Source organism: Pholcus phalangioides, unplaced genomic scaffold (assembly GCF_987345545.1).
Source record: "Pholcus phalangioides strain wild (caught in Gottingen) unplaced genomic scaffold, Ppha-v1.0 ptg000009l_1, whole genome shotgun sequence".
Classification (NCBI taxonomy): Eukaryota; Metazoa; Arthropoda; class Arachnida; order Araneae; family Pholcidae; genus Pholcus; species Pholcus phalangioides.
In genome coordinates this window covers 13,981,965-14,236,890 of record NW_028301602.1, presented here as the reverse complement: position 1 = coordinate 14,236,890, position 254,926 = coordinate 13,981,965, and the positions used below count along the sequence as shown (strand labels likewise).

At 36.8% G+C, this 254,926-nt stretch overlaps 4 protein-coding genes and 1 non-coding gene across 5 annotated transcripts; 2 read left to right on the top strand and 3 right to left on the bottom strand.

The window, feature by feature from the left end:
* Nucleotides 1-10,039: 10,039 nt before the first annotated feature.
* Nucleotides 10,040-37,992, bottom strand: LOC149081795 (uncharacterized). The gene is made up of 2 exons (XM_089235564.1): nt 37,815-37,992; nt 10,040-11,649 (listed from the first exon to the last, which is right to left on the bottom strand). Exons 1-2 carry the CDS (start codon nt 37,833-37,835, stop codon nt 11,086-11,088), a joined length of 585 nt encoding a protein of 194 aa, XP_089091690.1. The 5' UTR covers nt 37,836-37,992; the 3' UTR covers nt 10,040-11,085.
* LOC149081796 (signal recognition particle RNA) lies at nt 24,558-24,853 on the top strand. The gene has a single exon (XR_016193335.1).
* A 7,838-nt stretch (nt 37,993-45,830) lies between the features above and the next one.
* LOC149081794 (uncharacterized) lies at nt 45,831-51,789 on the bottom strand. The gene is made up of 2 exons (XM_089236854.1): nt 51,689-51,789; nt 45,831-46,267 (listed from the first exon to the last, which is right to left on the bottom strand). Exons 1-2 carry the CDS (start codon nt 51,698-51,700, stop codon nt 45,977-45,979), a joined length of 303 nt encoding a protein of 100 aa, XP_089092980.1. The 5' UTR covers nt 51,701-51,789; the 3' UTR covers nt 45,831-45,976.
* Nucleotides 51,790-90,157: 38,368 nt separating this feature from the next.
* Nucleotides 90,158-178,022, top strand: LOC149081793 (uncharacterized). The gene is made up of 4 exons (XM_089235563.1): nt 90,158-90,504; nt 169,421-170,815; nt 175,360-175,775; nt 176,135-178,022. Exons 2-4 carry the CDS (start codon nt 169,461-169,463, stop codon nt 177,172-177,174), a joined length of 2,811 nt encoding a protein of 936 aa, XP_089091689.1. The 5' UTR covers nt 90,158-90,504; nt 169,421-169,460; the 3' UTR covers nt 177,175-178,022.
* Nucleotides 178,023-181,378: 3,356 nt separating this feature from the next.
* On the bottom strand, nt 181,379-234,413 carry LUBEL (Linear Ubiquitin E3 ligase). Its single transcript, XM_089235562.1, has 23 exons — nt 233,959-234,413; nt 219,043-219,105; nt 213,596-213,912; nt 212,124-212,295; nt 210,668-210,756; nt 209,461-209,618; nt 208,802-209,151; nt 207,907-208,449; nt 206,493-206,767; nt 203,664-204,338; nt 200,426-200,554; nt 198,873-199,136; nt 192,192-197,084; nt 191,726-191,923; nt 190,615-190,788; nt 190,269-190,367; nt 188,960-189,049; nt 188,238-188,352; nt 187,932-188,050; nt 186,637-186,750; nt 186,026-186,174; nt 182,792-182,960; nt 181,379-182,096 (listed from the first exon to the last, which is right to left on the bottom strand). Exons 2-23 carry the CDS (start codon nt 219,065-219,067, stop codon nt 182,052-182,054), a joined length of 9,162 nt encoding a protein of 3,053 aa, XP_089091688.1. The 5' UTR covers nt 219,068-219,105; nt 233,959-234,413; the 3' UTR covers nt 181,379-182,051.
* Between the last annotated feature and the right edge of the window lie 20,513 nt (nt 234,414-254,926).

The following is a 254,926-nucleotide window of genomic DNA, read 5'->3' as shown; positions in this document are numbered from 1 at the left end:
ATGATGATGTCAGTTCGTGTATACATATATACATTAGATCAGTCGACTCCACATTTGAAGCTGGGGGGGGGGGGGGCAATGCCCCCGACGCTCCCCCCCCCGTACCTCCACCCATGCTGAGGATGCTTAGGACTTTCATGGTCTCTCTCTTATGTCTTTGAATTTAACATTCTCGAATACGTTAAATGCTTTCAGACGAATAGCTGTCCTTTGTAACTTATGAGGTGACCTTCCGGTCTGAGGTGTAACCATGGGCGGAGATACGGAGATAACCCCAACGTCACAGGTGGAGTCAACTGATCTAATGTAAGTGTATATATGGATTGACATTATCATCATCGTGCCCCCCAAATCAATAATGACCCCCCCCCCCCAGACTTTCAAGTCTATCTCCGCCTGTGGGTGTAGCACCCATTCATTCAACTCTTTCTCACAAGTTCAGGGAACACATACTCTTCCTCAAAAAAACTTTTTTTACTTTCCGCATATCCATGTAATTTTCTCCTTAATTTTTCACTATACACTCATTTGTATACGGTATTTCTTTCTGGATGCAAATGCAGAATTTCAGAATTATTTTTTTCTAGATAAAAAAAATGTATATTTCTAGAATTGATGAAAATTCAGAATTTACGAAAAATTTTATTATTACCGTAAGTGTGGGGCCACCAATAACGCGGGACTTGTTGTACACTCCGAAATGCCCTATACAGAGGATGAAAATGGGGCAAAATAAGAGGCTTAGAAACTGAAAAGGGCTGGACATAGAAGGGATTAGCTTGTTTCATTGATGCGAAATTCCCTTTTGTGAAATTGTAAAAATAAAAATTTGAAAAAAAATTGACAACACGTTATAATTTCATAAGCTTCGAAAAAAATCATAGAAAACAAAATTTCTCTCATCAAAAAATCAACGAAATAAAAATTTGTTTCGATTTTTCAAGCTTTCTGGAAAATTTTTTACGTAGATTGAGATTTGAAGAGAATTTTGCTGCCATCTTTTGGGAATTTTGATAGATTTAGTCACACTGTTGTTTTATCCTCTGATTTAAACAACAAATTTTCGATTAATTTTAGTAACGTACTACGGTGAGTATAAATAAAAAAAAATTTAGTAAAATATTTATAATAATTTAGTGTTGTAAATTTTTAAAACATAATATATTATTTATAAATATTCCTTTTAAGCTGTAATTGCTGTTAAGTTTTTGGTAACAACTATTTTTCGAAGATAAATAAGGGTACCAATAGGTATCCTGGGCTTACACGTTGACTATGTTATAATAAATTTCAATCGAGAGGAAGGCCGCTGTGGTGGTCGAGTGGTTATAGTGACGGACTCGCGATGCGAGGATCCGGGTTCGGATCCCCATTGGTACCCACCCCACAGTGGTGGTCGGCTGAAGTTGGTTTTCTGTGGTTCCCAACTTCAAGGCGCAAATGCGAGCCGATCTCCCCGTTAAAAAGTCTCGCCACAGAGAGCAACAGTCCTACAACGATAAATCATTCAATCATAACACTTCACTCATAGTTATAAAAACTGGTGGCAGATGGCAGCACTACGCATACCAAGCATTACAGAGAAACAAAAAACTTCACGTCAGGTTTCACTACACGTACACGCACATTCCCGCATGTACCGATTCGTTGTGTGCTCCGCGGGGTGGTGTGTGGGCGGGGTGCATGTGTAGGGCCTCCAAAAAATGGCTCGGGGATCCATGATGTTCTTAAGTCAGCCACCTCGTTGGGCAATTTGCCTGTTGTGGCGTTGTATTTGTATTGTATAAGGCGTTGGTAACCTCCTGGAGCTGATGACAAATGTCGAAAGATGGAACGCATGCAACAATGCCAAGTTGAATGTGAACAAATGCGTGATAATATGGCTCACAAACCGAGATATCCCATCGAACACGAAGCTCATCTTTAGCCCCGTTCACACGTACAATAAAACATCCCGGGAAGTTCCCGGTAACGGGGATTTTCGCTACAGACCGTTCACAAGAAGTTAAGTTTATGCCGGTAATTCCCCCTCTTCTTTCCGGAAGTCGTCACTGGTTACGTAGGTTGAACGGAAGTGATTGATTCAAGATGGTTGACGAAGGAGCTCACATTACTTTTCGCGGCGCAAAGGATTATGGGAGAGAAGGTCGGTGTCGACCTCCAATCCACCCCAAGAAAGATGGGCTTTTTTTGATGAGCTCTCTCCCACCTTTTTCTTCCCTACGAGGGGAAAAAAGTTGTCATGCCGGTAATTATCACCAAAGCTACCCCCAATCTTGCACATGTGAACGGGGCTATAGAGCGACAAGATATCGTACCATAGATACAAACTAAGTACCTGGGTGTTACCCTGTTTGAAAGACTCAACTTCAGGAGCCATACCAAGAACAAAATCAAAAAGGCTCAGATCCTCTTAGAGAGATTCTGTTATCCGAAGTCCAACTCAGTTTGAGGAACAAAAAAAAAGTTGTGATGTACGAACAAATCATTAGCCTAATTGTTAACATATGGTGCCCCAGCTTGGGCTTTTTCGCATCTAAGAGCAACATGCACAAACTACAACGATTCCCGAATCGCGTGCTCAGGTGCTTCAGTGGAGTACCATGGGCGGAGATACGAGGGAGGGGGCATTGCCCCCCAGCGTCAAAGGTGGAGTCGACTGATCTAATATGTATATGTTAATTGACATCATCGTTCCCCTCCAGCAATAATGACCATACCTTCCCCCCCCCCCAAGACTTCCAAGCCTATCTCCGCCTATGTGGAGCACCAAAATTTTTCCGCTTCACCGATCTGCACAAAGATTTGAAGGTTTTGTCCATGTATTCCCACATCAAGGAACTATCTCGAAACAACTTCGAAAAACAAGAAAGGTCGTGTCACCAACATCTGAGAGAGATCTCCAGATGTTGATCTGAGAGTCAACATTCAGATTCGAGATGCCCGCGAGTTTCTGAAACATCTATGGCCTAAAAAAAACATACTCCAAAAAATATATATCCATACAAAATATGTATCCGAATTTTGAAAAATGTGTGTGCGCTTGTGTATGCATTTCAGGGCCGTCTTAAGAGCATCAGGGGGCCCCCCGGGCCAACTGATTTTTCTGAGGCCCTACCTGGTAAACTATTTCAACCAGTGTAATATTGTGTTACTCCATGATGAAGGAGAATGGGGCTCTCTTGAGCTCGGCGCTCTGTATAACGGTCGCGGTCACTATTATAATCTTTTTTTTTTGTACTAAAAAACTAAAAGGAAAATATGTTGTTCATAAAACACTCACTAGATAGCAGCACATTAACCATGGAAAGGGTTACAATGAGGGTGATCATACGTCCCGTATTTCCCGGGACAGTCCCGATATTTTTGTTTTTTTTGGCCGTCCCGACTTTTTGGCAAAAGTGTCCCGGTTTTTCCCGTTTTTTACACAAAGCCTACTTGAATTTTTATCCTTTATTAAAGAAGACGAAGATTGAAATTTTTTTTCACCTCATAAATTATATTATGATAATTGCAACTATAAATAAGAATATTAATCTCCCACATTTGTCTTGGTGGACGTTCTTTTTTATGGAATTCATTTTAATCCACTGTAATTTGCAGTAATGCTTCATTTCCCGCCGTTGTGATTTTTCCGTAATTTCACCAATATTTGGCAACTTGTCGCCAAAACGTCATTTGTGGCGATAATTAGCGATGTCCCATATTTTTCCGTGTTTGGAATCCCAATTTCCCGTATTTCTCTCGAGAAAATATGGTTAGCCTAGTTACAAGATTAAAGTTACGAGTTTCAAAAACTGAGAAAGGTCACCTGCACTAGAACCCCTTAATACAGGTTAGAAGTCGTCTTAACTTGCACTCAAACACCCTTGATGATGTACGTCATTACAAACTTCTGGAATAGATGGCGCCAGTTTTCGTCAAAAAAAAAGAAAGAAACTTGCCACCACAGTAATTTTTCCCAATTGAAATAGGGTTAACAATCGTCCTCCTTTCTAACGTCATTTTTTTCCCTGCGTTTCGGGAAATTCGCCCTTTTCAGGTTTCCAGAATTGTTATTATTTTGTTTTCTGGGGAAATGTTTTCTCCCCTACTTTGAAACATATATTTCTTCATTAATATATGAGTGTTTTTGTGTTTTTTCCCCACATGCATTCGCCAATAGCAGCTAAAAAATTCTCCAAATTTTGTTTCTGCTTTTTTTAGCAGTTCTGTTTTAGAAAAAAATACTGTTGTGGCCGGTTTTATTGGTCAGAACAGAGGCGCCTTCTATTGTGAAAATTGTGGTAAGTGGTGCGCAAGTTGTTTTTAGCTTCTGTTTCAATTGAGAAAAATCATTTTCGGTTCCGAATTTTTTGTCGATATAGTGGCGCTATCTGTTGTGAAAGTCAGGAAAAAGTGATATTACAAAGGATGCGTACGCAGGCGCCCTCCTTTCTCAGTTTTCGAATCTAGTAACCCTAAACAGAAACAGAACCACTATATATATATATATATGTTACGGAAATTTGATAAATCTGGTTATTATGCATAATCAGCGGCTATTATACATATTTACCAACCATTTTTGTAAATTTAATAAATTTTAGAGAGATTTAGATGGCTTTTTTCTCAGCCAGAGATATCTAAACCGTCCCACCCGGGGGCCATTTCCTGAAGTTAAGAGAGGCTACTAATGCCTCTACTTCAGCGCCTCACGACACAGTGCGTGAAATTAGGAAGGCAGATTCATGTGTCTCCAGTGGTGTAGATGGTAGCATGCTTCCCCGGTATGCAAGAGGGCCTGGGTTCGAGTCCCGGCAGAGACGTGATGACTTTTCTTTCCGAGCTCACCTCAGCATATCAATATCCGGAAAATAACTGTTTCCTTAATAAATTTTGTTTATCACATTTACCAGCTCGTATTGTTAAATATGATAAATCGTAATTTAATAAATTATTTAAATTTACCTGAACATTTGCCTACATTTTAGTCTAGGATGATGGATTCGATCGTAATGTTGCTTGTATTCAGAAATGTTGATAAATGCGAAGAAAGCTAGCATTACAATGCTGGTAATAATTTATATTTTTTACTCTCATAACATTTACCGTATTTTAACGTCAACCCTTTCTGTCACAAATTGGGTCCCAAATTTAAGAGCGGTTCCTTATGCATTTAGGGTTCTTAATATAGGTTTTTTTTTAAGTTTTTTTTCCAAATTTTAAGCCCCAAAATAATCAGTGGTTTCTTTATACACGTTGAAATACGGTGATTTAGCTTTTAATGCAAAATATGTGTAGTGCACCCTTAACACGTACAGGAGAAACTGATAAGTGGTTGAATTTAAGTGATATTTTTTCACATGATTTCTTCTATATTTATCATACTTCATACTGACCAACTTTAATCGCGTGAGTTATGTATAATTACCAGTGAAAGTGACAAATGTAGAAAAATGTATCAAATTTACCGAAAGGATTGGTGGTTATGCAAAACTGAGCTTATACGTATAATGATACCGTCCATTGGTTCCATTGCTCCATACTGGAGCAAGGGAAGGGAGTTTTCTTTCTATACTCTCGGAAGTTTTTTTTTTTATTCATTTTTTTGGAGTGTTGTGTTTTTGCCAGAAGAATCAGCATTGAGTTGTTTGCATCCTATTTTCTTTATTACTGAATAAGGGATAGGTAATTCCTCCCTTCCCCACTTCAGTACTAGGCATCGATGCCTAGATTTCTCACCAAACAACGGTATCCTCAAAATGGATATTGCGATTTTTTTTCTTATAGAGCTGTTTTACTGACTGTCTTTTTCATATTATCCTAGGGCAAGCTTGATTGTACATAGTTAGAATAGCGTCTGTCTTGCTTGGAGGCAGCTTGTGTTAGTCTGGGAATTTCGTGGGCGTTGGTCAAAATGTGTAAAAATGTGTGGAAAAAAAAACACGCACGCAAACACTCATTCCAATGAAGAGATATATGTTTACTCTGGAAAAAAAATGGTTCCGGAAACCTGAAAACGAGAACAAGAGGATGAATTTTCTGAAACCTACGAGGACGCTTCAAATAAAACAAAAAAGGGCAGGTCTTAAAACGGGATGGATGGTAACTCTAAATGAATGTAACAAATGACAAGGTTCTCTGCCAAAGAAAACCTCTAGCCTTGCTGCAGGGACAACCATACAACTGGCCAGAACAATTCTTAAAAAGGGAAAAAAGGGAGGCAGATCATCATTTATTCTTTTTTTTTTAGCTTCTGTTTCAATTGAGAAAACTTATCGTAGCGGTGGTGGTTGTTTGTTTGTTTTTTTTTTTTTTGTTGGTATAGTGGCGCTATCTGTTGCGAAAGTCATGAAAAAGTGACATTACAAAGGATGCGTACGCAGGCGTGCCTCTTTCTGAGTATTTGAATCTGGTAACCCAAAAAGAAGAGATATATATGTTCCAAAGTGGGAAAAAAATTTCCTTACAGGGGAAAAAAAGGAAACTAATTCCGAAAATCGGAAAAGGGGGACAGAAGGGGAAATTTTTCGAAACGACATCTAAAAGAAGATCTGGACGTCTGGTGGCCTTAAGAATTTTTGATCAGGCGCTTTGGGAAATAGGATGTTGTCAGCCAAATAGCTATACCAGGGGATTCTCAAACTGTACATTTATCGTGCACATTTATTGCCGGCCCGACAAATGTTTATTGTCGAGAAGAAATTCTTTGTTGAACTGCTCCGGGGAGCGCGGACGATATAAGCATCGATTAGGGTAAGGGGCCCCACGGTAGGACAGACATTTGAGAACCTCTGAGCTATATAAGTCTTGGAATTGAAACGTATCTCGACGTTTCGGCGCTGTACATCAGGTGCATGTGTTGTTTAGTAGTAGTAGTATAGTGCTAAACATCATGAGTTTTAATAATAATAACGACCCGAATTGCTTTTTATGAATTGTTTCACTACAGGAATTAGCATTAAGTGGTGTTTGCATCGCAATTTTATTTACCTCTCAATTGAAGAGGTGTATAAAATATGGAAGACACACACACACAGATGGCGCACACAAGAGCACGCAACCTATTTTTTTTTTTCATTTACTTGTTTTTTTTCCAGCCCCCCATTGTACGCCCGAGTGGCGTGGTGGTAAGATGCTCCACAGTAAAGGTTGCTGTCATGATCCCAGGTTCAAACTTGCGGGAGGATATAGATTAAGATATTTTCCCTAACGAGCTTGAGGCGACCACCGGTAGTAGACAGCTCCTTCGTTTCCAACCCATCTCATTAATGGCAGTAAATTGTAATATAGCGGTATAGCCAGAGTTGGTATTTGGTGAAGTAGCCACCAATTGTGTTCGTGTAGTGAGCCTTCCGTGAAGTTTGTTTCTGTGTACTGTCTGTTATGTGTAGTGCTGCCATCTGCCAGTAATTTTTCTAACTATGCATCACGTGTAATGATTGTATACTATTGAATAATTACACTTCATGCGTAGTTAGAGAAATTGCTGGCAGATGGCAGCACTTACACAAAACAAACATCACTCAGAAACAAAAAAAATTGTGAAACACAAGTGAAGTTGCCAGATACAGTTAGGAAATTTTCGAAACCATGTAAAGTTGTCAATCACTGCCAAAATAATTATCAAACGCAAGTAAAGTTGCCAATTAGAGCCAAATTTTTGTTCCCAGAGGCATATTATGAAAAAATTTGTCATGAAAAAATCCTGATTTCATGATTTTCAAAAATTCAAGTAAGACTCGTTGAAAATAAAAGCAGGACATTTTAGGTAGACAATTGGGGCCACCAAAGTTACTGGAATATTCCTTAAAATCAGGGATCACCCTACATTTTCAAGTTCCTGGCCCGCGAGCGGCAGAATTACAGCATATCTGACCCCGCGGACTGAAAAAAAATTGTGCATCTCTTTTGTATTCATTCATACTATTCAGCTGAACTACAGCAATAATTAAGCTGACCATATTTTCGCGAGAAAAATACGGCATATTGGGGAGGGGTTTCCAAATACGGGATATCGCCAATTATTGCCAATGCTAAAAATATGCCAACTATTGCTAAAATCCAAGGATGATGTCACTCTCCGCTATCCATACAAAGGTTTTCAAAAGCTGGCTGATGCGGCGATATATTTCGGAACGAGAGAAAATTCTTCTCTGAAAGAGAAAATTTATCCTCTGATAAATCGCCATCGGGTAGTATTGTCAGAAATTGTGAGCTTTGGCCCGAGTTAGGTCTGACCGTCCATGTACGGTCCCGTTCAGTGCACACGAGCTCCAAGGAAAGATTGAGATATTCGCTGCCTCTGTAATCTAGTGCGTTCACCTGGAAAGTGGAAGGACGTGGGTTAGATTCCCCGCAGGGGCAGTTGAATTTTCTCACATAGCAAACGGTGGGAAATGAAGCGTAACCCACTAGTTATAGTGAATGAAAATGAATTATAAGAAATAACATTTTTTACATGACCATAGGTGTATACAGAATTTTCTCAGGGGGGAGTTCAATTTTTTTTCTTTTCGGGAGGGGGGGGGGGGTTTAAGTTTTTTCCTGCAAAATAACACTATAATCTTGGCTCGGGTGGGGGGGGGGGGTGTTAGAACCCCAAACCTCTCCTTTGCGTATGCCAATGAACGTGACAAATATGATATTGTTATTTTCGGTTGTATGGGTTGAAAAATTATCTAAATCTCCTGCAGTTCAATAAGTAATAAAAACTCAAGTCTGCTCCGTTGAAAATACGTGAAAAAACGGGGCATTTATTCGAGTCGGGACAGTCAAAATTACGTGACAATGAGGGAATGTCCCGAGAAATACGGGACGTATGATCACCCGTAATAATAACATATTATGACTCTAAAAAATAAAAACGCATGAGGGAAATGTACGTATGGTATATGTCTCTTTGCTGTTATTGCTACTTCCATTACAAGGTCAGGCACCACAGATATAAAGGTGTACATAATGGACTATTACTGATATAATTGCATCGATATACAGATATTATTTTTCTTCTAACAATGCTTTTTGGAGCAGGATCTAGAAGAGGGAAACGATTCAGAGAGAAGTGGAAGGAAGTCAGAGTGTAATTATCGTTATAAGGGTGTGTCCTTGCAGCGAGAAAAAAGGTCCCATAAACGATCTTGCACCAATGAAACAATATTATTGACCTCCATGGTCATTTCGGTGCATTTCAGGTTCTTGATAATAAATACTATTGTTCAAGCTTCGAAACGGGAGATTATAATTATCTCATTTGCAAAACACCGTAATTATATTCATACCTGACATCACATTTTCACGCTCCCCTTTTTGTTCTATGGATTTATTAAATCGGGTATTACCCAGCGTCGTTTTTCTTCGCCTATCTCAGCCTGGAAGGTGTTTGCGCAAGATGTTTCAGATCCATAAACATAACATTGATATTACAGAAGTGTTTCTCAAACCTTTGTGCAAACAAGGGTATACCCTGCATGTAAATGTATTCACATTACGTGAATGCGTGTCTTCATCATGAAAGAATGACTACTACTACCACTACTGAACCAGACATGCACCTCGTCCATATTCCTCTGCGGAACTTCTAATGAATTGATACATGTTGCAATGCGTTTGTATGTGTAGCGAACCTGACGTGAAGTTTGTGTGTAATGTTTGCTGTGTGTGTGTAGTGCTTCCACCTGCCATAAATTTTCCTAACAATGAGTGAAGTGTAATGATTGAATAATTGTATTGTTGTGTAGACCTGTTGCTCTCTGTGGCGAGACTTTTTAACGGGGCGATAGGCCAACACCTACTAGAGAGCAAGGCATCCACACGAAGCTTGTGACGTCGTAGAAGTAGGCCATCTCACCTATAGCCGTTGGATATGCTACAAAAATTCTTAAGTTATCGCATGCGTCGGTCTGCTATATCCAATGGCTATTAAGTGAGATGGCCTACTTCAGCGACGTCACAAGCTTCGTGTGGAGGCCTTGTTCCCTAGTAGGTGTTGGATAGGCTCGAAGATGAAAGAATGACTAAAAAAAAATATGCGCATTAAAAATATATTTAATATCACAATATATATATATATATGTACTATATACAAAAATATATGTATAAAAAAATTCATTTCCAGAATTTTTGAAAGTCAAGAAATCATTAACCACGTTTTTTTCGATAGTTTTTTTTTGTAGAAGTTGTTAATATGAGATAATAATGATATGAAGTATTTTTATTGAACTGCGTACTGATCGAAGAGATATATGTTTCAATGCAATTAATATTTTGAAATGTACTGTAAGTTTCTAATTTTTTTTTTTCAGTAAGCGGTTTCCCGTAGTAATCTTGGCCCCTGTGTCTTGTGTCACGATGTGTTGCACCATAAATTCCTGCTGACCCCCCTTCGCCCCCCCCCCAAAATCGAGACACATAAGTAACATCATAATACAGGGTGATTATAAATAAAGTTCCCGTACTCTGAGTACTCATCTGAGTGCAGCTAAATTTTCAGGATATCTTAATGGGACTATAGGAGAGAGATTTCTCTGCAATAAAAAAATAGTTCTATTTTTGACCACCAGGTGAAAAGTTGGCAGTTTTTTTATTGCATTTTCTTTTTCTTTCCCATGGTTCATAAAGCGTATATAAAAAATTTCAAAGGAATACGTCCACCATAACGGGCGCCACATAGGTCTGAGTAGTTTCAATATTCCACACTGTTCAGACTAAAGCTGCCGTCAGTATACTGGCATGGATCAGACCGATGTAGCTCCCGTTCTGTTGGACGTATTCCATCAAAACTTGGTATATACGCTATATGGACCATGAAGAAAAAAAGAAAATGCAGTAAAAAGTGCCAAATTTTCACCTGGTGGTCAAAAAATTGAATTATTTTTATTGCGTATATCACCCTCCCATGGTCTCGTTAACATAAACTGAAAATTTGGCTGTATTCGGATGAGTAATTTTTGAGAGAAATTAATCAAAGTAAAGAACTTGAATTATAATTCCCCTGTACACATAATCAATTGATTCTTTTCCAGAAAAAGTTCCCAATGCACACTTCCCAAACACTTCACTCATCCGATTGATAATCCTTGATTATGACCAGTGGAGAGACTTTCATATGTCTTCCATGGGAAGTATATTGAAAAATGTCTCGACAAATGGCTTCTTCCTTCTGGCGATCTTCTTGGTCGGAGCTCTGAGTATATCAAGCATGGGCATCGGGAATTCATTGTCTACAACGTTGTGTTTGTATTCGTAGGCACCGTATCCTCTCAGATCTCCGGATCCACCATATCCACCGAGTCTCTCCTGAGTGATGTTGATCTCCCTCGGTAAGTTCCTTGGTCTCTCCTTAGGCGGTTGGGACATGTACGGTGCTCCAGACGGATCCGTATGGATCAGGTTGATCACTGGTGACGGCGGTAATACACGCTGCTGCTGCTGTGGTTTCGGGCTCATGTCGAAGAACAGCCGTGTGTATCCCGGAGGGTTCGAAGAGACGAGTCCGTTTTCGTGGTTTGAGTGCGGTGCCAACCTGCTGCTCTCGAAGCCGAAGAGGGAATTGAAAGAGTCCCACTTTGGTGGGATCACCACTGGCCATTCGTAGGGCTGGAACTGTTGGTGACTATCAGGCAGGATGCACAGCAAGACTGAGGCCACTACGCATGTGAAACTACTCTGTGTGTGGGAAAAGAAAAACAAAATATTAAAATTACAATCGATACAAAAAAAAAAATCATGTAAAATTAGCAGTTTTGGCTTCCTCATGGTATTCCATTTGATTGAAAAAAAACGAAATTACAGTGACAAAATACGACTGCTATACTATCGAGGTGATGATCTGGTATGTTTACCGATGTATCACAGTAAGAAATAAGAATACATAATTTTCATCTCTCCCTTATGCCCTTAACGATCAGGGACGAGATATCTCGGCCCTTCGAGCTCAATCTCCCTTCCCTCCAATGGCTATAAGTGAGATGGCCTATTTAGTGACGTCACAAGCTTCGTGTGGAGGCCTTGTCAGAGGATTCATTGGGAACCATGTGAAAGAAAATTGTCTTTTCTCTTCTTTTTTCCCCTTTACCTCAGCGTTATATTTTTTACTTTCCTCTCTCGCTACGGTGTGACGATTAAAAACATAGTATAGCATAGAGTTAATGAAAACCGTAGGTTTGCTCATTCGCCATATTTGTGAGAAGTATGACATTATCGTTCGGTGTCCGAGTGGTGCAGGCAGTGGTAAGGTCCAGGGTAAGAACATAGAAAACAAGTCCTTTTCACAATGAAACTAGGGAGACCAATAATAAATAGATGGCGCCTTCATTTCGATCTAACTCGATCTATAGCAAATTGCTGTATGTACGTACATCGTGAAATGACCACCACTCTACCACACACCAGGACCGGTCATATCGCCATTTCCAGCCAATGGAGTTGGGTGGGAAATGAAGGCGTCATCTATCAGTGGTCACCCCCAGAACCGGTAGCTAAAGAACTTATTTTTCATGTTCTTCCCTCGTATCGAGCCCGGTGGAATATGAACATCTTACCACTGCGCCAGTCGGGGGCTTGGCAGCTTTGCGGTAAAGAAGTAGTGGTATCGCTATACAGCCAATAGCTGTTCCGTGTGCCGTTTTTTAACGATTAGACGTCCCTTCGAATGGAAATATGGTTTTGCCACTCTGAGATAAAGGACGATCAAGTCCGCTCAGTATATTCCAGGAGCCTTAGTGTAGCATGCATACGGAAAAGGGCAGCTGAATAAATGAATGCCAGAACTTCGACACTGGACTCTTATCCCTTGCCGAGATCTCTTTCAGTACAGCGTCGTGGCAGAATCCGAAACACTTTATTTTGAGTCAAAAAGAAGGGGAAAAAAATAAATAACAAGCATACAAAATTTTTACAATGTATTTCCCAAGAACAATTGGGTACTGTCGCGATTAACTAATTTTGTGGTGATAACAGATAAGATGGGGGTTAGAGAAAAGTTAGGAAAATAGAATGGAAACTTCGAACCCTGGACTCTGGTTTGCCAGACGAGTGCTCTATCAACTAAGCTGTGGAAACAGATGGAATATTTCTCTCTTGGAGCATATATATTTGTTAAAAGGCTCCGCACATGGACGGCGGCAGCAATCATCTAATAGCTCGTGAATGACATAGGCCACCAGATGGCCACATGCATATTGAAATGTCCTCTCCACTTGTTAATACAAGATTTTGGAAGTGATGATTAGATAATGATAACTGTTTTTTGAGATTTATCTCTGTTAGTTCAACTTGTATGGCGTTCATATGTATATATATATATATATATATATATATATATATATATATATATATATTTTTCAGCCTGTCAGGTGCTGCTTGTTCTGATTAATCGCAGTGAAAATTTATGTCCTATAAGTTTCATCTTTACGTTTGGAAGGATGTAATTAGACCAGAAGCACCGAGAAAAAAACAGTCAGATGGGTTTACTCGTTGATTTCGTTGATAGTCACGGAACGGAATGTATAATTTTTTTTCAAGCATTATTATATTGATAGGAATAGGGCCTAGAACAGTGTTTCTCAACCGCCGGGCCCTTTTAACATTCATATCGGACCACGAAAGTGATTTTCACTGTTTAAGTTTTCCCCAGTTACTTCTCATTAGTCGTGCACGACCGGGCCTTACAGTGGAAAAATTAAACTGACTGGGACGCTTTCTTCCAAAGGTTGAGAACCGCTGACCTAGAGAAGCGTTTCCATATTTTAGTAGGGAAAATTGAAGACCGCTGCATTAGATGGAAATGATGACGGATTATCTAGCAGTTATTTGGGTAACTCGTGGAACTGAGTTATATCAAGAAGGTATTTTTATATACGATGATGATTAAGAAATGATTTTCTAAGAGGAACCTCTTTACAGCGTATCTTATCGTACATTATCGAGGCCTATATACAGACTAACATTCATTTTCCTAGAAAATCGTTTCTAATAACTCAACGAGAAAAAGCATCTCATATGCCTAAAGGAATACGCGAATTCGAAGCACGGAATGACACTTCCCAACTTAGATAGACGGGATTATCCAAGCGTATAGGCTTTTTTTTTATCCTTTTCCAAGGATTGGCTTCTGATTTTCTCCTTTTATCGGGAATAAATAGAAAAGTTTCGTAACATTTTCAAGCCACTCGACTCTATCAAGGGGTTCACATTTTTTTTTCTCTCTTTCGCGTGTCAACTTGTAAGATATTGCTGATAATGTGTTCGACATTTCGTCGTTTTCTTTATACTCTGTTGACTTTAGAATGTCGGCAGGTTGTAATGGTCGTTGTAAAAGCGCGTCATTAGGAAAAATTATGGCTGATTTTTATCGATGGCAATGACCCTTGCAGCGTTGAGTTATGGTGCAATTCAGTCTACATTCGAGTGGTTTCTGGATCTCGCTTTCCGTTTTATGTGTTGTTGTTATAAACAGTTATCAATAATTTCTTTTGATTTTCTAGAAAAAAAATCAAAGTTGTTTTTGTAAAATACGTCATACATTCATGAATGATGGATTTGAAGCTCTTCTTACGGATTGGAAAGTGTTTTTCAGATGTCAATTCAAAGCTGATTCAGTTCATTAAATGTAAAAGAAACATATTTTTCAGAATATTTTCCATTATATAATGTGTTCATTTATTCATTTCGACGCAACAAAATCGTAGGTAACGGGGGGTACAGTCGAATCCTTATATAGCGCCAACCTCGCTTATCACCAGAAATTTTCGGTTAATAAATCTTCATCGCATAGGGGTTACATGGGCTAAACCATAATGCGATATAATTTCAAACTCATTCTCACGTTAGAAATGTGCGAAATAAATGGTGATGTTCAATTAAGAGGTTCGACTATATAACCGGGTAGTGTTTTCAATACGGTTCAGCAATTCTCAATATGCGCCCGAGTGATGAGAATGCAAAAGCCACAACAGATAAAATGCCCTACGAGGTGGCTGAAAAAAGATGCCCATAACAAATATGGATGTCGAATACATATCTGAACTATATCAAAAATTCAGAAACCCAGTAAGAGCAATAAAAAACCAATATAATCACGATAATTTTTTTTTTAAATATTTATTTTTATTTTTTTTTTAATCTAGGACCTCTTTTTTTCTGTAGTAAATTTTTGAAACAGTACAGTTCGGGGGAACATAACAAACATTTATTACGTACTCGCCTGTACTTCAGAAAGTCAGAAAATATGAATAAGAGCAGGTTTTGGTATGAGAGTGCTTAAAGTCCTAGCGTCTCGCCGCCTCGAGGCATACACTGGAGTCCTGACGATCAACGTTGCAACTGGATTCTCACTTAGTTTGGTTAGAAGTCAAATTTCTTAGCCGTGTTTTGGTATGAAAAGGATGTTCCTTTACGTTCTTTTGGTAGAAAAATGAATCTGGGAGAAAAAAATAAGTATTTTTATAGATTCTGGCCTATATTCGGCTTTTCCGTCATCGGGATAGTCCAGTCTACTGTATTTTAACCCTCATTATAATCTGTGATGTGTGATGCGTAAGCTTCCCGCTTGTGGAGCCCGCTGTGATGTGTTGCAATTTACTATTCCTCGTCAGCCGCCTGTCAATTCGACATTCGTTGGAATATGAAGTGGGCCGTCGTTCGGTTGGCCAGTACATTAAAGCAGCCCTCTGAAGTCCAGTGTTTTTAATATTAAAAATGGAACTTGAATTTAAATGTCTTAAGGCCCATTAATCTGAGTTGAATTGAATCGAGAGCGGATTGCACGTATTTCTTTTACAAGCAGTAAAATTCCTGACAAAATAGTTTAGGGGATAGAAGGCAGCACCAACAATTTACGCACTCAGAATGTTTGGTGTACACACTCACACTTCCGGCTCAACTCACTCGGTAGAAAATTGCCCATGGTAAGAGGAGCATTTACGGCTACACGAATTTTGCCGCCCATCTCCCATTCTAGTCTAATTTTCTTGACTACTTTTTCCTCGGATTTGCCAACCTGTGTTATAACCAGCTTGCCCCCGTCCCGCTCCTGCACGTACACATGTGTGAGTCAGTCTCTCTCTCTCTTTTCATCACTCCCATGCTCACACACTCTTTAAGTCACTCTTTTGGTCACTCACATGCTTGCACTCTGTTTTGGTCACTCACATGCTTGTACACTGTTTTGGCCACTCGCACGCTCTCTGGGTCCCTCTTTTGGTTACTCACTGACATGATTCCTTGCTTTACGGGTCACTCCTTCGATCATTTGCATATTTACACATGCTCTAGATTATTATTTTGGTGATTCAGATGCTTGCACGCGCTCTAGGTCACTCTTTTAATGATTTACACGTTTACACATGCTCTAGGTCATTGTTTTGGTCATTCACATGCTTTCACCTTCTCTAGGTCCTGGTCTCTTGTTGTATTATTTTTTTATATTTTGCTTATCACTCTTTTGGTCATTCACAAGCCTGGCCCCTTGCTGTCTGGGCAGAGGAGGAATTTTTGAGATTTACATAAATTTTTCCACCCTTCCTCCGATTTTACAAACTTTCTTGGTCACTAATTCCTCAAATTTGCCGTTTCCAACTATAACCCACCCTGTAAATACGCTACTGTCCATGGCCATAGACAGGAATGATGTTTGAAGGAAAGTAAGAAAACTTCTCGAGATCTGCCCTTCGACTTTTTTCAAGAAGAAAATGGGCTACGCATCAACATCATTACTATTTATGAATTTTAATGAGCGAATTAAACCTGGTATTATACAATACAAATCAGATTTCGTGTTCTAAGACGAGAACAAGCACACGCATCGGACCATCAAACAAGTAAAGTTTATGGATCAGTGGCGTCGCTGCCGGGGCCGGGGGTGGCGCTGTGGGTGCCCCCCCCCCTTTCCTCCAGAATCAGTTCAGAAACCCAAATCCCCAACTTGACGCTCAAGCCAAGCACCCACAGGACTATTCCTGAAATGATACGATGATCTTATTATAATGGTGGCTATTTACAATTTCCTCTAAACAAGTGGGGATGGTTGTGATCAGGGCCGTCTTAAGAGCATCGTTGGGCCCCGCGGGCCAAATGATTTTTCTGAAACCCTATGTGGCGAATTCTCGGAAATTTCAACCACATTTCATTTTTGTCAGGCCCCCAGGCCGTGCCCGGGTGGACCCATGCGTTAAGACGGCACTGGTTGTGATAGTTAATACTGGAAAATGCTAGACATCGCCAACTGCCATCAAGATAATCGGTAATTGTTTCAGAAACTAAATGTATCTTAAGCCCGGTTTTCCTAGAAGCAGGTTTCTACAGTGCGTGCAGTGTTAAAGCTCTGATTGGTAAAAAAAAAACAACCTGAATTTCAAGTTTTTAACCATTCAGCGTTTTCACGCTGCACACGGGTCAGAAATTCTCCTAGGAAAACCCGGCTTTACAATCATTAGGAAAAATCACTACCTAAGGAATATACAGTGCTCTGCATAAAAAAAGTTATTTGTGGTTAGAAAGTTACACAGGGTGATTCAAAGCTCAACGTACACACTTTTAGGGGAGGCTGAGAACACAGAACAGAATGACATAGGAATGTATGACCGGAAAACCCAACCTCATCAGCTGGAGGATAAACGAAGATGCAGAAGTGACACGCCAATTATTTGGGTGGAAAAACTCTTTATCTACTTTACATGAGGACAGTACGCGGGCACTTTACGCATGGCCCCCACATAGGGAGGGCTGACAGGGCTTTAGCCCTGAGGCCCGAGACGGTTATCATATTTTTTTTTGCTTTTTCACACTATAAATTAACTGCAGAAAAGGCCCGTTAAAAGTCTGACCGAGGGGCCCGCAAAAGATCCCAGCCTAGGGGGCCCCGCTACAGGATGGGGGGGTGCATGACTTTAAGTTTCACAAAAAGGGCTCAAAGTTCTTACCATCCGCAGTTATGAACGTTTCACAACGGATTGATTGTCGAACGCATTCGAAAAATGCAAAAAATCACGAAAATCACCCTCAAGTGGAGGGTGTAGTATAGTAGGGTGACCATCACCCTATGCAAAATGCTCAACGAGGTGGCTGATAAAAAGATGCCCATAAAAATATGGATGTCATATATTTCAAAAATACAAATTCTACAATATACATGTGCATCACCTTGGCCCACGAGCCAAATGTGGCCCTTGGAGTCACCTGTGATACGACATCAAACTTGATTTTGTAAAAAGAACTATGCGCTGGCACATTTCCAGATCACTGAAGTGATCAGCTGTGCAGTTGCAGATCACTCAAATGACCCGTGACATTGTTCCAGGTTATTTGCGACTTACAGGGTGGGCAAAAAGTCCGTAGAAACTTTAAAATAGAATAAAAAGCGGAAATATAACCGAAATAAAAAACGGTTTGCAGGGTTAGCATCGCTAGGTCACGGAAATTTTTTTTGACAAGAAAGAAAAATAACTCAAAAAACAGCCGATATAGGTGGCGCTGGTACGAGTGGTACGGTCCCGCGTGTATCGACCTGGTCCATCCAATCTGTCGGAACTGAAAGATACGATCCGTCGGGAGGTGTCATTTATACATTCGGACCTGCCGCACTCTGCCGTTTCTGGATTTGTGACGCGTCTGCAATGTGTTATACTCTGTGGTGGTCATGTGGAACACATACTGCTGTAATGCTATAATAAACGATTTGGATGCATTCTGTTCGTTAATTGCGTATCTTTTATTTGACTTGTGTACGTCAGTGCCACCTGTCGGCTGTTTTTGAGTTATTTTTCTCCTGTCAAAGAAATTCCCGTGACCTAGCGTTGCTAACCCTGCAAACCGTTTTTTATTTCGGTTATTTTTCCGGTTTTTATGAATTTTTAAAGTTTATACACGGACTGTTTGACGACCCTGTATTTACTTGAGTGACCTGTGGCACAGGTCCATATCATTCAAGCGGCACGCGGCACAATCAAAGAGTGCTTGAGTGACCTGTGGCGCATTTACACATCACATGTATGTGACTGCCACACATTTGCAGATCACTCAATTACGTGGCCCACGACACGTTTTCAAATGTTGAACACCCTTGCCCGACAACCATGTTTACATGTGTCTTGGTCCCGTCTGATACTATTCCTCTCTGAAATGATACTTTAATAAAAAAATACAGTATTATTTTTCTTCTGTGAATCATCCTGCTCTGGATGAATTTCTCTAATAGTGAATAATGATCCAAGTAATAACCACCAATTTATCAGAGATGCGTATCCATCCATTATCATGAAAAAAGGAGAGAAAACATGTGACTGACTCTCTCTGAACACAAATCCAGTTCGCTAGTGCCATTGACGTTTCAGATCCGGGTCAACATCCTGTGGTAATAATGAGATGTAAAGTGAATGAGATGATCGATTTGTGTTTTACGCTTCGATGCCTGTACAGGGTGTCCCGTAAGTACTATTTCGGCCTTTATTTCATCAACCATCCGTCGTAGAGGTTTAGTTTCAATTTAAAAATTGCTCAGAAGGCATTCAAAACTTACCTTGAGAATGAAAATACGGTGTATAACAAAGTAAAAAATCTAAATTCATATACGGTCCCCCTTGTCCTGTATTTTCCAATCAGAAATTTGTTGCCTTGTCTCTCCTGAGGCGAACAAAAAGAAATTCCAAGTTTCTAAGTGCAATATTCGTTGAGTTATTCTCTCGAATTCAAAAATCGGAGAAAAGTTGTTAAAGGACAGCTTAAATGAGGGAAAGGAGCGTTTTCTGTCAGTTTTTACTGTTCTTTCCCAACTTTTCTCCAATTTTTGAATTCAAATATCTTAGGGAGGACTTGTAAACATGGAACTTTTTTCTGTTGGCCTTGCAAGATAAAGGGAAACAACTTTCTGGAAGTTGGAGGACAAAGAGACCGTATAACAATTTAGATTTCTTATTTTGTGACACGCTGTATTTTCAGTCTCAAAACTGGTACAAATTAATTTTTGAGCACGTTTATGAGCATTTTGAAATCGACTTGCAGACGTTCAACTTACGAAGTTTTGAGTGTCCGTTCATCTAATTAAACCATTTGTACAGTGCACCCAACCGATATACGTATAGAGTGCGATTTCAACTTAATGACGACGCTCGGAACGGAACGTATTCGTAACCCATTTCTCTAAGTCGGGGAGTGGCTGTATAGTTGAATTGAGGAGCTTTTCATTCACAAACCCTTTATTATTCGAATAAATTCATGTTAAATATACTAATGACGTAATTGCTAAAATGATGCGGAAAGAAGAGAAAAACAGTTAAATGGTGAACATCGATAGGCTCTATTAACGTATAAAATCATTGTAATTATCACCATCCACTTCTCTCTCTGTCTCTCTCTCTCTCTCTTTATGGTGCGTAGGAATATTTATGCAAATTTCATTTCAGAGACAAGATGTTCCAGTCACAGTCTCGAAGAAAATTATAGGAAGTGTCATAGCAGAAGAGATAGAAACTCTTCAATGCGAAGCATGAAATAAGGAGACACAGAGAGTGAGAGAGAGCAATCTTCCTTCACGTCTGGCCTGGTGAAAAGTACGGCCATTGCACGCCCCGATTCTTCCAAGATTCTCTCTCTCTCCGTCTTATACTTTCCTTTAATTTCTATTCAACAAATAAATGTATGAAATTTTGAAGAAAAAATACAAGAAAACCTATTCTATTCATTTATTTCCGCGAGAGAGAGAGAGAGAGAGAGTCCATATCATTGACCATCGAACCCCGGCGTGGATTATATATTGAAAATGATTCTTCAAATGCGTTGGACCATGAATATTCATACCTATGAGAATGTAATTTATGTTATTTTTTAAGTATAATAATTATACGTGTTTCTTTGAACGGTTTCCTTTAAGGACCTGGTTCCGAAGGAAATGAATGATTACAGGTTGTATTAATCTCTGTTGCATGGGGTTTTTGACCAAGACTTAAGAAGATTATAATTATTTGTGTGTGTGTGTGTGTCACGATAATTGTCCCCCTCTGTGAGTATGGAATCAATTACAGCTTGTGAGCTGTGGCTGTGAGTTTTAATCTTCGCGGTTTCTTCTAATGGACGGTTCTTCAATCTTTTCGCTATCGACATTCTTCTGCGAAGTATATTCGGCTGCCTTAAAAAGTTCTGAGCATGTTTTGCAGCAGGGGTTCTTAACCTGCGGATCGCAGGAACTCCTGAGATGGGTCAAGCAAATCCACTTACAAATAAAGGGGCGTCTTGACGATTTAGTTGGCCTGGGAAAAAGGAATATTCTGGAGCTTCTTGAGCTATGGTTTAAATGCTGTGTTAGTCACAGATAATGGTACTCAAAGTATGGGCCCAATATTATCAAAAAATATTAATTTGGCGAGTAATTTCACTCCTCTCCAAAATTTTAAGGGTATTTTTGTAAAAAGAGGGATACTTCTTTTCATCAGTGGGAAATAACTAGGTATTTAAAAAAAATTGCCTCAAATTTGAAGCATTATTTTCACTCCTCAATGAAATTTGAAAGAGTAAAATTCAATTTTGATGCATCTAGATCACGAGTTTCCAATTTGTCTTCCGCAGAACCCTTGGGTTCCGCATAATCGAACGTCACGGAACCCTTAAAAATCCCGGAATCAGGAGAGCTTCCAAAGAAGAAAACTTTCTTGTTACTGATACTCGCAAAGCTGTTCTTCATTTTGAATTTTAAGGAGATGGTGTGTTTTAAAAAAATCAGACCACTCTTGGAATGACTAAACAACTAAGAAACAATGACATTACTTTTTTTTCATATCGAATTTTCGAACCAGAAGTTCATGAATGTCATTTTCTGTTTCATCCGCAAATTATAAGTTGTAAAATGGATATGTTTTTTTCGGAAATTTTTTATTCGCTAGTGATATTCTTGAGCGTGAGGATTCTTGAATTGGAGAATTTACGTGTACTTTACGAAACATCTCGAGCCATCTTAACGCATTAGTCCTACCCGGGCACGGAACAAAGGCCCCATTTGCATAGGGGTTTCCACCATAAGATCTGGCGCTATAATTTATTACAATAAATAAGTAAATTAAGAAGTGGTACCTAAGCTTCTTTTATTTTGTCCAGCAGCTATAGAATGGCAGTAGAAACGCAATTTTTTTTTGGATAAACATTCAAAAATTTGCTTGAATTCAGCCTCATTATCATCAAAGGTTCCGTGAGAAGTTTTGCGTTAGGAACATCTGGCCTAGAGCGTGTGCAAACACGTGAGAGACTAAAACAGTGTACATGTATGTGAGTAACCAAAAGCATCACCTGGTGAGCGAGTGCCAAAAACAGTGACCACGAGGGCCGTTAACGACCAAAAGAGTGAATTAGAAACAGAGGCATATTTACGGTGTGGAAGAGGGACCTAATCGAGCTAGGCCATTGCGGCTGATTTGGAGGAATAAGTAGTCCAAATTCCACGTCTCTAAAGCCGGGATTACACTATAAAAGTTTGATAAAACTTATTTTATAAAGAGAAAAATACCCAGAACTTTTAGTACGACCTAATAATTCGGTTGCCAAGTCAATAGTGTTAAAAATATTGTTATAATATCCTTTATTTCTTATCGTTATAAAAGAAATATGATTTAACAGCTAGTTCGATAAACGACTTCTATTTTCATCTCGTTAACTCAGTACTTACCCATATCGTGTTGTAGGCCTGCGCCTGCCTGTTGGTCCCCGTAGAGAGCAGGCAGGCCTCCAACACGATACTGACAAAACATGAAAATTCAAGCATTTCCTTCTTTACTTCAGAAAATGGAAGCCAGATGGCAACATGAACACGAAACAAGCGCAACTCAACAACATAAATACATTAGGGTCACACATACGCTCAGAACACATATTCCGGCATGTGCCAATTCGTTAGAAATTCCGTAGAGGAATGTGTACGAGGTGCATGTTCGGTTAAGTAGTAGTAGTAGTACTTATCCATAAATATCGCCATCGATAAACTTAAAAAAATTAAGAGTATCTCATTCGTTATCACACTTTTTCCCGTTCATTGCACGCGCTATTAAAAAACACGCGGAAATTTTTTCCCCACGTATAAACTATTATTAATATTCTGTTTTCGATCAAATAGTTGTGCACGGAATTCAAGAGACCACGCAATGAGTATTTCCCCCCCCCCCCAAGCGCACGAAAGGCACATTGTCCATCCGACGTCCAACAGAGAACAATCCGGACATTTTGGCTTTTCGCAAACGAGTCATTCGTGACCCGAATTCCAGATAAAAAAGTATTTATCACCAACGTAGAGCTGAGTAATGCACGCAAATAGTACAATGTTTAAGGAAGGGAGGAAATGAACAAGAGTCACGTGTATATATAATAGAAGTCATGAAATTTGGACGCCTCCGTGTTCCGGTTGGCTGGTGTTGGACATTGGATTAAACTCGAATGCTGTTACCCGCTGGTACACTAGTTACTTCTACACCAGCCCATCTCTACATGAACGAAATTGACAAACGTTGTGGAAACCAGTTGATTGATGATCGAGGAAATACATTTGAAACACGGGTCTATTTTTGAATCTCCGCAGTAATTAATGTGTAATCCGTACTGTAAATATGTTCGAAGATGCTATATTGGCGTTGCGGAAGGAATGCCAATAATTTTTGTAGTTGACACGAAAAAAGAAAATGCTTAAGCTTCAAATAGGAAACGTGAAGTTGCAAGATATGAAGTCACGAATATCAAGTATTGAGAGCTATAATTGAGAGAGAGACCTCATTTATAGCTATCTATCTGTTCTCTCACTTTGTGCCAAACCGCAGGGACTTTATTACACGTTATTTTTCGATATTTCATTATTTACTGCTGCAATGTTAGGACAGTGCTAATATTCTGCGGTGTCTTTGGTCAGAACATGACAACTCCAAAATCCCATTTCTGAGATACGCCGTATAAGCACTTTCATTGCCATTTAAAAATCAAAAGTAAAACATACACACAAATACAAATGAAAATATCATCGAAATATATCGAGTTTAGCCGTACGCACGTATTTATGCATTTATCTCGCTTCTAATTAGTTATAATTAGCAACTCTTACTTTTAGATCAAAAAACCATTTTTTGGAGATATTTTCTGACCAAACATCACAGTATGTCTATTTCGATTAAGTTGAAAAAAATGAAATTTTCATCCGAATACAACTCGTTACTTAATAATTTGGGACACATTTATTTAATACTGATTTCATAAAATTTCTTAAATGAAGGATTGGTCATGAAAATACAGTTGTCATTCATTTAAAGGCGACTGACGACCTTCAAATGACTAATTCTGTGAAAATTGTCGTTTTATTAATTTATTTTAAAGGATTTTATTCACAAAATCCAAAAATGTATTACTCTTACACGTGCAATAAGTAGAAACGTATGTTATATTACGGCTAATTCATTTGGAGCAATTAGTCTCAAAAGCAACAAATAATTTTTAAACATGATTTTTTTGAAATTTTGTTTTTCGCTACTTTATTGCATGCAAAAATTTAATTTCTCAAAGACCATGCAAGATATTTTTATGAGCATTTTTAACAATGTTCCAGATGACATTAGCTGGCTGCGAACCGTGGCGTGTTCGTGTAACCCAACTACAGTTTGTGGAAGCCTGATCTGGTGTATGGTTTGAGGTTGGGAGTTCTAATCCCAGTAGTGCTATGTAGATCGGGCGTCCGCACTAAGCCCGATTCCGATATGGTGGCTTCGGGGGAGCCCGTGGCTACCATATCGATCTCTAAGGAGGAGGGAACCGGCCCAGGGCGGAAACGCAGCAGATAACATTAGCTGTGCAATGAATTAAGAACTTGGCAAAATTGCATAAAATATTTTTAAAATTCAATATTTCACAGCTGTTTAAAAATAAAATGTTGATTATTTTTTTGTCAAAGTTCATGTATTATTTCACGAAAATTATCAGATTTCTCTGAGAATATTTGGTGTACCTTAAAACTTTTACTTCATCTCATAGACACCCGTCATAGCAACATACTGTATCACTGACGGAAGAACTGAAAATAAGCTAATTTAGAGAACATAATACGCACAGAATATCTCTACAAGTTATCAGAACAGAAAATAAATATAAGAAATTTACATAAGAAAATGATTAGAACCACACTTTTTTTGAAAAATGTGCTTCGAAAGAAGTCAATCACTAACACTATTTCATGGTCCGTCATATCAATCGCATTGAAAATCCTAAATACTTCAGTCATTTCTCCTCGACACTCTTCCAAAAAAAAGCAAGTTCAAAGAATCAAGTCTATGTTCATATCTCATGCCTTGCATACGCACTAGTGTTGTACGTAGTAATAACCCTCTTTTTTGGTACCCCCCTCTTCTCTACTAAATCTAATATAATCTATATTTGTAAATATAGACCCGGGGCCTACGTACTTCTTACAGCAGATGAAATAAACTGTGATCTTTTTAGTCTTTCTCCCAGATGAATTTTTCATCCGACCTATTAAATTTAAATTAATAATAGGTTGATCTTGGACACTCTTTACAAAGCTCATTCAGCCTACCCCATACGTGGGGTCCCATGATAAGGCTATGGTGATATCTTATGATTTATTTTGAATCACACAGTAGTGAAACGAAATGGCACAGATGAATATCTGTTAGTTTTTTATATTCAGTTATTATTTAGTTATTATTTATTAGAATCTGTTTCCGTTTGTAGAATGATGTATGTTAATCCCACCACAATGCTATTTGATTCGATTTAGAATCTGCATACGGATAGTCACACACCCACGCGAGCGCGAATTCATCACTTATCTGCTTCTAAAGAGTGGTAGACGTTGTTGAAAGCCCAAAAATTAATTATTAATATCCAAGTTATGTCATATTAAAGATTGCTCTTCCAACATCATTCAACTGCACATATTAACCCTTTTGAGTACAGCGAGGGTTTGACTGTGCATAATACTTCAGCGTTGCAGCTAAATGTTGTATATTTCAGGCAAGTAGATGATTTATTCATGTTGCTCACCGAATAAGGTGCTAAGCGAGATGGCACGGGTGATCCCTAATTGTATATATTCCCCCACACAATACTTCTATTTTGTATATTTTCATTAAATCCACCGGAGCGCGTGAACTCAACTCAATAAAACTGATGTTGGCTTCTAGTCCGCAAGTTATCAAACCCATTTGCTCACCAATAAGGTTTTAAACGGGACGACTCGCTCCGACGGATATTTTATATTTCACAATAAAATTCTCATTTCGTTTTTTTGGTATCCTGTGTATATAATATGACAAGTGTAAGATAACAGATAACATGACATGGGGGGGGGGGGGGCTCAATTGCTTTTAAAACATACCTCCATCCTAATATGTGTTTTACATTCATCTTAACTAAACCCCGAAACTTCTCCAACTCCCAATCCCATTTCGTCTATAATCGCCACAAAATTTGTTAATCACGGCAGTACCCAATTGTCCGGGGAAAATATGCTGTAAAAATCTTGTATGTTATGGGTTTTTGTTTTGTTTTTGGACACAAAATAAAGTGGTCCGGACTCTGTCACGAAGCTGGGCTGGAAAAGATCTCGGCAACGGGATAAGTTCAGTGGAGAAGTGTTCTGACGTCCATTTATTCAGTCAAGTGGATGGCAATCCTACTCGCAGATTGGTATCAAAAAAAAAAAAAATCTCGAGAAGCCATTTCTGGTTTAGAAATGAACTCTTGAAGTGTTGGTGTATTTTATTTTCCTGTGGCTACTTTTGTTTTTACACCTTATATTATCAACATTATATTGTTATTTTCATGCAAGTGATTCTTCTTTTGTAATTTCATTCCTGTGTGAATCCCTACGTGGTACTTTACAACAGTTTGATGTGTGAATAACTAACACAATTCAATTTCGTTTCACTTCAACTTTTTTTTTTAATATGTCGTCATATTTTGCTGTCCTCAATTGCTGTCCAGTGTCATACTTCCTGGTGATGAATTAAAAAAAAAAGTCTCTTCAAATATTCTTAACTGGTGTAATTTCAACAAAATATCCTAGTATCGAAATGGAATTCAAATTGCATTAAGGTGCGGGCATAAATGGGTTAAATCATATTGATTGGTCAATCATAATATTAAAAGCCATCTAAAAATGGTATGTCAAAAAATTGTCTTCAAAATCTAAAAAAAATAATAATACTAGAAAAAAAAATATAAAATAGGACAAAAAACTCACCAAAAATAGAAAATTGGGCAAAGAGTGGTTGTTAGGACAAAAAATGCTTGAAAATTTATTATTTGGAGAAATAATAGAAATTCGGGGTTTTTTTTTTTGAGATCCACAAATCATGAATGTGTGATTCCGAATAGCTGTATATACACAATTTCTATTCAAAACAAAATTACGTGTTTTGAAGAAATTTATTTGTAATGAAAGTATAATCTCAAAGGAATAAAATAGTATTATATGATCCATGGTTATTTATACTAAGCCGTGTGCGTGTGTGTGTTTCGCTATATAATTATTTATAGGCAACATATTTCACATCCTTTGATCTACGAATAGCATTCACTCTATGTTAGAATTTCTTACTTTGTATTCAATGATTATGATCTATGTCGTATTTTGGGGTTTACCGTCTCATAATAAAGAAATGTGTAAAAAACAAATTTAAAGGTTTCTCTCCAGTCCAAGGTGCTACAAATCGGATATGCAACTAGTAATTTGCACGATTCTTTGTTAACGATTGAAACAATTTTCGAACAGTAACGAGAGCCAAGGCCTTGAACAAGCCCAGTTTGTTGTTCAGTCTCGATGAACAGAAAAAAAAATAGCTTGAAGCTTATAAACTCACATATAATAATTTAAGTTTCGTGATTTTAATACTAGTTCAACCTGTTCGTTTTGTAGAAAATTGAAAGCAGGGTCCGGCGTGATTTATCGTACTTGAACCTCTCGTATGTTCCACGGTATAGAGCTTGAAAATAGCCTTGAAATCACCCGGGAAATTTCGTGATGGCAAAAGGTCATTGCTATAATAATCTGTGACTTTATGAATGAAATCTGAAATATATATTGTACAAGGGTGGGTTAGATGTGACCCTCAGAAACGTATAGGAAGGAATAAATCGCTGAATTCTGAAAGGAATACGTGCTTACGCGCAACCAGAAATTAAAATAACATAACAAAATTGATTAAAAGTATCATTTATAAAAAGCATCCTTGAGATGATAATTTAACCAATGTTGAAGTTACAAGATAAATATGATTGAATAGGTAAATATAAATAAAATAAATAAATACATCAATGAATGTATCAAATATATAAGAGAATGAAGATAATTTAATATGTGTTTCAAAAACACTGTATCGATGTTAATCGAAATCATTAAAAAAATGGAGAAAACAGCTTCGGTTTTGAGGGGAAAATATATTAGTTATATTGTTTATATTATATATATATAACAATCAATTTTGAATATAAAAAAAATCATATCGGCATATATTTGTAAACTTGATTGGGAATTTCGATGTACTTAATTTTTCTTGAAAAGGGTTTCGAAATAAAAATTTGAAAATAACAGAATTAAACTTCCCAAATATATATCACAACAGAAAGGGTTCTTTTTTTAAATATCAGAATAATCAAAGAAATTAATAACACATATGAGAATAAATATACAGTATATATATATATATTTTTTTTTTAATATCAACGAAACATCAGAACGTACTGTTTTATAAAATATTCAAAAAAAAACAAAATACTTTTAAAAAATGTTATTATGTAATTTTTTAAAAAATATATCAATGTAGTTTTTTAAAAAATATATCAATGTAGTTTTTTAAAAAATATATCAATGTAGTTTTTTAAGAACTTATTCAAAATACAGTTTTTCGAATTTTTAGAATCTAATTTAAAAAATATTAGAATATAGTTTTTACATTTAAAAAACTGTAATCAAAAAATTATAGTGCAATATTATCAATTGTAAGTATTGATAGTATTAATATTAAAATGGTATATAGGTGTAGAGTAACGATATTATAATACAATAGTAAAGTATATTTATTAGAAGATTTTTTTTTTCAAATATTGGAATAGAAGTTTCTAAAAGTATCAATAAACTATCCGAATAGTGTTTTGCAAAAGTATGATATTATTATTTTTTGCTTCTTTTAAATATCGTAATCAAATTTTAAAAAAATTAAAAAGTAAAGTAAAGAATATTTTATTTTATTTGATCAAGATTTGTAGCCATCAAAATAAGGGTTATTTAGTTTAAAAAAATCATAAATGTAAAAAATATATGATATCTAAATATATTGCTAAATAAACCAAAATAAAAGTTGTTTTTTTAATTTCAATAAATTTCTAAATATATCAACTATGTAAATATGAGAATAATTTTTCAAATATAGAAATAAAACTTCCCAAAAACATTAATAAAATATCAGAATGTAGTTTTTAAAAAAGTCATAATAAATAGGAAAAAGCAAAACTTTTCTACAAATATAAGAAAATATGTTTTGTGAAAAATATCTCAAAACGAATATTTAAAAAAAAAAATGAAAATTTTAGGGAAATATATAATAGTAAAGCAAAACACAGAAAACATTAATATAAGCGTAAAGAATAAGAAATGATCAGAAATCGAATAGCCCGAAAAATTTGGCAGCAGTTCCGAAAAATGTCGGTATTTTTGATAAATTCATGGTTTGACGACCCCAAACGAACTTCACGAACCGAATTAAATCGGGTCCTTGATATTATTTCTTCGAGGCCAATCTCTAATAATATACCGCTTTTTTTTTTCTTCTCCGTTCTAAATCTTATTCGAAGTAGATAATCCCTTTGACATCGTATAACCTTGCAATATTTCGCAACATCAACCACAAAAAACACGGACTAATTACCCTCTATTTCTCTTTATACGGAATTTCTTCTTATTATATGTAGTATAAAGTCCGAAAACCCATTGTTTTAGGATTACAGCGGATATGGTCATTTCATCATGTCCAGGAAATGAGAAAAAAAAGTGACTTCTTTGGTTCTGTATTATTTCTTTCCTTTTTTTTTTCCTTATGGGATAATGATAAAAAGTACGTGTTCAATCACTGGCGTCGTTTTATGCAAATGAGTTGGTAATTTCGTCTATTTTATTTTTCGTTTTTTTTTTATTTTATGCATTATCTGAGAAAATCCGGCCAGAAATCTTTTTAATTCGTAGAACTTCTGAAACTTATATCATTCTTTGCAATGTATATGTGCAATATTGGATGACAATATTGGAGGTAGTAAATTGTAACACAATTGAGACGTTTAAAAAAGAAGTATGATAAACATGTTGGGGTAAATCGAGAAGCTATTCAAACTTAGAATAAGACAACCATAAGTATTATTTATGGGCATTGTATAATATTTTATCATGTGTATATATTGTTTATAATGTTTCTAATTACATTTTTAATTGGGTTGCTTTATTTTTGGAATATATGACATCCATATTTGTTATGGGCATCTTTTTCTCAGCCACTTCGTTGGGCATTTTGCCTGTTGTGGTGTTGTATTTGTATTTGTACTATAAAATTTAATTATATCCGCTAAAAAAAAACTACCAATGAATTATTGCTATAGCCGGACAGATGTAACGAGAACAGCCGCGGTAGGCCGCTAAAACTGAGAAATCGTTTTAGCGGGATTAAATACATTGATTAAAATACATTAATTACATACTTCGTTTAATCTTTAATTGCTTAATAAAGCCTCAACTTAAAAATTACGTTTAATATAAAAATATATCTGATCAGAGCAAATGCACGTATAAAGTAGACGTGGACCCATCCCAGGCAAGGAGCTTTAAAAACCCCCCTCCCAAAAACCAGAACTTTGAAGGATCATGGTTGCGTGATCTGAGGGACCAAGGAAAAAAAAGGTCTGTCGGAACAGGAATTGTCTATTCTTCACTTTGAAAATAAGAATCAAGCCCTTATTTTATGATATTATGATGATTTTGTATGTATTGGGGGGAAAGAAAAAATTATCACTTTTTTTTGGTTGAAAAAACAATTTGTATAACTTCCAGTTAGTGTGCCCAAATGTAAACGCCTCTGTTGCTAAATGCTTTCGTTTCAAACTTCTGGATATATATCTATAGCAACTTCCTGCGTTTCGTGAGTCGAATTGTTTTTGTCAGAAATTCTAATTCTGAAAGAACCCACCGTCCTTCAGCGGGCATTCAGCTAATTATAGACAATAAGTATCTAGCACAGTGTTTTCCAAATAATGTGACGCTGCACTTTTTGGGGTGCCACTAGATCAACCGAACTACTTTATAGCATTCTCGAAATGTGTCGCGAGCCGTCTTGAGAACAACATAGCAATGAATATACCAATTAAAACAGTAATTACTAACGGTCTGTTGCGTGGCACTCTTGGGTGTCTAGAGAAGAGTTTTCAAACATGAAAGCTCTCGTGGAACAATCGATGGTTATACAGCGGTTTCGTGGAACCTTTGTGGCTGTTCCACTGCACCCAAAACAATTTTGAATATATCTGTAATACACAGAGTGTCCTGCAAAGTTCACGTAAGTTTTGCAGTTCAAGGAACCCTAAATAACTAGCAAATAAAATATTTAAAAAAAAAAACAATAATTTTTATGACTTGTGCGGGAAAATACGTAAAATACGGGTCATCCTAATGATTTCCCGATGTAGCGGAAAATAATGTTTATGGCTTATAACCCGTCGCATGGAGTTGGAACTAACTTCTAGTTTAAAAATTCAATATAAAAAAATCCATCAGATTTTTACTTAATCCTTAAATGCATGGTTTTGTTTCCTCGAGCTGAAATTTTTTTTCATAGTTATATGAAAATAATGACACTTATTGAAAGCAGGAAAAATCATATAAAAAAAATCTGTTTCGAATTACGCTGCTTATACAGGGCCTTAAAGAGGACGTATATAAATTGCTTCCAAAATCACCCATAAAGTAAATATATTGAAGTGCTGTAATATTACTTCCCAAACATAAAACTGGCTTCTTTGTGATTCAAACTATAGTGAGAAGAATAATTCTGGTTGCCAAACGAATGCAAAAAGAAACATTTTTACAAATTAGTAAAATCACAGCCACAAATGCTCTGCAATGAACAAAGAGCTGTTGTGTCGTTAATTAGGACATCTTCCAGCAAATTCAAAATATGAAATGGAAAGAAAATGATCTCAACTTATGTGTGCAAAGTCGATTCGGAATTTTTATCTTCAACCTGTGGCTGCAGTAATGAACGTTTAAATGAGTCTTTGCAGAGATGCAAAGCTATGACTGTTGAGGGTTAAACAAAGGATTTATTTGAAAAAAACTGCAGTGGAATGGCTTTCTTGAATTTTTTCCCATGGTTAAAATGGAGCAGTTTTTTTAACCGATGAGATTGAGGAAAGAAAAAAATTACTGGAATTATATACTGTTTCTCAGTTGTTTAGTGATCCAAATGGTCTGAACTATTTCAAATGACATTATTTTGTCAAAATTCTCGGAACAAAGAATAGTTTGCACACATCAGTAACAAGAACTATTTTTTACTTGCAAGTTCTCCGAATTCCGGGATTTTTAAGTGTGTTGTGAAGTTAGATTCCGCGAAACCCCAAAAAAGCTCTCACGGAACCCCAGTTGGAAATCTATGGTCTAGTAATCGGGTTGTCTTGCAATGGAGTACACATTCTAATATTGAAAATTAAATTAAGAGCTGAACATAAGAAGTTCTTGAGTCACTTATACTAATCTCACGAAAAGGGTCCATCAGCGCTAAGTGGAATAAAACAATTAACTTATTGTTTTTACATTGCTATATGCAGAATATTATTTTGTAAAGAGGTCCAGGCCTTCATTTTTATTCATTTCATTGGCACAAGGGGTCTGTGGAATTCCTCTTACTAGCGCAAATTTTCCGTGGAACACAAAACATCAAGAACCCTTTGATCAAACCCCCTTCCAAAGAAAACACTGAGAAAGTAAAATAATTTTAAAAATTCGTCAAGTTGTTTAAAAGTTTAAATTTTTGAACTGATATAAAAGGTGTTGTGGGAGTTCTGAAAAGTTCCACACACAAAAGCCTCAATGGAAAAACTCATTCTTAAATTGTCCCCTTGAGGGAGTGCGCCCCACGTTGGGAATCACCGGCTGAAACTAACAAATAGCCATTAAAAATAAACGTTTTATTCATTTGTTATGCAAATGACAAGCAACGCGAATAACACAGTATCCATATCCTATGTATGAATTGTTTTTCCTTCAAAAACAAGGTAACAGACTTGCACTAACAGTGCTAAAAAAAGAAGCCTTAATTCAATGACAAAGATAAATGAATACCGTTTAATGTATGGCATCGAGTCCAAAAAAAAGTGCATTTCATTTGCGTTCGCCATTCATGATAAATTATACAGTCGTATATAAAAGAAAAATAGATAAAACAAATTGAAAAACAGATAAAATAAGCCGAAACTTTTTTTTTTTTTCACATGCCTCAGAAAGAGAGAGGTCTTTGCTCTACTTTGAGAACATAATAATGTTTCATTTGGAGTTCCTAATTTTTGTAATTTAATCTCATCATGTCGCACAATGCTTATTGTGGTTATTGTATGGTCATTTCACTTTGTGTGGACAAGGAAAAAAATGAATAGAGACGTCTACGCATGAGAGAGAGCTTTAAAAAGGCATAATAAGGACGGCAGCAGCTACAGAAATAACAAATAAAGCCTATAGACAACAAACAAGGTAGAAAAACCACCACCTGGTCATCTCCGAATTCGGCCAATTTAAACAAGTAATGTCCGTGTAACACAGGGGTGCACCACCTTCAGTTCGCGAGCCAGATATGCGGTATTTCTGCCTTTCGCGGGCCAGAAACTTATATACAAAGAATGACCATATGACTAGAATTTTACAGGATATTCTCGTAATTTTGGTCGTCACAACTTCTTTGTGTATAAAATGTCCCGTTTTTCCCTTATTTTCAACAAGGTTTAGTTGAATTTTGGGATCAAGAATTATATGATTATTTTCATGACATAAATTATGTTACGATAACTATATATATATATATATATATGTGTGTGTGACTTTCTCCCAATTAATTATAGAGAGTCATATGAATATATTCACCTCATATATTTGTCAAACATATACGGTTTTGTTTTTTAATATTTTTTTTGACGAATTAAATTTTGACTTTCAGTAGCCTACCCATCATTTTCTTCAAATCAGCATTTTCCAGCAATTTCAGCGATAGTTGGTAGCTTTACTTGAATTTGAAAATTTTTTAGGCAGCCATTGGCAGCTTTACTTTCCTTTGACAGATTTTTAGTTGTAACTGGCTTTACTTGCCTTTGACAAGTTTTTTTGGTTGTAACTGGCAACTTTGCTAGCCTTGAACAATATTTGGCTGTAAATGGCAACTATACTTGCCATTGACAATTTTTTCGGCTGTTATTTGCAGCTTTACATACCTTTGATGAATTTTTTGGCTGCAAATGGCAACTTCCCTTGCTGGACAACTTTTTTAGTGATATCACGTATTTTAATGAATGAAATATGGTCAGTCTAGGTGTTTACTGAGTTGTGTGTATCGATATACATTTCTACAGCAACAACTTTCGCGGGCCGGATGAAACCCTTTTTGACACATCGCATTCGGCCCGCGGGCCGGATATAGTATAAGTTATTGACCAAATATACTTCATTAAATTTTGTATTCAAATATTAACTCTTATTCAAAACCAATACCAAATACAATAAGCAAATACAGTGAATGAAATAAAACTTCTTAATTTCTTTATATATTTAAATATAAATATTTATAATACGGGTGATTATAAAAAAACTATTCCGACATATGGGCCCCTAACTATCATACCATTCACAGAAACTGAATGAAATTTTGGCATAAGGTATTTTGAGGTATGCGCTCAAGAATGATATGTAAAACAACAGTGTCACTCTAACAGTTACGGTTACAGTGAGAAAATTTCGAAAATATCAAATGGCAACAGCAAGTTTTTTGTTTTGGAATGCGATCTCCATACTGAAAAACACTAAATAGCGTTGGAATGACACCTGTAGCACGAAAATCCCCGGAGCTAGGCAAGGAAAAAGTAAAAAGGACTTTGCCGTGCACCAGAGCATCAATGTTCGTTTCATTCGTCACACCGTTTCTTCGGCTGAGATCCCAGCCTGATTAGTCCTCCACAAGGTCATGTGGAAAATTTGTGAAACACAATAAAATGCTTTATTTTATGCTGCTTCTCTGTCCTTATTGGTTGTCCTCACTTTTAGCATATCTACCGCAGGTGATTTTCATGCTACAGTTGCCGTTCGAACGCTGTTTAGGGTTTTTCACAATGGAGATCACATTCCAATACAAAAAACTTGGTGTTGCCATTTGATATTTTCGAAATTTTCTCACTGTAACCGTAACTGTTAGAGTGACACTGTTGTTTTCCATATCAATCTTGAGCGCATACATCAAAATACCTTATGCCAAAATTTCATTCAGTTTCTGTGAATGGTATGATAGTTAGGGGCCCATATGTCGGGATAGTTTTTTTATAATCACCCTGTATATATTATAACGTTTCTAATAACACTGGTAAACAACTTTTAATTTTCTTTTTTTTTCTAACATGAGTGAAATACGTTTTTATAGACTAATTTTGGGGTGCTGAATTCAAATATGAATGCAAAATATATCCATCACGTACAATTTTTTCTGTATGCATGATGGTCATTTTTGAATTATATATACACAATAAAAAACTTCCTCATCTTGGAAAGGGAGATAATTGGCATATTCTTAATAACAAATTATAATAAATTTTTTACGATTAGTTATTTTATCATATCCATACATCGTTATATATGAGAAATAGCAAAAAAAAACCATTTTTTTTTTCCTTCTTGTATACTCATACATATAATATCTGTAGAGTATACATGTATATACATGTTACTGCCAAACCTCGAAGTGCGGCAAATTGGCCAAGAGTTTTGGCCATAGTTCGAATTGCAGAAATGATTCGGACTCCAATTTCATGTCAAGTGGTGGCAGCAAAAGGTATAGCAAAACAATTTGAAACAGTATTGCATCTGCGGCATTGACTTAGCTCCATTTTTTTGATTATGAGATTGTACATAAACATAAAGCATGTGTTTCTCTTTCAATCAAAAAAACGGAGCATCCGGATGCAAATAGAGATAAAATCAGTATTGCTATTCCCAAGTTTCAGATGGCGAAAAATAGAAACCATGATTATCTAGTATTTCACACGTATAGCCTAAATATATAAATTTCGAAAGGTATCCAAAACCAAATGCCATATAACAGAAAAACTAGACGTGATGGATATTTTTTAAGACCAGATCTGGAATCAGCACCCATGAATTATTTAAGAGCAGCTAATTTTTTCCATGTTAGAAAAACCTTGTAGACTAGTGTCATTAAATGCAAATTCATTCGGTATTAATGTTAAAACACTCACACACAGAGATTAATATTTAGAGCGAATAAATACTTTCTTTTTATCTGATAAATTATTTATAATACAAAAATTTTAATTTTAAATAATATTTATCAGTTCCGTTTTAGATAGGATCTATAAAATACGGATTTAACTATAACTTATATTTTTTTTTGAATGTAATATGGGTATTAACTTTCTCACGCGACTGTTCATTAGACCGGGACGTGGTATGGCTTACACGTCTTTAGAGCTCTCCGGGTCTCTTATATAGATACTGTTAAATAAATATAGGAAATGCAGAGGTCTGCCAAATTGTCAGGCTAAAATTTATGTACTTTTTCCGGACCCGTCACAAAATTTTGTATCTGAAAGACAAACCCTTCACAAAATACAAATTTAATGAAACCATAAATTTGGAATTTTATTTCTTTTATGATGATTTAACTAGATGTTTTCGCTTCCCACAAAATTAGCATTTTCGCAAAAGCAGGTCCCTACCAAAAATATTCTTTTTAGACCACTTTAACATGCACGTTTTTGTCTGTTTGAGCAAATTTCCTAACAGAAGTTCCATTATACTGTGTTTCACGGAACCTTTGTGCCAATGAAATGAAGACCACGGCAATGGCCCTCTGGACAAAGCAGTTTTTCTGAGGGCCTCTCTTACCTGGTAAAAACTAACCACCTACCAATTCGGACACTCTCGATAATTGTAGCCTGATCTCATTTTCACGAGACCCCCCCCCCCCCCCGGAGCAGTGACCAGGGTCACTCGTTAACGGGCCCCTTTACAAAATAATATTCGGTATACAGCTATGTAAAATAATTAATAAATGTTTTTGCATCCCCCAAAGGGGTCCGTGGACCTCTGGATAAGAACACATCTCACTAGTGAAAGACTTTTAGAATGGCCCTTATAATAATTTCCTGGAAAATTTTAATGCAAAAAATTAAAAAAAAAACCGAATCCATGCCCCACAGGCTGGATCCTTGCCAGCCATATCCTTTCTAAGGGAGGGGCATGGGGATGCAGTGAAACCTTGATATAACGATACTCTTTGGAAAATTAGAAAATATCATTGTGGAAGGATTATCGTTATATCGAGAGACAGCAGTTTAATATTAGACTATAGGCATTTCCAAGCAAGACTTGAAAAAATATCGAGGAGAGGTAGATATCGTAGCAGAGGAATTTATCGTTGTATCGAATATCGTTGTAGCGAGGTTTCACTGTATAAATACATAGAAAAAAATATGATAAATTAAATTCAAGATAATCACAGCTATTCAGAAATATGTCAATTTGATTCGAGGAAAATAAAATTTTTACCTACCAAATTTTTAAATCTCTTCATCCTTACATCTGACACTTTAAGTTCGAATCTATAATATCCACCACTGATGATAATTATTATTATATTAATTATCACGTTGTATCCAAGAGGAATGGATTACTTTCCGAGGACCGACAGAAAGAACACGTCTTTCCTTCAACACGATCTCACGTAGAATGAGCTTCGAATCTCAGCAACCAACAAGGACATAGTTATGATTCGAGCCGCATATGAACAATGATTGTTTTTTTCCTCTACCCCCGGTCCCGTTTAAATGGGATATACGCTCTATAGAGTGAATTGGAAAAGAAAAAGTAAATACGAAATGGCGATTTGTGCTGGTCAACGATGCGTTGAAATTTTTTTTTTTTTTTCTGTCTTATCCAATCCTGTACATTTCTCACAGAAATAGAATTGCAATGCATTTATTGCTTAGTGAATCGATAACTGGATGCTGATTATAATTTTCATTACCTCTTTTTTTTCTATTATAATTATTATTACGGTATTATAAAATCATAATAAAAAATAGTTATGAAATTTATCTCTAAGGAATTGAGATTTATTGGTGTTTTTTCAGCTAAACTAACATGTTTCGATCACATTTAAACTCATGAAAATCAAGTTCAATTTTAAAAATATTCATGGTGAATTAATGAAAGTTGAGGAAAATTATACAATAATAACTATAATTACTGTTACATAATTTTAATTAATTTTATTAATCGATTGTTTTATTGCGATTTTTTTCGTGTTATGTACGCGAGAGCTTAACCTTGATCTACTTATAGAGCAGCTTACAGTAGCTGTTTCTCGATCTGTGGTCCTCGGACCAGACGAAGATCTAACCTCCTAAAAAAAAAGGCTGGTGGAATCTGCTGGGGCTATGGCCGTATCAACACATGTCCTGAGCGTGGAGTGGGGTAAGGGGAGCATGTCCATACTAGTTTTACTTTACCACACGCCAACTTCGGTCATATCGCTTTATGTCTATACTGGGATTCCATAATACTGCATGATACAGAGCTGATGTTAGTGTTATCCGAAAATATAATTTTAATGGGTAATTTCACTCCTCTCCAAAATTTTTAGGAGCATTTTTTGTAAAAAGAGGATTTTTTTTTTTCTTTTATCAGTGGGAAATAACTATTAAAAAAAACCTAAAATTTGTCAAGGAGTATTTTTACTCCACAACGAAATTTGGAGAAGCAAAATTGGATTTTGATATGCCGCATTTTCACACATCTAGATGCGTATTGGCGAACACTGTCAGGTACTGTGACTTATATGTATATATATAAGAGGGAGCAATTATGTAAATTGGTAGGCAATTCCAGCTTCAAAAGAGAGGGCCGCAAAGGATCCTATGGTTGTTGAGTCCGCTTTGGCACAGGCAAACTTGAAAATTCGATTCTAATTAAATTAAAATTATAAACGCAATGGCGTTCAAGTGTTTAAAATGTCCCGTGTTTGAGGCACATGGGATGTTTACGAGTCATTTTTTTTATGAGAATTTCTTCTTAATTTTTCTTGACAAGAATTCTATATTAATGATTCTACTACTTCACCGCACACCAACTCCGGTCATATATCGCCATACGGCAATTTCCAACCAGTGGTGGGAAATGAAGGCTCCATCCATCGGTGTCGCCCCATGCTCGGTAGGTAAAGAACTTGCTTCTGATGTTCTATGCCCTACGTTCTGATGTATGCTTCTAATGTTCCATCTATGATGATCTATATTAATGATACTGGGTCATTCAAATATTACGTAAGAAGAATTTTGCAAATTTTGACCATTTCACCGTCTCCTCCTTCCATTTGTCAGCAAAATTAAGGAAGCTGGGCCAAAACCTCCTTAACCGGTACTGTTCCATGTCTAGAAGACTTGGCTAATTTAACCAGCACCCCCCCCAATCCATCGGTATTCCTCCCCCTCCCGGAGAAAAACTTGATAACAATCCCGCACTTCGTCGTCTCCTCACGATTGCCACTCACGACATGTGTACCCTTCACTGCACCCGTCTAGTTCCTGTCCTGCTTGAACTCATGTCTGTATGTCTGTAAAATTTAATAACATCGTGAGGTGCCCAGGTCAAGTGATGTTATGGCCCCCCTCTAAGGTAAAGGATAAAGCCTTCAACTTTGCATACTTTCGGAATTAATCGCGGATCATTTAGATCAGTGTTTCCCAAAGTGAGCAATATCGCTCTCTGGTGGGCGATTTAATGGTCCGGGGGGGGGGGGGGAGAGCAATAGAAGCTACGAGGATAATATAGGATCCTATGGGTAGGTTTGAGTCGGGGGGGGGGACGATGAGCGAAAAAATTAATAAGATATTTTAATACCCTATTGCAGTGTTTCCCAGCCTGTGGTCCGTGAGCATTTTGTAAGTCGTTTGTGGAGTTAACTTCCATTGCATGAATGAAAAATTTTGTGCTGTGAAATATATTGCTAATAACTTAATTTTTCTATGATATGCAAATTATGAAAACAATACACTTTGGATTTTAGGGAAGGTCAGTGACTAAATTAGCCTTCTGACGCTAGAGTAGGGGGGGGGGGGCGTGTAGCATTCATTCATTACCCATCACTACAGGGGAGGGGGAGGTCCACGGAACATTAATCATCACTACAGGGGATCCGCGACATCAAAAAGTTCGGGAAACACCCAGGAAAAAAGTGAAGGAAATGACGGGCCAGGAAACACTGCTCTATTGCTTTCAATATTTTTATTCAACGAGAGAAGAGTCCGCCAAAATTTGTCACCTTATCAAGTATAACGCCCGGAAAAATTTTGCCACCTTTCCCTCCATTACCTTTAGATTGGCATTTTCTGAATGTCCCCCACCTTCCTGATCTTGGCAAAACGGCCCTGGGCAGAAATTTAGGTAAAATTAAAAAATTCCTACTCACATCACCAGTTTCAAATTTTAGCACGCGTAGCGCTAACAGTTCATAAGGCGTTTCTCAGAGAAATGTTTTGTTGCCAACCTTGTAATATTGATTAAATAGTTAATCAATAATGAGGAAAATAAAATGTAAATAAAAAATAAAATAAATGTGGAAAAGATATTAAAAAAAAAACTCGTATCATTTATATTTGAATTTATTAATTTTTATCGATATAACCGCATATTGCTCACACGTGGCTCTTGAACAAACACTTGGTTCAACCACCCGAAAAGTTTTTGTTCTAAAATTCAATATTAATCTATGAGAATTCTCATCAATCAATACTTAGAGAACAAAGCCGAAAATTACCATATTTGTCTTTCTGTTTATCGTTACTACACTCCATTATTTGCAAATAAAATTTTCTAAAATCTTTTCCGTGGCTGCCGGCAAAACGAAAACACGTTTAAATCGGAACTTAGCGGCTCTTTTTTTCATCAAGAGCTTGTCGTCGGAGTGAAAAGTTTTTTAATGCAATTTATGTGTCATATAAAGGAAGTGTTAAAGGACACATTTTTGGTTAGAGTAGCGATCTCTCTTCAGTCAATTGATCCGCGAAACATTCACCAAATTCTTTTGGCGGATTTTCCACTGCATGATTGCAGAGCTGCATTGCTGCTGGGTGAAAAGAATGCTTTTAAAATTTCTATGTATATGAAAGATAAATCTATGTATAACAAAGAAGCAGCGGATGTCAATGGAAGTGTGAACCTCAGTTCGTACTTCTGGGTGCCGTAGATGAGACTATGACAGTTCATACAGATTGTAACAGGCATGTAAATTAGATGATCATTTTTAAAAGCTTGCTTTTGGTCGACAGAGACGAATTTCGTCTGCATATTTTTCTGATGGCCCTTTTGGCCTGTCTTTGCTTGGCTTTTCTTGATAGCTTCAAGACGTTTGTTAGAATTACTCCAGAAGATTTGAGTGCGCCAGATGAGTAAATTATGTTGCATTGAAAATTGATGAATGAGTTCGTTATCAACTATTCGATTTTCCGTCCCAATATTTATATGTAGAAGAGAAATACACATAAATATTGATTTTAATAGTTAATTAAAGCAATATTCGTGTGCACATATCTCTTCCACAAAAACATTCTGTCACAAAAATGTATGATCCCCCCCCCCCGTAATACCACCTGTCAAATAAAAACAAAACTATCTGTTAAAATTTTTAAGTGAAATCAGTTGTTTGTTAAGTCTGTGAAACACCAGTTGGAAACATGATTTATTCCCACCGCAAACCTAATTTTGCAAAAATTAACTAAGCGGCACATTTATAGATTGCTCAAGTGACTCGTGGCAAAATTCTAGAGCATTTAAGTAGCCCGTGGCACGTTTTCAGATCACTCAAGCAACCCCTTGGCATATTCACAGATCACTTAAGTGGCGCGTGACACGGAAGCGATCCGTGGCACATTTAGAGATCCCTTGAGTGACATGTGGTACAGTTTTATTTAGAGGACCCCCCAGTGCGGTTCTACATCACCCAAGTTACACGCGGCGCATTCACTGATTACTTAAGTGATCCGCGGCATAATCATGGATCACTTGAGTGATGCGTGGCACAGTTCGAGTACTTAAGCGGCCCGGACACATTTTCAGATCATTTGGATCCGCGAAACATTTAGAGATCATTAAAGTGGCCCTGTGTAGGGAACTTATCAATAGGTAGAATGTTAGTAAAGGGTGGTTGATGACGTAAGCATTCATCAAATCGTCCCCTCCCCCTTGTCATCAAATCGGAACAACCCCCCCCCCCACATCGATGCTGACGTAATACTTGAATGACCCCTAACTCCCAGAGGATCATACGATCCGTTCAGGGTCCATTACAATTATTAAATTATTGTTATTTAATGAAATATTTCCAAAAAAATTTTAAATACTATTATTTCTTGTTCGTCCAGTTCAAAAATCACTCTAATAATATGCACTTCCCTTTTAATTTAATTTTCTTAGCCTCGAAAAATTTGTGTTCGATAAATATGAATTCAATTTCATTTCCAAAATCATTAGTGATAAAAAAAAAAACAAGCAATTCCACATTTGTGAAATTTTAATCGATGCTTTTAGCAATTACGATGTTATGTTTAAGGCGTATATATATTCGAAAAGCCTTATATTTTTATAAATGATTCTATTTATACTTTGCAAATATCAAAGAAACGAGAGAAAATTTATCAATTCAATTTTGTAATTAATCTTTTTTGCTAAATTCGGAAAAACTGGATAAGGAATAGTATTTTTTAATTTTTGTTTTTTCTAATAAAAAGTCGGAAGAAAACCCTATTTTATTTGATAAATTTTCATTTTTACATTTAAAAAAAAAACACATGACCTGTTGTATAGTAAGAAAATATTATACAAATTCTAATGGCAATAACTTGTCACTGACCACATTCTTTCATCGAATACATATATGTTTTTAATGTTATTTAAACTATCAACTAAAAAAAAGTTTTGTAAGTCAGAATGAAAACAAATTAACACGAATTTATGAAATTACTTTTTAAAAGGTGAAAAACAAAATCCAAAACCTGATCGTGCCTGGTTTTTAGCTTGCAAACTATGCAATCTCCCGAAGTGTTAACAGCTTTCTAATCCAACGACCCGTGAAAACATCGCATATTATTTCATGCCTTGTCAAACGCACGACAAGTTAAAATGCTCAGATTTCATTCAAGATAACATCTTTATTTATTATTCGATTTGAATTCCTGTAAAATTGCGGCCAAATCCTAGACCTTACACCATTAAATCCGCTAACACTTTCAATCATAAGTTGATTGATAAAATTTTGTAGAGCTATTATACTTCCTGGTCTGAGCCAAACAAGTTTTACAATTCAGATATCAATATAAATACAGGTATAAAAGTTTTTAAGTAATATTATATTAAATTTATTTCTATCAAATTTATGAGAGTGATATAGGAAAAGCTGGTTGAAAGTACTCTTAACGCAGCTTTGGGATGTAGGTGATACTATTGTAATAAACTATTCATTCACTATTCAATAAATTTTAACTTTTTTCGTCGTTCCCTGGTGGAAGTTATTTCAGCGTTTGCTTAGTTTGAATAAATATGAAAATTATGATTATTTCACAAAACTTCTTGATTTTGTGGTGAAGAGATCAATATTTAAGAATTGGTGTTCTAGCATTATCTAATAGGAAGATCGGAATAGCGTAAGTAAGGGAAAAAATGCTTTTAGCATCTATTAAAAACTACTCATTCCAAGTTACCAGGAAAACAAATCTGCTTCTGCTTGATCATTTCCCTGATGAAATCTCAAAATTTTCCGTGACAAAAACTTGAGAAAGAAAGAAATACAATTCAAACCTTTACCTTCCAAATTTCAAATTTTTGTTATTCGAGTTTCAGTATTTACCCCCTTCAGAGAACTTTTCCCTCCTAACCAGATCATGGCCGCTCTGTCTCAAAGAAGAGATGTTAGCAGGTGGTCGAAGAAGACCTCGGCCTAAGCTGGAAGCTGTGTGTGTATGTGTTGTGAACCTCACGTGAAGAGCCGCAACTAGGGGGGGGGGGGGTGAAAGCGGGTCTGGTGCCCCGGGCGCTGTACTAGAGGGGGCACAAATTTCACTCTTTATTCTCTTCTTCAACATTATGAGGGGGCGCCAAAATGCATGCTTGCCCCGGCTGACCAATCATCTAGTTACGGCCCTGGTCATCCATCATCGATTTTTCTATGTGTGAAGTGAAGTAATGATTGGCTAATTGTCTGTTGCTCTCTGTGTGGCGAGACATTTTAACAGGGAGATCGTTTTGCATTCGTCCTCGAAGATGGGAACAACAGAATACCAACTTCAGTCAACCAACACTGTGGCGATGGTGGGGCTTGAACCCTGGTCCTCACGATGGGAGTGCGTCACTATGAGAACTTTTCCCATACTTTTATCAAATGTGTACATATTTCCCTGATTTTTTATAAATTTGGGCTCAGATGGCAGAATGCTGTGTCACTTTCCCCCCAAAAATTGGTTTTTGTATTCCGAAATCTCATTCGTTAATGTTTAGATGACAAAATGCAAGTCTTTCTCTTTCAGTTTATGATAAAATAACGAAGGCAAATTGTAATAAGTCAAATAAAAGACACAAAATCACAAGTCCACCTTGAAAAAAAGTTAAAAAACATAGTTACTGTATTTATAACATTTTGCCATCTGAACACAGGCATATTCTGCAATTTCCCAAACCATGTTTTCATTTCCACAAATTTTTCATTCCATTCCCTAGAAACCGTGGAATATCTTTTAAAACACGGGTCCCGTATTTAGATGTCTCCCATACAATTTGTGTGAAAATAAAATTGTAAATTTAAAAAGATGATTTAGTTATGGCCTCAATGAAATATGGTCCACCTTTAGTATACATGATTTGTGAGAAGAATTACTGCCAACCCAAATGAAAAACTTCCATTTATCGTATAATAATATGTTTGCGATAATTCCTTACAATTAACATGCGGCTCCACCGATATTTGACATCAGAAATAACAAACATTTGCTCTTTCTTACAGCACAGTTTCGAAGTAAATTTGCAATTTTCTGAACGCGTTACTGGCTTTTGTACGTGTAATTAATAAGGTATAAAGAATTTTTTGTTTCCGATTCAAAGGGGCAAATAAAATTAACATAAATAATCAATGTAATTAAAATTTATAAGAGTATTGTGAGTTGGCGCAGAGCATTGTGCCTTTTTTTTCTTTGGTTCTATTGTTCTTATTTATTTTACGTTGTAGAGTGGACTGTTTGTCACCCAGCTTTACTGTCCAATTTTTCACGTGTGACAGTTTCTCTCTATTGTGTGAGAATTTTTTTTCTCGAATTTCCCGTCTATGTTTCGTGCCACTCAAGGTTGTCTCCGGGTGGCTAATTGGCGATACTAATTAAGTTTCTTGTAAAATTATGGCATTTCGACTGCTTTTTATTCATTTCTCGTTTCCATCAAAAGTAATTGACTTCAGCTGCTGTAAAAAAACATATACACTAGTTGCTTGAGATAAAATTACGCTTAAGAAAGAGAAATAAAAATGGCCTATTTTCCATTCCAAGTTTTATTTAAAATTCTGTCAACAAATGCAAAAAAAGTAATAATGATTTCCAACGAGATAATAGCGGCCCGTCAAAAAAAGTACCCTTTTTTAACACATTCTGTGGACAGATTTATGTGGCATTCGAGTATTTACGCCGTGTCTTCGCCACTTGGTCGCTTGTACCCGATGATGCCGCCATGTCCAATGCCACCGTGACCGTATCCTCCGTGTCCGTAACCGCCATGACCATAGCTCCCATGGCTTCCGTGGCCGTAGCTGCCGTGTCCATAGCTTCCGTGACCGTAACTTCCATGACTTCCGTGTCCGTAGCTGCCGTGACCATAACCTCCGTGCCCGTATCCACCGTGTCCATAGCCAGCGTATCTTGAAGGATATGCTGAGCAGACGGCTACAGCAAGAGCAAGGAACAGTCCAAAAAGCTGAAAATTACAAGAAAATAAAATTAAAATAATCAAGTGAAACGTATTATTTTTAATGTTTTCAATGATGTAATAAGCGAAACAAAAATTTAAATACCATTTTCTTAAGAAATAATATAAGAAATAAGTCAGTGAATAATTATAAGAAAATTATTCCTTCTGAAAAAAAATTGGAGAATAATCTATTAAAAATGCAAGAAATCGCAGTTTCAAATTATCATTAATCGTATCAAAATTAAATAGAAATTAAAATGTTTGAAAGAAATTAAATTTAAATGTTTAAAAAGAATTGAAAGTGAAATATCTATTGTATAGTTATTTGATTTTTACACAATTTTTGTATTATAAAATTTTGAAAATACAGAACTTTTATCGTTGAAAATTAAATAAAATTAATTAGCCCCTACGTTCCGGTGCCTATGATTGGCTGTAACCTAGGGGCCTCTGAATAAACTTTAATAAACTTTACTGAAAGTGATATTATCATATAGAAGATCCGAAAATTTCACAAATTATCGCATTTCGCTTCGGGGGACACCCCCATTCCATGCCTGGTTTACGAACATAATTCGTTTCTGAAGTGCGTTCGGAAGCCGAATGTTCGTAAAGCAAAACAATTTTTTTCCATAAGAATCAATGTCAAAATGAATTAATTCGTTCCTGGCACCGAAAAGTTTTCTAGTGTGAATTTTCGCAGCAGTTCCTGTGAAACGTGAAAATCAAAAAAAGTTGCTGAAAAATAAACTAAATATTTTTCATTTTTCACACTATAAATTTACTAAAAAATAAATATAGGGGACCGATAGGGGAACTCCTGGCCAGCGAGCCTCCAGATAAAAATTGTAGGAGCTATGGCTTCACCTCAGAAATAAGATTAAAATTTCGAAATACCAGCGGCACCCCTTTCGATCTTGATGCATTTGGTGGCACTATTGCCAATTGATTAATTTTATGAATATTACATTTAACCCCATAACCTGAATTTCCACAGAACACCCTTATTTAGGAACCCCTGCTACAAAGTATCAGTTGTTTCGCACTCAGAAATAAATACGATAAAAATTATTTGATATATAGATGTGAAATTACATTTTGATACTTTATATCACTTTAAATTAGTTAAATTTCACTTTTAATGAACAATAAATTGTTAAATAAATATTATTCAATGCAATCTATAATTCCGATTTGTCTTTTTAAAATTTGGACAAGACAAATTGATACAAAAACCATTTTTTCTTGAAAAACCCTGTAAATATTTCTAAAGAAATTGAAATTTCTATATTTAGATAAAAACTGTTATCTTAGAACAAAAAAAAGAAAAAATATATAAATTTTTTCGTACAAAAACAAAATAATTGCATGCTTTAGACCAGGGGGTCTAAAGAATGCAGTTCTTGGGTCGAGACCACTTTTCAAAAATGACTTCAAAAAATATTCAATATAATCAGGGGTCCAGCCAAAATTTGGGTTCGTTTTTTAGACCCTTAACGAAAATCTGGATCTGAAAAATGGACCCTTCACAAAACTAATGAAACTATAAATTTGGCATTTCATTTCTTTTTTGATGAATTAACTAGATCATCGTTTCTCAAGCTGTGGTCCGTAGTATAAGTGGTGTAAGTGGTTATGGATGACAGGTATAAGTGGTCCGCAGGAAGAATTTGATAATTTAATTCTCACTGAATGGAAAATTATTTAACCCTTGTAATTGATATTAGTAATATCCATATGGGCTCAATTAAAAAAATACCATCATATTTAGTTTTACTATACATCATCGAGAAAGATGCAGGAACGTGCGATCGTAAATACGGGATAGCACTAAATTTTGCCAAAAATGCAATTTATTGACTTAAATGCAATTTTATAATTACTTAAAATCACTGAAGGAAGGGTAAATAAAGGGCAGATTAAAAAATGCATTTCACGAAAAAAATATTTAGATGACCATATTTCATTGAAAAAAATGCGGTAAACTAGGATTTTAAATAGGGTAATATTGGACATAATCAATTGTCGTAAAAAATGTTTCTGGAAGTAGGCACAATGACTAATTTTCATTGAAAATGCGGAAAAAACGTTGAACCTGACAAATATGTGAAATGAATATCTATATTTTTTGCTGTAACTATCGTAATATAATTTATGTACTGTATTATGAAAAAGCTTTGTATTCACGACGTTAATAAGAGTTACAAATTCAAATAAAACCACCGTCAAAAAATAACCAGACAAATGTATAAAAAAATTGAAACAGCAAAAATTACAAGAATGTCCCGTAATACGGGACGCAAGTGGTCCGCAAAATTGTTTCAGACATTTTACTGGTCCTTGGGTTAAGAAAGGTTGAGAAACGCTAACTAGAGATTATTTCGCTTTCCACAAAATTAATGGACCTTTTTCACAATAATAAGAAAAATTTTCACAAAAACAGGACCCTATAAAAAAACTGGACAGATCCTTGCCAAAATGCAAAAAATTTCGTGTCAATCGATTGACTTGTTGTTTCATAATAAAAGAAAGAAATACTGAATTTTATATTGCAAACGTATACTAGAGAAAACACTTTGAACCGGATTTTGCAGTTTTGAACACCCGGATTGCAGTTTTTGAACTCCTCATTAAGATTAAAAAACTACTGTCCCAAAAGTTGCAATTTTTATGAAATTTTAAGAAATGTTTATATTCGGCATGAGATAGTAAAATGATTCTCGAACCTCGATATCTGATCATTCGTTAGAATTTTATAAATTTTCAAAAAAAAAAATAAGCAGTAAAAATTTCAAAAACCTAAATTCAACATTTTTTTTTTAAATACTTCCCACTACTCAATTGCTGAATCCGAGTAATATTTTATTAAAATGTCAAATAAACACTTTGGCAAAATTTCAGAGCTTTTGAGGCAGTTTTTAAATCTTTTTAAACTAACGGGGGGGGGGGGGGGGGGTTGTCCGCTATTTGGAAAGTACGATATATCGTGAAACCCTCGTTTGTACGACTTTCACATCTATACGACGTTTGGATTCGGTCGCAGTTGGTACCTGTATGTTATTGCGTATAAAAGTGATACACCGGTGGTTATGCATAATCATCAATCGTCCGATAAAGAAAATTTCATTAAATTTATCACTTCTACCGGTGGTTATGCATAGTTCCCAAATAAAGTTGGAAAGTTCGATAAATATGGAAAAATATATAACCTTTTTTTCTCTTCATTAAACCAGTTAATTATTTTTATCCGCATATGATAGTTGCACTACGGATATTTTGCAATAAAAATTAAGTTAAATTAAAATAAGTGGGAAGAAGAATATATAAACGTTCAAAACAACACACATTATCAGTTATTTTGGCTTTCTTCACATGTATGAACATGTGTAAAACAAAAGAGCACCATTACCATTCGCAATCAGCATCATGGACAATAGATATGCCCAGTTAATCAAGTAATTAATTGATGGACAACCATATTTACCAACACGAGCTTGAGATTATACATATATATAATCCCCTTTGAATATGATAAATTCTCGATTTATGAGCAAAATTATTCGCAAATTTAGAAAAAAAAATTTTTTGCCTGATTTTACTGTCCGCTATTGAGAGTGTCTGCTAACAGAAAGTGAAATACATTAAGCCCTATTTCACGGGACCGGGGATGAAAAGTGTCCGTTAAGGGAGCTACCATGGCCCCCACAAGGATGGGGCTGACAGGGCCCTGGGATGATTCTTATGGGGTTTTTTTTCTTTTTTTCACGCTATAAATTCACTATAAAAGGGCCCGTGAAAAGTGGTCTGGAAGCCCACCAAAGTTCCCAGTCTTGGGGCCCTGATTCAGAATGTGGGGGCCATGAGAGCTACCATATACGTTTACACTATAATTCATTATTTCTTTCTTTTATTATGAAACAACAAATCAACTGATTGACACAATATTTTGCATTTTACTTGAAATTAGATTGAAAAAAAAATTTGAGCCTTGTTTGAAAATTCGACTTTGAGGATCGTGAGAGCTCTTTAAGCAGTGTTGCAGAGAAGTGCAGTTAAAAACTCGGTTATAACGACATTCAAGATATCGGTGGCATCTCGTCGTTAAAAAGAACATGTCTTCATAGCCGAGGTTACAATTTTAAAAACTTTAAATATGAGAAATATTACCCGATGCAAAAAGAAGTTGAAATTTCACTGACCATATTTTATCGAGCAAAATGCGAAATCAGAAACACGGGACGAATTACTTATGAACACCCTTGCTTGGAGGAAAATAAATTGCTACTGAAAACGTAGAGCATTCATGAAAAAAGATTGAACATGGCTCATATGTGTGATGCATATTTGAATCCATAACAATATGCAATATGATATAATTTCGAAATTTCGCAAATTATTTTAGTTTCCGATATTAGTAACGATTATAAATTAAAATAAACTTCGTTGAGAAAAAAGGGAAAAACGGGACATTTTTCTTTACATAAAAGTCTGTGCCATTTATGGGTCACATAGAGAAAATTCGGGAAAGTGCCATTTATGGGTCACATAGAGAAAATTCGGGAAAGTGCCATTTATGGGTCACATAGAGAAAAATTTTTAATAATTATGAATTTTCATGAAATGCAAAATACTTTTTCTTTAGTAATTCTAAAGTTATCTCTTTTAATAATTCTAAAATTCTCTATCTTTCAACACAATCATGAAATTACCCTCTCTCATTAATTCTGAAAATAGCTTTTTCATAAATTCTGAAATTAGTTTTTCATTAATTTTGAAATTAGTTCTCTCATTAATTCTGAAATTATTTCTCTCATTAATTCTGAAATTATTTCTCTCATTATTTCTAAAGTTATTCCTCTCATTAATTTTAAAATTATTTCTCATTAATTCTAAAATTATTTCTCATTAATTCCGAAATTACTTCTCATTAATTCTGAAATTAGGTCTCACTAATTTTGAAATGTTCTCTAAAAGTAAATTTGCAATTAATTCTTTCATTGATTCTGTAATACATTCTTTCATTGAGGTATTTTTATGGATCCTGCAATTGTGTAAGCTTTATTTGTCGGCGGGGTCACTGCAAACAACCTTGGAGGACCAGACGATGCCCGCGGGCCATGTGTTGATGACCTGCCTCTGCTTTAATCGAATATTGAATTTCGATTTTCTCGTTAAATCAAACGAAATCGAAGTCGTTTGTGATTGAAGGAATTTTAAAAAGAAAAACGGATTAAATCATCAAGGATCGATAGATTACCAGTCATTTCACGGTCGATTGAAAATCAAATAATGGGGAAAAATCCATTCATTGAAACAAAGGGAATCATTGATTTTTCTTTCCTTTTTTTGTATAGTTCAATTGAGCAGAACGTCGAAAACAAATGAATTATCCGAAATTTCTTTGAAATCAGGGAGAAAAAAACTCACCAAAATCCTCATGATGGAATTTCTTGAGCGAAGCTGAACTGGGAACAACAACAAAAAAGAACCTCGAAGGCAACAAAAATTTTCTGTGAATTTCTGAAGTTCAGTTAAAAAGCATTGCTTTTATATGAATACAGTATATACTGGAGTTCGATACCCCGATGCCCCCCCGCACCCCTCCTAACATTGTTCGGTGTGTAGCTTATCTTCGATATCCTAGACCTCATTGGAGGACCCTGTACAATGACGTGGTAGGTGATTTGGAAGCGTCGACTTATCGGCTGGGGAGGGGGGGAGGCGATAACGTCCAGTACATTGTCCACTAAATGAAGTCAATGGACTCCATCACGTGATGTTTGTGTGTATATCCAACCCCTTTTCCTGGCAATCTTATCCCTTTTTTTCCCTCAATGACCAAATGACTGATAGCAAAAATCTCTGGCGTCTCCAACATGATATGGTTAATTATCATCTTCTTGGGTAATTATTGTTTCCTCCGAAAAACACGTGATACGCTCATCCCAAGAATTTTCTGAAATTCTAATTTTGTTCAACATTAAGTCATTCTCAAGTTCATGGCCCCTACACAGATGGGAGTGAAGGGCTCCGTCTTGGGAATCCCGGAACGATTTTTTTCTTATCTTCTTTTTTTTTTGTCTCTCGCATTATAAATTCCTAAGTCCGTGAAAAATCTTAGGGACCCCTGCTGCAGGGTGTAGAGAGGGCCATGTCCAAGTCACTCCAAGGCAGAAGCACACGCATAGAAGGGATCCATGGCCTTCCACCAAGGCGATTAAAATTTAGAAAAAAGAAATATTTCTGTGAAAAAATAATCTTATTTGTGGTATATCGAATGAAAATGCCCATTACATGATCATATATATATATATTACGGGTAAAAGCCCGAAGAGAGACTAGTAAAACCTAGGTTTTACCAAGGTGAGTTGGTGAAAGCCCGAAATACGCTTGTAAATGTTTTCATTTCAAACATTTACCAAGTCGAAGCCCGTTTTTAATGAATAAATCAAAACTCATTAGTGCCTTATTAATTAATAACTATATATATATATATATATAATAAACAAATAAATTATTTAACTGCCATAAACTTAAACAATTGTCAAAATTATTCACTCCGGACGCTGATTAAGCAATTATTTTTATTAATTATCTTATTAATCTACTAAGACCATCAATAATCATCACGACCATCAATGATCAATCGGTCCATTGGAAACGGGTTTTAACACTGTTCAAATTAATTAATTTTCTCCCAACAGCATGAAGTTTAATGCAATAAATAAATAAATTAATGATAATTGGTTATTATTTCATTAGCATCAGGAAGTATTGAGTACTAGGTGGTCGATTAGTTTAATAGTTAATAAAATTAAATTATATAATAATAATTAAATAATTAATTACTCATAAGTTCATAATGGTTAATTTATCCATTAAAGACGTACTTTGACTTAGTAAAAGTCCGAAATGAAAACGTTTACAAGCATATTTCGGGCCTCTACCAACTCGCCTTGGTAAAACCTAGGTCTTACCAGTCTTCGGGCTTTTACCGTAACTATAAACCAAGTTCTGTTAATTTAAATGTTTTGTGAAGGGTGGTAACACAACTTTTCTCGGAAAAAAAATTGTCCCCCCCACCCTCTCCCCTAAGCCTTTTTGTGGCCGCTTCTTAAGGTCGAACCTGCGTACGCTGCTCCAATTTCTGAATAGCGCAAAAGGAATGACCTGCAAACAGGAATCAAATGGATATTCTTTTTAGCATGATAAACACTGCAATCGAAAGCAGAGATCTGTAATTCAATTTCTATCAAAAAAAGTACAAAAAATTAAATTTTCTTTAACAGAGAAGATTCTAAAACAGAGAATTTTGAAGAAAAAAAAGTTTACCCCCTTATTTACCTTTTAATTGCTTAAAAAACCCCGAAATTGATAATAAAATGATTTAATTTTGCAATGTAAATTAATAACAATACCCACATGCGACTAATGAATAAAGATGCACATAGACATATTGTAAGGTTTCGAAAACTGTTTTTGCGTAGTGGGCCGTTAAAATTCCAAACTGGGCCCAGTATTCGGGAACGGGCCTAAATATTTTGCGGCCCTTCTAAAGCCTGTTTTCGCATTTCTTCGGTGTTAGCTGGCACCCGAGAATGACTATCAAACTACTATTTCATGGTAATAAAAAAAGTCGTTATGCAATAAATTTGGACAGTAGTGACTACGAAAAAAAAAATTGCAAGTGTGCCCCCAGGACCACTACTTCACAATGAATGTATGCAGGGAACCATGACGGGTTGGCTGTCAGGAATAAAAAGAACCGATAATCTACCCAGGGCCGCCACTAGATACTCTTTCTACCGGAGCAAGCCCGCATTTTGCCTCACCCGTTTAATTTTGAATTACTGATTGACCTATCACCCGGGACAGCAGATCCAACAGCACCCTCCCCCATTTCACCTTCTTAGCATTTTGGGGGGGGGAAGTCTGTCAAAATCATTGGATCATGGCCCCCACATCCTGAAGCAGGGCTCCTAGACTGGGATCTTTTACGGGCCCCCCGACCAGACTTTCACGGGCCCCTTTATGATGAATTTATAGCGTGAAAACAAAAAAAATATTAAAATCACCCTGGGCCCCAGGGCCGGAGCCTTGTCAGCCCACCCCTTGTGGGGCGCCATGAATTGGACTGTGGGTTCGATGTCTGAACAGGGGGTTCCCTGACTTGGACAGAGTTTCAGACAAGTAATTTGTTAAGAAGTTTATGTCAAAATGTAATCAAATCATTTTTATCTCATTTTGTGGCCCCTGAAATTTAGCGGCCCGGTGTGGCCCGCATCCTTCGCACCTGGTTAAGTCAGCCTTGCCAGTATTGGGAGGGGGGGATAATCTATATATGTTCAAAATCATCTAAAAGAAATTTCTTAAAATCTTCTCCCACGATTGCGTCAAAGATATATTCAGTAGGTTAATTAGCGAATAATTACTTGAATTTGGGGCTCCGAACTTAAAAGAGGGGTGGCCAGGGAAAATGTTCCATTTGCCCATGCGGAAATAGGGCCCCGCTATCTCACTGAAAAAAAAAACCCTCGATGCGTAATGGCCGTAGTATATAGATTTTTCATTCTATTCTGCCCTGAATTCGAATCATTTCGATTATTACGTGTACACTGTATGTTAACGTGTCATTAACCCACGTCTTAATCACCACCTTCTGTCTGACTGACTGACTATTCATTGTTATATCTGTCGAATCTTCCATTCAGTGTTTATTTTAGTTGCGTCGAGAATTCAAACACGTCGGATCCAATCGAGAGAATAAATAATAACAAAAAGAGAGGAAACACAATATATCGTGTGTAATTTGTTATTTTCCTTTCAGAAAAAATGGACAAACGAATTCGTCATTTTGTTGATATTCATTGTCCGTGCAACCGTAGTAGCCATTTTTTTCCCCCTATATCCTGAGGGGCTTCGATGTTCTCATTCTTCCATTATGACGTGATGATGGGGCCTGGTGATTACATGCTGCACCTCATGATTCATTGTTTGTGTGTGTGTTTCCTACTGATTGAATGTCGATGCCAAATCTTTCACCGGAAAATTCGAGCGTTTTATAATGAGTTCGAAATTTGATTCTGGGCTTTGATTCAGAGCCGAAATGTGTCTATTCTAGTCAGATGTGGATTCAGAAGATGGCGATCTCCCGTCTCCCAAGAGACCGTGATATAATATACGGAGAAAATTTTTCTTATCCCGTAAAATATGGGACAGTCCCACTAACTACATCTTCAACACATGGCCGGGAGCCACATTTGGCCCTCGGAGCTTTTCGTCGTGGCCCTCCGATCATTTTCAGAAAATGGTTGAAAATATTGAAAAAAGATTTATTTTAGAATTAAAGAAAGAAATAATTCCCAGAATTGATGAAAATTCAGAATTATTGAAAAATAAATAATTTTGCAATTTTCGAAGCAAATAATTTCAGAATTAGTGGGAGAAAAATTACATAAATCAATGAGAGAGATAAATAAGTGGTTTCAGATTGAAATTATTTTAATCCGTGATTAATCAAAAACTTTTCAGAATTTATTGAAAAGAAAATATTTCAGAACTAATCAAAATTGATAATTAATAAAAGAAATAATTTCAGAATAAGTAAACGTCTTCAATTATTTTTTTTGTCCCGGTTTAGCTTGGGACGTCATTAGCCTCTTCTATTGAGATATCACTAAATTTACATGAGTTGATGATCCGTAGTCTTCGTTGGGAGTTTCGATTTGGCCCGCCATCCCCATGTCTGAAAGGTTGAAGACCTCTAAACTACACAAATCACCCAATATGCCTGACAGATCGCCCGCCCTAAATCCTCGCTTGATTCTAGTTATAAAGTCAACCCTCGGCTTACGACCAGGGCCGCATTAAGGGCATCATGGGCCCCGGGGTGCAGGGAATGTTTTTAGGCCCTACCATGCGGATTCTCGAAAATTTGAACCGGTTCTCAATTTGTGTGAGCCCTTCTTTTCTTGAGGTACCCACCCCCGGGCCGTGCCCGGGTGGCCCATGCGTTAAGACGCCACTGTTTACGACAGGGGCGGATTTTACAAATTGTAGAGGTTATTTGTGATAGATACATAATAGCGTGTTGTTGAGGATAATGTGACCATACATCCTGCATTTTGTTTTGTCCCGTATTTTCCAGGACACTTCAGTTTTTTCCGTCCTGACTTTAAAAAACATGCCCCGGCTTTTTCCGTTTTTTAGTCGAAGTTTTCTTGAATTTGTTATTGCATCAAAAACGTTGATATAAAGTAATTTTTAACGGATTTATTAAAAGCGGTATTTACATATAGAAGATCCGAAAATTTCACGAAATTATCACATTTCGCTTGGGGGGGGGGGGGCATAAATCCGCGCCTGGTTTACGAACATAATTCGTTCCCGAAGTCCGTTCAGAAGCCGAATGTTCGTAAACCAAAACAATTTTTTCCATAAGAATCAATGAAAAATTAATTCGTTCCTGGAACAGAAAAGTTTTCTTGTGTGAATTTTTGGAGCAGTTCCTGTGAAACATGAAAATCATAAAAAATAATAAGTTACTGAAACAAACAACCGCAGTATGAAAGAGACGAAATAAAAACGATACCAGGGCCATGTGTCTGGTTTCATGAATCGATAATCCCCATGTCAAAGCCTTCAGAATCTCTTGGGCGCTGCAGCCCAGGTCGATAAAGTAGGCTACTTTCCTGACGTAGGGATATAAAAGAAACGGCGACATGACCATACAGAAAAAGACTGCTACCGCAGGAAGTCCCACACCGAAGAGTTAGCGCACCGACATTTCGATGAGTATAAAAATAGTGGAGGATGTGAGAAAAATACCGTTTACTACCCCTTCCACACTCGCAAAAATTCTTATTACGGCCCGGATAGAAGTCCTGTTTCTAAAAGAGCTATATTAACATATGGGCCCATTTGGACAGGGCCCTAGAGACATCAAGTGCGTAAGGGGGGGGGGCGGCTGCCGATAATGAGATTTTATACTACGATTATTCAGAGTAAGCATTTAAAAATTTGGAAGGCATGTATATTGTATGTCCAGGTAGGTAAGTGCCCCTGAATACTTTATCATAGGGCCCATGGTGCTGTTAAAACGGTCATAGCTGAGACATTACCATGATGCACATGTCGATCATGAATTGTTATAAACAAAATTATAAAAATCGGTTATAACTCTGATTTAGTAAATTGGTTTATTTCCTACTTATCCAATAGTATGGTGTATGTGTATCCTATAAATCCAATTTAAGCCAAGATTTTATTGTTAGGGGCCGTTCAAGAATTACGTCAGCAAATTTTTTGCCATTTTTGACCCCTTTCCTCCCTTGTCAGCAAAAGTAAGCAAAACTCTGACCCCGTTACCCCCTCCCCTTGTCATCAAAATTTCGTCAGCACTGTCCCCACCTCCTAACGCATATTGGTGGGGTCAGAAACATACGTGGGGGGGGGGGCCATAGGGGGCTCGTGCACCTCCCCGCAGACAGAAAAAAAAATTTAATGTAAAAAACATTTAAAAAAAAAATTAAAGTTTCGAAAGAAAATACCTTTATATATTATTATAATCAATTTCTGTTAATTTCAATGCCATTTGAAAGGTAAGAACTCAAAATTTCTTTTCAAGAAATTGATTGCGACCCACCTTTAAAAGCCATGTGTGGTAAACCATTGATCCGCGGACCAAATGTGGCCCTGAAGGTTATCTGATGTGGCTTGCCCCCTCAAACCCAATTTTGTAAAAATGAACTAAGCGGCACATTTACAAATCGCTTAAATGACCCGTGGCACAATTCCAGAGCATTTAAGTGGCCCGTAGCTCATTTTCAGATCACTGAAGTAGGCGAGGGGCTCATTCAAAGATTACTTAAGCGCGACACAGTTTCAGAACACTTAAACGATCCATGCCACATTTAGACTTTAGAGATCCCTTAAGTGACATGGGGCACAATGTTACAGAACTTAAGCACCCCCCCCCCCGTGCGGTTCTACATCACTCAAGTTACGCGCGGAATATTCCCAGATAATTTAAGTGATCCGTGGCATAATTACAGATCACTTGAATGATGCGTTGCACTGTTCCAGAGCACTTAAGCGGTCCGGAAGCATTTCCATAGCACTTAAGCAGCTCAGACACATTTCCATAGCACTTAAGCAGCTCAGACACATTTCCATAGCACTTAAGCAGCTCAGACACATTTCCTGCTCACTTGAAGGATCTGTGAAACATTTAGAGATCGCTGAAGTGGCTCTGTAAGGGATTTATCATTAGGGAGAATGTTAGTTCAGGTGCCCTCAAACTTGCGAAAGACTTTTCTCGTTTTTGGCGCACCGAGTAAGATGCCATTAAGAATATTTCATATTTTCATAAAGGGTGGTTGATGACGTAATCACCATCCAAACCCCCCCCCCCCCTGTCATCAAAAGTCAAGTCAGCAAATCGGAAACTACCCTCCCCCATCGATGCTGACGTAATACTTGAATGACCCCTTAGTTCTGGTGTACTAAGTGGTTAATCCGTTATTATTTATCATTTTAAATCAATGACCTTTCCACACTTTTCAGAAATTGTCTGCTCTTTGCCGATGATTTGAAGATTTTTAAAAGTATTCATTGTATTGATGTATGTTATTGCCTACTTCATGAATGGTGTTTAATAAATAGACTTAATCTCGATATTGATAAATGTATATTCTTTCATTCACTTAAGAAAAAAATAATCCAATCTTTAATACGTATAGTATTTATTTATTTTATTTATTTATTTATTTATAATAACCCCAGAAGGCATGAAATGCACTAATAATAGTCTATTCCTTAGAAGAACTCCTGCTTCCGATTTGGGTGTTATTTATAAGTTCCATTCAATTTTTTGCTGTTCACATTAGAAACCTCTGTTCTGAATCATATAGAAAACTTGGTTTGCTTAAGAAATGGAGAGAGATTTTATTAATATTACTTCAGTATATCTTTTAATAACCTTACAACAAGCATCTTCAACCTGTTGCTCACGAGCGCCACGGTGCTCTCTGTAGCACCCATAGTGATCTTTGTTCATGTCCGATTTCATGCTCGCCAGCACTCTTAATCAAGGTCCTGATTAAAAACCGTGTAAAAATTGTATTCAATGATTAAAATCATCCTGATTTTTCATGTCAAACTTGTTGTAAGGGTGCTCTTCTTTTGATGATGGGTACAGGCAGTGCTCGCACCAAGAAAAACGTTGAAGACCTCTGCCTTATAAGATCAACTTCTATTATCTGGAACCCATTTCAAACTTGCCATACATTATGAGTCTTGAAAGTATCCAAATAAAAATTTTCTAAAGTATTTATATTTCAAAAAAAATGGTCCTTATAACAATATTTTATCTGCCGCTCATGTACGCAACAATTTCAATGTTATTAGTTTATGAAAAGGCAGAGATTACTTGCGCATTATTTTTTTTCAAGAAACTGATGAATAACCATATTGATTCATATCCATTCTTAACGAAATATGTTTTCATATTAAGTTCCCCAATACAAGATCTAATTGCTTATTTGCCGTCCAGTCATTTACATTGGTAAAATACTGTGCTGTATAAACATATTTTCTGAATTTTATAATGAGCTTCCTCGACACCTGGCTATTTTTCATTCGTCTGTCACCGACCTCAGAAGACTTTTGTTGTGATTGCGTTGAATATATCTTTTGTATAGAGTTTTTGTATTTTGTGTAATTTTTGTTACTTTATCTGTATTGTGTGTTTTATGATAACTTATTCGTAGTCTGTGCTGATTTTCATTTTTACTGCAAACTGTAATTGGGTTTCATCCTGTTGCTACGTGATTTTAAATAAATAAATAAGAAATAAAAATATTGCCTAGTGCAAAGGATTATATTGACTCATTTTATATAAGCGCGTTTTCAAAGTAACGTTCCCAGAAAATATTTATATTCAAGAATTAATAAATAGGATGTAATACAATGACCACAAATGTTCTTTGTCCCATTCCTGAAAAGCATATTTTTCTTGGAGAGGTCTCGGGGTGGAGGTGGGACGGGGGGGGGGGGGCAAAAGCTTCAAAGAGAAAAAAATTGACCTTTTTACATTATTATATGCTGGAAATTATTCTGAAAAAGGATCCGGAGCCATAACTAACGACAAAAGAGTCCCTGACGTTCATCTCATTCGCTTAAAGCAGCGGTTCTCAACCGGGGCTCCGCGGCCGCTCGAAGAAAATAAAAAACAACAGTAAATTTGAAAAAAATATATAATTATAAATATTTTTAAATAATAAAAATAACTCAGTAACTTTGATGAATAAATAAAAAATAGGCTTCTTGGGGCTCCGCCAATGAAATTTTTTGCAAAAAAGGGCTCCGCTAGTCAAAAAGGTTGAGAATCGCTGGCTTAAAGGGTTCGTGGAACTCAAAAAGCTAAGACCCCCTGCTTTTTAGAAGTTCCTTTTGGAAAGTATAAACAGTTCTTCAAGTTTGAAAGTGTTTCAAGTGTGACATTTGTTTGAAATCAATCAAATGAAATTCTTTGTTTTCCAGGTCGACATCGAGTGTATCAGGGCCCCGAACTTCACTTTTCCCTAGGAGTCCCATGATGCACTTTTTAACGACCTTGAGCAGGATTATTGACTCATTTTATACGCTTAATTTCCAAGCAACGTTCTTAGAAAATATTTATATTCAACAATTAATTATGTGTTGCATACAACGACCCCAGATATTCTATATCCATTCCAGAAACCACATATTTGTTATCTAGGGATCCTTGGAGAGGTCTCGGGGGGTCCACAAGCTTCGATGAGAAAACAATTAATCTTTTTACATTATCATATGCTGAATATTATTCTGAAAAGGGGGTCCATGACCTCCATGGTACTAGCAAAAGAAGTCCCTGCGTCATCTCGTTCGCACAAATGTTAAGAACCCCTGCTTTCTAGAAGTTTATTTCAAAAAGTACAAAACAGTTCAAGTTTGAAAGTGTTTCAAGTGTGACATATGCTTTGAAATCGATAGCTTTCTAGGTCATCATCGAGTGCAGGAGCCATGAACCTCACTTTTTTCGGGGTCCCATGATGCACTTCACATAGCCTTGAGCAGGATTATTGACTCATTTTATATAAGCTTAATTTCCAAGCAACACGTTCCCAGAAAATATTTATATTCAAGATGTGATACAATACAACGACCACAAACATTTTTTGTCTCATTCCAGTAATAGATATTTTTATTGCATAAATATTTCCAAGGGCACCATTTCAGATTCGGAATCCGATCTTAGCGAATCAAAGCCGTGAGAGAGAGAGAGAGATTTTCCAGACAAAAAGAGAGATACTTTTGTTATAAGTGTGTATTTCGTACCAAAAAAAATGGGGAAAAAATTAATCACGTGCTTAATGTAATTAGAGTCGTCGTTCATTTCTTTTAGTCGGAATCGAACGACCTTCACGGATCGAAGATTCGGTTTCTAACATTACACGGACCACTGGCAAAAAGAATGATATAGAAAAATTCCAGCTTCTTCGGTATAACATTCTCTCATTCTGATTTCTTCTCAAGCTTGAAATACGATGAAAGTTTGTTTTTCAAAATTCAAGATTAACCTTGGTCGGTGGGGCTTTATTACCTTTTCTTTAATGAAATTATTTTCGTTTAAAAATGACATATTGACTTAATCGTCAATCATCCATTATTGATGGTGACTGAGAAACCATTTTTAGCATACTCCTACCTGTAGAGATTGATTATAATGAGTAAGGTTATGCATGATTATACATGACCTTCTAAGCATGGTATGTTGTGTGAGAATAACAATCTTATATTTAGTGGTACGTGTTTTTAGGCAAGTATTTAAACAGATTAAGAGGTTATCGTTTTTCCATACCCGATATTTTCGCAAATTAAATTATTGGATAGTAGATTCAATAATAATATTACACTATCTTATGATTAAATTATGTTTTTTTATGAATATTGAATAAGATATTGCAATCATTAGATAGTTTATCGCCAAATAATGCGTTCATGAATTGATTCATGCCGTGAATTGGGAAGGGACAATTACAAGGGGAAATTTAAAGAAAGTAGCAATGGAACAAAACGTTTTGAAAACTTTGGTTGAGACACCCATTAATAATACCATGGCCCCCACAAGGGGGGAGGGGCTTACAGGGCTCTAGCCCTGGGGCTTGGGACAGTTCTTATCATTTTTTGCTTTTTCACTCTATAAGCAAACTATAGAAGTGGCTCGTGAAAAGTCTGACCGGAGGGCCCGCAAAAGATCCCAGCCTATGGGCCCCGCTCCAGGATGGGGGGGCCATGAATAATACCCCCCCCCCCCACCCCCGATAATACCTTCGATGGGTTTTAGATGGGTAATTACTGCGCTGGACCCTGGACCTCCCTGTCATACCACATGTAGAGAAGGAGTGGGGAGTGCATTGATATGATATTTTGGAGAGACCGGAAAACTGTTTTCACACAGGACCGCAAAATGACGAAGCCCAGCCCTGATGGGTCATTTCCACGGATAGAGATCTTTATCCGAATGGGTGCGGTGCCGAAGGTGCTTCCTTTTTATAGAAATGCCATTTCAGAGATTTCTGCTTTTCGTGGAAGGATTATGTTGTTAAATAGAATTTTCCTGAGGGAGAGGATGTTTGTCTCGTTTTGCACGTGGATGTCCGATAATTCTGCGTTGAGTTATCTCGGGAGAACCGCGGGGGGTGACCACCACACACGATGGACAAGGATGGACGCCGCCGATGTAATCAGTTTGTCAATTGTATTATCTTTTGTGGATAAGTCCAGCTATTCCCGTAAATAGATTTACTGGCAGACATATGAAGAATGAAAAGAAAACAAGAGTCTAAAGGTCTGTTGAGGAACCTTGTATGTACAATAAACAGCAGACAAAAAACATTGACTGCTGTCGTCATGTCATAACATGATTAGATTATAAACATGATCCTAAGTTCCAAGCGTAATATGAAATATTTATACATGCATTGGCGTACGCAAAGGGGAGCCGAGATTATAGTGTTATTTTGCAGGGGGGGGGGGGAAACCCCCCCTTCTCAATCACTTGTTAAGTGATTTCCAGATCACTCAAACAAGGGATCCCTGACATATGTATGAATCATTAGAGTGTGAGCCGTGGCAAATTTACGGATCCCTTAAGTGACCCGCAACACGTTTTTCAACCAATGAAGTGGCTCGAACTCTTCTTAAGTTACCACTTCCTTACGGTAAGGGTCGCTCTCTGTTTGACGATAAGCATAGGCAGTGCTCGCGGCTCGAGAAAGGTTGAAGACCCCTGGTGTAGGATGTCCGCAGGCAGAGTTGATAATTCTATTCTAACTCGATAGAAACTTACTCCGTTGTTGTAATTGATATTATAGTAATATCCATATGGATTCACAAATAAAAATTGTACCTTCATACTCGGGTTCATCAAGGAAAATGCGATCCTGAATACGGGATATCATTAATTTGCAGCCCTAAAATGCAATTTATGATAAATTCGCAAATTACTGCGAGAAAGCGGTTAAGGATGGGTAAACAAAAGGTTGCTACAAATCACATGAAACAAAAATTTTAAGGAAAAAAAACATTCAATTCATGCAATTTACTGTGAAATACGGGACGTCCCCAATTGTCTTTAAAAACTTTGCCATAAGTCAGCAAAAACCCCCCAATTGTACTCAAAATTGCCGAAAACTTGAGGAAAACCATTTCAACGTGACAATGTGAGATGAATATTTATACCCAAAATTAAAAAGTTATTAAAACGCTGTTTATTAACGATATATTTTAGTAAACATTATAAATTTAAACAAATACTATTGAAAAAAACGGGACAAGTGTATAAAAAGAAATTCAGAACCACTAAAAACAACAGAAATGCCCCGTAATACGGGACGCAAGTGGTCCGTCGGATTGTTTCAGACATTTTACTGGTCCTTGGGTTCAGAAAGGTTGAGAAATACCGGAGTAGACTTTCCCACACACGAATTGACCATAATTTCCTCGAGAAAAATACGGGAAAATGCGTATATTCAGGGCTGTACTTGGGCAGGTGTGGGGGCGTGGCCGCAACGGGCAATTTTAAGGGCCAAAATACTTTGATTACATTTTGACTTGAACGTTTCAATAAAGCAAATGACTTAAAATTCTGTCCGAAAACTCTAAAATTCAGACATGGAACCCGCTTGCCAATTGTTTTCACAACAGACCTCCCTTCCCTCAAGCCAAGATGCAGGTGGATGTAGTGCTCCGGGCCCTAGAAGTTTAACAGAGGAATATACAAATACAATACAAATACAACGCCACAACAGGCAAATTGCCCAACGAGGTGGCTGACTTAAGAACATCATGGATCCCCGAGCCATTTTTTGGAGGCCCTACCTACTACTGCTACAACACACATGCACCCCCCCGTCCCGCGGAACCCCCAATGAATCGGTACATGCGGGAATGTGCGTATACGTGTAGTGCAACCTGACGTAAAGTTTGTTTCTGTGTAATGCTTGTTATGTGTAGTGCTGCCATCTGCCACCAGTTTTTCTAACTATGAGTGAAGTGTTGTGATTGAATGATTTATCGTTGTAGGACTGTTGCTCTCTGTGGCGAGACTTTTTAACGGGGAGATCGGCTCGCATTTGCGCCTTGAAGTTGGGAACCACAGAAAACCAACTTCAGCCGACCACCACTGTGGGGTTCGAACCCGGATCCTCGCATCGCTAGTCCGTCACTATAACTGGTGGACGAGGTGGTTTAGTAGTTGTAGTGTCCCGGACGCTGGAACAGAGGGGGCGCTAAATTCATTTTTTTTTAATTATTCAAAATTACACGAGGTAGGCATGATGAATGCTTGTCCTTGCCCGGCCGAAAGAGTATCTAGTTCAGCGTTCTTCAACCTGTTGCTCGCGAGCACCGTGATGCTCCTCAGAGCATCAAAATCCCATTGCTCGTGTCCGATGTCGTGCTCGCGAGCACTTGATCATTGCTTCAATTAAACACCCTGTAAAAATGTGTATGGAACATTTAAGGATTACAATTAATGCATATTTCCGGCATAAATCTATCGAAGTTGTCGTATAAGGGATGCTCTTCGTTCGATGATGGGTATAGGCAGAGCTGCTCGCTGCTCGAGAAAGGTTAAAAATCCCTGATCTAGTTGCAGCCATGGATACATAGTCGGTTATCACTAGTAGTTTGATGTTCATTTTCGGGGCTCATGTAAACCTGGCGTGCACCAGGGTGTTCATGGTTACTGGAGGGATTGAAAAACTCCGTTGGAGGGCCGCAAAGCTGATTTTGCACCGGGCAGCAAAATACCGAAGCCTGTCCCTGCCGCATAGTGTATTTACAGGGGGGCTGAGTGAGCCCAGGGCAGCAAATTCGGAGGGGCGGCGAATTTTGGAGCACAGAAAGAGGGGAGCGAAAAACTTTTTGTTCAAATTCACGTTTCGTAAACGTGTGGAAGTGCCATGTGTCATTTCTGTAGTAAATACTATATAATTATTAAACCATATTGTTTATTTTTTGTTTTTTCTCCACACAGAATGTCGTTCAAGTAAAATATATTTGTCTAACCTTACTATTTACAGTCTTATTCACTGCCTTCCCAAATAGTATTGTCACAAGTAGTTAAGCGTCCAGTGAAGCAAAGCAGCACTCATTTCAGGTTACTGAAGGTGTTGGGAAAAAAAAACAAGAGTTCAGCCGGCATTCCCTAAAGGAAGCGGCGGGAGGGGGGGGGGTACCTTCTCTGAAGGGCTGTCTATGGGGCGTGTTGGTACCAACACTTTCTAGAACAGAAAGCTTCCTCCTGAGATTCGTAACGTAGTAGAGATCCGTCCTCGAAACCCATCTTCCCTGTAAGATAGTTTTTCAGCAGCACCACACACTATAACCGCCGATGTTATATATTTGGCCGACGTTGCTATTGTATTTTTTCTCGTTGTTATAGAAAAAGAGGTCGAATTAGTAAAGAATTGAGCTCTCGAATAGAAAGTTTATACTTATAATTCAACATTATTTATAAATTTGATTATTCAGACATGTGGAATTGAAATTTTGGAAAATTGTCTGTAAACCAGAGGTTCTCAACGTATTCTGACTCGCGGAGCCCTTTCCAACGTATAATTTCTATGGCGGAGCCTCGAGTTTATCCCGAGGAGCCCTTTTTAGTATATAACTTATATGGTGGAATCCTTCAGACATTTTTATTTATTAATCAAATTTACTGATTTATTTTACTTTTCTCGAGCTGCTGCGGAGCCCCTGGGAAGTGCCCAAGGAGCCCCAAGGGCTCCGCGGAGCACCGGTTGAGAACCGGTGCTGTAAACTAATGAACATACCTAGTTTTGGAAACCATGAAGTTTCGTGATGAATTTTTAGTCACTGATTTTAAACGTGGCTCATTTTTGAATATCATGTAAAAAGTTTTTGCAAAAATTGATTTCGGTATAACAGGAGAAAATCTATGAAATATGTATTATTTTAACCTTTTAAATACTAAATTAACTTTTCAGAGAATTTTTTATGTAATCTATAGCACCGAGAACATGTGAACTCCCATGTAAATTTGAAAAAATAATAATAACAATAATATTTTTGAATAATAAAAGTAAATCAGTAACTTTGATGAATAAATAAAAATTAGGCCTACGGGGCTTCGCCATAGAAATTATATACCGGAAAGGGCTCCGTGGGTCAAGAAAGGTTGAGAACCGCTGTTCTATACTATTACTATATTTTGTATTATGTAGCTTTCAATCTAAAAGTAGCATACGGAAAAGGACAAAATTGTGAGGAACAAAAACAGTTTAATTAATAAGAATTTTGTTGTATCTAAGTATTTACTGCGATATTTGAATTCGAAAATCGGAGGAAAGTTGGGGGAAAGAGCCAGCAAAAACTAGCGGACAACGAATTTTTGAATTCAGATATCTCTGCAAATATTGCACTTAGAAACGTGGAAATTTCTTCGTTGTCATCAGAAGAGACCGGGAAACAACTTTTTAATTCGGTTTTTGAGCACAGGTGCTCCATATAAAAAGTTAATTTTTTTTTTTATTTCTATAACTATACAATCCTTTGAAACATGAATGACGTAGTTGAAATTCCTGACTTCGCACATTACATTCCGCAAGAATGACTTAAATATCGGTCGCCGTTTTCTTGCTATTCCCATTTTGAAAACCGTGTGGCGATTGTGAGACACTCTGTATATTCAAGTAATGCAAGCACATTCAAATGACACGAGTGCACAAACCCCTGGCAGGCCCCGTCTAGAATTTTGATTGGTCCACACGCGTGGTTAAACATGTATAGATATTATGTAATGCATTATGAATTTTGTTGCTAGGACTATAACCAAGTACGCAGAAAGTATCTTGACACCATTGATAACACCATTACAGAGTATACACCATTGATAACACCATTACAGAGTATACACCATTGATAACACCATTACGGAGTATACACCATTGATAACACCATTACGGAGTATACACCATTGATAACACCATTACGGAGTATACACCATTGATAACACCATTACGGAGTATACACCATTACAGAGTATACACCATTACAGAGTATACACCATTACAGAGTATACACCATTACAGAGTATACACCATTGATAACATACAAATATGATAATATACAGCACCACTTTTTTGCTTTTATTTGTTTATGATTAGTTAATAATGGCATGGGGAGGGGGGGGGGGGTTAAAAAGTTAGACTGAAATGGGACGGGGCGGCAAAAACATAAATACGGCGCTGTCCCTGCGTATATTCGCCAATAGTTGATGATCCCGAAACAAAGTTGCCAATTATTGCAAATGCTACCTTAAAATCGTCAATCACGGAAACTGAAGCGTACTGCGAATTGCAGTGGAAATGAATCCTACGAAACAAAATATAAAACCATGATGGTGCAAAACCGCAATATGTTCATATTTATAGTCATAGTTATTGTAATATAATTTTATAAGTTGAGGAAAAAAATTTAAAATTTATTTCATTAAGAATTAACAATTCAACATCGTTAAAAATACGGGGGGGGGGGATGTGAAATATATACAAAAATATCAGGAAGGACTAGGCTGACCATATTTCTTCGAAAGAAATACGTAAATTGCGATTCCAAATACGGGAAAAGACGGAACATCGCTAATTATCGCAAAAAATGATGCCAAAAAAGTAAAGGAAGTTGCTAAATATTGCTGAAAATCGTAGAGAAATCACAATGGCGAGAAATGAAGCATTATTGCAAACTGCAGTGAATTAAAATTAATTCCATGAAATAAAACGTTCACCAAGACAAATACATGAGATTAATATGATTATTTACAGTTGTAATTATGATAAAAATTTAAATTTAATTTTTATAATAAAATTTATGAGTTGAAAAGTAATTTGAATCTTAATTTAAATCTTTGACTGCAATAAAGAATAAAAATTGAAATAGGCTTCGTGCAAAAAATGGGAAAAACCGGGACTTTTTTGTAAAAAAAAATTGGGACGGCCAGAAAAATAAGAAGAAGAAAAAAAAAAAACACCAGGCAATACGGGACGTATGGTCACTCTAGGAAGGACAAAATAGTGTGAAAATACGGGAATTTCGTGGGACATAATTCGACTGATACTGATTCCAGAAACGAATGTGTCGCCATCTATTTGGGAAAGTAAATACTGAAACTTTTCAGATTTATACTTTGTAAATCACCCGATTAAAAAAAATATATTATTTTCGAAACACTTCGATGAATTCAAAATTTACCACAAATCTCAACAATTTTGCTATCTGTACGAGTGTTTCCCAAACTGGTCAATATTGCCTTCTGGGTGAACTGAGTAAAGAGGACACCTATAGGCGCACCCTAATTGACGTCATTTATCTCAATTTCCCCAATAGATGGCGCCACTATTCCGATTGATAGAGCACAGGCCGCAACAATAATTTTTCCGACCGCTAAAACAACAGAAACAAAAAAAAAATTCTGGGAATTTCGGCGGCTCTTGGTAAATGCGTGCGGGAGGGAAAACATTCATATCAGTGAAGGAATAAATGTTTCAAAGTTGTTGGATAAAAAAAAGTTTCCCCAGAAAAATAGAAAAATAATTCAGAACCTTAAAAGGAAGACAAAAGTAGGGTTACCAACCATCCTCGTTTAGGATGTAATTTCAAGCGTCCTCCTACGTTTGTTTCAGAAAATTTGCTCTCTAGTCCTACTTTTTAGGTTTCCGGAATTAATTTTCTTGTTTTCTGTGGAATTTTTTTTCTCCACTTAAGTAGAGAAAAAAATTTATATATATGAAAAATTTATATGTGTATATATATGTGTGTGTGTGTGTGTTCGAAATTTTTCGAACATATATTTCTTCATTGGCATGATGAGTGAGTGCTTTTGTGGTCCCCCCCCCCCCCACACGCATTCACCAATAGCCGAAGAAATTCCGAGAATTTTATGTTTCTGCTTTTTCTAACAGTTCTGTTTTAGACTTGCGAAAAATTATTGCTGTGGCTGGTTTTATTGGTAAGAATCGTGGTGCTATCTATTGTGGAAATTGGGATCACACACACACTAAGGGTGCGCGCCAGGCGTCCTCCTTAACCGTAGACCAGCGGTTCTCAACCTTTTTTGACTAGCGGAACCCTTTTTTGGCATATAATTTCAATGGCGGAGCTCCATACGCTTATTTTTTACTTATTAATCAAAGTTACTTATTTATTTTTATTATTTAAAAGTATTCATAATTATTTTTTTTAATTAACTGGTTTTTTTTCTCGGTGGCCAAGGGCTCCGCGGAGCACTGGTTGAGAACCGCTGAGCCTAGACTCAGGGCCGTCTTAAGAGTATCATGGGCCCCCGGGCCAAGTGGTTTTTCGGAGGCCCTATCTGGTAAATCCTAGATAATTTGAACTGGATTTCATTTTTGTGAGGCCCCCGGGCCGTGCCCGGGTGGGCCCATGCGTTAAGACGGCACTGCCTAGACTAAAGGACGAATTTTCCGAAACGTAGGAGGACGCTAGAAATGACATCAAAAAGGTGGACATGTCCTCTTAAAGGAGAACGGTTGGTAGTCGTACTCTTAACGTCTTAACTCAGCTTTGAGTATAACATAGGATCCTACAGGTTCCCTTGAGTTCAGGGTGATGAAAGAAAAATTTTGGGAGACTATGATCTGGACCAATTTTGAAAAATTTTAGTGTATAATAATAAATTGATGAAGAGAAAACGTGAGATTAGTCATATGGGATCGTATGCTGCCATCTGTGAAGTAAATTATATACTAAATTTTCGAAACAGGTTCAGAGCTAAAGACTAATGTTCATGGGCAAAGTAATTGTTAAATTAAGGACATATATTGTGGAATTATTTTAAGAAAAATAATAAAAATGGAATACAAATGATAAAAAACAAAACAAAGTTGCCTAAATTAGTTATTTAATTATAAGTTAATTTAATACAAGAAATACAAAATTAGAAGGAATTAATAACAGCGTTATGTGATATATAATATTAATACCTGAGGACAGTACTCTGCGTACCGATTCCTCGCAATCCGCATATGATGAAAATTCGTGGTCCTGAAGGGGCTCAATCCCGTATGGGGACATGGCTCGCTTTAAGGGCCAGGTATCACCGTTAAACTGTTGATTCGGATATGGTGAAAACTCATCGTTTACTTGGATGCAGGGCCACAATACTACTGCCTAGCTGAAAGTACCAGATGTGCATTGTAAACCGTACGCGGGCACCGCTTGGAGAAGGGTGATAAATCCGAGTTGATATGGTGGGGAAAAAAAAATAGGATGGGGGCACTAAAAACAGCACCCGCACAAGTAGAGATTTTTCCTCGATCTGCTCCTGCGCATGGGGCACACCGGGTATAGTTGGGCGTCATAAGAAATCTGGAGTTTGAAAAGTATTTTAAAATGTCATCAATTGATTATGACAGTGGTTCTTAACCGGGGGCGGGGAGTTACCGTGAGCTTTGATGTAATATGCGTAAGGGTATGGGCATAGTGCGTCAGCCACCTTTTTTTTAACTTGAAATTCGGGTTTTAACCAATCGGAGACGACGCCGGTTTCCAGAATCTGAAATACGGACGCACTATGTTCACACCCTAAGCCTGGGCCACCAGGGCCGCAACTAGGGGGGAGCAGGTGGGACTGGTGCCCCGGGCGCTGGACCAGAAGAGGCGCCGAATTCACCCTTTAACTGCATCTTCCACATGACAAGGGGTGCCAATATGCCGGTTTGCCCCGGGTGACAAAGTATCTAGTTGCGGCCCTGTGGGCCACACAGACTCAAATTTATTATAGAGCACCTGTGTACAACCTCCGGCCCACCAAAAAGTTTCATCCGGCCCGCGAATTGTGTTCCGGTCGAAATTTACCAACACATACATTAACGCAATAAAAACTTATGTTTACCATATTTCTTTCATGAAAAATACGGGAAATCGTGATCCATACGAAATATCACCAATTATCACAAAAAAGTCAAATGCAAGTAAAGTTGCCAACACGAAAATTAATGAATAATCAGAACTGAAGAAAATTTCAAACTAATAAAAGAAATAATACCAAAACTCTAATGAAAATTAGTAGTGGATAAAAGAATCAATCTGAGGGCTAATGAAAGTTTAGAATTGATGAATAAAAAATAAGAAAAATAATTATAAGAAATAACTTCAATATCTACCAAAATTTGGAATTTATGATGGAATTAAATTTGGACTGTCGAAATTGAAGAATCTTGGCTATGATTCCAGAATTGATTAAAATGCAGAATTTGTAAAAGAAATAATTTAAGAATAGTTGGACGTGTTAACTTTGGGCCACTACTAGAAACAAAAATGAATTCAGTCAGCCAGGTCAAACCAGTGCTGTCGTAAGGCATGGGCCTACCTGGGGGCAACCCTGGGGCTTGATCTGTTTGAAATTTTCGATAATTCGCTTGGTAGGCCCTCAGGGAAATCCCTTCTCCCGGGGACCGATGATGAGCTTAAGACGGATCTGGGGCAAACATCTATTTTTGCACTCCCCCACTAAATGTCAAGAACTTAGTAATAATAATAGAACAATAGATTGAGCCTTCTTGGGCCGTCAAGCTAGAGAATAACAGCATTTCCTTTGAGTGGAACTTGCAGACTCAGATATTGTAGAGAATCACAAAATTGTTTTCCATTCAAGGCAGTGAAATCTATAGATTTGTCCACAGTTATAATTTGCAAGAGAAAACTCCGGAACATATTGCTTGCGTATTGAATAAATAAATAAATTTATAAGGACGATTTCTGTTCAGGTTCCGACATAGGCCACTCTGACACCTTTACAGAATGATATATTCAGTACATAATAATGCAAGAACAATAAGTTTACTGTTTTCTTATCTAGTTCCGCACCCCATGAAACCTCTCCAAAGACCCTTAAAAGGTCCGCGGACCCGTGGTTAAGCAACCGTGGGCCTACAAGAATTAAATTTTATACTAGAGGAAGATGAGTTTGACACACTCCAATTTGGTGCTCAGGGCTGGACAATTCGCAAAAAAAATCTAGGGTCCAGAAAAAAAATTTAGGTTTCAAAAATTTTTTTTTGCTCGAAGTAAAAAGTCTAAAATAATGCTTCGTTTGGCTTTTTCCGGGCATAGCGACCCTCTTTCATGTTGGAAGATATGCTTAAATAAATTCAAAACATTTTGTGCTGCTCTCAGCTTGCAATTTATAAAGAACTGGTGCCTGGGATTTGACCAGCCCAGATTTAGTCTAATGTAAATTTAAAAAAAATATGAATCGAGACTTCTCTCGGTCTATGAAGCTAGAATTCTGAACAGCATCTCACTCGTGGGGACCACGCAAACTCAAATATTAGGGAGCAGGAGTGTCTGTACAACCTCCAGCCTACCAAGAAGTTCTATCCAGCCCGCGAAAAGTGTTCCAGTAGAAAATTATCTCAACGCGCATAACACATTAAAAACATGTTAAGCATATTTCTTTCATAAAAATACGGGAAATCAGGATCTATACGACATATCGCCAATTATCACAAAAAAAAATTGTCAAATGCAAGTAAAGTTGCCAATTATAACCAATACAGTCAAAAAGTTGCCAATTACAGCCCCCCCCCCCACAATCCAATAAAAAAATTGCCAATTACAGTCGGAAAAAATTGTCTGAGGCAAGTAAAGTCACCAATTACAGCCTTCAATATCAAGTAAACTAGCCAATTACAGCCTTCAAAGGCAAGTAAAATAGCCAATTACAACAAAGAAAAATTTGTCAAAAGAATTACCGTAGGTATTGAGGAGGTAAATGCATGATCTTGGCTCCCCATGCTTATTGCTATGGGAAAAATCTCCTTCCTTTAACGAACATTTAAAAATTTTCCATTCACACTTTAAGCACTCAATTTTTGTTTCTCAAATTGCATGGACATTTTTCTACAGTTTAACGACAGCACTTGGGATTTTAATTGTTGGTTATTATTATTATTATTATTGAATTTTAACTGCAGCAACATGTTGTTTCGTCAAAAATCGCTAAAATTTACCTCTACTTTGTGCCATAAAATAATTTAAATCACAATTTTTTAGTAAGAAGTCCTCTCGTTAAAGTGCATAACATCTTAGTGTTGAGACACACATAAAGTTTCAGGACATTTTGAATAAGTGTTATTCAAAAAAATTTTCCTTATCTGACAAAAGTTTGACTAAAGTTATCTGACAGTTTTGAGAAAAGGCATTTTAATGGAAAATATTGGCATACACTATGTTTCAAAAATTCTTTTTTGAAGTTAAGACATTTTTTATCTCAATTTTCTAGGAAAATGCTAAGTGAATCGTTCTGAAATTTATGCGATATATGCCCTATCTTAGTACTCACTATTTCCAGTGAAAATTTAGTCACGAGTGCATTCAGGACATCGACAAAAAATTAAATAAGAAAAGACAGTTTTTGATCGACCCAGTGTATCAGAAAAAGCTGCGAATGACTTGCAACTTTAAAAAATATATATTATCCTAACTTTTTGTGCAATATTTCTACACATTTTCGTGAGAATATCACGTATATTCACGAAAATATTAATTTTTTCTATAAAAATTCCAATTTTAATCGCAGGAATTTTGTTTATATGATTAGTTTTCAACCAATTTTGACGAAATTTACAGAAACTATGACGTCAATAAGATACCAGCGCAGGAATTTGAGGGTGCGGGGGGGAAGGGGTGAACTTCCCCGGGCGGCAGTTTTAGGTGGGGACAAAGAAAACCGTTACAAAATTATCGAATTTTAAAGTTTCCGGGGCGGCAAAAATACTAGTTATGTGTCCAGTGAGACACACAGTATAGAAATCAACAATGTGACGAATTATTATTAAATGAAATATGAGCATTTTAGTTAATGATTATTTTATGCGCAGGAAATATAACTTTTATTTCTCATACTTTGATTGCCAGATATACAGGGTGTCCTGGAAGTGCAAATTCTGCATTTATCTCATATCAACCGTTCATCGTAGAGGTATTGTTTCAATTTAAAAAAATGCTCAAAATGTGTTCAAAAATTACTCTGTACCAGTTTTGAGAGCGTTAATATAGTGGGTTGCAAAATAAAAAATATATATAAATTTTCATACGGTCCCCCCCCCCCCCCGACCTCTAGCATCCGATTAGGAAGCTGTTGCTCTGCCTTTCCTGACTCCAGTAAAAGCGATCCCATTATTCTTAACTAAATATTCGCAGAGCTATTCGAATTCAAAAAACGGAGAAAAGGTGGGAGAGGACAGCATAAACGAGGGGGGAGGAGCGTTGTTCCTTAGTTTTCACTACTTATCATAACTTTTCTCCGATTTTTAAATAATATCTCGGCGAATACTGCAGTTAAAAACCATGGGATTTTTTCGAATGGCCTCAGACGAGACAGGGCAACAAGTTTCTAATTGTAAGTTAGAGGTCAGGGAGACCTGTATAAGAATTTAGATTTTTATTTTGTGACATACTGTTTGCTCACTTTTAAGAACTGGTACAGCAGGGTAATTTTAACGCTTTTTTTTTAGCGTTTTTTAAATCGGATTCATAACTCTCCCATAGGTGGTTGATGAGATAAAGGCCGCATTAGCATTTACAGGACACACTGTATAGTGCAACTTTTTTGAAACTCCAGCTGAATGTCATGGAAATTCAGAAATATATACGCGATATTGTGAACTGCAATTTCGAAACATGCTGAAAGTAACTGAAAAATAAGGGATTTTCCCACATATATATATATATCGGTATACGATTATTTGATAATTCATTTTTGACATCAGTTTCCCTAATTTCCCCTTACATATCGTCAGACACGCATCTTCTTTCTTTCGCATATAATGCCATGGGCATCATATTCTTGAAATAATCGAATAACAGAAAATAATCGTATACTAAGTTGTGGAAAATCCCTTATTATTCTGTTGCTTGCTGCAAGTTTCAAAATTACAGTTCACAATATCACCTATATCTTTCTCAATTTACACGACAATCAGCTGGAATTTTCATACAAGTTGTACTGGCCATCTGGCAATCAAATTATAGTAAATAAAAATTATATTTTTTGCGCATGAGCAATTAATTACTAAAGCCGGGTTTTCCTAGGACTAGAATTTCTGCTCCGTGTGCAGCGTGGTTAAAAACTTGAAATTCAGGTTTTTTTTTTTGACCAATCAGAGTTTTCACGCTGCTCGCGCTGTAGAAACTGCTTCTAGGAAAAGACCTGGCTTAAGAATACTCATATCTCATTGAATAGCAATTTGTCGCATTTTAAGTTTATATACTCTATGTCCATGCATAGCGTCATGTTTTCTATGAATTTCGTAAAAATTGGTTGAAAACTCGGCATGTTAGAACTCGGCATCATGCGATGGAAATTGGAATTTTTATAGAAAACATTTATATTCTCGTGAATATACGCGCTGTTTTCTCGAAATACACAGAAGTATTGCACACAAAGTTAGTACAATATTTTGTTGAAGTTTTTCGTCATTTGCAGCTTTATCTGATACAGGGTTGATCAAAAACTTCTATTTCCCTTATTTAATTTATTTTGTCTGTCCCGTGTGTGAACGCACTCGTGACTAATTTCTCACTGGAAATGGTGAGTACTAACATAGGGTATATATGACCGAAATTTCCGAGCGATTCACCCAGTATATTTCTAAAAAATCGAGAAAAAATTTCCAAACTCCAAAAAATAACACATAGTATTTGAAAATTTAAGACTTTAAAATTTGCGTGCACTAACCCCCTTAAATTATGTCATGAAAATAATCTCCACACATTCTTGATTTTTAAAAATTCAAATAAGTACCTCGTTGAAAATAACGGGAAAAACGAGACATTTTCAACGGGGAAAGGTTGGACAGCCAAAATTATGGGAATGTCCCGCAAAATACAGACCCCATATGGTCACCCTATATATACAAAAGTTCCTTTCCCACATATCTAGAATTACCGCATAGTTAAGCCGAGGAATGTAAAGGTTGCACACACCCGTTATAGACAGCCGCAAAATTGTTTTCCATTCCAGGCAGAAAAATCTATAAAAACTTGACCCTTGTTAAATGCTTACATGTGGAAAAAAAAACTAGGAACATATGGACTGAATACTGAATAAATAAATAAATTAAATTCATAAAAACGATTTCTTTAGATTCCGGCATCAGCCGTGCCACGCGGTGACTTTTTGTAAGTAATAATATAGGGGGGGAAAAAATCAAACATGTATTTTATATACCACGAAACCTAAATAAACCACCCTATTTGTCCAGAATAATAATCCTATCAAAACATTCAAAAAACATAGACAGAGACAAATATACATAAGGTGTAACAAAAGAACGTATAAACGTCGTCTCGCAGTTCTATAAACACCGCCATTGATGTCGCGACATGCTAAGCTCTAAATGTGTCGTTCGTGCGACATGTTTGGCATTTATTTCCATGCCTTTCGAGAATGAAAAAAAAATGCCGACGAAACAGAAAAATCGAGGGAATCTTATTCATCAGGAAAAGAGAAAAAGAGGTGGATCCCGTCCACACAAAGAGAAGAGACCAGAGAGAGAGAACCATTGATACGTATTATAATATAATATAAACGACATTTAAACAAACGCTAAATGCTTTATAAAACACACACAACCAAAAAGAAGTACCGAATATTCGGGTCAAGCTGGTGAATTTTTTTTTTTTCTCTCTCTCTCTCTCCATAAAATTGCCATTTGATTGCGATGGTATAAGAAAAGGTCTCGGATGGTGTCGACACGCGCGGCTTAGTAACATGGTCCAGTTATTTGAGGGCAAGATGATAGTGAATTTTTCTTTTTTTTTGTTTGCTTCTCTAAGGTGTGGTTCATCACTAGGTGCTGCATAAGGAATAGCGACATCTACTAATTTCTCAAAAAAAAAAAAACCGTCTGGTTCTCTTTTTGATAACTTCAGAACCAAAATAACTATACTTTTATAGCAGGGACATCATTTGATGCGAATAGAAATGTCCTCTCCACTTGTTAATGCAGTCGAATCCCGTTATAACGAGCTCCAAGAAACTGGAGAAAACACTTCGTTCTAACGAAATTTCGTTATAAAGGAATTTCAGGCTGTTTGCATTGTTCCTATGTATACTTATTTGAGGGATTAGAAAAGCGTTCGTTAAAACGAGATTTTCGCTATAACGGTATTTGTTAAAACGGGATTCGACTGTACAAGATTCATTGAAATAGACTGGTTATTTGTGGAAATGAAGATTACAAGGAAAAAAAAATTCGTCTCTGCCTCCACGGGGACGCGAACCGCAGTCTCTCTGGTTTCATCTCCACAAATAACCAGTCTTTCAATGAATCTTGTACATCATTTGATGTCGAAGATAATGTCTATCAGTTATATGCCTAATTTCTTTTAGTGCAAAGAAAGTGCTACTTTGACAACAAGTTTCAAGCAACAATAATTATTTTACATGAATAAATAATTATTAAGAGCATAAACTAACGGATAAGCTCATTTTACTGTTCTTTCCCAGCTTTCCTCCGATTCTGAATTCAAATATCTCAGTGAATACTGCACTTGGAAACGTGGAATCATTTTTTGTTGGCAGGGAAGAGATAGGGCAACTACCTTTTAAATGGGTTTTGAGGGCAGGGTGCCCGTATAAGAAATTGATTTTTATATTTGAATGACTGTATAACATTTTCGTATATAAATAACGTATCAGAGGTAATTTTTTGAATATCTAAAAGGTAATTTGATTACTTGTTTTTTGAAAACTAACCCATCTATGTTTATGGTCGATTTCACTGAAATTATGTTTTTAAAAACAAATATTCACGTTAATATGAGCACCACAATCATCTAAAATTATTTACTATATTTACGTCATTTGGATACTTTTTCTAATAGAAAGTACGCCTCTAGATCAGATAGGATAGATAGACAGATAGATAGATAGAACCACTCACAACCCCGGAATGATGCAAAGAAACTTACTTCCGGTACCTCAAAAGAGGCAAGGTTGTGTCGGAAAAGAATCTAGATCAAAGGTCCTCAACTTTATTTTACACGTGAGAACTACATGCACTTATAATCAAAAGAAGAGCACCCTTACGGCACGTTTGACATACGCATGCCTAAAAAAAATCAGGATCCGTTGAACGCAATTCGTACAATGTGTTCAATTAAGACGTCGATTAAGTGCTCGCGAGCACGAAATCGGACTCGTAGATGGAGATCACTTCAGGGAGTCCCGTAGTGCTCGCAAGCAAAAGATTGAAGTGTGCTCCAGGTTCAACGGTTCACTAGTAAAATGCGGCCAAGGGATTTTCCTACCCTGTGAAACACTACTCTATATAACTACCTTCTTTGTGATTCAATTATAGAAAGGGGGAAAAAAATTCGGTTGCAAACTTCAAGGTTGAAGGAAAAAAATTCGAACAAAGTATTTTAATGAATTCGCGAAATCACAGCCAAACACGAGTTGTCGTTAATTGGGACATCTACCGGCGAATTCAAAATATTAAATGTGAAGAATATAACCGAATAAGAATACTGTATATACAAGTATATATGAAAGAATATGAATATGCTGGGTGATTCCCAAGGGAATTTCAAATGAATCCCCATTGAAGGGGATTCATTTTTTCAAGGGGAATATATATTTCCCTTGTCGCGCTGACGAATCGTTGATCCTAGAGGCATGCTTCCATTTAGAGAAGTATACAAACAGATGAAAGAGACTTCATTCATGTTGCAAGAAGTTTTTTAGTTATTAAAATGCAATAAAACGTTTTATACGGACACCCCGTCCCCAAAAACCCAATTAGAAAGTTTCCCTGACAATGGTTGGAGGTGCACCAGGGCGCCGAGGCGCACAGTTCGAGAACCCCTGCATCAATGCATATAAGCAGCGAAAAAAGACAAAAATCAAGAATTCAAATTTCAATCGCTGAATCTACGACAGTTCAGCGCGAGATAATTCAACGCAGTGATTGCGTTATGTAAATAAGAATTTTTTCTTCCCACTTTTTCCAGACTCAGGACTGTCATACTTATGTTCAAAATACTTTGAAATGATTTAGAAAATAAGGTGTGGTTAGAATTTTCTGCCACACAAATATGTCGTCGTCATAAAAAATTGTATCGAAGATATCGGATCGTTCCCGAAGGAAACTACGGAGTACTATGGAAACAATGAAGAAGATTTACATAATATGGTAAGTTCGACTACATCTGAATTGGAAGGCCAACATGAGGAAATCATAGGAGAGATCCAAAATTTGCTATAGTACTATGTTCGACGCCGCTATTGACAGCTTTGCAAAACCGATAGTAGCATTGAGGGCTTGCATAATTCGTTCAATAGCGGTATTGAAGTCTATCATCGCAATATTTGGAAATTCATAACGGCTCTGCAGAAAGAGGAGGAGCTAACAGAAATCAAATTAAAGCAGGGCATCAACGGTCAGTCCCAAATCTGGAGAAAGTGGGAAGGGAAGTTTTATTTACACAAAATACGATCACTGCGCTGAACTGTCGTGACACCCAATCGCTGCATGGGGCAAATTTTGTTAAAAACACTAAATTAAATTAGGCTAAATTTTTACTGTGATCAACATCGCTTTTAATGCGAAGCTGTGTAAAAATTTCAATTTCTACATTAATATCAATTATATACGTATTTTACAACACTACAACAGCTTTTAGGTCTAGCTAAAATCGGTATCGGAATGAGTTCAAACTTCATAATCGGGTCCAGTTTTACTGTATTTACCTTGAATCTGTTCAAAATTATGTAATAAGGAAAGGTTTTAATCGATAAAATATTTTCGTAGCAGATACCGAATAGCCCAAAAACATTTTCTCCGATTCTATCTTTAGTCGAGTCGAAATAATTAAAGTGAACACACGGTATCATTTACGTATCATCTGAGATTCAAAAAAGCCACAGCATCGGCTTTCAAGTGATTCCACATTAAATGAGAAAAATCAGAATGATACTATTTTTGGAATGAAATAAAATTATTTCATTTGAAATCAATTTTAACAACTTATTAAAGCAAAGAAAAAAATCAATTACAACTAAAGAAGAAACTGTAATGATTTGAAATTGTACCCATATAAACATTGCGTATAGTACAGTGCAATTTTAAACTGAACGTATTGCATTTTAAGGAAGAGGAAAACCATCATCAGAATAAATTTAACATTAAATTTCAAACAGGGTGAAGGGCGATCATCCCTCCCAAGAGCCAAATTAAACGGGAAAAATTGGTCTGTATCATAAAATACGGGATGCTCTAAAAATCTACCCTACGTAAGAAATTCCTAACATATCAAGCGACATCCGCGCTTGTCCTAGGCCAGAGGTTTTAATGTTTTTCTAGTCGCGAGCACTGCCTGTACCAATTATGAAAAGAAGAGCACCCTTGCGGCAAATTGGACGTACGTATGCCTGAAATCAAAATGATTTTAGTCCTTGAATGCAATTAGTACAAGGTGCTTAATTGAGAGTTGATCAAGTGCTCGCAAGCAAAAAATCACACATGAGCAACGAGCACTTTGGGTGCTTCATGGAGCACCGTGGTTACAAATTTTCAAACATTACAGTGTGCCAGAATCTTCGATACGGTTATAACCGGGTACGACTGTAATCATAACCAATGCAATCAATAGATGACAGCAGAACAATAAAAATAGACAATTATAACCGTGTATTCATTAGTAAATATTGAAAAAAAGAAAACTATCCAGAGAAGAATAAAGAAAAATTTGACTAATTTGAATAAAAAAAATTTTTACGATCAATTCACGTGATTTTCGCCTTCTTTGTATTTAAAAAAAAATCACCCTAAAAAAAAAACACATATTTATAAAAAAAGAAAATTCCAAACATTCCACCCTCACACAAACAATTTTTTTTTCCCACTCCGTGTATTCCCGAATATTCTTTGAAGTTTTTTTTTCTTCTCTATATCTCCCGTCTTTTCCAGAAAGTCCCGTTTTTTTTTATCCTGTCCTATCTAACACACACACACACACACACGCAACGTTATTTTTTCATCGAATTACACACCCCAAGCAAGCAATTTTTTTTATATATATATTTTGCTCCATTTCTCTCCTTACGTATCCTTCTTTTCCAACATCACAACTTCCTGATAATCCTCAGCTGTTATCCTTAAATACAAAAAAAAAAAAAAAAATGGGAGAAGACACGGGAATATAGGGGGAAAAAAACCTCCTTATAAGGGATAGGGAACGCATATACACACACACAACCCCGTCCTCTCTCTCTCTCTCTCTCTCATCAGGACTTAACAAAAAAAGGGAGGAGCGGTAGAGAGAAATAAAGATCTTAAGAAAACGCCCTTAAAAAAAAATTGGGAAAAAAATCGTAGAACCAGATAGGATTATTAAAAATAAGGCAAAAAAAAAACAAAATTCCCGGAGATACAAGAAACTAAAAAAAAAAATTTTTTTTCCAAATTTTTTTTTTGAGGAGTCGCTTGCCTAATTGCAATTTGCATTTTGTAATCATGTAGTAATAGATAATCCTCTTCGGGTAGATTTTTTTTTTTGTCCCGGAAAAAAAAAAAATTCATTGTTTTTAGGGTACCTTGAATGTTTTCCCACTCCACGCCCTGGAATACTTGATCATTTTGTTTTTGCATTTTTTTTTTTGCAGTTTTTTTTTGCAGTTTTTTCCCCTAAAAAACATCTTTTTAAAGATTTTCTATTTCTTTTTTTTTTCTACGGTCCTTTATCTTATGGAGATAAAAGTAAATAAGTTTTGTCTGTTTGTTAAAACAAGAAATACACACACACACATAAAAAAATATATATATATTCCCTATAATACATAAGCCTTAACTGTTAAGAGAATTGGCTTATGTATATTTTTTTATTAATGCCCCCCTCTCCTGTTTTTTTTTTAAAGGCCCCGGAGCTGGAAGGGGGAAAAAAAACGGGACAAACTGTGTTTTAGATAATACTACGATCAGTTAACAAACACGAAAATAAAAACATGTATTTATTTATTTTTTTTAATGTTTTTTTTTTCCCCATGTATTATTAGTATTTAATTTTTTTTTTGTTTCGTCCTCTGGGTAAATGAACATGGAACACACATGAAAAAACACAGGATCACATGAACGGGAAGAAAAAAATATATTTTGAGGGAAAAAAAAAAATTTCATTAAGACGAAGGGGAAAAAAAAATTGAAAAAAATTTATTTCAGCGATAAATGAAGTCACAAAAAAATAATAATACACAAGGGATGGTTTTTTTTTTTTTAAATATTTTTGTGTGTGTAGTTATGTATTATAATAAAATAAGATTTTTCCACATATGAAAGAGATATTGCCAAAAAAATAAAATAAAATATTATAATGATAGCTTATATATAGAGAAAACGTAATTAGCATATCTATTCGATAGAGATACGATCGGAATTTTTTTTGTTTTCTCTTAGGGTATCTATCCAGTGGGAATTTTATACTTGAAATTTTTTTAAGTTTTTTTTTTCTCCTCTTTCGGATGTGTTTATTGGCATTATTTAAATTAATTTGGGAAATTGGATTTGATTTTTTTTTCTTATGGAATATTTTTTAGGAATTTTATCTACCATTGCTTTGAATATTTTTCCATTGACTGTAAGTCTTATTGTTATGCATTGCTATTCGAGTGGACCCGAGTGTTATAAAGCTGGGCTTGATTCCAGCATGGTCAAGCCTGAGTGTTTTGTCCAGCTCTCATCAGTCAGATAATCTAGGGCAGCGTGGCAGCGTTTCTCAACCTAAGGTCCGTGGTCCGCGACAATGGCACCGCACAGACCACACAGGTAGACTTGATAATTTAATTGATTCCAACTGAATGAAAAATTATTAAAAAATTGTGATCGATATTCGACCGTTATATATATGTGCCGTTATTACTAATAACGGTGGGGGTACAAATAAAAATTACATCTTTATCCTTAGGTTCACCGTACATCATCGAGGAAAATGCTATCTGAAATACGGGATATCTCTAAATTTTACCAAAAGAATGCAATTTATTGCCTTAAATGCAATTCGTAAATTACTAGTGTTAAAATTGCTGAAGGGTGGTAAATATATATTTTTTTAATATTTTTGTGTGTGTATTTATGTATTATAATAAAATAATATTTTTACACATATGAAAGAGATATTGCCAAAAACTAATGATAGCTTATACGTGTATGTAAAGAAAACGTAATTAGCATCTCTATTCGATATAGAGATATGATAAGAAATTTTACGGGATGTAAAAATTCTTATAATAAATAAAAATGTTCTCCTAGGGTATCCTATGGGAATTTTGTACTTGAAATTTTTTTAAGATTTTTTTTTCTCCTCTTTCGGATGTGTTTATTAGCATTATTTAAATTAATTTGGGAAATTGGATTTGATTTTTTTTTCTTATGGAATATTTTTTAGGAATTTTATCTACCATTGCTTTGAATATTTTTCTATTGACTGTAAGTCTTATTGTTATGCATTGCTATTCGAGTGGGTCCGAGTGTTATAAAGCTGGGTTTGATTCCAGCATGGACAAGCCTGAGTGTTTTGTCCAGCTCTCATCAGTCAGGTAATCTAGGGCAGGGTATCCTAACCTAAGGTCCGTGGTCCGCACAGGTAAACTAGATAATTTATTTAATAGATTCTAACCGAATGAAAAATTATTAAAAAACTGTGATATTGATATTAGTAATAACGGTATGAGTTCAAATAAAAATTACACCTTTACACTTAGGTTCACCGTACATCATCGAGGAAAATGTGATCTGGAATACGGATCCGAATGCTATCAGAATTTTTTGCCTTAAATGCAATTCGTAAATTATTATTGCTAAAAATTTTTGAAGGGTGGTAAAATATAGGACTACATACACACAAATCGCATTAAAAAAATGTGTTTCACGAAAAAATATATTCAATGATCCGATGACCAGATTTCATTAAGAAAAATACGGTAAATTGAGATCTGAAATAGGATAAAATACGGGAATTTGTGATCAAATACGACAATTTGTGAATTTTACCAATTTACACCAATTGTGATCAAATACGTTTTTAGAAGTAGCAATCATCAATTATTATTAAAATTGCTGTAAATTGTGGGGAAAAAAAGATTTTGTGAAGTTCACGTTGAATCTGACAAATATCTGAGATAGATATTTGTATTTATAATACTATAATATATAATATAATTTACATATTATGAATACACTTTGTATTCACTACTTTAGTAAATATTAAAAAACCAAATGAACGTTAAAAACGGTACAAATGTATAAAAAAAATCACAACACCCAAAATTGCTGGAATGTCCCGCAATACGGGACACAAGTAGGTCGTCAATTTGTTTCAGACATTTTACTGGTCCTTGGGCTCAGAAAGGTTGATAAACGCTGATCTAGGGCCCCGAAATTTAAACCAATAGTGTCTAGTAATGTGAACTGAGTTATGACCGTCTCCTAATCCCTTTGCCTGAGTCATAATCATAACTTCAGCATTGGCTAGAAATTCTGTATAAGTTTTTGAATATACAGGGTGTGTCCTGTAGCCATAATTCGGCCTTTATCTCAATATCTCAATAAAAATTCTTCGTAGAAAGTATGGTTATAATATCAAAAATTATAAAAATGTGATCAAGAATTACCATGATAGTCATGAGAGTGAAAATACAGTAAAATAATACATATAAAATAAAAAAAATAATCTAATTTTTTATGTGATCTCCTTGTCCTCTAACTTCCACTTAGAAAGTTGTTGCCCTGTCTCACCTGAGCGAACAAAAAAAATTCATGTTTTTATCATTGAGATATTTGAATTTCAAAATCGGAGAAAAGTTATGAAAGAACAGCATATAAATGAGGGAAAAAGAAGAGTTGCCCGTTAGTTTTTGCTGTTCTTTACCAACTTTTCTCCGATTTTCCAACTTAAATATTTCAGCGAACGCCCTTAGAAACATAGAATTTTTTTTGTTTTTGGTCTCAAGAGAGATAAGACAACAATTTCTAATTTGAATTTGGAGGACAAGGAGACCGTATAAAAATTTAGATTTTTTTTTATTTTACGACACACTGTATTTTCACTCCCAGATGTTGGGCAAGATGATATCTGAATACATTTTGAGCATTTTTTCAAATTAGAACCATACCTCTGCGACGAATGGTTGAATGGATAATGACCGAATTAGAACTTACGGAACACCCTGTATATGACCGGATAATAATTGCATATATTTTTTCAAAGAATTAATTTAGTAATTTGTAGAGTGTCAATGAGTTATGAATATGGTTTCGGGTGTTCGTGTACCTTCTTCAAACCTGAGCCAAAACTAATTGTTAAAAAAATTATTTGTTTTGATTGATTTGTGTTTATTGTATGTCAAAAAATGCTTTTTAGAAAAGAAAATAATAATAATTATAATTGATTCATCAGTTTAATTTGGTCAGTATCTTTACTAGGGCCATTTGAGTTAGTTACACATATATGTGTACTTCAGGCCTTAACTTGAAAAAAGAATCATTATAATACCATTTGAAACCGTTAAAAATGAAGGTACATATGTGTACCTCTGGAGCGAAGAGATTACATTACAGTAGATTTAATATTAGAATGGCTGTAGAAGAATCTTCGAGGCTGTATGAGGTAGCGCAGTGGTTTTCAGCTGAGGCCATACGACTTTCTTGCGGTCCTGGCAGACGCGCATGTATGGTTTTGCATACCCGAGGAGCTGGGAGCTACCCGAATTCTGCCGTCTTTCTTCCCCCCCCCCCTTCTAGTCTAATTTTTGTTATTCTTTCCTCGAATTCCTATAACCCGCTTGACCTCCCTCTCCCACCCCTGCAAGTGCAACTGTGTCTCTAAAGTCACTCTTTTAGACACTCACATGTTTTCCACACTGTTTGGGTCACTCACATATCTGCACATTGTTTTGGTGATTCACATGCTTGCACTCTCCGTAGCTCACTCCTCGATGTGGTCTCTCACTCTGTAGGTCACTGGTTTGGTCATTCATATGCTAGTTTGGTACTCATATACACATGCTCTAGGTCATTCTTTTGGACATCCACATGATTTCACCTTCTCTAGGTCCAGGTCCCTTGCTCTGTATATAACTCTTTTGCTCACTCAAGTGCTTGCAAACTCTCTAGATCACTTTTTTGGTCCCTCATTGACCTAGTCCCTTGCGGTCTGGGCAGAAGAGGATTTATTGAGGTTCATACAAATTTCCCCATTTTATTAATTTTCTTGAAATTCATTCCTCAGATTTGTCACCCCTCTGAACTTGCCTCCCTGGGCTATAGACCGATTATTCCCCCCTCTCCCCCCCCCCTGTGAATACGCCACTGGGTCCTGTGGCATTTTAAAGTGGCCACAGGGGGAGACAATCAACAGCTGATTAAACTGGACAAGAGCTCAAAAAAAAATTCTTATGTGAAAAAAATAAATCTTCAAAGTGAAGATTCTGACTACTCTCAGAAAAAAAAAACTAGCAGAATTGCCTTGAAACCATGGTTATCCTAATATGGACATGGTCCCCATCCAAGCATGGGTTCATGTCCATGGGGAGTGAACTACATGGTGAGATATGTTATTGTACTTTTCGAGAGTAAATATGAAAATAGGCTCCAGAGCTTTGTCTGAGGAAGGGGTCTATGTTGCCGAAGTAAATTTGCGTAGAATCTCCGTAAGAAGGAATCTCACTGAGCTCAATCTCGGGGGGGGGGGGAGGGGTTGGAAATTCATCCCCTTAGAAAAGAAAATTCATCATAAATTCACTTAAAAAATCAATTTAATGAGTTAAAAGGTCTCGCTTCTGGGATGAGAGTGGGGGGGATGCACCCAAACAAGACAGAGTGGCCAGGAGAAGAAAATATAGTTCAAATACATAGGAGGAAAAAGTTTTTTTTTAAGAAACATTACGGGTAGAGAATTAGTTCTCAACTAGGAGTTATATGGCCCTCTTTTACGGCCCTGAGTTGGGGTATGGGTGAAATTAAATAAAAGTAGAGCTATGATAGGAGATTAATGGGGCCGCAGAAAGCTTTGAAAAATTCAGTTCAAGTGAAATATGATGATGGGGGAAAACCCGTGGAGCTTCCACAAGGGTGAAAGACCTCTAGTCCGTGAGTAGGGGGAGATCCGAAGATCCACATGTTTATAAAAAAAAGATTTCACTCTACAAATTTACTCAGAAATCAATAAATTAGTAAAAAATGTCTTGCTCCTGGATGTAGGGAGATCCTGGTTAAGACAGTAGCCCACAAGAAGGAAATATGGTCCGAAAGGGGCCATGGGCGAAAAAAAATTCACTGCGGAGAATAGAGGATTTATAAAGTGTTCAAGCTCTCTCTCTCTCAGCATCCTTGAGAATCAGATTAGAAATCAAAATATTTGAAATGAACCCTGAAGAACCAGGTGCACACCCAGGTTCCCATCATGCGAATTTAATTTAAAAATATCTGGATTCACACCCGATTTTTTTTTAAAGCAATATTATTACACCCGTAACGCAGCGGTTGAGAATGAAAATTTTATACCCAAAATATACCCTGAGGTACCTCCGACCCACCTCATGGCAAAATCACTCGCGAGTCACTGTTATAAGTTCTGGTGGTGATAATCGGAAAAAATAACATTGCGGAGGGTATTTTATGAGGATTGTATATATTTGCGCTTATCAATCACATACAAAACGTACCCGCACCTTTTGGAAACGATCGAGCGCGATTGGTTGAGGGAAAGAACATGTGGTCTGTGTTGCGAAATAGATGATGCAGGTGGAACAGCTGCTGATGCCCGGCTAATTATTATATCCATCATAATGTCTGATGATGACACGTCATAATCATGTAATACCTATTGTACATTGGGTAACTGTACCTCATTATGTCCATGAGGGCCGGGGGAAAAAAAATTCGACATCTTGGCCATGGCATCGATTAGTTTTTATGGTCTTGGCATATTTTTTATTCTGGACACCAGGAGTAACGCTTAATTAAACCGATAATTACAGTTGAATCCGAATTGGAACACTGTCATTATCTTCACAGGGATCCAGACCTCTGTTCCCACTAGGACCCTCGCATTCTTGAGTGAGGCAACCGGGTCGGGATTTTTCATGGGGCCTCTTCTGTAAATACTATGTAAAAAATTATATTCTTTAATCCCAGACCAGAGCCATGTCAGCTGAGACGTCTTGGTCCCTCCTCGTCACTGTCAACACCAACTTTTCAGTAGACTACTAAAGTTGGTGTTGGCACTGCGCGAGGGTATCGGGTGCATTGGTTGGGTAACCTTATTAGATCACTGTCTTAACGATGGGGCTCACCCGGGCATGGCCTGGTGAGCTCAAGTGTGTAGGGTCCACGTAAAAATGATATTTAATACTGTGATTTTCGAGAGTAAGTATGTAAATTGTTGATTCCGGCTAGGTACATGCCGAAGAATATCAATTTGCCTGGGGGCTCATGGTGCTATTAAGATGCCCTACAGCTCACCCCTCCCCTTCCTGTGATGGCCACAGCTCCACACGCAGCAGCAGGGCTCCCAAACCTAGTATATTTGGTGGGCACCAGTGCTCGCCAGTACGCATATAGATGCGTGATTCAAGCATCAAAATTCAATTTTAAATCTCCAATTTTCATTGAGAAGTGAAAATTCACTTCAAATTTCAGGTAAATTTTTTAATAGAGTTATTTTTCTCACTGATAGAAAACAAAAATACCGCTCGTTTCCTCGTTTTACAAAAATACCCCTTGTTTTTGGAGAGGAGTGAAAATAGTCTACAAAAAGTTATATTTTAGAATAACACTGGTATGTCCTATATCAGATATTTCACAGGTTCACCGACCCCCCTATAGTGAATTTTTACTGTGATAATAATCGTTGGACCCCCTCCCCGTCCGAAGCGAATTTAGAAGCCCCTTTTGAGTAAATTTATGGGGAGGGGGGAGAAACATAATCCACAACATATCAAGTTAACTACACACAAGGCAGTGTAGAAAAATCTCTGGTTATAAGAATCAAAATGGGTAAACCAAACGTAATTCTTATAAGCTGCAGCTACTGTATTTCAATATACTCTCTGAGCAGTTGGGAAAAAAAAACCATCTAGGTAACTATACAACAAGTAACGTAGAAAAATCTCGGGATATAAGAATCAACCGCTCATAAGAATCAAAATGATCAAACGTGATTCTTTATGAGCGGTGGCTATTGTAAAAATGCTATAGAAAGTGAGATTGGCGAGTTTTCGGGATTTTCTAAAACCGCCAAGTTGGGTTTCCCTTCCGTCTCTTCCGTCTTTTTGCCCGCAGCAGAGAAACTCTTTTGTGAAACGTGCTCATGGTTTTATACGGAGAGAGAGAAGGTCGGGTTTGGTGGTCGATGATCGGTGGTCAATTTCAGGTTTCGGTACAAACCTTGGTCACACACAGTTGTCGGTTTCTTTTCAACGGTGAAGACACATGCGACGTCAACAACAACAACGTTGATCTTGGCGCTCTCTGCTCGGGGTGCGCGCGTGTGAGAGGCACCTGTTCACGTCTCCCCTTCAAATAAAATAACACAGACACCTGTTAAGCTGTGTGTGTGTGTGATTCGAAAACTCTTCTCTATTCCCGTATCGTCATCATCTGTGTGGCCGAAAGGTAAGATAATTTTTTTCCAATTTTTTTTAAATGAATTTTTACTATATTTTGAATTTCTAAAAAATTTTATAGAAATTTTTTTTCTCTTAAGGGTATCGCGAATACTCTTATGATATTGGAAATCTCGTATGTAAACGTGACATGTTACATGATATAGGTGTGGAAATGAAAAAGTACTTTTCCTATTTTTTTTTTTGCGGTATAGTTTTCTTGAAGCAGTGGTTCTTAACCAGGGGTCCACGGACTCTTTGGGGTTTCTTGCAGAGGTTTCAGGCAGTATGTGAGATTGAAAGAAGAAACAATTGGACTATTGTTTTTATTTGCCAAATATTATTCTGCGAAGGGGTCCATGGCTTTAATCCTATCGGCATAGTGGGTCCCCCGCCTACGTCTTGTCAACACAAAATTACTTGAAATCTTAAGAACCCCTCCTCTAAAGGAATAGCTTTTCGTTTTTCAATTGGAAATTTTTTGAAGCAATTGAGTTCTAGAAATGATAGATTTTTTAAATATCTCTGGCATTAAAAGAAAGAAGAATATTTATAGTGAGGAATAATGTGAAAAAATTGTTATTAATTACAATAATGATGGGGAAAATTTCTATTCACTTTGAAATTTTTTATACTAAAAGAATTTCTTAAGAAAAAAAGAATTTTGTAAATTTTGTAAATTTCTTTTCTTTAGGGTATCTTAACGCTGTCATATTGTTGGATACCTCTGATGATAATGTGACATGATGCGGTTGGAGAAATAAAAGGATTTTCCCATACTTTTTTGTGATTAGTCTACCTACAGCAGTGGATCTTAATCAGGGGTCTACGGACCCCTCTGCGGTTTCTCGGAGAAATTTCAGGTGGTCTTTAAGAATAGAGGAGAAAACAATTAAATTATTATTTTTATATTATCATGTGCCGAATATTATTCAAGGGGTTATCATATCGGCACGGGGGGAGGGGCCTCATCTTAGTCTTATTGGCAAATAAGGTTAAGAACCTCTGCTCTAAAAGAATAACGTTTCCTTTTTTTAATCTGAAATTTTTTTCGAGACATGTATTCTAGAAGAAATTTTAAATTGTCTCTGGGATTCTTTGAAATCGGAATATTTGTAATGAGGGATTACGAGGAAAAACTGCTATTAATCATAGTGATGATGTAAAAATTTCTGTTGAAATGCTTGGACTGTGGACTTTTTTTTAAGGGGTGTTAAGGATTAAATTGTGTTTTATGGATGTACGAAACTGACGGTTTTTGGTAAAGTTCGTTTTATACTGCATAAATGTGACTGGAATTCGTCATCTCGAACAGGATTTACTTTCTGATTTCTTTGACTTGTACGCACATGCAATGCCGGATTGTGATTGAAACGAATGGTGTGGCCGCACAGGGATTTAAAAAGGTTACCTTGGGCTACGTTACTAAGTATTATGCGTTAATGAACAAGCCCAATTTTTTGTAGAGTTACAAGATTATTTTTTGACATTGCTTAATCACGATGCTGCTTACACTGTTTCGAACCTCATTTTGGGTGATTCATGACTGAATTTTAATTCAGGGTTTTTTTTTAATCTTTCGAGTCATAAGCACCGTTTACATCCGTGTCAGAACCCTAGTCTAGGCACTTGACCGAGCTCATCATAATGAGACTTAATGATTGTAACTCAAATGATATGATTTGACTGAAGTACCGATCGATCAAGAACTCAAAAGCACTGAATAAGAGGCAAGCATCAAACATTTTTGGGTGTTTCGATAAGCACCACGGTGCTTGCAATCTGCAAGTCGAATATGCCTGATGTAATATATATTTCCAAGCAAGGAATAACAAACCTGACAGGGTTCCAGCAACCGAGAGAGAATCGACCTCAACATTTTTTTAAATGGCAATTTTTCTAGAAAATTTAATACGCTAGCTCAAGTATCCGGCTGAAAGTTTTCAGCTGGTGGCCCCACTAAAAATCATAGACCAGGGACCTCGCTCAAGTGTATGGAAGTCACAATATACGGCTGACCGCAACCACATTCTCCTAGACTATAAATATCAAACGCCTTGAACGTGGGTGCGAAAAAAATGAAAACCTTTTATATTTCTTAATACTTCTTACAATATACTAGCTAGAGCAGTGGTTCATAACCAGGGGTCCTTAAGAAACCTTCGGAAGGGGGTGTGATGGGTTCGTGAGGTTTGTATGAGCAAAACAATTAACTCGTTGTTTTTTATAGTTGACATATTTTCTTGGCTATTTGTACCCCTTATTTTACGCTCATAACTAAGAGTTATTTAGGTTAATGCTCTAATGGAAACCCCTGCACTGGAATAAGAGAATATTTAGCGTTTTCCGAAATGCTATTTACAGTGAAACCTCTCTACAACGACACTCGATATAACGGTAATCCCTCTGCTACATTTTTTATTGGTCCGCAGAGTATCGTTATATCGAGGTTTCACTGCATTACTAAAATCGTCTCACGTGATTGTAATTACTAGAGACCGGAAGTTCAGGAAAAATGCCATAAATGCCTTTTTTTGCCTATTTACAAGCTTTTCTTGTAAAAATGCCTTTTCTTTTAACTTTTCCTGCTATAAATTTTCTAATATTGTTTCAAGTTTGTTAGGGAATTTCAGAGGTCATAATCTGCATAATTTGTATATATTTTTTTCCGTCGGGCAATGGGGCGTCGAGTTTTTCAGATTTTGTTTTTTACACGACAAATGCACTGCAAACAACTATGGCACCATGTATTTTGCATGCATATTTATTATTCGATTAAATTGACCAGAGTGGCCCTCAGAAGTGCGAGACAGATGCGGCTACACAGGCCCCGCGCTCGAAGGAGTCCCGCATACGTAGTAATACATTATAAATAAAAGTTACATTTTTTACAACAAAAGAACAAAATACAGTCGAATTCCGTTATAACGAATACAGATGTAGCGAAAATCTCGTTTTAGCGAACACTTTTCAAACCCTCCAGATAAGTTTACACGGGAACAATGCAAAAACCTGGAGTTCCTTTATAACGAAATTTCGTTGTAACGAAGTGATTTCTCCGGTTTCTTGAAGTTCGTTATAACGGGATTCGACTGTAGCTATGTTTCAACAATAGAAATGATGATGATTATTCCAAATAAAACAACTAATAAACGAGAATTATCCGAACTTAGAAGGAGCCCCCATACATCATTTTCTCTACCGACTCCGAGTCTGGTAATGGTGGCCCTGGAATCGGCCTAATCCTGAGGTTCTAGTAATATTTTATTTTCGACTTGAAATCAATTCAACTTGGATAATATATAATGCAGTTATTGTAAACTATAATTAAAACAGTAGACGAATTTATAGTGCAATCAATTTTTTCTCAGCTAGTTTTTGGACCCTTAATACCATATTTTTCATTTCTTCCTTCAAAAAATTATAAATGCCTTTTTTAGTGCCGATTTTAAGCATTTTTATTGCCTTTTTTGCCTGCCTATTTTGACAGTTTTAAGTGCCTAAACTTCCGGGATCTAGTAATTAGCAATGTGAAAATTCCAAGTTTTTCTTCGATCCTGATCATACGCGAAAGGAAGAGAGACATGCTTGATATTGATACAGCATAAAAGGTAAGACAATTCTTCCATGTCTCTGTAATGTCCTTCAACAAAAGAGATTTCGACATGAGCCTCCGATGTCTCATCTCAGTCCGGGACCTGCTTAGGGGGGGGGGGGGAAGGAACAACAACACATCCACGTTTCTATTAAAAGTGAGTGACTCTTCTCACGGACGTCTGATAAGACACAAGACCATGATCAAACAGTCTTATCTGGAGGTTTTTTAAGGAGGGCGGGAGAAATGATGATAATAATAATAATAATAAAGAAGACAACTGCGCCTTTTCCTTTCCCAAAAGACAGCTACTCCTCTGTGTCTTACCTTTTGTTATCTGGGACAACCTGGGACTTTTTTTTTTTATTATTATCGCTGGCAGTAGAGTCTTAAGAATGGTGGGTGGGAAGAATAAGGTATATATCAGTGCTGAACTCAAGAGAGAGAATGTGTTGTCTCTCTTCTCCCACATCTGTATCTTTTCCCCCAGGTAAATAACAGGATTCTCTTAAGATAACGACAACGTGCTACCTTAAGGCTTCGAAATTGTATCGTGGGCGGCTGCTGCTACCTTTGCCAGTGGGAATAATAAAAAAGAGGGTTTTATAATAAAACACCTACCTTTACTGATTGTATGTGTGTGTGTGTATCACGTCTCTAATCAGTTGTCATTTGTTGTTGTGGCATTTGTGGTGCCACGTATGTGTGTGTGGTTCTTCACGTTTATTTTCCATTGTTAGTGTATATGGCTGTGGTTCCTACCATTTTTTTTTTTTCATGCTTCAACTATCCATCTGGACGTGCGCGAGAGGGTTGCGTACTCCCTGCTGGAAGTGTGCGTCCCTTGAAATGCGTAGGACGCGTGCGTTTCATTGATATTTCTAGGAAGCTTGAGTTCCGATGGAAATGTGCAGAAGGTCATCGTACTCAGAGGCGTAAGCAGGGATTTCCATCGGAAGCTCATGCTCCCCCCCCCTTCCCTCTAAGACAATCGAAAATTTAAAATATTTTCCAATCCTTTTGTGAAAAAAATTGAAATATCGGGAGAAAATACCTTTTTCCAATTTGATTCAAATTGCTTGTCCATGGAACTATGTCTACAACCGTTGACTTTAGAAGTATACTTTCATTTACAAGAAAAGTTTTCAAATGACATGCGGTTGCTTAAAGTGTCGTGATTTATTTGAGGGATCATTTTCATGAAAAAAATAAATGAATTAACTTTTTATACAGTCCCCATCGTGCTAAAAAAATCCAATTAGATGGTTGTTGCCATGTTTCCTCTGAGGCCAACGAAAAAAAGTTTCGCGTTGGAAAGTGCAATAGTCGCTGAGATATTTAAATCCAAAATCGAAGAGAAGTTGGGAAAGAATAGTAAGAACTAACGGTGAACGCTAATTTCCATCATTTATGCAGTTCTTTCCCATCTTTTTTTCCTGTTTTTGAATTCAAATTTCTCAACAGCTGCAGAGATAGTTACACAAGCAAACAATTTGAATCACCCTGTACACTATCTTAACCAATTTCTGTCTATTTAAAATGCTTTTTGAAGCTCGGTAACTCAAAATTTCTCTGGAAAAGATTCCCATTTGCCCCTTCCCCCAGAAGACTCGGCTCCCACTAAAGATCGATCTTGTGCACGTCCCTATCATACCCTTAGAAATATGGACGTAAGTCTTGAATATCCCTTGAAATGCACTAGAAATGTGTAGAAAGCGTGCGTATCCCTAGGAAGGCGTTGGAATTTTGCGTACCTCCTTTGTATATTATGCCATAGGCAATGTTCCGAGCATACTTATTCATTCATTGGTTTTTCTTCAACCACCGCTGTTATCAGGGTTCGAGTATATCCAGTCCTTTTCAATGTTCAATGTTATCACGGATTGATAACAATTTGCCTATGGGAATCAATCCACCGCTCAATTCAAGGGTTTTTACTTTTTTTTTCAGCAAATGACCCAGAAACAACAAGCAAACCTCACTCCCCCCCCCCCGCCCCATGATTCTATCTTTATATATGTTTAAGTAAAAAATTAATCTCATTAATATTCTTTAACAAAAAATTGGTTTTCAAACTCGGTGAAACACGTATATTTATAGCAGGATTGTAAGTTGTAAGTTTTTCTAATATTGCTTAAGGCAGGGTATTCTGAGATGTTTCGTATACATCGGCAGTCTCTTTGATCCAAGTACAGCTCGTGGCCTACAGGTTAAGAACCCGCGACTGAAGAAATATAAAATAGACTCTGATAGAGCTTAACACTGGGTGGACATCAGAGAGAAATATCATGTACACACTGGGTCAAGAGCAGTGTTTAATTGAGTAATCGTGATTACTCAATTAAACACTAATCTTGTTTCTACCGGAAAAAGGGGGGGGGGAAATAGAACACACGGGCCATGCAACAGCTCTGTTATTGATGGGTAATATATATATATTTCCCCTCCCAAACTTCCCTACTGTAATAGACTAGAAAGAGTAAATAGACTCTTAATCATCACCACTTCTGGCTGATTAGATTCGGTGCTTCAGACCAATTGGAAATGGTTAAGCAACCCGTGCTTCAGCCGGAACTCATTGGAGGCGTGTTTGATAAACGAAACAAATCATCTTAGCGCAGAGGTAACTAAAAACTGGCTGAGACTTCTTGAAGAGTTGAGCAAGGAAGCTCGATCATATCTCGATAATACACCATGATATATTGGTCCTTTGAAGGTGTAAAATTTTTTTTAATGAAGCTTACTGGACAATATGGATTGAAGTTCACTGAGGTTTGTGGCTTACTAAAAAGGTTTGTTACCACTGTTCTAAGGCGAGATGTTCAAAACACATGGGGGTTTGATGTGCCACAATTACAGGAAAAATTTCTGTTTGTGTGTTTCTTTAACTCCCTCCTCCTCCTCTCAGAGGAAAAAAAAATTCAAATCCCTCTTTCCGCTAAACCAACACATACGATCTCTTGTTGTACCTGCAGTTCCCATCATTTCAAGATAAGTCGCGGTTCATTCTGCTCGGAAGGGACGTCTTCTGTATTGTCCAGGGGTCTTAAGCACGCACTGAACCTCTTATTTTTACGTCTACTTGCTTACTACTACTACTAATACTAAACCACACATGCATCTCATGAACATGCTTCTAAGAAACTTCAAACAAAATGGTACAAGTTAGAATGTGCCTCTTATATGTTGTGTACCATCGTTAAGTTTGTTTCTGTGAATGATCGTTCCACAAGTACTGAGTAGCGCAGGTGCGCGACCTCGATGCAAAACTTGGATAAAAACTCACTTCTCTATAGACAATGCAACACTTTGATCACTAAGCACATGTGAGATTCTTTCATCCCATGCTTTTGGATACCTTTTGCTTGGACACACTCTGTTTCATTCTAATCTCAGTTTTTTACTCGGACATCTGAATTACCTCTTGAATAGTCTTAAATGCATCATGGGTCCTCGGGCAAAGATATTTTTCTGAGGTCCTCCCCCTACCTGACCAGAAATGACTGCTTACAAATTTACACATGTTTATCTCGAAAATCTTAAAAAGATGTCATTATCGTGAGGATCCCTACTTCGCGAAAAGTCCCCGGGCCATGCACGAGTGGTCCCATACGTTAAGATGGCACTGGTCACTTCCAGAACCCCCCTTAGGAGGTGTGAGACCACTCCGGGCTTTGCGTTTCGGGAGGCTCGCATTCTGGAATTCTGCAGCTTTCCAGGGAGAAATATTTCTAGAATTTTCTGAACTTTTTTTCCATCATTGTCAGAATTCTAGAATTTTCTGAATTTCCATAATTTTCAGAATTCTAGAATTTTCTGAATTTCCATCATTTTCAAAATTCTAGAATTTTCTGCTTTCATCATTTTCAAAATTCTGGAGTTTTCTGAACTTTCATCATTTTCAGAATTCTGGAATTTTCATCATTTTCAGAATTCTAGAATTTTCATCATTTTCAGAATTCTAGAATTTTCATCATTTTCAGAATTCTAGAATTTTCATCATTTTCAGAATTCTAGAATTTTCATCATTTTCAGAATTCTAGAATTTTCATCATTTTCAGAATTCTAGAATTTTCATCTCATTTTCAGAATTCAAAATTTTCATTAATTTCTGGAATTATTTCTTTCACTTATTCTGAATTTTCATCAATCCTGAAAGTATGTCTTTCATTTATTCTGAATTTTGATAGGAACGCTGGAATCATTTCTTGCATTTGCTCTGAATTTCCATGATTTTAATTTTTCTGAATTTTCGGCTCCTCTCTCTCCCACAGAATACGAATACATAAAATTCGGGAGCTAAGGGGAGCCCAAAAATTATCAAAACCGCTCTGGCAAACGCTAATATTTTCGCACCGGGGCTCCTGGTAAGGGCGGCCCTGGTTTCCTCTCGCGGACTCTACTAACTTTCTTTTATGAGACCGACAGGTGGGGTTGAAGAATAGTAATTTAATAAGTTGGTCAATACAAAAAAGAAAAGCCAATCTGTTCTCCCTCGAGAATCAAAAAGAGAAGGTCGTGAACGGCTTAACAGCAATCAGGAACAGGCCAGCCACGCTTCTTGGGTCAGCTCCAGAACTTAATCTCTCTCTTCTTTTCTACTTTTTTTCTAATGGCGATGATGATGGGGCCCTTGGTTTAGGGTTTTTTTTTTCTTTCTGACCATGGGAAGGATAAGAAGAATAAAAAAAATATAATAATAATAATAGTGATAACAACAACAGATCGTTGCATTAACTGCGTCCCTAAAGAAATAGAAAATAATAATAATAATAAAAAGTAGAAATTCTTGTTTGCTACCTGAAAAGAAAAAGGTAAGAAAAGGCCTTTGGGATCCATAAGAAGTCGTTTCCTCATTGCTCAAAGGGTCCTTCCCCCATTTTTTTTTTCTCTTCGTGTTTTTTTTTCTTGAAGACTTCTTCTTGATCTCTTCCTGTTCAATGTAGTGTTTCAAGTGGTTTTTTTTTTTTTTTTCCATTCGGTGGGCGAGCGAGTGATCATGACCAAAGACATGACGGAATCCATCAAAAGAGGAAGCCGCGCACCAACCTATTCCTAAAGCTGACAGTTACCGGGTCCGACACTTCATGTCCGTAGCGTCGGGGTCTTCAACCTTTTTTCCGAGTTGGGAGCACCGAGATTCTTTCTTGTCGGGAGAAGAAGAGCACCTTTGTAGGAATCGACGTAATATAATTGAATTCGGAACTGAAAAATAATCGGTGAGTTCTTGAACGCAAGTTGAACGGGATTAGCACTGTCAATAGTTTATGCGGAAAAAGAAAATTCGCATCTCTTACACTGGTGATGGGCAAACTACGTCCCGGCGAAGGTGTTCTGGTAGAAAAGTATCAATACCCACAACTCAATTAGTAAAAGATTGCTACAGCGGGGAGTCCCACGTCAAGGAGTTAGCGCACCAACCTCTGGGTGAGTATGAAAAAAGGCTGCCATTCGGAATCGGCAATAAATTGTAGGTTCCGGTCTAATTAGCCCTCGTGTGAAGAAAATGACCGTGGTGCGACAAAAATGATCAAATGATCAACACAATTAGTACCTAGGTTGGCCATATTTCCCTCATAACAATGTGGAAAATAGAAAATCGGGATCCATATGGGATATCACAAATTAGCGACAAAACAATTGTCAAATGCAAGATAAGTTTCAAATTATAACCAAAAACACATTTCAAAGCCAAGTAAAGTTGCCAATTACAGCCAAAAAAATTGTCAAAGGCAAGTTGTCAACTATCGCTAAAATTGCTGAAAAATCACCAATGGTGGGAAGCCATAGTTAGCTTCCACAAGTCATAATGGGTGAAACTTTATAATTCATCAAATAAAGCGTAAATGTTTGATAAATATATCAGATGAATATGTTTTTTGATTATATATAGGTAACTAATTATGATATAAATTAGGCCTATATTATAATAATTGCAACTATGTCATGAAAAAATTTTAATTCTTGATTTCAGTAGTTCAAGAGTAAGCCTCATTGAAAATAAATTTAAAAAATAATAATTTTATAAGAAAACTGGGAGGTCCGAAATTATGGAAATGTCCCGTAAAATACGGGTCACATAGTCACTCCATACATATAAACTTCTGGCCCGCGAGCGACAGAAATGCCTCATATCTGGCCTACGAACTCAAAAGTTTGCGCACCCCCGTCCGACACCTACACAAAGTTCAAACCGAGCACCTACAATCCCTCTGGAACACTTTCGACGCCCCTGAGAGAACGGGATAATATAACTGGCAGAGGAAGCGTCGGGCAGAGAGGGCTGGTGGCCCCAAGCCAAAAAAAATTGAAAAATGAGGATATTTCCTTTAAAAAAAATGAAATATCGAAAGAAATATTCTGTACATCCTACATGTAAAGGGTAAAAGGGGTTTTAATAGATTTCTGTAAATTTGAAAGATAGAAATTCTTGTTTGTTACCTGAAGAGAAAAAGGCCTTTAGGATCCACAAGAAGTCGTTCCCTTATTACTCGTGTTTTGGGGCGTCGAAATTTTTTCAAATGGGGAGTGGGTGCTCGGCTTGAACCTAAAACTCTGTAAATTCTTGGGGTGCTCGGCCTCATGCTGCAAAATACTGGTGGAGTTCGAGCACTGATCCTGTTCAAATTGCATTCAACAATCCAAATTTGCAAGTTTCGTAAGAATTGACGTACCGGTCTTCTTCTCCCAACTCGGAAGAGGTTGAAGACCCCGACGCTACGGACATGAAATGTCGTACCCGTAACTGTCAGCTTTAGGAATAGGTTGGTGCACGGCTTCCTTTTGATGGATTCCGTCATGTCTTTGGTCATGATCACTCGTTCGCCCACCGAATGGGGGAAAAAAAACTCACTTGAAACACACAACATTACTTGAATGCAATTCGAACGGGATCAGTGCTCGAACTCCAGCAGTATTTTGCAGCATGAGGCCGAACACCCCATGAATTTACAGTTTTAGGTTCAAGCCGAGCACCCACTCCCCATTTGAAAAAACTTCGACGCCCCAAAACGGGATAGTACAATTACGATGTGGATCAAGAGCTTGCGAACACGAAACAAGATACAATCATCCAGCACTCTTGGCTGCTTCAGTGGTGTCTTTAACTAACAAGAAACCTGGCAACGAGGCTGCGGGGGAGGGGGAAATTATTAAATAATAAGGAGTGCACCCAGGGCCGTAACTAGGATTTTTGCCGCCTTGGGACAAACGTTATTTTGCCGCAACCACAACTTTAAAAATTCAATAATTTTGTAATGGTGTTCTTTGTTCCCACATAAAACTGCCACCGCCTAAATTTTACCGCCCGGGGCAGGCGACCAAGTGATTCTTAAAAGTGGCGTCTTTATACGTAGGCTACTGATAACTCCGATGGAACCGATATCGAGGCCTGATGGATCCGAGACGTACATCAATCACCCACGCATCCTCGTGTGGCTAATTTTCTTTCACCTTATCTAGGTGATCCGGTCAAATTAGCTAGTATTCTAAAAAAAGCTGAAATGTAGCTGCCCTTTTTCTAGCCCATTGTTCCTCAACCGTCGAGCCCTGGCATCGGTCAAACCGGCCCGTGCGAGTGATTCATCTTTTAGTTCTTCCCCATTTATTTCTCATAGTCGTGTTTATGACCGGGCCTTCCACTCGAAAAAAAAAAACACTCAACCGGGCCGCGGGCTTCCAAAGGTTGAGAACCACTGTTGCAGCCTGTACTAGTTTGAGGAAAGCAAGCCGGAATTCGACAATCAAACGACTACTGTACTGACAAGGAGGACTTGAAGCACCGGAGATTGACGGGCATACGGACCAAAGTCAGGTGACGACGATATCGAACACGTGGATGAAAATGACTGTAATTATAAGAAATAATAGGCATTTCCTGCCAATCTCGACACGAACATTGAGCTGAGCTTCCGTACCTTTCTTAAGGATCTCTTTTAAGTAACAACTTCCAACTTCGCTTTTGTTCTTGCCCGGAGGTTTTTAACAAGGCTTTATTGAATCACCATAATCCTTTACAAAACTTGCGATTTATACACACATCATTTATCAATGGCCTGTAGCGTAACTAATACCCACTTCCCTGAAGCTGCGGGCCATCCGTATTAACTCTCTGGCACCCAGACACACACTCTCACATCTTCACACTGAGGAAACTTCTATATTCGGGGGGGGGAATCATTTGAATGATTTAGTCATGCAAAACATATTCTCGAGCCTTAAAACTTTTTATTTTTCAACGGACATACATCACTCAGTCAGCATGACTAATATCACTAATTACCGATAGTGGAGTGTGGGGGGGGGGGATGTTAGGTGAAACTGCAAACGTTATCGCATATCAGGCATCTTTAACCTGTCGCTCGCTAGCATTCGCTCGCTGACACCCCCACGGGTGCTATTCGTGTGCCCGAGAGATCTTGATCAACATCCTAATTAAATCACTCAAGTTGCGTACAAGAATATAACTATAAGGATTTCGTTTGTTTTTTTCAAGCGTATGTCGCAGTTGCCACTTGGGTGTGCTCGGAGCCGGAGCAGGGCAGAAGTCTGTGGTCTTGTGCAATATCTAAAATCAGAGTTCTTCAACCTCTTTCCAGTCGCGAGCACTGCCTGTACCCACCATCGAAAGAAGAGCACCCCTTGCGGCAAGTTTGAATGCATGAAAAATCAAGATCATTTCAATCCTTGAATTCAATTTGCACAAGGTGTTATATTGGAACGTTGATCAAGTGCTCACGAGCACGAAATCGGACACGAGCACCAAGCGCTCTGGGTACTTCGGGGGAGAAGTACGCGAGCTACGGGTTGAAGGTGCCTGATCTATGATCGTAGGAGAGAGGTTGTAGGTTCTAGCTTATAGTAGGCTGGGGACTGAATTCTTTTATGCGATGTTTTTTTTAGCACTATATATAAATTTACTAGAAAATAATTTCATGATCGGGAACTCATCAGAAACTGATGTATAGGTGGGCCACGTCTGGAAGTGTGTGTTGTTCAGTTATGAGACGTAAGACATATTTTTGATACTATGTATCTTCCACACCCCTACACGGTGAAATACAGTCAGCCCAACTTGAACGGATATCAACGGTTCCAGCACACAATATTCGATTAAGCGGAGAACAATTTAATTGCTGTTTATCACCGTTAGTATAGTTTCCAGGAAGAAAACTGATGAAGGATCAATATTAATGAAGCTTCTGGAATAAATCAGACATGAGAAATAAAAATTGTATTGAATTTTACAACGATAATTACAATACCTGAAATTTTTACTTTCAATTGAGGAAGTTAGAGCCCTCTATGGGCCCGACGGAGAACAAAAACAAATTAACTAAATGCATATATTGAAGACAACTAAAGATACTTCATGGCCAGTACTCACTCGCAAGTCTAGGTTTTTTCAAAGTCTCAACTTGGCAACATATTTGTCATTGATTTCAAATGTTTTATCAAGTAAAAAATATTACATGTATAGTGGTTGGTGTGTGTTAAAAGTTTCTGTGTTAATCACAATCCTGCATTAAATATCGAAGTAGGAAAACTCGTATAGTTGGAATATCTGTTCAACCTGAGGGGGCTAACTGTATTACGCCCCTGTTCAATCACTAAGCAGTGTTTAAGAGGACTTTTTCGGATTTTTGGGGGGGAACCCTTTTTTGACAACCGCCTCTAATTTTGCCTCCATGTGCAGCTGCGATCTCGTCTTCTTCTCTACGTTGACTGACCTTGGGTGCTCTTCTTCTTTTGATGCTGAGCGTAAAGCTAGTGCTCTTTTTCGCAAAAATATTCGAGAACTTTGTTATAGAAGATCCCTGGTATCAAACTCGACCGGACAATTTGAATCTGCTAGCGCTTTTATAACTTTTTGACCAAACCGTACTTCCTCTTCAAAATCTTCTTTCTCAAGCGCTGCCCTCAAGGACGCACATGGTCTTTGAGGAAAAAATGCCCAGAATTCCTGGTGATATAAGTCAAAAGTTATTAATTAAATCTCCCTTGAAAAAGCAAAATGAATAAACATTATTTAAAGTAAAAATGGCCGCACGGGTCACACGACCGTAGAGACCCCCCCCCCCCACCCCTCCTGTAATCCTATGTAAAACGATGTAATATCTTTTCACAGCGGGAGGCACTCCACAAATTTGCCTCCTATATTATTTTTCTCTCAGGGTCCCAGACCTGATAAGTACGGAGTTGAAGGACCATATTTACGCCTGGACCTTACCTTACCACGGACAGGGACTCTCAGAATGTGTACAGGAGGCATTCCGCCTCCTCCACAGAAGCAATGGCTGAAATTTTCACCAGATGATATAGCCTGGGCTATTATTATTTGAATGGTGTACAGGAGGCGCAATGATAATGAGATCCGGTACTATTATTTTCAAGTGCACATGCTATTTAAACGATGCATGTTCAACCTATGTCCCGTGCGCCAAATCTGATCCGGCTGGGATTTCAAATATAATTTCGTAAAAATTAACTAAGCGGTGCATTTACAAATGACTTAGGGGAACTAAAGGCATATTCACAGACCACTAGAGTGACCCGTGGCATAATTTCACAGCTTCAAATGGTCCGTGATGCAATTCCTCCGTCACTTAAGTTACCCGCGCCACATTTACAGATCATTTAAGTGAATGAGGTGATGTTTCAGATCGCTCAAGTTGGCCGCCACAAGCTTTGAAACCAATTAAGTGGCCACCGCACTCTCCTAAAAATGGAGCACCCTGGATTTAAACTGTTAGGCTGGTACATCTAAGCAGGTAGCGGAAGGACTTAATACACACGGGTACTTGTCTGTAGGACCACACGGCTTCTTATTTCAATCTCCTTCACGCCATAACCAGCGACTTCCACATATCAGGTTATAAAAAAAAGAAAAAGAAACGAACCCACGTCTTCCACGAGATATTACGTAAGGAAAAGAAAAAAGTCTCGACCTGACCGTAATGGACGATGACGCATTGCGTGGATAGTCCCCGCCATGTCTGATGGAAAGAGAGTTTGTGATGGCCTCTACTCTCACACACTCCCAACAACAAGACTTGTTCTCAATGCCTTTTTTTTTTATATGGTTTTATTATTTTTATGTATAAGACGTATATTCTCTTCTCTTAGAGGAGGGGCCCCCCGGTTAGTCGTCCACTGCTCACATGCACACACACACTCTCTCTCTCATCACATGCACAGCATCTACGGCGGTGGTGGTGCTCTATCCCTCAGCAAATAATCCTCCAAATAGTTGGGCCCTGGCTCTGAGCCAAACCTCCCTCTTGTGACATTCACCATTTCTTCTTCTTTTTCTTCTTGTATATACCTCCTTCTCCTCCTACTTCTTATACATCTCTTATACGGCCGCCTTCTTCTTCTTCTTCTTGTACATTTTATAGTCCACGTTTCCTGGTTGAGTTTCATCACTTTCGCCCACTTGCTGCTTACGGCTTTATACAGCTTCGTGTGCGTGTGTGTGGAGGAGTATGAGAGAGAGAGAGAGAGAGAGAATGGGGCTCCCTGTTCCGACCCCCTTTTATATATCCTTATAAGATTTCTTTCTTTTTTCTCTCTCTCTCTCTTGGTTCTTGATTTCGTAGAAGTTGCTGTTGTACCTTTTTACACTGGATTCCTTTCATCTTGCTAAAGCACAGCAGCAGCAGCAGAAAAAAAAAACAACTATCACCATAAGAAACCAAGTGGTGGGCTAGAAGTTTACCATGTTGGGACGTGTGTAGGAATATCATTGGAATGTTTTAAATATTTATGGGTTGGTGGTGGGGGGGGGGGAGGGGGTCGAATTTGGAAAAAAAATTTATAATATATGTGGGTGGTTTTTTCTGAATTTGTGGTCTTCCAGATGTGCCTGACAGATGAGAAATTGTTGGCATTTGATAGATTGCGAATGTAATGTCCGTGGAACGTGTGTTTATTCTGTAATAGTGAGTTGCTGATCGTTTTATGGACACGCTGTTGCGCATTTTGTGATATAACACGGAATAATGTTCGACTTACTTTATAGTGTCACTGTTGACATTTATACGTGTTGGTACATTGATAAGGGAACCAAATTTTCGGACTCGATTTTATGCATATAGTAAGTAGCACGGTGAATGTGATAAATTCGGTGATTATACATACATACACCACCACCGACCCAGTTTGATAAATTTCGCTTATTATATTGCTAATTTATAACAACATTATGTATAATCCTCAGGTTGCATTTATAAATATGATGAAACGTCAATGAAATTGCTCAAAAATTTTACCGTTTAATTGTACGCAAACTTTAGTCTGGGATTCGATCGGTAATTATGTTGATACATGTGAGAAAGCGAACATTATCGTGGAAAGGTTACCATAAATAATGACAGCTTGAAAAACACCGTAGACCCGCTACAAGATGCGTGGAGCTTTGGTTTGGATGACTTTGGTCCACTTGATGCTTACGGCTTTATACAGCTTCGCGCGTGTGTGTGTGGAGGAGGATGAGAGAGAACGAGGCTCCCTAATCCGACCCCCTTTTATATATCCTTATAAGTTTTTTTTCCCCCTTGGTTCTTGATTTCGTAGAAGTTGCAGTTGTACCTTTTTTGCACTGGATTCCTTCCATCTTGCTAAAGCAGCAAAAAAAAAAAAAAAAGAACTATCACTATAAGAAACCAAGCGGTGGCTAGAAGGGTGCCATGTTGGTACATGTATCATTGGAATGTTTGAAATATTTATGGATTGTGGGGGCTTTGGAAAAAATTTATATTATGTAGATGGTTTTTTTCTAAATTTGGGGTGTGACTGACAGATGAGAAATCGTAAACATTTGATACTTTGTAAATGCATGTCCATGGAACATGTGTGTTTATTCTATAATAGTGAGTTGTTGATCTCTTTATATACACACTGCTGCTCATTTTGTGATACAACACGTAATAATGATCGACTCTTTCACTGAAATTTTTCTCACTTTATGGCGTCGCTGTTGACATTTTTATGCGTTGGTACATAGATAGATGATAGGACCAAACTTTTGGACGGGAATGTTGCGGTGAAAGCCGAAGACCGATAAATCTTGGGTTTAATCGGTGAAATCTAGGATTTACAGAAGCCAACTGGTAAGTAACTATTCGAAAAATGTGTCCGCAAAGTTTTTGTGAAGTTAAACCTGAGCAATTTCCGATCATGTTAGATTTACATTCTAATACGGGATTTCTGGTATCTAACCATTTGGAGTCGAATTCTGGTCCATAGACGGTTCTTGAAATGATATTGGCCCATTATCCTATTTTTGAAAACTCTTCTAATTCAAGAGTATACTTGCACTGCTAGTTTCAGCTTTCAAAAATGCTTAATTAAAGCTGTGGAATTTTTTCGATGTACTTTTTTACGGGCCCATAATTCATTTTAAAATATCTTAACCCACATGAATTTATGCAGTTGAATATCAAAAGACAATACGGAGACATTAATTTTCATGATTGAGAAGATATAAATAAAGAGTCGAAATCAATGTTATTGCATGTACATCCAACTCAAAAGTAGGTTCGGATAATTAATTACTTCATATCTAATCTCCTGGGATTCGTATTTCTCTAAGCGAACTTAATATTTCAAAAAAATCGAGAATTCTACTCAATTTTTAAAATTATTGATGTGACAGAAAACCCCATTAAATTTCCGCATTTCTACAGTAAAATCGGCAATTTTAACACTGATTTCTATTAGCGTCACCCTTTTCCTGACCCTCAAAGCGATGCTGATGATGATTATGATGTCTATTAAAAAGCCTATTCAAAATATACACGTCTGAAACACATTGCTAGAGAACCACGGTAACCAAAGTAAACGTTCGGAAAGTGATTGTTGAGGGTCAAAAACCATTGTTGCCTGACAGTTTTTTTGCCCATTTGGAGCATTTGCCCTGCTCTGAAGAAATTTTAAACTAGCCTATCGTTCAACTCGGGTCCCATTTGGTATATATGCAAAATTTGGTGACGATCGATCTAAAATTGTAGATTTGTAGAACACTCACAGATATACAGAAAATCAATTTTATATATATATAGATCAGGGATATGTAAAACTTTGTACTGGCATAGAATAGCGCATAAAATCAAGAACGTGCAAAAAACTTGAAATAAATCAATGATTAAATACTATTTATAATGATATTTCTATTATAGCGTAGTGTTGAAGGCATTCAGTCCTCTTACACAGGGACAAAAATAATTGAAGACTTTTATTTATTCTGAAATTATTTCTTTTATTAATTATCAGTTTTGATTTAAAAAAAGTTTCACTAATTCTGAAAAAAAAGCTTTTGATTAATTACTGATTAAATAAATTAATTCTGATAATAATTTTAATCTGAAATCACTATAAACGTTTTATAGTGAATAACGTAAATAAACGTTTTTTTAATGATACATTTCAGTAATTCTGAATATATATATATATATATATAATTGTTTTCCTTCTCTATGTATATATATATCTTGAAATCACTTATTTCAATAATAATGTAATTATTATTTTATTGCGAAATATTTTCTCATATTTAATCATTTTTAACAATCAAAAATTACGAAATTATTTTCCTAGTTAATTTTTTTCACTAATTCTGAAATTATTTGTTTCAAAAATTCAAAAATTATTTACTTCATTAATTCTGAGTTTTCATCAATTTCTTCCGGAATTATTTCTTTATTATCAAATTATTGTTACTTATCAATTATTATTTCTTTATTATCAAATTATTGTTACTTATCAATTATTATTTCTTTCATCAATTCCGAAATTATTTCTTTCATTAATCCTAGAGTTCTTTCATAAATTTTAGAGTTTTACATTAATTTTAATCTTTCAGAATGTTTTCAACAATTTTCTGAAAATGATCGGTGGGCCGCGATAAGAAAACTCAAAGGACCAAATACGGCCTACGGTCTATTCGCTGTAGACCCTCCCCCCGCATTAGAGAATATTAACCACCACATTCCAAAAACCCAAACCCATTGGTTTTAGTGGATTCCGTAAATTGATCACATAATCAACAATCTAAATCAGGACCACGATTCCGTGGCTATACTAAAAAAAAAAAAAAAAAGCCAGAAATGTCAGTTTCCAAGAAACCGGTAGTAAAAGTGAAAAAATCCATCCGGTGCGAAGACATTGTGTCCGGTCGTGGCACACGGAGATGAGACACTTCGATTTCTGGGAAGACGCGGACCCTTCTTCCCAAACGAACCGGATGCGCGGATGTCCTTATCATTCGACTACACCACACTTCATCACCACATATATACCTCCGTCCTCTCCTCTTTCCTGCACCATCTGAATCCACAAAAACTCGGCTTCCGGCCCGAGCCCCATCCTCTCAATTATTATTATTACTATTTGCTACTTGTTTGGGAAATCGAGCACCAAGTGGTGGTGATGATGTCTATGTGGTACGCAACTTGAATACAGTGTGTGTAAAAAATGTCTCTCTTTACTCAAGGTATCATCCAATTCGTCGAAGTCTAAACCAAACCCTTAGTATGTGTATGGTCTTTGCCGTTTCCTGCTATGGCTTTGCAGTTATTTACTTTATTGCTTTTCTTTCTTACTCTTCTTACCGCCCCTGAAGCTGCTCATTATCTGAGAATTTGTGTTTTGTCTTCGGATATTTATGTTTTTTTTGTTTATGTTATCCTTTGCTCACGGTGGAAATTCGATTGCGTTGCCATCGCCACACTGCTAAAATGCAGCTGCGTTTTTTTTTTTTTTTTACGGCAGTTGTGAGATGATAAAACATTGAGGAGAGGGGGAAAAAAATGCCGTGACAATAATAATCCGAATGGAAATGGAGGACAGGAAGGAAAAGGCTCGAACACCATTCATGTACACCCGAATGTAATATTTTTTTTTTTATTTCGTGGAACCCGAACTGAATGTAATGGGGAAAAAAAAACCAGCAGTAGGGAATGTGGGCGGTTGTGATTTAGTTCCTGTGGATTTTATACGAGGAGGAAATCACACTTATTTTTACACCCTCTGTATGTATCTATAATTTTTCGGTTTGTGATTTGAGGTTAACCTGTGATTTTTATCAGACAATGCTTTGAGCTGATGCTATAAAGTGGAGGTTCTCAATCTGTGGCCATCACCTCCCACCCCCACTATGCTCCTGGGGTATTCTAAGTTGTCACTGGTGAAAACCGGGTGGAAGATGAGACAAGACAAAAAAGAAAGATGTTAATCTAGAGACATTCAAATATGCACTAAATCAGTGGTTTTCAACTTGTGGTCATATGCCCGCCCCCTTTGCAGTCCTGAGATATTCTAGAGGACCACGGGTTAAAATTGGATGAAAGGCGAGACGCGACAAGTATGGAAGCGGGCCACGGAGAACTGTGATTAAATAAAGCATTCAAGTGAAATGCTTCGGAAAAAAATGATAAAATCAGGACCATCCTAACCCATTATCCTATGTGGGTATGATCCGAGGCTTCATATTTATGGGGGAGCCTACATGATAAGATCTGGTACTATGATTTTCAAATGCAAGTATGCAAACATGTAAGTTGTTACTTCTTGCTAAGTAGGGGCCTCAGAACGTCACTTTGTCCGAGGTCCCACGAGGTTCTGACTGCTATGTATAAAAACTCCACAAGAAGGAAGCTTACAGTACTCTAGCATAGGGTAATGTGTCGGTAAGTTCGATTTATTGTGTTGGTTTGTTGGATCGTCCTGTATTTCACAGAAACCTATCCCCCCCCCCTTTTGGATCTGTGCCTGGACCAGGTTTCTAGAGACCATTAATATTCTATAAAATTTTTGTTTTGTTTTATTAAATTCAATTCGATGAGCAGAAAGTGTCTTGAATGAGGGGGGGGGGGAGGCTCTGGATAAGAGGGGGGAGCCACGTGTGGAAAATGTGGTTCAAACGGGGAGTCAAATATTGCCTAAAAGAGGGTTATGAGTGACTCATAATTGTTTCATGAATGGTTTGTTACAAACTCATTATTTTTTTACGTTATATCGATAAATTCGAAAAATTTTGACACACAATTCAGATGCACAATTTTCCATGACCGAATCAGCCATACAATTGTTTATCACCGAATCACACACCAAATGGCTACACACGCCTTCGCTAATGGATCCAAGCTGCAATGCCATGTTATTTATTCACCCACGCTATGGATGATACTAATTAGGCAGCTTAACGAATTTCACATTGGCAAGTAAAATCGGCTATATAACTGGTTATTGGCTTCAGATCAGAGATCTTAAGGTCACAGTAACTTCGAACTCTAAGTCAGCAACTGAATGATGAGTTCTTCGCTATACCCTGGGGCGCCAAAATGACCAGGAATGATGTGCAAGAAGTGAAAAAAATATATATAAATCTTCATAGATACATCATCACCAATATTATCTGATCCTACCATTGCATCGGACTGGACGGATGTAGCAGTTTTATCGATTCGAGAATCGTTCTAGCCTCAAACCCTTCTTGTCTCGTTTCCCATTCACTAATCCCACGGAAAAAAAAGACGATTGCAAATGACATGTCCACGTATGGGTATGTCTCTTGGTTTTTTTTCGGTAGGAAGAAGCAGAGTTAGAGATAGCTACCTACTAATCTGTTCTTCCTTAAACTGGTTCTCTACTAGTCGAGATAAGGGCACATATAAATCCGGATCAGTGGCAGAAAGACAAATGTTATCCGGGGGGTCCGTCTCTTCTTTCCCTGAGACCTGGAAGACTCTTCAGAATCACATGCCCAACAAATGCAGCTATAGATTTTCCAATGTGTTGTAGCGCTTCCTTTAGAACAATTATTCCCAACTTATTTATACCTCCGACCCCTCTGTAGCAAAGGTCAATGCATCTTCCTCTACAATTATTTTCTTTTTCACCATTTACAAATAAGCATTCAGCATCCAATATTTTCATGCACATTTAAGTGTATTGAATATGTGCGTGTGTGTGTGTGTGTGTGTGTGTGTGTGTGTGTGTGTGTGTGCGCGTGTGTTCCAGGATTCCACTTCTATGCAAAACTTTTTCTGACAGCCCATTGGAGAACGTTACCACGAATCTGCACGTTTATCTTGGTTAAAACAAGAATGACTTAGCGTATAACCCATCTGGTTTTTCAAGAAGTAGATCCAGATCTAATTACCACTTGAATATTTGATTCAGATATCGAGAAACACCCTCTGCTGGGGAACTGAAAATTTCAAAAACTTTGCATAGATTGTATCCTAACCCTTTGGAAAAGACAGTATCGTTTATTATATAGAACTCTACACCAGTGGTTTCCAACCTGTGGTATACACGTGGTGCACACTGAAGCATCCAAGAGTACGCGATGTTTGCTTGAGCGACACTCCAATCATCCTATTCGAGTTGTATTCAGATTGTGATGGTCTCTTAGTTAAGACGTATGTTAGAACTGTCATGTGAGTGGTCTTCTGATCTTGGTTATAAACGGTGCTCACTACTTGAAAGAGGTTGAAGTCCGAAGCGGTTGAGACACCCATGCAGTTCGTCATCAGATAGGCTAGTGAATGGGCTAGGATGAACGCTGCTCATTGCTCTACTACTGGTGAGTGGTTAGTACCAGGATTATCGAACTTTTACTTTCCGTCGGATTAGGAATGTAATTTTTAATGCCTCACGTGGCACTATTTATCCCTCATTCGGCTTTTTACCCCGCTTCCCTGGGAAATAAGCTGTTGGGATGCATAACCGCATCCAGGAAAACAGACGTTTTTCTATACAACAAAAGTTTCCGTACCTTTATCCGCCGCGTCCCTTTACTCGACGCAGCTCTGAAATCGCCGCAAATAATTTTCATTCAAGAACTAACAAAAGCACTAAAATCAAATTAAAATTAAATGTTGCCTGTTTAACTTATATCTTAAGAATTTTAATAGACTATGTTATTATGAAATTTTAAGAAAATTACTTATTAATATTACTGATAATCTTTTAGATATTATCCTAGTGAAAACATTTAATTTATTTTAACTTTACTAATAAGAAAAAAAAACTCATTAAAGTCCTTAACCATTTGCAATCCTATGTCGAATGGACACGACAACGGTCTGCATCAGGGAACAACGGTATTTCATTGTTACAACGGAATTTTCGTACTGTATAAGTTGCACTAAATGTCTGGCAATCAAGTTATGGGAAATAAAATTTATATTTCTCTTGCGCATGCACAATTAAAAATTCGAAAAAAATGTCTAAACACCAAAAAAGACACAGACTTTTGTAAATGTAGCGTATACAGGTTGTTACCTTGAAGTGGGGACAAACTCAGAGGGGGTGATATTAGGTATGAAGAGCAACAAAAACTGCCATAGAACATGTTATCGCTAACCACGTTTAGTCGGTGAAAATCACGAAATTACCTATGAAGGGTGTGACATCGAGCGGGAGAAAAAGGCCAATAAGTAGAAAAAAAACATTTATTCGACAACATGATTAACAATTGATTGTACTACCCAGCCCCTGTAGTGTACAAAATAAAGCATAATAATATGTTACTAACAAAATGAGTAATACTTTATTTTGTACATCACAGGCTGTGTTGTAATCATGTTTTAAAGGATATTTAGAGGTGTCGCGAGTTCGATACCCGGTTCGTCCTTGTCAGAAAACTTTCCTGACACAGGGGTACAACAAAAAACGGCGACTTAACCAAAGCGAAAAATTGCTACCGCAGGGAGTCCCCCATCGGAGGGTTAGCGCACCAACCTCTCGATGAGTTCAAAAAAACAAGCCTGCCGTTTGGAATCGGCAATAAATTGTAGGTCCCGGTCTAATTAGCCCTCGAGTGCAGAAAATGACCGTGGTGCGACAAAAATTATCAATGATCATGCTTTAAATAAATGTTTTTCCTACTTATTATTGGATTTTTTGTCCCACTCGACGTCACACCCTTCAAAATATATTTGTTAGATTTTCACCAACTAAACGTGGTTTGCAATACCATGATTCTATGGCCATTTTTGTTTCTCTTGATGCCTCATATCACTCCTCTGAGTTTGCCGCCACTTCATGGCAACACCCTGTATAAGGACTTTCGGTCGATCTACATTTTCAGATCTGCAGCCCCATAACCGACGATGCCCGAAAAAAGCTTACAATGATATTTATACACATAACACATCCATGTAGACACACACATACACGGGAACGAAATCGACTAATACACCAGAAGAAAAAAAAAAAACCAAAAAACATCATCAGAAAACACCTTCTGTTCATGACCGACCACCATCGCGGAAGTATTCTCTCCAAACAAAAAAAAAAACTCAAAAGTCAAGATACTGTGAAGAATTGGTAAATACCCCCACAAGTAAAGAGAGAGGGAGAGAGAGAAAGAACACACACACTTTACTCCATCATCCAACCAGTCCTTATTTCTTTTCTCTCTTACACATTACGTACATCTACAACGTCTGGCGCAATCTTTTTTAGGGACCGTCCCCTTGACCTCTAACTAGTATGACGTTATATAAAGTCCCGAACGCCCCAATCTTAATTTTTTTTTTTTTTGTTATTTTCCTTCAGAAGAGAAACAAGTGGGAGATTGAAGAACGAAAAAAAAAGATGGCGCTGAAGGGGTCTGAGAGACGATCCTTCTATATCATAAGAAAAATAAAATAATAAGGGAAAAAAGATAAAAAAATTTTTCTTATCCTTTTTTCTTTCTTTATTGTAGGTGTGACACAAGACTACATTTTCTTAGAATGTCAGGGATGGGAGGCGAAATACTCACTCCTTCGCTTCTTATATATACCTTCTTTTATTATATTACATATATATTTCTCTTTTCCTTGCCATGTTCCCTCCAGCGGAGCCTGTCATTTCCAAAAAAGCCTGCAAAAAAATTATTATTTTCTTCTCTTTTTTTTACACACACACACATACGTAGTAGTAGTTGTAGAAGGTAATGGCGTAGCCGAAAGAGTATCGGGGGCGTAGTATTCTTCTGGTACGAGATAAAGTAAGAGAAGAATAAAAAAAAAGGACCGGGCCCTTCTCTCTCCACTTGTCTGTCTTACAACCCCCGTCCCGTTTACTGTGTGGTGGCCACGTATGTCTTTAAGACATCGGTGCTGCGTGGGTGTGGACACCCAAGGAAGCAATTAGAACTGAAGTGTACTACATTGAGAGGGAGAGAGAGACACAGAGAGAGAGAGAGAGAGAGAGATCTTTGTGGAGAAACGAATGGCACTTCTTTTTCTATGGTGGCAAATATAAGAGAGAGAGAGAGAGAAAAAGTGGGTGGTTTTCATATATGAGGGACAAAAAAATTCTTTCAAAAAAATGTGTGGTATTTCGGAGTAAATACTTATCTTTTTCTTCTTTTTTTTTTAATTTTTATTATTATATATTTTTTTTAGTGTGATTATTGTTATAGGATGGGCGTAGTCTTTGTTGCTGATATCGTGTTTTAATTACCCGGGTACTGATGCTGGAATGTATGGAAATTTCTTCAACTGCACTAGACGCTGTTTATTATAATAACGGATAATGATATCATTCGGGTATTGCTATCACTTTTGAAAAGAATGGGACAGGCCAATATCATAACACGGGGAAAAATTCGTTTGTAGTTATGAGGACTTCAGATAATTTTATCAATTTTCTTTTCCCCGTCGAAAGTTTTTTTTTTTTTTAGCGCGTTCTGAAGCTAAGGTTTAACCAAACTTATTTTTATTCGTATAGAAACGTCCTCTCCACTTGTCAATACGAGATTCATCGAAAGACTGGTTATGGTAGAGCACTCGTCCGGCAAGCGAGAGACCGGGGTTCGAGTCCCCGTGGGGGCAGTGATGAATTTTCTTCCTTTTAATGTTCATCTCCACAAATAACCAGTCTTTCGATGAATCTTGTATTATTTTTATTCATTTAAAGTTATCGTCATCCCGTTGCAAGACTATGTAGGAAGCTAGAGGATGTTCTCCTTCACTCCCTGGTTGACAAACAATGAGGCTTTTCGGATCACGTGATATTTCCCTCTTACTTTGAGGGACAAACAAGACATATCCATGACAACCAACATGGAGACTTCCTCCGCAGATCATGAAAGATTGAAAGAACAAAATACAAATTAAAGAAATGTAGAAATGAAATAGAATTTTTTTCATTTGATAGGCGCTAATATATATATATATATATATATATATTTTTTTTTTTTTTTTTTTTTTTTTTTTCTTTTTTGAAGTTCAAGTTATCTATCTGCCTGTCCAATTATCTCAATTGCTGCGGAATTATTTCAATGTAATTTATGAGCCATTATTAATTTTTTTAATTAATAAATAAATTGCTGCAGTTTAATATTAAAAAGCAATTATACGGGACATAAACTTCAATTTTAATACACAAGAAGGTATAAATTAAAAGTTGAAATCAATATTATTGCTTAGATCATCAATCTCTAAAGTATAGGTCTGTATAATTATTTTATATTTATTTTTCTGGGTTTCGTATCTCTATATAAGCAAACTCAATATATATATACTATATATACTTCGAAAATAAAGAATTCAATTCAATTTTTAAAATTCTTGGCGTGGGGGAACTCATTACTAAATTTCCTTTCATTTCTACAGTAAAATCGGCAATTTTAACATTGATTTCTATGGGGGATCATCCTGTGCCTCAAAGTGATGCTGATGATGATTATGACGTCTATTCAACACGCCTCATTCTGCACTCGATGTCGTAATTCGGTCCGTGGTAATCGCTTTCCTTGTTTATGTGGCCACACACTTGTGGCAAAAACCATTTGATCATTTTTGTCACACCACAGTCATTTTCGGCACACGAGGGCTAATTATAATACCCCGGGACCTACAATTTATTGCCGATTCCGAACGGTAGGCTTGTTTTTTATACTCATCGAGAGGTTGGTGCGCTAACCCCTCGATGGGGGACTCATTGCGGTAGAAACTTTTTCGGCGGTCATGTCGTCGCTTCTGTTGTACCACTGTGTCAGGAAAGTTTTCTGACAAGGACGAACCGGGTATCGAACTCGCGACACCTCTAAACATCCTTTGGTACTTCAGGCGAGCATCTTATCGACCGGTCTACCGCGCCCCACCTGTGGCAAATATAAGAGGAAAAAGAAAAGTAGGTGGTTTTCATATATGAGGGGAAAAAATTCTTTCAAAAAAAATGTGTGGTAATTCGAGTAAATACTTATATATTTTTTAATTTTATTGTTATATATATTTTTAGTGCAATTATTTCTATAAGATGGGCGTAGTCTTCGTTACCGATATCGTGTTTTAATTTCCCTGGTATTGATGTTGAGTTATTTATTTGAGAATGAGATAATGGCGATTTTTTTTCAATTATTTAATTATTACCTGGGAATAAATTTATTTATTTTAGATTGGGATTATGGGGGAATGATTATGGATGGTGATATGTAGAAGAATCAAAAAATTGAAAAATGGAAATTATTGAAATTCTTGGGATTACAAATACAAGGTCACAACAGCCAAAATGCCGAACAAGGTGGCTGAGAAAAAGATGCCCATAACAAGTGTGGATGTCATATATTCAGATTGTCGGATCTTTTTTCTTTAACTGGGAAACTGGGTATCGAACTCGCGGCACCTCTAAGCATCCTTTTGTACATTAGGCGAGTATCTTAGCGCCCTGGGCTGCCGGGCCCTTATACATTTGCCCAGTTATTTTAACTAGGCTTATTTAAACTTTGTAATGTTTACTAAATGAATTTCTTATTTGAAAATTTTTATTTTGGAGAATCTCTCGCAACCCCCCAGTTCATTGACGCGACCACCCCCCCCCCCCCGTGGGGTCCCGACCCATGTTTTACGCACCACTGGTCTAGGACATATTATCAGAATGAAAATTAAGTATCAAATCCTTGTTAATTGATTGTAGAGCAACAAAGTTCATGGAAACTTTTTATTCTGATCAATGCTTGGAGATATTCAGTCTGTGAAGGTGGTCAAGTATTTGAATCTCATTCTAACCCTTTTTTTCCAAAAACTAATTCATAAATAATTAATTAATTAATAATTTAAAATTAATTTAAAAATAACTCGATTCTAAAAACTATTTGTCAAAACCATCAGATCACCGGAGTGATTATTTTTTGATTGAAATTTCATTTCAACCAAATGCTATTCACATTCTGAATGCGAAATATCTGATTGGTAATCCAAATCGAAAATATGAAGTATATATATTTTGTGATTTTAAATAGTTTATTTTTCAAATGTTGTGCTAAGAAAAAAAGAAATTGGTTTTTTTTTTTGAATGAGAAACTTTATTTAGGCATACAAACATTGGTTAAGTGCTCGGAAAAGAAATATTTTCACTGTGGCATTTTGTTGAAAATACTTTTGTATCACTGTTCGTTTCAGTTTTTTTCGTTCTGAATATGAGGGATACATTATTATTTTGAGTGTAATCAATCAAAAAAATAAGTAATTAGGAAAAAAACTTTTGGGCTTTAAAATGCAGAGAATTGCCAGAAAACAGAAGATACGGTAATCGGTTAATGGGATTTTCAAATTACCCGAAAATACTATTATTATTCCATCATACGTCTTCATACATGTGTGGATCTATATTTCTTATGTGGATTAAAAAGAATTTTCAAAAAATATGAGCTCGTTTTTGAGAAAATATTTTTTTCCAGACAAATTCGCCATATGGACCACTGTGCGACGAGGGTCTATTCCATAATTATATCAGGAACTTATGCAATCGCTAACTCGTAGGAAGTTCTCAGTCATAATAAAAAAATAAAAAAAATTACAGTCCTTAGTCACTCTCCCTTTCTTTTACCAAACATACATAGTCCACATATCCCCTACGCACTAGACACGCCACAGACAAACAAAACGCTAAACTGTATAAACTCGTATATCCCCATTCCAATCGACCATTACCACTCACAATAATAATGACCGGTGTGACTAAGAAACGAAAGTCTCGGAAACGAAATCAATGATAGCCAAAAACAACCGCTACCAAGCCATAAACAGTATTTAAAGGAGCATTAAAAAGAAAAAGATAAAAGAACAAGGTGACCATAATCAGCGTAATTGTTAATAGCCCTCGGCAATATCCATCATCATAATAATGACAATTCCTATTTGTAAACGATTTTCAACTGAATTGTCCATTAGAGAGGATATATAAGATCATTGAAAATCCTTTCTTGTGAAATAGCCATTTGAAATTAGTGAGACTTCCGTAGTGGTTGTGGTATTGGAGGTACCTCTATGCATAGCCAAAATGGTTATTCATGTGTACATGGTTATGAACCCCCCGAAGGTACCAGACGTTAGATATATACCAATTTAAGCGGTTTTCTTTTATTACTCACTAATACGTTCGGGGTTGGCCAATATTTCGTGACGGTAATTGCACATGATATGATGTTATGAAGCGAGTTTCCTCTCTTTCTTCATCATGCCTATCATGTCTAATATGTACATATTATAGTAATCAAAGGAAAGAGGGAGAAACGAGGCGAGAGCTTTCTCTGTGAAAATGACCGGACACCGAAACACAGTTTCCATTATGGACGAAAATGAAGCCGAAAACCGTTTTTTAATTTTATTCTTATGATTTTTTAATTGAATTTAGATTAAGGGCATCATTATCAAAATGGAGCCTAACCCTACCCTTCTTCGGGCAATTTGAACTGAGACTTTATAGAGTCTTAATTCACATCATCTGTTGATGAGTGGAAGTAGAACCGGCACGGACATTAAATTAGGCTTGACGATGATTTCCCCTCTCTTTTGATTCCCTCTCCTTATGATGATAATGAGTTAACTGAGTTTTGATGAATGTCTTCATTCATGAGGGGGGAAAGACAATGTCTCGACTTGGCGATGTTTTTCCCATGTCGTTTCTAATTAAGACATGATTCCTGGGGCCCTTATTAGTATGATGACATATCAATCTTTGGTGGACAGGTATTAATGTTAAAGCGTAGAATCGTTTTAGAATCTGAAGATCCGATTAATTTGATACGATTTTACCTTTTTTCAATCAAAGTCAAATTCAGAATGAAATTTGCGGTAATACGTTACCAAATTATGTGACAAAAACTCGGACTAATGTTGAGTGGTGGTCAATTGTTTGGTTTTCTTTGATTTCCGCATTTAAGATACCGTCGGTCAGTTTTGAAATGTCATCCATTTCGGTGCTCATCTTCTAGATTGGTGTTTCTCAACCTGTGGTTCGCAGGCACAATTTATAATTAAACTCTTACTGAATGAAAAATTATTCAGTTATTGTAATTGATGTTAGTAAAATCCAATGGGTTCAAATGAAAATTATACTTTTATACGACGGTTCAAAGTACCACATGAGGAAAATGCGATCAAAAATATTGGCATATCACTAATTCGGGGGGGGGGGATGCAATTTACGACAAATTTGCTAATTAATGCTAAAATGGATGAAGGGTGGGAGAGATAAATGACTGCTACAAAAATCACAGTAAACAAAACCGTATTTAGAGAGATAGATGGTTTTTTTCTCAGCCCGAGATATGAAGGAAACATTTTATTTTCTGGATATTATGCTGAGGTGAACGCGGAAAGAAAAGTCATTTTGTCTCCGCCGGGACTCGAACCCTGGCCCTCTTGCATACCGGGCAAGCATGGTACCATTTACACCACTGGAGACACGCCTTGCCTTGATATCTTGGGTTGAGAAAAATCCATCTATCTCCACGTGGAGGCCAATTCCTGAAGTTAACAGAGGCTGCTAATGTCTCTACTTCACTGCCTCACGCCACAGTGCGTGTCCACCCCGTTATAAAGCATCATCTCCATAGACGTCACATATATTTCTTTAAGTTTTAGTAGGATTCTTTTTTCTTTTTTTTTAAATCCTAACATCATGTGATAGAATTCAATTATTTTTACTAACTATATTGAACACAATGTAGAAATATTCTGAATACGCTATCTTATTCGAATATTCAGAGAAAACCGAGGAATTTATTGGATCTGATCAGTGACTATGCGGTGGCCTTTCTTCTGGACACAGAAACGTAAGAAGTCTTCCCATTCGTTTCTGTGCATGGCACTTTGACTTCATACAGAGTGTCCCACAATCGACTGATGGTTTTCAAAATGGGATAGAAAGAAAATGGTGACAGATATTGAAGCCATTCTTGCGGAATAAAAATGTGCGAAGTCAGGAATTTCAGATACGTCATTCATGTTCCAAGGGGATGTTTAGTTATTAAAATAAAAAAATTAACTTTTTATACGGACACCTTGTGCCCAGAACCTCAATTAGAAAGTTGTTGTCTTGTCTCTCTCGATGTCAACAACTTTGTCTCTCTTGATGGCAACGACTTTCTAATTGGGTTTTTGAGGGCAGGGTGCCAGTATAAAAAAAAAAAAAATTATTTTAATAACTATACATCCCCTTGAAACATGAATGACATATCTAACATTCCTGTCTTTGCACATTTTTATTCCTCAAGAATGACTTTAATATCTGTCACCGTTTTCTTGCTATCTTATTTTCAAAACCGTCAGTCGATTGTTGGACACTGTATTAATGGCATTACGGACAACTCTGCCCTGCCCATAACTATGGCGACACAGCAGCTGAGAAACCAATGTGCAACCAAAAAGGGTAAGAACTTTCGAGACTGTTCTGGACATACCGTATCTTGACGGAGTGAGGAAAAAAATAAAGGATCATGACATACATTGGAAAAATCAGGGGCAAGTTTTTTACTTGGGGTGAGGGGTCGTTTTGCAGGGAAAACACTTTGCCGGTTGCCGTACAGGGAGAATATTCCACGATTCCATAAATTCTTTGAATCTAATACAAAAGGGGGGGTTAACCATGGTCCATCAACCCATGGGAGTTGGAAATATTTTAGGGGGACTCCGTGAGTTGCAATGATAAAACAATTAACTCATCGTTTTTAAATTACTGAAGAAGGAATAATATTTTTTAAATGGGATCCGTGGCCTTCATTTAATTCGTGTAGAGCGGTCCGTGGGCTTCATCGTATTGGCACGAAGGATCCATTCATTTTGTCGTATTGGCACAAAAGATTTTGGTGATTTCAGCATCGATGCATAATGGATCCACGGATTCCATTGTGTTGACACAAACGGTCTGTGGATATCGTCGTATTGGCGCAAAAGGTCTGTGGATTTCATCATCGATACATAATGGATCCGCAGATTTCATCTTAAGGGCATAATATATCTGCGGATTTCATCATATTGGCACAAAGGATTCGTGGATTTCGTCATATTGGCACAAAGGATTCGTGGATTTCGTCATATTGACACAAAAGATCCGTGAATTCCGCAGTACTAGCATAAAAGGTCTATGAATTCCGCAGTACTAGCACAAAAGGTCTGTGGATTCCATCATTGATGCATAATGGATTCGAATATTTAATCTTAATTGCACAAAGAATCTGCAGATTTCATCATTGATTCGCAGATTTCATCTAAAGGACATAAAGGATCTACAGATTTCCTCATTGATTCGCAGATTTCGTCTAAAGGGCACGAAAGATCTTCAGATTTCGCCATATTGATCCGTGAATTTCGTCATATTGGCACAAAAGATCCGTGGAATCCGTAATATTGGCACAATGGATCTGTGGATTTCATCATCGATACATAATGGATCTTCGGATTTCATCGTATTGGCATAAAGGGTCCGTAGAACATAACAGATTAAGAGCCCCTGAAATATATTGGTTCAGAAATTTTTTTTATGTAAAATTAAAGATGATTTGAAACAAAAAATATGACTTCCATGTATTTCAAGTTCAAGTTTTTTTCTGTGGAACGTCATTTTCCGAACTTTTTCTACAGCTTCTTAAAAGTAATTCATCTTTTCTACTAGAGGGGGGGGGGGGGAATATCCGTCATTCTTACGTAGTTGATGAAGTTTGTGGAAACTTAATTTTTGTGAAAATATGGAAAGGTGAACACGCGTACACGAACACACACACGCGCGCGCACTTACACGAGAACAATCTTTATCAGTATGCTACAGGAAGTTGACATCCCGGCTACGGATAACTTCCAGCAGCAAGAGACGATGATGATGTTTGGCACATGTTATGCTCTCAATTTACCGTCAAACGTCAAATGGAAAATTGTAATCTCGAGCACAATTCCCACCACAACAAAAATCAAGAAGAAGGAAATCCACCATTTGACATACGAGAGTTGATAAGTTAACGAGATGAGTTTCCGTACATGTGGAAAAATGAATGCGGTGCACGTCGTTAAAACTTCAGACACTCTCTGTGTGTCATACCATCTATCTCATTACTATTATTTCTCAATACTATCCTTATACTCTGATAACATTTTTTTCTTGATCCATAAAAATTAGAAAATTTACTTACTACAAGTAACATGAATGGAAATTTTCTGCAGAAGAATGTGAGAAAAATATTGCATGCGAATAGGCCTGTAATGATACCGGACTCATTTATGATGCATCGGTCAGTCATACAGACGATTCTCGATAAGTCGAACTCGGATAATTCGAATAGCTGTTTAAGTCGAAGTTTTCACGCAGCCGCAGAACTTTTTCCGTATTTTAGTTTTGAAATTTCCCTTTAAGGTATCCCCGACTACGTTGAAAATGTCATTTTTTAAGAAAATATCGATTTTTTAATTCTTCTATGAAAGTCCTGTTTGTATAGGTCTTGTTTTGTTTAGAAGACGCTTATAATCAATGTTATGTTCACTTTAGTTTTGCGTTTTTACATACAAGTAATACGCGAATAAAAACTAAACGTGTTTTACGAAGAGTGTTATTTTCGACATTTTTGTTTAGTTTGAAACATGATTTCTAAAAATCTATTCATTGTATCATTATAAAATTTCAATTCGATACTTTGCTATATATTGTTGATGTTATGAATCAAACTCTACGGTCTATCATATGTATTTGTCTAATTACAGTGTTTTATAGACTATATTGCGGAATGAAATTTCAAAAATTCACACTCACATCAACAGATTCGAGTGTAACTTATAAATATACCACACTATCCTTTGAATTTTGGTTCATAACCTGCATCATCACCAGCTGAATATACTGTGAAAATAACAAACATTTCATTCATAGAATTTTTTTGCAATCGTGTTTTGAATACTACATAAACTTTGCTTAAAATTTGACATTAAAAATGACTTTTTCAAAGAAAATGACGTAGGTAATCCAAAATTCATTATTGTTTCCACCATTTTGAGACACTTTCTACCAAAAAATGTTATCAAATTTCACTCCATTACCATTTCATAGAAAAGTACCCTCGAACGTAGTCGGACACTTTAACTGGAAATTTTCCGCCTTTAAGTCGAAGTTTGCGGGAATGAAAGAAATTTTAAAAAATAGCATTTAGCAATAGAATTTAGCATTTAATAATATAATTCAGCATTTAATAATAGAATTCAACATTTAATAATAGAATTCAACATTTAATAATAGAATTCAACATTTATCAATAGAATTCAATATTTATCAATAGAATTCAACATTTATCAATAGAATTCAACATTTATCAATAGAATTCAACATTTATCAATAGAATTCAACATTTATCAATAGAATTCAACATTTATCAATAGAATTCAACATTTATCAATAGATATTAACATTTAGCAATATAATTTAGCAGATTCATTTAGTGGAATGCTTGCAAAAAAGTAAATGTCACGAAAAATCTCACGAAAGAAGGAGTAAAAAAAACAGACAGTGTCAGATAATAGCTGCATTTTTTAACAGAAAATACACTTAATTTATAATTCATTTCATTTATACCAGCATCGTGTATACGCCCACTTAACACATAACACAGTATGTACAGGTCTAGTTATTTCTAAATATTCTCATTCAATAATTCAATATAATTAAATTATAACTTATCTTTTTGAACTTCTTCATCTCCAGTAGTTAGACATGTTTTTTACTAACACGGTATTCGTCATAAATAGCGCTTTTATTTCAATAAATCTTTATTTTTGCCACTCTGAAATGGGAATTTCCGATCAATTACTTCGGGACTGTATTCGAAATTCTCAGATTCCTTATCAGTAGGGCTGGGATTTTTATGCTCTAAAAACTTCTAAAATATGCTCTATAAAAAATGCATTTATTCTCTTGAAAAACTGTAAATATGCCCTATAAAACGGAAAATATGTCCTAAAAACTTTTTCATTCTTATCTCAAATAGCATTAGTTTTAGCAAAGTAAAATGATAATACACTTCTCAATATGATAATGAGAAGTGTTGATGCTGTCTAAATTATTTTGAACCATTACTTATTTGTATGAACAAAAATTCTTCGTTTTACTAACTAATCTCACCAAACCAAAATTTCCCTTTCGAGTAAGTTTCCCCCCTACAAATTCAGAATTAATGTGCAGCCATCTTAGGTGAAATTATCTTGCCAAGTGCGGTATTTAACTTAAGAAAAGCATCGCGTAAAATTGAAATAAATAAATAATTCCTTTTTATTTGATAAAAATTCTGGAAATTTCCCTCAAACGCTAAAAAATTCCCCTATTTACCAATTTTAGCCAAATTTTCCCACGAGTTAACTAGCATCACCGACACCTATTCAGATGATTAATCTATTTGCAGTCACACGCCAGTGTCGTTGAAGGGCTAGTATTTTTATGCTCTAGCAATTCAACGTCATTGCTGACTGGTGGTTGAAAAACCTGAATTTCAGGATTTTTTACCAATCAGCAACGACGTTCCATTTTTAGTGCATAGAAATCCTAGCCTTAAGAGCTCTCGTCAGAGGCAGGAACCGGGATTGGAATAGCGTGGAAAAAATTTACTTTTTATCGAAAATCATGAAATATGCAAAATGTACCTTAAAATTGTGAAAATATGCTCTATCACGTAAAAATATCGAAATATGCAAAAAAATTGCAAAAATATGCAGGACATAGAAATCCGAGCCCGTCTTATTAGAATCAATAATTTTTTTTTATTATATAGTTGGTATCTATGCCGAAGAAAAAACATGGTAAACAGTGATCCTTAATACGGGATATTTCTAATTGTTGCCAAAAAAAATGCAGATTTCGAGTAAATTTCCAATTATTGCTGGAATTGCTGGAGGTCAAGGAAATGAATAAAAATATACTACAAATCGTAATAAGCAAAACTGTAGTTCTTTAAAAAAAAAACCGTTTGTAATTGCTTGTGTGATTATATTTGGTTCAGGAAAATACGGAGAAGGGGGATTTTAAATATATATACGTCAAAATATGGGACATCACAAGTTGTCACCAAAAATCAACAAAATCGTCAACTGTCGCTGAAATTACTGGAAAATAAAAGAAATGGATGGTTAATGAAGGGTTACTAGAAATCACAGTGAGTAAAATGTTGTGTAATTTATAAAGTTGTGAAAGTTATGTGTGTTGTTTTTTAAGATTTTAATAAAGATTACAAATTCAAATAAGAGCTAATTTCACTTCGTTGAATGAAAAGCTACTTCAAAATACGGGTCATATGGTCATACAACTCATGTTGTATGTCACACTACTCATTGTCGGTGGTCCGTCGAATTGCTTCAAGCATTTTACTTTTTCTTTGGTTCAGATAAAGATTGATTGAATAGGACTTTATCGAGCATTTTTCTACTCTCGTTTCAAACTTCATTAAAGCTACATATCATCCATTCAACGCATTTCAAACATACCGTTAGGTGCACCGTCAATTACCTCGTTATTCAGTTCCTCGAAGCACAAAAAACAAAATCGATTGTAAAAAAGTGCCAGTCTGATTATCTCCCACGTGCCGAAACCATTATGGTGTGGGAGAGAAAAAAAAATCGGATTCAAACGCATTTCACACACCCACAGACACCTAATAATAATAAAAATGGGTGAAAACAAAGAAGATTAAGGAAAAACAAACGTCCACATGATCATCCTGTAAACCGTGACATTAAAATCCCCACACACACACACACAAGTATTCCAAATGGCCCGTTACTAACTGTCCCATGACTTAGATAGGCTCTGAATAGACATTCACACGTCTGTTGAAAGACTTGCGAAAAAAAAAATGTAAAAAGACAATGAGACATGAAATCAAACGGAACGCCATTCCAGTTAAAGAATAAGAAATTATTTAGATACATGTCGTTTTTTTTTCTGGAATGGATTTGTGAATCGTGTGGGAAGAGGCCACAAGCCTCATTCCTTTCTGAAGAACATCAAATAGTTATCAAGTGGTAATGAGAGTTCATCCTGGGAGGAGATGCCCTTTTTTTAACTGTATGATATATTTTACCTGGATGCATTTTGTGTGGACGCCCGCGGGGTTGTGAATGGTGTCGAAGGAGTTTATTGAGTACAAAGATGATACTCCTCGCTGAGAGCAACAACGAAAAACAAAGAAATTAGGGGGGAGACAGAACAATTTACGAGGTCGTCTACCTTTCTTCACAGAAGGCACTCTATAATGTCCACGAGATGGGAACGAACGAGAATAATCAACAAATCTTCTCGGTTGAACACTAAGTTTCTTTAATCAAACTTACTTGGAGATGATCCTTTTTCGACAAGAAGTGTCCGACTACCTTTCTCGTCACTTCTGTGTAAAATAGTGCTGGAGGGAACTTTAATAACATTTTTTTGATAGAAAGTGTCGCAAAATGGTGAAAACAATAGTGAATTGTGGATTGTGTTTGTCGTTTTCCATGGAAAAAATTCATTTTTGTGAAGCAAAATTCATGTAAAATATTTGAAAAATCGATTGAAAAAATTCTACGAATGCAACGTTTTGCTATTTCTTCATTACGTTTACCTGGCGATGATGCAGAATATGAACCAAAATAAGTTACACTATATTCTGTTAATTATTGGTGTGAATATTTTGAAATTCCATTCTACATGTTGTGTATACAGAACACTGTAATTAGACAAATGCACGTGATTGACCTTAGATTTAAGTTCATAACTTTAACAATGTATGGCAGAATATCATATTAAAATTTCGTAATTATGCAATGAACAGATTTTACAAATAAATGTTTCATACTCAAGTAAGATGGCATTCTTCGTAAAAATGTGTTTAAAACGTTTTTATTCAGGCAGATCACTTGTACTTTATGTAAAAACGCAACACCGAAGTGGACGTAACTTCGGTTCTAGGCGTCATATAAACAAAACAAGGCCTAGTTTTGGAATTATAAGAAATGAGGCTTTTATATAAAATAAATAAGTAAATAACAATCGATATTTTCTTACAGAATTTCAACGTAGTTCATTCTGAAAGGAAATGAACGTAGTTCACACACACATTCACAAAACCTTAATTTTCTTTGATCAAGAACTTGAAGACGTAATATTTTAAGAATGAACGAGTTTTCCCGTTCGTCAGTTGTGATGTCTTTGAATTATTTCACAAGTAAGAATATCATTGAAAATTCCTAGTTCAACTGGAATAAAACAAGGGTTGCCAACCTTCAGGAGAGTGCGCGCCTTTCATTAGTTTGAAAGCATGTCAGGGTCAATTAAGTGATATGAAACATCACCGCAGATCACTTACTTACGTGATATGTAAATGTACCGCGAATAATATAAATGATCCAGAAATGTGCCGCGGGTCACTTAAGTGACCAGGAATTGTGCAGCGAGTAACAAAACTGATGTGGAACTGCATCGTGGGCCGTTTAAATGCTCTGGAACTGGCCCGCAGCCCTATCTGTAAATGTGCCGCGGGTAAACTTGAGTGATGTGTAACTGCACCACGGGCCGCTTATGTGCTCTGCAACTGTGTCGCGAGTACTTATCGAGTGACTCCTGTGGTCAGAATGAAGCTGAGGGCATGCGTATGTCTAATGCAACGTTCTGATTGGTTGCTCATCTTTTTCCGCTGAACATCCCAGAGTTAAGATTTGGTATCCAACCCAAGTGAGATCCTCGGACAGCAGCTATATTATATTTATCCTCTGAATACGGCACCCATAGTGTGTCGAAATGAAAATCGTATTTTTCGGTGCATTTGCCATTTTAGCATCACTAAGTTGTTAACCCTTGATGTGTAATAGCTAATGAAATTCTATATAGAAATGTCCTCTCCACACACACACTTGTTGATACAAGATTCATCGAAAGACTGGTTATTTGTGGAGATGATGATTACAAGGAACAAAATTCATCTCTGCCCCCACGGGGACTCGAACCCCGGTCTGTCGTTTGCCGGACGAGGGCTCTATCAACTAAGCTATGGAAACAGATAGAATATTTCAACCTGGGAGCGTATGTATATGTTGAAAGGTTCCGTACATGGACGGCGGCAGCAATCAACTAATCACAAGTGGAGAGGACATTTCTATATACATGTGGCCATCTGTGGCCTATGTCATTCACGAGCTATTAGCTTGATTGTGCTGCCGCTGTTCATGTACAGAGCCTTTCAACATATATATATATATATATATATATATATATATATATATATATATATATATATATATATATATATATATATATATATATATATATATATATATATATATATATATATATATATATATATATATATATATATATATATATATATATATATATATATATATATATATATATATAGCCTATATAATATAGCCTAGTTGGCAGAGCACTCGTCCGCCAAACAAGAGGCCGGGGTTCGAGTCCCCGTTGGGGCAGAGATGAATTTTCTTCTTTGTAATCATCATCTCAACAAGTAACCAGTCTTTCGATGAATCTTGTATTAACGATATTCACAGCTTAATTGTTTGGATAAGAGACTCAACATCCAACAGTTCTTCAAATTCGATATGCAGTTGTAAAAGGGTGAACATAATACGATAATGACTGTGATAATTACACCATAAAGAAACATTTCAAGAATGTTACTGAAAGAAAACAGTTAAAAAAAAAAAAAATCAATATTTCTTAAGGTGTTCTCTTTAGAAACCGTGACGGGGTCTTGAATGGAATCAAGGCCCCAATGGTAATTTTTTAACAGTTAAAAAAAAGAACCACCACCTTCCAATCTATTATTTTTCTATTTTAACTGCAAAAAAAAAAAGCCCCTCATCTCATTATATTAGAAAGCGATAATTGTCAGAGTCTTGAACATTCATCATGTGTTGCAACAACAGCATGGCGGCAATAACTTATTATTATTATTATTGCTTCTTTTTTCTTCCACGGTGTCTTAGAACATCGTTTATAGCCACAAAGGAGTGGTGAAGGTGAAGAAGAAATTCAAACCCTCTCTTTCTTCAAGAATTGCTACTCTTTTTTTTATTTTTACTTTTAAGATTCTGATCATGATTTGTGAGGAAACAACATTTTCTTTGACCTATTTTTATGCGACTTCTTCACGTATATAAGAAGATAGGGGTGGTTTTTTTTTCTCGCTCACTACTACCTCTTCTTCATGTTGACAAGGTAATCTGCAGGAGTGTTGTGTCCCAATCGGTTAATCTAGGACACTGACCACAGGGGCTGGCAAGTCGTTGGTCGTTGTCGATGCTTTTCCAAAACCCCTTCCAAAAAAAAAAATAAACCCTTCTATGGTATTGTTTTTGTTTTTTTTTAATATGAATTTAATATCCAGAAAGAGGCTTATAAGGATGTCTGTTAGTGTAATTTCTCTCGTTTGAAGATTTGTGATTGAAGTAGGTGGGTTATCTCTAGGTGTTATCACGTGACGGGTCTGTTTGATCACATGAGGGATTCTGTGTGTGTGTGTGTGTGGTTTTAATGACTTTTGGTGTTTTTTTAACTGTGGGTATGGCCTTTTATGGTTGAGCCTAAAATAGAGTGGAATAAGAAATGTATGGAAATACAAAGGGTGTTTGACCAGAAGTGTCTGAAAGGTATATTGGTGTTTTTTTATGGTTGGTTCTAAAATTCAAGTATAATGTGAAAAATGTTCTAGCAGAGAAGCGCCTAGCAATTATGGCAGAAAATACAAAAATTGGCATTTTACACGGCCTCCGATCAATCAAAAAATTCAATAACTAAAATTTGCTTTTCTCTTTATCATACCAAAATAATAGTTCAAACCCGTAAAAGTTAAATAGAAATTTATGGAGCTATAGAATGGAATAGAAATTCATGATAAAAATTCTCGATTTTCGTCAGTTTTTTGGAAATTTCTGAACGTAAAAAGTTGAAAAAATCAGAAAACTTAATGACCGATATTTCAATGAATTTTCATGGAAACGTCACGGGATGAAATTCTGTCAATACAAAAAAAAGAGGTTCAAATATCAATATTTGATGTTTTGTTCGATTGTGGTCGTATAAAAACATAAGTTTTTATATGCGACCGTTTTTATATACAAAACAAAAGTTTGTATATAAAAACATAAGTTTTTATGTTATTTTTCTTGAAAATCTCATTTTGGGAGGTTCCAGTTCGCAGAAGAATTTTTCCTTTTTGTGCTGATTAATTTTTCACATTATACTTGAGTTTTAAAATGAACTGATTGTTTGTTAATCTTTTCGAACATTTGTGGTGAAAAATCTTGAATACCTTCAGAATAGATACGGAAAAATAGATGAAAACCCGTGTATAAGCCGACCCCAAAAAAAATCCGTGCATTTTAGAGAAAAAATAATCTTATATTTTTTTATGCAAAATGGATAGCTTGCGGAAGTTTACAATGGAAAATGATTCAAACTTTTAATCCGTTTCTTCTGAGTCTCCAAGCTCATCGTAATCCATCAGATCATCATAGGGGGGAGTACGGCATCTTAGTTTGTATCCTCATCTGGGCTTTCATCGCCATTGCCACTTTCAAAGAGGATATAATCTTCAATTCCTTCCATCGCATTGTTGGTGCAACACTTTTTGAAGGATCGGATGATAATTTCGAAGGAAACAGAATTCCACTCCTCATGTACCTAAAAACGCTTGGCCACACCATTGGCACACTAGGCCAATGTCAGGTTTCTTCAAGGCACCACTTTTTGTAGTTTCTTTATCATCGGAACTCATCTATTCGATCCTCAAATAGTCTTTGAGAGGCTTGTTGATGCTCACATCTAAGGCTGTACAATCAACGTTAGCCCATCTGGTATCAAAGTCAATGACGTTTTTAATTTCTTTGCCTCGGCTTTGACATTATCGGTTCTGTGGGGTTTGAACATATCCCATACCAATAATGCCGGTTTCTCGAACACTGCTACAAAAATTACTATTGATTGCGGGGGTCGATATTTTCCTCATCAAAAACTGACCCGAGTATAAGCCGACCCCTCCCCCACTTGAGGAACGAATTTTTCAACAAAAAACTCGGCTTATACACGAATATATACGGTAATTAGAACAGTAATGCCTCACCGATGTGTCGTGACACATCACAGTTCCACTGAAGAGCCAAAATAGCGGGGAACCTGCGAGATATTTGAAATTCTAATCTTATTCTCAACGGTGCCGCGCAAGTAAAAACTTTGGGAAACCCTGCTGTATCCTAAAGAAAAGCATTCCTTGTTCTCAAGCTGATTGCTTAAGACTACAGGTTCGATTTTTCTAGTTTTGCTAAGTTCAATACTGTCTCTTCGACTGGAAAGCTTCACCTATTTCTAGCAAGGGCATCGATGGAACTCTGCATATTATCACTGCAGTTAACTATAATTCAATATATCTACAATATCTCAGTGGAAGAAAAAAAAATTTCGCTCCAGAAGTTTCGCTTTAAAAAGCAGTATAAATATTCACTAAGGTTCCTTGAGGTTCAAGGGTAAAGGGTTCCTAGGTCACCTCAAGGTGGAAATATTTTGGGCTGAAATTTGGAAGCAATCTATTCCAGCCAGTTTGACAATATAATGATTGAGGCAATATGAATTTGAGAAGAACAATTTTTTTTCTCTCCAACTTACTATACGCTGACATACAAATAAAAAATTACCGATTCAAATATTTTGAATAATACATAATAATGAATATTACATATATTACCATAAAGAAAGGCATAATTTGTTTTATTAGGAAACATTAAGCAGTGTTTTACTGCATCACACGAAAGTCTGATGCAGTAAAACACTTTCACAGGGTCGAAACAACAAACTGAGTTTTGTTAATTAACATATGTAAAAAAACTATTAGTCCCAAACTTGTGCTGTGAAGTGGAAATCGTGAAGCAGTTATACAGCTTTTATCTATCAAAATACTAACACCCAACAATGCATGTAAGGGATGTAAAGGATGTGAGGGTGGATTGAAAAGTTGGTGGTGCTTTAAAGTACCGTCAGTGGATAAAGGTTTAAACCGTTGTTCGCAATCTGAATGAGCGATTGCGCTGAGATTTTCTTAACACTGCGTTTTTCACCAAACAGAACCATTTGGTTGATCAGAAAACAGCAAAGTTTCTTTTTTTTGGTCTTTTTGGCCCCACCCTATTGTGCACCCCTTGCTGTAGATGTATCTCTGAATCTCGAACAGGGAGAATAGTCGAATTCGGTGTTTTATTCAAACTCACGATAACAAATCTATTTACGATGGCGTCCTCAAATCCCATCGCATTTAACATGAACATAAGCAGGGATAAACTGTGATTTCTTTTCTTTTCCCGTTGCAGCAATCGAAAGTGGTTGACCGGCCATGGAAACTCTCGTTTATTAATCTCCTCTACCTGAGGCAGATTTTTCTCCTTTTATTCTTATTTGGGTTTCAGATTATCCAGGAGTGAGGAGAATTTGAATAAACCGAATAACCTTCGAATTGCACATATTCTCATTCATTTATTCTTTCCCCCCTGTTTTATTTTTATCATGGAAAGTGTGAGGGACATGACATGCGACACATACAGCTTGCAATGTCCAAGAAGGAAGATGCCAAGGAAGAAAAGCTTCAAATAGGGTTAAGTAGTTTTCTTTTTTTCTTTTTTTTTTCATGTCTGGGCCTCCAGACATGGGCGCGGGTCCGAGCCCTCTTTCTCTTTCCTCCCAAGGTCATCGCAAATCAGCGGAATATGCATGTTATTATTACCGCAGGGTTTGTTCTGTGTGTCATGTTACTGTCGAAACTCTTGAATCCGTGTAAAAATGCGAGGATATGTTTTGGACTTGAAAAAAGGTTATTATATATATATTTGTAAATGTGCTTGTAGTACAGGAATCCAGAAAACTAAAGATTTCTAAAATTTTGATGATTGGAAAGCTTAAAACTTTCAGAGAAATTATTTAAAAATAATTTTTAGTTGGAAATTTAAATTTTTAAAGAGATAAAAAAAATATATCGTTCAAAAAAATGAATTTCCTGATCAAAATATCAAAATTTAGTGCTTTTAACCGACTTTTTCATAAATTCTTCTAAACTCATTCGTCTCATCCCCCCCACCCCAGAATTTCCCCCCCCCCATCGTCCCCAGTAAGTCAACACCCACATACCAGAGGGGTTCTTAACCTATCTGTCACAGGGACTTCTGATATGGGTCATTCGAATCCACTAACAGTCAGCTGCTCTTCAGGTATGGGTCACTCGAATCAGCTAACAGTCAGGGGCTCTTCCAGCTATAGATCACTTGAATTCACTAACAGTCGGAGTCTCTTTAGCTATGGATCACGACCCAAACTTAATTCGCAGGGGCTTATAAAATGGGTTATACAAATTCTCTTACCGACAGGGGTTCACGATCAAAACCTGATTCACAGCGGATTCCTAGACGAGTCGTACAAATCCACTTAGTCTTGTTATAAATGCACTTATTGCGTCACTGGTTTCTCTAATGTCGATATCAAACAGTCCCTTGAGTCGCGAAGCTGATCGTGTTGATGACTTTAGGTCGCGGCTGAAAAAAGGTAAAGAACCTCTGGGATTAGGAGGTGGACATCACTCGCGACTGGAATCAAATACATTTGGTTAGTCAGCGAATACACATACAGTAGAGCATCGATTATCTGAAGCAATGGGACTGGGGCTGTTAAAATAACTGATTTTTCGGATAACCGATCATTCACGGAAAAAAATTGTCCACCACGGAAAAAAACCAATGTCATAGCAGCAATATGAAAGAAACTGATATTAAACACAAAACTGTATATATTTTGTATCACGTGCCTTACAAATAACACAGAGAACTGACGAGCCTAGTTTGACAAGTTCAAAATGGCCATTTAACTAGGTCTACACTTTAGGAAAAGAAGTCCAAAATTTCGTTTTGCTTCACTAAAAGCACGTTATATCTGCCACTTGAAGGAACTTCTACATGGTGCGCAAATTTGAATTTGCCGATTGGAAGGCTTTCGGTTAACCGATGTATCGGTTGATCGGTGTTCGGATAATCGACGCTCTACGGTAGTTTAAATTTTGCAGCTTCAAATCGTAAGGCATCATCCTAACATCCTAAAAGAACGGTGACCCAGTTCATATTCCAAGGAATTTCTAACTGAAAGGTCACCGCCGGATTATGATATCATCTTTCCCCACGGGGTCCCAAGATCAGATACACAGGCAAACAAAGAACTGGACCCCTGTCCGCTATCATAAAACCCCCAGTGCGACCACGAGCACTGCCGAGCACCCACCAACCAGAGGATCATATGTTGTGCTAGAGAAACTAATACAGGCTTGACTCAGCTGTGAGAGCCGAATAAGGCACTCAAATCGTAAGGAGAAATTCCCTAAAATTTATCATTCGGGGAAATCAAGCTCAAAACAACCACAACTCTGCTCAAAATAGTTATACGGCCTGAAATGACTATAACGACTTCCTTGATTGATAACTTGAAATGACCTCACAAATATATTATTCAACCCTTTCAGTACCACATTGTATATCGAAATCTAAATTGTATTACATACAATCTACAACTCACCGTATACCGACAGTACCCAGTCACAAATTTGCTTGGTATTTGAAACATAGGTATTATTTTACGAAATAATATTACGTCTCTGCAAAGTTACAATTATAACTGCTTACAATGATAACCGCGAAAGTGAATTTTTATTCATAAATCTTCGTCATATTTAAAAACTAATCGACCCACACTTTTTCCGTGATCTGGTAATCGTAAAGTAATTATACAGCTCTTACATACTTCGAAATCTCCACTCCCTACAGCGTATGTAAAGGGGAGTTCCGGGGACTAATAGTTAGTGGTGCTTCAAAGTACCGTCAGAACTGAAAGGGTCAAAGAAATGTAATACGAATTTTCGTCGGATAATTAATATCTTTGACCATCGAAAAAGACATTTAAGGACTTAAGATGAATCATCAGCTTTTAGGTATGTCTATTTTTTAAGGATTTTTCGCTGAAATCAAAACCAGTTATCATGTCCGCTCAACTCTTGTTTTCACTCCAGAAGTCGTCACTAATGGCGCCAGTCCGTTCCAAGAAAAGCGACAAGACACAGCAAAATATCTTCGGCCAGACACCGCGTGGTGGTTAAAAACAAAACAACAAAAATTTCTGGAAAGGTGTACAATGTAAAAGACCAATCAGAAGCGAGATATAATAAGACGGTCAACAAGAAAAACCGATCCCCTGGTACGAATATCAAGACTACATACGAATGTATAGTTATAGTAGACAGTGCATGGCAACATGGGAGTTATCACCAATGGGTGAGAAGTGGAACATGATGTTTGCTTATCGAAACTTCTCTCTCTCTCTCCCACCAATAAAACATTTGGTTGTTTTTTTGACACCACAGACAATGGGCAAACGTATTTTTTTATTGTTGTGTAAATCTCTTTTTTTTTTTTCCTAGGGAAGGTTATACCCTAGATACTTCGTATGTATAAAAATCAACACTTCTTATATTTACTATCTCCGGTACCTCTGGGAGTATTTACGGGTTCATTTCCGTATTTTATTATGCAAATCTGGGTGTTGTTTTCTTTCTGAAATAATGTAAATATTTTCAATGGAAATTCAATTGTTTTAAATATTGAAATTTTTTTTGTATGTCGTCTTCTTAGGCAAAATTATCAGGGCTGAAACTAGGGAAGTCCCATGCGTATTACGAGGGTATTGCTTGTAAAACTGGAGTATTCGTCTCGATGACATCGGGGCCGAGGGAGCTCACATGGCCCAAATATTTTTAATGTCTATTTTTAACTATTTAGAAAAAAAGGAAAACGTATTTTTGGATAATGAATCGCATTACCAATCTTGCCGCTGTGGTGGTCGAGTGGTTATAGTGACGGACTCGCGATGCGAGGATCCGGGTTCGAACCCCACAGTGGTGGTCGGCTGAAGTTGGTTTTCTGTGGTTCCCAACTTCAAGGCACAAATGCGAGCCGATCTCCCCGTTAAAAAGTCTCGACACAGAGAGCAACAGTCCTACAACGATAAATCATTCAATCATAACACTTCACTCATAGTTAGAAAAACTGGTGGCAGATGGCAGCACTACACATAACAAGCATTACAGAGAAACAAAAAATTTCACGTCAGGTTTCACTACACGTACACGCACATTCCCGCATGTACCGTTTCGTTGGGGGTTCCGCGGGGAGGGGGTGCATGTGTGGTGTAGCAGTAGTCCAAAAAATGGCTCGAGGATCCATGATGTTCTTAAGTCAGCCACCTCGTTGGGCAATTTGCCTGTTGTGGCGTGGTATTTGTATTTGTATCAATATACAGGGTGCATAGGTACAGGGTGTTTCAAAATTTGAGCACATTATAGTTTATGAATGACTTTTTTACCTTTTCATGGCGCTTACATGATAAAGACTAACTCATTTTTTATTTCCCGCATTTTTTTCCTGGTCTTTCCTATTTACGAACTTTCGATTTTACGAACTAATTATCGAGTCCATACCGGGTTATAGTAAAAACGAGCGTCGACTTTAGGTGTCTTTGATTAGTGTCACGGGAGATCGTGACAGTTTCAGCTTCACGCAGGGGCCCTTCTGATATCAAAGCTAGCCTTCCCCCCCCCACCCAAGATTTTATGGTTGATAGAGTGGAACTTGATTAATTAGAACTTTGGATAATTCGAACTTTTAGAAGCTCTACTTGAGTTTTCTGTCTAATTCAATGTTAAAATTTCTCTCGTTTAATTCGAATTTTTTTCAAATGTTTTGGATAATTTGAAGTTGGATGGGAAAAAATCGTGGTTTTTTTTGTATGAGCCAATTTAGTTTGGAAAATTCTTTTGGTATTCGGACTTTGTTCCTCTCGACCAAGTTGTTATACAACAAATCTTTGAAGACCAACGATACACAATGTGAAAATTTTAACGGGAATTCAGTAAGCTATTGATGCTTGTTTTTTTTATCTTGACTTCTAGTTCCAACTTCCATGCTAACATTCAGCATATCCTGAAGATATACTGCACTCTCTTTGTACGTTAAAACGCAACGTCAGAATTTAATTTCCTTTTTGCATTAGAATTATTTTTTTAGCAACTCAATTCAGACAAAAAAAAATTTCATTTGTTGATGAGAAACCGGCAAAACTCAGTGATCTGATTTCATAAAAGGCCTATCCGTGCTGAACGAATCCAACAAAAGTGCTTGAATGACGAGCGATTTATTTCAGATAATGCATTGTCAGTATAGGAAAATACCAAAATGTTAATTTGTAAATTTTAGGTGGTTTTTGTTTTTTTTGATAGTTTAATGCCCATTGCAGCATTGATTAGCTAGAGTGTATCGAGAATGTGAACCACTTGATACGAATAACGTTGTTCAACCTATGGATCGAGGCATCCAGCGCCCTCTTGGAGCGGGGCCATTTAGGCCCATTCTGGACCCAAGAATGAACCAGAAGGGGCCTAAATGCAAATTCTTGCACAGGACACAGGAATGGCTAGTTACGGCACTGAATCAAGGAATACTATTCAAAATCTGGAACTTTTTATCGTCATTTTAAGAGTATGGCTGGGATTACACTTTAAAAGTTTTGTAAAAGTGCTTTTATAAAACTTGAAAAATACAACCAATCAGCTGCGATCGATTACATTCGAGCAAATGCAACCGGTCATTTTATTGGTTGTATTTTTCAAGTTTTATAAAAACACTTTTACAAAACTTTTATAGTGTAATTCCGGCCTAAGGAAAATATCGGTAAGTTATCAATTACTAAAATTTGGGAAACAGTTTCGTTAGTGATGATCAAATTTAAATAATTGATAATTATCATCCTATGTGAATATATTGTTGCTCAAGTTATAACTTTTAGTCATTTTACGGATCCACGATAAATTAATTGGATAATTCGAATTTTGAATACGTAATTCGAACTTTTTCCCAGTTAGTTTGGAATTCGAATAAACCAAGTTTTCGACTGTATTCAATTTAATTAAACAAAATTCCCGGATAGGCAATCATGTCCTTAAAGAACCATACTGTCCCCAGCCGTGACTACAAACAACAGTATTACATCCTGGGGTCTGTTGCATGCACACACATGTACATAAGCACGCATTCGTGTATAAAGATCGCCCATAAAACGGAATTCCTTTTTCCTGGATAAGAAAAAAAAAAGCGTATCATTAGTGAAGAGGCGGCGGATGTTGCCTCTATTTTTTTTTCCACCATAAAACGTTAGGGCAACACCGTTATAACGAGAGAGAGGAGAGGACACAACACCATTTCCCCCCCCCCCTTCCATATTTTCGTACATAAATATGTTTTTTTTATTATTATTATTAATGCATAACCCGCAGGGAAAGATAGACCCTTTATAACGAGCAGCAGTAACAACAAGAACACAGCAACCACCTCCATGTTTCCATAAAACGTGCATTCACCTTCGAGAACAGGGCTGGTTGCATGTGCGAGTTGACGTTGTAAGTGGTGTAGAAGACAGCGTAGCGGGTGTCGAAAATACTTGTTTTTAGTATTATTATTATTATTATCTGGTATAATGCAGGTCAGGGTAAAAGGAAGCGCTAATCCATCTCTTATAATTTTTTTTTAAACAATTGTCTAAAATATTCATTACAGCTGGATTTAAGAAGTGGTTTCAATTAATGGAAAATAATGTATTAAGTAACTATTATAGCTTGCCAAGTTATGATATAAATTTTATAAATAAACTTCACGAAAATATTTCGTACTCGCTGAATTTCGTATTAACTGGCAAAAACGGATTTGGTTATGCCTATTTTCAAGGGTTTTTCTATGACTGACTTCTATGATTGCATATTTTTATGTGATTTGGCATATTTCACTATTTTACACACACACACACAAAATAGAGGGTTTTTTTCTTAATTTTCAATCATTTTAAGGCATTTTTTTCATGATTTTCAGTTATTTTAGAACATTTTTCATGATTTTCAATCATTTTAGAAAATTTTTCATGACATTCAGTCATTTTAAAGCATTTTTCTAAAATAATTTTCAGTGATTTTAGACCTTTTTTGCATGATTTTCAGTAATTTTAAGACCCATTTTGCTTGATTTTCAGTAATTTTAAGACCCATTTTGCATGATTTTCAGTCATTTTGAGATACGTCTTAATTTTTACTTGCTTGTTTTTTTTTTTGCATATTTCAGCATTTTCAATGAAAATGTTTTTTTTCCCCTCCATTCATCTCAGTTGTTTACTGAAAGACTTATACGAAAGATGAAATGTGAAAAGAATTTCAATGCAAGCAATAACTGATTTTTTGAAGTAGTACTACTTGCATTAAAAATCCTTACTCTCACGTTATTTTTCTGAAATTGTTGTTACTGGAAATAGAAAAGGAAAATTTTTGGGTTTTTTTTACTTCGTAATACAAATTTTCAATTTTAGGGAATATTTTCATTAGGGATATTTTCAGTTTTTTTAGGGTATAAATACATTTTTTATAGAGCATTTTCTACCAGTTTTTAGGTCATGAAAGTACTAGCCCCCTAGTTATGTCCAACGTGAAAAATGTTTAATCCGTATTGAGTGAAGTTGAACTACTACTACTAAACCACACATTCACCTCGTTCACATTCCCCTGAGGAATTTCTAACGCGTGAAGTGAAATGATTGAAGATTTTACCTTTGTAGGCCTGTTGTTCTCTGTGGCGAGAATTTTTAACGGGGAGATCGGCTAGCATTCGCAGCGAAGTTTGACTGTCGAACTAATTTCAGAACAACCAGAACATTAGCTTTAATTCAAACTGCATCTTCTGTAATTAGGGAGATATGATTTTTTCAATAATCCATTGCTATGTCCATGACGCGCCGTTTTCACATCTTAAACAGTGAAAAAGGTGGCAAATTCTATTATACATTTAAATGGATTTTTGGACCTATTACTGCGTTTCGTCATGTTTTGTATCTCAGGTTCTAAATCTGTATAACTGATTTTTCATTCTGCCGTGGTTGAAGTCTTTCGACAAACATTTTGCTATAATTTTTTAGCACGGATTTCATTTGATGATCATTCAGTCAGGTCACACTCATATATCTGATGTATTAATATTCTTCATAATTGGTAGTGGTGTTGATAGTTTTATACTGACTATAGATAAGTCAAATAAGACACATATAGTGACCCCCTCCCCCGCTTTTTATTCACACATGGACAAAAAAGAAACCCTTGTGGGGGGAAGTTCAAATCTACCAGACTCCTCAAATTACCCATTCGATGAAAACCCAATAACATCAAGTGCAGCACCATATCTTACGAGAAACGAGCTCAGGAAACGGGATAAAAAGAAGACAAAAAAAAAAAAAATCGTCGAATCAACAGAAAGACTCTAAAATTCACAAAGTCACAAAAAATTTGGCCGGGTCATTCAATGAAACCTTTAACCTTAGCTCCCGCTTAGTAACATCAAAAAATTCTGATGCCTCCATCTCGTCGTCAAACTCATCGTTTGGCTCCCTCTCATCTTATAGCCGTCAACATCAGACATGGTCTACAAACTGAACTCTTGCAGCTCACAAACATCAATTGTAACCAAAGCAGAACAGACAAAACGGAAACATAAAACTTTTTTTTTAACATACAGAAAACATCTTCATTTCTGCATAATGAATAACTCAGAAAAGCAAGACTCGCTGAAATTCTTCAACCCAGAAGATTCAGAACTTCAGAAGAGAATCAACTGATTCTTCTAATAGACCGATTACACCCACAAGTAAAGTGACGGTGCAAATCCCATTAACAGAAAAGGGGGACACAAAACATAGATCCTGAAACAAGTGAAACGAAAACGAAACCCTCAGTTGTATCAGATAATAACACTCAGCCTGAACTACAGCTTTTCTCTCTAGAAGAAGGGTCGGGTAATTCCGAGGAACAGGGCAACGTGAATCAAAGACAATCTTCTCTTCTGATAATGATAATCCCAATTACAACGCTTCCCAAAGCCAGTTGGTTCCTTCAAGTAAACCACTTTCTCGCCGGTGCAAACAACATGGTAAACTGATTGCTGAAATATCTTGTACCCGTAAACTCTCCCACTAAATACAGCGACGCCCCACCAACCCAATCGCTTCCCGCTCAAAATAATGAACTCATCAATTGAATCATGAGATGAAGACAGTGATCTGGATTCTCTACCAGAGGGAAGCGACTGCTCAAGAACTTCAAACGATGCTTGAATTCTTAGACGAGAAACTTGATAAAAGTCCCTTTCTCTTACAAGAGACGTCAACAGACATACAGAATCTCGCTTCGCATTAAAACCCCAAAAAGAATAAGTGTAAGAAAAATAAATAAAAATTTTAGTAACCAAAAAGTCAAGTCTTGAGGCAAGAAAAGTGAGGGGACAGCCACTACTGCCAGTATGAACATTCCCCAAGGATATTGCATACTCCATAAAAAGAAAGGGGAAGAAAAACTGCCCAGCACGGTGGACGGATGCTTTTTGTTTCCTCATTTCCCATCACAATGGAGGCACTGTATATATTTTGTACAAATTGTGTATTTACACCAGCGTTTCCCAAAGTGGGCAATATCGCCCCCTGGTGGGCGATGTAATGGTCCAGGGGAGCGATAGAAGCTATGAATTTAACACAGGATCCTATGGGTTCACTTAAGTTGGGGGCGATGAGAGAGGGAAAAATTCTGATGAAGGGGGGCGATGAGAGAGGGAAAAATTCTGATGAAGGGGGGCGATGAAACAAAAAGTTTGTGAAACTATGGTCTAGGGGGGTGGTAGAAGCTAAAGGTGTAACACGGGATCCTATGGGTTTGTCCGAGTTGTGGGGGGGGGACGATAAGAGGGAAAAATGTCTGAAGAAGGGGGCGATGGAACTAAAAGTTTGGGAAGCTATTATTTAGACCAGTGTTTCCCAAAGTGGACAATATCGCCCCCTGCTGGGCGATGGGATAATCGGGGGCGGTAGAAGTTACGACTATAATATAGGACCCTATGGGTTCGCTTGAGTCGGAGAATGATGAGAGAAAATAATTTTTCTGAAGAAGGGGGTGATGGAACAAAAAGTTTGGAAAACTATTATTTTGACTATTCTCAAATCTCTCCCAACTCAACATGCCAACTTCTTACTTGCTCCACAAGTCTTCTCCACACTTCTTCTTTTGAAATCCCAAACTGTGGTCTCCGACCCTTATGTGCCATTGGGCGCACAAGTGCAAGTTTTCTCCCTGGTCATTGGGTTCAGCTACCCATTTTTAATCAAAAATGGCTTGTACGTTACTTTGACTTGATAGCTGTCTTCATCGGGAAGAACGACGAGAGTGATTTGATACTTTCAAGCTCGATGCAAGGAAGCCACTGCTATAAATTTTTGCTAACTTTTTTCGACAGAACCCTGTGTCATTTGAGGTAACGGAAGTAAAATGATTTGCATCAGTCCAAGGTTGTGAGTGGTTTTATCGATCTGTCTGAACAGTAGAGTCCTAATTTAACGAATCAGATAAAAACCAAAATTTAATTCGTTAAATGGAGGAAAATCGTTATATTTCAGTTGAGATTAACATTAATACAATTAAATATAATAGCAGGGAACACAATGGGGATTTGTTAATGCTATTTTAAGAAACAATAATAAAAGATCAATACTTCCTGAGGAATTGGCATATAGCTAATTCTTTCAATGAATACTTTACCTCAATAAATCACCCGACAAATGTAATGAAAAATGACTTCAGGTTTTACATAAAATCAAATATGCATTCTCTTTATTACACAGAAACTGAACCGTGTGAGGCTGAGTTTTCTAGGGATGAATCTTGGGCCAATTACTGTTCCTAATATATATAAATGATTTATGTGAATTAAAAATAAACGGAAAATTGATAAGTTATCCAGATAACACAGTTCTTTTCTCAGACAATAATCTAAATGGAATGCAAAATATGATTAACGAAGACCTCCTGATAATTCGTAACTGGTATTCGGCCAATGACATGGAAGTCAATATTGAGGAAACTAGATATATGAGGTTTAAATTGAAAGAAAAATATAATGATACAGAGAGAACATAATCTCTCACTAATATATCACAATAACGACTGTCAAATTTCACATAACAGTAATTGTACAAACCTAGAAAAAGTTAATTCCATAAAATACCTAGGACTAAATATCGACTCAAATCTAAAATGAAAAACCCATATAGCAAAATATTTTTAAAAAAATTGAGGTTTTCCCTAAGCAAATTTTACCTAAAATATAATGTAAATCACATATTTTTATTGGCACTCTATTACGCATGGATCCAATCACACAAAAGTTACGGCCTTGTAGCATATGAAGGAGGTTATTTAACTAACATTTTAGTGAAATAACCCGGACCCAAAACAAATTTATAAAAATTCTTTCAAATCAGACTTTTGTAAGCACCAACATGGTCCATGCATGCGATCCCTGGTGTTTCGAACACTTAATGATGTGTAATTATATGTCATAAATTTTAAATAAATTAAATAAATAAAAAAAATAGGGATTTTTCAGAAACTCGTTAAATCGAAGTTCCGTATATCCAATTGTTATTTAGCATTCAACAGTCAGAGAAAATTTATTCTTTAATTTCAAAAGTTAAGAATTTTTTAAACTTATATTGAATATTTATAATGTATGGTGATGATTTAATACATTTTTAATTAATAAATTTTTAACTTTATTTTTTTGATCTAATTTAAGTTATTTTGCAATGTTTCATTAGAATATTTATTATTGAAAATAATATTCAATTAGGCAATTCTTTCAATTTTTATAATTCTCAATGTTGAGGCTAAAAATTTAACTAATGCTGTATAAATAAACTAAAATACAAATAATTAAATGCATTAAAATTTTAAGTTAAAAAATATATTATAAATAAATAAAATTTTATTTTAATTAAAAAAAATTGAAAATTTCTCAAAGTTTCAAAAATTTGATTCTGTGATTAATCACAAAAATTGAAAAAAAATTTCAATAGTTTTTTTTTTCAAAATTTCAAAATTTTTTCGAAAAATTAATTTTTTTTTAAAATATTGAATATTGAAAAATGGAGATTAAGATGTATATAAATAAGTTATGGCCGATGAACTGTAAAAGATTTTATCATCATCCATATACAAGGATATTGATTCGAAATTTTTCAACAATTGATTATAATCACGAAACTTATTAACATATTTATATATCAATTAAAATAAATTAGTAGGTATAAAAATTCTTTAATAACATAAAATAATTACTTTTAAAAATATCATTTGATAAGTACTGTATAAAAATTATATTCGATTCCTTTTAGTTAACTACTGTAATTGAATGATAATACAGTATTTAATTTTTATAATAATTTTTGAAACAATTTCATATGAAAGTAAAAATTTATATATTATCGTTAAAATAAGCGCATTAGGATTTCTATACTTTGTGAATAAATATGAAAATTTGTCAAATTTCAAAAATTAAATTCTCTGATATAAAATTTAAATGCATACAAATTGATTTCATTCGATTTATTGAAATTTATATTTTTTGATTTATTTTAATTGAAATCCTTGAGAAAAATATAAAATCACCCAAAAATATTCAATATAGAAAATTAGAGATTGAAAATAAATTTATTATTTAAAAACAAAATAAATTATGGTTGTTGAACACACTGGAAACGATCAAAAAAGATCAATCACCATCCACATACGAGGATATTGATTCGAAATTTTTTAATAATTGATTACATTTTTTTTTTAAATTACTAAAACGTATTGTTCCGGGAAATAATTGATTACTAGATCGAAGTGGAAAGATTGAGGTTTTTAGGGAATCGAACAGGAAAGAAAAATTCATTTTTATGAGAAAAATAAAGATTTCCTCGTTATAATTTAAGAAAGAAACTATTCTCTCTCTCTCTCTCTCTCTCTCTTTTTTAAATAAAGAAAGTGATCCGTTTTAAGAATAATTTCACGGTTTGGTGATCTTTTAATCACCTTCCGAGAACGTCCATTTCTATTAAGTCACGGATCATGTCGACGGCAGATATCAGCGAATGCCATCTTGCCGTAAAACAAAAATAAAATGACATAATTTCTTGGAATATATTATAACCGCTTCGATGGCTTTTTTGCTGACTAATTTCTCTTTTCACGTCGATTCCGTCTTCTTGTATGTTAATCGATACTTATCAATCAACGATGTGTGTGTGGGTAAAAAAAAATTGTTGTTTTTTTTTGGATTTTATTCTCCGTAAAGATGTATCGAAGCATGGAACGTGGTGAAAATTTGTTCGATAATGGGTTTTACGGTTTAGAGTTATCTCGTAAGACATCTCATGATGAAATGGCCTTACTATACCAGACAAAGAATCGATACATCTTTCGGTAATGCTTGACTCTAGTCGATGTTGAACATGAAAACTCCTGATTAATCCTGACTAATCAGACTTCCCGTTCTTTTTCTCAATGTCTTCAAGAGAATGTGAATATGTTTTTCGAGATCGACGATTTCTTACGATTAATTAATAAATCATGTTATATTGAACTGACGCCATATTGTCATTTATTTTTTGGTTTAACTACCTTGCTCCTCAAAAAATTGCCAAATTTTTCAAAATATGTGAATATTGTCAGATATTGTATTTTATATTCTGTATAAAGAATTTTATATGAAATTTAAAAAAACAAATTGAAAATAAAAATACTGTAGCTTCAATTTTCGAATTGGGTTAACATTTTCCGGGACATTGGGGGATTTCTTCACAATATGGAACAATCCGGTATATAAGTGAGATTTTGCAACCCTAAATGAGCGCAAATGGCGAAATATGCCAACCTAAACACCATATTTTATACATTAAGGTTGCTTAACCTTTCGATGAGCTCGGACGACTTAAATGGTTTTGTAACTAGTCGCAGTCCACAATTAAATGAAATGTTCCAAAATTTTCAATCGAATACACAAGGAGTATAGGGTGATTCTAAATTCATAGGACAAACTTTAAGAGGTGATATGACACCTAAACAAGCAGTTTTGATCGTAGGGTGTGCGGTGGAATCGCAATAGCAAAGGCGGTAATTTTTTTTAGAGTGCACAACAGAACTCCACTTAAAACAAATACAGTAGAGCATCGATTATCCGAATACCGATCAACCGAAAGCGTTCTTTCTAGTTAGCAGATTCACTGCCTTGAGACGGCTATGAAGTGAATAGAACAACAAGAAGAATGTGATGCCGTCCAGTTGCTGTCTTTAAAACCTTTGCGATATTCAGCGGCAAAAAAAACAAGTCTAAGCTCTGAAACAAAAGAAAATTTTAAACTTCTTTTCCTAAACTCTAGGCCTACTTTAATGGCCATTTTAAACTTGTCAAACTAGGCTAGTAAGTTATTTGTAAGACCTGCGACACAAAATGTATACAATTTTATGTTTAATATCAGTTTCTTTGTTTCGTATGGGTACAAATTTTTCCGGTTATCCGAAAAATTAGTTATCCGAACACCCCCCCCCCCCAGTCCCTAATAGTTTCGGATAATCGATGCTCTACTGTACCATATTTTTACAACAGATTTGCTGCGATATGTGCTATTAACCATTCAATGGTGCATATGCACCTTCGGATTGGATTGGAGTTTGTTTTTTATCGGTGCAAGAAACATCAAGGTTATGCTGCTCCAAACAATGACTAAGCGATATAATGACTTGTGGTAGAATTTCCGTTACCCAGGTTGCGCCATGAAAAGACCTATTTAGTTACTTTTGGCAATTTTTAATAACCCACCATTGCCGAAAACACTCAGTGAACTTGAAAAATACATCGGTGCTGAATTTTGAATCATTTTTTTAAATTATTGACTGTGTAAAACTGCAAAATATGTGGAATGAACTTGATTACAGATTAGATGTTTGTCGTGTTACGAAAAGTTTACATATCAAACGTTTGCAACTGGAAAAAAATTTTGAAATGTTTTTCTTTATTTTTATGTACCAACTGATTATATCATGCATAATAGTTTCGAAAATATGAATTTTTGAAATCATGCCATTCATTTATGCTAATCTGCATATTGCTTAAATTTCGCATAGGCAAATTTGGCCTAGGCAAATGCTCCCCTTGCCCCTTGCAGAAATCTAGCATTGGCTTCAACCTTCTGAGCATATAATGACATGTATACATACATGGACCACATCCATATCCGTAGCCCAAGTTATTCATCCCGATACCTAAAAATTACTACTTCTAGGCGCTGGACACATCCTTAAAATACGCGCTTTCCCCCCCATATATACGAATAAAAAAAAATAAGAATTCTACCTCTACCTGGAATTTATAACACGGGTAGACAGTATCAGAGGCCATTATTCGTAGAAGGGCCCCTGTTCACCTTATATATAAAATACTATTTCTTTTTGCCACCCCCCGTGCAATAATAACCTCCCAAGGGGTATTCCTCTCCACTTCTTTCTCCGCTGCTGCTGCTGCTTCTTATTTCTGCTTCACTTCTATAACATATCCTTGTCATATCATCTTGGGCACGGTTGCCATCTCTTGCCACGAGTAGTATAGTGGTGGCGGGGGGGGGGGGGGGTGCGAGGGGGTAGTAGTAGTAGGCAAGGCAGTTTTTTTTTTTTTTTTTTTTTTACAGCTACAGCACAAAGCCGCCTCCATCACTGCAAGAGTCCAGCAGCAGCAGCAAGTAGACCCCAAGAAGCTATAGTGAAGAGCTGAACCGAACGAGTAGAGACGAAAAAAAAAAAAAATTTTTTTTTTCCTATCCTTTAGAGACCAGTAAAGGAAAAAAAAAATCCAGAATGTTCTAGAACAGAAAAATCTAGAAGAAATATATGAGGAAAAAAAATATAATATCTTGTGAGCGAGTATGTGGATGGAGAAGAGAGGAGTTCCTCGGGGCTCCTTCTTCGTTCCTATAAGCCTTCAACTTCCATGCTATACTTTTTTCTTTGCTTTCTTATTTTATTTTTTCTTATGGGGGCCCCACAATTCTCGAAGCAGCCTCCCAAACATCCTCCATAACATCTTGTTCTTATTCTCCTCTGTTGGACTGTCCCTGAGAACTACTTAAAGCCCTGCTGTTGGCAACGGCCACCAACACTCTTTCCCATTTCTTTTTCCGTAAGGGGTGTAGAGCTTGCTTTTTTTTCTCCCGCAATTATTTTATTTATTATTTTTAATACGGTAATTTCCCAGGTCAAGGAGCTGGTCACTAAAAGCTGTATAAGACGATAATTGTTGTTGTTTTTTTAAATTATCATGATTTTTCTGGATCATAACTTATTTATAAATGAATCGATTCTTAAGAGGGGGTCTCATAGCTTTTCACAAAAGCCTCAAAAACTATGTTCTATTAGAAATATATTATTAAAAATATAATTTAAGCACTGATTCATTTCAAACTTCATACAAATATTTTATATTTTATGCCAATACAATGTATGTTGTTACAATGCTTAGTTTTTAGACAAAACTTTAAAAACATTACAAAAAAAATTCATTGTCAACACTTTCCCGCCATAGAGAAATAGCATGACATCTATTTAATTGAATGAAAATTGATTCAAAAGAAAGAAAACCGTTCAGTTCATAAAAAGGCAAAATATTTGAGATTCATTCATAAATTCTGGATTCATAAAAACATTAATTTTCAAAATTTCAATTTAAATTCAGTTTCAAATAAAATTCATCTTGTTCTTATTCTCGTCTCTTGAACTGTCCCTGAGAGCTACTTAAAGCCCTGTTGATAGCAACAGCCACCAACATCTTTTCCTATTTCTTTTTCCGTAAGTGTGTAGAGCTTGCTTGGTCACTAATAGCTGCATAATAGGATAATTGTTGTTTTTAAATAATATTATCATAATTTCTGGATCAGAACTTAGTTATTGAGGCTCTTTGTTTGAACAGATGAGACCCTAAGAATTGACCCATCTATAAATATGCTCTAGTAGAAATATAATTACAAATACGTAGTGGGCGAGAAATCTTGGACACATTTAAAAAATTAATAATAATCGATCGAACATAAAAAGTTGCAGTTTGCACTGAAACACTCATCATGGCAGAGAGTGTTTTCTTTTGATAAATTAAAAATTTTCACATTTTAGTCACGGGTGGCGCCGTGAAATGAAAAACTCAACATAACACATAAAATCCAACACAAGCAGTTCACAATTCAATGTATGGCAAATTTGTGTTATAAAATAAAGTTACCATATTTCAACTTCAACACTCTTTCACCCCTTTTAGATGTAGCCCGAGCTAAGGACGCTCATATTGAAGTATGATAGTTTTATGTAATGCTAATAGTACTAAACATTAATTATATAATGTTGATGTCGAATTTAATGTGTTATGTCGAGTTTTTTTGATATAGTGACACCTGTCAGTGAAATTTTGAACTTCTTTTAATAAGTTCTTTTTTTTCAAATTAATTTATCAAATTAAATTCTACGCCTGGATGAGAAAGGTACAAACCACACTTTAATTGTTTAATTTGATATTAACTTTTTAAATGTGTCATGGACTCTTCACCCAACCTGTATTTCAGCTGTTAAAAATCGAACCAAATTGAGAATAGCAAAATAAATTATTGAACTAAGAAAAATTGAAAGAATCCATGGTTAACAAAAATCTAGTGATTTCGGTCCCCTGTTTAACTCGAAGCAATGTACCCTGATCCATATTGGGTCACTCACCAAAGTGCCACTGCGCTTAACAACGGTCGAGAATCTATAGAGCCACACGAATGCGCTGAGGAAAGGCATAGGAGGCATATGTTTCCGCACCCCCCCCCCAAACCAACGAAAACAATAGGAAGCAATTTCAAATATTATCGGGGAAAGATTGAAATATCGAATGAAAATAGCCTTTACACGCTATTTCAATAAATTTTAGTGAAATTGAATGCTTTTTGAGGATTGGCGACTCGAAATTCCCATGGAAGAAATTCCATATGCATCTCCCCATGCCTTTCGTGCCTTCCCTCCCAAACGTCGATCCTGTTTACATCCCTTTATAGAGCCGACTTAAATGCAGTTAAATTTACTGAATTTTCGGAATTCACTACGTAAAAATATATGGAAGATACTGCTTTTAACTCTTTATTTGGCCGTTGTTGCTCTTAAGCAACAGGAGCTTCTTATACTTTTCAACTAAAGGCATTTTATATTTTGAACTCGGTTTCGGCATCGATGCTTCTAAGCAACTCCTAAACCAGGCATCTTCAACCCGTTGCTCGCGAGAACCACGGTGCTCCCTGAAGCATCTATAGTGCTCGTTGCTCGTGTCCGATTTCGTGCTCGCGAGGACTTGATCAACGTTCCAATTAAACACATGTACAAATTGCATTCAAGGAATGAAATCGCCTTGATTTCATACAGTCGTATGTCAAACTTACTGTAACGGTGCTCTTCTTTTGATGGTGGGTACCGGTAGTGCTCATGACGGGAAAAAGTTTGAAGATCTCTGTCCTACACATTCCACTTTCAGTTCTGAGCAGTTTATGAAGTTTCCATAATTGCCAGCAGAATGGCTCTAGGGTACCGATGTCCCCTATTTGTTGACAAGCCAAGTAAGAACGATTTTTGGCCCTTTCATTTTGGAGGGAAATGATAGAACATTAATTTGGCAAAAGATAAATGGCATTTTTATGCAATTCAAATCTATGTAAATCATATAAATCCATTGCGTTCCTTGAAGTGCAACATCCCAGTTTTTTTTTCTTTTAATATTGGCAATAAATTGTTTTTGCCATGTAAAATAGGGTACCTCATTTGCTTAATACAACCCCTCAAAGAAATGTCTCCCTTAGATATTCCAATGCTTGTGCCAATTAAAGGGTTAAAATCCATTATTTCCATCACTGTAAAAGTTGGATGCTCTTTCTTTTCATAATCATTCATTAAATGTGCACTGAATTTTCCAAAATAGTAAACATTTATTATTATTATTATTATTCAGTTAGGACAATACCTTCTCAAAAGTTAGTTGAAGTGGATAGTGAAAAGTGGAGTAAGTACAAAGTCGATAGTTAAAAGTGGATCCATCATGTGTCGGTTATCAAAACCTGTCACGTTACATTAAAACATGCCTAATTTTTTCGACACGGTTTAGGTCAAACATATCAACCCCAAAATAATCTTTAGAGAAAATTTCTCAGTTTCTTTATGAGAAAGGGCTGACGTCGTATATTTCCGCACGCCCTTCCTTTTAACGCGTCCTCCATAAGCAAGAATTTGCCTCGACCCTTGAAATACACCCCCTCGAAACACCCACATCGAGTATTGCAACACCCAGCAACCACACAACCTCCTTCTATTTTTCTATCTCATTACAAGACGGAGGAAATTCTCTCTCTCTCTCGACAAGCACCTACTTGGGTTATCATAAAACATGGGTGGTTGTTTAAGATGAGGCTGCAAAGCATTGGCAACGATTCTTCAAAAACCAGGTGTCAAAATTATGGAAATGAGGCGGAAGAAGCTTGAACCGCTCTCATGGGGTACGGATTGGAGTTTTATAGGCCTCGCCAGTTACCTGTCAGCTACCCAATAATTACGTGTTGGCTTGAGATATTCTATTTCATGTGCCATGTCCATGTTTTTAGGATTTAGCCAACAAAACATGTCGAGTTCATTCCAGTAAATGCCAATTTTCTGAATTTCTTGTTCCTTTTTCTATTTTGACGAATTTCTGACACTCTTCTATGATTTTTGGTCGTCTCCGTTCCTAACATTTGCTTCATGCCCATTTTATCCTGTTCGAATTTCTGCCCTCCCTCTCCTGTTAAAAACTTTTGCCCACCTTTCTTCGAGCTTTTTAAATTTTTCGCCCTTTTCAAGATTTCTGCCCCACTCCTTGCCGTATTTTGAATTTCCACAGCTTTTGCCTTTTCATGAATTTTTACCCTTTCTTACTCATTTTTAAATTTTTGCCCTTTTGTTTATTTTTGTCTCATGTCTAATTTTTACGCCTTGTGCCCGTTTCTTAATTTTTGCTCTTCCTGCTCCTTTTTTTTGCTCTTCCTGCTCCTTTTTTTTTCAATTCCTCCTGCAATTATTCCTGCCCATACTCCTCATGTGCGAATTTCTGCTCTTTTTGCTGTTTATAAAATTTTTACCGCTTTTGCCCTTGTTAATTTTTACCGTTCGTGCTCATTTCTTAATTTCTGATTTTTTTTTTTTTGAATTTTTTGTTTTTTGATTTGCTGAAATCTACCCCTTGTGCCCTTTTCCCTAAATTTTTCTGTTCTTTTTTTTTTTAAATTCCCGTCCCAAATTTTTAGAATTTTTACCTCATTCCTCACTCTTTTTTGAATTCCTGCCTCCCACTACTTCTTTACTCCTGAATATCTACAGCTTTTAAATTATTTAATTTTTTTCTGAATTTATACTTGTCTGCTTATTTCTGAATTTTTCCTCTTCTTAGTTTTTCTGAATTTCTGCCCTTTTTGTGTTTTTTAAATAAATTTCTCTACTCCCCCCTTTTGCCTTTTTCTGAATTTCTAACCATCCCAATCTTTTTTCGAATTTCTGTCCTTACTGTTGATTTGTAAATGTCCTTCCCTCTCTTTTTGAATTTTTTCTGAATTTCTGCTCTTTCTGAAAAAAAAAAATCTACCTTTAGCTCATTTAAAAATTCTGCTCTTTTATGAATTTCTGCTCCTTTACGAATTTCTGCTCTTTTATGAATTTCTGCTCTTTTATGAATTTCTGCTCTTTTATGAATTTCTGCTCTTTCATGAATTTCTGCTCTTTTATGAATTTCTGCTCTTTTATGAATTTCTACTCTTTTTTTCACTCTTTTATGAATTTCTGCTCTTTTTTCACTCTTTTATGAATTTCTGCTCTTTTTTCACTCTTTTATAAATTTCTGCTCCTTTCACTCTTTTATGAATTTCTACCCCTTTTATCCTTTTCAAATTTCTACCATTCCCGCTCTTTTTTCCGAATTCCTGCTCTTTTCACCTTCCAGCCTCCCTGGTCCTCACAGATGGTCAGCCATTAGTCCTTAAATGGACTGATATATAAAATTTCTCGAAACACCCTCAGGTTACTAACAATGACCTTCCCAGATTTTTCTTTTTAATCGATACGATGACCATTAAGCAAACACGAGCGGTTAAATTTCGCGTATATACGCGTCCTATATTTATTTAGCTTCATTCATGTTGAGGAACTTATTTATTTTTAAGAGGAGAGAGGGAGGGGAGGAAAAAAACAAGCAACATGTCTAGAAATTATTGGTTTGAACTTGCCCCCCTATGTGGCCTGAATAAAACGCGAATGTGAAAACGTGCTGAGGAGTGTTAAGAAACCATTTCGAAATGAAACCATTGTTTCAACATGTGTGACGTTACGGTATTTTTTTCTTCTGTTTACTTTTTTTTTTCCAGAGAATTTATGGTCAGCGCAGGGGCTCTGGCCACGGTTACACAAATGGTATCTCGCAACTAATCCTTCCTCTCTCTCTCTCTCTGCCTTGTCTAACATTATACAACATTCAAAACCATTTTCCAACCTGACCTCCCAGTGTGTGTTTACGAGGTCGGGATTCGACTAACAACGTCCTTGTATGTGTGTGTTTCTCGTTTAAACGAGATGGAGTTCGACACCACACTCATAAACATGTCGCATGTCGTACATCTTAAACCCTTTTTTTTGTTGTTTTTTTTTCTTCTAGTACCAACCAGGTAAAGGTGGTCTTGTAATACCAATGGAAATCCCTTATTTATACGGGTCTTAACATGTGCGGAAACAAAAAAAAATTGTTTATTTTCTCTTTGATGCTTTATTTCATGTTGGGGTTGGTCCCATGTTTTTCTTTTTTCTCCCTGTAAATAAGTTGGAATTGATTTTCATGAATTTTTAACGTTTCTGTTATTGGTTTTTGGGCATCCTCCAAAACTTGATCCTCCGTACGTCACTGATGGGCCCCCCCCCTTTTCTCACCCGTAACTCCCCCCCCCCCCCTATCGGAATATGAGAGGACCGTAAGAGAGCCATACGACTCCTGGATGGGAGGTACCCCCTTTTGGGCCATATTTTCATGTTTCTAGACCCCTCCGCATTTTTTACTGCCATATTTCACTTCAAAGCTTAATTTCTTTACGTTTTAAACCCCCCCCCCCCCAGCTTTATGTGGTCAAACTTTGTCCACGAAGCTAGGCTGGAGATCTCGGCAACGTTGTAAGTCCGGCGGCAAGTTCTGGCGTTCAGCTCTATATAGCCCCCTTTAAATACCGGTATGACTCTCCCTTTATTTCCACCCATGGTCTTAAGATAGATCCAGAACCACACAGGGGGGGGGGGCACATGACACCAAGTTGAGAACACTGCCCTATAGTATTATCCCCAAAACAGTGGTTCTCAACCTTTGTGAGCCCCCCCCCCCCTCCACACCCCCGCGGCTTTTTTTAAATTCATTTTTGTAAGAGGAACACCTGAGTCAAACAGACCACTAAGGGGAAAATAAATGGTGGGGGGAAGAACACAGGTCGATCACACTCACGGCCATGGCCCCCACATAGGGTGGGCTAACAGGGCTCTAGCCCTGGGGCCCGGGACGGTTATCACCATTTTTTTACTTTTTCCCGCTATAAATTAACTACAGAAGGGGCCGTTAAAAGTGTGACCGAGGGGCCCGCAAAAGATCCCAGCCTAGGGACCCCACTACAGGATGTGGGGGGCCATGCTCACGGCAAGAAATGAATGCTATCAGAGCCCGGTACTAAAGCGCGGTCCAACGGTTAGGAAACACTGGCCTAGAATGCACCTTCTTTATGCAAAGTGACGTGATTTTCTTGTGTGGAGGCCTTTTTATTCCAGCAATGACTCTCTTGGGCCCTCCTCTCCCTCTCGTTGTATCGGGGAGTTGGGCCTTAGAAGAAGCAAATAATATTAGTACCCTCCCCCCCCCCCCCATAAGGGTCAAGCGAAATGCCTCGCAGGCCAAGGCGAAATCAGGCCAATATAAATAAATCTGAGCATTATTTTAAATCAGAAATATCTCTTTGCCTTCCCAGGAAAACAAAAATAACACGCTCATGTTAATCCTAATAATCATTCAATCTTGCAATCCCATTTGCATATCTAAAATGCCTAAAAGCATATCCGTATAATGATAATTTCAACATTTCTTCTTGAAGCCGAATTATAATAATTCGCGATTTTTTTTCTTTTGTTGTTCGTGTTTATTTTCTTAAATATTCTCCTCGCCAGAAATAAAAACAAGAAGAAAACGATTCTCCACGATTCCTTGAAATGTCCGTCTTATTTGAATAGCCTTGGATATAGTATGTGTGTGAGGCTTTAAATACCTGACTGTGTAAAGGGTTGTAAGCGGGGAGGTGTTGGGGCTCCACAGTATCCATAAATGGTTCTGACTGCCAAAGAGACTGTTAAAAATATGCTTCTTTTTTTTTTTTTCATTTTTGTGCGGCCGGAGCCATATTTTTTGCAGAAGAGAGGCTGCGGGGGCCGATTCCTCCCAGCTTCATTAGGTATTCAAAGTGCATACTGGGCGGGGGTACAAGGATGATAAATATTGTTCGTTTTGGGTGTTGTCGGCCTTTACACCCCCAAGAGAGAGGCTTGAGCTTGTCGTTGAGACTCTTAAGGGAGAAGATCATTTTATAAGATAGTCTTCTCTCTCCTTGGTCTAAGTAGTAAACAATCGTCAATTCTATCCACCGTCACACTTCTTGTTGTTCCTTTTACCTTCTCCTGTGGTGTTTTATAGTGATTAAACTCCCCTTTTTTCCACATTATTATTGGTCGTAAGTTTCGTCCAGTGACTCAAGAACGTCCTTTTTAAAACAAAATTAAAGTTGTCTGTGAGTAAAAGTAAAGTTGAACGTTGTCTGTAGTATTACCACGAAAAGGAAGGCAAGTTCTTTGAATCGGTGAAAGTTGTGTATTTATTTATTTATACAGGTTCCGGTTTAGATTGCATTCAAAATTAAGTTTGGGGGGGAAAAAAAGAAGTATGCATTTTTATAAAGGTGCTGTCTGGTTATGTGGTGGTTTTTTTACTGGTATATAGAGGAGTAATGAGATGCTATACTCGGGTGAAGGTACCTAGTTGCCTCTCGATCTTCAAAACATTTTTAAGGCCGCGTTTATCTACCTTTTCGCCTTTACGGGGCCCTTGAAATAATTTTCATGATCTTGCGGGAACATTTCAAACCAGATTCATCTTCTACAGTTTTTTTTTTTTTTTTGAAGCAATATCCATGTACTTCGGGACCTTTGGAAAAAAAGGGTCCGTGCTCTGGGAATCTCTTAAAGATATTTATGTTTTCAGGCAGTGGTTCTCAAAGCATGAGCCCCACCCCCTTCACATTCTGCAACTGGGCCCCCTATGCTGGGATCTTTTGCGGGAGGGGGGGGCTGTCAGATTTTGATTTTTCATGGACCTATACATGTCAAATTTGGTGTAAATAATTACAAAATAGTAATAAGAATCGTCCCGATCCCCCAGGCTAGAGCCCTTGTGGGGACCATGTGTCGTCGCGGCTTTTGGAGGAGTCACCAATCTTTGTCAGGGGCGACGCGGTGAGCTGGTGATGTTGCTGCTTGCCCGCTTGATGCTTTGCAGTGGTTCTTTATTATAAATTCATGAAACAAGCAAAACTATGACAACATGAATACTTTAGGAGTGTATGCATACACAACACGTTCTGGCATTTACGGATTCGTTTGAAATTCCGCAGAGGAATTTGTGCGGGGGTGTATGTACTGTTAAGTAGTAGTAATAATGGTTCTTTGTTAGACTATTCTTGGGAGCTGCGGATAAACTTTCATTGGGGGGGAGGAAGCCGCGGTTGACAAAAGTTTGAGAAACACTGTTCTAAGGAACCCCTCAAATGATAATTATATTTAAAAAAGCCCTTGAAATAATATTCATATTTTTCTATCAGTGCCCTTGTGTCTTTGAAGCAAAATCCAAATTCTAAGGGGAATCCCCGAAGGATCACTTTCTAATAAACGCTTGACAGTTGTGTGTGCATCGTCTAGGAATCACCTGAAATATATCCATGCCCAAAAAAATCACCATGAAAATAACTATAGTCTAGGAATCACTTGGGAAAACACCCCCTTTCCCCTGGAACAGAATCACCTGAAAAATATCCATGGACAAAAAATCGCTCAGGAAATATCCGTGGTTTAGGACAGGCGTCTCCAACGATAGAAGGATTGGAATATTTGGCATGTTACGGAGGTCCGCGGGTCATCAACTAAACATGCTATTCAAAAACTCGGCGGACCATGCACGTTGAAGACCCTTTAGTCTAGGATACGGATTCCGGAGAATCCCTGCACTGCACCACGGCACATCAAAACTATAAAATTTTTCATTACAGTTACGGTATTTTTTTTTTTTCATTGCCTTGCAAGCCGTATGAAACTCCTCAGTCGGACAGATTTCCCCAGCGGCAGGACGAATTGTCACGAACAAACAATTCCAGTCATTCAAATAACTTCCACTGAAACGGACCGAACCGCAAAAACTCTCGAAATCATGAATAAACATAACAATAGACCTACAATTATAATAATCATCATCATCATCGGAATTTATTTTTCTTTAACAGGTAGAAACCGAACACCAAGAGATCATATGGTTCTTTTTTTAATTCATTTTAACCCGAAACCACAAATTTCAGATTAAAGAAAAGTTTCTAAGAAAGAAAGAAAGGAGAAAAACAAGGAAGAGAATGTTGTAAGAAATTAAGAACAGAAAAGGCACCCCAAGGACTCTTTTCTCTTACTTCCTTTCTTAATTCTTTCTTATTTTACTTTTTTTTCCTCGGGACTCCCCTCAGCCCTTTTCTTGAAAAAAGATTTCGATAGTAATACGGTATAGCAGTTGTTTCGCAAACCTTGGAATCATTTCCTGGTTCAATGTGGTGATGGTAGTACCAAGTTGCCAGATGCACTTGATGATGTTACCTTGAAAAAAACTACCTTCTAGGATATAATAACGAAATTCTCTGGAAACGATTTGGTGTTTTTGGTTTTCATTTCTTGTGTGTGTGTCTTGGACCCACTCTCTATTATTATTATTACTGTGCTATTATTACTATTACTCAGTTTATATTATCAAGGGCTATTGTCGATTTCATTATGGTATATTAACGGTATTTATAGGCAGAGTGACTTGGCCAAATTGCTTTTTTTGTCCCGTTTTGTTATTGCATTAATCAGATTTGTGTTAATTAGGCTGAGAAATTTTTTTTTATTAGGGCAGTTGAAAAATTGATGCCTTATATAGAGATTTTTTTATAAGTCTGAAGAGCTTTGTGTACGGAGTGTCCCATAAATTCGTAAACTGTTTATAAATTCTTAAAAATTTAATGAATTGATACATTTTAATGTGGTTTGCGAAAAGGTTATTTTCACGAAGGGAAATTTATCTGTAGGAAGAAAAGAAAAATTGCTCAAATTTTTGTCGTTAGAAAGTGCTGTTCAACAGCAGATCACTATAGAAATATGCAAATCAGCGTCATGTTGAATGCAGGTCGCACGATTAACAGCTCATTTCTGAATTTTCCTGTTTCTTGCGCCTGTTACATAAGGTCTTCATTGCGATGTGGGCATTGGTGGATTAAGCACTGTTGATAAAGTTGTTCTACCTCAGCCACAAATCACCAGTTGAAGCTTTACGAGCATTTCGGACACAGAAGAGATTGAAGAAAGGTTCATGTCCAATCAGTCGGACTGTCGTGCCGTGCTCTCTACCAACAAAAATTTGAACTAATTTTTTTTTATATATACCGAAGCGAATCCTCCTTAGTGAGAATAACTTTTTTCGCAAACTGCATTCAAATGTGCCAATTCCTTCAATTCTTATGATTTTTTTAACTATTTACGAATTTGTGGGACGCCCTGTAGTTATCGTATGGTATAGACACGATTAACCGGAGGCAATGGGTCCAAAGTCAGCTTGGTTAACACAGACAAAATGAAAAATTTATATCTCTGCTGATCAGATAAATTTATTTCACAGAAAATCAGAATCGAACTTTTTTAATGGTGATTGTAAGAACCATACAAATCACCTTTGACTGTCTTCTTCACGCTGCGCCTGCGAAAAGTGCGTGTGACCGGTTTCAATTCGTCTGCCCTACTGAATCGGTTAATCCAGAAATAAACTATTGATATTTTTTGTTCGGTTCGGGCACTTTTGGTGAAATACACTGTTTCGATTTGTTTGAATTATATGGGATTTTTTCCAGCGCACATGTTCCCTTACACCCATCTTTAGACTTTTTTTCCAATAAATACTTGGCCAATTATTCTTTGTTGTGTGACAGGGTTATCTAGGACCCCTGCACTATGTATACTTTCACACATGCACACATAATGTGCACCATCCCGATCTATCTCTAATGTGATTTACAATCGATTCTCATTCAAGGCAGAATGGGTGTCGGAAAAGCCTTTAAGCGTCCAGGTCCGGTAAGGTTTCTTTCCTATCCAGTCCACAAAACCACATCTGACCATTACCGACCACAACTACGAAAAGTGTACAGATTTAGATATTTTCTTTTAGTTTCTGTTTTTTTTTTCTGAAACACACCCCGGGTGCACCTTTTGACAATCTCTTGCAGTTCCCCGGGGGTCAGTGATATAACTTTCGAAAGCCATTAATCTCGAGGCACACACTTCTATGCAACACACCAGCAACTCTAGACTGGAAGATTCAAGCATTAGGGCAAACCCAGTGATACAATCTTGCTTTTAGTAGCATGACTGTACTTAAGCATTTTCAACATTTTTGGTTGAAAAAAAAATTTGAGTGTGCCATACTTATATCCGCTTAATATTTATATGGGCGTGAGGACATAAAATATGTGACTTCGCGGAAGCGTAAAGGACTTTAATTACCAGCTTGATTAGTAGTACAGTGGGACCACGATTATTCGAGCTAATGTAGACCGGACCATAATGATCTACAGAGTATGGCGTGACATGGAGGATCTCTGAATCACATCAAGGTGTTTTCGCGAATCTGCAGAAATCTGATGCTCCGCACCAATGGGACAGCGTGGAACATGTACAGCTCTTACTACAAGCTTAGATTGCAGCTGTTTGTCGCAACGGTGTTTATGTAAATGCATATGTATATTCAGTGCCGTATAACCCACCATTCCTATACCCTGTGCAAGAATTTGCATTTAGTCTCCTTCTGGTCCATTTGCGGGTGCACATGTTGTGCCTATACCTAGTTACGACACTGTATATTTATCCAAAATCCGTATATGAGAAACACTCCGGGTAATCCAAACCTCAGTTAATCGAGGTCTTACTGTATAGTACCACTACAATTATAAGTAATATCATCACTCACTCAAATAAATCGTATTAAATCGGCATCATCAAAGCAGATTTTAGCATCGTTGGTAAAATCGATTGAACTTACTCAAATCGAACAACAAACAATGAAATCTTCAATAATATAAAATCTGATTGTTGAGCATTGAAGGAGCCCTTAACGGGCAAATCAACGGGTCCAACACAATTTAAGTTCTTTGAATTTGACCCATATTTATTGGCATGCCATTTCATACCAATTCATGGAACTTTCCCTCACATAATACCCAGAGGCGTACGCAGGGAAGTCATATGTGGGAAACCCCTGCATCCCCCAAAACAGTTAAAAATTAGAAATATTTTTGCTGAAAAAACAATATCGACAGAAGAAAACATTATATGCTATCTTAATCAATTTCTTTTAATTTAAAATGTTTTTTGAAGGTTAGTAGATAACTCAAAATTTCTCTAGAAGACATCCCTTGTGCATCCTCCATAGGTCGATTCTTCTCACGCATTTGCTAACACCAATTCACCCAAGAACCCCCCACTCCCCGTATGAAGTAAAATTTCTTTCCAATAACAGCAAAATCCCCAATAACATCGTAAAAATTTTCCAGAAATTTCATCACCGAATTCAAAGGGGAAAAATCCAAAAAATCCTCGTTTTAGTTATATTCTTCTTTCATAATACCTTATATAAAGACCAACGGCTCTCAAAAAAAAAAAAAAAAAAAATAGTCGCCGAGAGTATTGTTCTGTAGATTTTTCCTTTTCATCATTCCATTTATTATTGTTATTATTCCGTATTCTTTTCTTTCAACTCAATGTAATCCGATTAAACGGTTCGCTTATTTGAGAGAGACTCGGATCACATAAGAGGGGGCAATCCAAAGGCACAAAAAAATAAATAAAAGTAAAAATGTTAGTGATCCGCTTAAGGGAATTCAGAAATTTTCCACTTTTTCCCTTCAACACTGTTATAGAAGCCGTTAATCTTTTTTTTCCCGTATTTTTCTGGGATAAAATACTTTTTTTTTGTAAATACAATGAAGAATCAGCCATTGGTGTCTACAACTAAAGACAGGAAGTTCCCGAACTTCCGTATTATTTCCGTATTATATATATATATATATATATATATATATATATAGCTATACGATATTCCCCATTTTTACAGAAAAATTTTTACTTTAGAAAATTCCCTCGAGGGTCTGAAAAGATCCGATCTTTAAAAATAAATTTACTAATAGAAAAGTTTTCATATTTTTGGAAGTATTTTTCCTCCCTTTTTTTCCCCGGTTTTCGACCTTTATTATGTGAAATTTGGGAAATCATTTTTGATATTTTTCCCTGTTTTTGTGTAAGGGTTGAAAATTCCTAATCTTTTGTCCCAAGACGTTATTCGACTTGATTATGAATTTTTCATTTATTGGAAAATATATGAATATTTTATTTATTTTAAGGATTTTAGATTATTCTGAGAATTTTTGTTTATTTTTTTTGTTTTTAATGAATTTTCTTTGATTTATTCGATCAAAGTCAGTTTGAGTTTTTTTCTGCTCTTGTTATGTGGTTTGTTATCGGCTTATCAAAGGGGGGTGCAGAGTCTCTGGCCCGCGAAAAATGTTCCGGTAAAAAAGCATCGATAGATGATAAATGCCAAGGCATATGGCCAGTGAATGGCCATATTTCCTTCATAATAATACGGGAAATCGGGATCCATATGGGATATCACTAATTATCACAAAAAAATTGAGAAGTTGCCTAGTTATCTTAAAGAAATTGTTAAGTACAAGTGAAATTACAAATTACTGCCAAAAAATCGTAAAAAGCAAGTCAAGTCACCAATTACAGCCAAGAAAATTGTAAAAGGCAATTAAAGTCGCCAATTGCAGCCAAAACATTTCACGGGGAAGTAAAGTTGCCAATTACAGATAAAAAAATTGTCAACGGCATTAAAATTGCCACTTGCAGTCAAAAAATTATCAAAGGCATTAATTTATGTCATGAAAATAATCTCAATTCTTGATTTCGAAAATTCAAGTGAGCTTCGTTGAAGATAAGGAGAAAAATTACACATTTTATGAAAAACTTAGGTTTCCAGGGCCGTACGCAGGGGACCGGCTGCGGATTACTATACAGGACCTGGATCCTTATCTTACATTTAATTTTTTTCAGTTTACGTACTTACTTTCAAAAATGAAAATCATAGTATACAGAACTGGATCCCAACAACAGGCCGGATGGGCCCATGCGTTAAATGGCTTTTATTCTCTGGGCAGTTCTGCCGGATCCTGTAAATTAGTCACCTTTTCCCTTGACCATAATTTATTAAAAAAAACTCTTTTCCTCATATTCGAATTTTCCCCCCCCCCCCAGCTCTCTCTGGGCCACTTTAACCACCAGTCTCTCTCTCATGGCCATTTTCTCCTGTGGAGCCCCCCCCCCCCCTCCTTTGGCGCATCTCAGGAAAACAGGGTGGGGGAAACGTCATATGGATCTAAAATATTCTAGCAGGATTCCTAGCGACCTGGAAAATCTGGGAAAATTCAGGGAATGAAAAATGATTAGGAAAAATGTTAAATACTAGGCAAAAAAAGTCAGAGAAATATGCAAATATTTGAAAGTCAGGGAAAAAGAGAAACTTGAAAAACAAAAATTTGCAATTTAGAAGGTTAGGATTTTGAATTATATTTTTTCTTCCGGAGTTTTTTGATGAGGGAAAATCTGGGAAATTTTTTAGATTTTATCATGGAAAGTCGGGGAAACTTTTCAAGTTTGGTCCGGGAAAATTAGGGAAATTTTTAGGTTCGGTCAGGTAAAATTAGGGAAACTTTTAGGTTCGGTCAGGTAAAATTAGGGAAATTTTTAGGTTCGGTCAGGTAAAATTAGGGAAATTTTTTAGATTTGGTCAGGGACAATCAAGGAAATTTTTTAGATTTGGTCAGGGAAAATCAGGGAATCTTTTTAGGTTTGGACAAGGAAAGTCGGGGGAAATTTTTAGGTTTAGCCAGGGAAATGTCCGGAAATGGCCAAGCAGAGTTTACTGGGAACCTTGTCCAGGCAATCCCGGTTACCCCTTCACAATGGTCGGAATATATCACAAACACGCGCTATCAGTGATCTATCATCGCGCTATCATCTAACGCGCTAACACACTATCGACTAACACGCGCTTAAATTATACCGTATTTTCTAATTTAATGTAATAACTTTTTTAGTAATATCAAACATAATAAAAATAAATTCACCGTATAAAAAACAATAATAATATTTTTTTGCTGTTAATTCATATTGTTTGTGAGCCATTGTTATGATTATACCAAAAAAGGCAACAAAAAAAATCATCTTTCATTAGACATTCGTTTTCAATCAACTTCTATCCGTCGAGCCACTATTCAAGCCGGATATCCAATTAAAAATCATAATTAATTAATCAAAAATTATAAAAACAATTGTCAGCACACCAAAACAATATACTTTTAAAAATCCATATATATTTTTTTAAATAATTAAATTATCACAAGAAAATTCTAAAACCGAGTCATTCAATTAACACGATCGATAACTTGAATCAATTATCATTTCTCGTATCAATTACAACAACTATCTTAATAATGGAATTCAATTAATTTCGTGCAGTTTTATAATCGAGTTTATTCAACTCCATATAATTGTGAGGTATTATCCTGATTATAATTAGAAGGCTTAAAAGTTTAAGCAATGGTGTTCTTTTTTTCCCGTTTTAATAACAGGAAAAATGCTGTGGGCACAACTAGCACTAAAAAAAACAACAACAAAATTTGCATAATATCGAAAGTTTTTCTAAACTTTTGACACAGAAATTTTTAGAATTTTTTAATTTAAAAAATGCTATTTAAATTTTTTTTTTCTCGACAAAGACCGAAGTTTAAAGTAAGCTTTCGTATTCTGATTATATTAATTTAAAAAAAAATGAAATCAGAATTCGAAACCGGTGTTCTTCAACCACTGATCTGCGGACAGGTGCCAGTCAGCACCTCCTAGAGATAGAATACTCCGCACGCTGCTCGTAACGTCAGCAAGTAGTTCATTCTCCCTCAGAATATTCAGGGAAAAAATTCCCTGCTCGTGCCAGTATCATCGCTGTGCAGAAAAAAATGATCGGGCTCAGAATTGGTGATATCTATGCCCCCATATCCAATCACCATGCGGTATTTGTGAGCCAACCAGGAATATTCTACGCCAAAATAAGAAGAAACGAAATAAGATGCTGTGATTCAAAATGTGGCAAACCTGCTTGGTAGTCTTAATCACGTTACAGATGAACTTGGCAACCCGTGCGGAGGCCTTCTATATCTAGAGGTGCTGTGCCGTCCAGGCCAGTTTTTGTGGGAATTTCCTACCGGTTCTTTAAACATTTCGCACAATTCATATTTCCAATACATAATTTTAGATTGAATTTGAATATCATATCGTATGTATTACTGTTTCTGTTGTTTCTGTCTTACAAGGAAAGAGTTCCAAGGTGACGTTTTCGAGAAGTTTTAAAAAAATTATCCCTGATTTTACTCATTTTAAATGCGCACAGAAATATTAAAAAATCCGGTGGAATTATTATGGGTCAGTCGAAAAAAATTCCTAAATATTAATATTTTGAACGCCAATAGAAGCCAAGAATGAATTTAAAAAAATCCAGCAACACTAGAGTGGCGTTATTCAAACAACACAAGATCAGGTTGAGAGAGACACGTCATATTTACAAACCACTTGAGTGATCTGCTGCACAGTTCCAGATCACTCAGGTGGTACGTGTACAGATCACGTAAGCGACCCGCGCCACATTTACAAATCACAAGTAACGGTGCTGTCCTAGATCAGGCGGCGACATGTTTTTCAAATTAATGAGGTGACCCCGCACTCAGGGCCGTCTAAAGAGCATCACGGGCCCCTCCCTGGGCCAGGTGATTTTTCTGAGGCCTCCCGGCAAATGTACACGCTGACTCTCGAAACCAGATCTAATTTTTGTGAGGCCCACGGGCCGTACGTTAAAATGACAGTGTCCGCACTCTAGTAAAGATTGAACGCTCTTCATCTACAGCAGTTTCCCAAACTTTGTTCCATAGCCCCTTCATCAGAATTTTTTCCCCTCATCACCCGCAAACTCAAATGAACCTATAGGATCCTGTGTTAAATCCTTAGCTTTCATCGCCCCCTGGACCATTCCATCGCCCACCAGGGGGCGATATTGCCCACTTGATGATCTACAGCATCTAATCTTTTGAGATGGACGGTAAATTTCTATAATACAGTTCTGCATGGAAATAGATTTATATAGAACCAATTACACGCATTTGATGTGAAATTTTTTCTTAAAACAGTTATTAATTTTTTTTTTCAAGAAATCGTTTTTCCACGTATTATTATTATTATTATTATTTTCAATGGCGCCTTTTTGGCAAGTAAAAAAGAAAAAGAGGTGTATTGTAAGTGTTGTACAAGACCTTGCACACATACAACCTCAAATCACAATCGATTGTCGGTTACGCCACTGCCCTTACGAGAGACAGAGAGAAAAAAAAAAGGTTTTGACGTGAAAAGAAAAGCAAAAAAAAAAAACGTCCTCAATACACCACTGAACAATACCTATTGGTGGTGGTGGTAAAAAAGGAAGAATCGAGGTAAAAAGAAAAAGTTTATCTAAGCGGGAATGGCTTTATGCTTCTTTTTTTTTACAAGAATAAGGTAAAAAAAAAAAGCCCTGGAAGGGTTTGTGGTTGTGGCATGGCGTAGGGAAATCAGTAGGAAATGGCTGACAGTTGCGTTGTTCAGTGGTGGGTGTCTGTCTGTACGTACATTGATGTAGCAGGTGCCTCACGGGGGGGCGTAACCCACATGTGCCCGTATATGAAGAAAATAAGGCAAAGAATTTTTTTTTTTTTTTTGTATGCCATGGAGTAAAAATATACAGTAGAGAAGTTGGGTGGATGGGCGCAAAGACTTGACAAGAGTAGCAGCAGCTAGCTAGGCTAGCTATTCGGTGGAAAGGGTGGCCCTTTATTATTATTATTTTTTCGTTACAATGCGGGGTTGCCACCGCTGCTTCCACGACCACTATCATCATCATTTCTTTTTTGGAACCCGTGCTGCTGCTGCTGTTGTTCCCGTAGTAGTTCTAGGTAAACGCCTACTATTGTGGATGTCGCTTTGTCAGAGATGGTTCGAGAACATAGAGAGAAAAAATGGCTGTTGTAGGGGGTCCGTCTAGAATTTTTTTTTTCTTTTTTTTTTGTGGTGTTTTTCCCCCTTTTATTGGAAATAATACATTTATTATTTTTTTTGTAAACCTTTTTTGTATGGGAAAATAATCTAAGGTGGATGAGAGATATGAAATTGTGATGAAGGGTTTTCAATAGCAGCAGAGCACGTGAGTTCATGCGTTACCTCCTTCATGGTGTCTTTCATGTTTTTTGTTGTTTTTTTTTCAGCTAGAGTTTGGTGGATATTTGAGGCTGCTACACAGTGACCGCAAAACTTGGCAAGCACGCATATCCACTGTGTTTGAACAAGCATGTACAATTTTCCTTTCGATGCCACAAGAACCAGTTTGTACTTTGGAATATGTCGAGATCGGGCGATGATGTGCTCGTTTTGGCTCCTTTTGTTTTTATGTACAGAAGCAAAACGACCAACAAACGATACTACTACTACCACCAAGCAGAGCTCACTGGAAGTGAGGACTGGTACAAGCTTTTACAAGCTACCTGCTTAGTAAACACCTTCAATTTCGCTCGCACAAGTGAAGATCTTGTCAATCTTGGAGTTACGTGTGCAGCCTCCTTTGAGCAACGTCATCTAAAGGCGGCTACACACGTAACTGCAAGCCCGTAGGAGAACTTTATGATTGTACAAGAGATTTGAAGATTGGATGAATTTCGATTATGCATGGTTGCATAAGCCGTTCTTACGCAAGCAAAACTGAAGGTGTAACCTATACCATGCAAGTAGCTTGTACAAATCTTGTACCAATCTCCACTCTTTGACAAAACTGCTACTTTCAACCAGTTATGCTCTTCAGTGAACTCTGCTGGCAACTCACGTTGACGTTTTCATTCCATACGCAAAGACAGCCAGCCAGAAACGAACGCGTTGTCTCGTCAGAGCCCGACGTATTCCAAGTACAAACTGGTTCTTGTGCAAGCAATACTTGTACCATATGGTGTCGAAACGAAAATTGTGCATCAAGGCCATCTTAAGAGCATAGTGGGTCCCCGGACCAAGTTGTTTTTCTGAGGCCCTTCCTGGTAAATTGTAAAGAATTTGAAACATTTCTGATTTTTGTGAGGCTCCTCTTCTCTTGAGGCACCCGGGCCCCATGCGGTAAGGCGGCACTGTTGTGCATGTTTGTACAAAATTATTGAACATTCATGCTTGTCAAGTGACTGTGCAGCTGCCTCAGGCTGGCATTACACAAGAAAAGTTTTGTAAAAGCTCTTGATAAAACTTGAAAAATTCAACCATTAAGCGCATCGGTTACAATGGAACCAATGAGCTTATTGGTTGTTTTTTGTTTTTTGTTTTTTTTTTTTGTTTAAAGTTTCGTAAAATATTTTTTTTTTTAATTTTTATAATGTAATCCCGGCCTTTAGACAAACTTGCGCAATATTGGTCTGTGTGTGACTAATTTATTTTTTTTCTATTTTCTTCCCGTAGGAAGCCACTATTGCAATAGGGATTGTTTCCCTCCTGGCAAATGGCACACGGTGAGTTCTACTCTATCCCAGCGAAGCTCGGTGACTTGCCTCCGCCATTCACCAACGATTACCTGTTGAAACACGGTAATTTATTCATGAGACCGAAGATCTCGTCCAACGGATTCCACTGTGCTTTCTTGCCATCGGATATCGGATATCCGTCGCATAATGGGCTTATTAATGGCTCGATGCCGACGACGGTGACTGCTGCCGGTGCTTCACCGAATTACGATGCACCTTTGGACTTCGTTATCAAACACGAGAAGCCACCGACACCGCCAGCGTCGACGTCTCCGGTCGGGTGTAAGACACCACCGGAGGAGAAAATGGAACAGGTCACCGTCGTTCAGCTCACGACGCCGGCCATCAACGACCAGTCCAAATGGATACTTGGCAAGCAGAAACTCAGCTGGGACAACTCTATCGTCGCCAGTTACAATCCGGAGACGAAAATGTTCAGATGTGTAGTATGTAACGCCGTCGGGTTCTTGTCTAGGATAGCGGAACACTACCTAGGAACGCATACGAGCGCCAAAGTTTTCCAATGTCTCCATTGTCCTTACAGCAGCACCTGGTCCCGTTGCGTGAGGATGCACATGGCCAAGCATCACGGTGTTCCGAACGCGCCGCCTTCTCTATGGAAAGGACAACCTCTACTGGAAGAGATCTTTCTCCTTCTGACGAACCTGAAAACGACTGTCGACAGTCAGGGCAGGGAGAGGATGGACCCTGAATTATGCGACAAGAAATTCGTATGCCCCAAATGTCCTTACACTACCGATCGAAGAGATCTTTACCTACGGCACGAGAACATCCACAAGGAAGACAAGCCTTACCACTGCTACATATGTTTCAAACTCTTCAATAGGGCTGACCACGTGAAAAAGCATTTCCTCAGGATACACAGGGGACATCCGTACGACATAAGCCTTGTCAGGCGAAGGCCGCCGAGAAACGCGTCCTCGGCATCGTCCAATGTGAATGCAATCGCCAACGGTTTCGCCCAACAGAAGCCTAAAACGAACATCGTGACCAAACCCCCGGACGTCAAGAAAGTCATTCCTAACACGAACGATGGTGTCGGTTGTAAGAAGACGAGTGCCATAAGTAGCAAAGAAGTCAAAGGGTTCGAATGCCCTTTCTGTTCGTGGGAAGGAGCCGACGCCTGGTGCCTTCGGAGACACATGGCCATCCACACGAGGAACTATAACTGTCCGAACTGCAATTTCAAAGCAACGAAGGCTGAAAATCTGTTCACGCACGTCTATAAAGCCCATAAAATGCTGATTTGCACGAAATGCAAGTTCGTCACTGATCAAGCTCATTATTTCGAGGAGCACGTGAAGGACTGCTGGTGAGTAAGCGAGGTGATTTAGTTCAATGCATGCATATTACAATCTTTATATCATTGGAATGACCCGTAATTTCCGATTTCATAATGTCCCGATTTATCAACTAAGCACTCGAATTCGTACATACCTACTAAAATCGGGGGATTAAAGAAATTTGCGTTCCCCTGAAGTGCCGAAACTTTTCCTCGGCTTCTTAAATCTGTTCACGTTCTGTTCCTGAGCTTCTGAAAAATGCTTAGAATACTTGTTCTTCACCTTTTACATTCGTGGTCCAAAATTAACATGATCAGCTTCGCGACTCTCATGGAACTACGTATTTGTTTTTCAATATTAGTGAAATCATTGACGCAATAAGTGCATTTATAACAGGACTATAAATGGATTTGTACAACCCATATCGGAAGTCCCTTCGGAGTCGCGACCCATAGGTTAAGAACCACTGAGTCAGAACAATAAAAAAACTCATCACTAGTATTACCATATATCCCGTATTTTAAGGGATATATTTTCACTTATTTTTACCGTCCCGTTTTTTTCTGGTTTTTTAATGAAGCTCACTTGCATTTTAATTCTTTATTAGAATCAGGGATGAAATGTTTGTTTGTTTCCTACATAACGTATCACTGATGATTATGCATGTGTATAATTATACGGTTAATTAAATGGTCAACCCAGTGCCGTCTTAAGGCATATGCCTGATCGAGCCTCAAGACAAAAAAGATCCCATAAAAATGAGATCTGTTCGAAATTTTGGGGAATATGCCTGGTAGGACCCCAGAAAATTGGCTTGGCCCTGGCCCATGACGCTCTTAAGACGGCCATGGGCGGAGATACGGGGGGTCATTGGGGGCCCCCCAGCGTCGAAGTTAAAGCTGACTGATATAATGCATTTGCGTATATATGAATTGATATCACATCATCATCATGCCCCCCCCCCAACAATCATCGACCCCCCCAGACTTTCAAGTGTATATCCGCCTATGGGCAGAGCCGCAACTAGATGCTTTCTCATCTAGGCGCCCCTCATAATGTCAAAGGAGAGGTTAAAGAGTGAAATTTGAGCCCATTCTAGTCCGGCGCCCGGGGCACCATTCCACCTGCCCCCCCCCCCTTCCTCAGTTGCGGCCCTGGCCTTGGGTAGATATAAATGTTGGGACCGATGGGTGTATGGCCGGCCATTTCACGAAGTGAAATTGGCCATCATAAAAATTCTACCTTGAAGCGCACAAGTGCCATTCAGTCAATCAGAGATAATGAAAAATTCAAATTTTAGCGCCATGAATAGAGTGAACGAATATTTCACCCGTGCTGCCATCTACTGGCACTTCGTTGAAGATTTGAGTTAGTTTATAATGTTGCTACTAGATGGCAGTAGTTCATATCGCTCAGGATTGCATATTAAAACAGTGGGTTTTAAACAGTGAAACCTGTCTTCAACGGAATCGCGTGGGACCGAGATTCTTCTCCGTTGAACGCAGGTTTCCGCTTAACACAGGTTAAATGGACAAAATGTTCAAAATTATGTGAGGATCTCGTATGAAATTGAAATGAAAATAAAGTAAATATTTAAAAGTAATTAACATCTGAATAAAGTAATGTTGTTCTATAATTATAAAATATTTATCACTTGATATGATGCGTTATTTATTAAATGTGCACACCGTATTCACTTTAACATTACACTGTAGAGTCCATTTCCTGCATTAACTATTCGCATCCCCGTAGTAAATAAATAAATAATAGTAAATAAAAAATTGAAAACAGTACTGTAAGAGTAAATTAATTTTTATTTTTTCCCAGTGTGTAATGAAGGTTGTTGCCTGACTTTCAGTAAACAATTTTGTTCAGAAATCATACAAAAAATGTTCGAGCCATTTTGCTCTAAAGCATTAATTCCCAACGTGGGCGTTGGGGGGCGTTAACGCCCACGTTGGAAAAAAAAATTTGGGAATCACGTGATGGGAAAAAAAAAATTTCTGGAGAAGGGGGAAATGGGACAAATAAAGGTTGGGAAACTATGCTCTAACGGTTAGAGCATAAAATTTTCCTTTCCGTTTTCGCGTTAGACAAGTTCCGTTCAATCCAGGTTTTTTAATGTGTATTTTGGCATTGACAAATCACGGGACCAATATTTTTTCCCCGCTTAATACAGGTTCCATTAAAGACAGGTTTTACTGTATATTTTTTGCTGGACTGCAACTCCAGCAAACTTGATTAATGCCATTAAGATGCCCTTGATGGAGAGGGTGTGCTTCCTCTTCCATTCAGAAATTTCGAAAATAGTGGTCCAAAAAGTTCATAAAAGATTCTTTTTTGTCACTGTAGGCGGCGCCATTTATTTTAAAAATTGGGAAAGGTGACGTTACGGAGATTGCGCACAGGCGTTCCCCTTTCTCGGTTTCCGAATCTGGTAACCCTACTCGTCAAAGGTGGAACCGACTGATCTTATGTAAACTGAAGAGCCAAAAAAACTGGTGCACCTGCCTAGTGTAGGGCCCCCGCGAGCCCGCCGAAGTGCCGCAACACGACGTGGCATGGACTCGACTAATGTCTGAAGTAGTGCTGGAGGTAATTGACACCATGAATCCTGCAGGGCTGTCCATAAATCCGTAGGAGTAAGAGGGGGTGAAGATCTCTTCTGAACAGCACGTTGCAAGGCATCCCAGATATGTTCAATAATGTTCATGTCTGGGGATTTAGGTGGCCAGCGGAAGTGTCTAAAGTCAGAAGAGTGTTCCTGGAGCCACTTTGTAGCAATTCTGGACGTGTGGGGTGTCGCATTGTCCTGCTGAAATTGTCCAAGTCCGCCGGAATGCACAATGGGCATGAATGGGTGCGGGGGATCAGACAGGATGCTTACGTACCTGTCACCTGTGTCATATCTAGACGTATCAGGGGTCCCATACCATCACAGAGCCTCCACCAGCTTGAACAGTCCCCCTGTTGACATGTAGGGTCCATGGATTCATGAGGTTGTCTCCATACCCGTACACGTCCATCAGCTCGAAGCAATTGGAACCGAGACTCGTCAGACCAGGCAACGTGTTTCCAGTCCTCAACAGTCCAATGTCGGTGTTGTCGGTCCCAGGCGAGGCGTAAAGCTTTGTGTCGTGCAGTCATCAAGAGTACACGAGTGGGCCTTCGGCTCCGAAAGCCCATGTCGATGATGTTTCATTGAATGGTTCGCATGCTGACACTTGTTGATGGCCCAGCATTGAAATCTGCAGCAATTTGCGGAAGGGTTGCACGTCTGTCACGTTTAACGATTCTCGTTAGTCCAGTTCTTGCATGATCTTTTTCCAGCCACAGCGATGTCGTAGATTTAATTTTTTACCGAATTCCCGATATTCACGGTACACTCGTGAAATGGTCGTACGTGAAAATCCAAATTTCATCGCTACCTCAGAGATGCTATGTCCCATCTCTTGTGCGCCGACTATAACACCACGTTCAAACTCACTTAAATCTGGATAACCTGCCACTGTAGCAGCAGTAACCGATCTAACAACTATGCCAGACACTTGTTGTATTATATAGGCGTTACCGACCGCAGCGCCGTACTCTGATTGGTTCCATGTCTCTTTATTTGCATACGCATGCCTGTACCCGTTTTTTTGGCTCTTCAGTGTATATGCGTATATATGAATTGTCATCATCATCATGTCTCCCAGTAATCATCAACGTGCTTCCCCCCCCCCCCAACATTTTCAAGTTTAAAAAGACAACACAGAGACAGGGCAGCAGGCGTACAACGATACACATATTCAAACATCACACTTTACTTAGAATTTGTAATATAGATATAGCACCACTAAAAATCCACACACGCACACTATATACTACTCGATTGTAAGTACACACACTTGCACTTCGGACACAACTCAATCGGTTGTAAATTGCCTATGACGATATATCGGAATCATGCTCGGTTCGAAAGAAAGAAAGACTTTCAAGTCTATCTTCCCCCTATGCTGACGCTCCTGCTATTGCCCAAATATTCATCATTGTATACCGTTTTAATTTAATTCAATCAAGAACGTCTAAACGCATGGGCTACCCCTTTCCAGAGTTCGCCTAGGGAAGGGAGAGGCTCATGATCTTGCATATAAGTTAACATCGGATGTGACGGACTTTTAGGAAGCCTCGGACAAAATGATATTCTGGAGCTCCTAATTAGCTGAAAATACCTGTTATAAATATCTATGCTTCGTCTCGGAAATCATAGCACCAAATCTCATTATCACGAGCGGAACCAGGAGGCCGATAGGGGTGATCACATTTCCCCCCCCCCCCCGCTTCCCAGAGCCAGAAATGCAATGGAAAATAATGGTTTAGTCCCGTAAAATACAGGACGCATATTCACTGAACTCCCCAACAAAATACTCAGGATCCGTACCTGCCCCCCCCCCCTTATGCACTTGAAGCGCCCTAGGCCATGCCTGGGTAATCCCATTCGATAAGACGACACTGCCAGCTCCCCATGAGGCTGTTAAGATGCCCCGAATACAATTAATTAATAATTGAATGTTAATTTTTCTCCTTGCAGCTCAGAGATCGTCCTCGGATCCAACAAATCAAAAACGGACGAGGACTTCGCCCCAGACGCTGCAGCCCATGGAAAGATGCTTGCGAAGGTCAAGTTGGAACCGGATGATTTGAGTTGCCCCTCAGATGCGAGCCGGAACGGACAGTCCCCTGTTCCAACCATTAACGGGACAGACGCCACTGCAGTCAGAGCTTCAGTCAGTATCATGCCCCTCCACAACAGCATATCCTATTGTTTCCCTTCTCATCAGAACGGCACATCTTCTGTGTTCAAGAACATCCAAGCATTAGCGGGTTGCACCGAAAACATATCCGTCAATGTCTCCGAAGACGATCTCAACACAAACGCTCTGGAGTCGTCCAAAGGCCAGACTAAACTGGATTGCAAGGCTGATCTATCATCACCAGTTCAAAGCTGTAAGAGGCCATCCACTTATAATTTTTACGTCGAATTATCCAGTTCATTTAAAGAGATTTTTGTCTCACCACTTCTATATAGCAGTGTTTCTCAAAGTGTTCGCCGCGGCTCCTAGGGTTGTCATCCACTTTTGACGGGGCGTCGCGGCGAGTGGGAGATATTGTGTGTGTGCTATTTATACTTTGCACACAGTGGTTATTTTATATAGAAAAATATCTACCAAGCTATTTTAGGGAGCTGTAGACGTACCTAGAATTGGAAAAGAGAGCCACGGGTGACAAAACTTTGAGAACCACTGACATTGGAATAATTTCGTATTTGAAAATTCATCATTGATATTCTTTTATTTCTTTTGCAGCGAGTGACAGTGGGGTTGCCGACATCGCCAGTGACCAAAACGAGATTGACCTGACCTGCTGGCACTGCGGTTGCGAACTCGCCAACGAATCATCTCTGAACACTCACATAGAGCTCTATCACCGTAGCCAGAGGACGGGCAAACTTTCCGAACAGCAGAAGAAGAAGAGATTCGCCTGCGCCCTGTGCAACTTCAGCAGTGACGAACAAACTACCATACTGGACCACATGCGTTACCACACGGGAGAGGCGTTGCCGTGCCGTGCGGGTAAACCGTGCGAATTCAGCACGGTGTCAGACGCTACACTGCGTGAACACGTGTCCAAAGAACATTCGGACGGCAGACCGAGATGTCCACATTGCGGTCTTCAGTGCGACGAGAGAGTGGCTTTCATCCGCCACTATCGTAAGTTTCACCATTCGACTTCCTGTTACCGTTGTCGAGACTTGAGAAGGAGCTTCGAGAAGGCCCGTGAACAGGAAGCCCAACATTCGATGATACAGCCTTATTTGCACCACAATCCTTACGCCAAACCTAGTAATACCACATTGCCATATAACCACCGTGACTCTGCAATGTCCTGCGTTGCCGTTTCCATTCCACTACAACAGCTGAGCGACTGCTCGTCGTCGCTGAACGGAGATGATTCGTCCGATAGATGTCCGGTTGGGGAACGGAGATCCAGGAAACAATCAATGCCGAGGAAATTGGTCCCGCAAGATGACGACGACGATAATAATCCGGACATCAACAACAAAGATAACAACGTCAAGAAGAAACGGAAATCCGGCCCGAAGAGAATCATAGCGACAAATCACAAGAATTCCAGAAAACTCCGCAAGAGGCGTTGCAAATCGTTCAGCCATTCCAGATCTAGTGGTGTCAAAACAATCGGGTACCGGAACAACAAGACTCTAGTTTTTTCGAGGTTGGTTCCGAAAGACGCCAAATTAAAATGCAGATTATGCGGGGAAAAGTTCAGATACTCGTATCAAAGAGTTATACACCATCGCAAATCCCACAATCATCCCAACCACTAGAGACACACACGTACTACGATGTATAGGGTGGTCATAACAAATAACTTTGCTAATATGCCAGCTCCTAGCGGCAGCAAAAATCAACGAATACGAATAAAATCCGAGATATCGGTGTTTCTCAGCGTATGCGTTTGAGAATAAAAAGAGAAAACCTAGCTCTCACAGTTACAGCAACAAAATTTCGAAAAATTCAAATTACAACATTTACTTTTATGCACTGCAAAGTGATCGGATCAATAATGATAATAATGAACATAAATGGCGTTGAAACGGTACCCGTAGCATGATAAACGCTGGCACTACACGCGGACAAAGAAACGCGTGGAAATAACTAATGCGGATCACATTACTGCCGTAGGAAGTCCCTCACTGAGGGGTTAGCGAACCAACCCCTTAGTGAGATCTTTTTCTCTTTGTCTGCTTCCTGCACCGGTGTTTATGATGCTACAGGCACAACGCCGTTCATGGTTTTTTCACTGCACCGATCACTTATCAATGCATAAAAGTGAGTGTTGTCATTTGAATTTTTTGAAATTTTATTGCTATAACCGCAACCACGAGAGTTAGCGTTTTGTTTTTCCGCGTTCTTGAGTGCATACTTTGGAACACCTATACTTCGAATTTCATTCGCATTAGTTGATTTTTCCGGCCGCTAGGGGCTTATGACCTCCCTGTATCAATACTTTCTAGAGCAGAAGGTATCCTGCTCTAGAAGGTATTGCCTGTATGCACTGCATTTTCATTAGAGGAAAAATTGCCTTAATGTGTTCCAGAATCAGGAAAAAAAATCCTCACATGCCAGATTTAAATTTACTCTTTGGTTCAGACTGGAATCCATCTCGATGCTCAAAAAAAAAACCTCTCGGCCATGTTAAGGCTCATCAATTGAAAAAATCAACGCATCTTCCTTATTTTCTTCATTCCTATATTGCATTAGTGAATATGTATCCATCCGGACACACAGGTCTTCAAAGATTTTAAGAATTCAATGTTATACTTTATAAATTCATATGAATTTTATATGCAATAGCAAAATTTCCCGACTAATTTTAATCCGCCAAAAACTAACAAATTTTACGTAGAAAAAAAGGTTTCTTGAGAATCAAATGATCAAATATATTTCGTATTTTTTTCCTGAAAGAAAAGGATATAAATTCAAATGAATTTATATTATAATTAAAAGTAGTTTTTTGATCTCTTTTCAAAACTGTTTGAATTCTGATTCAAGAATATGTTTCCTCTGCATAATAGTCACTTAAAATCAGCTTTGAATGCTAGATCTCGGTCATAATTACCCCATGGCTGTGGGCGACAAAAAGAAAAATTATTATAATTACTAGGCATTTGCTTATTATACTGTATAACCTGAATTTTCCGAGTTCATTTCCAATCAATTAATCTGAAACTATTTGAATTACTGCTGATCACATTAATGAAATACACGGTGTCCCGTAAATTCGTGAATAGTTTAAAAAATTCATAAAAATTGAAGGAATTGGTATATTTGAATGCGATTTGCGAAAAAGTTATTCTTACGAAGGTGAAATTTTTTTTTTTGGAAGAGAAAAATAATTAGTCAGTCTCGCTTATAACGTTCCCACTTACAACGTTTTCCCGCTTAGTACGACTTATTTTCGTGGTTCCAACTCTAACAAATTCTCATTAAAATTTCCCGTTTAAATATTTTCTCGCTTACAACGTTTTTTCATGATTTTTTTTGAAAAAAGTTATAAGCGGTATCCACTGTTTTTCAAATTTGTTGGTAGAGGGCGCTGAACGAAAGTCCGACAGGAGTGATTGGACTTGAACTTTTCTCCAATCTCTTCGGAGTCCGAAACATTCGTAAAGCTTCAGCCGGCGATTAGTGGCTGCGGCAAAACAACTTCACTGACAGTGAAGTCGTATATCTACCAATATCACCATCATAATGTAAGCATTGTGTAAGCGCAAGAAAATTCAGAAATTAGCTCTTAATCATATACCCTGCATTTTATACGACTCTGATTTGTATATTTCCAGGGATTTTCTTTCGTGTAGCGTTTTTTATGGACAAAAATTTGAACTAAATTTTCTTTCTGTGTCAAAAAAAGAAGAAAAAAATGAGAATAACTTTTTCGCAAACCGCATTCAAAACCAATTCCACCAATTATAATGAATTTTTAAACTAAATTTGCAAATTTATGGACTATTTACAAATCTACGCCGTCTTTAAGCCACATTTGCTTTACTTTAAAAATAGGTCTGAATGTCTTTTATGTATACAGTAACACATGATAAGGTGTCATTATATCATTGTCATTATATATGACAATACTAATTCGAACATTGAACTAATTCTGATTGTGTTCAAAATATAACGAGTGCTCCTTATTTGCTGGCAGATACAATATGTACACAAATAAAGTTTTATAAAATTTTATTCAGAAATGAATCATAGAATTTGTATTTTCTTTTAGATATTATATCATGTTATTCAAAAAAATTGCTTTTATAACATAGAAATTGATTGGAAATTAGTGAATTTTATAAAATGAGTAAAGTTTATATATCAAGCTATATATTTGTTTGCTTTTGGTTATACTGAAACAGAAAATTACATATAAGAAGTATATTTATAATGTTTGTTTTCATAAATTTATCTCAAAAATAATTAAATTGATTCTTCGTAAAAACAAAAAATACACTCTTTTTTAAATATATTAAAAAACTATTTTACGGTAGCGCTTGTGCAATATTATCACAAAAATAATATATTATCCATCTCTTTCTAGTCATTTACTAAAAAAAATACAACCATTAGAAAAATATAAATTCTTATAATTTTGCAGAAATTACAAGCAAATTCAGTCAATACAAATAAAATTTTATTTTTAGTTATTTCTAAGCAGAAACTGAATTGTGTAGCGGTGGATGTGTTCATGTACAGATTTTTTTTATATATAGTTTTTTTTTAGTTTAGAATATCATATTTTTTTGTGTGAAATGTTATGGGAAATTATTGTTATTAATATTGTTGCTTAACAGGAATCAATATGATAGAGCTGAGAGAAAAAAAAGAATTAAGCCGGTGATGTTGCTTGTCAAAAAGAAAAAAAAAAAAAAAGAGAGAAAACGTATATATATATTTTTGAATAACAGATATTATATATACATATGATGTGTATCTTTTTTGTGTGTGTGTCTGCTTTTTTCCCCTCGATTTTTTTTTTCATAAATTTGATTAAACTGTTCATAAAAAAAAAAAATGTGTTGCTATTTTTTTACTAGATTTTTCTGTACAATTTGAATTTATTTATTTGTTTACAATCCCAGAAGGCATGAAATGCACTTACACTGGAAAAGTAATAATAAATCAAAATAATAATGATAGTAATAAAAAATAAAAATAGTCAGTCAAAAATAAAAAAATAAGTGGAGCCAGATAGAAATCTTCAATAGCCGAAGCAAATTTTGCGTAGGTGACGCATACAAGTTCTGTGATGACAGACTGTACACATGGAAAAAGCAATGTCTTCTGGTCGTTGGTATTCCTATTTGGAAGTGATGACTATGTAGGTCGGCTCATCTGTGCATGATCTTGAAGAAAGGCTCTCCCGATGGTAGATAAACCATTTGGTGGACTAGTTTGTAGCACATCTTCAGATCTGCAGCAATTCTTCACCATTCTAAAGAATGCAAACCCAGAAATTCAAGTCTCTCGTATTAAGACTAGGCAATGATTCCAGCTATTCGTTTGGCAAAGGACCTCTGTGACCTTCCCAGGAGCGCTATACCCTTAATTTTGCATGGGCTCATTACTTGTGAACAGAACTCTAGAGTCGGACGAATGCACAAACACATAAAGCATATGACAACGTATGCACATCACATTTGTGGTACGCCATACATAACATGTATGAAATTCTATTAGTTTTGCAAACTATGCCATGGTAATGTTCAGTAAAATACCATAATAATTTTTTTGGACTATCATTGTAATTGTCATTTATTGGTTGCCAGCACAGGTATAATTAGCCTTTGACAACTCGTACTGTATTTTTCAAACTAAAACTAAGATTTACATAGGTATGTAGTAATATTTATTTTGTATTTTTTATGTGCAAATAAATTGCATTTTTTCAAAAAAAAGGCACACCAGAATGCACGAAATAACTGGATTGTGATGAAATAAAGAAACCCTTTGACAAATGAGAACAAAGAAAGCCAAATTTTTAAACAATTTTTATAAAAGTCATTGCACAAAAATTTCTTCTCAGGAATTTATTTATTATGCACAAACTTTTTCTTTGATAGCAAATTGGTTAACAACAACAAAGTAATAACACATAACAATGTAAGCAAATTTTCAATTTAGTATCTTCATATAACCAAAACAAATAAACTTTTTAACACTTCTAAACTTGCTAACACATTAGATATAATCTTATGAATGATATGATTAATTGCCAAATCACATCGTTTCATTCTTCATAAACTTCATGTGAAAAAAAAAATTGTTCAAGAATATGTAAAACATAGCGATTGTTTTTAAACCAGTTAAAAACAACACAAAGCAATTTTCAAAAACTGAATCAACCTATTATTGCACACATTATCTTCAGACCCTGGAATCTTGAAACTTGCAATGAAATAAACTCATTTTAAAGTGAAATGTTTTTCCAAGTCCTGTTATATAACGCAGTTGAGGAGATCTTAGATCAGTTGTTTAATCCATATTTCATGTCTCTTGGTACGAATGGCATAGGCTAGCCAACAGCCCAGCTGTTGCAGTTTTACTGATTTCCCCTCTCGCCTTCCTTTTTTTTTTTTTGCTCTTTTGATGCACTTCTTGTATAACTTGTTTTGTATCATGTTATCATACCACTTTCTTTCAAACTTCAACTGCCATCTATTTCAGTGATAGGCAACTTTTCTTCTATGAGCTATAAAATGAGGGAAAAAATTACATGTTTCTTCTAAATTTTATTGTAGGTTTTCGGTGGAACTGGGCCATTAAATTTTCTGATTTTCTATGAATAAGAAAATGCTAAAAATATGGCCTGATCTATTATAGTTATGGCCTGATAAGTTATGCCTCTGTAGTCTAGTGGTCTAGGGCATTCACCCAGAAAGTGAAAGGACATGGGTTCGATTCTCCGCAGGGGCAGTTGAATTTTCTCTCTTTCCGAGATATATCTTCGCAACAGCCAGTAGTTAAAAAACCTTCGTATTCTAGTTTAGATAGACATCTTTCATGCAAGTTCATTTCTTCCCAATGTGTTCCCAACACTTGTGGTTAGCATTATCAGCAGGTGCCTAAGTTGCATTAAAGGATAACAAATTCAAAGATTCATTTCTAGCTAAAATTCCAAGATTTTTTCAACAGCTAACTGGTCAAAAATCACAGCATGTACTTTTAGTTTGCTCATTTGACTTCTTTTCCCCTAAATTAAGTTATTCAATTGAAATAGCTTTGTGTGACAAATACTAGCAAGTTCTTAGAAAAAAAATTATTTAAAAGCAGTTATTTGAAAGCAAGGCAATCATTATGTATTTTTATTGATAATGAGTAAGATTATTTCTTACAAATTTTTTTTTCATACTCAAAGACATTTTGGCAATAGAAATGTAGCCTTACCTGAACAAGCTTGTTTCTGTACTCTTCAAATGATTCCCTATATCTTTTTGCTGGCAATCGAATGCTGGCCCGTTTGAGCACCAGCTCCAAATCATCATTATCAAATATGTGAATAGGATCAATTTTGTGTTTATTGACTAGCTGTCCAAGGTATTCAACATAATGTACCCTGGAAATTATGTAAGCATTAAAAAATGAGTTAAAATCAGTCTATGACAAAATACAAACAATAAATAAATAAATAGAAGGTAGGCTTTAGGCTTTTTCATGGCAGAGCTCCCACAATACATACAGAGCTCCCACAATACATCAAATCAAAAGACTTTCTAGATATTATAGCAAAGTGAACTTCAGAAAGAAAAGTTTTGCGTTTTCCCCAGGAATCCAACCTAGGACCTCTTGCAATTTGGGCAAGCACACTGACTGTTATACCACAGAGACATGTTTTTCCTCTTAAAACATGCATAATAGCATGACCTACTGAGTAGACACATTGCAGCTTCCTTTTACTTCAGCAAGTGGCCTCAAGCGAGGTCACAGTCTATATACGCATACTCATCAAGCCATGCCACTGTGTGTTTTAAGGGAAAAAAGTAGAATCTCTGTGGTATAATGATCAGTGTGCTGGCCATGGGATCCGGAACTTTCGCCCCCGACATCTTGCCCCTGGAACGTTTCGTCCCTGTTACATTTGACCCCCGAAAATTTCGCCCTGAAAAATTCACACCTGACATTTCACTTGCCGTGAATGTATGAGTGATTGACTGTGTGAGTGATTGACTGTGTGAGTGATTGACTGTGTGAGTGATTGAGTGACTGTATGAGTGACCAAGTGAGTGTGAAATGGACTGTAGGAATGCATTAGTGACCGTACAAATGACTAATCGAGTTGCAGAATGACTCACCACGTGAGTGACCATATCAACTAGTGTGCAATTGACTTTATGAGTGAATGACCGTATGAGTGACCACGTGACTGACCGAATGGCCATATGAGTGACCAAATGAATGACCTCATGAGCGACCAAGTGATTAACTATATGAGCGATCAAGTGAGTGATCGAGGGAGTTACTGAGCGATGAAACGTTTGAGTGAATGAGTGACCAAGAGTGAGTGACCGATTAAATCTTGTGTAAGTTTCCAAGTGAGTGACTGAGTGATTGAGCATATGAGTGACCAAAGGAGAGACAGTGATTAACCGTATGAGTGACCAAGTGAATGACCGCATGAACGACCAAGTGATTAACTGTATGAGTGATCAAGTGAGTGATAGTGGGATTGACCGCATCAGTGACAAAGGGAGGAATTGAGCGATGGAACGTTTGAGTGAATATGTGACTGACCGAATTAGTGACCAAGTGAGTGGCTAATTAAATACTTTTGTAAGTTTCCTAGTGAATGATTGAGCGTATGAGTGACCGAGTGGCTGACGGAATGAAAGACAGAGTGAATGCTTGAATAAATTTGCGAGTGACTGAGTGATTGAGCATATGAGTGATCAAGGGAGAGACTGAGTGATTAACTGTATGAGTGACCAAGTGACTGACCGCATGAGTGACCAAGTGGTTAACTGCATGAGTGACCAAGTGAGTGACTGTATATGTGACCAGGTGAGTGATGGTACGAGTGTTCAAGTGAGTGATCAACGGACTGACCGTGTGAGTGACCAAGGGAGTTACTGAGTGATGGAACGCATAAGTGAATGTGTGACCAAGTGAGTGACTGCATGAGTGACCGAAAGATTGATAAAGTGAATGACCGTATGATTGACCCAGTGAGCAATTGAGTGATTGACAAAGTGAGCGATTGAGTGATTGACAGAGTGAGCGATTGAGTGATTGGCAATGTGCGAGGGTGGAGTTTTGTCTGCAAAGATGATCCTCCTCATCCCCTCCTTTTTTATAGGTGATTACGTAGCACTGAAAGACCAAGTGACTCACACTTTAATGGATTCTAAGAATTTTGAATTTTCAGTTTAAGCATAAAATATTTTTCCCAAATTTCACTCACTCACTGAGTAACTCATATGATCACTCACTGGGTCACTCATATGGTCAGGGCAGGTGAAATGTCCGGGGATAAATTTTCAATTCACTCGATCACTCTGTGTTCATTCACTTGGTCACTCATGCGATCAGGGGAAGCAAAATGTCACGAGTAAATGTCCAACTCACTTGGTCACTCATTTGGTCACTTGTGCCATCATTCATATGTTCACTCATACAGTCACGCGTACGATAAGGGCTGGCGAAATATCAGAGATAAATTTCCGATTTACTTGATTACTTACTGAGTCACTCATATGGTCGCTCACTGGGTCACTGATATGGTCAGGGCAGGCAAAAGGTCAGGGCGAAATTCCCGGGGCGAAATCTCCAGGGGCTAAATGTACCGGGGTGAGATGTCAGGGGCGAAATTTCCGAGGGCCAAATGTACTGAGGACGAAACGTGCCAGGGGTGATATGTCGGGGACGAAATGTCAGAGGCGAAATATTGGGGGCAAAGGTTCCATGAACCGCTTGCCATAGGCGTCGAAACCTAGGGACTGAGGCCATTTGAGACCCCAATAAATTTTGTAAGGAGACTACTAAGGCCTCCTCAATAATTTCTAAAAAAAAACAATAGAATGCACCTTCCTTCTCCTCCTCCTGCGTACACCCTTAAATCCTGTATGTACAGGGCGATCAGCAATTTTTAGCCCTTCTATGTTTTCTTCATGCCGGCACCTCTGGCGCTTGCCCTAATAGCAGAAGGTCCTGGTTCTGATTCCCAGGGGAAAAATTAAACTCCTCTTTCTCAAGTTCACCTCAGCACAATTTATTATCCATAAAGTCTCTTGATTTGATCAAAAAAACAAAATATTATTCACAAGAGACAAAATTTAGACCACGAATAGAATGACTAACTTTTCTTTAAAAGTTTGGAGCTTTTAGAAGCTAAAAGCTTCAAAAACTTTTAGAGCGATTTCTCAGTGAATTTTCAATATAATCTAAGATTTATTTATCTAACAACTAAACATCTTGAATTTGCTCGCACCATTTAATACAAAGCTGTTAAAGCTCTTCTATAAATAACTAACACCATATGTGTAAAAATTTATTACCCTGCTTTATTACAAAATTAATTTATAATTAATAGAACCATATTTTTCTTTTCACTCTACCTAATATGACTAATAATGATCAAAATAAGTTTTGCTGAACTAAATACATGAAAACTGCTAACATACATACCTACACAAACCAGCAAAACCATCTTGGACCTCTTTACCGCATACATCATCCACCATGCCATGAGAAGTTTCTTTCTGCTCCAGCACTTGGCAAACCACTTGACCATTATTATCCGATGGGCTATCTCTGTTATATGGAATATTGTTCATCTGAAACATAAAGATAAAAAAATATATATATTTACTGAAGAGTCTTTTAGATATTTACTTTATATTTTCCATAAGATGGTAAGAGATAGCACAGTATACAGGACAATTCAAATCTCATAGTCAAAACTATTATAAAGGAAAATAAAATGATTGAACATTTTCTAGTAAAAGTTTAAGCAATTTTAATAGAAAAAAAACCTAAGTATTTTCTAATAAATATTTTAATGAAAATAAAAAAAAACGTAATGGTAACATTTAACAATTAAATTGTATCTTAAAAAGGTAGGAATTCAGTCAAATATATTAATGTAGCTCCTTATATTTAGTCTCACATATATATTGGTTTTTTTTTCTGCACATGCACCTATATAAAGCTTCTTTTAAAAAAAATTTATGCAATAACATGGAAAAATGCCACTAAAAAATCATACAGTTTATGACGATATCAAACAAAGCCCTTACATTGAGAAGTCGTTGAAGGTCAATAGGTTCTTTGTCTCTGAGATAGAAAAGGCAATTCCTTGGATGATGAGCATGTAGACCTAGCTTCACACAGAATTCTGAAACACCACATCTCTAAAAAAATGATGAAAAAAGATAAACACTCAAAACAAACTCACAAATTCCACTCTGAAGATGAGAAAAAACTGAGTAGAAATGATATATAGAAAATAGACATAGATGATAAAAAAACAGGTATTTAAATCTTCAGCCAGCACTTCTCTTATTCTGACATTCACTTTTAGAAGATGTGTTTTGATGACCCTAGATGCAGTGCTTCACAACATAAGAAATGCATGATACAATAAAGATTTTCTGTCTTCATTATCAATGTGTCTAAATCATTAATCTTACTTATACAATTATACCTAGGTTAAAGAATGCCTCAGCTTATGAATTTTTCAATGGTTTTCTGGCTCTGCTAATGAACAGTTTAGAGCTGATTGCGCTAACATAAACAGCAGTATCATAAGCTAAATTTGTGAGATAATCAAAATGAATCTAATGAGTATGTCACTTGAGCAAGATTAATTTATTTCCATCTCAGAATCTCTATTTTTCCAGGGGTTTACACTCCCTTTTTTTCTTTTAGAGAGATTTTGAGCCATTTCATGTATAAAATGAGTGATTTAGCTATGAGAAAATTCATTTAAAAAAAGAAAGAATAAAAACGTCAGACTTGAATGGTTTCAGTGCATAAGGTAAGACTCTTAATACCAGAATGAACAGTCTGGATATTCTAAGAGTTTATCTTTCCATCTGCCTGTGTGTGCAACAGAAATGAGCTGACTATATCACATATAGCATCCTACCTCACACGCTTTGTTTCACTATGGCTCACGAAACCCGATTGCATAAGGCACACAAGGTAAAATAAAAAGTTGTTCAGTTTTTTATTTCCCTTTAAATCCTCTTTCATCCAATTATGAAGTTGTTTACCTCAGCCTATGGTCAGTATTTGTACTTTTTACTTAAACTTAGTGTTTTATGAGACTTGTCTTCAAATTAATTTTAGGCTGTTTCTGGAATGCATTAAACAATTTTTCATAAAAACGTATGGAAAATCACATTTTGACTAACAAATGTGATTCCAGAACTAATCATCTTCATTAGTGAAGGTATCATCATCATGTATAAATAATCTGATGTTTCTCCTTTACTATTAAAAAAACTATCTACAAATTTTATATGTACTGATAAGTATTATCATGTTTTTGAATTTATAAAAATTATAATTATAATTTTTTTACACACACCTGCCCCATTTTAAATGGTCTTGAACATCCACTGCAGAAGTCATGATGACATTGAATACATTTAAAGTGCATACATCCTCCTTTTGCCAGAGCATAACGAAAGTGACAGCTTGGACAATCTGAAAGAAAAATCATTTTTTTTCTCTTTACAAAGCAACTTGAAATTTCAAACTCACAAAATTATTTTAGCAAACATTAATATACAGTACATGAACAGTAAAACTATTTTAAAATACCTAAATCAGCTAAATTATATTATTATGTAAGCACAACTTTATTTTTCTATTGTATAATTATTGCTTTTACCAATTCCTTCTTCTGTAAGGAGTTTCGCTAGGCTGTAAGTTTGAGCATCAGGGTCACAAGCATCTTTCCACTCAGCAAAAGCCTCACAACTAACACCTTCATGCTCTCTTTCCCACTAATAAAATGTATTACAGATATTTTATATGAATGAAAAAAAAAATAATTATCAATATCATCTATTTCACATTTAGCGATTCGAATATGAAACCCATTGTATATATTAAGGTATTGTGTTTGTATTGTATTCTTTAGAGGAAAAAAAAAGTTGCTGTCCTAGCTCTACTCTCTCTGCCATGAAGCTGGGCGGGACAAGTCCGGTGACAAAGTTCTGCCATTCATTCATAAAAATTGTCCTAGCTCTCATATTCATCATGTTATTACTTTCACATATCATTTCCTTGAATAACAATTAATTACTAGGGAGTTACTTCTTAGCACTTTATAAATGTTGTCTAAATTGTTAATTTAGGGGCAATTTACCATGATATAAAAAGATTTATTACATAAACATATTTGATTGCAAAAAAAACTGTTATGTTCACATTGATGATGGGGGGTCAGGTTATTACAGCGGATTGTAATATGCTAATCCCTCAAATCATGTGGTTAAAGTGTCATTCAGTACAGTTAATATATATAATGCAGAATAAAGCTGAAGAACACGGTAAAAATTTAAATTTTCACCTTGATTTAAATAAAAAATGGGGAAAAAACTGAATTACCCGTCTACGGCAGCCAGCACATGTGATAGCATTGCAATCAGGGCACATAAGTTTTCGAAGATTAGGATCAGATATAAACCCAGAAGAACACTGAAAACCAAGAGAGAAAAAAAAAAACACTTTTAAAAAATCATTCTAGCAGCTCATAAAAAAATTTGAAGTATACTTTTTCCTTAGCTATGTCATTAAATAACTGACATTGTACAATGAAGTAGAACTTCTCAGTAACGGACATCTTGGATTTAGACCGTGTGTGTGTGTGCGTGCTAATGAGGAGTATCCGTAAATGAAGAGTAAAATACACTGAGGTGTGTTGATGTAGTTACAAAAAGTGGCCATTAATGGGAGGTGTCCACTAAGAGGAAGTGTCCATTTATTCCACTGTAGTATGAAAGTCTTTTCTGATAAGCAAAAGCTGATCAATAAGTTATTAATTAACTAAAAGAACTGATATTCCCTTTCTTTATATTCTATATATATTTGATTACTGTACTAAAAACACACATTTTTCATGTTTTTAACTATTATATGGCTCCAAATCATTGATAAAAGAATATGAAATAAGAACCAGATTACAAGAATTATATTTAATATAAGAATGAATATTTACTCCCATCCCTCTCCTCCTGCGCTCGGGGTGAATTTTTTACTTTATGTTTCACCTTATACCTTTACTATGACGGGTAATGAAAAATCTTGGCCTGGGGTCCACCCAAGCATCTAAGATGCATGTAAATGGAGGGCTGTTCCTCACAAGTTCGGGCCTGGGAAAACATGAATTTTTGGGTTCCGCCTCCTTCATATAGTGTTCTTTAAGTCATAGTTATAAGGTATTATTATATAGCAATTAATTAAAATAAATTATGAAGTATGCTGTGGCATTTTCCTGCTTTGCTTCTTCATTGGAGTATTCAGTTTTACATTCAAAATTCAACAAGATGAGAAAGTGAAATATGCAGAACAAACTCTTAAATTTTGGAGGCCCTTAAAATTTGTTGGGGCCTGAGCACAAGACCCATTTCTCCTTGAAAGAAACAGGCCCTGTGTAAATATAAACAAAATACAAATTTGAACCAAATACAAAAAATGAAATCAAAGCCGCATGCAATAAAAAGTGCTTGTGCTCCTACAGATGTCTGATTAAAACAAGGAATTTTGATAAGATCAGCATAATTATGCTATTTCCATAGGATCACTGTGCACAGTTAAACTGATCAATAAAGCCATTATTATGAATACATGAAATTTTTACAATAAAAAGTGTCACACACACACATACACAAGTTGAAGATATGCAAATTCATCTTACTTGGGAGCACCATCTGAAGTTAGGATCTTTCATAAGAACTCTATCTCTTAATTTTCTTTGGAAGAGCTCATGTATTTCAGGATCAACCAGTTTCTTTAGCTGAAAATACAAAATTATTCTGATTTTAACAAAAGTTCTAAATTTTAATCATAAAACGTCATCATCAATATGTCAATATAAATCAAGCAAGTTTTAGAAAATTAAAACAGCCTAAATGTAATGATTTTTGTGTACAGTTTATATTACAGCTGTAATATTTTTTTGCCATGACTATGAAATTTTCTTTTAATTTCAATATTATAATACTAATAATAAGGATTGCCAGAACCAACATTTTTCAGATTACCATTATGTCCAAATGATTGAAATAGTCCTGGGCAATGTCTTCATCAGTTATGTCTGGTTCATTGCAAAAAGGACACAGCACCTCCATTATAGTTCTATCCCGTATCTGAATGGTGAAATAGGCTTTGATGCACTCTTTACATGCTTTATGAGGACAGTTAATCATCGACACAATCTGAGTTAAAAGGAAAAAACAATACATAAGTGTGAGCCTTATAAAGTTTAATTTAAATGAAATATATTTTAATCAATTATATAGTACATAAAAATAATATTTAAGTATTATTTAATATGTGATAATATGCCTATGATACAAAACATTCAAATTGTTCATAAACAAAATAATAATAATAATAATATGTACAAAGGCTATAGATTTTAAATTGATAGAAAATCAAATCATCAGTTCCGATGCAAGACTAAAATTTTTGGATTTCAATGATATATGCAACATAACTTTATGTGCATCAGTAAAAGATAACATTTATTTTGTTTTCAATTGTGAATGTTTAATTTTTGTTTTTCAAGCTTCTTTTTCCTTCATGTATATCATAAGTAATGGCTACTATGCACAAATGCTGGACATTTTTACTTAGGATACATTAATTGTGAGCGATTCAGCCGTATATAATTTCAGTTCATTAAATAAACTACCGTACACACACACACACGACACCTCAGCTAAGTTATCATTTTGAACCAAACCTGAGGGTTTTTTAATGCATTTTCTCTTAACTTAATCATTCATTCAATTCACATAAAATGCCTTAAAATCTTCCTGAAAGAGAAAGAGAGGTGGATCTGGAGAACGATTCTGGGGAAGAAATAAATAAATATAGCTTGAGTGACAACCTACTCATTGGATTCATTTGGATTGGCAAGAAAATTTAGTTAATGTCACATGACTGTGGGTGTATGCATGTCAACAAAAATTTTTGTTAGCTGAATCCATATTTGTTAGCTAAGGCAGAAAAATGCTGAAGAAAATTTTCATTAGCCAAAAAATTCATAAGCTGAGGTATCACTGTATTTTCTTCTTTTAGAATTCCTATATTCCCTATTCCATTTCATTCATTGAGAGAGAGATATCAATGAAAATATATTATTCCTACCTCACCAACAGGATATTTCCCAGCGCACAACTGACACTCCTGTTGCAAAAAACTCAAAGCCATATCAAATGTTGAGCACTCATTTGCTGCATAAATTGATTCCTTCTCATCAAATTTCAAATCCATTAGCTGCACCACAATTTCTGCTTTACGATACGTGCGACATTTCCTCTCTGATACCAGGTTTCTCACCTTCCTCTGTCACAAGGAAAAAATATTAGCAAAATATAAAGATATATTACACACAATTAAATTGTAAAAATACTTTAAGTTTGAATTTATATTTGCAGTACATATTTCACATGAGATTCTGATATCAAACTTAATAAAATTAAGTCAAATATGCTATTGGCAAAGCAAAGAGTTTTGACATTTTAAATATTTTCTTCATTTGAGAGAATTGTTACTATTAATTAAACTAAGTTATTTAAAATTTTCTTTTGTTAAAAAAAAACTATATTTATACCTCAAATTCTAGCTGTTGCTTGATACTCCTCTTTGGTAAAACTTGCTTCACAGGTTCAGGCTTCTTCTGTATAAACCAGGGTCTTTCTTCCACAGAATTTGAAACATCATCCTTATACCTTTCTTGGAATATTGCTTCTCTACGAGTATTAAAACTCATGCGCCTTAGAAGACCAGCTGGTTTAATAGGACTAGCTGGCCTAATAGACACATTGAGTCCGGAGGGAATGGCACTACCTAGACTTTTGGTAGTAACAGAAGATGAATCATCTATAGATTCTGATTGATAATTAGATAAAGCAGCAGCAGCAGCCATGTTACCACTCTGTGATGGAAGGGATAGGTCTTCTGAAGTTATAGATGAAGTGCTATCATCTTCAGTTTCAGTACTGTCAGTTCTTTCTGTAGTAGCAGCATCAGAGAACTTGGAAGCCAAAGAAGAATCAGTACTTATATCAACAGGAGACTCAATTTGATCATGGACAGCTGAATGATTATTTTCAGACTTTGGTAATACTGATGTTGTATCTCTCGTATTTTCAATGCTGTCAATTTTTATTGCAGCATCTTTAAAAAGCTTTTTGGTTATAGAACTATCTTCCACCAATGCATTTTCAATTTTAATTTCAGTAGGTAACTCTACAGTTTGAACAATGTTATTGCTTTCTGGCTGAATAATTGAAGATGAATCACTAATGTCTTGGTCAAACATTTTAGCTTTCTCCAGTGTTTTTGAGGTTTCATTTGAAATCACAACTTCTGAAAGGTCTACTGGAGTTTTCTCACAATCATCTTTTGACATGTTTTGTTCTGACAAGGGAGAAATTTCAGCAGTCATCAAAGCTGGTTTTGCAACAACAGCAGCCATTTTTAATGCATTCTCAGAATCTTGAGTAAAATTTTTCTCTGCTTTGGCAGAAACAGGTGTTATGGAAACTGGTTCATTGACATTATTTTCAGAGCTTGTCATGACATCAGATTTCTTGAGGTTATTTTCAGAGCTCGTGATGGCATCAGATTTCTTGAGGTTATTTTCAGAGCTCGTGATGGCATCAGATTTCTTGACATTACTTTTAGAGCTCGTCATGGCATCAGATTTCTTGAGGTTATTTTCAGAGCTCATCATGACATCAGATTTCTGGATGTTATTTTCAGAGCTCATCATGACATCAGATTTCTTGATGTTATTTTCAGAGCTTGTCATGGCATCTGATTTCTTGATGTTATTTTCAGAGCTTGTCATGGCATCTGATTTCTTGATGTTATTTTCAGAGTATGTCATGGCATCAGATTTCTTGATGTTATTTTCAGAGTATGTCATAGCATCATATTTGTTAATGAAATTTTCAGAGCTTGTCATGACATCAGATTTCTTGACGTAATTTTCAGAGTATGTCATAGCATCATATTTGTTAATGAAATTTTCAGAGCTTGTCATGACATCAGATTTCTTGACGTAATTTTCAGAGCTTGTCATGACATCAGATTTCTTGACGTAATTTTCAGAGTTGGTCTTGACATCAGACTTTACATCTGATGGAGTCGATTGTTCAATGGAGACCTCAGAACTACTTGACGGCTTCCCATCACCAATTTTAAATTCTGTATTCAAGGGTTTGGTGGCAGTTTTCATTCCATCAATGGAGTTGGCTTGGTTTTCAGACAAAACTTTAGTTTCAGTTGAACTCGATGAACCTGGATCTGTATTCTTAGGAATTTCATTTTGGATGATAGAAATTGGTTCTGATGTCACAGGTTTGTTTTTTGGACTATTTTCCACTGACTGCATGTCTCGTGTAGCTTTGATATCTGCATTTTTCTTCTTTTTAGGTTTTGAAGAAATTTTAGAAACTGACAGATTCTCACAGGATGAAATGGCATTGCTTTTAGAGTGAACAAAGGTTCCTGGTGTTCCGTCTTCTCCTGTGATCATTTTAACATTATCGAGGGATGATATTAACTGCTCCTCTTGTTGATTAATGGAGTCAGTGTTTAATGGAGTAGTAGTAGTACCGGGAATGTTTTCGAGAAAATTTTCTTCCATCTTATTTTGTGATAAAATATTTACACTTGCAAGATCATTTGCTTGGGGATTGAGTTGCTCAGTTTTTATAGATTGCCCACCATCTTGACATTTTGATACTTCTCTCTGCTGAATTAAATCTGAAAGTCCTTGCAATTTCATATCAGTTTTGGAATGATGTGCATCATCAGTGATAGCGTTACTGTCATTTGTTTTCAACTTATGAAGGACTGGCTCATTTTCTTTCTCTGAATTAGCAGAGAGTCCTAGTAGTTTATTTTCAGAACTAGAAATGTTTTGAATGATAGCACTGGATATTTCACATTCTAAACTAGGTAAAATTTCACTGGGTTTCCTTTCTTTATCCACAGAATTTGAAATTTCATATTCTTCATCACCTCCTTTTTGATTGGATTCACTAATTCTACTATTTATTGATTGAGGATCTAAAGCATTGGAGTATGTGGAATCATTCACTTCGGGGTTGAAGGCGAACTTTTTACAAGATGGTGATAATGTGAAACGATTCCCAATTTCACTAATGTCTTTATTTATTATACTTGTGGAATCAGGTATGATGTTTGACTCAGTTTCTTTTATTTTTGAACTCTCCATTGAATCTTGAGTGAACTTATTTTCGGCAATGAGATTTTCAGAAATATGCACTATTTGCTCTATTGCAGCAGCAACCACATCATCTGAATTAATTTGAAGTGCATCATCTGTATTTATGAGTAAATTTTGCTTTGATTCACAATACCCAAAACATTTTGATTTCTCTGGTTCTACATCAGTGATTTTGGAATCTGAAGGGCTATTTTGCAAAGGTGAAGCTGACAGTTTTTGGCTACCAAGTGTCACATTAGTATTATCAAGTGCATTTGATCCCACACCTTTTGTTATAAGAGATTCATCACATACAGTTCTTGTTCCAACAAGCTTGTTATCTGAATGGTTCAGATGCTCATCAATATCTAGATTTCTTTCTTCACATACTTCATATATTAGAGAATGTTTTTCAGATTCAAAATGAGACAAGAAACTGTTAGGTGGGCCATGAATGTGTAAGGTCTTTTCTGGTTTAACTGGAATTACATCCACAATGTCTGCTTTTGTTTTATCAGAATGATTAACAAATGTAGATGAAGTAGTTTCAATTTTTTGAACTGATTGTATCCTGTTAGGATCATCACATGAATCAGAAATTTTAACATCTGCAATTGAATTTCCAATCTTTTGACAAACTTCAATAGGTTTTGATGACATTTCCATTCTATTGTTATCGCATCCATTTGTCGCAATAGTGATAGCAGGCATTTTAATTCCATCAAGATCTGCTGATTGGGACACAAGATGATCAAAAGATGAATCAATGGTTGAAACTTTTTCTTTCTTTTGAATAGGACTTGCAGATGTTCTCTCTTTCAAAATCTTCAATGGAGAATGGAAAGACTTGGTTTCTCCATTTTTATTAGGAGCATCTGTTTCAGTTGATGGAAAATCTTCCTTAGAAGATTCATCAAGATTGTTTTGAGAACTTTTACCTTCAGTCACATTAGTTTCCAACTCTATATTTGCAATTACGGCTATTGCTTGATCTTTATTGATTTTTTCCAAATTATTTTTAGTTGTATTTTGTGAATGTTCAGAGTTAATAGATGCATCCAAAACTCCAGAACAATTTAATTCATAATTTTGGTGTTTCATAGCGTTTTTCTTAGAGTTTTTAGAATTTCTGTCAAAGCTGACTGCATCAACTAGATTACACGTTGGAATAAAGCTATTTCCCGAGATACTCACATTGTCCATGGTATCGCCAGATTTTTTCCCCACATATTCCATCTCTTGGGAATGAGACACTGTATTCATAATTGGAGGAGGTTCAACAGATTTTTCAGGTGGAACTACTTCCATGCCTATCCTATCTCTAACAATAATTGTTCTTTTCTCACTGACAGTTCGTGGGCTGCTTGCATTTGACTTAACAGCAGTTCCTACAACTGAGCTTTTGATAGCACCAAACGCTTGTTTCACAGCTTCAAAAGGATGAAAAGAAGTGTCAGGATTAATTTTTTCAGATGTCTTGTCAATTGTTTGTTTATCGATGTCTGAAGTTTTAGGAATGTCATCTTTTTTTTCTTTGTCATTACAACTCTTCAAAACGTTATCAGTTGCACAAGAATCATTTTTAGTGGGAGCAGCTTCAGCATTTGTATCCATCTTTTTATTACGAAAGGCTGCAAGTTTTTCCAACAAACCACTAGATTTTCTTTTCGGCGCAGGATTGAAGTCCAGTGATTCCTTAGCTTCAGCATCTATTAAGTAGATTTCATCAATAGATGTAGATGATAAATAACGCTCATCTAAACCACTACCAAAAGCATCACAGTATTCACTTTTATCACTTTCAGGAGTCAACAACTTATCTCCAATAAAAAATTCTGTACTTTGTCTACCATTCGTGTTACCAGGCCTTAATGTGCCATCCAAAGTGTACTGGTATGCAGTGACTGGTTCCTCATCATCTTCTTCATCTGCTGGAATTTCATCACTCTTCCAATCAATGTCATCTTCTTCATAGTCCTCATCTTCCCAAGATATATTCTCACTTCCCTCATTAGAGCCACTCTGATATCTAGATTTGTTTGGGAACTCCATACTTCTATCATGAAAGTTTGATGCATTATCTGGTGACACTGCACCTTCAAGATTAGGCACACCTTCACCACTGCCCCAAATCCTCATGAGAAATGGCTTCATTGAGGTGTTTGTAAGGTTCGCAAAAGCAGATTCAACATCTCCATCGCTTGCATTGAGAGAATCAATAATTTCTTTGAATGTGAAGTTTCCCCTTGCACTAAGCTCCAGAAACTAAAAAACAAACATATAATTCATTATAAATTTAAAAATAAGATAAAACAATTCTTATTTTCATGAAGAAATGTATGAAGGATTTCAAGTGTTGTGTGCCAGAAATAATTAACATAAACCTGTTTCCGGATTCATTATCATTCACATTATATTCCCACTATATTATGTTATTTTTTCTCCAGAATTTTAAAGGCAGCTCCCTCTGAATTCAGATGAAATTCATAAAAATTTTATTTTTTCTGGGATAGTTAAAAGTAGCTTATGTTGCGCTTCTATCTTTACCAATGCATAGAGACAGCTTTTGTACTTATTGAAACATTATTCCAAGAACAAGAGATTACATATCACCAATAAAATTTGTTGGGAAGAATCAATGTATCGGAGAATGATAAGGTCAACCTTATAAGAGCCTGTTAGAACAAAAGGAGTCTATCCAGTCCTTACTGTAATCAGAAATTCATTGGAAGTTCATAAATTAGAGCAAAAAATATACCGTATATACTTGTGTGTAAGCCGACCACCCCACTTCAGAACCTCCAAAACCGCAATAAATTGAAAACCTGTGTATAAGCCAACCCCAAAAAATCTGTGCATTCCAGACAAAAAAAAAATCTTATATTTTCATGCAAAATGAATAGCTCACAGAAATTGACAATAGAAATGATTCAAACTTTGTAATCCATTTCTTCTGAGACTCCAAGCTCATCATAATCCATCAGATCATCATAGGGGAGTGTGGCATCTTCGTTTTTATCGTCCTCTGGGCTGTCATCGCCATTGCCACTTTCAAAGAGGATATCATCTCCAGTTCCGTCCATTGCATTGCTGATGCAACACTTTTTGAAGGATTGCCGGAAGCAGACTTCCACACCTCATGTACCCATTGGCATACTAGGTCAATGTCAGGTTTCTTCAAGGCACCACTTTTTGTAGTTTATCATCGGAACTCATCCATTCGATCCACAAATTCCTCAAATAGTCTTTGAGAGGCTTGTTGATGCTCACATCTAAAGGCTGTACAATCAACGTTAGCCACCACCAACCAATGATGTTTTTATTTCTTTGCCTAAGCTTTGACATTATCACTTCTGTGGGGTTTAAACATATCCCATGCCAATAATATCAGTTTCTCGTACACTGCTACAAAAATTACTACTGATTGCGGGGGTCGATATTTTCTCATCAAAAGCTGACCCGAGTATAAGCCGACCCCCCCCCCCACTTGGGGAACGAATTTTTCCACACAAAAAAACTCTGCTTATACACACGTATATATACGGTATATATTTTTAAAATTCATTCATTTACCATCCCTTATGGGTAAACTCTCGCTTATTGTATCATTGATTTTAACATATTGATAATGATTCAAAAGATATGATTTAACCATGTCAGAAATACCTCTTATTCTAATTGAATGTAGTTTTGTTAGTACAATTTCATGATTTATGGTGTCAAAAGCTTTTGAGATATCTAAAAAAATAGCTATTGTCTCATTACTGTTATCAATACTATTATAAGTCGCTTTGGTGAATGATATTAAGGCATTTTCAGTATTACAGCCAGGCAAAAACCATACTGGTTTTCAGAGAAGAAATTGATTTTATTTCTATAAGTGAGTAGGTGATTTTTCAAAATATTTTCAAAGAAATTGTATTAAAAAAGTATTCCTAGACTTTTTTAAATTTATATGTAATAAAGAAATATTCATAAAAAGTTAATGTGAAAAAATCATGAGGTGTAGGAGAACATTATTTGAAGCCAAAACTCAAAAAAAATCATAATGACCTTTCTCTGTCTGCCTTCAACACATTCTGTTACAGCTGCCCATATATTCCCCTTGTGTAGTCGGAGAGCATCTCTAGCCTCGTTATCAGATATTGCACCAACATCATTTTCTGCTTTGTCTTTGCCATAGTTTGTGGCTAGAGAAACAACTGTTTTGATAATGTTTCCCCAATTGTCCTGAAGCCAGACTAAAGGGTTCTGCTTTCCACAATTATTTATGGCTACCTGAATATCATCAGCGGTGAAACCTTGTTGTTCTGCTTCCTAAGAGACACACACATAAGAATTGAAATGGATAAAGCCATCGGAATAATATTTAACCCTTTCTCTTCCCCATTATGAAAAAATGAAATAATTATCATGTAAATTTATTGATAGATCATTTTAGTCCTAATTAAAGTTTAAAGACAAAAAAAAATTATTTAGTACACAACAAATCAACTGGTACTTATAAATTTTGTCAGCACTTTAGGCTTACAATGAAAATAAAAAATACCAATTCAAATAAGTTGAATAATACATAATAACGAATATTTATTTATTTTACAACAAAGAAAGCCACCATTTGCTTTATATATATATATATATTTGTTAGAGGAAACATTTTGCAAAAACATTTTGCAAAAACATTTTTTTTATAACGCTTTTATAATGCAGTAAATTCTTCTGCCGTGGTGAAACACCTAATTGAATTTTTATAATTATTATATTTGAAAAACTAGTTGCCCCACACTTGTACTGGCATCTGCTAATTGTAAAGTATAGTTATACTCAGCCTTTTTATACTTTAAAATACCAACAGCTAGCAACGTATGCAAAGGATGTTACAGGGGTAAAAAAATTAGCGGTACTTTAAAGTACCAACAGTAGTGAAAGGGTACAAAATATCAATGATTAAATGTGACACAAATTTTGCAATACCTTAATTGATGATCTTATGAATATCATTGCATGGTATCAGTTAAATTTGGCTAATGAAGTTGTGTTTGTGACTATAAATCATTGAATATTACACTCAAACGTATTTCCAATTTTAATGTCATAGTGAAAGATGCACATGTCAACCTCATTAACAGTTGAACCCAAACCCTCTTGAAAACTGAGCAAACATACTACCATCTACAACCAATGGGAAACACTACCCTGCCCTTCCTTATTTCAAGCACGGTTGTGTGAGGCACTGAAATAGACACATTAGTAGCCTCTCTTAACTTCAGCAAATGGGGTCTGAGTAGGTCTCTCTACCTACCACTTCAGCGCCTTGCTCCACAGAGCATGAAATACAGAGGGCAGCATTGTGTCTCCAGTGGAGTAGATAGTAAGGGACTACCTACAACACTGAACAAGCATGCTACTGCATGCTTGTTCAGTTTGCAATAGTGCCTGGGTTCGAGTCCTGGCAGAGAGTAGATGACTTTTCTTTCTGGGTTCACTTTGACATAATATCCAGAAAATATCTATTTCCTTGATATATCTCTGACTATTTTTTATTTGAGAGTTAAGGTATAGTCAACACTTCCTAAACAACTTTCACAGAAAAAATTATCATTTACCCTGATCATTCGAACAAGTTCTAAGCCCTGGGCTCTCATGGTTTCTTGCCTTCGTCTTTCAACTAGCTCTTCCATGCTCAAATAAAACTTTGGTTTTTGAGTGGAAGGATATTCAGGTGACCAAGATTCCTGTAAATATATAACATATGTTGATGCTTATTAAAATTATGTAAATGTACAGGGTGTTTCAAAAAGAATCACTTGATTGGAAATGTTCATATTACGAAAAATAATGAACATACACTTAAGATTAATTTTATATTACATGGCTAATCATAAAGTTTTTTTACAAACCAAATTAGAGGTGCTCAATATGCCCACCTTGGGATGCATGGCATATGTCTATATACTGTAGTCAAAGTCATCCCAAACTTTTGCGAGCATGTTTGCATCCACTGCAAGTGGATTTCTGTGGACTACATGCGAAACTGTCGGATGCACTCCACATTTTCATCTGACATGCGGGGACAGTCAGGGGATTTCCCTTTACACAGACAACACATATCTCAGAATTGTTTATACCATCACTTAATGCTCTGAGCGGTAGGAAGTTCATAACCAGGATATTGTGGACGAAAAGCACGATGAACACAGTTGTTACGGACTTACACTTTACGAAGCTTACAACACAAAACAATTTCTGTTGTGCAGTCGCCATCGTGACAAACTGAAGTGGCGGCCAAAGAAAGAGCGTTAGCGCTACCTGCCGGCAACTGAGTGAAACTTGAGATTTCCCTCTTTCTACCTATACATGATTTGAACAAAATGGATTGAAAGCTGAATCGTAATGTTCTTTTTAAATCAGATGATTCTTTTTGAAACACCCTGTATAATGACTACTGATTTAAGATTTTCATAACTATACAAACTATACTAAATTTGAATTGAATTTCATTCAACACAATCAGATGGTTCCCAAAGAAAATAAAAACATGAACATTATTTCTGCACAATAATTTTTTCAATTACACTCCTAGGCAAAAATAATTTATTGAAGGCTACATGTCTTTATCATAGCTTGTTTAAGTGAGGAAGTAAGTGAAATTAATTTGCACACAAAGTGATTGAATCAATTTTTTAACTCATTTAAATGTTTTTTATCAAGAAAAACAGCTGAAACTAACCAGTTCTCGACCACGTTTTTGAAAATATTTCAAAAAAATAAAAAACAACAAAAAACTAAAAAGAATACTAGGGATGCCAAGAAAGTGTTATTCACGAGGAAATATTTTTTTCATGAGTTTAAACCTCCACTCAGCAAATGAACAGTGCATGTATTGCATTTTAGCGAAAATAATTTTAAAATATATAAGGTCCGATAGAGGTGCAATCTCTCTTAATTTCCCAGATCTAGTTTTTGTCATGGTAAAACCACCATCACCTTCAACCAGCTTGGAGACAATTCTCATAGCAATAACATTCATTTTTGAGTGAGACTTTGGAAAGTCAATAAACTTGACAAGAACTTCAATTAACCAGCAATTATGCTTCTGGTTTCAACTCAAATGTAAACCTTGATTAAAAGAGATGATCCTAAAAGAGGTGAAGAATAAAAAATTTGTGTTAATTAAAGGTTAATTAATTGAAAAACAAATAAAAAGGAAACCTCTATACGTAAGGTAAGCATTGGAATTATGAAAAATGTTTTTTTTTCATCTTCAATTTAACGTGTTTCGTTATCCCTACTGCAACAATGAAAGATAGAAACCTCTAATTATACAGGTCTGCGTTCGAATCTCGGTTTGGGCATGAATGTCTACTTACACTAACAAATTCCCTGAACAGATCATACAGATCTTTTGGAAATACGTGAGGATCACATTTATAGGTGACTAATCGACCTAATCTGATACCAGGTGATTGAGGTTCTCTTAATATTGAGGTTACTGTACTTGCTAAAATTGATTCAATATTCCTAAGATCAATTTAATAAGAATTTGTAGATATCTTCAGTCATTACACTATTTGCTCTACTGAACCATCCAACTCTATAAGAAAATTTTTTCAATGAAGGTTTTTAACAAAATGAAAATTATTGTTCCTCTCACCAAAATGCACATCTGTCATTAAATATGATGAATAATGCAGAATGAACAGTTCAAATGCATTTCAATTTTTGGTCAAAGATTAAAAAATGATATGCATGGAGTAAAATATATGGGCACATACAGTAGAGCCTTGATAATATGAGGTGGATGGGACAGAGGCCACCTCAGATTACCGAAAAACTCTAATCATCTGGAAAACAGAAAAATGCTCTAAATATTTGTTTTAGTTAGAAAAAAACAACAAGCAAAAGCACAGTACTAGCACATACTTACTGTATTTTTAATTCCTAAGATAAGTATTTTTAAGATATAGATGCCATATGGTGTGCTTCAAAAAATGAAGAATATGAAAAGGGAGCGAAGATGAGAGAATGATTGCAAAGAATTGGGGATGGGATTATACAAATACAAAAGCTACAACAGACAAAATGTCCAACGAGGTGGCTGGCTGAAGAAAGATGCTCATAAAAAATATGGATGTCAAATACATATCTAAACTATATCAAAATACAACAACTCAATAAGAGCAATAAAAAGCCTATAATTAATGATAAAACATGAATGTACTGCCCATAAAAAATTATGGTTGTCTCATTAATTGACGGAGAGACAAGATAGCTTTCAACTGCCTTTCCAATAATTTTACGTAAACGATTAGGGGCAATTCCATTGTTCACTATTACAAAGAAACCAGTCAAACTTGCTCCTCTTTCTCAACAATTGCCTGAAAGTTAAAATGGTCTATGTTCATTCAATGGAGTCTAATATTTTATTTACACCAGCTACCCGTTATAGGAATGGGGGACTGCCTAGTCACTTTCAAACTGAAATCACTGTGCAATACATATGAACTACGTAGTATTCCTGGAAAAAATAAAAAGTTTGGATATTGGAGGGGGAGAAAGAGGGTCTCAAAAAAGGAAATTCGAAAATTTCTAGTGCCTTGGATTATCTGGAAACTCAAATTTTCAAAGCTCGGAATTTTGAGACTCTACTGTATGTAGGGAGTGGTGCACCATCTATATGCATCATATGCACATCTCATATGCTAGGATGCACTATAATTTATTTGCGAAACACTGATTATTAAAAATGACTTTACACAGTAATCTTGTGAAAAATCATGTAATTATTATACATATAATCAAAAAAACATAAATTAATATTTAAAATCATACATATATACTTACTGCTTCACCTAATAATGATGCTCGACTAATGCTACGATACATTGGTGTGGCTTTGAGGGCATGATTGTTTCCATCCCCATATTCAATTGTTGATGCATCATTTATTCTTCCAGTAAACAATGAAGCTCTGGAGTGAGATCTATGAAGAATTCCACGGTATCCACTTCTCGAATGTTCACCTTCAGTACCACGAGATATCCGAGATTGGATGTTATTGTGAGACTCTACTTGATAACTTGGAATATCTGTAGCATATAACATGCCATTTGAATTTCCAGGATAACCCACAGCACTATCAGAAAATGAGTTTTCTGCATCATCTGTTATTGTCTGACAAGATGAATCTTTCACTTTCTCAGTCAAAATGGAAGGAGTGGCAGAAGTTTCTATCGTTCCTATAGCAATGTTTTTCCTGATCACATTATTATTATGTGATGAAAGAGCTTTAGCATGAAAATTTCCAGTGTATACAGTCTGATCTTTCACAGGAGCTGTAGTGTTGGTGGTGCCAGTACTCTTATTTGATGAAAAAGAAAGTAAATCAATATTTTGTTGGTTATTGAATGCTTTTTCAGGCGTAGGTCTAGTGTTCATTTTCAAAATACTTTGAGAATCTTGCTCTTGAACTGAACAACTCTGGACTTTTAGTAGCTCATTCAAACTTCGATTGATTTCCTTAAAGAAGGATTATTAAAATACTAAAGTTCACAAAATTTATCAAAAAAAATTGTAAAAAAAATAGCCAGACAAAATTTGACAAAAAAAAAAAAAAAATCACACAAAATTTGTCAAAAAAAAAAACCACAACAGTGTAATCAAATTACAGTAAAACCTCTCTTTTGCGGTCAACTGTAGGACAAAAAAAAAATTGTCCACAAAAGAGAGGTGTTAATTAGGGGTTTGAAATGCATACTTTTTATTATAGAAGGATAAATTATTATTTCAGAGCAAAAGAGAGATGACCGCATATGAGGGGTGTCCGTTAAGGGGGGTTTTACCATATAATTGGCAATGATGAAGAATGTGGAATGAACAACTACTATGAATAACAGAAGCTAAAATAAAATAAATCAGTGTAAATTTCTAGGCATTTGTGGATATTTCTGCAGTGAACAAAAACTTGAGAATTGTGACTTTTTCAATGTGAGTAAATGTTCTATATATATTCTGTTTTTCCCCCCAAGCTAGTAACTTTTATGACAATCATAAAGAAAAAGGTTGATGAACCTATAAACTCGAATGTCTTGCATCATTTTCTAATATAATTGTCTACTTATTAACATTTTACCATTTGTAAGATTTTATTTTTTTTTACAGACATTCAAAATAATTATTTACTACATATTTTCATATTTTTATTAACCCTCTTCCCTGCCATTGACAAGGTATCTCACCTTCTTAGAAGCCTTTTATTTTAGCAATGGCAAATCCAGAAATTTTGTAAAGCGGATTTCTCAGTGGAACACAATTTTTCTTATAGGCTACCTTTGGATCACACCTGCTGAAAATCAAAAGAAAGCTTACATTTCTTTTTTTTTAAGGTATGAAATTTTACAGGGGGATCTAGAGATTTCTGCTATGCCACTAAAGGGTTAACACAATCTATGCATAGTTTTATTAATATAAGCTATATATATTTTAAATGTAATTAATATAAGAAACACATTTATGAACATTAGTATTAAATACATCTATATATTCAAAATCATTCATTAACCCCTTCGCTTACAAGCGACTTGGCAAGAAATTCTCTATTTCACGAATCGGCAATAAATTTAGTAACTTTGTGTTCTAACCCAGTCCCACATTAGGAAAAGAGAAGAAAAAAATAAATAAAAGAGCAAGACAGTATAAAACATAAGGTGATAAGAATGTATGTACAAGGTTAGATTTCTTTTCACCCCTCACTTTTCCTCTTATAAGAAAGATACATCATATGTGATGGAAAAAAATCACTATCAGGGTATACAAATAATCAACAAAAAAAAAATTCAGGTAGCAACAAAGCTTTGGAATGATTAGGCAAGAGGAAAGAAAACAGAGCAAGCTTGTTTGAATTCATTCCACTGGTGTTAGGATGCAATATTACGTCCTTTGATCATAAAGTGGTTAAAAAGATCGGAAAAGGAAAACATTAATTTTGCAAAAATCAAAAGTTTTCAAAAACTCAATAAAAACGGATTCATACATTTTCAGAAGATGTGTGTGATTTCTGAGTTAGAGAAATGGATAATGTTGCTACAGCTCAAGCATTTGTGGTGTCAAGCACCATTTTCACTGGAAAATATCAATAGGTCTGCTTGAAAAATGATGAAATGCTCATGTTATAATTTGCATATGATCAAACTCTAATTTAATTAGAGCAAATTGCAAATTGTAAGTCTTACACAAACCTCTGTATGCACTCATAAATGTGAATGAAATATATATTTAAAGATCCCATCAATCCCCAAATTTAAATTTAAATTAAAAATCCATTGATCTAATGTGGATTTCAGGAAAGGTATTTATTTAACAATACTATCCTCAACTTTTAAAGAGATTATTTATTTCACAAATAACCTACTGATCTATCATATTTGTTTAACTTATCAACTTTTGTCTTGTTACATCAATACATAAAAAGGACATTGAGCTGTTAAAATTACAAAAATAACAATACCAAAAAAAAACTAATTAAAACAGGATGGATAGCATTCATGAAACATATGAATTAAAATGAAGTAAATAAATTCTAAATAATTGAAAATAACCTGAAAATGGATAACTGAAGTAATACATTTATGTGCAATGTTGGTAAGAAATAATATTTTAAACGTCAAAAATTACCTTTTCAGCTTCATCAAGAGCCGAATTAAGGACTGCCATATCTTGCTTTTCTGAACATGATTCTTCTACAAGCTGTTGTTGTTTAGTTTGTTCACCCACGTCATTTGTGATTTCTTGGTGTTCTGAAGAGGCATCTTCAATTGGTGACACAGATTTTGTGGCAGTCCTACAGCACACTTGGCAAATTCGCTCACCACTATTATTTATGAAAGTACAATGTCTGCATCGCCATTTAGTTGGTGGAATATACTGACTAGTTTTGTCTTCATTAATTTCTAAGGGAAAAAAATTGGGAAAAAAAATTTTACACATAAATTTTTACTAGCTGAAATGAACTGAGAGACATTCAGAAAGACACAGTACAACCTTAATAAGTCACCACTCATGTTACCAAAAAACTATGTGGTCTAAGCAGAGTGATGACTCGAGCAAAGTGCCGTCAATTTTGATGTGCAATATAGAGAAAATCGTATAAATTCAATAGGGATGGGACGAATAGTGATTTGGCTGAATACCGAATATTCAGCTGATGGTCTGGCCAAATATTAATTTTCTTAAAATTCATCAAAATTGTAAATAAAATTGGTGTTTTTAATTGAAAATGAAATTATTGATAATTTTAAATTATATTGAATTTCAATTATGCAATTCATCATTTAAATAAATATTAAAAACTGCGGTAATTGAAAGATTTTTATTATCATGATACTGACAATCAAATTTAATGATGATATACTATCGAACTTGGTTAATTCAAAGTCCAAAGTCACTGGAGAAAAGTTTGATTTATCCAAAATTCAAATTATTCAATTAATCTATCCTGGACCTGCAAAAAGGCTAGAAATTGCAACTTAAATCATCAATATTCACATGGGGGATAAAGAAAAAAAAGGGATAATAGTTATAAATTATTAAAATTTTATCTCAGTTATGAAACTTTCCCACATTTTAATTACTTATAATTATAATAATTGATCTTAGCTGGAATCAACATCACTGCAGAATTTCTTGACCATGCTTAAAACCTTCTTTAAGGGCAACAATTCATGGTTATCGGAACACTGAATTATTTTCCAAATTTCGCTTGTCATTCTTATGCTATCAATGCAATAGACTTTCATTAATGCATTATAATTTGTAATTTGACTATAAAAAGATTTAGATTTTATGGTACACCTTGATCTATAGGTTCAACATAATCGATATCAAGTGGTACACGTTCTCGATGCGTATACACGTTTCTTCTGTCAAAGAAAATCTAGTCTCAACCTTAAACGCAATCTCAAACCTCAACTTGTCATTCAATCAAAAACATTATCAGTTAAAAAAGGTAATAAATGGCGATATCAATATTTCTGGGACTGATTCAAAAAAATTGAAGTGAAATTTGGTTCAACAAATAGCAAATACTTGCCTTTTTCAGAAGGTTGACTATTTTTTTCACTTTTAATTTTAGTGTCTTTTGATTTCTTGATTTGAGATTTTTCAGGAGAATCATCACGCTGCCTCAATGACAGCTTTTCTTTACTTTTCTTTCTATGCCGAATATCTTGACCTTTCTTTTCATCACCAGATGCATTAGAGACACCTTGTAGCCGTGGACTAGAACCTCGTCGTCTAAAGTTGTGTTTGTTCAATTTCTTTCCTTCATAACCTTTAGATTTTGATGGCGTTTGTGCTCTAACCTCACCTTCTTCAGAAGACTCGGAAGATGTATAATTTCTCATTTTTTGACAGTTCCTTGAAATTTCTGATGAGGATGACTTTGGCCGACTTATAGGTGAGCTTGACAGGTAGTCGTCTTCATCTTCATCTGTAACTTTCCGTCTTCTTTGAGAGTGGCTTGCACGACTAGATGACCGTCTTGCCATTGCTGGAGATGGGGGAGTATCAGATGACATGACTGGTACCCAAGGGGGGCATCCGGGAGGATAAGGACCATAAGGATAGAACTGGCCTAAAATAGAGGGGATTTTCAAATTTTTGAAAACAAATATAATCATAACAAGAATTCATATCAAGGAGTTATCATGAATTGTGGCACATGTATGCATGGGAGTTCTTAATCAAAGAAATATAGTGCAATTCAGTGCTAATCACAACTCAGAAAATATAAAAACCTCAGGGCCACACGTACACCCAGAATACACACATTCTGCATGCACCAATTCATTAGAAATAGTGCAGAGGAATGTGTATGAGGTTCATGCATGGTTGAGTAGTAGTAGAGCGCTCTTCAATAGCGGCAAACTTCTAACATGCTGAAAGAGTTTCTGAAGACAAGAGAAGATTTGCCTGCTTTTACCTACCTTGGAACGCCATGTGATCCATAAGCACACTTTGACTCCTTTTAGCCTTATTATCTCTAGGGAAGCGATGCCTTCCTTTGCTGACATGACTTGCTGAACTTTCTGAATGATCACTGAAATCCCCATCAGTGGTTTGAGAGTGAGTGTTCAGATTGGCCCAAGAACTTCCAAAATGGGAAGGATAGGCAGGATATTGAGGGTACATGGGATACGGGAAAGGGTACTGTGGCGGCAAGTGTGGATTGTATGGATACTGTGGATAACCCTGCATTCCTGGCAATGAAGTCAAGTCAGTTGCACTTGAGCTTTGATGCATACCACTTGCTTTATCTCCTGGATAAGCTGGATGCCTAAAAATAAAAAGTATATTTTCATTCAGTTTTTTTCATTAAAATCATAATCTTGCACAAAGGAAGTGGTTCTCGAACTTTGGTCAATTGCAGCTCCCTTGACCAATTAATAGTTCCTCTGCACCTCCCCAGAATAGTTTAATAGATATTTTAATATATAAAAGAACCACTTCAAAGCATAAACAGGCACACAAATCAATATATCCAGGTCGCCACCGCATCCCTTACAAAGGCAAACACCATAGCAGCCTTGATGCACACTTTAAAAAACACTGCGTTAAGGGATTGTTTCACATTAAAATTACTTACATTGATGGTGGGAATGCTGTCGAATTATTCTGCCTCTGCAGGGTACCAAATCTGTTTTGTAAGAATTGTTGCTGGTCACCTTTGAAATTTTCAATGCTGTGAAAATCTTGATTTCCTTGTTCAAAGTTACTCTTTACCCCATTAGTCATTGTGTTACTCTAAAAAAACAATGAAATTGCATTTTCTCAGTTTGAGCATAGCAAAATATATACATATACACTGAGAAGCCAGAAAAACTAGTACAAACGAGCATATGCAAATAAGGGAGAAAATCAATCAACATAACTCTATGAGGTTATCAGCACCTACATAAGACAACAGGTAGTAGCTAGAGAAGCTATTAGACCAATTTCTTCTACTGCAATGGAAGGCATCACGATTTACGTGACTTTGAACATGGCTTCATAGTTGGCACTCGTGAGATGGGTCACAGCATTTCTGAGGTAGAGATGGAATTTTCATTTTCACTCACTATCATCGCAAGAGTGTCCAGTGAATATAAAGAATATGGGAAAACATCAAATTTATGACAGATACGCCGGTGGAAAAAGACTCTGAAGGAACATGATCGTTGATGGCTGGCAAGAAGCATTTCATGAGATAGACATGTAACACTGCCTCAAATGGCTACAGATTCCAATGTTAGGACATCAGCAAGTGTGCAAAATTTACAATGGTCACTCTTCCATATAGACTTTCACATCCAAAGGCTGATTCGACCAGTTTTATGTGTACCAGTGTTTCTGGCTTCTCAGTGTATGAATAAAGTCGACATTTATTAACTATCCTATATGTTAATCTTTTGATAGAATGATCACCTGACATTACCTCTTTTTTGACCGGGCAATTGGGAGTTGTGGGCTAGTATAAAGTGTGCTGACTGCAATATGAAAATTGGTAATGTAAACTCAATGTAATGTAATTTCTGATATTAATGAAGTAAAACTGTTACTTTGTTAAAATCCAGTAAAAACCACTGAGATTTAACTATTTTTTCGTTTTCATAAAATGTTTTAAAATCAGTGTCTGTATATTTGTGATTATCTTGCCTCAGATTTAATGAGTGAAACTCTTTCTCTCCAGGTCAATTCGTAAAACTGAGGTTCAACTGTATTCAATATACAGTATTTTAAAGATAGTTTTTCATTAATAATCTCAAATAATTAATAGCAAATTGAAAAAAGGGAATGTCTGAAAATTAGGTTACCCTTTGTAAATCTTCATTCACCAGGTCTTTAAGTGGCACCTGAGATTTCAGTTGAGATCTTTGAGGAAGAGCCGGAGGTTTTTCTTCAACTGGGAAAATAAAACGTTAGATACATATTAGAAAAAAAATAAATTATGTGAACATTATTATTTAACATGTAAAAAATAAAACAATATCACTAAGTTCAATGCAATATAGTGATATCTTGGCTAACGAAAATAATCTATTACGGAATCACATTCGTTAGCCAAAATGTGATTTTTTACATGTGTCTATAGAAAATAATTTAATTCATTCCAGAAACTGCTAAAACATTAATATAGGTCTCATAAAACAGCAAGGACTATAAAAACCAAAACTGATCCCAAAAACTGAGATAAGCAACTTCACAACTATATCTGTGCATGTCACTGACAAAAAAAAGTGTGTCAAGTGGTGTGCTACATCATACAGTCCAGGGCTGGACAAATCCCAGGTGCCAGGTCACCATGGTGTTTGGTGCGCCAAGTTTGGTGGTAAGATGCTCGTCTACCACCGTGAAGGTTGCTGCTATCCCGGGTTCGAACCCAAGAGAGGATATATAGGTAAAATATTTTCGCTAACGAACTTGAGGCAACCACCGATTCACAGTGCCTTCATTTCCAACCCATCTCATTAATGGCAGTAAATTGCAATATAGCGATATGGTCAGAGTTGGTGTTTGGTGAAGTATGTCACCAGGGTGATTAGAAAATTAGTATATATTGGAGCCTAAAATTTCCATTGTGTGTAGTTACTAAATTGTAGGCTGAGAGCAGCACAAAATGTGTGGAATTTATAGTGACATGTTGCCAACATGAAAAAGGGTCACTATGCCCTGAAAAAAGTCAAAACAAGCATTATTTTGGCCTTTTTCTAAGGGTAAAAATTATTATGGGGCATAAAAAAATTTTCTGGCGCCTAGATTTTTTTTGTCCAGCCCTGATATAGTTGGCTCATTCTTCTCTCACACACATGCGAATGGAAAAGATAAGTTCCTAGGATGTCCAGACTATTTTGTTAGGTAATAAGTCTGAGTCTTAGTTTATGTTTTTAAATGCATTTTCTTTTGGCTTAATCATTCACTTTAATTGGAATGGCTCAAAATCTTTTTGAAAGTGAGGTGTATATTTAGGAAGTGATGTCATGGTAGAAATAAATTAATCTTGCTCAAATAACCGTTACTCATTGTACTCATTTTGGTTAGTACAAAAATTTAGTTCATGACACGGCTATTTTATGTTAGTCCATGCATCCATTTCAACAAAAAATGTTTGTTTGCAGAGGCAGAGAAATGTCAAAAAAGAAAAACTTCATTAGCAAAATTCTTAAGGCGAGGTATCACTATATTAGTTCATATGATGTTTCAATCATTTTTACATTTACAGTGGAAATCGTTTGCAAGAAATACTACATGGAAATATGAATTAGCAATAACCTCTTCGATGGATGAAAGACAAATTATGCAATGGCGATGTTTGTGATGGATCAGGTTCGGCATTCTCTTCTTCATCTGGTGGAACTGGAGGTAAAGGTCTGTTGCTCATGAATTTTTTTATACTTCCCAATCGATCTGTCCATGAATAATCTTTCTTTGAGAATGAGCCATCCTACATGTTTGAATACAAAAAATTAAGTACAAAAGTATCATATATAAATGAATATAGTGATACACGAAGACTTTGGATATTATGGATCTTACAGAATTTTGGGAATTAAATCAGATAAATAAAGCCATAAATAGTGGAAATTATGCTTGTTAAAAGCTTTTTTTTTTTTTTTTTTATGTTGCACAGTTCATTTTGAAGATCAAATAATATGACCAGCAACATCTTTCAACCTCGTGGTGAAAGTAATAACAAGAAATTTACAGATGCAGAGTATATACAAAGTCACAGATTATAGGCAGGAAAAACCACTACTGTATATACTCATGTATAAGCCTTAATTTTTGGGGGCGTTGGCTTATACATGGGTCAGTTTTCGAGGAGAAAATATCAATACACCCCTTCCCCCTTTAACAAATCATATAGCTACATGGCTCTGAACTAATAGCTTGAAGATCGGCGACGTCACTGGACAATTTTAGACAGCATTACTAATCAGAAGAGTAATTTTTGTAGCTATGTTCAGACCCGCAGAATGGATGATGTCAAAATTAAAGTCAAAATCAAAAACGTCATTGGCTTTGATACCCAGTGGACTAACGTAGATTTTACAGCCTTTGAATATGAACATGAATGAGCCTTTTAAAGATCATTTAAGGAATTTATGGATCAAATGAGTGAGTTTTGAAGATAAAGAAACAGCAAAAAATGGTGCCTTAAAGAAACCCAATATCGGCCTAGTGTGGAAGTGGGTTGAAGTGGTGTGGAATTCTGTTTCCAATGAAATCATCATCAAATCCTCAAAGAAGTGTTGTATCAGTAAAGCGATAGATGGAACTGAAGACGACATCCTCTTTAGGTGACGACAGCAATAACAGCACAGTTGAACATGAAAACAAAGATGACACACCATATTGACTTTTGATATAGAGATTGGAAAATCTGAAGAAATGGATTAAAAAGTTTTAATTATTTTTAATTGTAACTTTTTTTTGCAGGAAAATATACGAATTCCTCCCCTAAAATGCACTAATTTTGGAGGGTTAGCTTATACACAGGTTTTCAATTTATTGCAGTTTTGGTGATCCTAAAATGAGGGGATTTGGCTTATACAAGAGTATACACGGTACATTATTTCTTTTTCTTTTCCGTTACTACAAACATATAATATTCTAACTCATCAAACTTTTAATCATTACTGAAAAAGAACAAAAACAGTTTTTTACACGAAAACAGATTGTGATTTTTGTGCACATGAATTTGATCAATGGTTAAATATTATGTGTTTTTGATGGTTACTAACATCCGAAGCTGGGCTTCCTCTTCGAAAGCTATCAAATATAGACTTCCCAGGCTTTTTCCTCCTCGGTGGCGGTAAAGGCATTTTGGATGGATCACCAGGAACAGCCGTCAGGTTGGAAATTTTGATTGGCAAGACAGGTCTCGCCTGAGGAGTTGGTGTAGGGTCGACAGCTTTCCTGAGATGGAACTTCCGTTTCGGGTGTCTGTGGTACATGTCATCACAAGACAAGCAGAATATCTGGCTGCCACATTTATCACATCTAACAGCTGGGAATGAACAACCACAGAGATCACAGTGTTTTCCATCTCTTTGCCTGCCTGGATGGGGAAACAAACAAAAAAACATATTTCAATTATCCTGGTGGACCAATGAAATTCAATTACACAAATTAATGACGAAAGATGTATTGTCAAGAATAACAAAAATATAAGATTGCAAAGAAGGGTACAGAAAATATCATCTAAAGAAATTCTGAGTCAATATTACCTTCAGAAACTCTAGTTATCAGAGTTAGGTACAGTTACACGAACCAGAGAACAAGTACATTACCAATTCATTTGTTGAAACTGAACTTGACTTTTTTTCACCCGCAAGGAGGGAGGAAAGGGGGTTTAAAAATTTTATGTATCACGTTTATACAGTGAAAATTTATACAGTGAAATTTTAACAATGCATTATTCTAATGTACAGTTGGCCACCCCCCCCCCCCCATATTCGCAGGGTTACATTCCGGGAAGGACTGCGAATACGGGAAATCCGTGAATAACCGAAACCAGTCTTTTTCTTGTATATTTCATTTATTATTGAACAGTATGAGAAGAGCAGGGTAACACAGAGGTATAAGGGAATGTAAAAGAGGGTGCAGGGATTGTTGGCGATGTTTTCTAAAAGAAAATTGTGATTCGTGTTTTTCCATTTATTTTTCATATCATCAAGTACAGCATGTTGGAGTATGTTGACAAGGCTTCTTCTACCAATTTTTCTACATGTGAAGAGCGTATTATAGAGGGATTTATGTCATAAAAACAATCTATCGCTGATTTGAAAATGTGAAGCTCTTCCATTATGTTGCTCATGGTGAACTTGTTTTCTATTTCTTTATCTCCTTCATCTAGTACCGCTTCAGTTTCAGAAGCAATCAACTGCATTAATTTCTTCTCGATCAATACCTCTGAATTGCTATTAATTAGCTGTTCGACTTCCATATCCATATCATTGAACCCTTCTCCACCCACCTGTTTTGCTAATGTGACAATCTTTTATAGTCTCTTCAGTTGGCTCTGTAGAAATAGTTGTGTCCTTTAGCGTACATTGTGACCAAAGGTTAATCTAACCCAAGGTGACTGTTTCTCTCTTGAGAGCTGCCACGGCTCTAGTGATGACAGTAATGACATTAGCAAACCCATAAAAAAAAATGAGTCATCCTAAACATGCACAACTTAAATTTTGTAAACAAAGCAAATGAATGATGATTTCTGAGTATTGCAAAAAAAATCCAATGAAGGAAAAAACCAGTGAATGCAGAAACTGTGAATACGGGGGCAGACTGTATTGCCTTATGCCTTATATACCTTTTAACAACACATAAATGTTTACTTGTTGCTGTGTTTTACTGGCTTTACTCAACTGCTCTCAGCATGTTTATTCACATGATTGTGCATAAAAATAAGTCGTTGCTTTTCGTATTGCCAAAAAACGGCTTCTGCCTAGAGAGCAAGAGACTAGGTTAGTGAGGGATCAAAACGGTGTGCAAGCAGATGAGTGACCTAAAGAGCAACGAACCAGATCAGTGAGTGACCAAAAGAGTGACCCAGATAGTGTCGTGATAGCAAAAGACGGCAACTGAAGGGGGGGGTGATTTTTTATCACCAAATTTTCTCTTCTCTTACACTTGCAAAACGTCTAGAACCAGCCCTAGGGACGAGATCAACAAGAGACCAAGAAAGTGTGCATACATACGAGTAACCCAGAAGTGCACAGGATGAGGTCAATGAGTGACTGAGTGACCAAGAAAGTGTGCATACATAGGAGTAACCCAGAGGTGCAAAGGATGAGGTCAATGAGCGACTGAAAGAGTGACTAAGAAAGTGTGCAAGCATATGAGTGATTGATAGTGTAACTTAAAGACAGGGGCAAATTTACGGAGGGGGTGGGCCGGCTTTGCGACAGCTTAACAAGCTTTATCCAGGGCAACAAATTTGGGAACGAGAGGTCAAGAAAATTAAACTAGAATGATAGACGGGCAGACCACAGGCGGTAAAACAATAAATATGTCTGTGCAAACACTTTAGCTTTCAATATGTTGTTGCTGAGATGCTACTGCCCACTCACCACACTTTCAAGACGCATCCAACATATGAATTAAACACAATGTCGATAACACTTGGAGGCTTGGAAGAGCACGATGATGTGCACGCATCAGTACCTTGTACCACATGCATTCATATACCAGGTGGCTAAGCCCCACCCCCCCCCATGACTAATCTTGGAAAATCAATTAAAATAACGAAATATTAATATACCGTGGGTATTGCTACGGCTATGGATCGGACCAGTTGAGTGGGTACAGAATACGGTACAGGTCAACGACGTTACACAGGGACGGTCTTCACGTTGCTGATCTCGCTACAAGATGAAGTATTTCAGTGCTAATTAATTCACTTTTTTGAAGCCCTGAAGTCTTCGATGAAAACACGGCACCGGCGATTTGTGAAGTTGTTTTTCCAAAAAAAAAGAAAAAATGCCGCGGATTTGTTTACAAATTGTTCAATGCGGACGGTTTTGACTTCAGGCAGTCGGCTCAAGACGACTCTGACCTAACATCACAGGGAGTTACTCTTGATATTGTAAAATGTTAACGATCATTTCATTGATATCTTGGGTCTTAATTACGTTCAATGCTCGTTTTCTTCACTTCTTGTACTTCCGTTTCTTGAGACTTTTTTCTACTACTATAGGGTTGCTTAGTGTGACCATACGTCCCGTATTTTGCGGGACAGTCCCAGTATTTTTGGTTTTTTTTGGTCGTCCCGATTTTTTGGCGAAAGTGTCCCGGTTTTTCCTGTATTTTACGCGAAGCCTTCTTTGTGTCATAATGTCAAAGATTGACATTATTTTTCAGGTCATAAATTATGTTATGATAATTACAACTATAAATGAGAATATTAATCTCCCACATTTGTCTTGGTGAACGTTGTTTTCGTGGAATTCATTTTCATCCACTGCAATTTACAGTATTGGTTCATTTCCCGCCATTGTGATTTTTCCGTAATTTCAACAATATCTGGCAACTTTGTTTGGTTTCGGCGTCATTTTTGGCAATAATTGGCAATGTCCTGTATTTTCCCGTATTTGAAATCCCAATTTCCCGTATTTCTCTCGACAAAATATGGGGTCTTAGGGTTGCTAGATATTTAAAATGAAAGGATCATGTAAAATATTTTCGATAGATTTAGTCATCGCGTATAGATAGCAGCACCAACTGATGCAGATGTGTGCATATACACACAAACTATATTTATTGACGGCTGACCATATAAACTTGAGAAAATACGGGAAATAATGATTTAAAATTTTAAAGTCATACTATTGGCCATCTATCGACAGAAAATCGCCAGTTGTCACCAAAAGACAATGCTACAAATGAACGAAGTTGCCGATTATTGATTGAATGTCCATGTACACCTCTTGAGATACGATCCGATCTCCCTTATTCAAGGGAGTCAGTCGTCCTTATTATTAAGCCATCTCACTATCTGCACCGTCTCGCCTGGGAGGAGGGGGGGGGGGTCATTTTCTGAAGGGTCATTTTTTTAAGGGATCATAGGCTATACTAATGCCTCTACTTCAACGTCTCACGCCACAGTGTGCGAAATACGGAAGGAAGGGTCATGCCCCTCCCCCATCACATCGCGTCGCCGGGCCCCTAGGCTGGTATCTTTCGTGGGTTCAAGGCCTGATTTACTGGACCCTCTATAGTGAATTTATAATGTAAAAATTGTAAAAAATTGTAAATATCATCCGGACAGCCAGGTTGGAATTCTGTCAGCCTCCCCCCTCTTGTGCTCCTGGAGGTCATGGTTTGCAAAAGGACCTGGATTTGATTCCCAGCGGAGATCAGATGACTTTTCTTCAAGAGTTCATTTCTGCATAAGTAATATATTTCCTCAAATCTATATATATTTTGTTCTTCTGCAACATATGTGTCGCATGAAACAATTTTGTTTTTTATTATAACTATTATTGCTGTTTTATTATTGTTTTTTTTAGAATTGAGCTTTGTTATTGCGTATGTATTATGTACTTATATCCATGGCCTCCACAAGGGTGGGGGCTGACAGGGCTCAACCCCTTTGCCCGGAACGATTTTCATCATTTTTTTTTTCACGCTATAATTTCACTATAAAGGCCCCCCCCCCTTTTCGTGAAAAGTCTGGTCTAGGGGCCCGCAAAAGTTCCCAGCCTGGGGTGCTGCTCCAGGATGTGGAGACCATACTTATGTATGTATGTATGTGGATGTGCAATATGTAAAATAAAGCTCCCTGACATTATTTTGTTCCTCAAGGGGAAGGGGTGGTTGTGGCCCTGGTCAATGTGCTTACTCAAAGTCATAAAATACAGAAAGCTGAACAGACACTTGTTAACACGTAAAGTTTAACTTCCACCACGTTGTAAAAACTCCATCTCCAGATGAGCACGTTTCGTGAGTGCAATTTTGGCCGCGAGAAAGACCTTATTAATAAGAATAATTAATAACATATTTTAAAAAAATCTGATAAATAAAAAACATTTAAAGTTCATAGTTATTATAATTGGGCGAGCTATGAGAAGAGAAAGTATGATTCAGCCTTCTCGTGAATCGATGCGTTTCAATTGATTATATTTGTTATACTGTAATTTCTGGGTTTAGTAGCACTACATACTAGTTTTGATCTGAGACGAACGCAACTTCGAGCTTTTAGAACAACAACATGCATACACGCAGGCCTATATTCATATACATACAAGATTTCACTCAAAAAAATATTTTACTTACATAAAATATCTTATTAATTTTTTGAGAGTAAAAACTATCACAGGGACCCGGGTTCGAATCCCACCCGCACCACAGTAGTGGTCGGCTGGTTGGTTGCTGTGGTTTCCAACTTCCTTAGCGCAAATGCGAGTCGATCTCTCCGTGGAATTAATATCTCACCACAGAGAGCAATAGGGTTGCCACAGTAAAAAAAAAACCTATTAAATCATTGAATTTCATTCACAGTTTGAAATATAGATGGCAGCACTAAAAAGTCGCACACAACACTGGATATGAACTCAGATTGCTAGGTTATTACACATTTCTGGCACAACTTTATCGGTAGCAAATCGCCCAAGGCGATAGACCGAAGTTGTGTCGGTTAGAAATGAATAAATAAAACTAAATCCAAAAAACCTCCGCTTTAGCTTACCTTTCAGATCCGCTTTGGCGAACATTTCGGATAGAGATGTGTTCGATCAAATTGATAATGCGTCTGTGATTCGGAAAAGAAAGGGGAAAAAATATTAACATCGATTTTCATACATGTAGTATTATTAAATATTAATATTGGTAAAAATATATATTACAAGTACTATTCGTACATGCTGGAACGTATATATGCTATGCGTGGCCTTGACGTATATATGTTGTCAGAGTTGTGCTTGTTTCGTGCACTTTTCGCTGGTGCCGCCATCTGTCTTCCAAAAAGCAAAAAGTTATTATCCCCTAAACCACTAAAATTATCGTACTTGTTAACCTATCCACCGTGGCATCTGTTTTTCAAAAACATAATTTTGAAAGCTTGTGATACTTATAGTATACTCAGATGTGGTGCCTACTACTGTAATATACAAAAACCACACATAGACCGTATGGCAGGGTCATCGGTAATGTTTCAGACACGTAGGTGCACATGAAATTTATGTAGATTTTGATTTCCGTATTATTTATAGGGGTGCTCGGAACTAGAGGGAGCAGGGGGCAACTGCCTCAGGCGGAAAAATTTAGGGAGCGACAGTTTTAGGTGGGAACAAAGAGCATCGATATAGAATTATCGAATTTGAAATTATGGGAGCGGCAAAATAATTTACGGCCCTGGCTTGGCCCAACGCTAAAAAGTACTGCATGTGCTTTATCACCACAGCTACCCCGGCTCAAAAACACCACCATCCTTCAAACACTACTTTAAGGAGTTTCTAATTAACTGGTTGATGCCGAGAAATACGTAGGAGGCACATGATGTTAATGAGAGCCAAAATGTTAAAAAAAAAGCGGGAAATCTTCTTATATTCAGAATGTTAACTAATCCGAGTAGTTTACGGTCCCAATTAACTTATATCCCCTAGGGGGACAGAAGCGGGAGCCGCGGTTGGTCTGGAGGTCCCAATTATCTTGGATTATCGAGGCTGTACTTAAAAACAATAATTACTGAAAGGTAAATTTTAGCCTGGAAAGGTGCGAAAAGTTAAGGAATACCATAAAATTTCTTTTCTACCCAATCATCCCATTCAAACAGTTATTTTCCACTCTGTCAAATACAATCAAACGAAATTAGTAAGCAGCAGATATATGAATACATTCAGTGCTGAATCTGTAAATACATACTGTATAGCTCCCCAACAAAAAAGTACCCGTATTAGAAGTTGGAAGAGCTAAATATTCCATTTGACAGCGTGTTACACCTTTTAACGTGAAACTTCTCCAACACAAACCTATAAATCTTTCTTTTCTTAGCTGTAAAAACATTATTAGTTGGTTTTTTTCTTTTACGTTCTCCGCTTTCTGTCCTCGACAGCTAAATTTGGAGGACGGCTGAACTGACGAAAAGATATTAGCAGATTAGAATAGTTTTTCGTCCATGCGCATAATAGCGCGTCATCGAAAAGAAAAAATAAAATTAACGCGAAGAATTCTGAAAATAGAAGACCTTCGGGAACTTGACGTTTCACCAAAGCTTGCCATACGTGACGATTATAAAATGACTTTATACGTTCTGTGCATATAATTCAAATTTACATCTCAAAAAACTGCACGAAGTCGACGTCCAATCTGGCACTTCCGACAATCTTTTCCACCCCGCAAATTAAGTCTAAAATGTATTCCATTAGTGTAAAATATAATCTGGGACGGTGATACTCAAACTTTTGAGCCCGCGGGCCAGATAAGCGGCATTCCTGTCGCTCGTGGATCAGAAACTTGTACGTAAGGTGTGTCCATATCACCTGTACTTTACGGGAGATTTCCGTAATTTTGGACGTTCCAACTTTTTTTTTTTTGTAAAATTTTTGGCGTTTTCTATTATTTTCAATGTGAGTTTTACTTGAACTTTCGAGAATCAGCCATATAAACATATTCACCTCGCACGTTTTGCTTGGTGAATTGTATATTTTTACCCATTGCGTCTTGTGGAAGCTCCTTACTTCCAGCCATTGAAGATTTTTCAGCAATTTCAGCGATAGTTGGCAACTTTACTCGATTTCGACACTTTTTTAGCCAGAATTTATCCAACTCAACTTGAATTTGACAATTTCTTCCGCGCTAAAAATTTGGGATATCCCGTATTTTATAATCGGATTTTCTGTTTCCCGTATTTTCATGAAGAAAATATGGTCAGCTTAGACATTTATTGTGTCGTTTGTATTGATACTTTTCTACCGTAACACGTTTGACGGGGTGCATCTGGCACACGGGCCGTAGTTTGCCCATCGCTAATCTAGGACGTGGGATGGATTTAATATGTGTATGAATTAATGACATGTAGAAAATATTTCTACAACAACCAAAATGAGTTTGATCATAACTACAGTCAAATCTCGGTGAATCGAATGTGCAGCGGCCGACAAAAAACTTTCAGAATAGGGAAAAGAAAGGTTTATTAAAACAACGGCACTATTTACGACGAATATCGTATGGACGTCAGTAGTTTGACAGGTTAAACTACTGGAGATGAAGAAATTCGAAAAGATAAGTTATTCTTTAATTTAATCATATTTAATTATTGAATGAGAATATTTAGAAATAAACTAGACCTGTGCATACTATATTATGAAAAAGGAACGCGTACATGATACCCGTATGAATGAAAAGAATTATAAAGTGTATATGGATACACAAAGATTATTTCTGTCAAAAATACAGATTTTTGGCTGCGTCTCTCGTACTTGTCCTGCTTTTGGAAGAAAGTTATTCACTTTTTGCAGACAAATATATCCACTAAATTTATTTGTTAAATTCTATTGCTAAATGCTATTGCTAAATGCTATTGCTAAACTGCTAAATGCTATTGCTAAATGCTATTGCTAAACTGCTAAATGCTATTGCTAAACTGCTAAATGCTATTGCTAAACTGCTAAATGCTATTGCTAAACTGCTAAATGCTATTGCTAAACTGCTAAATGCTATTGCTAAATTGCTAAATGCTATTGCTAAATTGCTAAATGATATTGCTAAATTGCTAAATGCTATTGCTAAATGCTATTGCTAAATGCTATTGCTAAATGCTATTGCTAAATGCTATTGCTAAATGCTATTGCTAAATTGCTAAATGTTATTGCTAAATGTTATTGCTAAATGTTATTGCTAAATGTTATTGCTAAATGTTATTGCTAAATGTTATTGCTAAATGTTATTGCTAAATTGTTAAATGCTATTGCTAAATTGCTAAATGATATTGCTAAATTGCTAAATGCTATTGCTAAATGCTATTGCTAAATGCTATTGCTAAATGCTATTGCTAAATGCTATTGCTAAATGCTATTGCTAAATTGCTAAATGATATTGCTAAATTGCTAAATGATATTGCTAAATTGCTAAATGCTATTGCTAAATGCTATTGCTAAATGCTATTGCTAAATGCTATTGCTAAATTGCTAAATGTTATTGCTAAATGTTATTGCTAAATGTTATTGCTAAATGTTATTGCTAAATGTTATTGCTAAATGTTATTGCTAAATGTTATTGCTAAATTGTTAAATGCTATTGCTAAATTGCTAAATGATATTGCTAAATTGCTAAATGCTATTGCTAAATGCTATTGCTAAATGCTATTGCTAAATGCTATTGCTAAATGCTATTGCTAAATTGCTAAATGTTATTGCTAAATGTTATTGCTAAATGTTATTGCTAAATGTTATTGCTAAATGTTATTGCTAAATGTTATTGCTAAATGTTATTGCTAAATTGCTAAATGTTATTGCTAAATTGCTAAATGTTATTGCTAAATGTTATTGCTAAATGTTATTGCTAAATGTTATTGCTAAATTGCTAAATGATATTGCTAAATTGCTAAATGATATTGCTAAATTGCTAAATGATATTGCTAAATTGCTAAATGCTATTGCTAAATGCTTTTGCTAAATGCTATTGCTAAATGCTATTGCTAAATGCTATTGCTAAATGCTATTGCTAAATTGCTAAATGCTATTGCTAAATGCTTTTGCTAAATGCTATTGCTAAATGCTTTTGCTAAATGCTATTGCTAAATGCTATTGCTAAATGCTATTGCTAAATTGCTAAATGCTATTGCTAAATTGCTAAATGCTATTGCTAAATTGCTAAATGCTATTGCTAAATGCTATTGCTAAATGCTATTGCTAAATGCTATTGCTAAATGCTATTGCTAAATGCTATTGCTAAATTGCTAAATGCTATTGCTAAATGCTATTGCTAAATGCTATTGCTAAATGCTATTGCTAAATGCTATTGCTAAATTGCTAAATGCTATTGCTAAATTGCTAAATGCTATTGCTAAATTGCTAAATGCTATTGCTAAATTGCTAAATGATATTGCTAAATTGCTAAATGCTATTGCTAAATGCTATTGCTAAATGCTATTGCTAAATGCTATTGCTAAATGCTATTGCTAAATGCTATTGCTAAATGCTATTGCTAAATGCTATTGCTAAATTGCTAAATGCTATTGCTAAATTGCTAAATGCTATTGCTAAATTGCTAAATGCTATTGCTAAATTGCTAAATTACTTGTGTGGTAGAAAACTGCTCAGACTTAGTGGACTGTTCAGGCGATCTGATGAGAAAATGGCCTGTTGAAAAAACGGTTCTGAATAACTGAGCAGTCTCGAACTGTACAAACCCACTGGAGTGTGTGTGTGACCTTGCGTCAGTTAAGTTTGTTTGAGGCAGCGGTTCAGTCAACACGAGCCGAGAATTTCTGGAAGAGTTTATAGTTATAAATTTAAGATCTTCGTAGCTTCTGCCAGTTGTCAGAAATCCATTTCCCCCTCACAAGGGTAGGCTGACAGTGCTCCAGCCCCGGGGTGATTCTCATCATTTTCTTTTTTTTCACGCTGTAAATTCACTATAGTTGATTCACACCAAAGTCTGGCTTGGGGACCCGCTGGAGATACAACTCTGGGGGGTCTTGTAACCCAGTGGCGCAGTGGTGGAATTCTCGTTTACTATCATGTCTGTGAGCTCAATCCTATCGAAGAATATAGATAACACGTTCTTTTCCCTGCCGAATCTGAGGCTACCACCGATAGATGGCACCTTTATTTCCCACCCTACTCAATCAGTAGTAAATTTCTGCATGGTGATATGACCAGGGTTGGCGTGTGTTAAAATAATTGCTGCCTAGCTGCCCTTCTCCAGCATGTGGGGTGGGGAGGTCAAGCTGAAACCTTAATGTCATTCGTAAACCTCTCGTGAGGTAAAATAGCCATTTACAAGAGAATATCTTGTTTTTTAATGACTGGTGCAACCAGTACTAGCAGGTTTAAATTAGTTGCTTCGTCCATCCGCAATAGTAATTGTGCGTAAATCTCTAAGCACAACCTTTAATTCTGAAAGCAAATTTATACTGGAAAAATGCCCCTTTTTCTGTAGCCCCTCCGTGAACCATATTTTCCTGGCGATTATTGGCTTATCTGGCTATTATACATAGAAGAAAAGTTTTGAGTGTAGAAAAGTATCTCCATACAGAGAGCACGCGCGCGCGCGCACACACACACACACAAAATCAGGTCTATAACATTTAAAAATTCATTCACGAAACAACAAGCAAAACTTAACCTGCCGAGTTGTCTGCTTCCGAATTCAGAAGACAGATAATACCACTACTTGAACATATGACAAACATTCAAAAGAAAAAAACTTCACGTTAGGTCTCACATCACTTAGACGCATATTCCAACATGTGCTCATTGGTTGGAAATTCCATTCAGGAATACGGACGAAGTGCATAATGTGTGGTTTAGTAGTAGTAGAAAGTATATCAACACACACACACACACAACAAAAAGATGGTTGAAAACATTTCCTCGATAAAATGCGTGAAATCGAGATCTCTACCATGGCGGAGATACGGGAGGGGGGCGTGGGGGAGCCCAGCGTCAAAGGTGGAGTCGACTGATCTAATATATCAATTGACATCATCATCATGATTACCCCCGGCTATAATGACCATGCCCCACCCCCAGACTTCTATCTCCACCTATAATCCCTACAAACATAAGCGGGAAATCGTCAATGATCGCCAAAAACTTTGTCAAGGGCAAGCAATGTTACGTTTTTATCACTGAAAAATCCTAACAACAGTAACCTCCCAATAACGGCCACATTTGCTCGGTCACGTTAAAGGCCGTTGTTGGGAGGTTTCACTGTATATAGATTTTAATAAATATCAACTCCTCAACTCAATCGAAATGAGAAGGATCATCATTTCAAGGTTCCAAAGTTTTCCATAAGGCGAACATAATATTGGCATACTATGCCAGGTATTTCGTTTTCTTCTCTGAGTATTCAGACCATGACCTGAATAAGGCTTATCTGTTTGGACTGGATGTCTAGCACGACCATCGTGAGCCAATATAGTCTCTTCCTGGTTTCTTCACGTGTAGTTAAATTCGCTGGCAATGTCCCACGCGTGCACACAACTTGAGAAAAGGGGTTCTCAAAATTTTTGGACTTGAGCCATCGGACGGACCGTTAATGAAAGTGAGTAAGTGTGTGTGGACTGTGAAGTGGTTTCGCTGACATGATGGGAAAACTCCCACACCAGTTTGTACGTTTTCATATTTCCGGTGGGTTGCGTTGTCTCGGCACAAAGTATAAACATCGCTAAATGCGCACGGGACTGGAAATTTATGACTTCTCATTTTGACTCTTTTGCTAATGTATTTCAACAAAATCACATGAAAAGTTTCAAAAGTTGCCAAGTAATTCCAAATAAATACAATTTTTTTTAGTGCTGTTTGAAGTCATTTTTAAACAATAACATTTTCAGATGTATGGGTTTTACTCTGTAGATAAGTTTAGAATTATGTTTCTATCTTGTGTTGCAGCTAGGCTGATTTGTTCGTATTGTAAAAATGTGATTGCTCAATTTGGTTATACAATAGAACCTGTCGATAACGGACCCCCATGGGACCAAAATTTTTGTCCTCTAACGGGGAGTGTCACTAATGGGGACTTAGCATATACAGTGGAACCTCTTTTATACGACTTCTCCATTTATACGACGTTTGACTTCGGAAGAAAGTGGTTCCTGTACATTTTAATACTAAAATGTATATGCTCCTGTGTGTAAAAGTGAATAGCCACCAATCGTCTCGATATATATATATATATATATAAAGAAAGTTCAATTATAAACTTCACTACGTATATCACTTTTACCGGCGACTATGCATAATTCACAAATAAAGTTGAAAAGGCTGATAAATATGGAAAAATTTATATCTAACAATATATGATATCTTATACTACACATATTTTGTAATAAAAACTAAATTAAAATAAGTGCGAAGAAGATAAAAACATTAGTAATAACAATGTCAGTCTTGTACACACGTATTTTAACAAGCAAAACCAACATCGAATATTCATCATCCCAGACCATAGTTATGTTCAGTTAATTAAGTAATTAATTGACATTTTATCATATTTACCAACACGAGCTTGGGATTAAACATAATCTTAGTTGAATATGATAAATTCTCGGCTTATGACAGTCCATTATGAAATCCATTTTGGAAAAAAATTACTTTGCCTGATGTTACTGTCCGCTATCGAAAATGTCTGCTAACGGGGAGTGAAATAGGGCTTCCTATAACATACATAAAGCCCTATTTCGCGGGACCGGGGATCAGAAAGGTGTTCCTTAACGGGGAGTGTACGCTATGGGAGATTCCACTGTATTTTAGTTTTAAGCTCTATCTGTGGGGGAATCGTTCAGAGAAAATAAACTCGAAAAGTAGAATTTTCTCTCGCTTTCTGTCTCTTAGTATTTGATGTGTATATGAATTATTAAATGTTAAAATGAACGCAGACAAATCGTGATGGTCTTACGAAACTTATTTTCCCATTTTTGTTAATCATTCGAGAGGAATGATAGATCTATTATTATAGATAGATCTATCATAGATCTATCTATTATTATAGATAGATCTATCATAGATCTATAGATCTATTATTATTTGCATATCTTAATTTATGCTTTTCGACATCTTACATATTCTTAACGACGATACAAAAGACACCTTGAATTAGAACTTTATTAATAGTTTGAATTCAAGACTCAAATCAGATGATACACAATCTCAATTTTCTTTGGCTGAACGATGTTAAAATAAGTATTTGGTTTTCGATAAAACATTAAAACTTTACTAATCAACATTGTAATTTTTCCTATGCAGATGCCATTTCTGAAATAGCTTACTAGAAATCGGAGAATTTTTTTTTTTCGATTCGTGCAGTACGGATAACTTTTTTTGTGATTTAAATCATTAGTTTTGCCATTATTAACCTGCATAATTTTTTTTGAACTGAATGAAACAACAAATCGAGTGAAAACAGCGAATGGAATTCTGACACATGTTTTAGCGCACAAAGGGTGCTGCTTTTAACCCCCTTCATGTACAGGCATTTGGCAATAAATTTGTACTACCTGTATTTGAAATATAGGTGATAAATCTCATAAACTGGTTTCCTTGTTCGCATGTTAGAAGTAGAAGGGAAAAAAAGATGAGCGGAATATATTCCGTTTTCGTAATTTTTGAGAGGAAAAAAATCGGTCACGCGGGAAGAATAAATATTAACACAGAAAGGAAAAAGAAAATGCTGAGGTAAAACGGGGAGGGGGAAAAACACCATATCCGTTCATAGAGTGACAACGAAGCTTCGTGGCGGTGAGAAAAAAGGTAAAGATAACAGGGAGAGCTGAAACGAATTTCTCCCATTTGCGTTACGACGAGATACGTATCTTGTCCCTGATTATTGAGGGTTTAAAAGAACTTTACTGAAACCAACCATGACCTTGGGTTACCGTCGAGACAAATTAATCTGATGGGAATCTCCACACGTTTCTCAGCGTACGGATTGATAGCACAGCTGTCAAACCAGACACCAAAGTAAAAAAAAAAAAAGACAAAAACCGGCACCGAGACGCACGCCACGATTTCTAAAATTTTTAAAAACCCTTGTCTTTTTGTATTTCCTGTTCGGAAATTCATTTGAAACAAAATCTCGTACAGGTTCATAATGTAGGGTTGTTCCCGATCAGTCCATGTCCGCTCAAGTCATGAGTTTTCATCTTCTTCAACTTAAAGTTGCTATTAGGAAAATATTGAATTAAACAAATAACTGCAAAATTACATTAAAAATCAAAGAGAGTTCCTGAAAAAATTCGAAGTACCACTGTATGTATTTCGTTCAGAATTTCTTTGATAGATGAGTGTAGTTAATACTTTAAGTTTGTGGTAAGAGCAAACCTTAATTTAGACTAGTATTCAGAGCCAAGTATCTGATAGTAACAGCAACAGTAAGGGGAGGGGAAAGGTAATGTGACCCTATGCCAAAATGTTATAATTTATAAGGAGACACATTCCTTCTACAGAAGAATGTCTAGCGTGATATTCAGGTTATTTATATCATTTCATGAATCATTACAAAGAGATAAGAAGCCTCATGAGAGACAAATCATAGCTGTGAATTGTAAAAAGGGTAATAACCCTCGAGCATTTAGTTTTATATTGTCTTATCTCGTAAAAAATTTCCTATTCGGCGTTGTAGGCGACAGGCATGCAGACAGACATATATCCAGTTGTAGGTATAAACCTTTGTTTTCAACTCGCATATTAAGGCGCTGCTGCTTTTGGCATGTTTCTCTGAGGTCATGATCCTTTTAGCAAGTTCAGTGTACAGTCGTCATCTTTAAAAAAGAAAGATCCGAATACACTGTAGTCAACAACTGCTTTGTGAGAACACACCACGGGGAGGAGAAGAAGAACTATTAATAGTCTTTTTTTTTTTCAAAAAAAATGAAGAATAATGGAAGTTTGCGGCAGAGACAAAAAGTTATACAAAGAATAGATTATCGTCTCTTCTTCTGTTTTTTTACTTTTTTTAAAGTTCGTGATCGTATTTCACACGTTGACGTAATAATGGAAATTTTTCAAAGCTCATTTCGGATGCTAAATTTAGAGGACAAAGACAGACAAAATGGAGACAAATGGCCGCATATTCGTTTACAAAATATCGCTCTTCGTATTTCAGAAAAAGTATCACTCAAACCAGAAGAAATATGGAAATGCTGGAAATGGATTTATTATATTAATGTAATAATACTCATCACACACAGTTGAGCTCTCTGATTATAGTTTTCGATTATGTCCGCTGAGTAAATGAATAAAACTGTGTTATGTACGCAGTAGATATTGTATTTCAGTAAGTGGTGAATATAAATCATTATATTTTATTTTTTGATGAAAAATTCAGAAAATTTGCTGCTTTTTATTTGACAGCACCTAAGTGAGTAACCATTCATTTAATTCGTTTCACTGCATCTTGGTCACTTTATGCAACGTGGTGAGTTACAATCAGGAACAGTTTCTGTTCGAATAGAGATTTGAATAAAGTTAATTCACCAAGTACCGTATATACTCGTGTATAAGCCGAGTTTTTTTTGTGGAAAAATTCGTTCCTCAAGTGGAGGGGGGGGGGGGGGGTCGGCTTATACTCGGGTCAGTTTTTAATGAGAAAATATCGACCACCGCAATCAGTAGTCATTTTTGTATCAGTGTTCGAGAAACCGGCATTATTGGTATGGGATATGTTCAATCCACAAAAAAAACCGATAATATCAAAGCCGAGGCAAAAACATAATTGGCTTTGACACCAGGTGGACTAATGTCGATTGTACAGCCTTTAGATGTGAGCATCAACAAGCCTCTCAAAGAATATTTTAGGATTTTGTAGATCGAATGGATGAGTTTTGATGATAAAGAAACTACAAAAAGTGGTACCTTGAAGAAACCTGACATCGGCCTAGTGTGCCAATGGGTACATGAGGCGTGGAATTCTGTTTCCACCGAAATTATCATCCGATCCTTCAAAAAGTGTTGCATCAGCAATGCGATGGACAGAACCGAAGATGATATCCTCTTTGAAAGTGACAGCGCAGATGAAGATAAAAACGGAGATGCCGCACCCACTATGATGATCTGATGGATTATCATGAGCTTGGAGACGTAGAAGAAACGGATTAAAAAGTTTGAATCATGTCTATATGTCTATTGTAAATTTACGTAAGAGCTATTCATTTTGCATGAAAATATAATTTTTTTTTTTCTGAAATGCATGGATTTTTTGTGGGTCGGCTTATACACGGGTTTTCAATTTATTGCAGTTTTGGGGGTCCTGAAGTGGAGGGTCGGCTTATACACGAGTATATACGGTATGTATTTTTTTTTTATCCTCCGAAGGCTCGGTGTACTGCCGTTTTAAAACAATTTATTCGCGCAAGCGAGGTGAGAAACAAAATCCACGTGAAATCAGTACGATTGTATAGAAACTTAAAAAGTGATCATGTTTTCAGTAATGACGATAGACCAGTTTCATGGTATAAGGCTGACCATATTTTCTCGAGAAAAATACGGGAAATTGTGTTTCGAAATACCGGAAAATACGGGACATTGTCACTTATCGCCAAAAATGATTTCAAAAACAAGCAAAGTTGCCAATTCATGCTACAATCACAGAAAAGTCGCTAATCGCGGGAAATGAATGCCCCCTTCAAATTGCAGTGAATTAAAAAAAACATGACAAATATGTGAGGTGAAATATGGAATCATCATCCTTATTTTTTAGTCCTAATTGTCGTAATATAATTTCTGAGTTGGGAAGATAATTTTATTGGATGATTTGATGAATAAAATGAAGAATGAAAAGTCCAGTGGCTTCATTGAAAATGCATGAAAAGCCGAGATATTTTTGCGAAAAAGTCGGGGCAGCCAGAAAAACAGAAAAAAAAACGTGGACTATCCCGGGAAACATGGGACGTATGGTCACCTAAGGTATAACGGACATAAAGTGCTCTTAAGGGAATATTATTACTGGAAATTTACTGACCATTATTATTGAAATATAATCCACGACACTTGATGTGATCACATCGGGACTCAGGGTTTCTGATAACAATAACCGAATGATAATCAGAAGAAAGTTCTGTTTGCAAGTACAGTTACCATACATCCTGAATCGCGATGTTAATTAATAAAAAATTAATTAGAGAGCAGTGGAGAGAGAGAGAGAGAGAAAAAATGGCTTATGTTAAAAAATAGCTTATAAATAGCGTGTTTCCTTAACCTTTCCAAAGACGAAGACCAGTAAAATGTCTGAAAGAATTTGACGAACCACTTGTGTCCCGTAATACGGGACATTCCTGTAAGTTTCGTTGTTCAGATTTTTTTATACATTTGGGGTCATTCATCGAGGGGGGAGGGGGGTTTGAACGTTGCTTACGTCATCAACCACCCCTTTTTGAAGATATAAAATATTCTAAGCTGCTGACCGGGGTGGGGGGTCCAGTGTTTTGCTGACAAGGGGGGGGGGAAGGGGTCAAAAATGGCTGAAAATCTGCTTACGTAATACTTGAATGGCCCCTTAGAGCAAAAATCCTGCATCATAATTCAACCATTGTGATGCGTTTGAAAGGAAGTACCATTACGATACTTTTTTTAAGGTACGATACGCGTTTTATTCATCCTTTGAGAAAGATTCACAGAAAAATAAATTTGAATCTTTTCAACTAAAAGAAACTGATCAAGAACTGAAAGAAAGGGTTTTTGCCTTCTCTGTAAAAAGCCTGTTGAAAAAAAACTCCACACGGATCACAGCGAACAATTACAGCCCGATTACGACATTACGGTACGGAATGTAGCCTCCTAGATAGTCTTGCAACCTGATAACGATCCGCTGTGATGGTCGAGTGATCATAGTCACGGACTCGCATCGCGAGAACCCAAAGGGGTGGTTGGCTGACGTTGGTGTTCTGTGGTTCCGAAATTCGAGGCGCGAATTCGAGAGAGCTGACCTTCCCGTTACAAAATCTCGCTACAGAGAGCAACAAGCTTACAACGGTAAAATATTCAGTCATCTTAACTCATAGTTAGAAAAATCGATGGCAGGTGGCAGCACTACATATAATATAAGCATTACACAAAAACAAAGTTTACGTCAGCTTCACAACACGAACACACACATTCCAACAAACGTACCAATTCGTTAGAAGTTCCGCAGAGGAATGTGGACGAGGTGCATGTGTAGCTTAGTAGCCTGATAACGATAACTTAAGGGGAAAAAATAATTTTGGTTATAAACCTTAGCTTCAAAATGCGTAAAAAATATATTTTGAAAAAAAATTTTTCTCACGTTACGATGGTGGTCAGATCCGTTGTTCGCAAAAATGATAACAATACCCGAATGATGATAACATTATCCGTGATTTTAATAAGCGGCGTCCACTGTATAAAGTTTAATTTTGTGTTGAGACGTAAGAATGTTATTATTTCTCATATAGCAGTTCCTAAAATTTTCGAGATTGATTAATTAATGTCAGTTACTCGTATCATAAAAATCTCGTTTTTCCAAAAAAAAAAAATTCCCCATGATCCCTGTTAACTCATTTTTTATCCTTAAAAACACCAAAACATGCAGAAAAATCAATTACTTAGCGCATTTGCTGTAAATTAAGTAGGGCATATAGTAAGTGCACTCGCTAGTCAAATACGATACACAAAGCGTTCAAACGTCTTAAATCAGGTAAAATTGAGTAGCTTGTTTTTCAATAAATCTTAGACTAAGATCTAAGTGCGTTTTATGCTCGATAGTTGAATATCTGAATGAAGATTGAACATGTACAGGGTGATTCTAAATTCATGGGACAAGCTTTAAGAGGTGATATCGATTGAAGGCTTCTAAACAAGCATTTTTGGTCATCGAATGTGCGGTCGAATCGTAACAGCAAATGCGGTGGAGGATGTTCTTAGAGAGTGCGCAACAGCACTTCACCAAAAACAAATATCATATTTTCCCAACGGATTTGCTGCGATATGTGCTATCAACACATTGGATTGGATTGGAGATTGTTTTTTATTGGTGCAAAGGACCATCAAGGTTATGCTGAGCCAAACAATGATCAAGGTGTATATTGACTTGTGGTAGAATTTGCGTTACCCATGTTGCACCATTAGAAGACCTACCACATTAAAATACCCTCCATCCTCGAATGGTTGATTGCAGTTATTGCGGCAAATTTTTCGGAAGAATATGATATTTGCTTTTGGTGTATTTGGTTGTATTTGCTTTACAACAGTGCACTCTCTAAAAACAGCATCTCTACCGCCTTTGCTATTGCGATTTGACAGCACATTGTGACCAAAAATGCTTGTTTAGGAGTTTTATATCACCTCTTAAAGTTCGCCCCATGATCTTAGAATCACCCTGTATAACAGCAAATATTTTTCACTCGTAACTTGAAATACTCGCAAGTCGAGACACTTGAAGGAAGAGGTACTTTTGCAGTTTGAAAGTTACGGTGAAAAACAAAACTTCATAATTTTCTCCATTAAAAACCTAATGAATCCTGAAATACAGTATATATGTACTTGGCGTGGCCACGATCTTCGAATACATCTAACATGAAAAGTTTCGTAATCATTTCTACTTTATTTAAATCCCTTCATCTGAAGTTATATTTACTTGAAAATACATTAATTTCACGCAACAATAATGCTTGACAAATAGCCGTATAAGCCGTAGCCGCTGTAAAATCGGTATTGGCGGCTATAAAACTATCTATATGTTTGTGATTGCTAAATCAGAGTCTAATAAATTTTCTGGGTTATAATAATCTTCTAACATAGAAATGGGTCATTAAATTACGGAAAAGTCGAAAAAACATTATTTGGGACTGCCCCCGGGGAGAAACTATGCTGGGCTCCAAAGAAATTTCTCTGCCACATGAATTTCTTTTCCGATTGTCAAGCCCTGTATAATAATGGATATACATAAAAAAACAACAACAAATTTTCAAAGTATGCCTACTTACTCATCAGAAAAATAATCCGGCTTCGTAAACGAGTGTTTTGTGTCTTATATGCTGGTTTAAGAAGTATCCGTTACGACTTGACACAAAACCACACTTTTGCAAATCATGTAAATCATGTGTAACACGGACGCACACTCTCAGGTGAAATAAAATCTCCACGCTGTGCTATTCCCTTTCACGAAACCACAAAGAAACATTCGAATTAAATAAAAACGAACGAGAAAAGAGAAGAGAAAAAACAGAGAGATAGGCTACTTCTTAAGCCAGCATCAAAGACATCGGAAAGACCCGAGACTTTTGCAAAGAACGAACGGTAGGTTTAGCCGAGGGGAGGAATGGCAAAATGGCACAGGTTAAATTTATCCACTTGTCGCAGCGAAGGAAGAGTCTTTGCCAAAGACCGTAGACGTTCTCCAACAAGACGAACAGGAAAAAGCCAAGGCGAAAGCAGGAATAATAACAACAAAAATAAATAGTTGCCACTTCCCTTTAGTTATTCTTGGCTACCTTTTGATCCAACAGCTTGCGGCTGGCAAATTTTCAAACCACGAGAAATACGAAAAATATACAGTATATACCCGAAATATGTGTCTCCACACATCGAAAATAAGATTATTATTGTCATTGAAGTTCCATTGGAACCTGTTTCGGTTAATCAACTGCAGTTTTGCGCAACTGAAATCACACTATTCTATTCTGGAAGGAGCATAAAAAGATGATTAGGTTGCACTTTATACTGGATTTATCGATGGAAATCATTGACGAACGAAAAACATTCTCCATACTGATTAATTATATCCAGTAGTTCCTTTTATGCGACCGGTACATAAAGCAATATTATGTATAAAAAACCCTATTATATATAGCGTACATTTTATGAAGTTTGAAATACTATACAGCAGCGGTTCCCAAACTTTCTGAGACACGGAGCAGCACTGACGTTCACGCCAAAAAGTCACGCTCAACCTGAGTGCAAACTAACAATGAGTTTCAATGCATGGCATGACCATGCGTCCCGTATTCAACAGAAGTGTCCCCCTTTTTTGGGAAACGGAAGTAATTTGATTACATATTTTTTTCCATTTAGCCAACCTGCCCGTCTCCTAAACTGACAACTTTTTTTTTTCCATCTTCCAATTACAATTTTATCGTAGTTATTCTACCTACTAGAGTGATAGATAATCTAATCTGTTCTTTTTCCAAGAGTTACTTCATTGATTGTTTCCGCAACTTTTTGTGGAAGAACATGGAGAAGAAGGCAGAGATTCTGAGATGATAAGGGGACTAAGGATAGGATCATTCACCTGGTGCTGCCCAGGGTTTACCTGAAACCAGTGGAATGGGCCAGAGAAAAAATTCTGTTTTTTTTTCACATCATTGTTCCTTCCCCCACCTACCTGGAATGGTTTAAAAAGACAATCCGCGACAATTGAACATGCAGAGCAGTGGGCAGCCGGTTTCATTACGCAATTGTCTTCCAACACACAAGCCAATTTCAAGTGGTGAAACTGAGGATAGAATTGATCAAGGAGTGGCACCGCAGGATGCCAGTGCTCCAGGATATCCTCCAGAAATCTCTTTGAGATCCCTAATAAGTGTCTTGGATGATCGTTGGTTCCTCGCCATCCTATAACAATAGGTATAACAATAGACAACAGTAAAAGGCGTCAATCTTTACCAATGTAAATACAAAGTAGTACTGGGACGGTATGTAACAAATGCATGCGGCCAGAAAAAATTCGACCATGAAGAGACTATGGGCACAAAAGTTTAAAAATGCCCGCGTAAGTTCAAGAACATGCATGTCAAATAATTCCATCGCTCCCTATCCCATATCCTTCTATGGCATCTCGGGGCCACCAGTGACTGCGGGACAAAGCACTAGTCATCATCATTGTCAGTGAAATCTTCTGCATATCCATACTCTGGCAACGTTTCTTGGGAGGCGGTGGTACCGGTTGCTACCTCGTTCGAGCTGAATGACATTGGCATTGTCATTCGTAGGTCAATAGGTGAAGTGACATTGTGGGACCCCCCTACCTGGCAGGAAGTACAAGCTTACGAATTTACATACGTACTTTTGGAAATCACAGTGAGAGATATGATCATTCTTGAGGCCCACCGTGCACTTGGGAACCCCGGGTAGGCTTGAGTGTTAAGACAGCCTTGGCTATTGGACTATTAAGTGCACGCGCATAGGCGTAAATTAATTGAATGCATAGAAAAATCTTGAGGGAAAAGGGGCCGCGGAAGAGCTCATTGTCTCAATAGTGATCTGCTGCATATTATTAAGATTATGGGGACGACGCATGGGTCTGAACCCAATACAAGTATTTTAGAAATGAAGTTGGTACGTCTACAGCTGAAGCAGATTTATAGTTTTGCCAATCTGTCTCAAGGAGAATGGTGTCGGTAAATTATGGTTATGCTATACGAGGTTGGTTCAAAAAGTATCCGACCATAGTTTTTCGTCAGTAACCTATTCAGATAGGGAGGCTTGGTTTTGTGCACCTATGTAAGCGATCCTGGTGCGCATACTTGATTATTTTCTTGCCTGCAAAATCTGCCAGTCGCCGGCAGACCACCGAAGATGAGTGAGTAAGTGTAATTGAGCACTGTCTGATTTTCGGTTTTTGACGAGATGGCAGAAAAACTTGAACAACATTGTTGCGTTAAATTTTGTGTGAAGCTTGGTGATTCCGGAGTGGAAACAATCCGCAAGATTCAACAGACTTCCAGAGACGAAACAATGGGCACCACACAGATAAAGGAGTGGTGCAACCGCTTCAAAGATGACCGCACATCAGTGGAGAGTGAAGCACGTTCTGTTAGTCCCTTAACATCCAGAAATCAGATCGTCATTGACAAAGTGAGGACTCTGGATCGTCCAATCACGATCAGAGAACTTGCAGAGGACGAGGCGAGCCTCAGCATTGGATCTGTTCATTCTGTTCTGATAGACGATTTGGAGGATTCGGGAGAATCTCTCAGCAAAGTTCGTATAAAAGCTGCTAACGATCGAGCAGAAACAACTTCGTTTGGAGATAGCACGGGACGGGCTGAATTGCGCATGCTATACATTATATATACAATTACTACCAAGGAATACGACCAAGAGGTTCTGCGTTGCAATTGGCAGCTCCATCCCAATTAATGCAGTATTGTTGCTCAGTTATTTTTCTGAAATTTTGGAAAATAAAAAACGACGGTGCTCACTTACACTTGCTCACTCATCGGCGGTCTGCTGGCAACTGGAAGCGTCTGCAGGCGGGAAAAATGTCAAGCATGCGCACTAGGAAACGCACCAAACTACGTCTGGGCGCGAATGCGAGTCGATCGTCCCGTTAAAACGTCTCACTACAGACAGCAACAGGCCTACAACGGTAAAATTCTTCAATCATAGTCCGAAAAATAGATGGCAGCACTTTAACAAGCATTACGCAGAAACAAACTTCACGATAGATTCACAACACGCACACATATTCCAACATATACCAATTCGTCAGAAGTTCCTAAAAGGAATTTGGACGAGGGCATGAGCAGTTTAGTAGTAGTACTAGTGGTTGTGATCCCAGTGATACAGAGTAAACGAGGTCTTGGAAATATTTTTAAAATTAATAACAAATCAACCAATTGGTAAGAAAGGTGCGGTTTGCACTCAAATACTTATCATGGCCTAGAGTTGTTTTTTTTAAATGTGAATTTGAAAAAAAAAAAAGTTCGGATTTCACTCACAGGTGGCGCTGTAGAACAAAAAGACTTGACACAACACACATAAAATGCAACGAAAACAGTGTATAATTAATTTTTAACACAATTTGCGTTTCACAAAACTACTATATTTCAATGATACCATTACAGACGTTGCCCGAGTTAAAAAGGGTGCTCATACTAAAATGTGATAGTTTTGGGTAACGCAAATTGTCGCAAATATTAATCATGCACTGTTTGTGTTGCATTTTATGTACTATGTCGGATTTTTCGTTTTGCAGTGCCACCTGTGCGTGAAATCTGAACGTTTTTTTTAAATTTAAATCGCCAAAAAACAACTTTAGGCCTTTAAAAAACTTTAAACTTAGGCCAGACTTTCAAACTTTACTTAGGAGTTATGCATAATCGCTGGTAAAAGTGATATAAATGTAATGAAATTTAATCAAACTTTCTTTATCTATACCAGGGGTTCTTAACCTTTTTCAGCCTTGACCCAAAATCAACAACAACATCAGTTTCGCGGCGCATGGGACTATTTATTTTTGGAAATTGGTAAAACCAGTAAGACAAATAAGTGCATTTCTAACAGGACTATAAGTGGGTTTGTGTACGCAGGGCCGCAACTAGGGGGAAGCAGGCGGGTCTCGTGTCCCGGGCGCTCGACCAGAGGGAGCACAAATTTCATTCTGAAACTTCTCCTTAACATTGCAGGGGGGGGCACCAAAATGCGCACTTGCCCCGGGTGACCAAACATCTAGTTGCGGCCCTGTTTGTACGACCCATCTAGGAAGCCCCTACGAACATACAACTGCAACCCCCTCCCATCTTGCAGAAGGGCCCTTAGGCTGGAATCTTTGGCGGATCCCTATCCAGACTTTTCACGAGGCCCCCACATAGTAAATTTATAGTAGCGTGTGAGAAATTCTCTCTATCTCTTCCTAAATGAATAGTTGATAAGAAGTAGGTGGGAAGCGTAGATCCCACGGCCCTTGAATGGGAAAATTAGGAGAGGGGGAGCATTAGTGAATACCCCCAATTGCCCTAATTGAAATCGGACCCAATGAGTGATACGGTTTTCGAAGTTTCGCGATTTAGAATTTAAAAAAAAAACTTCAGTGAGAGAGAGAGAGAGAAAAATGAATCCAAGTTGGATGCCTTTCAAACGTATAATATAGATGGCAGCAGCAGTAACAAGAATTTCGAATGAATTTCTATTGATCCGATGACTATACACAGCCCGTATTTTACGGGACATTCAAATATTTGCCCTAATTTTCTGGTCACTCGTCCTGCCTTTATTCATGGAAATGCGACTTTTTTTTTAACTCAGTTTCCCCCCCCCCCCTTAAGAATATCCGAATTTTTAATCTTTACAAAAATCGTGAAAATGAACATAACTTTAGTAACTTTGGTAATTATGACCAAAATTATGGCATAATTTATAACCGTCGGTCATGGATGCACAAGCTTTATGAATTGCGGGACAGTATTTTTTTTACGGGCTGTGTAAATTTTATAGGAACTGGAATTTGGGCATTTTGCCTGTTGTGGCGTTGTATTTGTATTTGGATTACTTCTTTGGGGACCGTATAAAAGCTTAATAAAATCTTCCAGGATCACATCCAGGCCGAATAATATCTTCGAGGATCTCTCACAAGCTGAACAACATCTTCAAGGGCGTACGTACAAAGCAGAAAACTGAATTACTTCTTCGAACGCTAAACAAAATCCGATTAAAGGGAACAGATATTTTCCGGATTTTATGTCGAGGTGAACTGGCAAAGAAAAGTCACCTGGTCTCCACCGGGGCTCAAACCAACACCGCCTACAGAAGAAGGCCTCAGCACGTAGCTCGCGACGTCACTGAAGAAGGCCGTTTCACCTAAGACGCCTTCATATACTATATTACTATACTATATACTACTATTGTATTAAGGAGTTCTAATTTCACCTTTGCCATTTGGCATAGCAGGCCGGCGCATGCGATACCTTTACCTTTTCTTTGCAGTAGGCCTATATACAATGGAAATAGGAGAAATGGCTTTCTTCAGTGACGTCACAAGCTTCATATTTCTTGCGGAGACCTTCTTCTGTAGGTGGTGTTGCTCAAACAGAGGCCCTCTTGCATGGAGTGGACATGGCTTCCACAAGAGTGGGGCTAACAGGGCCCGGGACGATTTTCATCATTTTTTGTTTTTTCAAACGATAAATTCATCATAAAGGGGCCCGTGAAAGTCTGGACTTGAAGGCCCGCAAAAGATCCCAGCCTAGGGACCCTGCTCTAGGATATGGAGGCCATGACCATGGAAGCATGCTGGTCCGCGGCACATTAATAGATCACTCAAACAGTCAGCGGCACATTCCCAGATCACTTAAGTGGCCCGCAGCACATTTGCAGGTCACTGAAGCGACCAGCAACACATTTACAGATCACTTGAATGACTCAAAGTATATTTACAGATCACTTAAGTAACCTGCCACACTGTTCTAGAACACTTAATTAAGATTGGCCTAGGAAACGTTATCAAATCAATAAAGTGGACCACACTTTCCTAAAGGTTGAGCACCCTCGGCCTAGGTCAGTGCTTCTCAAAGTTTGCGCCGCGGCTCATAGGGGTGTCGTCAATTTTTGTTGGCGAGCTACAGTTATTGATTTGCGTGCTGATTTATGCTTATAAGTGGTTCTTTTGTAAGTTGTCCTTTCATTAGCTGCAAAAATAGATTTTTTGTTAGCGTTAATTTGAATTGCTATAAGACAGCGTTTCTCAACCTATGGTCCGCGGACTAAAGGTGGTCCGCAGGCAGACTTGATAAAATTATTCACTCGTTGTAATTGATATTATTAATATCCATATTTAAGTTCAGATAAAATTACACCTTCATTCTAGGTTCACCATGCATCATCGAGGAGTGTACAGGAAATTGCGATCCTAAATACGGGATGACACTACATTTTGTGAAAAATCGCGGTTTATTGTTGTAAATGCAATTTGCTAATTGCTACTAAAATTGCTGAAGGGAATGCAAATAAAGGGCTGCTTCAAATTGCGGTAAGATCTTAGATAACAATCCTTAAAAATGTGGGGGCATCGCTAATTATCAGAAATTGGCCCAATCGCCTATCGTAATTGAAATTCCAAAAAACTGAGGACAAAACTTTAAACCTGACAAATATGAGATGAATATTTATAACCAGAGCCCGGAAGTTCAGGCAAAAAATGTGACAGATGCGGCCACACAGGGCCCCCGCGCTTGAAGGACTCCCGCATACGTGGTAATATAAATAAATGCCTTTTTTGCCTATTTTCAAACTTTTTTGGTAAAAATGCCTTTTTTTGAAATTTTTAGTGTCATAAATGTGTGCCTATTTTAACAGTTTCAAGTTTATTAGTGAATTTCAGAAGCCATAATCTGCAAAACTTGGCTATTTTGAGCATTGCAAACTTCAAAAGAATTCATCTTTTTTAAAATTTTCCAACTCTCGGTATTAATTAACATCAAAAAGCCCCCCCCCCTTTCAGCCCCCCCCCCCCTTTAGACGCAAATAAGTGATCTGGGAGATTGGTGTTGCCGTGCATTAACTTTGCTTCGACCGGATGGCGTTAAACGTGGATGATTTTGTTTCAGATGAACACAATTCATGTTAGAAAAGCACAGGATAATTAGAAATTTTTATTTCTTCATAGGCTTTTGATGTGTCTCGCTCAGGCACTTAACTGCGCTTTATGCGTATAGCTGACCGATGACTGTCCCAAGAGGTCATGAACTGACGTCATGGCTCACACAAGGCGGATGTAAGAGCAGACAATACTCTGGGGCACACGTTGTGTTTCGATTTTATTCTTTGCACCATAAAAGCCCTCAAGGGTATGCGGCAGATGCGGCCACACAAGGCCCCGCGCTCGAAGGAGTCCCGCATACGCGGTAATATATAAAAAAAAGGTTAATTTTTTTTTACAAAATAGAACAAAGATGGCCATGTTTCAACAATAGAAATGATAATGATTATTCCAAATAAACGAGAATTTTTCGAAACTTGAAGGGTCCCCACAAATCATTTTCTCTACCGGCTGGTGATGGTGGTCTTGGAATTGTCCTAATCTTGGGGGGGGGGGGGGTCTACTAACATTTCATTTTGGACTTGAAATAAATTTAATTTGGTTAATAATGCAGTTATTATAAACTATAATTAACACAATAGACGGATTAACCAATTTTTCCCAGCTAGTTTTTAGACCCTTGATACTTTAGTTTTTCATTATATTGTCTTCCTTCCAAAAATTATAAATGCCTTTTTTAGTGCCTATTTTAGGTACATTTAGTGCCTTTTTGCCTGCCTATTTCTTCCATTTCGTGCCTAAATTTCCGGATTCTATTTATAACATATCAGAATTAGCAAAATATATATTATGAAAATGCAACGTGAGTGCTTCCGACTTTAGTAAATATTAAAAATTCGAATAACTATCGTGGAAAGTCAGCAAAACCCTGCCCCAAGTCAGCAAAATTTCGTCAGAAGCTTAGAATATTTCAAATCTTCAAAAAGGGTGGTTGATGGCGTAAGCAACCTTCAAACCCCCCTCGATGAATGACTCCAAATGTATAAAAAAAAACTGAACAACGAAACTTACAGGAGTGTCCCGTATTACGGGACACAAGTGGTTCGTCAAATTCTTTCAGACATTTTACTGGTCCTCGTCTTCAGAAAGGTTGAGGAAACACTGCTATAAGCTATTTTTTTTTCTCTCTCTCTCTACTGCTCTCTAATTAATTTATTATTAATTAACATTGCGATTCAGAATTTTTGTTTTTTGTTTAAAAAAGATTTGAATGATATAATGAAAAACTGGCGGTCCTCTTCCACCCTAATAATTAGGAATAGAAAGATTTAATATATTTTCTGGTACAACAAAAAATGAGGAATCCCGAGATGAAATTACGTCACCGCCACGATGGAGTCCATCAGAATTAGAAAGAAAAAGCATCTCAGAGACGAAGGCCGGTTTCTCGTGACCGAACGTGGGCGAAAGAATTTCTTTCTCATTATAATGAGAGAGTTTGTGCGAATAATAATGACCATCACTATTCCTTCGATCCATCAGAACGAGTTCCGCTGACAACGCAGTCATTGTACGGTACCTACTACAACAGTTACGGTTTACTAATTTGCATATTCTTCGGTAAAACCTGTGATCATAATGGATATCATAATGGCTACAAATTAGTTTTCTCATCGAGCGGAGAATTTCAAGGTGAATTTTCTCGTCGTTATTTTCGTTTCAAGACACTCTTGAATATACGTCTTTGAACTTGAAAGAAAAATTGAAAAAAAAACCTGGTTTTTTAGTGATATCTTGAGTCATTCGTTGTGAAAATTAATATAAGTAAGTGTTCTCAAATTGTGGCACGTGTTTTCTCTGGGGGACGTGACTATTACGGGGTAAGCGAAAAATTATAAGTAAAGCCTGGATTATATGCACTAAAAAAGTGACGACATATGCTGTAAAAATATGCAAATATGCACTAGTAATGCCAAAATATGCACTTAGTAATGCCAAAATATGCACTTAGTAATGCCAAAATATGCACTTAGTAATGAAAAAAATATGCACTTAGTAATGAAAAAAATTTGCACTTAGTAATGAAAAAAATATGCACTTAGTAATGAAAAAAATATGCACTTAGTAATGCCAAAATATGCACTTAGTAATGCCAAAATATGCACTTGATAATGAAAAAAAATATGCACTTAGTAATGAAAAAAAATATGCACTTGATAATGAAAAAAAATATGCACTTAGTAATGAAAAAAAATATGCACTTAAAAATCCCAAAATATACCCTAAAAATTTTGAAAAGTTAAAAATTCCTAAATATGTGACAAAATGAGAAAATATGCGTTGAAAAAAAATTAGCATGCAAAAAAAAGCAGTTATGCTTTTAAAATGCATATTTCGTATTTCTTAGCGCACATTCATTAACAAAAAAATATCCCCTTATATGCATGTAGTGCATATGCAAAAAATCCGATGTTATGAAAATATTCTAAGCAATGAAAAAAGTGAATGAGCTTCAATAAACCTTCAAAAATATTCCTTTATTCTGAAAATTCTTCGATTTTTATACATTTGCATGCACTAACGCTAAAAAAGAAAAATGAAATATGAAAATGCATGAATGCATATGCATTTGCATATGGTTCAGGCTTTAATTATAAGTAATATCGGAAAAATGACCAAATTTGAAAAAAAGCACGCTTCCTACGCCATTTTAAACGAGACTTCTTAGACATAACATAGGCGAAACAGGAGGAGGGGCTATAGGGGTGATCCCCCCCCCCCGTTGTTTAATTAAAAAAATGTATGATTGGTACAGGTGGGAGGACGGAGGGTCCCCATATACCCCCTCCCCGTTTTTTTTTTTTTGTATATTCTCGATGATTCGCCTCCCCCTTTCAACGTTTGAGCAGCTTAGAAGCAAAAATTCTTTCTATAGGTCATTTGATCATTTTTGTCGCACCACGGTTATTTTCTGCACACGAGGGCTAATTAGACCGGGACCTACAATTTATTGCCGATTCCGAACGGCAGGCTTTTTTTTTATACTCGTCGAGAGGTTGGTGCTTGGTCCCCCTCGATGGGGGACTCCCTGCGGTAGCAATTTTTCGCTGCGGTCAATTCGCCGTTTTCTTTGTTGTACCCCTGTGTCAGCAAAGTTTTCTGACAAGGACGAACCGGGTATCGAACTCGCAACACCTCTAAACATCCTTTGGTACTTTAGGCGAGTATCTTATCGACCGGGCTACCGCGCCCTCTTTCTATAGGACCCGTTCAAGTATTACGTAAGTAAATTTTTAGCCTTTTTTGACCCCCCCCCCCACCCCCCCTGTCAGCAAAATTTTGTCATCAGCTCTGCCCCTCTGAATCCTAACTCGTATTTTCATAAGGGGTGGTTGATGACGTAAGCATTATCCAACCCCCTCCCCCTTGTCATCAAAAGTCAGCAAATCGGACCCCCCCCCCTATCGATGATGACGTAATACTTGACCCCCATAGTGTTCAAAATGCACTTCGAATAATTGGAAGCAAAAAAAAAAAACTAATACACTGTATACATCTCACTTATCTCGGAATATACATACATGTACACTAAGAAATACTGAGAAAAATTTTTTAACACTTTCGTGTGTACGTGTGTTCAGGATACTCTTTGGCACGAGAACCCCATGAACGAGTGTGCGTGAGACATAAATGGTTATTGTATATGTAACTATATTTCCATATCATTATTCTTTCCTTCTTTTTTAAATGGCGTTTTCTTTTCCTGTTTTCAGACGACAAAAGAAGGAAATAAATTTTATTTTCTCGATTCATTATATTATTATTACTTTTGTTTTTAGTGCGGACGAAATGAAGGCCGCACGCGAGCCAACGAGTCTCCAAACGTGAATTCCGGTGTCCGAAATACGTTTATATATATATACGAGGTTCCATTTTTGTTGTTTTTCCCGTTTTAGCTTGTCCACGTGTTTGCTTGGATATACGTGAGGTACGAATAGGAATTTATGCTTCGTATATAGTACCGTATCCATAGGTTATATGTCGTGCCTGTTGTATTGGGAAACACGAGGAAAATATTGAGGATTGAAATGCACGTGTTTTGCCGTTTTCGTGCACGGATCATGACGAAACTATACATATTTAATTAATAGATTGCTTTTACCACCTTCGCTCACGTTCAAGGGCATTTTTCCCCCCATTGTCTTCATGAGTTATATACTGAGCTCAATCAACGTTGCCACAAATGTGTCTAAATGTTATTTTCTTACGTTTCTGATTTTTTTTTTTTTTTTTTTTGCTTTTCTAAATTGCATCTATGAAACTCATCGTGTTTCACTAAATACGTCACGAGGGTTACATATAGCAGGGTGATTCCATAGTTTCCTAGACGCTGTCATCTAATGAATAAAAACCAAACTATATGTTAGAATTCTTAAAATATAAGGATTGTTGGTTTTAAACATATTTGCAGCATGAAAAGAACAATATTTGGCATGAAACTATGAATTTTTTATTTGTGCTGAATACCGTGTAAAATTTATGCGCCAAAATACCAGTTACTATACTTACAAATTCGCCCCTGACATTTCGCCTACCTTGACCGTATGAGTGACCGAGTGAGTGATCAGGTAAGTGACCGCATGAGTAAAAGAGTGTGAGTGACTGTGCAGTTGAGTGAATGATTATATAAATGATCACGCAAGTAGTGACTATGTGGGTGAGTGACTGTATGAGTGATCAAGTGAGTATGCGAGCGAGTGACCATATTAGTGACCAAGTGAGTGACCGTATGATTCGTTAGGTGAATGGCCTTATGAGTGACCGAGTAAGTGACCAATTCAGTGTGTGAGTGACCATATGGTCTCCCACTTGGTCACTCATACAGTCGCTCACATGACATTATCAGTCATCCGGTCACTAGCTTTAGCACTAATACGGTCACTCACTTGGTAACTCATACAGTTACTCACCCACTCACTTCTTTACTCATACAGTTACTCACCCACTCACTTCTTCACTCATACAGTTACTCACCCACTCACTTCTTCACTCATACAGTTACCCACTAAATTGCTCACTCATACAGTTACTCACCCACTCACTTGTTCACTCATACGGTCACTCCTACATCACTTGGTCACTCAAATTGCCACTCGCCCACTCACTTAGTCACTCATCTCCCATGGTCAGGGCAGGCAAAATGTCAGGGGCGAAATTTCCTTAAACCCGACTGGATACGAATGAATTAAAACTAGATGATTTCAAAATTTCCAAAACATGCACTCTCCAAAGGTCGAAAGTCATTGTGACGGTACCACATTGGTTCTACTAATGGCTACTACACCAGAGGATCACACAATTCGAGGTCACATCCCCACTCATCAGAGACGTCTCAAGTTCAAGAAACCCTAACCTCTAAAGAGATCAAGTTCGAAATACATAGAATGTGCGTCCTAGTTTGAATTCCTGATTGTATTACTTATGCGTATACGAATACGCGACTCCTATTGTATATGCGCTTTGAGAACAGGAAGTATTTCTCTCTCTCCCCCAATAAGTACACTTTTTTTCATTTTTCCATCCATCATGTGAGTCTATTTTCCGACAAAATTTGTCACTTCCTCGAGGACACGCGAGTATTTTAAAAGGCTGAGTCGTAGAGGAAGAGTTCTGCCGAGGAAGAAGGTCTTTGAACTTCAAGCATACAATACATACAAAATACGCATGCATTCAATCGTAAAAATGGGAAGGAAGAATTCTGTGACTTTATTTTATGAGGAAAAAGTACTGTAAAAAGAGTCGAGGATAAGTAAACACGAAGCATGATTCAAAAGAATATGACGAAAGTAATGTAAAGATCACATGACGTTTTGAAACAGCTGAATCTGGTGCCTTTTATTGAGCAATATGGGTGATGTTACCTTCACCAGAAGCGTATTTAAGGAGGGGAGGCGGCTTAGTGGGAAAATTTGAAACATGGGCAGTAAAGAAATTTAGTAGAATAAGAGGACAACAGAATTTTCATAGCCCACAGGCGGTAAAACCATAAATACTCCTCTGCCGAGGGACTGGGTCAGTGTGTGACTAAACAAGTGACCAAAAGAGTAACCAAGAGTGTGCAGGAATGGATCAGTGAGTGGGCAAAAGAGCAACAAAGGAAGTATGCAGGCATGTGAGTTACCAAAAAAAACCGAGAGAATGTTTTAGCATGGGAATGACCTAGAAAGCGAGGGAACGGGTCAGCGAGTAGGCCAAACGAGTGACCGAGAGAGTGTGCAAGTTTGTTAATGGAGTAAAGCGTAACCTAGAAAGCTGGAGACCATATACTAATAAGCGACCAGAAGAGTGACCTAGATAGTCAGGGCCCAGGTTGGTGAGTGACCAAAAGAGGTATTTAGGGTGTGCAAATCACGCAAGTGACAAAAACAGTGTGCAAGCATGTCAATTATCAAAAGACTGAAGAACCAAGTCAGTGAGCGACTTAATAAATGATCGAAAAAGTGACTCAGAGACAGAGGCTTATTTACAGGTACCCCAGCGGGGAGTGGGCCCAGGGTGAAACATCACGAATGCGTGGTCGAAAAAATTAGACAAGAATGGTGAAAAAGTGGCAAAAAATTTGTGTAGCCCGCAAGCGGCAAAACCATATAAACTCGATTATGTCTCGCATTAACATCAGAATAAAATTTTAATTTCAAATTTTATTCAATTTGAATAAAATGAACTTTGGAAGTACCTCAATAAGAAGTACTGTGAGTTTCTGCATAAGAATGCTAAATTTCGCTGCATTCATTTTTTTTTTTGCAAGTTTTAAAATATTTATTTTCTTTTCAACTTCTCAGGGGGAAAAAAAACAGCAGAGGTGTGTTTATAATAATCACTAATGAATTGAGATTGTTTTTAGCACGTGGATAGAACCTGAACCCCGTATGGTTCTGTTTTGTCCGTCCTGGAATCACCGTTGTAGGAGGCGAGTAACTCCGCTGGTAAATACTGGAACTGCCATCCTGTAAAAATTCGTATTTTTACATCCCCCCCCCCATTTCCTAAACAACTTTTGAAGAAAGAAGATTAGCATTGGATGTTAAAGTGAAGGATATTGTGATGAATTGGTTCGTTTTACTGCCCAATCCCTTTTTCGAGAAGGACCCACCCCCAGATAACTTGGCATTAGGATTCCTGCTGTCCTACCAGGGCCGTAACTAAGATTTTTGTAGGGGAAGGAGGGCTGATTTTGCCTTGAAGCAGATCTTTTTGTGCTAGAACAGGTTAAATCTGGTGCTGTTTAACCTGTTTACTATCACGGGCGTAATATTGCGTCCAAACGCCAATGAATGAATGATCAAACATCATTCATCACTCTTCACATCACTTCATATAGTAACTCTATCAACAACCGAAGTTACTGTTTCTTTCCTTCCTTTCTTTCTGTACTTCTGTAAATGATTTTTTTCTTACATGCGTAATGTATCTTCCAGTATAAACATGTAAGAGCAAAACAGAACACATAGAGTGAGGGTGAAAGGAGACTCTGAAAAACCCTCTTATACAATAATAGATTATATTTTTTTCTTTTATATTTTTTCTTTCCCCATCTTCATTTTTCTAACGTGTGATTAGGTTACCAGATTTATCGCCGATTCGTCACACAGAGGTAATCCAAATTTGTTGCCAAAACATTGTACGTGAAATGGTTAAGGTTAAGTTAGCAGCATGTCGTAGGTATAGTTCACAGAAGTGGTTCCCATATTTTTTGAAGCTCTTTTGACTCCTTTTGACCAAAAAATTTATCAGCAACCCCCTACATAGGCTGACCATATGTCCCGCACCAACGGGACATTCCGATCTTTTGATAGTAAATGTGAAGTTGAAAACACTTTTCGAAACTCGTTTCGGTTTTAATTAGGCGATATATATATATATTGACTTTCAACGATATTCAATTTTTTTATATTATATAAATATATTTTTTGTTATTCAGACAAGACAAAATCAAAACATACAAGACAGAAAGACAAAAAGAATACTACAAAACAAACACTATTTGACCCAAAGGGATATAATCCTTCCATGGGTCATAAACAGTAACACGAATGGGACAATCTCCTCGGCAACCTTGAAAGTGTACAAAAACAACAATATTCAATAATATTACACAATAATATTCAATATCAAAATTAACTTATTTTTTTTTAGAATGTTAGTTAAATGTTTAAATATCACCCCCTCTCCTTCAAATTACAGTGATTAGTTAATTATCAAATAAAATGAAGTGTTCAATATTCGTTATTTCAAATACGCAATTTCTTATAGCTCTTTTAAACATATTAAGTGAAAGCTGTTGTCTATTAATACCATTAAACTCATTGGAGCAAGAAAGCATAAAGATTTTTTTATAAATTGTTTTTCCTGGTAATGGTATATGATATAGATTTTCTGTTCGCATAGTACTTCTTTGTGTAATTGCTCTGTTGGGATACCAGTCAGGATTTTTATACATCAACAGCAATACTTTATATAAATAAAGTTGACGTGCGTTAAAATGAATTAGTGATACATCGCATTGCGAAATATTAGAGAATTTTTGTATGTTCTTCCCCAGACAGTTAATCCATATAATATATTTTATTTTGTTTTTTTGATGTACATAGTGTTCTTTATGCAATATGGAAGTGTAACGAGGTGTATGCTCCTTGATTTTCATATGCCGGGTTATTGCGCTGTGGGCCGCTGTGGTGGTCGAGTGGTTATAGTGACGGACTCGCGATGCGAGGATCCGGGTTCGAACCCCACAGTGGTGGTCGGCTGAAGTTGGTTTTCTGTGGTTCTCAACTTCAAGGCGCAAATGCGAGCCGATCTCCCCGTTAAAAAGTCTCGCCACAGACAGCAACAGTCCTACAACAATAAATCATTCAATCATAACACTTCACTCATAGTTAGAAAAACTGGTGGCAGATGGCAGCACTACACATAACAAGCATTACAGAGAAACAAAAAAAAACTTCACGTCAGGTTTCACTACACGTACACGCACATTCCCGCATGTACCGATTCGTTGGGGGTTCCGCGGGGGAGATGTGGGCGGGGTGCATGTGTGGTGTAGCAGTAGTAGGTAGGGCCTCCAAAAAATGGCTCGGGGATTCATGATGTTCTTAAGTCAGCCACCTCGTTGGGCAAATTGCCTGTTGTGGCGTTGTATTTGCACGACAGAATCATATCCGATTTCAAAATGATTCTACGCTTGAAATCGATCATTAACAAAATTGTTCATAAAACGTAGACATTTCCCTCTTTATATTCACATATATTACTTATATAATTCCGTGTTTTTAATTTTTGAGAAATATATAATTTTGAAATCGGGTGATGCTCTCTGAGTCACCCTGTATAAGTATTAACATGATAAATGACGCGCTTATTTTACGCTATTGTATTAAATTCGCTAATTGTACACAAGTAGTATTGATACAATTACATTGTATGATACATGGTAATAGCTCAGCTGAGCTGACCCCCATGGAGGTCGAGATTCACACTTTGGGAACTACTGGTTTATAGTCAGGGACTCTCTTGTCCCGTCTTTTCATATGATTAACCCTCGTTTACTTTTTGATCGTTTTCTCGATTCCCAAAAGGGAGTAGTAAAATAAAGTTAACGTTTTATGATATCACAGGAGAAGTTCATTCACGATGATGATGATAACAACTGCTTCCGCCGTTGATGTCCCTTAAGTACCTGAAGCAGGTAGTATCAAATATATTGGTTTCACGAAAATGTCCATGTATATGTTACTGCTAGACTAATACTATCGATTCTTATTTGGGAAGCAAGCACATCACACAGCGCGATGGGTTTCGGTTTTATATACTTCACGGATGACGTCTTTACAAATACATTACGTTAAGTGCTTTTTCCAACAAAAGCTCTACGGGACCGAATATATAGATGGCGATATTTTACTTTTTCTTTGGAACTGTAAAAAATATAGGATTTATCACAAAAATTTGAACATTACTATCCTTTAAGTTATATTAGTTATATTCTTGGTGTCCTTTTTTGTCTTCGATCCCTCGTTATTATCAATTTGAAGATTTGAACTGTCACGTCACCATTTATTTCTACATGTCTCTGTCCAAACGATCGTTATTCTTGCCAACCTGCCAACCGCCATTACATTAATCACGAGTCAAAGATGGCGCGGAAGTCCAGAAAAGATAAATCCTACCACAGTTTTATCACGTTTCTTTTTAGAATGTGACGCCATGTCCATCGTATTTTTTGTTGGGAACTCTTCGTTGATTGGCTTTTCTGATCTTTCCTGACTGCCCATGACTTTGGTCTATCGCCATGGGCAGGGACGCCTGAGCCGGGTGGAGGGAAAGGGTGTTCATCTCCAGTTTTTTCTACAAAGAGGGTATTCGCTATAGTGATTTCGACTTTCTGTGACCTACCCAATAAGTCCACGTGGCTTTGCAATATATTTCATGCCCATGTTTTTAGAACTTAATCAACAAAAACTTGAAAATCGGTTGAAGTCATTCCAATAAATCTTTCTGAGAATTTTTTTCACCCCTCGCTCCCAATTCCGAATTTAGGAATTCCGACTCTTTCCTGAATTTCAGAGGCGATGCTTCGGGCCGAGAACGTTGATGTGTATCTATTATGATAAGTAAGAATTGTACTTCACCCTACTATATTCGCACAACCATTACTGTTTTCGCAGTTACAGTAATGACCATCAAGGCAAGAAGTTGAAGCTAAATTTCGTGAAAGCTAAAAGTTCGAGATCCGTGGTGCCTTGATTATCGATGGCTAATCACTCACTGATCAATCAGTTAATATAGTCATACTTGCGGTTTGGGTATTAGAGAACTGAAGGCCGCTACTAGAGAAGACCAGAGTGAACACCGAGAATTCACCGTTTGGCCACTCCTTCAAAATAGCACTGGAGTGGGGAAAATGTGTGAGGTATCTCTACAGTCGAAGCCCGTTATAACGAACTCGAGGAGACCGGATAAATCACTTCGTTAAAACAAAATTTCGTTGTAAAGGAACTCCATGCGTTTTTAAATTGTTCCTATGTAACCTTATCTGAAGGATTAGAAAAGTGTTCGTTAAAATGAGATTTTCGCTATAATGGTATTCGGCTGTATTTTCAGCCAAGGGAGAAAGTAGATGAAAAAACACTTTTTGTGTGAATGCATTGGTTCTGAAATTTTAAATCGCGGCATTCTCACCCTCACATGAAAAAAAATTAAATGCTTATCCCCCCGGCCCCCTCTCGAATGGAGAGGCTCTATAGTCTGGGAGAGAAGGAAGTCAAGGATCAATCTAACATTCTTTTGCAATTTTTTGCTCTACAACTTGAATATGAAATCAATATCAGGGGAAGACTGAAACTTCTGGCCTTGGGAGCCCACAAACATCCTAGCCTACAGAAGCCTTATTCAAGGATGTGAAGAGCCAATAGCACAAGTCAGGTCAACTTCGATAAGTCCACGTCGATATCTTATAGCTTTTTCCTAGAGCAGCATTTTTCTACCAATGGTCAAGCTGACTTGAAAATTTTATTAGATGGACATATATTGCAAGCTAGTGGTCCGTCAAATTACTCCAGGCATTTCGCTGGTCGTGGGATGCAGAAATTTTGTGAAACGTGTACAAGAGAAAGTGCATCTAGGCAAGGCCATGGGGGGTCTGGTCCCCCCCCCCTCCCCCGAAATGTGAGAAAATGACCGGAAAAAATAGGAAAAGATGGCCAAATCTATTGTTCTATCACTTTAGTCCCCCCCCCCTCTCCGAACGAGATTTCTGGCTAAGGGCCTGCCTCCAGAACGTGGTCTGTAGGATGCGCTTCGCAAAGTAGCTATTCGCTATCTTTTCGCTTTAATTTCTGCAATGGCATAGAGAAAGAGCGGTTTATCTCCTCGGTTTTTAACAATATGTCATTGGGTCAGTCTCAATTAAAAAGCAATGATCTGAAAGGCATTGCCTTGTATCGGTCAAAGTGGGGTGACACCTTTGGAAGCCATCGTGATGAATTGTTTCTTTGAGAAACACTTTCGTAATCAGTGAGTTATTGCATAGAGAGATCCACTTGACTAATACAGTAATACCCCCGAGTTTGGCGAATTCAGAGTTACGCGATTTTTGAGAAACATGCACATTTCTGAAAGTCAAGCGTAAGAACGGGATTATAGGTGAGATAGTAGAGATATTATATATACTAGCTATAATACCCGGCGATGCTTGGGTTTTCTTCAATTTCTGGGAGGATTGAAAAAGTGACGAACCATTACTGTATAAAGGAATAAAGTATTATAAGTACATAATAATGGTGGCATTAAAGAAGTGACAAACCATTGCGAAGGCATATGCATGACTGAAACGCATTGCTAGGGAACCACTGTAACCGAAGTAAACATTCCGAAAGTGATTGTTGAGACCCAGAAACCATGGTTGCCCGATAGTTTTTGGCCCATACCGGGCATTTGCCCTGCTCTGAGAAACTTTTAAACTAGCCTATCATTCAATCCGGGCTCTGTTTGGTGTATATGCGAACTTTGGCGACAATCGATCCAAAATTGTAGATTTTTATAGAGAACATACAGACACACAGAAAATAATTTTTTTATATACAACTTGTATATATAATATATTAAATGTGATTATCAATTGAAAACTGCTTTAATCGATCAGAGCACCATATGTAATAAAACTACACTAATTTCTGAGAGGTATAACGATGAAACTGTGCCGTTCATTTTTAGGAATTCCAAGGCTTGTATGGTATTTGCCATTTTTGCAGAAGTCGCAGTAGCAAAACCCGAAGTCCAACATTATTGTCAGTCTTGAGGGAAAAAAAGTTCATTGTGATGCTCGTTGATGGCAATGGACCCGTAGTGGAACTCAAATTAATTCAAAGACAGGTTTTAACAGCTTTTTTTTTTCGATGGACCAAGGGCGAAACATTCACATCGTGGAACACGTGACATTAATTTGAACAGATTTGAGGGAAATACGTTTGTTTTTTAAGGACCGAAATGCAAATTGAATTTTATGAAGTCATAAGAAGGTACCGTAGTAAGAAGGGAAAAAGACGTTTTCCTAAATTTTGATCCTAATTAACCAATATCTATGTGTATTTTCATGCAAAGTTGTGCCCCGGCTTACGTGGCTATCGTCGGTCTCACCTACAGGGCCATGCCGTAACTAGTATTTTTGTCGACAGGGGCAAATATTATTTTTCCGCCCCACAACTTTAAAATTCGATAATTTTGTAGTGGTGTTTCTTTGTTCCCACCTAAAACTGCCGCCGCCCCGTAAATTTTCTGCCTCCCTCTCCCCGCCACCTCTAGTTACGGCCCTGTCACCTATCACGTAATTTCGGGGTATTGCTGTGATATTAACACGTTTATTGAATACGGATGGCACTTCCTTCAAAGAAAATGGAGTCACCAGAAAAACCTGTTGCGGCTGGAAAATGCCTTCACCATTCGGAATTACTTCCTGCAAAACTCAGCAGGAGAGGCTCCAACAACAGCAACTATTACACGTTTAAATACGTAAGTACGTTTGCGCACTAAGTACGCTGCACTTGGTACGATGTGAGAAAAATTGACTTTTTTTTTTTCTCGTGTATGTGTGTGTGTGTGTGATTCGGAATATAGGACAGACGTCCCATTTACGAATTTCC

What these genes read in the sequence shown, in the direction of transcription:
- LUBEL (XM_089235562.1), bottom strand. Translation starts at nt 219,067, where the DNA reads ATGTTCGCCAAAGCGGATCTGAAAG. An exon ending in ACAGCATTCCCACCATCAAT is followed by an intron (nt 209,152 to 209,460) that starts GTAAGTAATTTT and finishes TTTTATTTTTAG; the next exon opens with GCATCCAGCTTATCCAGGAG. An exon ending in GGTTTTGCTGGTTTGTGTAG is followed by an intron (nt 182,961 to 186,025) that starts GTATGTATGTTA and finishes CATAATTTCCAG; the next exon opens with GGTACATTATGTTGAATACC.
- LOC149081793 (XM_089235563.1), top strand. Translation starts at nt 169,461, where the DNA reads ATGGCACACGGTGAGTTCTACTCTATCCCAGCGAAGCTCGGTGACTTG. An exon ending in GAGCACGTGAAGGACTGCTG is followed by an intron (nt 170,816 to 175,359) that starts GTGAGTAAGCGA and finishes TTCTCCTTGCAG; the next exon opens with CTCAGAGATCGTCCTCGGAT. An exon ending in ATCATCACCAGTTCAAAGCT is followed by an intron (nt 175,776 to 176,134) that starts GTAAGAGGCCAT and finishes TTTCTTTTGCAG; the next exon opens with CGAGTGACAGTGGGGTTGCC.
- LOC149081795 (XM_089235564.1), bottom strand. Translation starts at nt 37,835, where the DNA reads ATGAAGAGATTTAAAAATTTG. An exon ending in TGAAGAGATTTAAAAATTTG is followed by an intron (nt 11,650 to 37,814) that starts GTAGGTAAAAAT and finishes TCCCACACACAG; the next exon opens with AGTAGTTTCACATGCGTAGT.